Raw genomic sequence first — 257,952 nt, 5'->3', positions numbered from 1 at the left:
CAGTTCTGAAATGTCCACCAGGTTATGTGACTGTAGGAGGTAAAAGATTTCTGCATTACCCTGTCCTATGAAGGAATTAGATTGAGCTGAGCATCAAAACCACCTCTCCATCATTCTGGGGGCAAAACACACATTTGCTCAATTAAGGCTGTGCTGTTATTACTGCTTCACCCTGGCCGTGCCTCAGTTTCCCTTATAGGGTTGTAGTAATATGGGACCATGTTATAATCATCAGTATTTCTCCCATTACTAAGAGTCCTGAAGCTCCTCCAGACAATTAAAACCTGTGAATTGATAAATACGTCAGGAGATGCCCACTGCCCGGCACTTGTTGCTGCCTGTCGTTGATGAGGAGCTGCAAACCTCCCATGGAGGAAGGAGCCGTAGCCACTCAGGTAAACACAAGCTAATCAACAACCAGAATTAAAGAAATGTAGTCAGGTGATGACCCCAATTTCTTTTATTCCAGGCTATATTTCTCAAGCAGCAGCTCACATCGGCTCTTATACTTTGTTTCTTTGCCACTTACATCTAATTAGGATCCGTGCTCACAAGGAGCAGAAGCTTCTGTAATTAAACTGAACCACAATGCTGGGAGTGAGCTGTAGGGAAGCGTTCGCTTACGTGGATGAGTGTGGGAATTTTTGGCATGGCTGCAGGCCAGGCATTCGGTGGGAAATGACCACCGGGTCTCTCACTGTGGACAAAAAGCTGGTAGGAGTCCTAGAAATGCACGTCAATGGGGACACGCACTCCTTTTCAAAGTGTTGCCCAAGGGATGGGTCTAGAGGAGAGTTGCTAGTGATGCCATGGCCAGGATTTCTGTAGTATCCCATGTGTGGGCTTAACCAAACTGCTAGCCAGTGGCAAGCTCAGCATCTTTAGTTTTGCAATATTTTACCACTATTTTTCAGGGGGAAAGTGAGGAAGGAGGGAAAAGCTATGGTTGCACACGTTAACTCTCCCTAAAAATGTGATATTTACCCCAGTATAAATGTATTCTATGCCAGTACGGGTGAATTCACCTCCCCAACAGAGATAATTAGTAATTACAATATGATGTTTGGGAATGTGCATATCTGAGATCAACCTGGACTATTGATTTATTTTTCAAAATCCCATCTTTAATCACACCAGTTCCACCCGTAGAAAATATTGACACAAACATGTTAAATCTCAGGCAGACTGGGGCAAGTGATTCATAAAATTGTTTAAAAAGGGAAGAGAAATCACCTAACTTAGCCAAAATTTATCTGGTACCAGTACACAGCCCTCATTCTATCCAGTGCCAAGGTGAAGCTACCTTTTTCATGTTAAATCAGGAGCAGCAAGGGGTTATAATTGATATACATGGGTAAGAGGAAAACTGGCGAGAAGGAGTCCCAGATCCAATTGCAATTCTAAGGGAAACGTAGGAGCATGATTGAAGTCCAAAAGCAGCCTGTGGATGTAAGTCCCTTCTTGGAGCCGAAGCCAGCAAGTCAGGTGTTGCTGGGTATCTGTGGCCCTGCGTGGTCAGAAATGTAATATTACAACTCATTGGAAAACCTCAATGGGTTGTAATTTTGTTACAGCATTAAAGCACACCAGTGGCGGAGGCATCCCAGGGACTGTGTAATTCGAAAAAGACACATTCTAGCAATGACTTTTTTTTTTTCTTTGAAAGAAAAGCTGATCTTAATGGCTTCAATTATTTTTCATCCAGTCGCTGCCCTAGGATGATGCAGAGTTTCAAATATGGGCAGGAAATAATTTCAAAGGCAACATTAAATGTATGTTTGTGTACTAAAATATGTATAAATGCAGACCACAAGAAATAGGCTGTAAAGTATCGCATGGAGCTAATTTCACTGAGGGAGGGAAGGAGCCCACAAGTTCACTCACACAGTTTATAAGGTCAGTGCAATTCTTCACTGGGAGTCATTTGCTTCTAAATAACTGTTGCCTGATTATTTTTCTGAAGCAAATCCCACATCTTCCAGGTGGAAACTGATACCAGGTTAAAGGCTTGCCTGCATGTAGCCTGCCTTCCCTCATCCAGAGAAGAAATGTGGCCTCCTGAACATGAAACTAGAATCCAGGACCTCCAATATTCTTGGTACTGGAAGAAGTCAGAAGCTACAAGTGTTCTGGGTGATATTGGGAAAGGCATTTCCAGCTCCAGCCTGCCTCCTTCTGCGATAGCTGGAAGGAAATGGTTCACATAACTCAACCCACACTATTTTAAGAAGTCAATCCAGGAAGATATTTGAGGTTTTGATAGTTTTCCAAAGGCAAGGAAAGGTTTTTTTAATTTTTTTTTTTTCCCTAAATCTGGAAGACATCTCCTGGGACAGCAACATGACTTCCAGGCAAGCTCTTGAACCAATTATGCTTCATGCACTTTCAGATGACTTCCCTGCAAATTTTGAGGCTGCAGGCACTTTGCCAAAAAAAGCTGTATTATCTGCAACCCACAGGTCTGCCTGAGCTCCTCATACCCCAGAGCAGCAGACTCATATCCCAGCAATTTAGCCATGCTGAGGAAATTGGGACATATCTGCACACACAGCAGAGCCAGTACCACCACTTGACCATGCAGCAAATGCCCCTTATCTCCTGCTGGGGAGCTCCACCACTCTGACACGAGGAGACCACCATCCCCGGAGAGACGCTGCTGACAGATTGGCCAAATTAACAGATTCTCACGATAAGGTTTCTGCCCTGTGGAGATCTCATGAACAGTAACACAACGACTTAGAGGAACAGGGGATCGTGCTCTAGTACAGTCAAAGCTACGCTAAAACTGAAATCTATGGTAATTTCAAGCAACAGGCAGCTATTTTTGGATACACATCCCAGTTGTTAAAATTCATAATTCCCTTTATATCCCAGAGAAGATGCTTACTGTATTTACCTAGGACAGAAAAATGTTGATGGGACATTTAGCAGAGGTTCTCCGCAGTCGTTCAGTTGGCCTTAAATACAGTGGTCGTTATCCTTGTGAGAGTTTCACAGGGCTAAATCAGCCACACTGACTCTGAGGAATCATGCTAGATCCTAGGAGACTGGAAGAGGCACAGAAAAGATGGATGGCTTTGTGGTTAAAACACTGCTTTACGTCAACTGGAAGAGCAATTCCTGCCACATCTTCCATTGCCGTCTCTCTGCAGATCAAATTCCAGGTTTTGTGCATTCAGGCTACGAACTGCTAGAGAGCAGGGAGGGCAGTCATGTTTGCACACCTGCCAGAAGGGTGGAACGGCAATTCTGCTTGGCATATGTAAAATTTACTTCAATACAATGTGTAATAGCAATTATTTGCTTTCTTCAGCCTTCTGGGGCTGGTAAAACCAGGAAATCTCTGGCAGCACTGGTGTTTTATGTACAAAGACTACAGGGGACCGATTTAGCCAGGCTTTGACTGAGGATGTTGCGTAGACTTGGGAACATGTGATAGAGACGAAGCTACAGCCCCTTTAGTCTGCTTGGGAACTGGTGCCTGCAGGAAAACAGGGAACTAGAAAAGCAGAGCCCCTTGGGCCTGGAAATGGTCTTTTCCTGTATTTTAGCCTGTTGTGAACCAAAGTACCTGACCAGAGTCCCCAGGACAATCAGGTCTTCTTCTCCCTGGGTGAATCTCTGACAGCTCCCCTTGGGAGGTAAAGATGACCAGGATGGATCTCCCTGCTCTATCTCATCTGAGGGGATCTGCACACAAGGGAAGTCTGTAATTCCCTCTATCTCATGCTTTTTTTCCATTCCCTGCATGTGCTACTTGCCTGTGCCAAGCTAGTGGTGTAGTGAAGCTAGTAACTCACTGATGCATATTTATGAATGCCAGATAATATGTTAATGACACTTTGCAAACACATGCGATTTAAAAACCAAACCAAAACAAAACAAAAATAAAAAAATAAAACACCCCAGGCCACCTTGGTTTGGATTGTACCTTTCCCAGTCTCTCCAAGGAGGAGGTTTTGCCTTGGTACAGGTTACTGCAGGCCATCTCCTATTATGTCCACCCACCCCCATAGTTTGTTTCAGGCTTTTGACAATCACAACCTACTCATAATTTCAGACAGGACATAGCTTTCTGCTCTGGCTGAACCTTTCTGCCTTGGGGCTGGGTCTCCTGAGGCTGGCCATGCTACCCACGATGGTGGTGTACAACTGCAGAGTCCTCTTCGATAGGAACAATTCTTTGAGTACTCCCCAAATGGATTTGCAGATATACTGTCAGGACTGAATGCCAGGAAACAATGACTTTTTTTAAGTTCCATGGCTGAAATAAATACAACAAAAAGAAATAAATAGAATAACAAAGAAATATTGTTTGGGGTGGATTTCACCAAAACTAATTCTTCTCAGACTCACCAAGTACTGGAAATAACCGAAACCAGCTAGGTGCACGTTGATCACAACAAGCTCTTCCCTTTCATCTCTGAATATCTTTAAGAAATGGTTTTTAATGTTGAGAAAGAAAGGCCATTCTCTCTCCTTGCACTCATACATGTCCAGCTAGGTAAGGTTGCTCACCTTTATGTTGGAAAAAGAACCTATGTGGGCATCCATGGACCATGTTAATTGGATTCAAAGCAGGGATTTAAACAAGGCTGTCTTGTCTTTCAGGGCAGGTCTACTGAGAGAAGGAAGATAAGGCAGGAGGGGTGCAATGCCTCCAACTGAAAGAGATTAAAGTGTTGGCCAGCATGACAAGAGACTGTAATGATTGCACATTTCTTTGAGTTCATTGCATTCCTACAAAAGGCTCTGCCCCCATCACACCTCTTAGCGCACTCTATTAGGGGCAGCGGTTCAGAAATGATGCAGAGAAAGGACTATTTTCTGAAGAAGTTAGCCAAACGGCGTTTGGCATCTCCTACCTGCTCACAGAGCAACCGTGACCCTAGTTAGCTTGAAAAAAACACAAGTACAGCCGTCACCTTGCTGTCTCCAAGAGTCCCCAAGCAGCAATCCCATCGTTAGAGAGGTATCAATGTCCCCAAAGGGGCTTGGTGCTGCTCGCCGTGGCCCAGCATCCTTCTGTGTCAACCTTGGTCTACTGGCAGCAGGGGGATACGTTCCCATGAGATGATAGTTTATTGCCTACAAGTCCACAAACAAAGAGCAGTTCCCAACATTTTGCAGCAGCTCCGATCCGGAGACACAGCGATTGCATCTCTCCACCTGCACCTGCCCCATGACAGGCTGCCAGAGAACCCTACCCATCTGTTTCTCAACATTTTTTAATCAGGGACCATGAAAAGATATTAATAATCCCCTCCCGGAGTTGCTTATGTCATGATGTTACAAATGAGTTTGAAAATAAAGGTAACGTTCAAGTGTTGCTTTTTTTTTCCCCCATTTTATTTGTTTGTCCATTTGTATGTTCAGGTTTGTGTGGGTTCATACAAAAAGGAAAGGTTTGCAGTCATTTCACAGAGCTTCTCTCGATGTCTATAGCAGCATTTCGAGACCATGCTGTACCTACCCACCTCTCTGTCCAAAGGTCTTGCAATTTCCCCACGGTGTTTTCATTCCCATGGCATCATTTTCTCCAGCCCTCTCCGCCCAGCAGGAGCAAAAAAAAACTGGAGCAAAAAAAACCTGGAGCAGGATGAAAAAACCCTCACACTGTGAAAGAGAGAGAATGATGCCTGGCCGGGTTTCATCCGTCTAACTTTATGTGTCATCAGTTTGGATGCGTAAATCTGAGCGAGTTGTCTAGACGTCTTTTATAGTCAATGGAGAGAAAGAAGAACTTCCCGGGTGCAATTCAGCCCAGCTGGGAGAGATGAATTGTGCTCTAGAAGGAACCATCTCTCTTTCCCGACCGTAAAGCAAAGTCGTGGCAATAAAGCAGCTCAGACATAACCGCCTACCTCTCAGCAAGCTGCAGTTAGCTGAGAAAAGTCCCACTCAAAATAACCCACAAACAACTGCTAGCTTCCCTAAACAGCTGTTATGGTGTAACAGAATAAATGCATCCAGGGGAGAACCGCGTCTCGGCAGTGTGCTTCCCACCGACCTCAAACCAGTACAAGCCCCCGACCGTGGTGAAGTTACCCGACCTGGGAGAAAAAAACCTGCTCCAAACCCTGGCTTTAATGCACTGTACCAGAATTTGGGACCAGAATTTGGGGCTGCAGTGTGCTAGAGGAGCTGTGCTCACTCGGGTTTTGCTTTTGCAGCAGCGGAGAAGTTGGAGAGCATAAAAGAGGCTGCAAACCCTCCCAGGGTGGTGTGGGCTCTGCCGTGCCAGGAACAGCATCCGACTCCCAGAGATGCAAGGACAGACCATTGAATTACAAAAGGACCAGAATATTGCTGCAGATTTTCCTGACAAAAGAGGCTCCACCTTTTCCTCCTTCCCAAACATGGGAAAATTTCTAAAAATATTTCCTCTGCCCCATTGGAGGCTCCATCAGCACATCCACACACACACACATACTAGATACACAGTCATTTCCCAGGTTTGCTTTTCAGATTTGCCTATTGACATTCCCCCTCCCTCCTTCCCTCTGTCTCCTGCTCTTCGCTTCCCCCACTCCATGGAGGCACTGGCGCGACTCAATTCTTTATAACATTCACCATCGCTGGGAGACCTGGAGCTGCTTTGAAAAATAAGAAAAAAAAAAGCAAAAAAAAAAAAAGCAAAAAAAAAAAAAGGCAAGAAAAAAAAAAGCAGGGAAAGGGAGCAGAGGAAAAAAGAGAGAGAGAAAGAAAAGAATGCATGTCAGCTCCAACCCGCTGCCGCGCCGGCATGCACACGGGTTGCCTTTTGCTTGGCGCACATCAATGCCTCTTATCCTCCGAAGTTATTTCCCCTGGAGTGAACCTATCAAAGATTTTCAGCCTCTCTAGAGAGAGCAGTTCCAGATAACACTGGATTTCCTTGTCAATTTTTGCCTACCAGGCTCTGGCAGCATTTTCTACCTGACACTCTGATCTTGACACACACGTACAGAAGAAGCGTGTGAGAGTGTGTGTGTGTGTGTGTGTGTGTGTTTCTGGAGCTGTTTCCTCCTGCTTTGCAAGCAATGCAGCTGCCTTTAGACTGCAGAGAGGAAGGGAAAACCCAGTTACGCTTGGCATCTGTATAGCACCCTACTCATCTGTGATTCCTGTAGTGTCTTGCCCTCCTTGTAATTATAGTAATTAATATAATTATACTAATAATAATGATTATTATTTAGGGTGTGCCAGATCTTTCCTAATACAGCTCCTTCCCTGGAAACCCTGGGCCTATATTAGTAAAAGAAGTCACTGTAGGATTTCCAAATAAAGGCTCCCCACCAAAATCCTGCTGCTACAACAGCTGGGAATTCAGAAATACTCATCCCCTCTCCTCTCTTTGCTGTGACAACACTGCTGGAAGGACCCGCCACTCCAACAGGTTCCTAGCATGTCTCTGATGGTTCAGATAGGTCTTTCCGGTCACTTGTGATTTTTTTTATTTTTGGGTGGAGAGGAGGTTGGTAAGATCTGATGGTAGTGACAGCCCACCGGGGTGGTTTGGTCAGCCTTCGTCAGCGAAGGTGCTCAGGCAGTGGCTGGTGAGAGGAGAGACTCCGTGCAACCCCTAAATCAGCATCCCAAGAAGCCATGTAATTACAAGGCTCTACCTAGAGGGCCCAGAGCTCATTAGCCTCAGCAATAAAATAAGCAGTTTATAGGTGCCATAACTCATGCTGGACCAAAGGGTGGGCGCGTTGCGGCGCAGCGAGCTGCAAGGCACAGCTGCTTGCCCGTAGCTTCAGCCCCGACCAAGAGTTCTCTAAAGCTCTAGCACAGCTGATGCCTCCTGTGCAAAATTGGTCCCCCCAAACATAGAAACATACGTGCCAATTAATGACCTCTCTCTCTTTTATGTTTTCCCCCTGGGCGCTATGTCCCAGGGTGACATTAGGCTCAGCTCCAGCGTGGATTGTGATCACCAGCTCAGGTCCCACCGCGAGCAGGAGGACAGCGGCAAGAAGAGCCTCTGGTGTGTCACCCAACCGTCCTCCTCCTGTGGCAATGTTATCCTCAGCACACGCACGGATGGCAGCAATCACTGCTCTGTGGTTAAACATAGCCCTTAATTATTTGCACTGTATATTTGATCTTCCAGCTTTCTGCATATCATCCAGGTCATGCCCTGGAAGTAGCATTGCCCCCAGGGGCGATGTGAGACCCCCTGGAGGTCTTAGTGGTGTGGGAGGAGGATCCCTGAATGCAATTTACAGTCGCCGTTACCAACATTAAGTCATAACATTTCCATGTGAGTCCAATAAAGTCCTGTGGAAGAAAGGGAGGCCCAGAGCCACCTCAGCACCCCTTGGATACTTGAGTGAACCACCCAGTCTAGGAGCCCCCCGTCAGCATCACGTCAGGACTCCACCACCTCGTGCCCTTAAGCGTCCACGCTGGTTTTGCCCCAAGAACATGCCTTCTCCAGCGGTGACTGGAGAAGCAGGAGGAAGGCAAAGGAGAAGGTCACTGGGGCAACTGTGCAAGGGAGGAAGAGCATGGTCACTACACCTATTGAGGCCACCTGGCCATCCGAACCAGACCTCAGGGCTTGGCTGCTTTCAGCCAGTGCTGCTGTTCCAGCTGCAGCAGAAGTATCCCAGTTACCCCACGAACAACCTCGCAAACCCAAACACCACCATGGAGCTTATCAGGCTCCCGTGGGTGTATAGAGGCTGCTGGTGTGCAAACAAGGAGACCATGCAGGCAGGAGGCTCCTGACCCACTGGGGGGACATAGAGACAGCAAAGGATTTCTGGAGACCTCCATGCTGAAACCAAGAGCTCTGTTTGAAACTCAGCAGCATGGTATAGGCCCTCAATAGCAAATCCAGCCCTGGAGAGGACAGTTTTAATGGCAAGCTTTGCTCAAGGGCTCACGGGTGTTATTCCAGCCCTGTAAATATAGATTGGAGACCTGGGCTTCTGGCTAGTTCATGCTGTTCCCCCTCCAGGAGTTTCAGCATTTGTTAGTTCCAGGAAGATCCAATAACAATTTAAAGGCAGGATGTGAAATTGCATTATGTGGGACTCAGCCTTTGAGGAGAGAAGAGGTAGCTCTCCTAAAGGCCAACAGCAATCTCTCCTTTTTCCTGCCTGGGACCTTCACTGAACCTTGAATGGTGAAGCACACGGTTATTCCATTTCACCTTGCAGCTGGCTTGCTGTAATTGATTATATTTGTCAGCTTACTTTTTTTTTTTTTTTTAAATGCCACAAATGGATTCATGCTGCATGTGCATGTAAACCAGAGTCGCTGCCCTGCAACAATAGTTCCCTGTGATTGTCTGTTTTGTGCTCACAATGAGAGAGATGCATCCGAACAGGACAGAAAAATATTGCTTTGTAAACCTGAAGTAGGTGTGCAGCATCTAATCCAGCCATCCATCATCTCTCTGCTCTAATCTGCCTAAAGTCAATGGGGACAGAGAGGGAAGAAGCAGGCAACAATAACAGTATCATGGTAACCGTGAGAGCGATGCTGGAGTGGATTGTCCGCTCCAAGAGCACAGGGAGGGGTGTGCAACCTCACAGGCAGCTTCGCCAGGCTGTGTGTCCTGGGTAAGCATTAATCAGATACAAAAGGGCACGTGTCATGCAAGAATAACTCTGCTATTATTATTATTTATTTCATGTAATGCTCTAGCTCTTTAGTCAGATCAGAGCCTTGGTCTTTTCCTTCAAAGCCTGAAATAGCTGGAGGCATGCATGGCTACAAGCATATTCTGCAGCCCCATTTTCAGCTCTGCTCAGGGATGGCACTTTGTAGTCAGACAGCTCCTGCTGTGTCCCCAGCAGCTTGGGCACATGGGAGGTCACTGCGCCACCAGACATGCTGTGGAGCTGGAGAAGGGAGGTGTGAAGCATCCTTCCCTCCCAGCAGCCCCAGGAGATATTCCCCTGGGACACAATGGCAGCCCTCATCCTGCCAATGCTTAATGTGATGGTATGCAGTAAAATCATAGAATCATAGAATGGTTTGGGTTGGAAGGGACCTTAGAGATCATCTAGTTCCACCCCCCGGCCACGGGCAGGGACACCTTCCACTAGACCAGGTTGCTCCAACCCCATCCAACCTGGCCTTGAACACTGCCAGGGATGGGGCAGCCACAGCCTCTCTGGGCAACCTGTTCCAGTGCCTCACCACCCTCACAGTGAAGAACTTCCTAATATCTAAACTAAATCTACCCTCTTTCAGTTCAAAGCCCTTACCCTTTGTCCTATCACTACATGCCCTTGTAACAAGTCCCTCTCCATCTTTCCTGTAGTCCCCCTTTAGGTACTGGCAGGCTGCTGTAACGTCTCCCCGGAGCCTTCTTTTATCCAGGCTGAACAACCCCAACTCTCTCAGCCTGTCCTCATAGGAGAGGTGCTCCAGCCCCCTGATCATCTTTGTGGCCCTCCTCTGGACTCGCTCCAACAGGTCCATGGCCTTCTGATGTTGGGGGTCCCAGAGCTGAAGGCAGTACTGCAGGGGGGGTCTCACCAGAGCGGAGCAGAGGGGCAGAATCCCCTCCCTCGACCTGCTGGTCACGCTGCTTTTGATGCAGCTCAGGATACAGCTGGATTTCTGGGCTGTGAGCGCACATTGCTGGGTCCTGTTGAGCTTGGACAAGATTGTGGACAAGCTTGTGGACAAGATTGAAAGTGAAAATTATCTCTGACAGTTTTGGCTTTGCAAACCCTGCAGTTTCCCCCCAAATATCATTTCAAAGAGAAGCCTGGAATGAACCAGCTCCCTGCTCACATTCCTGGTGTCACCACGAGCTGCAATCACAGCCCGCCACTCCTGCTGTCTCCTCCTGTCCCAGGATGTGTCCAATGACGGCAGAAGGAAGGGTGTTGGGCCAAGGGGTGTGACTCAGTCCTTCTGCAAAAGGTACCACCTGATGTGAACTCAAAAAAATATGAACCATCTGGTGGTTTGCTCCTATGGAAATGGAGCATAAAAGGCACAATTATATCTCCTTAGAGCATTGTTGGACTCCTCTAGTCCTCTCTGATTTCTAGGTACCCATGAAGGAACATCCTTCTCCTCTCTCCTCCCATCTCAGTCACACAGTGGAGGCTGCCCTCTTGCAAAAGGTCGCAAAGACAAGAGGGAAGGAGAGCCAGCAGAGCAAACACACATGCCCAAGGGCCATGTTGCACTGCTACTTCTCTCTGTGGCTTTGCGGGAGCTGCAGGGACATGACAGCAAAATGCAGCACCAGGATCTCAAGAGCTGCCAGCATCATGATGGGGGAGTGTGAACAGGGCCACAGGAGAAGATGTTAATGCAGGGTAGATGCTGAAGTAGCCTTAATCCATTTGGCAAATCGGCGCCTGACACTGCATAAAACTAAGCATTGAGAAAAAAAGGCAGCGTTTGGGTGAAGTTTGGCAGGGTTTGATTTGTGTTTGCTAATGTATAGTCCGTAATAGCAAAACAGAGAAACCCTGGTACATTCAGAAAAGAGAAATCCTGGTATATTCCTGCCTCTGCACCAATGAGGCGTTTTAAAGGGTGCTCAGTCTGCGTCTGGATGGCAGAGGTGGCTGCCATGCTGCTCTCTCTGCTCTCCTTTCACGACAGGTCTCTCCAGCTAGCACATTTCAGTCTAAGGGCTTGGCTCGCCGGCAGATCGTTACACTCAGTGGTTCATGGATGGGACTGAACCCAAATCCATTCTCTGCGGTTTGATACCCAGCTCTGCCTCTGCTATTAAACCTAAATAACAAGCAAGTTTACTGGCTGCAAAAGCTGCCAGGCCATTGCAGCTTTATTTAGTCGCATAGCAGGTGCATTTTGGGAAGTGGTTTTTGCAGTCTTCCCTCACACGTGCATACCCACAGCCTGCCTGTGAGGTTAACCCATCCCTGCAGGATTAGGAGTGTGAATACTAGTCCTTTCCCCCTCTGCTAGCCAGCGGAGCATCTGCTGCAGGGAGTCTTTGCGCTGGAGGTGTGCAGCTCAGAGGTGTCCCCTGGTGCCATTGGGGTGTCTCATAGTGGGTTTGAGAACTGGTCACCAGCCTCAGATGGGACCTGAAAGCTCCAGAAGTCCTGGACGGGTGGGTGGATGGATGGATGGATGGATGGAGATGTTACCCAGCATTCACTATTGCCTACACCCCAAAATTACCATGACAAGGTCCTATCCAGCAAGGACCCCGCTGCAGATGCCTGGGAAAGGGACCTCTATACTTACAAGGCATTCAGAATTTTTGTTTTTCTTTCAGGAATTTGTCCAATAGCTTTTTGAACCTGTGTAAATGTCTGCTGTCAGAAGACAGCCAGCAGAACAACTCGCCATCTGAAGGATGTCCTTGTGTTTGTTTTCAGCTTGCTTTCTGCGAAGTGCTGTCTGCCTGGCAGAGCTGATGCCTCCTTGTTATTATATCAGAAGACATGGTGAAAGACCTTTGTCTCTTCATTCCTCAGTGGCACTTATAGTTTTACAGATGTCTACTGCATCCACTCTGAGCCATCTCTTCTTTAAAGTAGTTACATTGCATTATCAGGTTCTCATTTTTGGCTCTACACCACAAACTGAGCAAAATTTGCAAGGAAATAAGAGAAACTATCTTTTCAGTGCCCATGCTCCTGGCTTGCTACAGTCCACCCTTGCTTCTGACAGCAACTTTCTTTGCAGCCCTGTATAAACCACTTGAAGTTGGATTCACCTCTCCTAACCCTGACTGTCTAAATTTGAGGCATTTTACAAGCCAAACCTAGATACCTGCTTTAGGGGAAGATAAATCCTTCTGTAGACTGTCAAAGGACTTCAGCCGCCAGCTCTTGCAGAGGCACCTATATCATAGCTGGCTGAATCCCACCTGTAGGGTTAGGGGTGGTAAACTCAGCCTCCTCCCCACACAACTCCTTTTTCCCATCTGTGCAAACACAGGCAGTTTCCCCACCTCATGGCATTATCTAGAAGCTCAATTAGTTAATGGCTGCAAAGTGCTGGTAAGATGGATGGCACTACAGAAACACTGTTCTCGGGAAGTACTTCCACTATTTTTTTAAAAACAAAAAGAAAGCCACCTGACAAATCTGTGGCTAGAAGGGCCAGGATGTCAAAAGAGATAGACAGTGAATAACTGAGAAGGGGACGGGAATTATCATTCATCTTCCAGTTGGCATTTGTTTCATTTTTATTTCCACTTTGGCCTGAATGCTCAAGAACAAGGTAGGAGGAAGGAGTTTTGTTACTGACTTATTAATGTCTCTGATGAAGGGCAAGAAACCCTCCAGTGCACAACTGAGATCCCCCCCCGTCTTCACATTGCTGCTGCTTCATGTTTTTACTGTTTTTAAGGTAAAAAGCAGGCAGAGGCTAAAAAAAACCCCACCAAACCAGCTGAAAAAGACCTTCTCAGATTATTTTTTAATATCATGAAGAAGTGGAAAAGAGGCATTAACCCTGTTATTGTTCTCTTGTGAGTCAAAACAAGTCAGGAAGATGCAAAGTTCTCTCCAACACATTTTTGTGCTGTGCTTTTGGCCTGTGGCCTGCAAGCCTGGCTAGTGTCACCAACTGGTGTCGAACATACACAGCACTTAAGGCTTCTTTGAGCTTTTTCTGCAGGCAGCTGCATACGTCTTCTCTGCTGTTTGCACAGCTGAATGCCTGTAATACCTGAGTCAGGGCTGAGCGCAGTGCAAATCCCCCCAGCTATCAGGAAATCCAATTTTATGGACACGGCTAAATTTGTGTGATGTGTTGGTGGATTAATTCATGAAGATCATTGCTTTCTCAGTACTGTAATTCAAGCTCTTTCTTACAGGGCAGAGAGGCAGGCACATGGATATTTTCACATCATGGGGCCAGTCAACAAGTGTCGCAGCGGGATGCAGAAGCAGCATGTAAGATTGTGCTTGGCCGAAGGTCAATATGACTATTATAGTGCTGCATGGGATTGGTCAAAGGTTTTAAATGAGCAGTCCAGATAGGTTAATTCTGATTTCACGGCTATTGATAGGTCAAAAGGCTTCCAGCAACTCCAAAGACTGTATGTATGTATGGTCCATTCTGGGATTTTTTTTTGCTGGATAGATGTAGACTGGCCCAAATCAATTAATCACACCTGCTTTGTGGGTCAAGATGGAGAGGAAAAGCTTTTATTTGGGGGGCAACAGTTTGCTTACACTGTAATACTGCCCCATGTCCTCCTTCTCTTTGCACTTGTACAGTGCTTTTTCCCTCCGTGCCCTAGGAAAGCTGCAGGTTGTTGCTGGCCTTTCGGGTGTCCCTGGCCAACACCTTTATCCCTGAACAGGTAGCACCAGTGCTTCCCCTAGAAAGGCCTTCCCAAAACAGATATAGAATCATGGAGTCACAGAATCATTTAGGTTGGAAAAGACCCTTAAGGTCATTCAGTCCAACCATTAACCTAACACTACCAAGTCCATCACTAAACCTAATTGTCCCTAATATCACTTTTCTTGCATTGGTGGAGTCTCTACCATTAAAATGAAAGCCAGAAAATTTCACTCCCCCCATGTAGGGCTGTTTAATGGTAGCATCACTGCCAGAGACAGGAAGATAATTGATATTTTAATCCTCCTTTACTTTGATGAGAAAACCGAGGCCCAGCACAGCTGTGATTTGTGGAAGAAGCAGTGTGAGGTTCCTCACACCCAGCATCCCTCCAACCTATGTTTTTCCATCTTCACAAGGGTTGCTCTAGTGGTCCTGCAGTGGGAGGACCCACCACAGTCAGCAATGTCCCCACAATGTCATCGCTGCCCTCAGCCTTCATCTGGCAGACATGAGACATCTGTTTCCTCCAGCTCCTGCCTCTGCAGTATGTCCTGCTCTTCCCCTTGTACAACACGTGGATAAGCTCACCAAGAAGCTGGACATCCCTTGTGTCAGTCCAGCACCGAAAGCGGCTCATCAAGGTAATCACTGCAATCACACATCAGAAGGTGCCAAGTAACACTGCAATGCCACCAATGGCATGGGGTCACCAATTCAGGAACCTTAGTGGGAAACCATCGCTTAAATATTGCATTTGTCTTTGCAATGAAATGCACATGAACAGAGACCTAGTTACAGGTGATACTGGGGCTAAAGGGAAACCTCATGATTTTGGGGCACCTCAGGAGCTCAGCTCGATGGGATCCATCATCTGCAGCCTCCAGAGCCCCCAAGAGTCAGGACCTCTCTGCAAGCAGGACCAGCAGTTTGGTGTTGGGATGGATCTCAAAGCACATCAGGGAGGGTGAAGGAATAGTGTTTGCTGTTTCATGGATGGAGAAAAAGATGAGGGCAGCAGAGACATAACATGTCTCAGGCTACATGGGAACAGCTGCAAATTTGGAAATAGATCTAGGAAAAGGATGGTGCATGTATGAGTGTGTGTGCATACAGGGGTGACCAGCAGATCTTCCACTATCTTCTCCACAGCGAGGATTTAATCCAACATCTCAACCCCTCTATGAGTTACATGAACATCCTTCATATAAATACTGTACAGCCCTGATGACCAACCGGTGCTGCTGGTTCCTGCATCTCACCTAATGTCCCCATTCCTGCACCAATTCACAGCATCCCATGGCATCTTCAGGGAGTCACGGGAGCTTTCCAAGGCTTGATGGGACCCTGGGAAATGGCAGAAGTGAAAGGCTGAAGAGGGTTTGATCTGATGGAGGCTCATCTTAGAAGAAGAAAGGAAAAAAATGTGCATCAGATGATAGGAGGAAGGACTTCATATCACCCTACAAGACACCTTAAACATCTTACAGACTGAAATACCCACAGGCATGCGGTCTGTTCTTCCTGCTCCCAGTTTATGCCCAGTGCCTCCCCACCCATCTCTTTTTCCTTTTAAAATCCAATTTCTCTAACCTTCTGGAAGCAGCGAGACATGGTTCAAGAATGACCTTCCACTCCCACCACTAAAGTTCGTCTCTCTCTCCCTTTCTTCATATACCTGTTTATATCAGTTTCAGATGAATGGAGAAGGCCCACTGAAAGTGTTTTTCTGGGATATTTTTTCACAAATTGGACCATTGAACCTAATGTATGATATTAGCAAGGTGTGTGGTATTAAACAGAGTAGTATTTAGCACATAAAATATATTTAGAATATTAGAGATTGGTATAATTTTCTCTTTACAATCCTTAAAATGTGTTGGAAAGCGAGGGAGGAGTGCATTAGCAGAAGGACCAGGTTGTGATTCAAGGCTGAAGAGTTAAAGCTCCCTGGACCACTGTAATTTTGACCCCTTCTCCAAATCATTATGCTAGGACATAGGGCCTTTCATTACTTGAGAATATAACACTGGGCTTTGGGAGCTTTAACTCTGCATTTTCTGGCTCTTGTGGGTTTAAATCATAGTTTAATGTTCCATTAAAATAGTTCTTTTTCTTATTTTTTTCCATTAAAATAGTTCTTTTTCTTATTTTTTTTTCCCAGTGAATTGACTTGGAGAGGTTTTTGAGAGTGAAAGGGGAAATTAAAAATGTGGGGAAACTGGAGAGATTGACTTGATTCTTACACAAAAGCCTTTTTGGGGGTACTTTAAGGGTAGGTGAACACACCATAAAACCACTTTGTTCAGGGTGAATGATGTAATGAGACCTTTGTACAAATGAGAATTGTATCCAGCGTGTTCATAAAGACAAAGCAATAAGCCCATCAAAGAAAGTTTCTTCATTTCGTTTCATGTGAAAGTATGTTTCAAAATATGTAAAAACCACAGCTTTGTGTTTTTAGTAAAAAGGATTCTTCCACCTTTCTGTCCTTCCTCTGAGCTCACCTCTCCTCAAATCCTTCCTTCCTTGTTCTTTTACTGAGTAATTTCTGTGATGCCCTCTGCTCCTCTCCTGTCCTACATCATGCATTTGCCCCATTTCTTCAGTCCCCGAGGACTATAGGGGCTCCTCTGAGAAGCCTCAAGGTTTTGATTCAAAGATCTTTGATACAGAAAAAGTGTTTCTATGGATTTGTAGAACGCTGGACAAATATGCAATTATTATTAATTATTATGGCTTGTCTGCAGGGTTATAGGTAGATACACCATCAAGTTTACAACACCATTGTGCTAGACGTTTCTCATCCGTATGCTACATACCCACCTTATCGGAGACACCCAAGGGGTACACTGTCCTGCTCTCGGATGGTACTGTGAGCAGGAATATGCCATCAGTCACCTATCAAGGTTTCTTTGTGTACTTGCTTGGACATCATGACACCTCCTAGCTTGTCCAGGAGTAAACTGGTACCAATTTATAACATCACAGCTATTAAAAGCAGAGACATAAGATTGCGTAGGGTCTAATGGATAAAATAGTTATAAAGATGGAAAAAAGGAGTGACAAGCACTGCTGGCTCACAGGACACAGGGCTGCTTTCCGTTCCTTGCATCCAGGCCCAGGACAGTGAAGCTACACCAAGAAAGCTAGCGGAAGGCCACCTCTGGTATCCCCACACATGTTGCAATAATGTCTCTTGCTTGCAGTGCAAGTATATCCCAAAATATACAACACACTCAGCAGGAAAAACAAATAAGCAGCTAGCTGGAGGAAAGAACAGGGTGACAAGCATGTAGCAGGCATCGAGAGAAGATTGCATGGATTATCTAGGAGCACATCTGGGTATGTGCAATAATCCAGCAAGGAGCTGTAACCTGACACTATGACTGTTATTATTATTATTTATTAAAGGTTATTATAAATAATAGTTTTAAAAAATTACATCAGTCCCTTTCATCCCACCATGACCTCAAAGTCTGCTGGAGATCTCAAATCAGAGGCTCCTGTTGTTTTCAACAGCCTTTGGACCGGGCCATTTCACCCACAGGAAAAACCTGTTGCATTTCAGAGCTGTAACAAGAATGCCAGCAAGAAAAAAAAGCAGAGAGAGAGTTAATAGAGTGATCTGCTGTGTGAGGTCTGAAAAAAAAAAACCTTCCATGAAATAAATGGGGACAAATGTTGAGACCGCGGATTGTGTTTGCAAAAATGGCAGCCATTGGCCAATGTTCTCTTTCTCATTATTCCTCATTTGTGGAAGAAAATCAGACATAATCTCCAGGGATGTTTTCAGATGTAAATAGATGACTAGGCATGTTCAGATGATTTTTGCCATCCCCAGTGTTTATGTTTCATATCATTTCATGGGCACACTTCAATCAGATAGCATCAAAACTCGTGGCCAGATCAGGGGTGTCTTGACTAAAATGAAGATAAAAATGTTACTCAAGACAGTTTACAGCCATCCAAAACTAGATCTGGAAGAAAGCTGAACCATTTGTCTGGCACTTTCAGAGCCTCAGGGGTAGGAAGTTCTGTGCAGATTTATATTTTTTATTTCTGTACTCTTACAACCGCTCACTAATGAGAACAATTTCTCACATCCTCAGTGTATGTAGGACACCAGAGTCGCAGGACTTCAACCACGGGGCTAGATAGGAGCAGGTTTACATCTGTGCACATCCAGAGTAACTGATGGAGCAACCAGAGTCTGAATCAGACCCACAGCTTCAGGTCTGCAGAGTCACCCACCAGCTGCATCCTCTTTGTCATCCAGACTGTTTGCACTAGACTTGAACCATACCCAAACATAGCCAAGCTTTGAAAAACTTGAGCTCTCAATTCAAGTTTTGCAGGCTATCTGTAGGTTTTTAGCATATTTTTCTTCTGTCTCTGAGTTACAGCAGGTATTGGGACTTTAGGTAAGACACAACATTTCAATGGGGCTTTGTTACTTAAAGAGGGGCATTAGTTTGGGATCTGATGGGCATCACCACAGTTATGACCCATTCAGAATTTTCAAAAAATAATCAGTGGCTGGGGACTTTGTGCCAGAGGAAGGATTCAGACTGGGTGACCATGTGAGCTGAGTATTTTAGAGACAGCAGGAACACAGCGTCTGTGCACTTTCCTTGGTCTATTCATCTTCGGACAAGTTTTGAAGTTATTTGCTTGATCAGGTCTAAACGATTCTTTGGGAAATTCCTTTTTTTCTATGGTGCACAAGCTGATAGCTGGATGAGGGGAAAAAAAAGTCATGATTTTCTTATGGATTTGGTGTCTCAGGGCAAAAGTGTAAGCTATTTTTCCTGCTGTTGAGTCTGGTGGTACAGAGAAAAGGCAAGATGAGGAGTCATGCTGCCAAAGGAGAAGCATCTTCTTAATTTGCTGTAACTTTGCAATCCCTGCACAGTGCCATGGGAAAGCTTTGGGAATTTTATAGCTCTTCCACAAGATGGGTTGAAACTATCCTCAGTATATAACTGGGGAAACCACATCCAAAGAGGGTGCCTTGGTGCACTGCGTGTCTTCTCGATGACTAACTTTAATTAGATTTTTTTTTTATTTTATTTTAAACTGTTGATTCACATCTCACAGTGCTTTGCTGTTCCTGACTCCCTGTCCTCAGCTGATGAGAACCGGGGTTGTGCATCTGTCTTTCACTGCTGTCGCATGAAGCAAGTCCTCTATGTTGCATACAGATGAGACTTGGCTCTCGCCTGCGAGGCAGCCAGAAGGAAATCCGCAGGAATCACAGTTCCCCAGGTGTAAAAGTATGAGGAAAAAAAAAAAAAAAACAGGCTCGCAGTTTGCAGAGAACTGGTGGAAGACACTAGTGCTGTTCTGCCAGCATTTGTGATTTTACTGCCAGCCTCACAATGTCTAGTGGCGTCTTGAACCAGGGAAAGGATTGTATGTTAAAAAGCAAACGCCGTGAAGTTGTCACTAAGGAGCAAAGTTAGGACACGTGAGCCATAAAGGGTATGAAACCAGAGGGCTGTAGAAGGGCCCCAGATGCTTTTCAAATCCTGAACTGTTTTCTTTTTGCACTTAGGATTGGCAATGGTAAGATTAATGGCCGGATTGTACCTATGTTCTCCAAAGTTTCTTGAGATAATGTCTGATCCCTGAAGATTATCTCTACATCTTCTTCAAACTCTTTCTTTTTAAACATTTTCTTTACAAAGTCAGCTTTCAACCCTGCATTTGAGAAAAATATTAAGCTGTTTCATCAGAGAAGAGACACATATCAGAAAGGGGCTCTTTCTGCAGCATGTGCCTCAGACCTCCCCAGCTTCTCTTTATGCTGCTTTTGAGCATAAGGATAGTTTGCTTTTATCTGTCCAATGGATTTCTGTTGCTGTGATCATTTCTCCCCTGGGAAAGGTGTCTGTGGCTCTTTCCACCACCACAGAAACACAAAAGACCCCTTTTCCTTTTGTCAAGAGGCCAATGTCAAGAATTTCCTGCTCTCTCACTTGGGGGTAGCGACTGACCTGGAAAGAACATCTCAATTGAGTATTAGTTTCCCCAAATGAAATATCACTTACCCTCCTCTTTGCAGTGCCAGTAATACGAATGGTATCCAACCACTATAATTGCTTCGCGGTAGATTGAAAAAAGAAGGAGCAGCTTTGCTGATTTGTGGTTTAGAAGAATGTACAATATATGTGTCTCCAACTGATATTAAAGATGACAGATTGAAATCTGAACCGCCAAAGATGTGCACTGCAGATGATAAATTGCCCTCCAACTTTGAGAAGAGTTGGATCATGGCTCAAAGTGCAAGGGAAAGGCATACAATGAAAGCCAGAAGACCAATGCGTATTCTCCACAGTTAGTGTAAGCATCCATCCTACATCTGTGGAGTGCTTTCTATTTCCATATGGATGTAAGTGAATTAGTGTGCTGGGGGCTGATAGCCCCATTAGATAGCCTGCTTTCCTTTAATGGTTTGATAAAAGGAAGGTGACAAGAAGATAGATAGAGATAATACTCCAGGCTTCTTGCAGGAGAGCCATTATCATTAACAGCATTAATTAGCCTATAATACACTGTACAGAAACACCAGATACAACCAGTCTGAAGGGAAGTAACCTGACAGTTGTCAGTAACATGATAGCTTAGCATTAGCACATACTGATCATTGAATATCTTTATCTTCCTAACCTGGCCTTTCAAAAAGGGAAGAATTCCCAAGGCTGCCTTGCAGGCAACATCTCTAGCCAAGTCATTAAAAAACCCACATGATTATGGAAGTGGGAGCCACAAGGTTGGTAGCAGACTCCACAGCCTTTTGCCATCAAGTCAGCCCATGCAGGACTAGTCCAGTTTTACCCTTTGGACACTATTTGCACTTAAGGGCACATTAAGGTGGACTGAATTGCTTCTAAATCTGTGTATTGGGTTTGTGTGGCAAGGTTTTGGCAGCGGGGGACTTACAGGGGTGGCTTCTGTGAGAAGCTGCTGGAAACTTCCCCCATGTCCGACAGAGCCAAGGCCAGCCGGCTCCAAGACGGACCCACCGCTGGCCAAGGCTGAGCCCATCAGCGACGGTGGTAGCGCCTCTGGGAGAACAGATTTAAGAAGGGAAAAAAGTTGCAGCAGGCACAGAAACGGCAGCCAGAGAGAAGAGTGAGAACATGTGAGAAAAACAGCCCCGCAGACCCCCAGGTCAGTGCAGAAGGAGGGGAGGAGATGCTCCAGGCGCCGGAGCAGAGATTCCCCTGCAGCCCGTGGGGAAGACCACGGTGAGGCAGGCTGTCCCCCTGCAGCCCAGGGAGGTCCACGGGGGAGCAGATCTCCACCTGCAGCCCAGGGAGAGAGGACCCCACGCTGGAGCAGGGGGTTGCCCGAAGGAGGCTGGGACCCCGTGGGAAGCCCACGCTGGAGCAGGCTCCTGGCAGGACCTGCGGCCCCATGCAGAGAGGAGCCCAGGCTGGAGCAGGTTTTCTGGCAGGACTTGTGACCCCAGGGAAGGGACCCACGCTGGAGCAGGCTGTGCCTGAAGGACTGCAGCCCGGGGAAGGGACCCACACTGGAGCAGTTCGTGGAGGACTGTCTCCCGTGGAAGGGACACCTCGGTGGAGCAGGGGAAGAGTGAGGAGTCCTCCCCTGAGGAGGAAGGAGCAGCAGAGACAAGGTGTGATGGACTGACCCCAACCTCCATTCCCCGTCCCCTTGCGCCACTGGGGGGGGGAAGGAGGTAGAGGAATCAGGAGTGGAGCTGATCGGGAAAGGAGGGAGGGGTGGGGGGAAGGTGTCTTAAAATTTGGTTTTATTTCTCATTACCCTACTCTTGTTGATTGGTAATAAATAAGTTAATTTTCCCCAAGTCGAGTCTATTTTGCCTGTGGTGGTGATTGCTGAATCCCTGTCCTTATCTCGACCCACGAGCCCTTTGTTATATGTTCTCTCCCCTCTTCAGCTGAGGAGGGGATTGTTAGAGCGGCTTTGCTGGGCACCTAGCATCCAGCCAGGGTCAACCCACCACAATCTGACAGCCTTTCCCAAGCAGAGACTGGTAGAGCCTTTGGAGAACAACTCAGAGAGCTCTGGCAAAAAGAAGTGCAGAGAAAAACCCTGAGTTTGCCCATAGGAGGTAACAGAGAGAGAGAGAGAATTGGAGTATAGCCCTAGACTGGGGGGGTTCAGCCTAAAGTCAACCTTACCATCCTGCAGTCTAGATATGTAGAGATGATAAATTACACTAAGTGAGAATGAAGCATTTTACTGTCACCCCTTGCGAGCAGCTAGCCAAAAACCCCAAGGCTCCTACTAAGAAGAGAAATTAACTGTGGAATCAGTATTTTTTTAAGGTAACCATCTTTCTCTGCAAGGAATGTATCAAGCCACAGAATCACAGAAATACAGATGAGTCCCTTGGACCAAAGCTGAATCAGGGACATCTAGATCATGCCTAACAGAAGTTTATCCAAACTATTTGTAAAAACCCTTATTCAAGGAGATTTAACAGCCTCCCTTGTTAAGCCATTTTAGCATTTTGTTGTGAACATGAATTCTATTCTCCCCTAGTATCCAAACTAAACTGTCTTTGCTGAAAATTAAGCTCATTTCTTCTTATTTTTCTCCCAGTGGACTAGAAGAATTGCTCTCATCACTTTTTCAAGTATCTTTAGTCTCCTGGAAGACTATTATTCTATCTCCACTTGGCTTCTCTTTTCTTGGCTAAAGAAATACAATTCCTTCAACCTATTTTGCCGATTACAAAAGTAATCAAACTATCAGAGAGAGTTCCCTTGCTCTGAGCACAAACTCTCTCTCAGCCAGGAGCCCTGAGACTTTCTTTCATCAAGCTTTTCTGCATGCTGCTTCTTCAACATGTGTGATGCTTTTCCCCACCAGCATAACCGTGATGAAAGGAATTTCGAGTTTTACTCTAACTGCTCTCAGTGTCTCAACAACCTGAGGCACGTGGGCTGTGGGAACCGTCCCTGGGTTCTGGGTAGGTCCTCAGGGGTTAGGCTGATACCTCAGCTGGTTTATATTGCCTGACACCAGAGGTTATCAGAGGACTCTGAATCAGACATGGCTTTGAGACAACCTTCAAAAGGAACTCCCAGAAAAAGACTGAAAGGATTTTAAACTCAGAAACCCCGTTTTATTTGAATAAAAACCCTAATTGATTTCTCAGCTAGAGGATGGAAAGAAAGCAACATCTCCAGGGATGTTTCATCCCAGATGCTAATTTTAGGCTGGAATGAAACTCTTCTTTTCTGGAGGGAGACCTAAGGTTCGCTCAGCCTAGACACCCAACCTTTAGATGGCCTACATTTGATGAGATGAATTACATGTCTGTGCTCTATTTTTCTTTGACTTTCTCACAAACAACCCCAGTCCAAACAGGAGGAAAGGGTGACTGATTGATTTATTTATTTGCTGATAGAGGCAAAGTTTATGTTCCTGATATCTTGGCTTGCAGCACTTTTATATCTATAAGTACTTCTTTGCTCCTTAAGTGGGTGCTTTGACCAAACAAATCCTTCCAAGGCTTTTCTTGAACTTATTCTGTACGTAGTCTCAGGAAGACTCCAAGCTCAGTTGCTCTGCCTGTCCATGCAGCCTCCAAACTCCTGGGCACTACACCCCCACGTCCACAAACAGGTATGTGCTGTCACCAATGACAGTCTGGGGGATCATGAGGTACGGACTCATGAAGAGCCTCCAGTGAATATGATGGACAAGTGAGACCGGGATGTCCTGCAGGGACCAGGTGGCCACCCTTCAGCTAGGTCTTTGCAGCTCCATTTTCCAGCTGTTTTGTTTCCATGCAGGGAAGAGATGTGGTTATCAATACCACTGTTCTTCTTGGGAGTGCAGTCTCATGAAGAGTTGCAGGGTTGCATTCAAGCCTTTTTGTAGAAATGCCTAATTTAGATGCTGTAGCTGACCTGGCATCTAAACCAGAGCTTTCTGACCTTGGCTCTACAGACATCCAGTGCAAAGAGCTAGGGCTGATAGCTAAGGTAGACACCAGCAGTAAGCAGTTGCTTATGGACCATAGCTTACCCAGGGGCAGTTTCCTGAAAGAAAGACACACTTCCACGTGTCGTTGAAAGCAACCCAGGGTCTGTCCCACCCGTGCTCAGGAATCAGCCATGAAGGCATTTCTAGCTGACTGAAACCTCCCTGACTACCTTCACAGCCAAGGGACTGAAGTAGGCACTCGCAGCATGAAGTTCATCTGCCCAAGCATGGATGTCTCCTTTAGGTTGAGATGATTCATGTCTGAAATGCTCTCGGTGGTGCATGGAGGGAGCAGAGGGGGAGAAGCTCAGTGTGGTGGTGAGATGAATCTCACTTTGGCCCTGACCTCTTGCAATGATGGGGCATTGACACCAGGGAACGGTTTATACCAGCATTTTGCTGATCATCTAGTAACTGCTTTTGTGAATTGCAAAAAGAAATTCTGCCCATTCTACTTGGTCTGGGACTTAGGAGGAGGGGAGGAATGGAATCTTCCTTGGGGAATGAAAAATATGGACAATGAAATAGAGCAGACAGCAGAGAGACTGACAGCTGGAGCCTGCTGGATCTATTGCTATTGACGCTAAGCTTGGTGAAGGCAGCAGTTACCAGCTATAGTATCACCCCACCTGAAAGTGGAAAGGAAGTATCAGTGCTGAAATGTTAAAGGCACAAAAAAAGCAGAGCAGAGAGAGAATGTGAAATAATTGGGCTGCAATGATTAAGACAGACAGACAGACAGACAGTGATGTTACTGCAATGATTCTCGGCAGTGCTGGGAATGAAAGTTTACATTTCATTGTGAGAAAACATAAAAGGAGATGAATCTGCTCTCATGCTGCCTGCAGATTTTGGTAGACCGCAAAACAGATTTCCTGGGTTCTCTGAAGGAATTGCTTAGAGGAAATACCCAAGTCAGGAGGGTTATTGTCTTTTGCTTACAAAAGATACCTGGGTATAGTACCTATACCTCCAGTTTTGGAGTAAAGGAATGGATCCAAACCTCTCCATATATATTGTAAGGTCTGAAATGGCTTGAGGTCACTGGTTCCTCAAGAAAAAAAAAAGGGGTTGGTTCCTGCTGCTTTGAACTTGCTGTATATTTTCCATTGCTCGAGGTGAAAATCTGCCCTGAAACAGTGTACATGCATTAGCGTGTGTATGCATGTGTGAGCAGGGGTCAGATGGGCACGCAGCATTGTTATAAATAAAAGGAAAGCGGCTGTCTTGCTGCATTGTGCTTGGAACCAGGGCTTATTTCCCTAGAGGTCCACATGTCCCCTTTTATTTATGATCTCTAATGGCACCATCCCAAATGATGGCTGCTCCACAGATGGGCCTAGTTCCCCAAAGGGGACTGTCCCATGAGTGCAGCTTTTCGGCAGCACCAGCCACCTCTTCCTCACTATTTGGTGCATAGCATATGTGCTATTGTCTGTGGACATCCTAGAGGAGCACCTTGATTTGGGATGAGGCCCATTTTTTTTACGCTCTTGAAGAAATACTGAGCATGCACAAATCTTGAGGATGCTTTTGAAGCACAAGGCAAAGTTATATTTCATGCAAAGTGTTTCCTTGCAATTAAAGGTTTCAAGATTACAGCTTTCCAGGGCTTTCCTGTACTCAAGATCAGCATCCCAGATCCATGGATCTCCTCTCCTACCCCTATGGCAGCTTTTGGGTTGTGCACCTTGCTTACAGGGCAATTGCACAAAAATCTTTTTTCCTGCTGCAAAGTCAGCTTAGGAAACCTCTGCCTCCCTGTCCAGTTCCTTCTTCCCACATCCACAAAGTGGGCCAGGAGAGCTGCTTGCAGGACCATGCTGAAAACCATGTCACAGGAACATTTGGGCAAAAAAGAACCTTCTGGAGGATGTGAGTGCTTTTTTGGAAGGGGGTTTGGGTGTATAAAGGTTAATTTCAACAGAGGTTATTTAGCAGATTTTCAAAATCATCCCTACTTGAAAAATCAGGCTTGTGATAGAGCAATATCTGCCCTTCCCTCCCAAGATGGAGGCAGCTGCTCTCCCTTATTCTTTCACTCCCAGATCAGCCCCTGCAGTCCCAGAGAGGTTATAAAAATTAGTGGTGACAGCAAGAAAAAGGGATCTGCCCTGCCTATGCAATATCCCCCTCCAACACCTGTGAGCAATGCCTGTGGTGTCGCTGATGAGGCCAGGAGGAGCCCTCGTGAGAGCATCCCTTCCATCCCCATCCTGCTGAGAAAGCACCCGTGTCCCCCTAAGCACCCTCAGAGAGCCTTTATTTAGGTCTGGCTCATACTGCTCTCTTCAGATGAATGGGAGGGAGAAATGGGGAGAAAATCTTGTTTATAGTGGTAGTCAGAAGCAAGGCCAGGGGAGCATACATACATGCAAGAGCGTTCATATGCATCTCTGGCTTTACCTCTGTTGTCTCCTAAATAACGTCGAGGCATCGGGATGACAGAAGGCAGCCGCAGCCATCTCCCTTGTTCTCCCTGCAGGTCTAGCTCTGATTCTTCTCTTGCCCAATTTTCAAGGCTATTTCAGGTCCTAAAGGCAATCCTTCCTGCACCCTCCACCTCTTCTCCCTTCATTTTTCACTCTGCTGGGAGAGAAATATGAAAGCCGGGTTTCCTCTGAAGAGCAGAAGGGACCAGTGATTGCAATTAAAGCTCTCAAACTAATGATGTGCAAGGACTCTAGATAATAGTAGTCTCTGTCCCTAAGATGGGGATATCCTGTGTTGTCCGAGCTCTGGGTAGCTTGTGAAAGAGAAAATCTGTTTTAACAGGGGAGTATTTCCTTAGCTGGGATAAACCAGCATAACTTGATGCCTTTCTAAAGGCCAGAATGGATGACAATAGCCCCAGGATGATTTCCCACAAAGCTTCACAGAATCTGAATGAAATAAGCACAATTCATTGCAAGTCCTTAGCAAAACAAGCTCACAGCTTGGTGCTTAACTTTCCCCACCATCACCGCTATTTTTATGTACAGCCAGCCAGTGCCATATTTATTTTCCCAGCATCATCCTTTGCTTGTTTTACAGGAGCAGGACTTGACATACAGAGTGTCAGGCAAATAACTTGCCCAGTGCTTCAAAAAGTCAGCAAGAGTCAGGAATCACAGCCTGGCACCGTGTAAATAAACACCTCTGTCCTCTGGCTGTATGGAAAAATGCAGGCGTGGGATTTAAGAGGTGGTGGTGAACTGGGGGTCGGGAGAAAGGTGCAAAAAAGGAGCTGAGAAGAGTGCCTGTTCAATGAATGTATTTGAGTGGGAGTCAGTTAAAGGGTGGTTTATGGTAACTGCATCACACATTCACATTCATCTTTCTTTAAAACATGTTGAGTTTCCTTTACTCACTACCAAGGCAACTAATTCCTGCAGGAAAACAGGGTGAACTCACACAGAGCGGTTGTAAACAGCAGTGAGCACAGCAACACCACGCCTGGAAATGCACAGTGGCCAAGTCCGGAGGGGTTCAGAAGATACAGAGAAAACTTCTTGGCATCTAGAAACCTCTCACCACTGACCCCCGGGAACGCACAGACCAACCCACTGAATATGCAGCGCAGGGTCCACCCGTGCGGTGCACAGTGCAGCAGATACGCTGCTCAGATGCTAATGGATGTTCAGACACACTCAGCTTCAGCGAAAATCCCTGCCGATGCTGGCAGGCGTTTTCCTTCTCACGTCTGACTCCAAACTTCTCCTGCCCTCTCCCCCAGCTCAGCTGCTCTGAACAACTCAGGCAGGAGAGGTGGCCGTGGAGGAGCTGCGAGCAGAGACCAAACTATGGAAGGCATCTCCGCTCACACCGTTAACGGTGTTGATCTGACTTGGGGGTACTGCAGGTGTCTGAGCCTAGACTTGAGCCTTAGCATCCCGCACTGGGGCAGGGGGAAAGGAAAGCCGGTCCTCATGTTTCCCGGGAGCAGTCCTGAGCCATGCCTCTGCAGGTAGCCCACCGTGATATGACGAGTGGCTGTCACCTCTCCCAGAGGGGCTCACAGACCTCAGGGAGAGAAGGGCTGGAGCTCAGCTGGTGGAGCCTCGGCTTAGTTACAGCATCGATGATGACCCTGTGGCCTTTGTGGAAAAGTGTGCTCAGCCCTTGGGCTGGAAAGGTTGGACACCTCTGGCTGATTTATCCGGAGGCACTGACGCAGACAAGCAAGGTCCCAGCGTGGGGAAGTTTGTGGAAGATGGATAACACGGCGTTGATATTAATGGGCCATAAGGAAAGGCAGCAGAAAATGTGAGGAAGCTACTGGTACCTGACACTTGCCTTTCAAATATAATTGCCCCTTGTCTGGCTGATGGAGGGATTTGAACCTGGTGCTTCCTACGCTGGAATCACAAATCTCTGGGGTCTGCACAAAAGAGCAAGGACATCGCTGCACCGCTGACCCATCCCTTCTGCGAACGGCGAGGTTCCAACCTCGAGTCTCCAGCCAGACATTCACAATTAACAACAGGCACACGCGAGAGCATCCCCATATTAGCCCATTATCATTGCCTGCCCTCGGACAAGCCTAAGAGCAACTGAGAGTTTCCCCACACAGCATCTACCTCCTCAAGAGCTGAGCATGTTTAAAGTCACCGTTGGCACAGCCACTTGTTTGTTGCTGTGCTTCAATCCATAGATGCTAAGGGTGGGTCTCCATTCCACCAGCCACATCCAGACCAATCGCCTGGCTCTCCCTTAAGACAAATAACCACAAGTAAGTGCAACACATCTTAAAATACAGATGGTAAACAGATCAATCAACCGGAACCCTGGAAAAGCTTGTCCTTGTCCATTGACTAGAAAGGGAAAGAAGGCTGATTAGCTCTGATGCAATTATCTGTATCATCTCACCATAAGACCCTAAAAAGTGATGTTGGAGTCGTGTCTCATGAAAAGGGACTTCTAAGCCACAACATCTCAGAAAATCCCATTCTAGAAATAATGTAGAATAGAGGTAGCCAGATGATGATATGATGATCAATAAAGCAGAGAGGTCCCAAGAGTGTTGAAAGAGAAGCCCAGTACTGATTGTAATGTGCAGTCTCCACCCAGGTGGAAGAGGACGAGTGGGAATTTATTACTCTTCTAGGCAGGACAATATAATGCATCCCATCTTCTGGCTTTGACCTTTTCCTGAAAAAAGAGTTCTCCAATGATCAAAAGTAACAAGAGATTTTTGGGTGCTTCCTTTTCACAGGGCCAATTTCATGTACCTTAAAGAGGATGGAGCTTCAGGAAGCACAAGCCTAACCCTCTGGGTGTCAAATCCCTCTGAAGTGTTTCCTACAGGCCACCTAAATATTAAGTCCCCCAGATCCCCTCAGAAGTTGATTTCCAGTCACCATACTCCAGTCTACACTTGATTCTTCCATATCTACCATCATCTATAAGGCCTGACCCTTTTCAAGGTTTGTCCACTGTGTTTCAACTGGAGATTTTGCAACAGATTAAGGACAAATGTCTCCGATCCCTACACAAAGTGGGCTAGAATTAGCTCACTGGTTTTCAAAGGGAAAGTGGGAGGAAAGTGCAAAGAATGGCTGAGAGTTTCTCAAAAGAGTTTGCACAGAGCAAGAATGGTCTCCTGCATCATGGCCTTACAGGTTTAACTGGGCAGCTCTCCTGCCCTCCGTCTGGGCTCCTCCAGTGTTTCTCCGAAGCCAACAGGCAGCCACCAGGTGACAGAGATTCCTGGTACGTTGTGACCACTCGTTATTCACTGTACTCTCTCTACTCCTACTTCTCTTGGGGTGCTGAGCGCTTTGAGCGAGGCCTGCCAGTTGTACACGCACCCAGCACCCATCCAGAGCGCCATGGACTTGGCACCATCCCATACATGTGCAGGATTGAACCCTTGCTGCTTACCTCTGGAATCCATCCGCAAGGAGGTTTTGAATGCTCCCCCCACCCCATTTTCTGCTGGCACTGTGATTTGTCTTTCCCGAGACACACAATATTATGTGATTTTTGATTTTCAGATGAACAATGACAATGGAGAAGATAAGAAGAAAAAGATTCACTTAAATTCTCTGTTAATAAGATACATTTTGTACTTCTGCCTCCCTCCTCCTCCTTACTCTGAGCTTTCACTGATTCAAGAATCTGTTACCAGGTACTCGTTGGAAACAGCTCATCTCTGTTTACTGTCTCTGCAGGAGATATTATTGCCTCTCACAGCTTAAATTCATGAAATTTTTTTTCTGTTTGTTTGTCTTTTTGCATCTCCAGCCTTCCTTCTTGCCTCCATTTCTTAGTTGGAGAGCACCTGGAAATTCAAACTAATTTTGAGACAAACCTTATTGCTTATCCTTAGTGTGCAAGAATATTAAGCATGTATGCAAGACAATGGGTCATGTTCAGACAGCCTACTCTATGTGCCTTGCTTTGGGACCACAGTGATGGCACATCACCAACCAAGGGCTGTTCAGTGACTCACCTCCACTGCAACCCATGGGGTCAAGAGGAGAAAAAGATGCAACCCCAAATTTAACCATCTGCCATTTCAATTGCCAGTCTGAATATGAGACCTAACTTGTCTCCCAGTGACAGTGGTAAGTGATTTTAATAAAACCAGGATGATCTTCTAGCAGAGAGGGCATGGCCAGCTGCCCTGGACAGTAGACAGAAGACCTGACAGTGACTTCATGCACGACCTTCATTTCCATGGGCAACAATGTGTCTCCGCTGGTTTTCCACATGTGTAAAATGGAAATAGGATTTCTCGCCCCACTTCGCCAACTGTGAAAGAGCAAGATCACAGCAGCCTTTCCTGGGGCAAGGTAGAGCTTCCTAGGTACTGGTGAGACCTCACTGTGTAGAAGTGACTGGTGTGAGAAGGGGGAGGCTCACGCATGTTCATGCACCAGCACAAGGGACACAGTGCCAGGACACCATGCTGGGAGATCAAAACATTGGCTGCATGGCTTATTTTGAAACAACTGTTATCAGCTTGATCACTGATAATATAAGAGCATTATACTTTTGTATTCCTTTTTTTTTTTTTTTTTTGCCCCATGCTTGCAGCTAGGAAGCGCTCCTCATCTGGCTTTGCAGGTTTCCTAGGGTCAGTTCTAGAGACTGGGTTCATGGCCAAAACCATTAGGATGGGCAGCAGCCTGCTCTCCTCCTCCTCCTCCCGCATTCAGCTGTCACTCTGCCAGAAGCAGCTCCAGATTCTTTCCAATTCTTTTTCATCCAGATCATTTCAGGAGGGATGGTGAGACCATAGAAGTGGACCCTGTCTGAGGACGCTGGGTAAGGCTGATGGCGAGCAGCCTCAGCTGCTGGTGTTTGCCACTACCTCAGTGCCCCTACTTTGGATTAGCTACTGTTATCCTTCTCTAAAGAGACTTTCTGCAGTGGTGGATGGAGGGGGAGTGACTGACCCAGCTCATCGCGGGGTGCCAAGGACAGAGAGCAAAGGGGTCTCATGGCCATGGTAGAGCCAAGGGGACAGAAATGGGAAAGCTCAGCAGAGAAACTGCTTGTAGAAAATGGACTGTCATTGTCTCCACTGACCCTTTCCCTCTGCTGAGCCAATATTGCAGTTTTCATTTCCAGGCAGCAAGCTGGAAATGTTTCCTTCCCTGTCTGCAGGTGCCAAAGGTGCCTGAGCTGAGACAGAAGCTTTCAGAGCGGCTCATCACGAAATGCACCACAATAAACACTCGCAGGGCCGGAGCGATGCTTTTCTGAGCACCGTGCATGCTTTCCGCCTTCCTCCACCGCATTGCACCGCAGCCTGTCAGGAGTGGGACAGTCACAGCCTTTGCCTGTCAGACTGTGGGATTTCTCTCTCTCTCTCTCCCTGTCTCTCTGCCTTTGGTGCAATGCAGTATTTTCTGCTCTAGCTGCTTTGCTCACTGGAGCCCTGCGAGTGCTGGAGAAAATGAGGGGGCTGCTTTGCAAAGCCTCCCTGCATGCAGTGACTGTTCCCATCTTCGATGGGTCCATGCTTAGCCCAGTGATCGAGCAGGAGCGTGAAGAAGACCCTTTACTCTCTGGTTCTTCTGCCTGCTCTTAGCAAAGTGAAGACTGGGAAAGGAGGACCAGCAAAGATGTCCAGTGGGGGAGCCCAGTTTCTGGGGAGTTTGTGTCCAGAGCACCAGCCTGCAACTCAGGAAACATCTCAAGATGTTTCTCCTTGTGTCAGCTGATGTGGAGAGGGCTTAGAGACAACAGTGGTAGTGCATAGCTTGTCACATCTAGGATGGAGAAAAAACAGCTGGGTAAATTCAGAATTTTTCTGGCCAGCGGTAGGGAAATGCCCGTGTGCACTGCCTCATGGCTAGCTCCTTTATGGTGGATTGGCCATGTCCACACCACAGAGCACTGAATCCATAGCTTGTCCATGACCCTGAGAGATAATAATTAAGTTTTGCTGGATTTTATTCTCTAAAATGCCTAAAGTGTAAAAGCTATCACCCAAAAAAGTGTTCAGGCTTTGTCTCAAAGGCACAAGGGGATTTGCACATGAAACGGTAAGTGAGCTAGCAGGCATACACCATGAGCAGTGTGGGGATCGGGGAGTAGGAGCTACCCAGGGAGCTAAGCCAACAATGTATATGCACCTCTTTGGTAGAGACTGCAACCCCAAAATGCTTGGGTAACCTTGGGGAAAAAAACCCGATGGGTTGCTGTTGCAACCACTTCTGGCAGAAGCCCAGCCCTACTGTGGTTTGTCTGTGCCCAGGAATTGGGAAAATGCATAAACCGTGCTGTGGTTTCCTGCCTTTACGTAGGAACTTGCCTCCATCCCTCACATTGCAACTCATCGCACCTTCCAGCAAACCTACGGAGCTTTGCCCCAGAGTAACAACACCCCGCTCCTGCCCTACTCCTCATCTAAAGGCACGGAAAGCAGCTTTACACCTCACGCAACACTCAGACGTGCTCAGCAACCTGTTTAATGAGTTGTGCAAGGCCCAGAGCAGCAAACGGTAGCTTTTCGCCAGCTTTGCACGCTCGGTGGAAGTGTCCTCAATCACCCTTGCTCTGCAGAGCGAAGGAAAGGAAGGAAGGATGGACGCAGACAGACGGCGCAGACCTCCCGTTTCTCTCCTCCTGTCCACTCTAATGAGAAGCAGGCAGAGTTTCTCCTTCCCCAGCAGCCATGGAGTTTGTTTGAAGCAATTTGGAGGCAATTGAATGAAAAGGAATAAATGAGTGGATATTACAGTTTATGGATGGCTGAGTCAAACCCACAGGCAGTGATTAGAGGCCCACAGTCCCTTTTATGCCCACAGTAAGAAAATGACTTAAATTTCTTCCATTTTAGCTCCAAACAGGAGGCAAAGTTGTAGTGGGCTGGATTGTCAGTTATGTCACCTTTTAATATTCATCTGGAGGGAAAACAAAACAGAAGGGACTTTTTATTTTAATTTAAATAAAGTGTCAGTTGATCCAAAGCAAATTTCTCTGGCTTTAATCCTCTCCTTCTAGCTGAGATGCAAAGAAATGAAGATGGGGAAAACAGAAAATACACAAGTGCAACTTCCCTACTCTTTCTTCCACCTTCATTTGCCCTAGAAATAGTTTTCAACATGGCTGTTTCCCAGCTGACCCCTTGTTAGTACTATCTATGGTGGTTCCTCGTCTTCTTCCTCACCTGTTTGCAATCTCAGCCTGGCTGAAGAAATGTAGCTCCAAAACGTGGATGAGATGAGCATGTCATAAAAGAGCTTATCTGAACTTTAATTTCATCACTGCCTCTGCTACTGATTTTCCAAGTAACCTTAGGTAAGCCACTAGAAATTTTTTCCCCCAAACTTATGCCTGCTTGCTGCATTGCCATTAGCCATGCTAAAATCTGCAGGTAACTGGACTGGAAAAGGCATGCCAATGCACTTGATGCTTCAGTTGCCTTTCTGCAGCTGGGATAAAAAGACACCCCAGTCCTGCACCTTTAGGGTTGATACCAAAGGATCTCTCAGGCCTCATTGCTGGTGTCTCGTGGCCAATGCGGCCAGACTTTCTTCCCACTGCAACCAGGGTGAGGTGCTGGAGAAGGAATGGGGGAAACCTGGACTTTCCTCCAACATGAAGTTGATTTGCAGCCGAGGTGCACACCAGACAGAAAGATGCATCCCCAGCTTTGAAGAATGAATGATCTAAGCAGAAAAAGGAAGAAAAAGGCAGAGATTCACCCAAAGTCACCCAAAATGCCAGTGGTTGGGATAGGCTTGAGATGTGTTCACCTTGTGGCCCTGCCTTTATGCTACAAAGAAAAAATTTCCATCTTTGTATTCTTAAACTACCTTCTCTCATCAGAGTTACTCTCAAGATATTGGTTTGTTTATCTATTAATAGGGAAAAGATACAGTAAGATTTAAAATGTACTTGTCAACCTACATCTCTTACAGTTATGTTTTCCAGTCTCCTGGGACAATGGCTACCATGGCATCCAAATATGAATCCTCCACATCAAGTCCCTTCCTTTGTAAACTGATGGAAACTTGACATTCTTCAAGTCTTTCAGAGAAATTACAAACAACAACAAAACGCAGTAAAAAAAAAAAACAACAAAAAAAAACCCCAGAAAGCCACATACACGTAGAGCATCAGCTGCTGAAGCCATATCGTTTTCAATGGACAGAAGGAGAAAAAAACCTGCAACCAACTCCTGGATGGTGAGTCTTCTTGCTGCTAATGGTAAATCTCATTCTGGTCCTACCTGCTCTATATGCTGCAGTGTTTGTACTGTTGTTCTGTCAACTTGACTCTGATGGACTTTTTATAGCTTGAATTTTGCAAAGACAAAAATATGATACCAGTTTAGATAGGTAGGACCTTTCACGCCAGCAGTGTCATCTATTTTCTGGAGTTAAAGGCAGCGCATCACATACACAGTTCAAGGTGTACTATGGGAGGTCAGTTCTCTCACAGCTTTATTCAGCTCTTATGTATAACCCCAAGCAATTCATTTCTTCACTGTAACCTCTTTTAGTCTGTACATACTCCAGCACTTTCCGGGTAGAGATGTCTCTCACTGGGGTCCCCAGAAGTTCCCATCTCAGCTGGGCTTCGATTTCACCTGGGTCCTCAAATTGTTGTCATAATGCAGAGAAGAGCAACAACATCTGCCCAGAGTAAAGGTACAAAAGTACTGTATGAGACAGCAGACAGCAACAAGACCAACAACAGAGCATAAACAGTTGGGGGGAAAAGTATCCTTTTTCCTATGAAAAGACCTGGAAAAGGAAACAACAGTACACCAGACCTCCAATACTGGTGGATGCTCAAGTCACTTATGTTAAGCCTGGATGGAAGGAGAGAGAAAGTGATGCCTGGACTATTGGAATAAACACAGAGAGGAGAAAAGGCATTAGGATTTGATGTGGAATGGAGTAAGTCCCTGAAGGTATCCAGATACAGAGACTTTATAATACTTCAGTGGAGTTACTTCATTTCTGCTGTTACACGAGCATGTAGAGCATGACAGAAGCTGAAAAACTATAAGTAGAGAAAGTGTCTTTTGGTTACAAAACTCGTCAGCAGCTCAGAAAGTATAGATGTCAATCATGGCTCCACTCTAGTTTTTTTTAACCTGACCACTTGCTTACGGCTAGATTTCCCAAAGAATCCAGCTCCCAAGCTAGCTGCAAAACAATTTTGTTTATCTGTTGCTCCTGTAAAACATGTTGAGGTTTTGTTAAAAGAAAAAGACACTTGGAAATGGTGTATTTCTCAGTTTTTAAGGAAAACTCATGCTTTCTTTTTGTTAAAAATGATTTTTGATGAAAAAAGTGCACTTTCAGAGAACACCCCTTCTTTTTTTTCTTTTTTCTTTTTCTTTTTCTTTATTCTTTTTCTTTTTCCTTCTTTCTTTATTCTTTTTCTTTTTTCTTCTTTCTTTTCTTTTTTCCTTATTCTTTTTTTTTCTCCCCCCCCCCAACAGTAACAGCAACAGAAATCAAGCAAACAAACCCAAGAACCTCCTATGAAAAAGCTCTAAGGCTCCTGACTAAGCACCCAAGTGAGGAGATCAGATTTCCCAAAGTTCCCAGCCTGCAGGAGCTGATATTTGTATCAGGAAAACTACAGCCATCAGAAATTATTCCTGGCTTTATGTAGGCACTCAATCAAAACTCCCTGGAGTCTTTGTGCTTGGTCCTTTTCTTGGGATGTAAGATGCTGTGGTCTGATTCTGGTGGCCACTGTAAGGGCTCTATCACACAGGAATAATGGAAGTTCTTTACAAAGCAACCCCAATCATAGAATCATTTAGGTTGGAAAAGACCTTTAAGATCATCGAGTCCAACTGTAAACCTAACATTGCCAAGTCCACCACTAAACCATGTCCCTGAGCACCACATCTACACGTCTTTTAAATACCCCTGGGGATGGTGACTCCACCACTTCCCTGGGCAGCCTGTTCCAATCCTACACCATGGGCCAGAGAAGACGAATACTGTCACCGCACTGCTGCAAACACCAGTCTTGCCAACTGCAGAGCGTCAGGAGCCACTTTCCCACCTCCTCCCTCCTCACGAACGGTTTGGAGCTCAGCCACAGCCCTGGAAGAGGGCCCAGATATTTATGTTCCTGGACCTTGGCTCATGGCAGCCAGTGTTTGGTTTTGAAAACAACTGCTGATTAAACAGAAATCCCCTGCCGAACAAACAAAAAGAATCTTTTCTTCCCCATTTTCGTCCATCCAGTTATATGCCCAGGCTGGAACAGGACTGTTTTGCTGGATAAATCTCTCCTCAGCAAATTCCAGCAGCGGACGCACTGCTTTGGCTCACACCTGTGTTCACGTTCCCTGGGACTCAGAGCCTTCAGAAACTGGGAGATGGTTTGGATGATGAGGGAGAAGGCTCTTCTCAAATGGTTAAACTCTCAGTAAAATTGAGAGGTAAAACTCCAAATAATCTTCAGTGCTCTCCCTCAACCCTGCAGGGTCTGGTTTTGTCCCTAACACCTTTGCTTGCAAAGCAGCCTTTACTGGTGACTGCCATTGCAGTCCCCAAACAGCTGTCTTACACAGCCCTTCAAAATGCTCTCAGTTTCCCCAAGATAGAGCAGTGATGTGACAACTCTGAAGCACTCCAACAAGTTGCCATTCTGACACTGAAATAACTATGATTTGACCTCCAAGAGATCACAACCATTCTTTCCACTCCCAGTACAATACTTTGTTATCCCCAGCTGGAGTCTGTACCTTCACACAGGTTTTTCTTTGTACTGCAAGTGACCCCACCGCTTTCAGCTTTGATGTAGACCCTATAGTGCATGGTGTTGTACGTGCCCAAAACATTTATAAAATAAATAATGTTTGGGAACAAAAATAACGTGACATTTTGAAGACAGGGTATGGCTGGAGGCTGGCAGGTCTTGGCCATGAGCTCATCCACAGCATACTTGTTAAAATGGCCTTCCACATTTGGTGTGTTACATGTCATAACCACATCCTCACTGTTTCATTCAAAAGCTGTCCTCAAGGGGGAACAAAAACTAGCAAAAACTCACTTCCCTAATCATCTTCCAGTTGACATTGTCCCCATGTCTCTGGAGTATCCCCTTTATGCCTGCAGAGCATTGGGCTACATGGACCTTGTTCTTCCCACCACGCTCTCTTGTGCTTGACTATGGATTAAATTTGTGCTACCACTTTTCCTAGGTAAACGGTTGACATAGGAGCACATCACACTATCTGGGAAGAGACTCACTAGATTTTCCAGACAGGCTTTGCAAAGGAAGCTAGATTTTCAGGACAGCTCGACAGGCTGGGTACTGAGCTGGTCTGAAAATCTGGGAGCTCTCAAGGATCAGGCACTTCTGAAAATCTGAATTATTTGGAAATCTTGTGCCATAACTTAGTCAAAGTGCTCTAGGGACCTATGGCATACCCAGCCCTTGGCTGTCATCTTCTGAGCCCTACCTATGTCTTTGAAGCCTCTTCTGTTATACACCACATGTTCCTTTTTCAGCAGTGCATTTAGGAATAATTGAAGATTTTCCATCACAAATCATTTCTCAAAGCAATCTTTTTTTTTTTTTTCCAAACTACACTGTTTTTCCAACAGTATCTTCAACACCAAAACCAACAGCTCAGTGCCCCAAACCTGAAATGTTTGGATGGGAGTATTGCTCACTCACCTTTAGCCCCATTCTCCCACAGTGTGAGATTCCCTGCCTGGAATAAATCTCTAACAATGTACCAACAATTTGTTTCAGGGGCACTAGGATGAGAGAGGAAGATGCACACTAACAAGAAAGTCTAGAAAAAATGGAGGAAATCTCTTTAGGTACCAGAGAGCAGTACACTGGAACCAATGTTTCTTATTTTCCAGCCTTTCTCTCCCCAAATTAATATTTTCACTGAACTCCTCCCCAAAACATCTAAAGAGGTACAGATAGAAACTTCTTCATCTGGCTATAACTGCAGTGGTATTCCATTTAAAAAAACAAACAAACAAACAACAAAACAAAAAAAACTAACAAAACCACAAACTTTTTCCTACTGTCTTTCACACTGTCTTTAAAGTTTGTTCTTCTTGAAGGGAACGTGGGATCCCATCATTGAATGACAGAAGAGATACTGGATTATTTCAGTCATGTAATTTCACCTCTTTTTCTCTGTCACTTCTGCTCATCTCTTCTCAAGCACTTGAAAAGAGAACCAGTCTGCCTTGGACAAGTGACCATACGACCTGGACAGCAGTCCCTGTCATGTAACCCATCCAACAGCTGTCAAATGGTGATATCCTTCAGTTGGCCATTGGTCTAGTCTGGATTGACTTGTGAGCCAGTGACCTGGAGGTGAAAGGCTTTGGTATTCCCTCACTAATCGTGGTCAAGTCAAAGGAATTCGTAGGACATGGTTACAGGAAAAAATACTCATGGATATCAAACCACATTCACAAGCATTTTGAGTCCAGAACACCAAGGAGCCACGAAGTCTGTTGAGAACAACTCTGAAGACTGTGTGTTTGGATGGAACTAAGTAAAGGAAAGCAAGAACTTTATACTGACATATTTCTTGGCAGGGACCATGGAGCACTGTTCCCAAAGGGTGAGTAAATACCCTGGTCACTAGAATTGTTTGAGACTGGGTTGGCCTCAGCAAGTACAGAAACAGTCTTGTACTGGCCATGAGGTCATCTAATGGGTCTTTCTCTCTCATTTCAAGCCCTTGATCCCTTGGGCCATCTGTTTCCTTTGATGCAACTGCTTTAATTCCTGGTCTGAGATGGGCTTACCTCTCTAATCTGCAGAACAATGATGCACTCATTAGTTTTCATTCTTACCTCTTGGTCATGCCTTTCATCACATAGCAGACAATTGCTATGGTTACCAAGAAAGAAGAGAACAAACTAGAAGCTTCATCTGCAGTCTACTGTACTTGATGCTGGTAGACCCATCATACCTTTCACAGGTCTTGCATGCTGCATTTGGCAGGAGATGGGAAATCATACCCATACCCATACCTATACCTCTATGCAGAGCATGTCTGATTCCAGTATGGTCCCATATAAGACCACAGGATCAGCTTATGACAACAGAGAGCAGTGAAAAGCTCCAAACTGTCTTCCTCATCCACAGCTCCTTATATTATCCCTCATGAGAACAGAAAATAAACCTGGCTGCAGTAGGTCAGTCCACAGGTCCCCCCTCCAGTCCACTAGCTTGCTTCCAATGATGGGCAGCTGCAGATACCTAGAGAGAAAGTATACAGAAATGGGCAATTATACAATGATCCATTTCCCAACTTATCCATTCAAGACCCATTCTTCTTTCCATCATGGCTGCACCTCTTCAATGGGATGGCACACGTCGTGGGTAGGTAGCTTCAAGGTAGGCATATGTTCAAATATCTTATTCTAACTCGGATTCACATCAGCCTAGAAAATCTGGAGGAGACTGATGGCATTGGCTTGATGAAATTAAGTGTCCTTCCTGGAAGAAGTGAAAATTACACAAATTGAATGAGTGTCTTGGGCAGGACCCATTATTTAGAAAGCTCAATAGTCTCTAGACACTGCTTTTGGACTAAGGCAGCCCAGAAGAGGTTCAAGAGGTGATCTAGAGAGAAGCTGCCCTCAAATGTTTGGGTCCATGTGTTTGATGACTCTGAGTTAATAGGAGAATCTTTCCTATCCTCACTTCCTCTTGGATGGAAACAGGAGTGTTTTGCTGCATTTGATTCAAGAACCAGACAGTTCAAAAGCAGCATTAAAGTCAGATATCAAAGGGGGGAAAAAAGGAAAAGAAAAAAAAACAAAACTAGTTTGATGATGGGGTTTAGGGCAAGCCTTGCTCTATTCAAAATCCATACAGCCAGCCCCAGTGATTTAGCAGTGGAAACAGCTTGATCTCAAGAGTCACCAAGAAATGGGAAGCAATTGACATGGGTCTTGAACCTGTAATTTTCTTTCCCAAAAAACATAGGAAATTTCAGACTACTTCTCTTGTCTTAAACTGCGATGAAACTAGAAGACATGCTCACGTGCACATCTCAGTGGTGGAGAACAGTCTCCTGCTGTTTTGCCTCTGATGTTTCCTCCATTTGGGTGAGCCCCACGGGCCAGTGCAGGGTCATCCTCTTCCTTGCACTGCCTGCCCAAGTACTTCACCATGTAAATGATCCAAAACCAGCCATAAGCTACCCCCCACCCACTTTAAGCCCGAGTTTTAGGACAAAGAAAAGCACCTGCCTCAACATGCAAGCCCACGATGTCACCCTCAGTCAGATGACTGTTGAACTGCCGCGCCAGCATTTTTTACAGCAGTTTAAAACACTATCAAGGCGGCATCAAACTGCCTTTTACATCCAAACCCAAATGGCTATGGAATGGAGCCCAGAGTGAAATGCTAAATTGGATCCTATCAAATCAGCATCAGATCACGCAGGCTAAGCGGTAATGAATGGCTCCTAACGACAGAGTTCATCATTATAAAGTAATGACAAAAGATAGATAACTGTTGAGGTCTCCAACAGTGCAACCAGCCACCACCCATCACCTACTCCCTCCGCTCTGTCTGTTGCCTGCTGATTTTTTCCTATTAGGGTGAAGCTTTTTTCTGGGGAGTGTTTTTCTTCCTTTAACTGGCAAAGGGTTTCAGGGCTCATTCAGGATAAATTATTCAGTCTAAATGGAGATGCAATAAATCTTAAATGGCAAACAATAGATGATTCTCCCTTTAGACACACAGAGCCTACGAAACTAATCTTCTAAGCAATAGTGTGTCCCACTACAGCTGCCGATGGCAAAATTTACAAGGGTAGCATTTGTTTCCGTATGTGCGTCTATATTTAGATTGCCATAGGGCCTCCCCTTCCCACAGCAACACAAGGCAAGCCATCGTTGCATGTGTGAACTGGTCACCATGGGAGAGAGAGACAGAGAAATAGCTCGCCAGCTCTCAGTTTGGAAAATACTCGGTCATGAAAACTTTTAGCTATTTCACTTGTTAAATAAGGACACTTAAAAGTGGAAGAAAGGATAGAGCATCTTGTGTAAGTGAATTAGGATTAGCCATCCCATGGATTGTTTTGCTGAGATTTAAGCCTCTGACATAGTTGGACTTGCACTTCTCTTCTTGGAAAGCATAGTCTTGGCATGAAATCTACACTGTTTAAAGTAATTTCACCCACACTGAACCCAGCAGACCCATCTGGCGGAAGGTGAAGCCTCAGACTCAGCTATGGCACTCAAATCTCTGCCCCATCACTCAAGCCGGCTCCTCCTTTTTCTTCCACCAGAACTCAAAGCACAGACTAAGTTTGTAGCATCTGGAGTGCGGCGCTGCTCCTTAAGAAAGAGAACCAGCTCAAAACACAGAAAATCCCCACCACAGATTTAGTGCCAGAAACCAGCTGAAACAACACCGCGGCTAGCGCAACCTTCGGCCACCGAATGGAAATAGCTGTCGGTGGGTCCTCGGCAAGCCGCATTTCCCCTGGCTGAGGACTCGGCCTTCTGTGTTTAAATCTTCCATCGCATCGCACACCCACTCCTTCCTGCCATCTGCCAGGCGCGCCGTGCCCTGGGCCAAGTCTGGTGCCGGCTGCTTCTCCCCGCGCAAGCCTCCCCAGCCCAGATATGCCCAAGTGCTTCTGCACGCTCCAACTGCTCTTCTCAACCCAGAAAGAAGCCAAGTTGGGAGCTCTGCTGTCGTTTCCCCTACCCCCACGTCAGCTGTAGCAGGAGTGAGCAACTGCTTTGGCTTCTCTTTACCTTTCGGGGCCATCTGGACAACCTCAGACCTCCTGCTAAGGGAGATGGAGGAGGGCCAACAGCACCTTCAGGATGTCACCCGGGAAGCAAGTTATAACCTGGAAGCAGGAGGTTTGTGTACATTCAGGAAATACTCAGGGCTTCCTTGTGCTCCTTTACGGCTGCGGAGTCCTCTGGGAATGGCACGGACTCCTAATGGATGCTGCATTAGCTAATCCAGTGATTCAATTACTCCTAAATACTCTCTGGTGGCAGGGGCTAGCCTTCCTGCTCACTTACTGGAAATAGTTGCTCTTCCAGGGGGAGGGGACGCCTTCCATTATGAGAAGCATCCCCCTCTCTTTTCTTTGCATTGTCCTTCCACAGGTAGTGCTCAGCCTCCAAGGGCACAGATGGAGGCAGACAGACCTGAGATCAGTACCTGTCCCTCGCCGGCGGGCCAAACGCAAACCCTTTCTGCCTCCACTATCGTAAAAGCTGTATGAGGAAGGTAGGTCATACCAGTTCTGCACAGCGATGTCCCAATGGCCACCAGCCTGTGGGACCTGGCACAGGGTGAAGCCAGAGGTGCTCGGTCCGCTGACGCTCACCTCTGTAGGCTTGTCAGTCTAGGATCAGCATCCAGATGATATCAGGGGTTGCCCCATCCATTTGCTACATGGTCATTCTTCAGCTGGACACCACTGTGCTCGGTTTTGGGCCCCTCACGACAAGAAAGACCTTGAGGTGCTGGAGCGTGTCCAGAGAAGGGCAACAATGCTGGTGGAGGGTCTGGAGCACAAGTCTTGTGAGGAGCGGCTGAGGAAACTGGGGTTGTTTAGCCTGGAGAAAAGGAGGCTGAGGGGAGACCTGATCGCTCTCTGCAACTACCTGAAAGGGGGTTGTAGTGAGGTGGGGGTCGGTCTCTGCTCCCACCTAACAAGTGCTAAGATGAGAAGAAATGGCCTCAAGTTGCACCAGGGGAGGTTTAGCTTGGATATTAGGAAAAATTTCTTTACTGAAAGGGTTGTCAAGCATTGGAACAGGCTGCCCAGGGAAGCGGTGGAGTCACCGTCCCTGGAGGTATTTAAAAGACGTGTAGACATAGCACGTAGGGACACGGTGGATTTGGCAGTGTTAGGTTAACAGTTGGACTCGATGATCTTAAAGGTCTTTTTTCCAAGCTTTTCTATGATCACTAAGGAGTATGGCAAAAGTACGGGTACCAAGCTGGACAGACTCCTATCCAAGCAATCACTGCATATTCTACTGCCCAAATTCATATTGCAGCTTTAATGGGACATTTCTTCATTTCCTACCCTGAACTCTGCCTCTGTGGATAAATACACTTTAGTAGTGCATTCCAGACAGTCATTGTCTTAGGCGTATGCACAGGTATCATCTGCATGTCATACAGCAAATCCATGCTCTTTTACCTAGTGCTTTGCTGTATGGACAGAGCTTCATAAGCCTAAGAACAGCATTAGATTTAGTTCTTGAAAGCACAGATGAGATGAAAGACAAATTCATCGTGCTCAGAGGAAAAAGAAGCTTGTGCCAGAGAAGAGCAGATTTGATCCTGAAATGAAGGAGGGCTGTAACCAGCTTCATCTAGTGGATATACATATACAAAATACTGCTCCCCTCTGGAAAGTAATCAGACAGACCATGGGAGGGTCTGCTGTTAGTCTCAAGTGGGTTTTACATAATAATACACTTCTTAGAAACAGACAGACAAATGAGGAAAGATTTGCACAGAATGGGAGGGCCAGGTACACTTCCTTTTGATTTGTCAGGGATGAGCCATCAAAGAAGATCCACTTTTGGCTTTACTTTCACATTAGGATTGCTATATTCACTTTTGACCAGGGAAGTGTTAAAGTATATACAAAAGACATTGTCTGCATAGCCTTAAAAGGGAAAGATAAAATCTTACAAGCTTCTACCAAAAACTTCATACAGCCAGAAACCACAAGACAGACATTCATACATTGGTTCATAGCCTTAAAGAGCAGAAGAGATCAAAAATATAGATGTATATATAAAATATATATATAGTGTCCATTTTACATACATATATATAATATATGTGTATGTATATACACAAATACCTATGAAGTATCTTCAAATAAGTAACTCCATACTGCGGAGAAGAATCAGTGTTTGCAACATGCTGTCAAGCGATGTGGAACTGCACTAATTACAGTTTCACTCAATGCTTGTCCCAGGCTTGGGCTCTCAGGAAGGAATTGCTATTTGCAAGTGGTTTAACACCCTGCTGACGCTGCTCCTGAGTTCCCAGCTCAGAGGGGCCGGAAAAGTGCTGTTTGCAAGCAGATCAGCTCACCGCTGCTGCAAAAAAGGGACAGCAGCGAGCATTTGCCCGAGTGACTTTTCCAGGAGCAGAGCATGATCGGGCAATTGAAATCCTGGCTAATCTTCCCATCCAAACAGCACAGGACTGAATTTCAAGACTCTGCCCTTCAGAGCTGGTCCAGTGCTTTCAGAAACCTCAAGCTTAGATACTAGACTCAAATTTCAAGAGAATGAACGATGTCCTTTGTGTGAGGACAACACCCAGGCTCATTTTGGAGGAAAGTTCGTCCCAAAGGATGTCTCCAGCAGACTGTTTGGATGGAGCCATTCTGTTTTGCAGGAGAGCACAGTTTAGGTATGTGAATGTGAAAAGTGCTGGGCCACCTGGTCTCAAGAGGAAAGACCTTGGTCTGGTTTACTGAGATATATCTATTGCATGGTCCTGCTAGATCCTTTCTTCCTGGACTGGGTGGGATTTCCATGGGCCTTGGGGCCGGTGCTGCCCTGCCAGTGTTGCCCACACTGATTTGCTTAGGAGCTGGCTGCAGTTTAAGGAGAGCAAACAAGGCACCCTGCTGTAAAAGTCCTTGTTTAGTATCAGCAAAAGTATGACTTCTTCACCATCACCTTTAGGGGAAGCCCTTAGGCTAAATTCTTCAGTCATAGGTGTGACACAGGTAACCTGGAGAGAGTGGAGGAGAAGGAGGTGTAGGGAGAAAGCCTGCATAAACGGCAACACAGGACAGGCAGAAGATACGTATTCAAAGAGAAAGAATCAAACAGATACAGCCTGAAATTCAGATGTAATAATAAGTTTTCTTTGCATTGTAGAAGAACTAGTTTAGAGAAAGGAAATTATGAATGAGGAGGGATTGGGATGTGGAGTCACCTTGGAATGTGGAACAACCAAAGTATGAAATAACTTTTTTCCTCTAATCTGAGAGGTGCAGAGGTCCTGCCATTCATTTCCTTGGTGGGTCTGGAGACAACCACCTGGTTGTGGAGACCACAAGGACAGGCAACCAGTTGATGGACATGCCAGACTGTATTTAAACTACCTGCCTTGTGTGGGGCTTTAATTTAGGGCCATACCATGGTGGTTTAGTCCAAGAGAAGAGTGATTCTGACTTTCTGCTATCCAAGGTTGTCAGACCATCATCTCCTACCGTCAATGTAGAGAGGTGGGCAGGCTGTCTGAGCAACCCCCTTAATGCACGTACTCCAGACGTGAAGCATACCTCCCTCCTTCAACTACGGGGAACCTAGATGTCGTGGTCCTACACAACAGAGGATCTGGGCTGCCCACCACTACGGGGAAGCCTGCTGTGTACTGCAGCTGGTACTAAGTCCTTCTTGGAAACCATAACCTGGATATGTCCTACATCTGAGGAAATTCTGGACAAACAAAATTCGCTGTCCCCACCCCACAGCCATGAAGTACTTCTCAACCCTCCAGAACAAACCTCAGGCATTTCAGAAGAGCCATAGCCGTAGAGTGTGACACAGGACCAAGGGCATTGCCTAGCACTCCTTGTGCACCCCATTGATGGCAATGACGGAGTTAATGTAGCTCCCATCTACATGTTGAGCAGGCAGCTTGCCAGAGGCTTGAAGTCTGGTAAATAAGCAGGCACATCTTGGCTCACTGGGAACAGATTGTTAACTCAGTTCAGCTCAGGGTGAGATGCACCGCTGAGCGGCTGTCATTAGTGGAGAGGATTCAGTGGTCATGACTGCATGTCACTGTCACAGCCAGAGCTGCACGGGACTAGAGACCTGGTAAGAGGAAATGGGTTTGGCTCTTCACCAAGTCTTACAGTCCTTGCTCCACCAGCACTCTCATTCCTCGTCTCGGTGTAACCTGCTGTTCAGTGGGTGTTTCATGCTCCTCCCTTGGCAACCAGCCTACGAGCACGCAAGGCTGCAGCAGCTATAGTTGTGTCTCAAGGGCTGAAAGTTCCCCGAATCAGTCCCCAGTCCTTCCCTTCGTGCCGATCCCAATGCAAGGACCACCAGGTTTGTTAGTGTTGCTGACTGACCTGCGATCCTGCAGAGCGTGGGTGGCAAACGGGGCAAAAAGACCCCCATCATCATCATCCTCCTGGCTGACACGCTATGGCGGAGACAACATACTGGATGCTGCAGCTTGAACTGCAGCAAAACCGGTTTAGATGAGTTATGGGACGCTGATAGAGAACTGAAATCTTGTAAGGCTCTAGGTGAGGGTAAGGTGGGCACACCAACCATCCCTTCTCCAGGCACCCACCTCACCCAAAAGGCCATGGCTGCTAGTGGTCATGCAGCTGAGCACCTCTGTCTACCCAAGGGGCATCTCCCCAAGACGGTGGACAAGGTCCTCCAGGGAACTGGCTTCCCCAGTGTTTTTTCTGGGACCAAACCATCAACTGGGCTTCAGCTAGTGGAGTCACATCATTAAAACCCTTTCTAAAAGCTGCCAAAACCAGAAAATACAGCTATCAGGGAACCTGTGCACCGCAAGGGCAAATTCTGGAACATGATCCATTTAGGGAAAAAAACCCCAGCAAATCCACAGCTCACCCTGTGCTGTTCCCTCGAGCTGGAGCTCAGACACAGAATTATGGACCTATTATCTGGGCTAAAGGAAAAATCCATCAGAAGTCATCGGCATAGGGCATGCAGTGCACATTGGAGCAGTTTCAGCTCAGTCCAGCAGAAGCCGGGGGGGACTCCATCTGCTCCAGCCAGCTTGTTGCAATGCCATGCTTGCATTTTATTTGTGTGTCCACGGTGCAATTATGAGGATCTACATGGGAACGTTCTCTCTGTCCTCCGTTTGCTCCCAGCATGCAGCGAATTCAAAGCTGCGCTTCCAGCTTCACAGGGCGTTAGAACAGAATTGGTCGCAGTGTCACGAAATCAGCTGGAAAGTTTGCAGAGCCGCAGCAAGGCAGGCAGGCTCATTTTTCTCAGTTGATAAAAAGCCTGACGAGCGTTTTTATTAAATCCATTGAGGGAAACCCCAGGATCAGTGGCAGAAGGGGACAAGGGGTTGTTATGGAGAAAAATCCTCTCTTAAACCACACAGAAATCGTAGAAAGAGGCTCAGCAGAGGCATAGCGTATTATGAAAAATTATCAACAACTTCTAAAAATGAAACGACCACAGCACTGTAACAAACCAGCTCTGAAAAATACGCACTAAAACCCCACTAGGAGATGGAATCCAAACTGTGTAACGATACAACTTTATCACAGCCCGTATAGTAATCAGCAAACAAGCTTTCCTATAGCTCAAACTGCAGAGCTTTTGAGGTAGAAAGGTTGGGAATTTCATCTCTGCCAAGCTGTGAGCAGCTACGGTGCGTGGCAGAGAAACAACTGTACTGAAAGCTTTCTCGGGCAGGATCTGTCTCGTATCACACTGGCTACTTGGTCGGTGCTTAAATAGTATAATGAGAAACTGCAATACGGGGACAAGTCCTTTTGCAGGCAGACAGCCACTGCTTGCCTGCTAAACCCAAAACAGACCCCACCAGATTTATACTCAGCAGCCAGCCACCAAGCAGGTGGTTGTGAAAAACAGCTTTGTGGTGTAGGGGACAGCTTTGAAGCCCTGTCCTGTACCTTGGATCCTTGCTCTGAACCCACCCCAGTCCATATCCCTTGCTTACTGATCCAGCTGCCTTCTGCTCCTCAGCCTCTGTCCCTGACCAGGGATTCAGCTGTTCCTGTTGCTTTCCCAGAGCCTTTCCCTGACGTGGTACCTGATGCCAAATTCTGCCCTTTCCCTGCTCCTTGATTTTGGTGCCTGCTATCTCCACAGTTTTGTTCCCTTCCGTCCAAGTCTAACCACACCCCTGCTTGCCCTTCCAGTAGCAACACTCATGATTTGGGGACCTCCAACACTGTCTTCTGTTTGGAAGAGAGCTAGCTTGGTGTCCGATAACCCACATCGTAACAAGAGAGAAAGTCTAGGTGTCCTCTTTCTATTGCAGTATTTCATTTGCAACCTTACCTCTACATCAAATGCAGAATTTGATAAGCAACCTGGCAAAAGAATGATGGTTTACCATCAGAGGAACTAAATGCAGGTTGGCCAAGTGACTTGACTTACCCAGAGGGAGTCTCTGGGAAGGAGGTCTTCACCACCGAGGAAGATTTCTGTGGCAGATGCTCAGGGGAGTTGATTAGACAGAAATAATCTCTCACTCTCAGACCAGTCCTGGCCCTCCCTCTCAATTCAGGTGGAGAAAGGGTTTGAAGAGAGAAATCTTTCCCCTTTTCAAGTGCTTCCTCCTCCACACTACAAAGCGTTCCCACCCTCGTATGGCCTGTGCAAAGTGGGAACATGCAGCACATCAACCTTTCCCTAGGAAGCAGACTCTCAAGGAACAAGTGATACCATTTTCTGCAAGTGAACTTTAAAGAGGAGGAAGCCTTTGTTTCTTAGATCCTTTTAGGCGCTGATCAATAATGAAGATTCAAACCTCCACAAACACGCCTTTCCCCGCAGTCAGACCAAGCCTTGAGGCTGCCTTTGCTCCTTCTGATGATGGGCAGCCTTTCTTCCAGCCCTGCTTCGCCACCCCTCCCGGAGGGTCTGCCATCAGAGGGGGACCCAGGGTCTGCACATCCCGTATTCAAGCCAGCAAACAGCTACAACATCTACAGAGCCAATTAGTAAGAAAGGATGGCTGCCACAGGAGCAGTGACCGATCTGACTTCCCGGGGTGGGTGAGCGGAGAGGGTGACATCTTAGTGACACGGGGCAACCCATCTCAATCCCAGCTGCATGTCCATCTCATTCATAATGCAGCTGGGCCGTTCACTGCTTTTCCCTCTTGCTTTCGATACTGGATGAACAGGAAAATCACTGATCATTAGCAACAACAGACAGAAGGATCCCAAGGGCAAACTTTATATTGTATTCATAAAACCAACTCTCCTCTCAGGCAGTCTGTCTCCCTGTGGCAAGGTCTGCTCCACAGAGCATCTTTAAAAATACAGTTTTTATCTCAGTAGTGCCAAAAATCAAGGCTTTCTTATGCTAGACACAACACGATTAAGTAGATCATCTCTGGTCTGTAGAGCTTAAAATTCAAATAGTCAAGACAAAGTGTAAAGGGAACAAGAGACATAAGGAAGTGAGCTGACTTTCCAAAATCGTACTGGAAATTAGTTTCAGGGCTGCGAATACCACTGTGGTCTCCAGCCAGAGGCAGGATTGCTATGGCAGAGTGGGACTCTCCCTTTAGTAATAAGTTTAAATACTCCAAGTGCTGGAGTGTCCATCATTTCTCTTGGAGACTGTCCTGTACCTTGATCATCAGGAACTGATATCTCTGATATTTAGCCTGAAGTACTATTCTCTCCTAGTCATAATCCAGTTTACTACACCACACAGTTTTCTCTCCCTCTCTGGTTTTTACACACTTCAGAGATCTTTATTTTCTTAGGATGTGCTCCTACCTGTCATTGCCTAGCGAAACTGCATGTCTGCTCCTTGACCCTCTTGCTGCTCTTTCCTGAATCATTCTGGTTTGTCAGTCACACAGGTTAATAGTGTGCCAGATTACCAATACTGGCACTGCAGTCCTTTGAAGGTAGTTGCACAAGAGAAAATTACTCTTATTTGAAGATCATTGCAGTGAATAGTGCTTTCCACCCAGAATATGTGCCACCACTTTCCCAGTTACTGACCTGCAATGCAGACACCTTGCAGATATATGACAAGATGGCACCAGCACGTCACACATTCAGCTCAAGCCTTTGCAAAGTTGCGTCAATTTAATGCAAGGCACTGGCCTGACAACTTCTTCTTGTCACATAAGGTGGGATCAGCAGTGTCTCTCTTTGGGATACAGATGATCGCTCAGTCTGGATTTATAGGGGTTAAAACAATACCTCTGACCTCATTTGGGACCTGTAAACAGAAACCATAACACATGATCCCAGTCCAACACCAGGAACAGTTGTGGCCAAAACTATATGTCATTGCTAGATAAAAGCTCGCAGTTGAAATAACCCTCCATGGCTGCAGCGTCCTGTGATGAGAAGACTGTTCTTTTGGCCAGCAAGGGAAGAGGCTTTTGTGCAGCACTGTCCATCTATATAGAAAGAAACTAATGCAGGCATGACTGTATTTTTTTTTTTTCCTTTTTTTTGTATCTGGTCTTGTACAAAGGTCATTTGGAATCATGTATGTTCTGCAGAGCTGGAAAAGAATCAAATCTCACAAGGATCTTCATTTGGGCTGGTACCCTGCAATGTTTTTTATTAATGATTCAGACATGGGAGATCATTGAATTTGCTGGAGATAATGAAATAAGGGCAGTGGTTAGGACTCAGAAGGATGTAACCATTTTGCAGGCTGATCTTAATAGAGAAGGTGAAGAGGCACAGAAGTAGAAGATGAAATTGAATGTGGTCAAGTGTGAAGTGATGCAGGGGGGGAAGAGCAGTCTCTGAGCTAAGTGCATTTTAAATGATGCTGAATTAGTAACACAAAGGAGTAAAATCTAGACTTAACCGATAGAATCAACATTTACCATCATTGCTCAGTGATGTAATATAATGTCTCAGGGTCAGGACTCCCTAGGAGGTCAACAGGAGAAGCAGGTGAGGGCAACAGCAGGCTCAGCTAATGACTGTAAAGATAGTTAGAAGAAGACTCATTTGCTTCACTTTCTCCTGATGCCAAGCATCATTCTCAGCTGCTACTTAAAGCTGTCAGGCAACTTGGGCTGCTCACACCCTGTTTTCTGATCTGTATTACTTTGCCAAAGTTTAATTGGCCCAGCTGAGGCTTCCCAAGCTGGGTGTTTGGTGCAGGCTGGTTAGTTAGTTATTTGTGTTGTTATTTGCCAGAGGAGGTGGAAGCACAGAGGAGGGGAGGAAACTCGGGCTTCAATAAGAAATGAGTATAACTCATTCCAAGTCAAAATGCATTGCACAAACCATTAAAAAAAGTTCTTACAGCTTCCTAGGGGGAGCAGCACTGCCTCTTCCCTGCTTTGGAATAGGGATTTGACATGAGAAAAGAGAGACGGACTCATTCTGATGTCTGGGGATGGCTTTTCCCGCTCCCTGGTGGCTGTGTATTTGCTAAGTTAAAAAACCTCCAAAAACTTCTGCTTTCCAATTACTCAAGAAAGGCTTGTTAGTACATGGCGCCTACATCCCCTGAGCCGTTTGTTTGCACTGATCATGCTCCTTCCCCTCGCCCATCCAGGAAAGCAGCTGAGTAAACCAGGGACACTTGAAGCTCGCTAGCCCACCACAGCGAGAGCAACTTGGGACTTCCCCTGCAACAGCCCCCTCTCATTTAGGACAAGAACTTGGAGCAAGGAAACTTTTCTCCATCAACTCATTAGGGCTCCTTTTGGCTTCCCAGGCAATGACTGAAGAAAGAGAGAATGGAAGAGAATGAAATAGAACAGAACAGAACAGAATAGACTCTTTCAGTTGGAAGAGACACCTACAATGATCATCTAGTCCAACTGCCTGACCACTTCAGGGCTGACCAAAAATTAAAGCTTGTTATTAAGGGCATTATCCAAATGCCTCTTAAACACTGATAGGCATAGGGCATCGACCACCTCTCCAGGAAGGCTGTTCTAGTGTTTGACCAGCCTCTTGGTAAAGAAATGCCTCCTAATGTCCAGTCTAACCCCTGCTGGTGCAGCTTTGAACCATTCCCACATGTCCTATCACTGGATACCAGGAAGAAATCAGCACGTCCCTCTCTGCTTCACCTCCTTGGGAAGCTGTAGAGAGCAATGAGGTCACCCTTCAGCCTCCTTTTCTCCAAACTAGATAAACCCAAAATCCCTAGCTGCTCCTCATAGGACATTCCTTCAAGGCCTTTCACCAACAAGAGTAAAGAACAAAAAAGGAATGAGATAGAAGAAGACCTTGACACAAGCAGAAGCTGGTTGAGAGTATCTGGAGTGATGGGTCAGACATTTGCTGCAACCCAAACCATGACAAGGCATCATTTTGGGACTGTACCAGTGGGCTTGGACCAAAACCTCACCAAGAATCACACTCACAGCTTGGATGACCACATGTTGGTGCTGCCAGCCCAAGCCCTGGCCCGTGTTAGTTTGCCAGCACAGATATAACCTGGTGCTCCCATCTCACACTTTCTCCGCTGTCAGCAGACATAAATGAGACTTTTATACTCCTCGCACGCTGATCAGCGCAGGGCACGCTGTCATCCCATCAGGGTTAGCACAAGCAAAGGAGCTCTGCAAGACGAATCTGAGAGACGAATCCTAGTGACAACCAACAGAGCGGGCAAGAAGGAGGAATTCATGGAAATGTAGCCATTTTCCTTCAATAAAGAGAAAAGAAAAAAAGAGGAAGTTATTTATAACCCTGAGACAAAAGAACATTGGTGTTTTAAAATCAAAGTTAGGAAATGCCGAAATTGCCAGTGTGCATACTTTAATCAAACCCTTTCATATATACTCATTTTATCATAATCTTAATTACATGGTTGCATAGGTTTTGTCTCCAGAACTTGGCTCACAGGATACAACATATTTATTGAGTTGGATACCAGGTTTCTCCCTGTCATTCAGTGGATAACCCCATCCTGTATTTTTCTGCACAGTATATGAGTCTTGCTCAAAAGGCACTACTATAAATTTCAAATTCTTTTCTCTGCTGATTCCCCATGCCAGAAGTTTCACTAGTATGAATGAATTTACTTTCAAAACACTCTCCTGAGACGAAGCTGTAGTATGATCCTCACAGTAAATGCTAGGAGCTGAGACACAGAGATAAAAAACATATATCCATTATGACTGTTTGATTTGAGCTTGCCGTGACCCATTTTTTCCAAAAGGTTAGCCTTTTTTAGAGCTTTCTTTGTTAGATCTCTAAGGTGCCACTCGTTTTAGTTGCAATTTTAACTATTCAACATTTTTACAAAGCGGACTGCTTGGTTTCAATGAATGGTCAACAAAGAAGATTTTAGTCTAAATTATTTTCTGTGTGTGCATGACGAAGAGACTTTTGTGGTAGAGTCAGGGCTGAAATAGGGCTGGCCACAAAACTAAAATTCTCTTTGGAATGAGGAGAAATGAATAATAAAGATTTCATTTTTTAAATATTTTAATGAATCTGAGATAGTCTGCAATGGACGAGGGGGGCAAAAAGAAGTAGAGTCATGATTTGGTTGTATTTCTGGAATGAGCTTAGGCCAAGCTTTAGTCCCTGCTCTGAATCAAGCAGAATCAAGCTCCCCTGAAATAGTTCCAAGTTTTAGCAAAAATAAAGAACTGAAATATTCACAATATAAGAGACAGACTAATGGGACAATCACACACCTTTGAACTTCTGGGTTTCCCCATCTTCAAATGAGTGTCCGAATTTACCTGTCACTTAAAACCCTATCCTAATCATCATAAGCCTTCCTGCTCAACCATGCTTTTCCATCAGGAAAACATTTTGTGACAAAATTTCAAATCAGCTCTACATTTCCCTGCCTAAATCTTGGCATCGTCTTTTCTCCCCTTCAGTATCTCACCCACTTCATCTCTTCCACCTGGTGCCACTGCTGTGCACTGCATCCCTGCTGCAAACCTCAGCCTTCACATCTCCTCTGCAGCAGAGGAGACGGAATCTGTTTAAGAAAATGGGGTCTTCATGAGAGTTTTGCTTCCCTTGGTAAGTCAAGGAAACTGGAGATTTTGGTAAACCCTAAAGTTTTAGGCGAAAATGCAACACAGTCAACAGGAAACAGCACAGAATCACTTGGGCTAAAAGGGACCTCTGGAGGTCTCTGATCCAGCTCCCCACTCAAAGCAAGACCAACTCCAAAGTAAGATCTAGCTTTGAATTTAGATGAGGTTGCTCAAGGTCATCTCCTTGAGCTGTAGCTTTAGCAGAGAAGTAATCCAGGGATTTCCCTTGGAAAGGCTCACCAGCCATGGGCAGACACCCATCTCCAGGGGCTCTGTTGCCTCTTCTCAGGAGGTTCCTGACTGTAAGTATGCCCTATTGCAACAGAGCAGTAAATTGCTTTGTCCACACCTCGTCTGTAAGGCATGCATGTCTCCTTCCATTGCCCTGTTTCAAAAATACCAGAGCTTTATGAACTGTTGCCAAACCTGGTTTACTTTGCAGGTGGGATAACTGCAAACCACATTTCCTGCTCTCTCTGAAGAACTTCACAGACCCTGTCTGAAACACAACCGTTTAATTGCATTCATTAGTATGTTCAATATAATGTAATGCCAAAGAAACAAGGACCGAGCGTGTAACCAGCCAGATGTATGAGAAAGGTGATCTGCCAGGCCATGGGAGCATCTCATGAGAGGCAGCCTAGATGACAGCCTACTGTCCCCTACCGTCGTGCAATTAGAGCCTTTATCCTAATGCATGTACCCACGTGGGCACCGGCGACCAACATCCTGCCCTTTCCCAACTTTTGAGAGCTTGTCTTTGTAGCCTTAATGTCCTTTTAATGTAGAATTTTTGATGTAATTATTTATTTACATGACCGTGCAGCCTAGAGGGGCTCGCTTACAAGGGTTGCGTGAGAAGACTGTGATTACTCAGGCTTTGCAGAAGATGATTAAAGCAGCGTGACTAAAGTGTTTAAAGTGATCTGTCCTAAAAAAGGGCAATGCGTAAAGTGCCCTCTTCCTGCACGCTGCAGCTGCTGTCTGTATTCAGAGACAGATTTGTTAACTGCAGCGACAAAAGGAACTTCTTCTTTCTTTTCCTTCTCATCGCCTTGGCATTAATCAAGTACAGCATGCACTGGGTTTTACTCCTTCCAGTTGCCCGCTCAAATTGTTGACTCATTTCCAGGCAGCTACACATTCACCAGCCTCTTGACAGCAGCGAGGTGGGAGACGGGTCCCCAAAGGCGTAATCTGAAGACAGTATATTTTACAGAGCTGTCAAGAAGTTCTTCATTTGGGCTGCTGAGCCTTTATTACTAGTGACGTGTTGTAAGACAGAGAGGACCCAACTTGCGTCTCGGATTTCAGGTTGAGTTTGCAAGACTGATGGAAAAAAAAAAACCAACAAAGAGCCCTTCTCTTCAGCGTGGAGCTTATCTAAGCTTCTACTTGCCAAGTGAGATAAATGTGGGCCCTCGCAATCTGATTATCACAGTCATTTCACAGGCACGATACAATCTTTAATCCATGGGCCACTATGAAATTAAACTGGCTGATCTGTTCAGATAGAGGCAAGGGTTGAATAGCTGAAGGATGAAAAGGAAGAGTGTAAAAGGGGAAGATGAAGGAATTTCTTTTCATTGCTTGGTTTATACAAAGTCAGCCTGAATATTCATTGTGGGTGGCAAAGTTTGGAAGAAACCGTGAGGGGAAAAAAACACAACGACAGGAAATCTTAATTTGGGGAAGAAGAGTGTGATCACAAATATTTTCCCTAAACCTTTCTAATGTTTGTTCACATGCAAATGCTGGACAGTACTTCCTTTTAGCATGCAGATGGAATTTGCGATCTGCTCCAAAATGAGAAAGGAAGAAGCAGAGGTAGAATTTAAGACTATTTACTGGGGGTTTAGAGCACTCTCCAGCTGGACAAAGTGGATGAGATGTACCTCTGAATTGCAAAATGACTCCTGAAGAGTAGTAGCTACCTCCTAACCCCAGCTGTGAAGGTCAGGCTCTCCATGAAGACGATGTGGTCCTGCAGGAAAAAAAGGATCAGCACAGCCACGCAGCCTTACCAAGGAGAGGGTGCCCAGAAAGGAGCGAAAAGGATGAAGCTGCATCTGAGTATGTTCTGTAGGGCTTGAGATTTGCAGATACCACACTCATGGGGGGCATCTCATGAAGGAGCCAGTTTTCCAGAATGCAAACCCCCTCTTTCTAAATAATCCCCTCCCCACCACAGTCCCTAAGGTAAAACTGCCCCAAACTGTCACATATACCAGATGACGGGGTGTCACCCTCTATGTCAATGACCAGCTGGAGTGCATGGAGCTCCTCCTGGGGATGGATGAGGAACCAACTGAGAGCCTGTGGGTCAGGATTAAAGGGAGGGCAGGGACAGGTGACACTGATGTGGGGGTCTGCTACGGGCCACCCGACCAGGAAGGCCAAGCAGATGAGGCCTCTATAGACAGAGAGGAGCAGCCTCATGTTCACAAGCCCTGGTCCTCATGGGGGACTTCAACCACCCCGATATCTGTTGGAGGCATGACATGGCAGGTCATAAGCAATCCAGGAGGTTCCTGGAATGCACTGATGACAAATTCCTTCTCCAAGTGATGGAGGAGCCAGCGAGGGGAGGGGCCATGCTGGACCTTGTTCTCACCAACAAGGAGGGGCTGGTGGGGAATGTGCAGCTCAAGGGCAGCCTTGGCTGCAGTGACCATGAAATGGTGGAGTTCAAGATCCTTTGGGCAGCGAGGAGGGCGCACAGCAAGCTCTCTACCCTGGACTTCAGGAGAGCAGACTTTGGCCTCTTCAGGGAGACCTTATTGTGGCCTTCCAGTACTTAGAGGGGGCCTACAGGAAAGATGGGGAGGGAGTCTTTATCAGGGAGGGTAGTGATAGGATGATGGGTAATGGTTTTAAACTGAAAGAGAGTAGATTTAGATTAGATGTAAGGAAGAAGTTCTTCACTGTGAGGGTGGTGAGGCACTGGAACAGGTTGCCCAGAGAGGTGGTAGATGTCCCATCCCTGGAAGCATTCAAGGCCAGGTTGGATGGGGCTTTGAGCAACCTGGTCTAGTGGAAGGTGTCCCTGCCCATGGCAGGGGGGTTGGAACTCCATGATCTTTAAGGTCGCTTCCAACCCAAACCATTCTGTGATTCTGTGATTTACCCCCCAAAATAGTTTTTCCTCAAATGGAGAATGAAAGGAAGGAATTCCAGTCCATGTAGCCAAAGTCTGATTTTTCTGGAAGTGACAAACTCCACCAGTTATAGTGGGCTTAGTCAGGTTTGCACTGATGTCAGTGAGATCAGAGGTTGGTCTCGGTGACACAGAGCTAGCAGAGTAGTCCTCAAATTGTCCCTAACACCATGGGCATCTGGTTCTCTTCTGGTTCTGTCTAACTTCCACCTCAGTAGTGCCAGCTCTGCAAAAATAGAAACAGCAGTGGACTGACAGAGAGGTGCGTTGGGCTGGAAAGGCTTTCATGAAGGGAGATGGGTTTTTGTCGTCTCGTCTTTGAAGAGACAGTGCAGCAGTCGGGTATTCAAGCTTGGCTTGTGTCGGCTTTTACAAATGGAGTGATGTGAAGAATTACAAATGGAGGGAGCTTTTAATCTCTGAGCAAGCTACAAATCGAAGGTGAACCTCATTAACTTGGACACTTTGTGTGTTAAAAATGAGAAGCATTTCACCTAATGAGAAACTCTTAATAGGTGTTGTTTTTTTGCTAAATTATCATATTAACCAGCAGATAATTAACAAGCATTTTCTTAATGTGGTGCTCTCCTGATAAAATCTCATTGTCTATAAATCATCAAGCCACTACAAAAAAAAAAATGGCTTTTTAATCATGCTGGGCATTATGGGCAAAAAGTACAGGACAATTTTAATTGTTGGGGAACTAGAAGGGAAAGACAAGAATCTCTAGTCTGTTGGGGGCATGCATGGGGTGCCTTAAGGTAAATGAAGCACTTAGGGCTGGTTTTTAAAACACTTTAGAGTACTTATGGGCACTGATATGTCATTATTGAAATGGCTTCCTTGGAGGTATGATGTGGCAGAAGTTTAAGAGCAAATGCCAGATCCAAGTGGGGAAATGGGGGGGTTTCCTCTAAGAAAAAAGAAAATAAATCCTAGAAAGGAAAGTGAGCCAAGATTAAAGTTTAAAGGTACCTTTTCAAAGTAGCATGGTATCTTTAATAACCATGTGCTGTTGGGACCTTCCATCAGAAAGATGCCTGATCCAGCAGCACCTTGATGGTGTGTTTGCTCAGTGCAGTCTGAGAGCAGAGATCTGCTAACACAGCCGTCACTGGATGGCTTGAACAACAAAGCCTGGGGAGTTTCCACAGCACCAAGACCTACCACACAGCCTCTTTCATCTGTGGCCTGCACTGCTCTTTATACATCACACCAGAAGATATTGCAGGTGGCCCTCCAGTAAACCCAGCGCTGGCAAGACAGGCTGAAATTATTGCATGCTTGTCCCATTTCTACATGAAGGTGCTCCAGCACTCTGCAGCTCAGTGGTGTGTTTCATTTTGGTTTCTACCAATTTCTACTCCATGTAGCCATCAAAATAGTATCTGAGTTTTCCATGTTAATTCTAGCCCCCGTCTCTACATCCCTTGCTCAGTGACATAAGAAAACTGTGGCTAAACCAGAAGTTGACCTGCAGACTCCTGAGTCCCTTCTGTTGCTCCCAGACCAATAGTTTATTTAGCAGGACAATGTCTACACAGAAGCATGGCTCTCACTTCTGGCTACATGAGCCAGAGGGGGACAGAGGTAGCTCTGAGTTTCTGATACCCAACACCCTTCCCTTTGCTAGGACATTTGATGGGGTACTTGACCCACCCCCCCCTTAAGCATAACTGACTTGTGACTCATTTCCACCCAAGTGCATCCTCCTAACTCTTCCCTGTCATTTCCACCGTGCTTCCTCACTGGGAAAAAACTCTAGTCCAGTATCTTTCTGACAGACACTCCTGGTGCCAGCCCAGAGCTGATCAATACCTTGCTCTTTCTGCAGAACAACCATGGAGTCGCTGGCAGCAATTTCTAAGACGTCCTGGTAGCTTCTCAGTTGTAGCCCTTGAACTGCCGGATTAATTTCAGCCCATTCTCATAGTTTTACTATCTCACAGCTCTGCCTTTCCTATCATCTTTGCCTTCTCTCTCTGCAGGGGAATTTGGGCAAGGGAGGATTTTGTAAGGAGGAGAGGTGGCAGAGCCAAGCAGAGCACAAGGCTCCTCTCGGTGCTCCCTGCCCACGTTTCCCCAACACCTGAAAACCGCGCTGGCTCGGAGTGACACGGCAGCAGTTCTCTTCTTGGTGTCCAGTTGCTCCCAAGCACTTGCTGCTGGGGCTGTGGGCTCTGCACCAGTTGGCCCGGGTCAGAGAAAGTGGTGCATGGATAGGGAAGTCAGACCAGCCAGCAAAGAACAAAACTACAGAATCCAAGCTCAGAAGCAAAGAGAAGAGAAAAGAAAAACAGAGAGAAAACCTTCAAGCCCAAACTGTTCCAGGGGTCTGGGTGTTAGGATATGAATCCTTCATTTCTATTTGATAATGCGTAGCTATCCAGAAGAGCCCAGCTGCCCTCATGAATACTCATGAGGCTGTGGGCATGGAAACAGACCTCAGATCTTTGTGCTCTCGTGGAAAGTCACTGACTGCTTGAGCAAAAGGAGACTCCCTTCTGATGGTCCATAGTGCCAAAACTATGATGCATGCATTGCTCAGCAGTCCTCAGCTCATCTGGCAAACATGGATGAACCTGTCCCTCCGAGGACCCCTAGAAAATTAGCTTACATATACCGGCACCCATCATGTGGCCATGTCCTTAAGATATATAACCCACCCTAACATGGTCAGAAAGGAGCATAATGAATATCCTGATGTTCCAGCTGCTTTCCATCCTTCCACATTTGATGCATGGAGGGGAGAGGCAGAGTCCCAATGCAGCAAAACCCAAAGAGCCTCTAAGAGTTCATTGTGAGCCCCATCCTAAGAGGGAAACGCTGGATGACACCCTCCAGGGCAGAGAGGAGCCTGGATGGAAACCGGTGAAGCAGCACTTGGCACCTGCAGGCTGGGGATGTGAGAAGCGAGAGGTTGGTTTCACCACAGAGCTTTTTCACGAGGAGGTTGGCAGGGGATGGCTGTTCTCCGGCTTCTCTTTTGCCCCAGCCCTGGTACCACCATGCCCTGGACCAGCCCTGAGTGAGTGGGTGCTGCTCTGCCTCTTCGCAGCTCCCATGGAAAAAGGAGGGAGAGAGCTGGAGAGACAGCATGAGGTGGGAATGGATGAGAGTGAAAAAAAAGGGGGGGGGGGGGGAGGAAAAGAGAGCGCTTAGCATGATCGGATGTATAGGGAGGGCATCGTGCCCCAAGCATAGGCCATGCATTTGTAACACACACTTGGCACTTGTTTTTATATCCAGCAACACGAGGACTTGTTAGAGGTAACTAAAGACCAAGGAGCCTTCACCCAGAACTCAAACAGTGGAAACTCTTCCATTACTGCTCCCTCCCTGCCAGCTCCTCTTCTCTTCGTCTTTATTTTACCTCTAGGTTACGGCCAGCATCTCGACTGGAATTACCTCGGGCTGCTGCTGAACCAGCTCTGACCTCTGCTGCAAATGTTTTTGGGGCACGGTGACTGGCGGTAGAGTCCTGGCTGATCAGTGTGAGCCAGACACCCTGGCCCGCTTCTCCCTCCAGCCAGCAATGTGATGGGGTGGGGAGGGGGAGGTTGTTTCGGGCTGTTATAGCAAATTTGCTCCATGATTTATGGGAAGGGAAAATCCATTTGGAATTTCAAACTGCTATTAGCTCCTTTCAGTGTGCATGTGTCTGCATGTATATAAAATATATATATAATATAAACCCTTATAAAAAATAAAACATAATAAAAAGGGGAGGGGGAGGGGTGCTTGCAAGCCTTGCAGGCACGAAGTGCTGGAAATGTGCAGCAAGCTTCATAATTACCATAGCATTTCCAGTGCATTTGGCCACAAAAGCTCTGAATTGAATTGCTTAGCATCCCTCTCTGTCTCCCTGCGACTCTTCCTTGCATCACAAAGCTCAGAAGCACCATTTGAAGTTTCAAAAGGAACATTTTTGTGAATGAGATAATCAGCGCTGACTAATCGGCCACGAGCCCCTCTGTGTAATCCATACACCTCCAGCGGAGGGAACAAAGCCACATCCAGCTAATCCCCTTGGGTCATGCCTTGAAGCGTGTTGCCTGGCCCCTATGGCAGGAGAGGAGACAGGAAGGATTATGCTGTCAAGAGCAGACGTATGTCCGTGCTCTTACATGAAGCCGGGACCTCGTTATGCATAATTCCAGGTAATGAACTCCAGGAGTGAGGCTGTGTGGCAGCAAGCCATTTGGCACACTTGGGTCCCTATACGGATGGTACAGAGGTGACCCTATTGACCAGCAATGCAGAAACCATGTGGGAAAGCACCCACCGCCCTGAGCCCCAGAGCCCTGCGCCCTGCAGACGGGACAACGTGGGCAGAACATCTCACCCACGAGATTGCCATCTCCTCCATCACTTGAGAAAAGCTCTTAACCACTGTTTTCTATGCTGGCTAGGAGGTGAAATTACTTTCCAGCCCATAAAAGGCTGTTAAACTGAGAGTTGCGGGACCAGGGGGGAAGAAAAGAGAGGCCGCTGATGCTGTAGCTTGTAGCTCAGGGTACCGGAGGGGAGGGAGAGGAGCTGGATGGGGGTCTGGGCTGCTCATGCATTTCACATACAGAGCCACCGGATCACACAAACAGCAAAACCCAGGAGCAATCTCAGACGCTCTTAAATCCCCTAGTTCCTCATTGCTATGGGAGAAATGTGCACTGTGCGGGGAAAGGTGAGCAGGAGCGTGCGTGCGTGAGCGTGCACACATGCATGCCTGTGGTTGGCAAAGAGCACGTTTCTGACCCAGGGGCTCACCCCGCATCATCTGCAGGAGAAAATTTCCTGATAAAACCAGACTCAGAGCTGCCTCGCTGAAGAAAACACTCAGGAGCAGTGAACATCCATCCTTGGATCTAAACTTGCTCTGCCGTTAACAGACTGCACCTCAATTAAAAAGGCAAAAAGATTTGTTCCCCTTTCTCCAAAATCCACCCTAGAAAAGAGAAGCTGTTCCTGTTACACTGCGGTAAAAGCAACCCCGTCGAACGTCTTTGGAGAGCCCTGCTCTCTCCAGACGGAGGAATCTCTGTCTCGCTGACATGCTCGCATCCATACGCGCTTATTCCTGCTCTGTGACTCTCCAAAGGGAGCCATCACTCTCTTCAAAATGCTCTCCTGTAGTCAGCGGTGATAGGCAATGTAATAATACCTTTTATTGGGTCAATACATCAGCTGGAAAACAGAAGCTATTCCTTTCTTCAGGTGATGGCCAAAGAGTGACCTATGTGAGCGTGCAGGCCGGTATATTATAGCTGTTAGGCTGGCCCGATAGGCAAGATGGTATATTTACCTCTTCGTTTGTCTCTCGGTGCTTCATTGCATTTCCTGTTTTGTGAGCAGCCTTAATAAAACATCTTTCTGAAGGGCTCTCCGCTGCGTAGTAAATATCCTCCCTCATCCGCCAACTTAGATAGTGATCAATCAATCAGAGGAGGCCCCTTGGGATGCCAGGGTGCATCACTCAAGGTTAGGGACTGGACGGGCAGGTGACAGCAGAAGGATTGCAATGTTTCTGCTAGGAATTAACCCTCCCTCTGCTTGCCAAAGAAATAAAAAAAAAACAAAACAGGATGGGAGAGTCCTCCAAAGATGGGAAAGGTTTCATCTCCCATCCTCAGCAGCGTTTCTTTAAACAGCCTAGAGCAAAACAGGCGTTCCTGAAATCAGCCATCTGGGTGGCTTAGTATAAAGAGCTGTAACACAGCAGAATGCCTTGGGCTCTCCTGCCAGTAGACATCAAGATCTAACCAGCGATTGGGGGGGTACCACACATGCAAGGACTTGGGAAGCTTCTCGTTGAGAGATGGGTCAGGACCAGGGTGTAATACTCTCTGTGGGTAAGGCTTGATGGGGGCTTGTTTGCTTCACGCTGCTCGGGAACCGCATGAAACGTCTTTTCTAGCTGGCAAGCCAAAGGGTGGCACCAGTTTGGTGGGTGCGGGAGCTGCCTGGTGTGAGTCCAGCCTGGCTCTGCTCAGTGCCAGACCAGGTGACAAGGCATCCCCCGCCATGGAAAGGGTTTCATTAGTGATAACGCCTTGACAACAAGGTTTTATTGCTGCCTGTGCTACCCAGCTTCGCAAGCATCTCTCATATTAACTCTTCGGTGCCTTCCAGAAAGCAAAGAAAGAAGTCCAAAAGATTAATTTATTGCTCCATTATTAAGACATTAAAATGTCAATAGTTGCCTTCGGTGGCCTGCAGTGCCAGATGGGAGTGTGGAAGCTCTCATGTAAGGAAGCTGCAACCATAAGTAACAATGACCTTTTAATTGGTCCATTATAAGGTTGGAGCTTGGCCACCACATTGGGAGAGTTCACTAAGCAGTTAATCCATTTAGCAGCATCCGGATCTTTGGAGAGGATGTAAGTGGCGTGGTTGTTGTATAAGCTGAAGTTGAGAGTCATTAAAGGGTTGCTTTTTGCAGGAAGAGTCACATTTTAACAGCATTAGCTCCCGGCTCCGCCAGGCAAGCCCTTGTGAATTATCCTTCACTGAAGCTGCAGCTATAGATTTCATCTTATAGTTTCCTATGTATAATAAATGACAGCTCTCAGACATCCTAGAAGAGGGCTTCTAATGGCAACCGGCACGTGGCAGCAGATGATACATCCAGACTTGGGAGCGAATTAAACCCCGGCTCTCTGCAGGAGGCTCCTCTCCAGCTGGACGGAGGACAAGAGGCTGCGCGATGGGTAGCACGTTCCCAGGCTGCGTTTCAGAATTTGGCTCCTTGCACCCTGACCGACGACAAGAACAGTCTGCAAGTGAACATCTAGCACAAGCCTCCACCTGTAGCTGTGGTGGATGGTGCAGCCAGCTCTTCGGCCAACTGGTCCACGCTCCTCCATCACTGCGTCTTGTGAACAAGCCGAGCTGTTTCTCTGCTGGTGTCAAGTCTGGCAAAAGGCTTGTCCTAAGGGGGGAGGTGTCATCATTTAGCTACAGAACCCCCTGACCTGACAGTACCTGCCAAATTCTGTCCTCTAACATGGAGTTCACGGCCTCGTGCAGGATGAGACAACGACCAATTCAGAAGGATGTGCGATTAGGTCGGGGAAGGAGATGAGGCTGCAGGAATGAAAGGAAGGCAGGATCCCTGTCCTCCTGACGGACAGGGTGGGGATGGTTACGAGGAGAGGAATAAGAAGGGTCATTCATTAATGCATATGTGTTTTAAGGCCCTTCAGTGGTTAAAAGCTAGCTAAGCCCATGCAGGCAACAACTGCTAAAGTCTGAGGGTGTGATTTGGAGCTCCAGGTCATTCTCAGTGTGCTGAGTAAAAGGCTCCAAATGATGCAGAGGGGCTCGAAAAGCCACAATTCTGCAGGAAGTCCCTCGGCACAGGCCTGTAAATCTGGCCTCCGAGAGCCCCCACAAAGCCCTTTATGGAGGCAGCATGCCAAGACGGTGAAAAAGCAATGTGAAGGCCGGCAAGCAATGCTTCATCAGTGCATGGGCTAACTAAAGAGATGCTACACAGCAAGAACCTGAGTTAAACCTCAAAGCCAAGGAGTTGTTTCTGCTTCCTTCCCCTGTCTGCCCTCCCTATCTTTCCCTCTGGTGGATCTACACCAGGCTGCTGTCCCCTTCATCTTCCAAAAATTATTATACTAACTGCAGGGGATCCTCTAAAACCTTCCCTGGTCAGAAGGACAATCCTGTGCACCTCCTCAAAGACAAAGACCCCCAGTTACCGAGGAAGGATGAGGGTGGATGGTAGTGCTGGACCAGCAAGGGCATTTAGAACACAGGATTCCTCCATGAGGCTGCAACACGGCAAAGCCCGGCAAGCCCTCTCCTGAAAACGACGGGAATCGTGGTGTAGAGTCCTACAGGGATGAAAGCTCAGGTCGTGGAGGTGCACAGCCAGCGGGATGCCCACATTGCTCAGGTGGGGCAAGGTTACACCGAGAGTCAGGGTCAGAAGGGAGACCTGAGTCGCCCATCGCTTCTCCCGGCGAGCACGGCAGCGGGATGCGCTGCCCCTTCAACAGAGCGGTACCTCACCTGATCACCCATTCATCCTTGCATGCTCCTATCTAAGTTTCTTTTCCCCAAAGCAGCTAATCATCACGCCGCCACGACCTCCTGCCCTGGACCTCATCTGTATGGCGAAACCAACTTTTATGCTCAGCGGCAGCCCAGATTAGTGCCTTGTAAATAGAAGCATCTTTGTGCCCAAGCACTGACCTTTGACTCGGCTCCTGATCTCAGCGGATTTGATGTGTCCGGCTATTTGTCTTGCTGCTCGCCGGGAGGAAGAATAGGAGAGGGGAGGCGGCACGCGACCGGGAGCTGAACGGAGCAGGGCTCTATTCTTGGATCCGTCTCAGACTTGCTCCCTGACCCTTGGCAAAATGACTTACTCTGTCTATTCCCGAGTTGCACGGGGTCATACCCTGCTGTGGTAGATACCCACTGGAAGTGCTCGTAGCAGTAGGAGGATCAAAGGGTGGAAGATGTAATTTGGCTGGAGCCTGTAGTGCTGCACTTGAGCCTAAAATCCACTTCTGGACTTTCCAGAATCTCAGATGGCCAGGGACTGGGAGGAAACCAGAGGAACTGTGCAGTTTTACCGCCATACCTTCTTCATCATCACACCACAGCTCTCCGCAGCACAGCTTCCTCCTCCTCCCAGTTTAAATCCAGACCCCACATCTGCACCTTCCTCCTCATCTCTGGGGACACTGGTCTTACTGGTGTCCCTCCATCTACTGCTCCTGCACACCTCAGTCCTGCCACCATCTCTGCCCATCTCCTGTCCACCTCCCACCCTCCAGCTGGTCTCCTTCTTTCCCTGCCCCCTTTTGTCTCCTCTCATCTGAGAGATAAGAAGCAAATTTAGTCCATTTCTAAAGACTTACCAAGTCCAACGTCCTCTCCAGCTCCTGCCATCTCCAGGTCTTGGCTGTCCCAGACTGGATTCCTCCCCTTGTCCCAATCTCTGCAGGAGCCCTCTCTTACAGAAAGTCAAGGTACTGTTTTACCATTACAATGTTTCCAGTACTACCAGTTGTGTCTCCTGGAGCAGGGACAAGTTAAATAATCCATTAAAATGGGGGGAAGGGGAGGGATTCAATATCTTTAGAAGAAAAAGCTGGCATAACTGTGTGATGAGAAACTCATACAGTTGACTCACGCTGGAGCAGGGCTGGATGGGAACATTTCTGGTCCCTAGAGCCATGCCAACGCTGAGCTCTCCAGTTCATGAATCATGAAAAATGACCCTATTTTGGGCTGGATTTGTGACAGTGAGCATCAGGCAATATGCTGATGTATGTCTGTGTGGACCCTCAAGCAACACACAAATAATATCACCCCAGAACTCCAAGCCCACTACCTAAAGAGATTTACTAGTCCTACTCCCTGCAATGTTTCTCACCTTCACAGAGGTGGAGAGTGCTTTTTCAGCATATTATCAATGAACAGAGTTTGCAAACTAGCTCATAAATACCTGCAGCCTCATTCGAACAGCAAGAAAGTCAACCTAAAATTCCCCCAGCCTGAGAGGGACACTCCTTTACTGTTACGGGGGCTTCACAAATAACTCCTGGGGGCTCCACCACTGTAGTTTTCTGCAGTGATCAGCTGGACACCTTCCATGAGAATAGGGGCAACAAAGCCCTCAAATGCGTTAGGGTAAGAAAGTGTGAAAACATATATCAGGACAGGATTGCAAAGCACTATGAGGGAAGGAAAGAAGGATTGAAGAAAAATGTTGGGAATCTCTTCTGGCATCTTTATCAAAACTACACAAAGCAGAGACACAGTTACTAGGTTTGCTCTCAGCACATTTAGAGGCCCAAAAGAAACACTAGGAAGCCCACCTCAAACTCAAGCCATACAAATATCACCATGAACAAGCTAAAACATACTAAATGCACAGCTAGGAAAGAAATCTGAAATTGAGAACTAGGAAGGAAAAAACCCTCTCAAACCAAAAGTAGGAAGAAAAGATCCAAAATTTTGGCAGTTCTCAAGCTTCAGACTGCTAAACCCGACGTAGAGACACAGCCCCTGGGTCCACAGACTACCTTCTCTGACAGTTTGGGTGTTACGTTCAAAATGCTGCCGTAGGCAAAAATGGATCACACCGAATTCAGGAAAACAATAGTGTGTTATCAGTGCATGTGTTGCTCACCGTGCCAGCATCCTTCTGGGTCCTACGGTCAAAGGCACCAGTCACCTCCAGCAGACAGGTAGGGTTGACACTGTAATGCATCACCATCCTGGGTCCTGCTGGCATTGGAGGGATATTCATCCAAATCCTAACGCAGAAGACTGGAAAAAGGTATTAACTTGCATTATGCATGAAAAAGACATCACATTTACTATATCCAGGCTTCAGTCAGACAACCAGAGGCAACCTATGGATCCTGTCAGTCTGTCCTAGTGCTAGAAAGCCCCTCTTGGGCATTGCCTTTAGGGCAGGAAGACCCTATGTCATGGTTTACGGTGGTTATTGCCTTCCTGCCTTCAAAAGACCAGAGCTTGCCAGTTGCTTCATCATCAGCTCCGTATCTACCTTCCCATTGAGATGACCACCCACAGCCGTATTTCATACTATTTAGTGGCAGAAAGAAGAAGGGAGGACAAAGGCGATCACACTCCCAGCCTGGGTGGATGTGCTCTCCCCCGGGCTGGGTCTAGGCAATGGTCTGACTCCACTCTCAAGCCCACAAAGGTCAATGCCCAAATTATTAGAATTCATTTAAAGGTCCAGATACAAGATTAATTTGACCGACAAAGGACTAATTGGTTTCAGGACTAATTAAGTACATATACTTGGCTTTGCTTAATCAGTGAAATTTCCAATGGCATTAAAATGTCTAAGAATACAAATCCCCAGAGATTTAAAGCAAATAGTTAAAATCAACTTAGATCCAATTATCATATAAATCACTAATGACCTGGGTAAATTGGAAGCTCTTTGGCTCAGCCTCTAGGGAAGAATAAACCTGATAAAAATGAACATGCTACCTGGATTAATACACAGGCTCAGGGGACTTTGTTGCAAATATTCCAATAGGACTTTTTCAGTGACATTATTTTTCATTGCAAAATGCCAATATTTCAAAACAAACAGTTTTCACAAGAAGGTTTTGATGAAACTTTCAGCAGGAACTTTCGTATCTTTGTGTTCAGCATCCAAAGCTATACTCACTCAAGAACAGCCAATTATCCATTGCTGGGCACGTTCCTGCTGAATACTTTAACTGGAGGGCAATTAGTTATTTCCAGTCCCATCTTCCCACACTCTGCTTTTCATCTTGCTCATGGTCACAGTCTGATATTCCATTTACAAAAAAAAAAAAAAAAGTGATTAAAGACTTTGATTTTGGTCTAATGAAAAAGAACTTGCGAATGTTTGCTATATGCCTCAAGATAATCAGATCTAGTTTTCTAAATTAATTAATTTAATTAAAATGGTGGTGGACAAAGAACACCAGGTATCTTCCCTGAGCAACTTCAGTCATCAATTGAACTACACAAGTTTAGATTTCCAAATGTGAAGAAAGAGCATAAAAGCATGACTGAAGCCACCAGATGGATAGAAGACATCAGACAGAGAGCAAACAAAGAGGAAACACCTGTAATAGTAATAGTTTTTCACCCACGCTCATTTTTAGGTGCAGGCTACAGGTGTTTCCCAGAAGACCTAATCTTCACTAACCACTTAGGCTGTCTCATCTTGACCTGTTTATTTGCCAGCCCAAATTCCAAACTTCTTCTCAATTCATAGGAATCTCAGGCTTGGAAAAGCAGTATGTGAAGAAAAAAAGATATATTAAAAAAAAAAGATTAAATATGTGAATAGTATATGAAATACAGCTTTTATATACCCAGTGATTACAAATGCTTGTGTTTACACCTGCCAAACTGCAACACACATTGGGAAGTGCTGCCAATAAATGAGCATTCAAAGCCTTCATCTCCTGACTCCAGAGTTTAGCCAGGAAATGCTCACAGTCAGAATTCCCTCCCACTCCAGATCGCTTGCTTTGCTGTGTGATTACCTAATGACCCACCGAAGAGTTAATCTGAGTGTAATGAGGCACAAATGGGATAAAGAATTAACAGTAAATACCTCACTCACAGTGGAATACAGTGATTAAAGAAATGTCCTTGGACCTTTGGCTGTGTCTTATGGAACAACAGAAAGAACAATATTAAGGTGCACCAACCACCCAAAAAAAGTACACGAAATTAAAGCTGTGGTCCCCCCACTCCAAGCGATGGTTACACAAGCAGCCTCTGGAGAGCTGTGTTTGTATATATGCTTTGGCCGTGCCCTTTTATCCCAAGCTCCTGCTCTGGTATCAAAGTACGCTCCCAGAGGTCTGCAGTAGGCTGGACTTCGTTGCATCCATCAAACTGCGGCAAGAGGCACATTAAAGTGGACGGCCAACTGGAGCGCAGCGGGTTTCAAGAGGGGTCTGCTGTGTCAGAAAACTCTCCCAAAAGGCACATCGACTTGACCAGGGGACCTGGTTTTTAAAGGAAGGTGCACATTCAAGCCACGCAGGGCAATTTCTGGTTGACCAAAGAACCCTCATGACACCCAGATGAAAGACATGAAAGCAAGCCATACCCACCTTCCTACCTCCCCTCTTCATCTTTGCCCTTCCTACTACTCCTTTGTGTTATTTTGCTTTGATATGTGCCCTGGAAATCTTTGTGCACTTAAAAAACTTGGGTACCCAGGCAAGTAATAAATATCTTTGTCATTTCCTGGTGTAGAGCACTACAGTACTTGAGATGCATGCTGGTACTTCTTGTTTGTTTGTTTGCTTTTAAAGAAAAAAAAGGCTTAATAAATAGACAAAGTAGAAAACAAAGGAAATTCACATTCCTCCTCACTCACCCTCTTACTTCTCAGGAATCTGCAAAAACTCTAAAATATAGACTAAGCCTCAGCAACTTGTCATCCTTCCTTTTTTCCCATATCATTAGGAGGATCATTAGAGGTCAGAGTATAGACCTTGCAAGGATAACACAGCTCACAAAAATTTAAGCCTGTGGCTAAATAAAACTGATTGAGCTACTCATTCAAACCCTTGTTGCTGAAAATGCCCAGCAGCACTGAAGTGTTGTAGATGTCGGGATGCAGGTGGACTTACAGGTGCGTGGGAGAGGCTGAGCTGCAGGGCAGTGGTGGAAATAAACTCTGCACTGGTTTTGCTGCTTTTCCCATCCTACCTGGGTAAAGAAAACCCAGGGAAAATTTTCGCACGTCAGGTCCCCGCAAAGCCAAAAGCAGCTTTTCGCAAGGCGAAAGCAAGCCCTGGTCTGAGCGTAGGCAGAGCCGTGAGAGACGATCGCAGCCACCGTCACGGCACTGTGAATGCAATTTATAATGCAGTGTACTGATGTGATAATGGGAAATACCGCATCAGTAGTGCTCGCTCACCCATCACCAAGCAGCACCCGCTTGCTCGTAGCCCACCCAGGGGAACAGAGACACGTGCCACCACCTGAATTGTCCTCAGGGGCGGGAGGAGGAACGTTGGCTAAAGTGGGGCTGGAAAGATGCAACTTCAAGGCTTATCAGAGCAGGATCTCTTTCCAGCTGGTGAGAGGATGAGTTTGCTCCCAGAATAAGAGATCTGCTCTGATCTTACAGCTCCCTACCAGGATCCCGGACAAACTGATGAGGATGGACCCCATCGGGTCCTCACCAAAGGCTCATTGGACATGCATCAACACCAAGGCAAGTCAGGGAGCTGAGCACCAACGCCTCCGTCTGCAGCGCTCTCCCAGACAAGGCTGGGGCTGATGGTGCTTCAAAAGGCTAAGAAAAAAAAAATCAACCAGGGCAATGCATGGCCTGAAAGGACAATTTCCTCCTGGCCCCTGTGATTAGATGAGACCCTGATGCACGAGCGTTGATTACCCTGATGTTACTCCAGATGAACTACATGCTTTTAACACTTGCTTTCTACTTTTTATTCTGTGCCATCATTGTGTTATGTTATGGAAGTATTCAGTCTCCTTTTATATTCATTTATGGCCATTAGCTCACTGCCCAACGCTGCACACAGGCACCATGCGCTGAGCTTGCCCACCCAGATATTCATCACATTAAGCAGCGCAGGACAATTTAAAGCCAGGCCAAGCCAGTCCATGTCAGCTCAGTTTGGCCCTGGGTCTGAATTTCAAAGCCAATATCTTTACATCTTTGCAACCACCAAGTCAGCTACATGCAGATGGAGAGGGATATGCAAGTTTTACACTTCAGGGTGGAAAACCACATCCTTCCTCACGTGACATGTCACATTTGGCCTGAAGAATTTGCTTTTCTCTGGGGAATCAAGTATTCATCTGTAGTCCGTTCATGAGATAAAAATAGGTCAGATCTTGTTTCCCCCCAGGGTTCTGGGATTTTATTTTTTTTTTTTTTTTTTCTTCTTGTGCTGGAAAAACCCTCCCTGGTATCCCAGGAAGTTGAACCTGGGATTTCCCTGCATGTACTGCAGGACGACCATCCACCTGCACCCTTGCCTGTGGCTACTGGCTTACCCAGGCTCTTTGTCCCTAGAATTGTATCACTTGGGATAGAGAAGCAGGAATTTGCTCTGCTGGCTGCAATCCATCCAGCAAAACCCCAAAATTTCCAGGGCACCTTCCATGGCCAGGACAGCTCAGCCACCCAGGCACTCGCTGGAGCTTCACTGGGGTCAGTGGGATGCTGAGCCAGCCCCATCTCCTTGATGGAGCGTAAAAGTTGGCAAACGAGGATTTGACTGTTGCTAAGCTACACGGGGCTGATCGGTGCAACAGCGAACGCAGGGCTGTGCAAGCTCGGGTCCCGAATCCGTGGGGTGAGGAAAGGGGGTTGTCGGCGAGCCCCGGGACACGCTGCTCGCAGCGTGGTCAAGGTTGCAAACGCCGGCTGCTGCATCATGCTGCTGGGGCTCGAATGCCAGTGTTACCCTGGGGATGGGCGGCATTGAGAAAGCAGGCAAGGATGCTTGAAGATGTGCCTTTTAAGATGATGAGGGCTTTAAAGAGCTTAGCCCCTTGCTGTAAAAACAAAATCAAATGCTGTTATGTAAGCCCCAACCCCTCTAAAGCTTCAGACACATCCCTTGAAATTAAAAAAAAAAAAAAAAAAGGAAAGATTTTAATCTGGAAAACCCCTCAACCATCAAAGTATTTCACCCTATTAAAAAAAAAAAACAAAACCAAAAAACAACCAAAAAAACCAAACCAAAAAAACCCAAATCAAAACCAACAAAACCCAACAAACCAAATTTCAAGCAAAGCAAATAAAAACCACACCCTGAACAGAGGCAACGTGCAATACAGCCAAGCTGGGTCCCTTCACCTCCCACCCTCACCAGTGTCTCCCCAAGGGTGGTGGCTCGGAGCCCACCGACATGAGGGCAGACCCCTGGGTGCTTTGCCTGCAAGTTTCTTGCAGTAGGGACTTTTTTCTTGACTTTTTCTTTTCCCACCACTGCTACTTAATGAATAAAGCCTAATCAATATTCATAATACAGCTTCCTAGGCGGTAGGAGGACAAGACAGCTCAAAATTATCATTATAATGGGAGGATTGATTCTCCCTCCGGTAACTCAGCTCTGAGCGTCTCGGACTTCAGCTCACAAATGTGACCTTTTGTTTAGCTTGGGTTGGTTATGGCCTTGCCAGCGTGGAAACGCGTGTCCCCCCAGCTCACATCACCCATCACGCAGACACCTTCTAAGCATTAGCACAGCATGAACCGAGGCAGACAGCCCAAGATGTTGCCAGCTGCAGCCTGAGAAGGTCCTCTATCACCCCCGTGCCCCATGTAATTTGTTTTTTCCTGGAAATTGGTGGTGTTAAGGTTAAAAAAAGCCGCACCATCTCTTGGTAGGTGCTTTCAAGACCAGGGCTCGGACTGGCTTGTGACCAAAGAAGACATGTCATATTAGCCTGACTGGGGAAGGTTTATCTTAGTGCCTCCAAACAGGGGAATTCTGGGGTATTTCTCATTGGAGATTGTTTTCACGTTACAGGGTTTTACAGCAAGTGTTTTCCGTCTCCAGAGCAACCCTGTTACATTAGCACAGATCACACAGAGCCTCGGTGCATCTCTGCGGGGGGAAGGAGAACCAGCTTCTCTGGCTAACTGGGCTCCTGGCTCTTCTGCCACGGCCACCAACACTGGGAGCAAGTAGTGCCTCTGTACAAACCGCTCCCAGCTGGATCCAGAGTGGTCAGCACCAGCAAGAGGTCTGCAGGCTTTGGTACACAGATGAGTGACGGTATTTGAATAGCACTTACTGCGTTTGATGAGGACCGGTGCTGTGTGGTGGAGAGATGTCCAAGCACATGCACGCACACGCTCCGGTGTGGCTGCAGGGAGCTTTCCTTCTAAATACAATTTTTTAAATGGCATTGATGGCCTGGGGTGGGGTCAAGTCTCCTGCTCCTGCCAGACTGCACTGGGAGCAGTCACGGGTGCCACCAGGACTTACCGAGGAGACCTTGTCCTATGGCATTCTGGTACTGGGCACCTCTTCTCACATTACTGCTACAGCAACTGCTGGGGGCTGTTGAGAAATGCGTCAGGGCTGAATACGAAGTCTGTTTTCTGTGCAACAGATGCAGAAAGCAACACTTAAGGACAGCATTGGATATGGTGGGCACAGGGTTTTGAAGAGGTTGTAGGACACATGATGGACACCGTCCAGCTTCTATCATAGAAGGGAGAATCGACAACAACTTCAGTTTCTGGAGCAACAAGGTATCTTTTTGTTAGGTTGAAATACCCCCCTAACCCAGAAAGTTGCTGGGACAGAAAAAAACAGCATCCAAAGAGCACCAAGTGCCCCAGGTTCTCCCTGACCAGCTTCCTTGTGAAGAGAGAAAAAAAAAAAGACCGGCCTCATGGAAGAAAACTGCTGTATTCATCAAAGAGCAGGTATCAGCAAGGAAGCTGAGGATGGGCTTGTTGGCCCAAGCAAGTTCCCACCCCAGTAGCTGGTATTTCCAGGACGTTATTAGAGGTACCTTTAGCACAAACACCAATGCTCACCTTGCTTTTGTCCCACGTTTAATGGAGATGGGGGCAAACAGGGATCACAAGCTGCAGCAACACGGAGATCTTAAGAGGGAAGAGAGAAATCTCTTCATGTTCAGGATGCGAAGAACTCATCCAAACACAGATGCATGGCACCATCCACAGACCCAAGGAAGGTCACCCACCACCCTCCATGGGAGACGAGCACTCCTGGACCCCCAGACAAGGAGCTGTGTGCTCAGCAGTCGGCACAGTAAGCAAAAAATTGTTTTAATGTCATGGTTTTGTCCCTGTTTTGTGAGCCCGCGGTGCAGTGCTCCCAGCAGCAGATTTAGACCCACCACCGTCTGGCAGAAGCCCGGCCACAAGCCCGCGAAGGAGCAGCCAAGTCGAAATGAAGACAAAGCACTTGGGGGTTTTGATGGACGACAGGCAGAGCTGCCTTCGGTCTGAGCCGCTCATACAATATACAAACGAAGACACAAATCAATGCAAAGTGTTTGAACTCCAGAAAGAAAGAAAAAAATCAACACATCTATCACACTCAGACACATGTCCATTCGAATCCAAATGCTGGCAGCGCTTTTCATCAATGGCAGCAGCTGGATTAACACAAACTGGGATGTACGTGTAACGGGACACGAGATCACTCTCCCTCCATCTGAGAGGCAAATAATTCCCAGTCGCCTTCAGCATCGTCACCGGGACACACAAATTCTCCCAATGCATCTTAAAAGAAAGGATTTAGCCCCACTGTAAGGAAGGAACACTGAGGGAATAAGTATTACCTCACGGCTGAGCTTTGAGGAGGAAGACTAAGTTGGGGTTAGACTATTGAAGCAAGCAGCTGAGCAGTTGATGGAAGAAAAAAAAAATGGAAACAACGCTACAAAAAAAGATAAAACAGAAAAAGGTTACACCAAAATCTGCCTGACACGAGCTCTGCTCACAGCTGGGGGCTCGTCCCAGCATGTTCCCTGGGATCCTGTTCTGGCAAAGCTGGTCACACTGGAGAAAGAAATGGGGCATTTCTGGGGCCATGATCAGTCAGACACCCCCAGCCTCCAAATATTCCCTTTTAGATGGGGATGGAGAGCAGGTAATAAGCCTGCCTGCAGGTAACCCCATATCCTCACTTTCTTTCTAGCTCTGATGGGCTACGGAGGAGACTCTGGGACCTTCTGTCCATCTGTCCGTGTCATTGCTTTATTAAGGAGGTGAACAGCACTGAAGTGCATCTGTGACTATTAAGGTGACAGTCTTAGGTTTATTAAGCTCTGCTTAACATCGATTCTTTTTTGAGCCATTCAGTTCAGTGATTAGCATCATTTGGGTTTTTTTTGAGCATACAAATTAAGCAGTAGCTGGATTCGACAGAGGCTGGTTGTTCAGTTTTACCTGATACTGGGCACTTCTTCAGTACAGAGGGAGGTGGTTGTCTTCTACCAAGCCTAGCTGTCTGAAACACGAGGGTGTTTTACACCCTGTTAGTTCATCCAGGCTTAGCCATCCTCTTCTTACTGCGTATTCACAAATAATCCATCCTAAGAAACAGCTCTTGCACCAGTTTATTAAGCTTATTAGGAACATGGCTGTCAGAGAGCAATAAACATTTCAAAGGGCCTAAGTACAAGGAATAAATTTATAAAAATTAGATTTAAGGATGAGGTACTTAACCCTGCAAAACATCTCCCTATGCACTGATGTGTGAGTCCTCTAGTGAGACTTCCCCACCTCGCAGAAGGCATTTGACCTCTCAAAGAGCACTTGTTTCAGGCTGTCTGCAGACCCAGGTGGGTACTTTTAAATTGCTCATACTTCATCATGGTTCAACCTAGTTTTGCCTGGAATAATGCAGACACACACATTTGGATTTGGGTGATACTGGAGAGAAAGGCACCTGGGCCAGTCTCCAGCTCCCAGTTTAGCTGCTCTGCATCTTGGCCAGAAGCTGTAAAGCAGAGATCCACTGAAATTGGTAAGAAACAGGCTCCCAGGCATCCCCGAGGCTCACCGGGGTCACACAAGGAGACCAGGAGGAGCTCAGAGTTAAACTCAGATTTAAAACCACAATCTCCTTTCTAATCCTGCAGCACTTTCAGGTCATTCCCCAAGCTCATGGGGAGCCTGTGAGAACCAGCAAAAGGAAAAAAACTTGAATTTAGCCCCATGGGCACTCCTGTGTTCCCTACAAGGACCAGGAGACACGTTATGGGGAGCAGCGGCTCCCTGCTGCCACCGACTGCAGCTTGTACACGCCAGAGCAATTTGAAGGCTTCCCTCTGTTTGCAGTGGACAACACGTCTTGCAGCCAGGACTGGGTTATTTCAAGCCTTCCCCCTCCTTCTTCTCTGCTGCTGGGTGGGGAACCCACCACTGATCCACCTTCAACTCCAAGTGACTGCAAGGTCCTGGACCAGTAGCCATCAAGTGACATCAAAGACAGTATCAGTCCTTCCTTTTAGCAGGATGGCAGGGGTCGGGGAGAGCATCTGCAAATAAAAATAGGAGGATGGGCTGTCACTCGCTCATCTATCTATTTATCCATGCAGGGTGCTCCAAGACCCATCGATCAATACTTAGCACTTCTACAACAGGGTAGAGGTTCAAAGTGCTGTGCAAACATTAACTAACTAACCCTCTTGCCAGGCTGTGAGGAAGGGGAGAGTTGTCATCTCCACGGTGCAGGTTGGTAACGGAGGCTGGGGGTGTTCAGGGCACTGGGGGAGAGCAGGAGGCAAGCCGGTTTGGGGTCAAGGCGACAAGCTGTGAGTCTCTTCCTGATGACGCCTGTTTGTGACCACAGAGCAGTTGCATAAATTTCCTTTCCCCTGCAAACAGAAGGGATAAATCGTGCCCTTTTCCTAAAAAGGGTCAAGGACAGAAACAGAGTCTCCATCAGGGGCTGCAGCTCTTCTTCTGGACTTCTTCTCCATGGCCACAGAGACCCATGTCCTGACGGGAGGCCACCCATCTGGGCTGAGACCAATTCAAGCAATTCCCCTTTATTTCCAATTCATGGCAAGACCCGGGGGGTCAGTGCAGGATTTTTTAACTAATGCTGATGTGAAAACAGAAGGTTTGGAAGATGGACTGATGAAGGACACTGGTAGGACTGTAAACTCTTGGAGGCGGGGAGCATGTTCTGTGCCAGTCCACGTGGGGCTAACCACAAAGGTGTGACCAGAGATGCTTCAATGATCACAGATACTTTCCTTTCAATCAGCAAAATCAGAGTCTGTGCAGTGGCCAAACATCTGTCACCTGTTTGTTTTCATCAAACACGCACCCAAAGCAGCGTCTCTCCCCACCATGCTGTCGTGGTTTAACCCCAGCCCCACGCAGCCGCTCACTCACTCCCCCCACATCGGGATGGGGAAGGAATCGGAAAAGGAAAAGTGAGAAAACTTGTGGGTTGAGATAAAGATGGTTTAATAGGTAAAGCAAAAGCTGCGTGCGCAAGCAAAGCAAACCAAGGAATCCATTCCCCACTTCCCATGGGCAGGCAGGTGTTCAGCCCTCTCCAGGACAGCAGGGCTCCAGCACACATAACAGTGACTTGGGAAGACAAACGCCATCTCTCCCAACATCCCCCCTTCCTTCTTCTTCCCCCAGCTCTATATGCTGAGGATGACGTCGCATGGTCTGGACTATCCCTTGGGTTGGTTGGGGTGAGAAGCAGAAAAGCCCTTGGCTCTGGGTAAGCACTGCTCAGCAGTAACGAAAACATCCCTGGGTTATCAACGCTGTTTCCAGCACAAATCCAAAACACAGCCCCATACCAGCTATTGGGAAGAAAATTAACTCTATCCCAGCCCAAACCAGCCCACATGCCTAGGTTCATCTGCTGATATTCCCCTTCCACCAGCATGGAGCCAATTAAGAAAGAGATGAAAACCAATGCACACCAGCTACCAAGTTGTGCTACCTCAAAACTGTCCCTGAGCACCCCGTGCTGCCCACCCCACCCCAAAATCTGAGTCCTGATCCCCTGATCACTATAACCCAGACTTCCCTTGCTCCACACCTTCATTATAGGAGACTCCAATATCACATTTTATCTCTCTCTCTCTCCCTCTCTCTCTTTAAGTCTTAAATCCTTTTCAGCCTTCCAGAATAGTTAGGAAATGACTACAATAAATGTTTGCCTTTTTAATAAGAGCACACACGGGGATTCACCGCTGGAGAGAGCCCAGCGGCTGTGAACAGATGTGTCCTTAGGTCAATCCAAACCCTATTGTCATTCACCACTGCAACCCACGGCCGCCCTGACAGGAGCAGACATACAAAGCTACATCTATTATAGCAAACTAGACAAGGTCAGGGCAGAGGATCAAACTCCAGCACACAATTACGCATACTTTTAAGCTACTGGCGGGCTATCTGTCACAGTCAGACCACGATAAGCAGCCTCCCAGACACTGGCCAGACCTTGGAGGTCTACATAGGCCAAAAGACCCTTCCCAGAACATAGGCTGGGTTTGGTCACCCTGTTTCGGAGAACAAGAAAATTTAAGCATGGGAACACAACTATGCCGTGCTGTGTCTCGGGGGCGGTGAATGACCTCCGTCCCGTGTTACTTATGACAATGACACAGCCAAACAGCCCTGGGCTCTTCTGCAACCTCTCCTTTGGAAACGCCATCTCACTATAGAATTAGCCTCACGCCAGGCCATCGCCAAGGGTGGAAGTCATCCAACCGCGTTTATAACAAACAGAGAAGGGGGAAGAGAGGGTTGAAGGAGGAACGCTGCTTTCTGTACGGAAAACAGACGCCCAGGCTGCGCACCATGAGCTCGAGCAGCTGGCGAGAGCACGGCCCCATGGCTGCCATCCTACTGCTCTGACCAGAGGTCAGCCGGTGGCCGCACAGCTCCTGGCTGAGGGCAGAGCCTTGCTCACCCTCAGGACAGTTTTGGAAAAGCTGTAACAAATCCCCCCTCACCTGTCCCCCTGCGCACCAAACGCCAGCGCCTGGTGTGTTTTTACATACCGTTTACCGTCTCTTTGCGGCGTTGGGAAGAAGGAGGAGGTCCCTTCATGGACTGGAGTAGCAGAGGACACTGCTGCTGTGACGGCTCGCGTGGCATGTGGACACACAGGGGCTGGAGAAAGGGAAAAGTACAGTGGGAAGAGCTCAGTGTGATACCATGTCTGTGGTTGGACAACATCCTCCACGTCACCAAACATCCTGCTGGACCGAAGGGACCAAGTGATATGACGTGCAGCCTCGTTCCTCCCTCCGACAGTCACCTCATTGCATTTTTGTCAACTGCTGGACTCAGAAAGCCCCTGCGAGCTGTGTTTGCCTGCAGGACATACCCAACGCACAAAGGCATGGAGAAGGAGAAACGGTGAGAGAAGGAATGGAGAGAAAGCAAGAGGTCCCACGGCTGTGGGGTGGAGGAGACCACGAGCCAAGAAGGTTGTGTCCATAAACAGGCATGAGAGGGGCCCGAGGGGAGCAAGGTGGCACTTGGAAAGCAAAGCAGCGAGCAGGCAGGCAGGGGATTTTGGCTCAATGCTTTGCTGGGAAGCAGGGTGACATGGGACCACGGGACATCTCCGGGGAGGAGAGCTGTCTGGCAGCCCACGCAGCGGGCTGGAGGCGGCAGATGTGATGACGGGGCACGTGTGCGGGGAGGCTGGAGGGGATTTCACAGCTCTCATATCTTCTCCTGCCATCCGAGCCGGCCAGACTGGGGAAAAGAGCGTGCCGAGAGATTTTTCAATACGCTGCCTGTTGCCTTGGAAACCCTTTCCCCTGCATCCCAGCTGGCCAGGGATGCTCACGTTAATGGGGTGACCACGGAGCCCCAGGAGAAGACCAGCTCCTGGGAAAGGCCTGGGCCAGAAGCAGCAGGGAAAGGGTGGCCCTGGTCCTCAGAGCTCTGCCAGCAGGACAGGATCAGGCTCTGCGCACCTCAGCCGCGGGGAATTGCAAGCTGATCCCTGCGTTAGCCCTGGCACTAAGCGGGAAGGCTGGGCAGCCCCTGGAGAGCCTGCAAGGGTATCCTGGGAGGCAGGAGGTGGAAGGCTGTCAGCCGGGGATGCTGCCAGCTGATAAAAGGTCAGAAGAAAATTCCCTTCGGTCATTTACTCTGGAGTTACCCATCATGGGGTATCTGCTCCTGGAGACACATGATGAGGAGACCTGCTGGCTCAGGTCAGCCAGAGCAGGGGTGAAGGCAAGGTGAGCAGTACAGTTAAATTATCCGGACAAAATATCCTGCTTAGCATTTCATCACCCATATCTGTATCAGCTGGCCTCATGCATCTGCCTATCATGGTGCCCTTCTGAGGACAGCTGGTCTCTTCTGCCCACCCCACGCTTGAGCCGACATTGGCCTGGGCACGAAAAAAACCCAAAACCCAAAGGTTGTTCAGAGGGAGCAGTACAAATCCCCTTCTTCTGTCGCCCAGGAAGGTGGTGAGGGAAGGATGGACCTGGCCTCCAGATCCCATGTTCAGAGTCTCCATCTCCTCCACCACCTCAACCAGCTGATACAAGTTTTTCAAGACTGGGTCTGCAGGGAAAGGAGTCTTGAGGCAACACCACTGTCTCTTGGAGGTGCTGGAGAAATGCTTGGAGGTGGTACAACCCGCCTTAAACCACGCACGTGGTTTTAGATTGATACTGAGCAGTCCTCAAGGGAAACTGAGCTTACGCTTGATTAGGATTCACATTTTGTAGGTGTTCGGCAGTCTTTTCAACACGTTTCAGTTTTTTTGTTTGTTTTGTTCTGCACAGTATTTATTGTGTGTTTGCTGCTGTGTTTTACCAAACTGCAAGAAATATGTAAAAACCAAATGATCAAAGCAATTTATCTTTTATATCTAAAAGCAGGCAAAACAGATGGAGTTAATTAATGAAGATGTTTAGCAAGACTAGAGTTTAGCTCATATGCAAACAGGTTGTTCCCAGATGCATCAATCTAATCCAATAAACAATTGGTGGGGGCGTAAGAAATGCTGCTTTGTTCCTTCCTTTCCATTACAAAGAGCTGAGCGAAACTTCTGTTGTTGCTATTTAATCCTGGGGAGAGGTTTTGAATTAACAGCACCGAAAGGTAATTCTCTGCCTGCACTGGAAACATCCTCGCCTGCATGTCCGGATCCTGTTGCTTAAGACAAAGGAGTAGTGAGTATCCAAAAGCAAATTCAATGCTCAGCCTCTTTTCTGAGACTGCCAACAAGGGAGCTAATTATGGCCAATGGTAACGACGTGGACATCACTGCATACCAGACTGCATCCAGCCAAGAATCCTGTTCTCTATCAGATGATAATTCAGGATGTTATGTCAGATTTTATTTTTATTCGACAAGATATTACCAGACATAAACCATTAGAATGCCCCAAGTGACAGCATGTTCAATCACTCTGCGCTGTGATCCACCCTATAACTCAGCTTTACAGGCCAGCTTTATGCCACAGATTATTGATCCATTATCTGGCTCGGGTTGCAGCAGCCTGTGATGCCAATCCCTGCTTGGCCAGCAAGAAAAGAGGAGCCGGCACCCTCCTCCGGGACAGCACGGATGTATGCGGAGCCACACACGGGCGTATGCGACTCCCGAGGGCTGCCGTGATGGGACCCCATCACTGCCAACACCTACCAGCAGAGAGGAGAGCGAGGTGCCTCAGCTGCCCGGAGAGGAAGAGGCAAAGCAGAGCAAGGAGGTGACTCCCTCTGCATTCCAATCCATCAGCTGCAGAGGGTCCGTTCACCTTGACGGACACTGACGGAGGTAGGGAGCTGGTTACAGTCCTCACCAATCCCTCCCTGGCCGTGGTGAGAGGAGCTTCTTTGGAGATGGCAATACAAGGCTGCAACTAAAAAATACACGCCGGCCCGCCAAACTCTCCCTTTCCTCCACTTTTTCTGACAAAAAATGTGAGGTGAAGATAGGAGACACCACTGTGCAGCCACTGACCATTCCCACTCCCTCGCCCCGCAGTCAGAAACTTTCCTGCTTCGAGACCCGTTGAACCCGGCCCTTGTGCAGCTGCTTACATGTGGCAGAGGACTCAGTTTATCCAGGAGAAAGCCTCTTATTTGGTGTTTCTCCTTGCAATGGTTATTATAAACCTGTTTGTTTTGAGGGAAGGTTGCTCAGTAACCCCAAGGTGCCGTCATCTGTCACTACCGTGGTCACAGCAGGCTACTGAGAGATGGCGGAGACGCAGAAACAAATCCAGGAAAAGAAAACATCAGGATAACTTTATTTTATGGTTGTACCACCCCCTCTTATCACCTATAGCTGTGAGCCCTTGAGTCAATGTTGCTTCTTCCTCCAATTCCCCCTCCATCCCATCAAACACACACTTTGAAGGAGCTTGAATACTCCTCTTCCAGCCAGCGAGTCATTTATCTCTGTGTCTCTCCAGACCTCGAGCTCAGAAAAAAACACGTAAGGATGCACAGAAACAGATTTCAGACTTTCTCTGCATAAAAAGAAAGAAATATGCCTTTTCCCCTAATGAGGATCTGGTTTGTTTTTCCCCCATGGGATGGAAAACGGCAAACAAGAAAGAGGTAGCGTTTAAGGAGCGATGGGTACACGTGTGCGCCTGTGCGTTCCCTTGCTGAACAGCAGCCGTAACTCCAGGAACAAACCAGCCATCCTCATCTTTCGGGTAACATGAAGCTTCAGACCCAAAATGGCATGAGATTTGCCCGTGTTATCCTCACACTTCCCATGGCTAGGAAAGGTCAGAATTGTTTTAAAAACCACTTATATCACGTCTGTGCCGCACAGCGGACATCTCCCCAGCTTCCTCGAGCTGCAGCAAGCTTTCAAACCAAATGGATCAATAATAGCTTTTAAAAATTACCATCAAGAAATGAAAGGCTTGCCATTGCACAGCCACTTAGGTAGCTGTAACTACAGCAAATTAACATGAAACTGAAGTCGGTCCCAAATGAAGGCGCATCTCTGAGATGCTGGAGCCTGAAATGGCCTTTATGACGTAAATTTATATTAAGTACCAGCAATCTTTTGCGTTTCCTTCTTTAGCATTTTACTTTCAGTTGGCTTCTTTCCGAGTCTATTTTAACGGGAGACTTCCTAGATGTGGGGACAAGGCTGCTGTCAGTCACGTTTCTATTTACGCTTGCCGAGGATGCTGATGGTCACCTAAAACCACAGGCTAGGTCTGTTTAACAGGGGTGAGTGTGCTCAGGGTTTGGGTGGAAATCTCTCTGCTCCAGCTCCCTAGGCTGGGACCACGGTCCCTGTTGGGAGTGCGTGGCACGACCCAGATGGGGTCTGATGGGATTTTTGGTTCCTAAACAACCACTTTGTATGGCCTTGATAAAACAACACACCCGTCAGAAAGACAACACGGCGACAGAGAAAGCAGAAGGACTCCAGCCCCAGTTTCCAGCCTTGCTCCATCCTGCTATAAATCCCGTGCCGAGCCTCCCTTCCCCACACCTCCAGCAGCTCCCTGCAAAAGTCAGGTGGAGAAAACTGCTGAAGACAGCCACCAATGAAAGAGAGATTTGGAACAGGTCTAAACACAGTACAGGATTAGCCAGACATCACATCCAGACTTTAACTGCCCCTGGACCGAGACGCACATGGTCGCGGTCATGGGGGTAACCCCTGACTTGGTACAGGGAGCGCAGGCAGCACTCCACTGTATTTTTATTTTCCAGCCCACGGCCACCAGCTGTGCGTTAAACCCCGGTGAATTTTTCCAGCAGCAAAACGCTATCTGCAAAGTCTTTGCCCTTTGCCAAACCTCTTCTCCTCCACCACCCGGCTCTGCCCTGTCTATTATAGCAAAACTCAAACGTGCATAAGGACACAGACCAGCCCTACTGAGTAATGCAAGAGCAGCCAACCTGTTACCAAATGCATACTTCACATCAGAACAATAAAGAGCTTTGTTTTAATTTCATTACCAGGAGGAAGAGCATCATGCTGTCCATGCAGAGGGCTTTAGATTGGGATGCCTGGTTTGCGCTCTTCCTTCTTGTGCTGCTGCTGTGGAAGCACAAATAGCAAGATGCCCATTAATTGCATCGGGACTTGGTCTGATCCCCATCCACAAAGGTAATGAGGCATCAAATACCCATTGATTTCAGTGGCACAGAGGTACCCAAAGCATTTCTGAGGATCTGGGCCTGGCTGTGTCAGAATCTCTGCTCCTGTAAGAAGGGGATGACGGTGCTACCTGCAGGCTTCAGGGTCTGGGAGGCTTAGTTCCAGGGTGGAAAATGATCTGTGCTTTGATAACCCGCAGCAGGAACAGCCAAGAGTTGATCAGGAATGGTTTAAAAAAACAACAAAAAAGTTATAAAAAAAGTTATAAAATTACCCTCTGGGACAGAGAGTACTGTACTGAGAGTGGGTCTACTGCTCAACCTCCACCATCTGCGAACAGGACGATGACCCCATTCTTTCAGGAATGGTCCAGCACAGGACAACTACTTTGAAGACTGCTGACATCCCTTCTGGCCGTCCTAGGGCTGTGTTACTGCTTATCCTGAAATACCTTTTGTCACTGGTGGGGATTGGGTGGGATTCACTGAACTTCAGCTCCCTGCATGAGAGAAGAACATCCAGGATCCCTCCAAGATCAACGGGAAGGGGAGCCCATTCAGAAGCAGTTCATATAAATCTAAGAGGTGGGCTGAAGCACCCTTGGGATAAAACACCCTCTTTCATCAAGAGAAAGCAAGAGATGAACTCCCTTGGACTAGAAAGAAGCTCAGATATGGAACTTTTGGATACCAAACATTGTCAAGATGAGCCCCCGTTTTGAATAAGGGATCAGACCAGAAGGATTGCAGGTCTCCTCCAGTCTGACCAGCAGAGAAACAAAGGGAAAGGTTTTGTGGGTAGAACTACCTCCCGTTGCCTTCAGTGAACGGAGAGCCACAGGGGCTGCCTGCACTAGTGCCAGCTCCTACCTGCATGGTGCTGCAGAGCCCTCGTCCCTGCTCCTGCACACTCATTCTTTCACGCAGCAAAAGCGTGGCGAGCTGTGAGGTGGGAAAACATCATGGTTTATAGAGTTTTTTTAAGTTATGGAGAAAAAAAAAAAAAAAAGTCAAGTTTAGGGACGAAATTCTAGGATGTGACCTCCTTCTCCTCCTGTCCACATCCCTCTTCCCACGCAGGCACCGTTCCATGTAGCGCATTTGCTGCAGTGGCAAACCCAGCTTTTGGAAATGCCTTCATGAGCATCAGAAACCTTTGTACAAACTAAAGGGTCCTGGGCAACCAGGCGACTGGGCTAGGACAGCCCTTGGACAGGGCAGCTGAGATCAGCAGAGCTTCTAAGTATGTACGTGGCTAATGAGCCTCGATCTCCCAAGTGTGTCGGAGTTGTCCCTTAGCCATGGCCTTAAAGGCAGAGCACAAACCCGGTATTTTCCCAGAAGGCTGGGAATGAAGATCTCTTTCGCCTCAAAACCTGCTCCTCTGATGCTTCCTGCGGTAACATCGAGGTCATTTTGGTCTTTGTTGCAGAATCACAAACACTCTGCAGATGGGGGACATTTTAGCATCCCAGGGGGGCACTGGGGAGCTGGACTGCGCGTCGCCACATCCCCACATTCCTACTGCTTTCCCTAGGATGGGAATGCAAAAAAGAATTTCGATTTTGCTCCTTTTCCCTCCACTGAGTCCCTCAGCAAAGAGAAGGGCATGAAATAAAAGCAGGTTAGAGAGAATTTCACTGGCAATATTTCATGCTGCCCCTAGTCCATTCTTTCCTACTGAGCATTCCCAGCCTGAATATTGAGTAAACTGAGCTTCAAAACACATGGAAGTGATGGATTGCTGCTGAATGCAGGCTGAAGTTTTAAGCCAACAATTACTTTTCTCTGAAGACTTTCTCCCCACCAGAAACTGGGGAACAAAACACCTCTGGATTGTTTTTATGAACAATGCTGTCTTCTGCATGGTAACTGGAATCTTTAAAGGATGCTGGGTTATGAATAGCTCTCATTACTGGGGGAAAAAATGCCCAGTGCCATGTTGGTATTTTTTGTACATGCGCCTACTATATGTGCAGGGGATTAATCACCACTTTTAAGGAGGATCAGAGCTGAAATGATTAACCTCTGAGCAGAAACCCGACTTAAAAATGAAGGAGCCCACTTAGAGCCTGCCTCGGAGCCCAGAGCCTTCTCCTTCCCCCTCCTCTCCTGCAGCAGGAGGAAACGAGCCTCCCCAGAGACAGCCGAGATGGACCTCGGCAAAATGAATGTCTCTGTAATCCCGTAAATCAAGTGCTGAGTAACGTCTGTCTGGGGGAAGGGATCGCTTAAGAACCGGAGGCAGAGTCAAGGGGTAAAATTCAGGAGAAGAGCATGGAGGGGCTGAAGATACCTCCAGGGGCAGAATATCAGTTTGATGTTTCTGCTGCTTGTTTTTAACTTGTTGGACATCAAAGCTTGCCACGTCGTACACCACCCTCAAAAAAAATTAAAAAAAAAAAAAAAAAAAAAAGGCAACCCCCCCGCAACACAACCACATTAAACACTTCTAATAAAAGCTTGGCTCCGCTTGACGGACACGAACTTCCCAAAAGCAACTTTTGGGTTTCTTTGGGGGACCCCCTTGCCTGCTCTCAGCACCTTGCAGTCTTGAGTAGGTGCATTGCATTATTACAGGCTGAGACCCAAGGAAACAAAGCGAGTAGCCCGTGATGCCACAGGGCATCAGGGACAGCAATGACAACAGGTATTTTTATATTTTCATATTTTTAAATCAAGCTGGGGCAAGCGGTTATTTGGCGCTGCTGTTTCACACCTGCTGAGCGCTGAGGCAGAGCTGCTGAGCTGTTTAACTTCAGCTTTCCAACAAACCATGGGTGTCCCAGGGAGAAGACAGTGACCACACACCTCGTGCCTCCTGGACAGATGAAGCACAATTCCTTAGTTCAGTTTGTCCAAATCTGTCCTGGTTTCAGCCGGGATGGAGTTAACTGTCTTCCTAGTAGCTGGTACAGTGCTATGTTTTGAGTTCAGTATGTGAAGAATGTTGATAACACTGATGTTTTCAGTTGTTGCTCAGTAGTGTTTAGACTATGGTCGGGGATTTTTTCAGCTTCTCATGCCCAGCCAGGGCACCTGACCCAAACTGGCCAACGGTGTATTCCATACCATGGGACGTCCCATCTAGTTTAGGAACGGGGAAGGGGGGGGGCAGTGATTCGCCGCTCGGGGACTGGCTGGGTGTCGGTCGGCGGGTGGTGAGCAATTGCCCTGTGCATCATTTGTACATTTCAATCCTTTTATTACTTACTGTTGTCATTTTATTAGTGTTATCATTATCATTATTAGTTTCTTCTTTTCTGTTCTATTAAACCGTTCTTATCTCAACCCAGGAGTTTTACTTCTTTTCCTGATTTTCTCCCCCATCCCACTGGATGGGGGGGGAGTGAGTGAGCGGCTGCGTGGTGCTTAGTTGCTGGCTGGGGTTAAACCACGACAAAATCAAAACTCAGAAAAAAGAAGGAGAGTAACACACACACAGAGACACACACACAGAGCCCATTCTTGGTGGGTAGACTAAAAATTGCATGCCCACAAGTTCTCTCCTCCAATGCCTACAGAGCATTTTCCAGCCTAACATAGTTCTAGGTTTTTCCACCAGGCTAGGGAAATAGAGGCATGAAAAAGCTGAACGATACACCCAGAAATACTCAAAAACACAAACCACATACCCCGATGCCTCACGGCCTCCTAGGGAAGCAAGGTGAGAGAGACCACCTTCTGGATCCCTTGCCTTGAGACCCACCATCTCAGCTTGTGCACGGGGTTCCCTTGGACCTGTAGGAACCTCACACCTGGCTGGACAGCATAAGGCAGAAGACACGAAAGACCACGAGCTCCCAAAGACTAACCCCAGGTAGCAGGAGGTGCGACACAGCAAAAAGCACTGCCTCTCCGGGGAACCCTGAGTCACCAAGGTTTGATACACACGGGTTTATTATGCTATTTGGTTTCTTGGTAACAGCAGACCAAGCTGCAGCGGCAGCAATCAGCTTCGTTCTAAACCCCCAAAAGTGCCACGACGTCAGATTAAAAAGCTTCCATTTAAAGAAAAAAAAACCCCAAACAACAAGGCGAGACTTGGTAGTGATTCATAACGACGCTGTTTTTACAGGCTCCCTAATGGGTGCACTCTCCATTCAAGGAAAACGCACGGTGCACCGAGTGAATGATTTTGCGAGACTCTGTGCCACAAAGGCAGCGCGCTCGGGTCGATAGGCAGATCCCAGAACGCACACCGCTTACCGTAACATTAGCAGCAGCCGCACATTACCCATTCTTGAGAGCCTGAAGTGGATTCACAACCATCTCTTGTTTTACTGGAGGCTATTTAATGTTCCCTTGCTGTTGGCACCCTGCCTCTCCCCCACCTCCTCTCTTCTGCAGCTTTCCCCCAAACCTGCAAGAACAAATAACACAGGCACACGTTTGCTGCGGCACTCCCTCGCTGCCCCTCCGAGATGGCAAATTGGGACCAAAGAACAGGAGCTGGGAGATTTCTTCCTATTTGGTGCTAAAGAAAGGATTTTGCCCACTAAGTCAGTGTGTTACCATCTATCTGCTCTGGCCTTGGCTCAAATGTCCCACGCTCAGCATTTCCCCAGCTCTTCACATTATTCCTAGTAACAGCAACAGGATCAGCTTCTAAGGTGTAAAACCACAAGCACACACGTGCTCTGTTCCTTTGCCTTTTCTGTGCTCCTGGAGCTGTATCTGGATCCTGTTCACAGACTTCTCTCTGCAAAGCTGATTTTTTTCAAGCAAAAGCAGAGATTTTCATTTGTTCACCTGATTCTGGGAGTGGGAACCTTAAGCAAAAAACCAAAGAGGTCATGAGACCTTTCCCTACCCATAAGCACTCGCTTGCTATCAGTCAGACCTCACTCACCTCTGCAAATACCTCTTTTATAAAACATCAGGCTCTGCTATTTAAAGGCAGCTACGGTGGAATATAGATTTCTTGTTTGCTTGCTTTTTAAGAAGAGTCAGATTAGAAGACATTCAAGCTGACTTTGACCTTTTCAAAACAGCCCAAGTGTTAATAATATTAAAACTGAGAGGAGAAAAAAATCCTCACTATCTGACATAAGAAACAGGGGAGAGATGCAGTAAATTCTCACGGGCAGTCTAGCAAAAATGGTTCCTGTCCATTAACGGGTCTTCAGTACCTCATCTCCTTGCCTCCCCTGGACTTCACCCATTAAACCCTTCGCAGAACTAAACCCCTATACCACAATCAAATAAACCTCTGAACAACCTTGCAAGGAGAAGGTGACCTGGATTAAGGAACAAGAGAATTCCTTGATATCAGGTTTTATGGAATAGTGGACTCCAGCATTTGTCAAGTCCCTTCCAGCCCTGCTATTTCTATATAAGCAACAGATGAACAAGAAGAAGAACCTGCTTAGCTCGCAGTTTACTTGGGAATTTGATCCGCCTCTTGCAGCTCCATCACCACCTCCCAAATGAGCACTTGCAGTTTGATCCGTGCAGTCAACCCTCACTTTGGGCTAACGGGGACAGCTGCTCTGCCCCCGTCCACCCGCGGGACTTGCAAAGGAAGGAGGGACGGTTTTCCTGCGTAGGGTGGTCAGAAAATAACTATGGTTTCATATGACAGCTGAACAGAAAAAAACTCATCTCCGGTTGCTGACTTGCACCCCAAGCTGGTAGAAATGCCTCCACTAAACCAGCGAGGCAGCCCACAGGTGAAGGGATGTCCAGCATCTAATACAAGGGGTGGTGGAACAACCCTCATCTCCCAAAAGCAGCAATGCTACGGGAACATTTCAAAATGGTCACCCAAAAGCTGCCCCCAGCAGTCTTAACGGTATGTAAAATCTTTGTAATAAATACCACATCACTATCTGGACTATCTGTTGCCCTAGGTCCTCCCCTGACGACGGCACAAGCACTTTTGGATGTCATTGGAAGGTGGCTCAGAAGTTTTTGGGCACAAGACCTCTGACAAGCAGACCTTTTAGGGTTATTTTTCCTCCAAACCACCCCATTAGCAATGTCAGATGCTGCTTCCCACACAGGAGGGAGAAGGGTTAACCTGGCGGGGGGGTTGCTGCAGCACTGCAATTCAAGGTGCTCCCCCCAGCGCAATGGCTGAGTGTTCTCTTCCCAGCAGTTACTGGCTTGAGAGAGAATCAAACTAATTACCTTAGTAATTACCAAACTAATTACCTCTCTAATTACCGAGTGTCTTTGTTCACATGGAGCTGACATTCTTGCAGAGGAGCCCTGGCTCAGTGCCCCACGCTCTCTGGGAACCTGCCTGGCTCTTTCGCAATGACTTGAAGACGCAGGTCCTCTTCACGCCATGGCCCTCCTCTCACCACGTTCAGGATGTCTCCCTCTTCCTCGGGGAGATCTAGTTCCTTGGCTGGTGAACGCAAGTTTGCGTTGCAGTGACCGTTTTGCTGCCAGGCAGACTATGGAAGGGCACGCTACCTTTGCTGCACGTAGGTTTCTCTGGTGGGAATATCCTCAGCACAGTGCTGTGGGATCACCACCGCACTGATGATCAAGCTAGAGACGTACTTGCCTCCGGGCCCTATTTAATACTGCTCCCTCCCATGAGAAGAGCAGCTGAGAGCAGACAGGAAGGTGACTTGAGATGACAGACGTTCCTCTCCAACACAGAGTTGAAAACAGCAGGGTGTTCACCCAGCAAAACCCAATGTGAACATCGCTGTCAACTTACCTCGCCTCCCCAAGCTTACTCCCATTTCATTTTCCAGACCCCTACTTGAATTTTGCCTTGGGCTCTCAAGAGCCAGAGTCTGGTAGTTACCGCTCTCCTGAACTTCAGCGTAAGTGGGTGCTTAGCCCTGAAAACAGCCCCCAGCTCTTCAAGGAAGAATCATTGTTCTTAAAAGCATGAAGACAAATGGTTTCATTAATGCTGATCGTGACCTGCAGAGGATTTTGTACGAAGGGATGTTAGAGCCTGAACACAGAAAGGACTCTCATGGCTGCAGGATGGAAGCCCACCTCGCGCGTGCCCTCTCTTGCTCTCTCCTTCCACAGTCTCGTCTCTTGTGTCTTCAGCCAACTTCCGAAACAGTGTCAGCTCAACACAAACCTTTGCAAATTATGAACTGACCAGCTTACAAAGTTCACTTCTGCAGCCGTTTGCCTGCAAATGAGAAGACACCCAAATCTAAATCCTTACCTGATTTTAAGTGCCAACACCCACCTCTTGATCAAATAGGATTTACTATGGGCAGGTTAGCTGAAATGCATTTTCAACTGGCATCGGACAAACACGGGATGATTTCTGGGTCCTGCAAATGAGATTCGGCACATGGGGCAAATGACTTTGCACCCCTCTGCTTTCTCTGTCCCTGCGATTTGGGAAGCAAGGCCGCCTCGCTCTGTCCCAGTTGTACCTACTGCGATGAACAGCTGGTTTTGGTTAGGGATCCCTAAGTGCTCAGAGAGTAGAAAGATGCATATAAAGAAAACACTAGAAATAATTGGTTTGCCTTGCCCAAACCCGATCAGCATTTGCAGCTGAGGGGAAGACCTTGCAATAGTTTGCAAAGAAGAATATTGTCTAGAATTTCTGTTATTTTGGAAAGCAAAACAAACAGGATAGAAAAGGGAAAGGCTCCCCCTCCTATCACTTTTTCAGCTTGAGAGATGACATGGAACTCCATCAGACAGAGCGCACCTAAAACTTTAGAGTCTCCCCAAAAGAGCACAGGATCTAAAAGAGAACAAAGCAGTGGCCATCTGAGCTGTAAAACTTATCCCAACCCGTAGCCATCTCCACATTAAAGCTAATCCCAAATATCTGCTTAAAACTGTAACGCAGGGATATCCTAACAGGTGAAACGCCCCCCCTCAGCTCTGCAAGGTTATGTGATCTGTCTCAGACACACATGACTCCTGAGGAAATGAAGTCTATTATTTGAAAGAGTCTAACGCTGCTAAATTACATGAGAGTAGGATAGCAGTGATTATTTTGACACCATTGAAAGACTTGTGATTTGTTCCACAGACACTGAGCAAAGAACAATGAAAAGCTTTGATTTAGCTGTTACAATACTGCTTTTCCATTTAAAACCCTAGGTAAAACTGCCTTTTGGTTACAGCTGATCAGAGCTTGTGAATGACCAACAGGAACATCTGAAATTATTCTCTACCATGGGCAGAGAGTGTCATGCCTTCATCTATCATCCCTGGAGTATAACACCCCTATCACCCCTTCTGAGATCAGGATCCGTTCAGCTGAGTTCAAATTCTCAGTTTGGCAGTGAGCAATCTTAGAGAGATCTGGTTATTTCTGAGAAGGAGGGAGACCTCCCCGCAGGTTTTCCATTCTAAAAAAAGAGAAAAATGAGAAACCAAAGATTTTCAATCTTGAAGTGCAGCTACAAGGTAAGCCTTGGCTGGAAGAACATTGTCCAGAACAGACTAGACCCAGTATTTTTTTTTTTTTTAATGATACCCCAGTACCATAAACAGTAAGCTGCAGACACACACTCCTCTTGCTTCTGGTTCTTCAGATCCTATGAACCTTGCTTTTTTAAATATCATTAGTCCAGTTTCAAAACAAAAGATGGCCAATGTCTCTATTTTAGGCAGACCTACTGCTTCCTTGAGCAGAAATGTCCACCATCACCTCTCAACTCTGTTTTCAAAAGAACAGCGTCCTGCTGGACGTCCATACCAGCAAGTGGGGAGGAGGAAGAAGTGAGAGACTGATGAAAAGGACTAGGATGCAGGTACACAGGAGGAGGCATGGCGACAGCAAAAGAGGTGGCAAACTGAAGCTCACTCCAGAAATATTCAGAACTGCTGCTCTACTTTAAAGGCAAAAGTTACCCACAACATGGACAGTTTTAAAGTCTGCACCGTTTGCCGCAATCAGCATGCCCCAAGCTCAAGCAACACATGCTAGAGATGCCGCTACTTATGATACAGAAGATGTTTAAAGAACACAGCATCTCAAATGAAGCCTGAAACACAGTTGGAACAAAGCAAGCAAGACTGACTCCCCTTGCTCAAGGCTGTCAGGATGGGAAACCAATAAACATTTGGCAATAACAGAGACCTTCTTTCCCGACATAGCTCTTCTCCTGATTTTACAGAATCATCTGGCCTTAAAAACGTCTGCTTTTCCTCTATGCTACATTTTGCTGCCAATTCTAAGTCTGGCAAGGATGGATCTGCCAACTTCTTGGCTCTCTGTTACAAAAGAGAACCTTAGAAAGGAGAATTTGTGAGTTAGCTGATTTGTAAACACTACAGCAAGTCACCACGTAAACATGTCGCTTATGTTCCTATTATTTCTGTCAAGCAGCTTACCTGGCACCTGACGCTGAACTCCAGGATATTCCTCTCCTACTGGTACTACAGTTGCTTCACATGTAAAAAAGCCCAGCTTCTTTTTGTAGCATTAAAAAAAAAAAAATTCCTTAATTAAACAGTACTCACAAAGCATCTTGATAATTAGAATAGGAGAGTCACTGGGAATATTTTGAATATAAATGAGATCCACAGGTGCACTCGCAGTTGTACAGTAGGATGCAGTTCAAATGTAGCCAATTAGAGAAACAGAACAGGTAAATAAATAGCAGAAGGCTCTAGACACATTGCTCATTTGACACTGTTACTATTACTACTGGGTAAAAAATATTTTCAAAGATTGCTTAGTAAGATAAATGCAGCAGTCGTTATCTGAGCAAAAACAATTAAATGAAACTGGGTACTTGCATAAAGATGCTTTGCAGTTTTGGGCACTGCATGCCCTTTCATTCACAAGTACTTGCCAAGAAAGGAAAGTCTGGTGGTGCATGAATCACAGCACACTATCACGTAGGATCCTTCTAGGTTGTGGTGATGGAAAACAGTTATATGTAAGTACCGTTCCTGAAACCAAGGTTGGTTATGCATAGAAGTCTATGCTTTAAAGCTTCAGCAATAACATCTGCTGGAAAAACATGATTGACACAGCAGAGGGAACACCATCCGCCTCTAAGAAGTGGAGAGAGAGACAGACTGAAACATCAATCTTGTGCATAAAATATATTTATTGTTGGTACAGAGCGAGGCATATTCGTCAGTACTTGATAGGAGTGAGGAGCACAACAGAACCATTCCACGTAAACAAAGGCCATGTTACATCTTAAGTGTTGGATCATCAACATCATTCCAGCAGAAGGCCTGGAGAGAGACTTCATTAAGTTGCATAATTTGTGAAATAAGTTAAAGCACGATTTATGTCATTATACATTGCAAGTAAAACCTTAATATGAGCAACAATACAGGCTGTACAGTATGGAGCAGCGGCTGACTTGTTCAGAAAGTACCACCACGTCCCGGCACACCAAGTGTTACATACCCATGCCTTTGACAGTGAGAAGTTTTTGAGGAGATTCTACACTGAAATAGCAGCATTTGAAGGATATTTCCCCTTTCTAAGGTCAGTGAAAAGTTCTTTTCTTTTCCTTCCTTCAATCACCAATAAGTGGATTTTACTACGACTGAACAGTATCTTCGGATGTATGATTTCTGATGTAATAAGATACAGGTCTTGGCTTTTCAAATGGTCACACTGATTGAGCCGTGATGGCTGCTGCTCTTGAAATGGCTCTTCCAGTTCTTCTCTTTATTGGTCTGCCCTGTAAATGGGCTGTCGTATCATTCTTGTAAATGGGCTGTCATATCATTCTTGGGAAAAAATGCTCTTCTGCTGAAATTAGAGTTGATGGTCTTGTGCTTGATTTGGACAATGCCTTTATCCTCCTCTCCCAAGCATGCTCTGCTAAGAAAATGGTCGGGGGGAGGGAAAGAGAAAGGGAGAAACATGTATTTCAGTAACCCAAAGTTATTCCAGAGACTCCCTGAAGTTTGGCTACAATTCCCTCCTAGGATTTGCAATTTTTTAAAGAAAACTGTAGAAAAAGTAACATTGTCAAGATACACATCACCACAGAGACAAGTCACAGAAGCAGAACGAAGCTATTTGAGGACTCAACAAGCCAGCCATTTGGAGGCCTGGAGAGTTGCAGTAATGATTCCTTTTCATCCATCCTAATGCTATCATGGCTCTAGTGCTACGGCTATTAAGGAAATTAAAATGTCTGACCTTACAATAAGATAAATCCCGTTCCCAACAATTACATACTTGAGGAAATATATCCTGAAGTCATACTACACTAAGTATCTCCCCTACCTACCTCCTTCCTGTGTTCTGAGTCATAATCAAAATCTCGACAGTCTGAACACGTTGCACTGACCTTGCGCTTCATTAATCACCTCCTGTGCACAGTCAGGCCACCAAGAGCTAAAAGTATAGATCTGTCAAGTAGTCTAAGAGTTATTCCTCCTGCCCCACCAGAGAGCTCTTCCATCAAGGTCTTGACTCTTCAGAGAGGTCCTGGCCTCTACCATGAAAATGCAGACTTGCGAGGACAGTATGTAGGGCCCTACTAAGAACCTCCTACTGCCATGATCTAGAAATAAAGGGTCTGCAGAAACGAGCACATGTATGGATACTACTTGTCTCGATCAGTAAGGAGAACAGAAAGTGGGATTTAATAGGACACTGACAGGCTAGGCAGTAAAAGCATGCTGGAGGCCATCTACGTTCACTGGAGGACTATGATGTTGACCAAGGCAATCTATTGTTCTTGCCTAAAAAATCCATAAAACGGGGAAGACAGTAATTATGAGTCTCCTTGTAAGAAATGGTAGGAAAGGATTTGATAATTTTTAGGGCTTATGTCAGGAGCAAGCCCAAATGTAAACCTTGAAATCTTACAGGAGACCTACAAACAGCTGAATCAAGTATTTGAGCAGCAGTATCCGGCCAGACAGGGCACATTGTCTCCAGAATGCGTGGTAGAGAAGTACATGGTGACAAAATAAAAAGAGTTGGTTTTATGCTCCCTAGGTGCTATTACAGACAAAAATAAGGGAAACTTTTATTAGTTAACAAAATCTGCAATCTCAGTTTGACAGCATCCCCCAACGGAGATTTCTGTAAAACTGATGAAGGCTACTTTAGCTGGAAGACTTTTTGCAGTGGTATTACAGAAACTTGCTCGAAGCCATCGCCGGGCTGAATATTAACTTTACGTAAATTTAACACGGCATAAGTTACCGTAGGAAATTCCCTAAAGATCTGAAAAATTGTGTTACTTTTCTTTTATTTAGTGTCCTAAGGAAAAAATCACAGGTATTTGTTCATCACACTCATATTTCTGCCCACAAAATTTCATCTTCAGACAAAGGGGAGTGTTCCATGGCTTGCTTTGGTTTTGTCTACATTTGGGTTTTTTTTTAATGTTCTTTACTGACTCTTGCCATTTAACATTGCCTATGAATTTACTTCATGTATTTAAATTTTTTTTTCTTGTGGTTTTTTTCATTACACCAAAGTAGGTGTGAAGGGAACCTGGTCTGACTCTTCCATAACAAACTTCCTTCGATCAAGGTAGGGTTAAATGCTGGCCATACAAGACAACGCCTTTTTATTGCATTTCAGTTCAGTGTTTCCAGCTACACTAATTTTACATATTTTTCTATTAGATTGAAGATGGTATCTAGTAAAAATACTGGAGGATGAGGCTAAAATAATGGTTTTGTTCTGACTAGGATGCATGATTAAGGACCACTCTATCCTACAAATTAAAATAATGGTTACAACAAGGCTGAAGAGGCTGAAGGATAACATTTTGTAGCCAGGCTGTCAGACACCAGCAGCTGTTGGTATCGTTCTTTGAAGTACTTTCAAATCTCACCTGCCTGCAGAGACTTGCATCCCTCTGAAATTCAATGGCCTAATAGGAAACTCTTGCACAGACTTCATTAAGCTATAGTCTAGTTGTGTTTCCATATAGGAATTAGGACTCCCTGTAGCCCAGGAAAAAGAAAAAAAAAAAAAGAAAAAGGAAAAAAAAAGGTATTTTAACAGCCACCTTGTCCATATCAGTGGACAGCAGACCGGCATAAGTGATTAAAATGCCACTGGACGGTCCGTATTAGTGCAGTGACTGGCCTGGCTGGAGTTACTTCAGCAGTAGGAGCACAAATACATCCCACAGACAATCCCAATATCTTCCCCTTAATGGCTCCATTAAGTAAGTTTTTCTCTCCGTTACTATTATAATAAAATGCAAACATCAATAATAGAGTTTAATTTATCTCACTAGCTTCTCATGACTTTGGGAAAAGATGTAAAGTGAAGATACAACAGTGTGTCAAACTCCTCTGAATTAACAGCTCTCTGGGCTTTTCTAACAAGGGGAGAAAAGGACAGATAGAGACATGAGATTACAGACAGGATGAGAAATAAGGAGCATACAGAAGAGAGGGTGAGATAATTATAAGCAAGATAGGAAAGAAAGAGGAGTCAATAAATTCAATTTATGAAAAGCACAGAGTGTGCTCAGCCTGAGCACAAGTGCCCAGACTCACCGCCAGGAAATCGGATTAGTTAACTTATTTGGTTTTCAATATCTTGGTCTATTCCCTCTAGCAAATTTTCTTCTTTGTTTGTTTCTTGTAGCCAGTGTCAGTTAACTTTTTCATTTCTGAATCTGCTATTTATCCCACTCTTCTGTCTCCCAACCAAGCACACATAGTAGGTAATTTTGAAGTATTTTATAACGGCATTTAGCAATTATTTCAAAGTAACTGTTGTCTGGACTTCTGGGCAATCAGCGAGTAAAAATAATTACAATTACAGCTGCAACACATGGAGGATGAGCTATAGAGGACTGATGTTCATCATGAAAAACAATTTTTTTCTGCTTGCAAGTATTTCCATCATAAAAGGCTTCTCATTCTCTGTTATCATAAGAGAGAAACCTCTGAATTCTCATCTTGAAGCATGTGTGAAAGGGAATAAGAAACATTTAGGAAACACTTTTAACTACTTGACAGGCTTGGTTGAAGATCTTCAACAAAAAAGGTGTTTAAAAGGGTGTTTAAACTTAATGCTCATATTTATGCAATTTCCTTTTCCTGCACCTTCTGAACATGAATTAATTCATCCTCATCATAGTCTTCTGAATAAATTCCTATCAGATACAAACTTTAGTTATAGCTTAAACATGTATAAGTAATTAATCTAAATTTTTTAGTTACTTTAAAAAATAATACAAAATTATAAATACAGTAAATTAGTGTTCCGGATGATGCAAGCCACAGTGAAAATCTAGTCCACTACATCACAACTTAGTATTAATCACTGGCCTTTTTTCTAAAATGTCTTTAACCCACTCACGGCCCAGTACCTTCAGCATGGATTTTGGAACACAAAAATCACAGCGAAGGAAAACTTAGAAAAAATAATTATAGACACTAATTATTGTTTGTCCTAATAGGAATTAATGAAAAAAATTGCAATTCAATTTAAAGAAAAAAAAAAAAATCCTGTTCAAAAGATCATGGGGAACTGTACAACTTAGGGAAGAAGGGGATGAGCAAAATGTCCAAGGAAGGCACCTGGACAAAGCTGGTTGCACTTCTCATGCTCGGGTGTCTAAGGATGGCTCAACCATCTTTCCAAAATTAATAAAGTGTCAGTAGCTTTATGAAAGAAAGCCTCAGGCTAGGACATCAGGAAAAAATTTCATGAGCAGGGAGATCTGGCAGGCTGTAGAGTTTTTAAGGAAATGAAGGAGCTCAGGGGCTTGGTGCATTAACAAGTGGGCAGGAGGACATATCGACAGAGGAGATATCAAAGGAGGTGATTCTGAGAGGGACAGGGTGATCTCACTGACTTTTATTTTTCATCACATGGATCCTCTTTAAAGTTTTCACTGATGATGACAATGTTTAATATCATAGAGTTTAATATCATAGAGTTTAATATCATGTTTAATATCATAGAGCTGCCCGGACAGCCAAATTGTCCTCACCCTGCAGCGCTCAGAGAACAGCCACGCTACAGCTGTTAGCTGCAGTGGTCTTCCAGCACTGCCAATCCAGTCTGCCTGTGCAAAAAGGAGCACGCTAGCTGTATAAACAAAGAATTAACGATAACAGCACCACACAAACGCATTAAGCGCTGCGGGCTGAGGAACACCTTTAGCTGCCACGCAACCATTGCCTCCTACCACGTCTTACACGGCACTAGACCATGAGCAGTGTTAACTCCAGCAAGATCTTCAGTAATACCAGAGCAAGACTGCACCAGTCTAACAGCAAAAAGATCACTGAGAATGATCACAGACAGTCTTTTCTATACTACTTTTCTATACAGGCAGAATTAACTCGAGTGAAAATGATTATCGTTATCAAATACTAGATGTGCTTGTCAGGTCTCTGCTAACACACTAGAGCATGCGTTGTTCAAATACTAACTCATAGATTTTAGCAAAAATAAAGATCAACAGACTTATTTAAGCACTTTTTACATATACTACATACGTGGTCTATAAACACATTTCCAACTGGCTTCTTTAAGAACACAACTGGGGTCAATATATGCATCTCTATATTTGAAAGACATAAGCTGATGAAAAAGAACAATATTTAGAAATTTTAGCTTCTTCTAACTGAAAGCTGTACATATTACTGTCATTTTCCCTTACGCTGCACTAATAAAGCATAAAGGTTTTAATCTACAGTAACAACCCATACCCTAGAAAACTGGACGAGAGGAGGACAAGACCAGGTAAAGGGCAGCATTAGACTCTCCGAGTACGTAACATAAAAGAAATCAAGACTTCCAACTCGTGAGCAATCTAGTTTGAGACATCCATTTGTTTATCATATTTATGACAAACAGTACCACGTAGTTTAATCCCCTTGTTTTACTGCTAAAACTGCAGATACCAGGAAACATCTGCCGACAGTGACAGCTACTACACTAAACAACAGATTCCCAAGGGAAGAGATGGAAACCCTGGCATTTAAATAAATTGCAAGTGGACTCCACAGAGCCTGTGAGAACATACATATTGGGAACTGTACTGCTTTAGCATGTAAGAAGGACTAATTGGATAATCCGATAATCTTCCTCTCTTCTTCATTCCATCGTTATTTCGGTAGCAATATTTCTAACTCACCTGTTTGGCATGATTGACACAACGCAGGTACTGGCTAGCCAGGGCAGAGCAGCTGAGGGTCTCCTGAGCATGTTGCCGATAACACTGTAGAATTTTATCCTGCAGATCAGCGCAGATTGGATGAGACTCGTATCGCCTAAGGAAAAAGAAAAGAACTTTTTGGTTTCCTTCTCAAAAAGATTTCAGGAAAGATGCAAATCTTTTTTTAATTTTTTTTTTTTTTAAAGAAGTAAACTAAATAATAGAAGTGAAGGAAAACATTTTAAAGTTATAAAGAAAGGCTGTTTCTAGACCTAGTTGGGTTATAAAGTGGTAACATCAGATGCAAACATCAACATGAGCTGCAGAAGTTTGGCTATTAGGACCACAAGTGTCCTCCTGATCCAGTACTCAGGTTCCAGCTGGCAGAGAAAATTTAACATCCAACTTCATATGAGCACACATCTTCAACTGAAGATCCCAGCAATGACGAAGCACAGCTGACCTCACCTACATTAGAAAAACAGTCACAGAACCACAGGAAAGCTTCATTGCTGTATAGCCCTATGACCATATAGTCTTGCTACTCATTAAATATTGCTCCTGCATAAAAGTGAAATCACCCATTGGGCTGACCTCGAGAATATAAAAACCCCGCTACCATCAGCAAATTACACAACCTACTTTTGCTGATCTGATGATAGCCTCTATTTTTGGCGCATCCTCCTTCCCATCACCTCAATTCTAATCCCGATGCCAGATGTGCAAGTTATTTAGGATTTTTTTCTATTTTCTTTACTGTATGGATTCATTACTCTTGCCATCTTTTTGGCTGATGCAATACACTTTTTGCCTTCAATGGAAGCCAAAGGAACAGAAGCTTCTTTAGTCTGTCCTGTAAAATCCAATCTCTTTTGGGCAAAAATCTTGTCATTTGCATTAATTTATAAAATGTTATCCACACTGATAGTGTGACAGAAGTAGAATAGGAATACAATACTTTCGTATTTCAAAAGTAAGAGGGTTGGCAAAATGTTTCAGAGATGAAATGTCCATTGAAATTTTAAGCTAACTGGACATTTACTTTACAAATACTTTTTAAGGTACTCATTTCTATAAGAAACCATCAAATCACAGTTAAACTCCTTTCACACCAAAGATAAAATATTTCAACAGTAGAAAAAAAACACATGAAAATTTAGAAAACCATTTACAGTTCATATGCCTTGAAAACAACCATTTGCTTTATGTGTGTGAACTGTATACTTATCACATCTTCCCATTTACACTACCAGGAAAGCCTGACAGCGGCTGCTCTAACATCCATTCCAGCCCACGTTATTTTTAGTTCAATAAGGTCGTAAAAAATCTGAGACTTGTCAGCCGCAGTATCCGCAGATGAATATTCTGTTCCTTCTTATTTTGTTCATTGGCCAAGGCAGATCTCTGTTTTACTACAGTCAGAAAGTGAAACGCAAAGCACAATGCCGTTCCTGAAGGGAACTGACTTCTTGGCAATCACTCAAGATGTAATACCAAAACCCCCGAATGTTAAGTCACCTTGATTTTACAGTATGTACCTATATAAAACATCCCTCTTACTCTTTTCATTCATTACCATGCATCTGTGAAATGCCTAAACCAGAATTTAAATGCAGTCCCAGGTGCTTACACACTTTATGATCTGAAAGTTCAAACTTCTGTAGACTCTTACGGATGAGGATTTTCCCTTAATCCCCCCTCTGCTGATATCAGCAAGCACTTCAAAAGCGTGTTCGGCATCAAAATGTATGACCATAAACTGCTGCACACCGACTGATTATGGCAAGGTCTGTGTCGGGATGGAGTACAAGAGGAAGCACCACATACGCTCTTTGTAGACGTAAGACTCACAGCGGCGATGATTTAGGTCCAACTAAACCAGAGCTCATTTTAAATGCCTGAAACCCTGGTCTGGATTGATAAACCAATACAATAGACCGTGAGCTAATAAAAAATACACACAGTAAACCTAGCTGCGCCTTTATTCACAAGTGATTTTAAAGTGACTGCTTATATAAAGGTGAAAAGTGAAGGAAATGGGCTGCTGTACACTTGCTACATAAATTCTGTAAATGTATTTACAGCCATTTCAACAGGGGTACTCTAACCCACATGGAGGAGCTTTTCTGATTGCTTTTTTCCCCTGAGCCATACCAGTAGTGACCGTTCAAAGTCCATGTATTATCCCGTCTTTGAATGCTTCAATGGACTCTTTACATTGCCAACTGTATCAGAGCCCTGTAAGACATGTCGCCTCCTGCCCCCCAGTTACTTGTTTTCATACTATGACTTTTTCACTGGTGATTTTTCAAAATGTCCTCTCAGCCCATTGCCTGTCCTTCCAGGCACTGCAGACCTGATGCAGGTCAATAGTAAGAGGGCCACTTCCTTCAAGTCAACAAAGTCCATTTTCTTGGATTAATCTGTCGAAGGAGAGCACCGTCTCCGAATTGATCTGCTGTGCTTGTTACGCTGCCCTAATGCACCATTTGCACTTTTGGGAAAACGCTAAATGAGATTACTGTCTAACATTAGATGGCCATAAACCACGTGCTGCAGGATCTCCCCTTCAGGAAAGAAGGATGCATCGTGCATTATGGTAACCCCACCAAAGGGTTTGCGATTGATTTCTGTTTGTTTGGTGATGGAGGACAGGACTCTCAGATGGATGGTCAGAAACAGCCAACAGCAAGGAAATTCCTCAAAAGGGAAATGAATTACGTCCCTCACAGAGAACTCCTCTAAAGTTCCTATCAATATGGGTCATTTTACAGGAGCATTTAAGGGTCTGTAAGGCTTGACTGAAGACAAAGCTTGTAAGAAAAGGTAAAGAGTGCAAAACCAGTAATTACGTGGAATCTGTAGTGAAAATGTGGAGATTTTAGATACCTGACTGGATAAAGCAACCTGGTCTGGTCCCAGAGCTGACCCTGCTTCGAGCAGGAGGTCCCTTCCCTGAACCATCCCATGTCCTGTGAGAGAGATCTGTATTTTGGGACATGTGGCAGGGAAAGTGTCCTACCATCTTATTTATTTGTTTAATCACTTAGGAATTTCACAACTAAACTGAAGGAAAACCACACACCGTAGTAGTGAGCCAGGACTGCCAGGGAACGCTGACAGATCTCCACCTCCACTCAGTGCAACTCAATAACTACTTTACAGAATCAACACACATGAAATCTAAAATGCCTTTCTTAGCAAAAGTCAATATGAACAGCAGTCTGATCTGCACCGTGCGCCACATGGCACGCTAGTAACGATGTGCTTTTATTAAGTTTACAATTACTTGATCTGCTTTCGCTTTCCCAGCTGCTCCTCAAGCACCTCACGTGCTAGCAGAGTATTTCGATGTGCTGGAATAAACCTCTGAGGGAGCTGCGCACCCACCTTTTCCATCAAGCTGATGCACCACAATCTCATAAAGGTAATAGGATGAAGACACAAAAGAAAATGAGAGACAGTTTTAAAAAGGAATCTTCTATGCTAAAGCATGAAGAGAAAATTTAATGAAGGTAACTTTGTACTCATCTAGCCTCTCTCAAAGAGCATATCTTACTGTACTCCTGGGGGCGTCGAGAAAGGAGCCCCTTCGTGGCATTCAAACAAAATGTCTACTAAAGAGGAAATTTGAAATCACCACAGTAAGCTTTACAAGTTTTGTGATAAAACTGACATTCTGACTGAAGGAATCTGAATTGCTGATGAGTCTCCAACTGTGCAGGTATCTGGCATAATCCCACCAGATCAGGACTTCAGGCAATTGTCATAAAATATGGGAAAAAAAATAGCAACAGAAAACGCGCACGCATTACAAAAAATAGTGCCATTAGATGGCCAGAAGTATCCAGGGCTTAATTTTATTCCTCATTAAAATGCTGACACCTATCAAAAGTATCTGTTTTTATTTGTGTAACCCTTGGCATCTAAGGCTACCTCCGTACTACTAAATAAAACAGACTAGGGATGATCCTCTGGGTCTGAGGCCAAGCACCACGATACAGCACAACCTGCATCTCTTAAGTGTAAAATCTTGCCTTCCCCTCCAAACAAGCAGCTCAGCACATCCAAATCCAAACTGCAAACTAGGGATGGTCTCCAGCACGTGCTGTCCCCCCAGCCATGCCCCGTGTTGTCCAGGGAAGTCTTAGCTCCAAAACAAAACCCTATAAACAAATGTGCTACCAATTAGACCCAACAGACCAGCACAGCAGGGCACTGGAGACAATGTCCTGACCTGTTTTATTTACTCCTACTGATGCAGGAGAGGAGCCACGCTGTGACCAGGAAAAAAAAAAAAAAAAAAAAAAAAGAAAGGAGGATGTTTCTTTTCTCAACATGCTTATAATGCACATAAAGATAAGAAACAACAACTTGATGGTGAAACAAAAGGAAACTGAGGCAATCTGGACTCTTGCGATAGGCAGCCCGCTAAGTATACCAACAGCCTAATTGTTTTAAAGTGTTTTATGAGCAACTGATGGGATTTTTAGAGGGATTTATGGGAAGTTAATCAATTAACGTTGTCTACGTCTAGCAGAAATTCCTTCCGAGAAACAGAGAAACTCGACGCTTGTTTGAAAACTGGATGAGTGAGGGATGGAAGGTGGCATCATGAGAGGTTCAGAAAGTATAGAGGGAATTGGCAACAGCAGGGAAGCAGAAAATGGGACATACAGGGCTTCAAAAGCGAAGATGAGCGACTTGTGCGTCCAACTGAAGGGGAAGCCAGTGGCAGGATGAAAGGAGATGATGTGAACATGGGGTAGGACGTGATCTGCAGCACTGCTTTCAATAGACATCATCAGGGTAAGATTTCACTTCTCATGGCCAGGGGGCAAGCAAAAATAATACAAAAAATGTTGCGGTAACTGGGAGCCGGAATTGTGATGGATTTAGCTGAGCAGATGGACAAGAAAGGCCATGTTTGAGATATTTTGCATAGAGTCATCAAGAGCAAAACATAAGCCTAGCTGAGAAGACCTAGAGAGAAACAGCAGCAAGACAGTAGTATTTTCCATCATGACACAAAAAAGGTGGTGGTGAGGGGGTTATTCTTTTTCTAAGATTACCTCATCCAAAAAGAGCCACTTCCAACAGCATCTCTGCTGAGTGAATTTGCAGGACTTGTTTATAGTATAGAAAATAGTTGCAAAACAGATAACAGGCGAAAAAAGACAAAAGGGCATATGGTAATGAAGGTCCTTACTGCTACACCATTATTTTTAGTTTTAAATTAATTTACTCTTTATATTAAATTAGTTTTAAAAATTGTCTTCGCACATTAAGTAGGTGATGACTTGAAAGTGCATTATGAAACATGTAAAGCACAAACCAAATGGTTATGTTCTTCTAAAAATCATTTGGAAGTAAAACCACAGATCTGATTTCTGAATATCTACAACTGAAGTTATGAAGCAGTCCATAATCAAACTGTGCCCACACAGAGCCCTCAAAATTACCATGTGGGAAGTGCTGCCAGCAAAAGATCAAGTACTGCAGAGTTGATTCTTGCTTTTATTTACACTTGACTACATAGTGTGACTTTTCGAAAAAGTGTAAAAGAAAGAATTTGCCTAACGAATCTGATGAAATGGTGGAAGAGAATCACAGCTGATTCTGCTCTACAACTGAGAATGCTAAATGTGTGTAGTAATGCTAAATAAGTGACTTATGCAGAAGTCAGAATACAACTTACTCCACCTGCTGATGTATGCATCTTCTGTGCTACTAGCTGGTGATCAAGTCCAGTGTTAATATTGCCCATGTTATTCTTAGATTCTTTCACCTAAAATCCCAGCACTGACAAAAACATAGGCAAATGTTTGTCATCCCCTCTCATTTATTTCATCTCTCACCAGACTTCTTAAAAGCAAATAAAAATCTATTTCAAACATTCTGACCTTTGAAATTTAGGGACGGAGATGAGAAAAGGAGGAAAGATACATTCCAGCATATTCACACACGCACACTGCTTGAAGACAGACGTTTAATTATGCCTAGAGAGTACTAAGTCAAGTTCAGTATGTTGACAAAAACCTGGTTTAAGAATGAAGACTGGCAGATAGTACTATTGACCTTTATAGATGCTGCTTTTTTTTTTTTTTACCTAGTGAATGTTTCCCACCTGGTAAAACACCTGGTATGTTGGTAGGATACCAGTTCAGCTTTTAGCATAGCGAAGTGGAAACCATTCCTTGTAGCGCAACACGTTATTTTATAGGCATACAGGGAGGAAAGAGCATCTCTAAGATTAACAGAGAGAATTTACGATCTCAAATCTGGCAAAGCACATAAATACGAGCAGAACTTCAAGAAGTGAGTAATTCTGCATTTGCATGTGCCAAGTTATGCACATTCTTAAACCCCTTGTTGGGCTGGGACTTACAACAGGAAGAAATCAGGATGAGGATCAGAAAAGATTTCCCAGTTGTGAATCCTAATTAGATCGATGAACTAGTTGCCAAGGTTAAGTCTTCAGACTCTTAGGACATTACATTAGGACTAGATCTCTTCAGCCTAGAGAAAGACAATTGCAAGTGAACATGAGATGGATCTGTGAAATTATCAATATCATACGGTAGAGAGGCAGCCAGTGAGGTTTTCTAGCAGTAGATCTACAACAAAAAAATAATTCAAGCCTTTTCCAAACAACACATAATGAAAAGCTGGTAACTGGTGCTAGAGGATACTGGGGTTAGCATAAGCACATTTGGGTTCAAAAGATAATTATACAGTAACGTAAGAGAAGTCCGTCAAGAGATTATAAGCAAAAATACAATGTTTGGCTCAGGAAAGCCCCACTCCACTACTTCTTTGAAGGTAAAATGATATCACTGTGTAATTCCCCTATTTTTACAGCGTTCCTTAAATACCCACTCCTAGCCATTGCCCAACAAGCTAGGGGGACCTCTGATCTGACTGCTTATACTCTAAATAGCTTGACAAGCAAGTCGTCAAATGAAAGAAAACAAGACTCCCATCCTCCCTGACAGACAAAATTAGATTGAATACTTTTATTTAAATTTATATGAATTGACTTCTATTATCCCAAACCACTATTTGTTTATATAATTCCCCTCCCTGAAAAAAAGAACAAAACCCCCCCTTAAAATACAAAGTACACCAACATATTATTATACAAATGTACCTTACACACAGCTGGTCCTTGCAGCTGCAAAGGGAACCACATGTTGGAATTACCCAAATTTAGGATGCACATTTTTTTTAGCTTAAGGCACAGTTTTTATTGAATACCAGGATACTAAAATAAACAATCACATGGATGACAATGATACAAATTTTAGCCTTCTAAGAGGGGCATGCATGCCTTTACAGTGCAGAAAAGACAGCATAGCAACTACAATCTTTAATCAGAAGAAACTCTGGAAGGAGCAGTTTTATCTACATGGAGTGTATTGTATCCATGTAATGCTATATGCTATATAAACCATAAAAAGAACTTCTTGTTCTTGCACTGATCAAAACCGGTTCCTATCTTTGGCAAGGTAAGAGAGGAAGAGCGATCGTGTCGGACATACATAAGTCTGTCCAACCGTTCGACAAACCCCAAACCAATCCTACCACAAGAGTCAAAGCTGCTCAGTTGGAATTGAGCAAACCCCTCCACTTTCATGCATACGTGATCAGCATATCAACGCTTGCATTTCAAGCCTCATAATGTAAATTCAGATCACAAATTATTTTTAGAGTTTGCATGTGGCATCACTTGAGCTCTGTCTCATTACTCCGCCCCAAAAATTATTTAATGAAGACTGGCAAGATTCCACTCGCTCAGCTGTTTATGAGCAGACAAGTCAAAGATCACCAGAGCAAACAACACCAGGTGGTGCCATTTCTTACTATTAGGACTTCTGGGGGGATTTTTGGCACTACGGAGGTTTAGGCTGCAGCAAGGGAATCGCGGTTGTCTTCAGATCTAGCTAGAGCTCATGGGAAGGCAGATCTAAGTCTTTGGGAACTTTAATTGATGCTTTGGCTAACATTTCTCATAGAAGTGCCTGACACCAGTGGTTTGGAACCATTGCTGTTCCAGGACTACTTGGGTGTATTAACTAGCATTACATGCTATGTAAAAATACAATATAATATTTTTCATTTTTAAAGGAAAAATTAATTTTGCAACAGTTTGAAACCTTCTTCTATATGAAGGTGGCAAAAAAAAAAAATTATCCACTTCAATGGATATTTTATCCATTTTAATTTTATTCCAGTCCGTACATTAAATTTTCCACAGTAATGTTATATCACTGTGTAAAGCGCACACACACACAGAAAGAATATAGAGAGACCTAAACAAAGACCAAAAGCCCAAATGAGCAGCATAAACCAAATACACAACAGCATACCATGTTATAGATTTATTACTGCCACTTATTTCCCAAGAGCTATACCACACACTTCAGGCTTTGTAAACACATGGGTAACATGATCATCCCAAAATCGCGGTAATAAAACCTTCACAGCACCTTACACTACTACACTACAAAACCAGCTTCCCCTTGATATAGGTGCCATATAATGTGTTCTAATAAGGAGACACATTTCTCATCTATAGCAAAGGTCAACTACCGCACTCAATGTGAAGCACCACAAGACACTAACTCGTGGCACATTATTATCCAAATATTACTCTCTAGAGCAATATATGTTTAACTATTTTCTTCAACCATAAAAGGCCCCAAAGCCTGTTACTGATCACAAAAATAAGAGATATTATGAGTAGAAGTAGCGTACAGAAAAAGCAATCAACAGTTAAACACTTCAAGCATCCCTGCTCCTGTGGGTGGTGATTACTTGAGGGAACTGAAGGTTGCAATCTTAAGAGATAGTAGAATAAATGCCAATTTTTCATTTGGGCATGAAGTTATTTAACAAAAAAGGCTTGGATTCACTCTGATAAGCTGCAAAGGCTACGTGCACTTCCCCAGGTCTTGCACTGGGCTGTGGCAAGCCACCCTTTTCGTAAAATATAATCAGCTGGGCTGTAACAACAATAACGTGTTAGCCAAGACACACAGAGAGTAATAATCGCTCTGTGAACATGCTGATAATAGGTGGGTACTGGACCTTGCTATAATGTATCTTAGTTTTAATGTGCTTGTACAAAGTGTTATAGATATATTAAAACATAATGCCCTCAATATCCCTTTTAGCATCCTAGTAAGGAAAATGCACCTCTCGCTGTGAACAAATCATGAACTGGACTTGGAGAGATGAGTTGTAAAGCACACCATTCAAGTTTTTTTGATTATTGTCATTATTTTAAAATTATTTTTTACTTCATAGTTTTTTCACTGCCTACTGGTGGATGTTTCCCTGAGACTGTTATAAGACATGATGGTACCTGGAAAGCAGTTTAACACCAGAAGGTAGAGGGTATTGCAGGGAAACATCATTGCCAACTCACAAAGATCTTGCAAAGGTCTCTCCTTACCCATTTGCTGTGTGCTGGCAGCATTAATTAGACACTGGGTTATTTAACGGAACTTCAGTCTGATCCAAGAAAATCATTCTGATGCCTTGTGTTTTATAACCTTATCACATATGATTTTTAAGTTGCTATTTTTTTGCCAAGGTCTTCAGGTAGTTTGGTAGTGGAATGCTTTTAAGTTAAAGTATCTCAAGTTTGACAAACTTTAGATCAACCACTAAAATTTTTTCCAGTTAGGTCATGCCCCTTGATTTCAGCTGGTTCTCACTAAAGTTTTACTGCTAATTCCTGCTAACTGAATAATTCAACTTGCTCCTGCTGAGGCACATCTCGTCACAAAGGATGGTACTAGGCTAAGAGAAAGAAAATAATTCTTCTTGCCATCTACAGATGAAAACTGGTGATCTCTGCCATCATGCTGGGATTTTTAGTTTTGTTTTTAAGGGGTCTAAATATAACACAGTCTGAAATAGCCCTTACAGGAGAACGGTAACAATTTAGGGCAAAATACCTCAGTGACAGAAACGGTAACAGAAACAGCATTTTTTTCTGAAGACCTTTCCTCCTCCTTCTCCTAGTATCACTTCTGCAAGAAGGTAAAATTTAAATGACCTCTTTCAAATCACGGCACAAACAAAACCCATCTCTTTTGGGGGTACTGCCTATACAACATGACAGGATTTTATCATGCTCATCCCACTTTGTGGGAAAGGTGAGTCCACTTGAGAGGTAACGTGGTAGCGAGTGCAAGCACCCTACCAAAGGTACAGAGAGCTGAGAGAGACAATAATGAACATAATTATAGTTAGTTATTGTTTGGTCTACTTGCAGCCTTATTTTATAATGCTACTGCCAGCAGAGCTATTTTATGTGATGTCTTTTTCATGCAGCAACCTTTTCATAAATCAAAGCAAAAGCAATACTAGGCAGTTTCTCCTGCAGCCTGTTTGACAATAAAAGTTAACACTGAACCCTGGCTGTTATCAATCTTCATAAATGTGTCCATGATATAGCAAGCCTGTTCCATATTACATCAAGTCTGTTACTAATGCATGCATAGGAGCAACCCAGTGGCTTAATGGATCTCCTAAATGGCTTGAAACTGGGATCTGTGTTAAGTGACAAGGAAAGTTTTAAAGAAATAACTGCTTTTCTCATTTCTTTCAATATACGGTAAAATGATTACACTTTACAGTGCGTCTAGCTTGAGAAATGTATCTTGTACTACAATAGGAATTTTTGCACACAAAATAGAGAACCCAGGAAAATGCGTATCATGTTCAAGAAACTATAGTAAGAAGTGCAAATTATCAGTGTCTCAGTAGTTCCTTTTAGCAGAGATCTATGTGACTCAGGTTTTTTATAGTCAAGCACTGAACTCACAATCTGACAGAATTAACAAACTTGTTTCAGTAGTACACACATCCTCTTAAGGAGGAGAAGGGGGAATGCCTGATCTGTATCAATTTGGATATTATCTGAAAACAATTAGCTTACAATGCATATCCAGAACAAGAGGGTGATGGTGGCGTTTGACCTTCATACATCTGTACTGCAAGGATCCAGAAAGCAGCACTGACTTTATCTGCCTAAACATGAAGTTTACCAGGTACTGAGGAACTAGAAGACAACTTCTGCCCCATGCAGCACCATGCTATGCAACCAGAGAGGAGTAACAAGTCTCCAGGTTTAAAATAAAGAGAACCTGGGACAGAGCCATTACATAGATTAGCTTTATCCTTAATAAATGCTCTTGAAAAGCCACCAATACCTCTTTTGTAGACTGTCCAGAAGAATATCTGCAATTTCTCTACCTAAAGGAGCCAAAATATTTAGCAGAGAAGAGCTCATGAACTGGATTCATTTGACACTGGATTTATCTATAAAGAACTTGTTTTTAAAATCTACATTGGCCACACTGACTGCATCTTTTTATTGAGAGGGTTATAACAATTTTTTGGCCAAAGTACCGTGTCTAGTCAAGGCAAAGGGAAAAGAATATATGTGATGGAAGAAAGGGGACTGCATTTCATCAGCCCATGCAAGAGCAAGATTTCACTAACAGCAAAGCAGTGTAGACAGAGAGGTAGTCTATTACACACGGATCTATAAAGCCTGTCTCGCAAAACCTTTCGATCCTGATCTTCTTTTGCTTCCAGTAATGTATACGGCACAGTGCAGCATTTGCTATGGAATATTATCCATCTTAACACACCCTTGACAGGGGAGTCCATCTTTATAAAGTTTATAGCCATAGACATGGCACTCGAGTGGTCTCTGTAAAGATACACATATTAGTTTTATCTACTTTGTTCAGTTCCTTTCCCCAGGCTTAAATGTGTGCTTTAAATGTTCCGGGACTATACTTTGATTTTATATTGCAGGCAGATAAATGGAAAGGCAGAGGACTGTGAGAGAGAGTGCATCTTTATTTTTTTTTAAACATTGACAAGTTTTCCAACTTCAGCTATAGATCCTCTATAGAGGCACATAGCACTTGAATTGACAAAACCCACTAACACTTAACTGCTCCATAAACAGTAATGGGGAAAATTTTCTCCTACTGAACAGTTTTGTGTCTTCTTATGTTCTTTTAGGATTAGAAGGTGGTGTGCTTTTCATGCTTCTAAGTGTGCAGCATAGAACATAAATATCAGGTCACATGTATACAAGCCAAAATGTTTTAAAATGCCAAAGCAAATAAAAATATTTAGGAAATCCCCTCTTCAAAAACAGCAAGAAAAGAGTTTTGGTGTGCTTAAGAATGAAACTTATGCTCAAGAAAATCTGAAAATGCATTATCGGTCACTGTAAAAGCCTTTAAAAAATTGGTTAGGACATTTCATAACCAATATATGCATTTTCTCCTATACTTGTCAGGACTCATGCTTTAAAAATGCAGTGATAACCACTGAAAGAATCAAAAAGCACTTCAGAAAATAATTTAGCATTTTGCATTGAGGAGTACTGCAAATAACAGGGCAAAATTTAAAAGAACATACAGGCAGAAAGTCAGGAAAAAAATTCCTGTAAAGGACATGCATTAAATAACAGCACAGCATTTGAAGGGAAATAAATAAAACTTGACTTTTCTGCTAGGGAGATAGACTATCTTGTTGGACCTGAGTACTTCCAACTAACATGGCTAACACTTAGCTCCATGGCTAACATGGCACAGTAACACACTATTCAATGTCTAAAGGCAATGGGTTCATTTCCTACAAGCCATTAGATGTAGAGCCCTGGTACAGTTAGGATTTTGCAGTCTATGGATCAGAACTTCGGTCTCCTACAACAAGGCAGGTGTAATACTCTGTGCACAGTGCGCGTACAGTCACACCAGTCGGTCTGTGAGTAGCGGCAGAGCTACCTTCTGGTCACGTAACTGTTATACAGTTGTGTTTAGAGATGCCCACTAGGGCAGCTTGCTGGAAATTTCAAGCTAAAAAGAGAAAGAAATTTTTTTCAAGACTTGTATCTTCTGGGAAATGATTTCAAAATGGTCATATTCATAAAAGGCAACTACTGTCTAAAATTCAGTTATCTAAATGTCAAATTTCCTCTGATCAAAGGAGAATAATTGATAAACTATGTAAGTTTGGGGGTAGAAAAAACTAGTAATGCTCATGAGAGCAGGATTCATGCCACTCCCCTGCTCAAAGCTCTATGAAAATGTACATTCTGGTGCCCTGCTCAACTCCCAGAGAATGGAACTGCTTAAGAAACCAAATCATATTTTTAAAAAAAATAAATTATCTTATGTTGGAAGTGCTACTGACAGGATCAACAAAGAAAGCAAAAATATCACTGCTTGATTTGAGTAAAGATGGAAAACAAGTTTGGGGACCATTATAATCTCTTACCTGTAAAACAGACCCAAACCAACCAGGTCACTAAAAAACTATATACTCTATTAGGAAGAACAGCCTATAAAGTTTGTGTAAAAAATGGCAGTCATTAACCACTTAATTCTAGACTCGGATTCAGCACATATTACCCCACTGACCTCAGTCAAGTCCTGTAACCTTAAGGGATAACTCTATTGCACTCATGTTACATCTATACAGGTCCTTTCACTATTTTTATTACAGAAGCACGTAGATGGACTAATTAAAGCTAAATTTACATTAGGCAGGCAATTTGTTAGGTGTTCTAATACGTAAAAAAGCATAAATCCTAGGCAAACTTATAAAGGCTTCTCCGTGATCCAACATCCATGTAGCATACGTGTTGCCAACTGCCTGCTGCACAATTTTGCTCTATTCAACAAAAAATTAGAGTTAATCAAGTGCAACCTGGCACAATTTCACTCAGTTGTTTGAGCCTGCTAGCAGCACAGAATGACAGCAAAAAAAATGAACGTCCTCCTTTATCAAAACAGAGAAGCGACACTCACGACATGATAATCCTTTGCCACCTCCCAGGTACCACCCTCCCAGATGCCAACAACTGCAGCAGCCCCTTCTCCAGATGTTGCCAGCTCCAGCTCTGCACTCTGCGTTGCCAATATCTGCAATGGGCTGAGACACAAACATGTGAGGACCAGCATAAAATAAATGCAATCTGGTTCTGGTACCAGCAGCATTTCTGCTGTTTGGATGTTTTGGGAATGATGACTTCATTTTAAAAATGTAAATGAAACAGCAACAGGTTGCTGGGTGAGTGTTGGAAGATATGGAGATGCTCGTCGAACACTCCAGACCTGATGGATACATTTTGCTGAAACCCTGACTGCTAACCAAAGTCCAAACCTGATTGAGATTCATCTTAATTTAGACTGTCCTAAGCAAACAGGAAGATAAAAAGCAATACTGGAAGAGAAACTGCAATTAAAAGTGCAGCTCTGCTCAGAGAAGGAGCTATTAGAGCATACCTGCTCTCTGCATGCCTAACATCTGACCTATTTCCCATAGTAGAAAAAATAAATTAAATATTTTTTATACTGTTTAGACTTTTTATACTATTTTAACTTTTAGCTACAGAGTAAGGTAGGGGCAATATACCTGCCAATGCCACAATTTTCAAGTCCAGTAATAGTTTTTGCTACCAGCAATTGAAAAGTTTTACTTTTGAACTAATCTCATGTGAACTAAGAGGCACCAAGACAGCTTAACTACATTATAAGACATCTGAATACTATTTTTACAAACCTTATTTTCTGAGTATGACAGCACTTTGCAACAAAGCATATGATTTGATATTATTCCCTAATGATTTGATATTATTTCCCCAAATGTTTAATGTATACGTTGGCTTTACAACTGTGATTTCACTTAGATGGAGTCTAACCAGAATGACTGTGGTTTATTTTTTTCCCTGATTTAGCCAAACACTACTGGAAGGGAGGAAAAAAAAGGGAAGAACTGGTTAATTACAAGTAGCAGCAAATGAGCTGTAATGGAGGTGTTATGAATGTAAATCAGTGACGCCTGATGCAGCAACAGCAGCATCTGTGCATGCAGCTTGCAAAGTAATGAGATTGTGCTGATGTACTGGCATCCTGCTTTGATCACTTCATCTTGTTCAAGAGCTCTGATGGGAAAACTAAGGTCGGTGGCACTGACCTCCCTTCCTGCAGCTTGCACATGCACAAATATTAGCGACTGATCAAGGATTGCTTTCTTTCCACCCCATGATTTCGGAACGGATGGTTACATAGTTGGGGGCCTTCACTAAACAGATAGCACAAGCTCCTGCAACATGAAGTGTCATGTTCTAACATGTAGAGGTAATTGGCAATTCATTCTTCACCCTGTAACCAGAAACAGGTGTATGCTTCTTAAAAAAATCATACCATCAACTCTGCAAAACACGCTCCCTTCCAGAAAGAGAGGTTTGCTGCTGTGTGCTCTGAAGTGGGGGCTGCGAGATTTGTAAGCTTTGATCCTACAGATGGCTTGGACTCATAAAAAATATCCTTAGAAAAGGTATTTGTAAATCTCAGCAATAGAAGATTACAAAATACAGAACAAATTAATAATAAAAAGAAGAGACGGCGGGTTTTAACCTTCCTTGGTTTAATACTGTAATTGGGAAATCATTTACTCGTGTTTATACAAAATCCCAACAAAGGATGCTTAATGTATTAAAACAAGAGGCTTTAGTCCTTGAAAGGGAGCGCGAAGCCAGATGTACCGCTGCAGAGCGTTACATGCCAACTACACCGTGAAGAGCCAGTCCTCATTGGTGGCGAGTGGCTCACGAAACTGCAGCCAGCAGCAAGAACTGTCCTTAATGAGTGCATCCATCAATTTTCAGGGGACTTGGTTGATTACCACCACACAAACCTAGGGAACACGCCAATTTAACTGCTGGACACTGATGCATGAAGGAAGAGTTTCACGCACTTGCTTTCATAAGGAAGTCTATAAAATTACTTAACGTGTCTGTGTAAGCAAATATAGAAAACCTGTGGTGTGCTGGAACATGAACACGTGCTTTCCCCTTCAAACACATCAACCAGACTCACCTGAAGAGGAAAGGGACATTCAGATAAGGAGGCAAGTTTGCCCACATGATTATCCCACTATAACTACCCTACCTTCCAGAAAATCTTTTGTTATTTCAAGTACTAATTCATATCGAATAAGAAAATGCCTAGTCATGACTTTGTGCTTTACTAAAATTAATTTTAAGATTGCTTTCTCCATTCCAGACCGTAAAGTATCTAACTGTGTGAAAAATTGGTGATAGCCCAAGGGGAGCTTTAATGAATGTGCCCATGATTTCTAGAAGAGAAACAAAAGGGAAAAAAGGATTATGGCAAACATGGAAAGAATTGGCTTGGCCCTCTTAATTAACATGCTACCTAAATTTTGAATAATGGATTTCAGAAGTTAATATAACTCTCAAAAACCACATTCAATGCTTCCAACCTACCTCCTGACCAAATAAGCACATTTAAAGTTCACATTACAGCTCAAATATATCAATGAAAACACACATCCCCATGCAAACAGTCATGATTCCGGGCTTAACAGAAAAACACACAGATATTATGCCAGAATCCCCTGCTCCCACTTCGTTCAGGATGAATCTGCATCTAGCTAAAAAGTACACAATTAATATTTCATCCAGCTCTGTTGAGTACTCTCATTCCTAATGGACTGTATTGATCAAAGGAAGAAAGTTAAATATCTATGTTGCTGTAGAGAAAACTAAAGTTGTCATTTATGAAGTGATCATCATTTCATAGGTGAATGTACTGAATAAAGGGTTTATAGAATTTTGATATTCTAAAGCTGTTGAAAGGATATCCTCTTATATATGTTTCTAGGTTGCAGAACAACTGACCGCCAAAGTCCCTTCATCAAGCCAAGCCGCTGAAGCAATAGGCAACCCTATTCGAAAGGCAGAAATATGTAATTCTTGCTTCCTCACTCTGATTCAAAGGCATGCATAAGGCATGCATGGTGTAAAGGACTTTGCCAACCGAGGGAACACTGTGTCAAAGCAAAATCACACGTACAAAGTATTAGTAGAAAGTCAAACACGTTGCTTGAATGAGCTCTGCCACGGCAGCCCTCAGGTTAAGTCTATCAGGACCAAATACTGGCTGAAAGGAGTAAGCAAAGAAAACAGATTCTGTTTTATTCCTTTTGCATTTAAAAGGAACAAGATTTTGGATGTACAAGATAAATAACAGAGATCAAAAAGATTTGTAGTCTCTATAAATTTCTCTTCCTACCCGAATCAGCTTTACGCATTCTGAATCCGGACTGGTTTAAACCTAAGAGGGGTGACAGTATCACATCCACTCTGCAAAACACCATTTACACTTCGCTCTTTAAGTGTAATGCTGTTAGATATCAGACAATGGCACTGCTTAAATCAACGTAAGCAACTCTCACTGCTATGCCACCCTCTGCACGGTGTCAGCACAACAGTGTGTGCAGCTACATGGCAAAGTAGCCTTGGGGAACGAAAAGGGGATGGAGTGCAAGAGTAGAAAGAAAGAGAAATATGACTATTTGAATACCTCTGCCGCTAAGAAAAGCAGCATGGTTTAAGCTGAGTTGATGGTATTTAACACTGTGCACTCCTTCTAGCATAACTTACAATCACATCAGCTGATGCTCACCTGTGGGATGTCGTGGGTAACTTGGGACCATCATCCCCAGCCATAATGCATGAAAAAAGAATTCAAGAATACTACCAGCAACAGCATCATCAGGGCAAACAATAGAGAAACGATTGTTTCATGACAAAGCACTACATACACGTGCTATATTTGTAAGAGAAAAAGATTAATTCAGGATGTTTCTATTTAGAGCCCATCATCTTTGGCTGAGCAAAGGGAGCTCAACTAGAAGAAGGCAAGCCTGCAGGCTCGGTCCAGGGATTTCTAAATAGCTTACTATTTCCTGCTACTGTAAAAATACTATGTAGTATTTCACAAATAATTTATAATCTGTCCTTTTAACTTTAGTTTTTAAAAGCAACTAGTGCTAATTAAGGTAGCAAAAGGAACTGCTAGAAAACTGGAAGTTTCTGACCAGTGGATCTGCACAAGCAGAAACAAAGCAGAAACTATTTGCCTGGATATCTCCAACACGGATTTCTATGTTACAGTAGTATGTGAGTACAACATGATAGTTACTAAAGATATTTGCATTAAGGAACTATCAATATTCCTAATTTACAGATAGTGCAGAAGAGTCCCTTAAAAGTCACCATATGTGCCTAACATCAGAAGGGTAACGAGAACAGTGAAATAAACCCACGCTTCCCTGGTCTCAGTCCAATGTTGTCATTAAAAAGCTTATTTTCTCTCTATACTGCTTTTTTTTTTTTCAATGTCCAGAATATTGGCATCACTGCTTTGTGAAACAATCGTATTTGAAGATCAAAGTGTCACTGTTATTCATTTAACATGGCTTCATTACAAACTTTCTCAGCTTCACTTCCCAGTTCAAAAGAATATTGCCTAAAACACAACTTGAAGGAAATACTTTTAATGTTTCTATGTATTAATAGATAAGCATCAAACATAACTGTGCTTTAAATTTTATTTTCAGTAAACATTAATAAACCAAGCTTCATGATACAGAAGTCACCAATTAAAGGAAGACATGATATTGATGTTTTGTCATTTATTCCTGTTCACTCCACCCTGAATCAACCCCCCCGCTGAACATATTTTCAGGGTTGTAATAGCCTGTTGCCTGGCTATCACTGAGCCCTCACTTCCATCAGTGATCAGAGCAATGGAAATGATCGAGGATCACGTGAAACGTATTGATTTAGTTTGTAAAACTGTTTTTAAAACATCTCAAATGTGTGAAGATGGTACCGTGTGAAGCAGCCTGAGCAAATCCCAAACCTTTCTCTGTTTAATCAAACTCACTCCTCCGGTTCCTGAGCGGCATTCCTCCTGATGGCAAGGTTCATGATCAAAAGTCTCATAGTAAGGGAATAAAGCCATCAAAATCTGTAATTCAGAATAAACACCCAAGCTTCCAGATGATGCAAAGAATCCTCCATGATTAAAACTGTTAGCGCTGGATAATTTCACCCAGGAGTCTATCAACATACCAACGCATATAAACCCTGCGCCGTGATGCACAAGATCCAGAATTTGGCTCCTTGCAGACACAGGAGGTTGGAAGTGACATCAAAGTGACACACGGAGATACTGGGGAAAACCTCACCCTTACTTTGCTTTGCACAAACACCGCTGAAACGAACAGCCCATCCCCAAAGAGGACCTGGATTTTCTGTCAGTCTGGCCAGCTAGAGAGTATGTTTTTGCCAAGCAACCAGCAGCAAGAAGTGACTACGTGTTGTCTACAAGAGAGCAGTGGAGCCGGAGAGGAATAGCAAAATGTTTTGGAAAAAGCACTAGTGTGCAGCTATGAAGTCTGCTATCTACCACAAGGAATCAAACCCCATGGAAGATAAAGTAAAAACATTTATTTTAGGCAGAATTTGCCCTATCCGCTTTCTGTATTCCTAAATGAATAGTCAAGATGTTACTTGGCTCTAGACACCACAGGGGAATAAAATGTCACCACCACAGCTGCCAAATTTCCCGCTACCAGCCCTTCAAATTAAGGAAAAAACCCCACAGTACAAACATACAATTTGATTAGCTAAAGTTCAAATCTTTGCCCAAAGCCCAGCTCTTCCTCTAATATTGCATTCTTTTCTTCTTGTGTAAACTTCTCATTATAACAGAGACATCTTCATAATATAATAATTCTGGTTATAATGTAACTGCGGGTAACATAACTCCTACATTAGAAAAGGCAGCATGCTCTAGTAATGTTGTTTTAATGCAATTTGTGTACTGCAGGAACTGACTGAACCTGGTCATTTAGGATTTGATCAATGTGAATTAGTGTCTTAAAGAGATGAACCATTTGATAATTCAGAATTTGATCAATGTGAATCAGGACCTCACAGAGATAAAACATTTATCATGAACATTTGGAATATCAGTCTAATCCAGGCAGCGCTGGAGAAGGTAATAAGCAGGCATCAATTAAGTACTGCAGACAAAGTACAGAAGACCTGCCAGTTCTCTGATCCAAGTCTATGTGGGATATTTGTTTTTTTCCCTTTTAATGGGGTGAGTTATCCCCAAAGACTGACGAAGCCACAGCTGATGTAATTTCAGGGACTAAATGGAGGAAGGAAAAGGAAAATCCGGGAAATATTTAAGCAATTATCCACTTCTCTTTGCTCTTGAAAGAGATGTAGCTTAAAAAGTTGAAGAAATGCAAGTTATCTCAATAAAACTTCATAACTAATTCTAGACATGTTTAAAATAAAGTGAGACTATTTCATAATGATACCACAATTAGATCTATTAATCTTGCACTTAGAACCTGAAATCACACTGACATGCAGCACATTGGTTTATGCATTAACAAAATTTAGCAGTTCAACCTTATTTAATTCTTCTTTTACAGCCAATTAAACAAGCTCTTTAAACACCATTGCTTGAAACTCTGTCCTCAATCCTCACATGCAATTAAACTGAACATGAGAAGTGCCTGGTGACACCAAAAGAGCATCATCTTTAGGTTTCACTAAATCATTCATAATTTATCCATCAAGTTACATACAAAAGGCAGTGATAAAATAACAGCTGCTGAGTTTAAACCTTCAATAAAAAGACATGGCATTTAAAAGGATTTTCTATCAGGAAAACTTTTAAATTATAAAGTAATATTGATATTTCATGCACTTTATCAAATCTACTGCAATTTATGCGCATATTTCAGATACCTTTTTCTTTTCATAATGTTTTCCTTTTGCTCTTTAAGGCAATGGACCAAAACTGGATCCACTAATCAAAAAGCTCCAAATAATTTTTTGGAAAATTTGGCCTGAATTGCAAGGGAAGCATAGCAGTTTCAGTAGAGGCATTACAGCAAAGACTAGTCAAATAGGTGATTTCTATTTATGCCCTTAGTCTTTAAGAGAATGAAGAAAAGACCAATCTCATCAAGCATTAGGAATCTCTGATTCCCTCTTCAAATCCCTCTTCATTAAATACTCTTTGGTTTATGCAGATAGACTGAAACATCCTTCAAAATGGTTTTCTGAGAATTCTTAGACATTGCCTAATGCTACAGACTGGCCCCTGCTGGATTTACTGGCTCCATTTGTGCAAAAAGGAACCCAAAAGCATTTACTTAGGAAATCATTAATATATTGGGGTGAAGAAACCAAACCCAAAGCCATTTCCCACCTCTGGCCACAACAACCACCTAGAGCTATCAACTAGTACTTCAAATCACAACAAAGGCTTGTTTTGGAATAATGAAAGTCAGATTAAGCAATAAGTAGATTTCAAAACTTGAAAATACCCAAGTGTAACAGAGGAAGGAGAGATACCCCCTTGACGGGAATCTTATCACAGACGAAAAAAATGACAATAACAACATACCATTCTTCCCATACGTAATGGGAAACGCTCCAAATTATGCTTACATCAGACCTTGAGTCAATGGTCACTTTGTCCCTCTCGTTTAAGAGACAGATGAATTCAGTCCTCAATATACTCTGCACCATTGACCAGTACAAAGACTTCATATATACACTAGAGAATATTTAAAAATTCATGATATTAAGAGATAAAATTATGTCTATCTTACAATTAAGAACTTTATTTATATAATTATCAGGAGCTCAGAAAGGCCTTTTCTCTTCTTGCTCATCAAAAACCAAAACAAAACCCGAAGTGAAAGACAATCCCTCCACAAACCTAAAAATGGTCACAGAATAATTCATTTTATACAGCATTTCTTGGTTACTGCTGAAACTAAAAGGCTGTAAAAAGTTCTCTCTGTATCCTTACTAAAATGATAAATGGAACCTTCTGCCTAATGGATGAACAAGCAGAAAGGGAAGAGTCCAAGGCTAAGGGTCAGAGTCACTTTGATCCATCAATTACTGTATCTTCATTTAACCATCCTCAGGACTAATAAAAATTATTTAATTTGACCTTCACTGTTAAGGGCAAAGTGAAGTTGCTAATTTAAATCCTTTCCCATCACGCAAGCACAGGATGAAAACTATTGTAATGCAAAGCTGGAACTACATTTTTGGTGCTCCATTAGAGAAAAAATGTTAAGGAATATATTTTTAGACTATTTCATGCATCTTATCAAATATAAATTAATTAGTATATTACTAACTGTGCTTCCAATTTCTATGCAGCTTATGGCTACTATGCTCTGGCTTCCAAATTCTTCAAAATTCCCTCATTTCAATAACCAGCACAGACTGTTAGGACCTATGATAGGGGGAAGGGGAATTATTGTGCATTTTAATGTGGATAAGAACATATCTAGCTGCCAGGCTCAAGAACAACAGTAGAAAGACTTACTTGAACCGAGCTGACACTTCATCAGCAGCTTTTTGGTATTGCTCCGTGGTAACTTTATAGAACTGGGCACTCTAGAAAGTAAAAAAAAAAAACAAAAAACAAATAAACAAACCAGTTTGCATATAATATCATTTATATACACACTAATATCTAGTAAATAATGCTAATTTGGATATTTAAGTTGCTCAAACCACCCCCCCCTAACCCTCAAATCAGGTATTCTACGAAGTTTCACAGATGACTTTTTGTTTGGTTCTTTGTTGTTTTTTTTAAGTGTGTCCTCTTGCTTCTGGAAGGTTATGCAAAAGAGATGGCTGTCAGGGAGGAAACCGTAAAGAGATATGGGGTAAGAATACATATTTAGCACTAGGTCCTGTTGGAGCCTTTGAGGCTTCTCCATTAGGAAAAAAAAATCAAAACACTGAATCCTTACTTCTTTGCACGTCCCTGTGTGTGTTACTTACACATATATCCCCTTCTAGTTTGCAGGGGATACTTGAGTCAAACTTCAAAGCTGCACAATAAATTAACTATGGCTTGACTTTCTCTTTTGCTCTTTGCCTTGATAATACCTCTCGCAGTGAGTTATTTTAATATTCCAAACTTCCAGGTCTCTTCAATCAGTTGCTAATTTTAATTTTTAAAATCAGGCAGCTTCGGAACATATTTTCATCTCCCCTAAACCCAGGAATGCCTTTCACTCAGTTCCACCAAATCATTAATTTCCAAAATGCAGGCAAGACAAGATTGAATCATCAAGCAATAGAACTTTTCTATACTTAAAAATGGCAAAGTTTCTCAGTGGGACATAGGATATTTAAAGACAAATCACTATAATGTTTTGATGCTTCATATCTAGATAATATATACTTGGCATTTTTCAAGAGGTTTTTTTATAGCCTTAACACAGTTGGACTTAACATGTAATAACTAAGGCACCTGGCTTCACAGTTGGAGGAATAAAGAAAAGTTAAAGCAGTTCAGAAGTTCTCTAAAACCATTTTTCTCTGAATGCTGGGGAAAACAGCTCATGGAGATGTATAAAGGTTTTGCTGGCACTTGCAAGAACTCTTCCGTAGCTTTGCAGCTCTTGAGTCACCTGGCATCCCAGGGAGTCATGTTAACATGGCAACAAAACTCTTACAATCACACAACGCATGATTACATAAAAACCATTTTGAATCCTTATTTTACCAATCTACCTATTTATACCATGGTTTTAAGTTATTCATGCCACAACATTGATTTCGCATCTTTACAACATTTAACATACATGGATGGCACAATGCAGTCCATGGAAAGCGTCATTCCAATTTTATTTTGGGTAAAGTAAGCAGTTTTATTTATTTAAGACATTGGTGTATGAAAAAGCAATATGCCTAAAACGTGGTTGGGGGGAAAAAATATTAAAAAACTCTGTAACCAGAGAGATCACTCTTTTGTAAAAGTCAAAGATGACATAGTCTCCTTGATCATTGGGTTAGTAAACATGTCCTGAGCAACATTTATCTGTGCCAAATTATGTTATGAGGAATGCAGGTAAGATAGCCCACTACAGCAAAAACACTTGATGGAAACTCTGAAAGAGGCAGTGCTATCTACAAAAATAAAAGGAAAAAGTATTTTTCCTTTCCATTTGAGGATCTCATCTTCTGAGGTTCCTCCTTGTGAATTATAATCTTGAAAAGTACAGAAATCACTGAAAAAGAATACCCGCTCCGGACATGGGTGAAATTGTATTGCAAATCTAATATTTTACCACAAATTATAACAAATTGCGTAACATCCACTGGAGTCAAAGGTCATGCACAGATCACAAAGAGCACAGTGGTCTACTGCACTCTTGCTTCTGAGATTCAGACCTAATAATTCTTTTGTACTGGAATCAAGGTTTCCACGCATGTGACTTGAGGTCATTTATTTTTTCATAAATCATCGTTGGCCAGTAAGAAAATGAAAATGAAATCCTCCTCACACCAGTGACCCCCTTGCATTTAGCAATCTCAGCTGCCCAATGACAGTCACATCCAGGTTCCTTGGACATAGATGAAATCAATAGGTATGCGATTAGACAGCAGACTGACTACGGTGTGAGCGCGGACAGGTCACCATCTGAAATGATGAATAGCTCTCTATCATCCTCCAGTCCCCTCCGATGCTAACATTTACTATAATCTTATTTGGGCTGTGATTTATCTTTCTTTTGCCTGATCAATAAAGATGAACACAACAGTTGTAAGGATCGATTGCAATTTTTTATCATTTTCAACCATGAAGGAGCATTTCTGACACAAAAACAATATTCTGAGTGTACTTGTTCTACTTTTTAATTGCAGTTCAAGTGATCAACTGAGCTGCTATATATGCCAAGAAGTTTTAATCCTGCAGTAGACTCAAGCTATCAAGAAATCATTTGTTATCCTAGATAAAGTGTGCCGTGTTTCTTGGATCAGATCTTCCTTTGAAATTCATTCAGGTTCTCTTTTAGAGATAGACTCTCCATAATCCATCGATGAAGTTTCATTTTAGAAGTCCTCCCTAATCCTCAAGATAAGAATGCAGTGGTCATTTCTCTAAATACAGAAAAAAATGGTGCTATAACATAGCACTGTTAACCTAAATAATTTCCTCAGTCTTTAGATAAATACATATATGTATTTATGTTGTATGTGTAGTCTTTATATTCATGTACTGCTCAACACAAAGCGGAGGAAAAAAGCTATGGTCCAATTCTCAGGTTAGCAGCAGTGGCAAACTATCAGAGAGCAGGTCTGCATCAGGCCTGTGGATCTTCACAAGTTCCAGCAGATACACCAAATGTAGCTGTTTTCTCCCCAAACTGTGCATGGGGAGGACAAAGGGAAAGGAACAGAAACGCAAGACCACCTCCTATTTTGCATCAGGAACATACAAAGCTCAGCTATGTTTATTACATTCCAGACATATATACTTTCTATATATTCCTAAGATTCTTTTAACTAAATAAGCCACTAAAATGGTAGCAAATACTACAACCAAGTTCCCTTGTCTGATTTAGGTCCCCTGGGCACATGCATTATAAAACAGTCTTCACTTAAAGTTACACAGCATTTTCCCCTCTTTAAAGATTTCTCTGTTGCTGTATAACAAAAAGAAGGCTTTCTGTAGACCTCCACGGTCTCTTTTATTGCAAGAAGTATGAAAGTGCAGGAAGCGTGTTACAAAAGACACTAGGAACTTCCAAGAGGGAACAGAAGCGTCAGGGTTACGGCAATTAATCATCATCCCAGATTATGTAGAAGATGCTATTTCTGTATCTGTTATGGAGTTCTTGCACAATGTGGGCATGTTGCTTGACTTCATTATCAAAATAAAGCGGCAAATTTGGTTCTTGATGACTAAACCTTAGCTTCTTCAAAGTCAAGTGTCTAGTCTAAACTGATCACTGAGGTGTGCTCGCTAGCAGATTCCTCCTGTCTCACAGAATATTCAGAATGACATAAATTACTCTGTCGCTGCCGACTCAATGGGGGCCTGAATAACTAACTCAAAATAGGTGATTAACTTTAAAGCTGTCTAAAGTTGGGGGAAATGAACCCACTTGTGTGCATGCTCCTCATGTGCTGTCTGCTTAACTGAAGAGACAACTGCCCACCTTTACAATAAAAATTGACGTACTGGATCAGACCAAATACTCATCCAGCTCAGGACTCTGGCAAGTATTAAGAGCACACGTGTAGGATAAAGAGCAGAACAGGCAGATGGTGATGCTGGGTCATCCTCCAGCACACACAATGACTAAAATCTAGTCCTAGGGTTATGTCCCAAACTGCACCATGACTGCCAGGAGGGATAAACCCAGCCATGCCAGATTTGAACAGCTGAACAGCCATAACGGAAAAGTGAGAGTCCTATTCCCAAAAACAAAATGCCAGAAAAAGCTAAGGATTCCAAGACATCATGCCTTGCCTACCTCTTACTGAGCACAAAAGATACTTGTGATCATTAGTCACCATGCTTTTGCCATGCATAAAGAACTTTAGCCTTAATTACCTTCCACAGGAATTAGGAAATTTATTTTCATTTCTTTAATATTGTGGGAATGGTAACACAGAAAAGCCTATTAGAAACTAGTAATTTTTCAAAGTTTCAATGCTGTGAAATAAATAATGGATGCTGTGCACACTAAGTAGGGTCATATGGGGGAACCCCAGCAATTACAGGAGCAGGTATGGCGATATGCTAGAGGTCCATGTCAGCTGAAGAAGCCCACTGCCTTCTATTCTGACATTTTCTAACTTGCAAGTATTTGAGTTTAGCATTTGGTTATTCTTTCAGCAGAGAAAGCTTGAAAAAAAATAATTGGTGACGAGCAAGCTGGGGGAAGAGAAAAAAAGAAATTCACTGAACACTAGAAATGCTATATAAATAAAATCATGATAACGAGCTTGCATCACCTGGAAAATTATGATGCTTGAGATCTTTCAATACAGTCTTGTTCTACCTGAACTAGTAAAGCAGCAGGTAGGATTGACTTCTGCTGGCCAAGCTCTCTTACAGATTCTGATATTCCCCATAGCTATCAACTTCTCTGCTCTGTTCCCTCAATCCAGACAGCTTATTCTTCCATCAACCTATTCTTAACTGTATTTCCCACCCTGCATCTCCGAGAGAGGAGACTCTCCTGTTAACCAAGTCCTGCCTTCTCACAGCCTCTTCAACTCTCTGTACCCAGTCCCCCTCTTTCAGGCTGTGCCTCTGATGTCCTCAGCTCTCCTGTCCCTCTCAGTCTCACGGCATTGGCACAGTACGTTGTATTTAGCTGCTCTTCTGGCCGTCTGGGCTTTGGACTGGCCAACATGTATTTTGACAGTCCAAGAGTGACAGTCCTCCAGGAGTGAGTAATCCTCAACCTTCGGTAGCACTTGGGCAGCAGCATCAAGCAGACAATTACACTATAGGAAACACTGTCTTTTTCTCTGCTTACCCACCTGGATCTGTACGGCAGAAGGTTTTGGTAAGATAAGAAAAATCTGAGTCAGAGGAGGGAAACCACTGTTTTAATATAGGTGTGAACTGATGATTTTATAGGAATATCAGTTGTCCTGCTGAACTGGAGTAGGACAAGCTTAGGCACGTTTTCCCAGGAATGGCAAAAACCTGAACTCAGAAAGCATACACACTCTGCCCAATTTTAGTTTCCTTGAAGAAAATTCTTAAAATGCAGTTCCAAAATTACCTACTCAACATTTTTTAAAACATTGTAACGTGTGCTCGCTCGTTAGTTACCATACCGGCAGTAAGCTGTTCAGAGTTTTGTTGAAAAACCTGCAAAAACTCATTAGTGTTCACTCAAGTGACTAGCTTCACGTGTGACTTCAATCTAATTGACCTGACTAGGACCACCACATGTTAAGTTACTTACTTAAGTGTTTATGGCCCAAAGATAATACATAGGTTGCAAGCAAATTGAGTGACAAGTAGTATTTTCTATGCCTTTCACTTTAGTAACCTTCTTTGAAAAGAAAGATCAGGATTAGTTGTTCTTGAGGAAGAAGTGCCTTTTTAAGAGCTACCTTCAAAGAAGGGAACAGAGAAAAGTATAGGCTGGCATTGTGGAAGAGAAGCTAAAGAAAAGAGGACTTGAATTTAATTTTAAATCTATCCAATTTCCCCTGATAAATACACAGAGCCATAGCATGTATAAATAATGCTATAATTCAGGTAGAGAAAAATGAGAACTGACCATAGCAAAAATATTTTCATCATGCTTGCCCCTGAAATAATCTTCCCTGAACAGAAGTAAGAGCAGAAGCTTCTTAAAGAACATATTGTGGAGGAATAGAAGAATTATTTTGCTAGACAGCTCTGATTTCAAAGGTCCGTGTAAGAAAATAAATTCCTACAGAACCTCAGAAGGTCAGCTGTTTTGTCTGCATGTGGGACCTCAAAGCAGAAGTGCATGTATCACTCTCTGCTGAAAATCTTCAGATTTTCAGCCAGATAAAGTTCTGAAAGATCTTGTGTCATCCAAGCTGATAAAAGGTTATCAAAAGAACCAGGAGAACTTGAGGGCCCTCATTTAATTTCACTAAAGACACATCACCTATATGCACTGCTTCATTACAAATGTGCTGAAACTGTTTTTACTGCAGACATACCGTGACTTCTTTTTGGCATTGAAATTTTTCTTTTAAGCCCCTTGGCTCTTAAAGCCCTGAACAGATTCAATATGAGAGTAACATTCATGCAACCTATTTAAGTTTTTTTTTTTTAATTTAATTTAATAGTTACGTAGTTAACAGTTTATTTGACAAAGGAAAAGACGTGTGACTTCCATACAAAAGAGACAAATCTGGCCTTTGCTTCAAGTTAGTGCTGTGAAAGACAAAAATGAGCACAGCTTGACTTCAGAGCAGCTCAGCACCTGCTCCACCCACCAAAGCAATGAAGAGCTTGGGCTGTTTGGCACCTTTGAGAATCAGGGGAGAATTTTTAATTTAAAGACTTCTTTTTCCTTGTCATCCTCCCCCACAGAAGGACTCAAAGCATCGGCAGGCAAAGATTATCATGTTCCCTGAATGGCAAATTGGAAAGTTTTCTTTGCCTCTTTTTAATCCATATCTGCTGAAGTTAAGCTTTCTTTTATCCCTTAATTGAACTTCTGGCCATTTCATCTCAGTATCTTTCATGAACCCATTTGCAGATAATATGAAGCATTTTGTTTTATTCAATCTGTTGACATGCAGCCCGAGATCTATACAGCCTTAAAAGAGAAGATTTCCAAAGCCAGAAGGAAGGAATGGCTCTTAAGCCTATAGAGTTGCTTCACAGATTTGAGTCCAGCCTCAAGACCGACACAGTCCCCATCCTGTTCTCGTGCTGCAAAGTAGGAACAAGAAGTCTGGCACAGCCACCGCTGTCCAAAGAGACCAATTACAGCACTTGTGCAAAGGAAACCCACGCAGGAGTGTGTTTTGGGTACCGGGAGGACCATGAAAGGTGTATGATCACTAGATCACGCCCCACTGTTACACAAACTATGAAGTAGACCACGTGGATTATAAAGAAAAAGGCAAGAGCAACTGTTGGAAGAAATACAGTTAAAACACCCAGTCATGCTTGATGTGTGAAGCTGTCACTAAAAGCAACAAGTGAGCAAAAAGAGAAGGAATTGGGGAAGGGGAAATAACGAAAAGAGAATAAGATTACCTATCATAGTGTGCATACATCCCAGTTCCAAATTATATTAAATTACAGCTTTATAAGTACATGACCATTTTTATGGCATCTTTATTTGAATTAAAAACCTCTATTTGTCTCTGAATCGATTTTAATAAGCTATGGAAAACCAAGCATATAACGTCATACAGATTCCCAAGTAATCCTGCATCTTTATTCTACCTCAAATGCTATTAAAATGATATATGAATGACGTAATTTCTTCTGAAATGTCATCAGATCAGGCCTTTGCTTGAATTTTTAGATAACTTATTTTTTATACAAGTTATGACTTCTCTCATTTGGTCCAGCTGCGCTATTCAGCCAATTGTTGCATTTTTCAACTCCAGAGATGAAATGAAGGATGTTCAATTCTGCATTCAGGGAACCTACGTAATGCTTATGACTTCTGCTCTTGTTGGGGTTTTTACATGCTATTATGAGCTCCTTTTTGAATGTGGGGACTGATTGCCTTTGGTATTGTTTTGCCTTCATCAGAACCCACTGGATTGACTAGAAAGTTCTCTGTACCCATCATAGGGCTGAAAATAATAGGGCATGCAGCCTTCATGAAAATCTATTCAAAAGGAGCATCTTTCCATAGAAGAATGGTTGCTGCCAAAGCAAACCAGTTTTCCAATTCTGAACTGCAGCATAAAAGTAACCTTCAGAGAAGCATCCAACAGCTCCCTCCATGAGGGACTCCGACCACATAATGAGGATGTTCTGGACAACTCAGAAATAGTCAGAGGCTAAAGATGCATGGACAGATCAGGGGAGGTGCATTCACAGCAGAGGAGAACTTTTGATGTGCAAGAAGGGGGAAAAGTAGCTGCAAGGCATGGAGAGAGAAGACAAGTTGAAAGAGAAGGCCCATGATTAAAATAAAGCTAAGGTAGTGATCTGGGATCCTGGCCTAAGCCTACAGAGGACATCTGGATAGTAAGGAAGTTAAGGCTAAGAGCAATTTTCAGGATTTTGGTGGAGTTTGCCTAGAGGTACGTTTCCTGCATTGGCTCAAATTCAAGTGCAATTCCCTCTCCTCTGGCCTTTAGTCCAGAGCATTTCTAAAACATCTATGGCCATCTTCCTCATGTCCTGGAGTTCGGACAGAATAGATGACTGAACTATTAGGGACTGAAGGGAGGACTTTGGACATCCATGCCACCACATACCTGTTTCTACAGAGGGATGAAAAGGCAAACACGTACCCAAATATGCTGAAGAAGCCAGAGAAAGAGACAGTACTACAACCCACTCAAACAAAGGAAACAAAGGAGAAACACATGCTGTATCTTGGCAAATGTTTTGTGAGAACAATTCACTTCCCAGCATCATTTGTTTGATTTCATGACGTGTGTTTGTCGAACAGTACACATTCAATGTGCAGCAAGTGGGGCAAAGTACTTAACTCAGTTATCAGCAGAAAATGGGGAAAATAGCATATCCTTTGACCTTTTCTTTTGAATTTCCAATTCTGTTTTTCAGGCACCACTAACTAATACCTTTAACTGCAACTATTAATGTCTCTAAAGTTTCTCCCAAGATATGCTTCACTTCACTTTTCTGCCCTAGTAGAACATTGATCTCTAATTTGTTAACACTCAGAGCTGCCAAAGAAAATGAAAACCTTTGTGAAAAGGACAAATCTATTCAAAGTTCTTACAGCTATTCAGCCAAGCATCTAATCTGCATGTAATTGTAGTACAGTCTTTAATACAAATGTTCTCAATCTTAGAGATGCACGTGTAAATGCACAACTATATTTACGTCTCCTACTGATGACAAGATGCCTCATCTAAATGATTCCTATTTACAACCTTCCTTCTCAGCCTCACCCCTTTCACCGTTATACATTATAAATTACATTCTCCCTAAGGTACCAATGGCTATTATTTCTCCGTGTCCTAAAGCAGACTTTCTCCCCCCAAAATGGCATATGAACATGTCAAGTTGCCAAGTGCTGTCTTTGAGGCATATAGGAATCGGTATTGCTGCTGCCAGGCCTGATGCCCAAGAAATGTAAGTTGAGGAATCCCTTCTCCCAGTGGCACTGGGTACAGACTGCAGCACTAGGAATAGCACATTCATAACGGATTTAAAATTCCCATTGTTGGTTGCCTTTATGGAGTTCTTAAATATGGATCCAATGAGCCGCTTTCGCATAACAAAAGCCACAGGATAGGGAACTACATCAGCTCACAAGCAAACTAGGATCAGCATGAGCCTTGGATGACTTGTGTGAGTTAAAAGGATGCCCCAAAGTTTTATTTCAATGCACATGTATATATCTGGCTAGTAAAAAATGTCTTTTTGCTACAGCAGCACAAAGTCAATTTACCTTAAGTCTTCTGTTACGTTCATGTGTAACTGCAGCTCATCTGCTACATGAGTAACTTTTACAAAGTCCAGTGGTATTAGAGACTCAAGGGAAGACGATTTGAGCTTATCCGCAAAGCTGTTGTTGCAAACTCGTAACAGAGACAGCTCTGAGTTCAAGGTAGGTCATCTATGGACTACAGCAACCATAATTTTAAGATCATGTTGCTCATCCTCTGCAGTCAGAGGAATGGTCTGGGAAAGCCAATTTAAACACCACCTGTTTCAAACTCATTTTGGTCACCTTTCAGAGACAGAGAGATATCTCATTAAAGTCATCAAAAGAATAAGTGAAAATTGTTTCTGTGAATCATGGGTGAAATTTTGGCTGGATTATCAGGCTCCACTTGGAGGCCAGCTACATGTAGAGTTCCTCAGAGGTCTATACCACAGCCATCCCTGTTTAACATCTTTATCAATGACCCAGAGATGGAGTGCATGCTCACCAAGTTCGCAAGTGACACCAAATTGGGGGAACATGCCCTGTGAGGAGAGGCCAAGGGAACAGCACTTATTTAGCTGGGAGGAGAGGAAAATCTGGGGGGACCTAACAGCAGCTTTAAAAGCCCTAAGAGAAGGTTATCAAGATGGACACAGGCTCTTTGCTGATGTGCAGTGGGAGAAAAAGAGACAATGGTTGTAAATCAAAACAATAGAAGTTTCAAATAGATATAAAGGAAAATATTTCCCTCCAAGGATAATTAAGCAGGGGGACAGGGATCCAAAGTGGTATCTCCAGCCTTGCAGGTTTACAAAGATCCAACTGGACAAAGCACTGAACAACCTCATCTGTCCTCAGTGTTGATCCTGCTTTGAGCAGGAGGTTGGACCTCCCAAGGCCTCTTCCAATCCAAATAATTCTATGAATATGTATGCTTACACTCAGAGATATATCTGATATCAGAATGAAAATCTATTTTGGCTTGTAGATTTGCAATCTGCTCTGCAGCTGTATGTGAAATTCATCTTGTGGCAGAAGCCCAACATAAAGAATCACAGATTAGCTGTATCTTCTTTCAAATAAATGGAAAGTAGCTGGGTTTAGCTTTGTTTATTAGATCTACCACTACCACTGCTCAGCGAGATTGGTTGCCTACGGGCATAATGAGTGCAGGATTACCATTTTTTGAAAAGCACAATGCTGCCACAAATAACACTTACGCGCAACCCTCAAGAGATCAAGAATAAAGTTCTTGAAAGAAATTCTAAAATATTCTGTCTCTCTCAATCCAACAGCCCTGGCAACAGCATCATCTCACAGGCTTGTTCCTGTCCCTATATCACAGCTTCAAAAAGTTTTGTCTTTGTTCTTCTGAACTGGTATCAGGTTGTGGTAACTTTCCTCAGGTAACTGGCTCAGCACAGCCAGCGCCGATATAACACTGAGACTCAAGAACAAGTTTGATCGATACTACCAAAGCTCTCATACTGTGGAATTACAAGCTGCAGTATCCAAGTAGGATGAGCTTATTATTCAGGACCACTTTAATATTTGCATTTGGTGAGACCAACAGACTTTTTTGAGTATTTCCGGCACAAATATTCTAAATGTTGGTATCTGGCTGTTTATATCACTGTCACATGAAAAGATTTTGATGATGTCAGGATCAGCAAAGAGGAGCTGAATACGGAGAGACCATCCTTTCTCTGTGCAAAGTTCATGATCCATGTCAAACCACCTAAAAGATATCACAGCAGAAAGTCTTTCAATCGCGAAATATCAACTGGCTGACAGCTGATGCTGTACAACAAGAGCTAAGCAAAACTGTAAAAAACCTACATATCAATAACAGTTTTTGGTGATTATGAAGTGACTGAAGAACTTGAGGGATGGTCTTTTGCAACCGTTTTGAACACCATGTGTGAGCAGTGAGGAAATACCAGGACTGGTACAACAAGAATGCTAAGGATATAAAAAAATTGCTTGGTGAAAAACATTGTACGTATTTGTTTCCATGACTGATAAGTAGCCGAATCCAAGAAAACTACACTTCACACTCAGTCTAGATTGAGAACTATGCTCTTATTTAGCAAAGCAAGAAATGAAACGAGCTCCAAGCAAGTTTAAATCAAAATAATGTGAGAATTTTTCAATGTTCTTACAACAGTGTATCCCAGCAGACCCATTCTGTTCGGAAACAGCCTTCTGAAAGAAATGCAGCCAAAACTAAGGCAGGTGGCCTTCTCACTCAAAAACCTGCTAAATAAAAAATCCAGGACCTATGAAAAAGAAACCAATTAAGTGTCTCCACATGCCACAGTGTAATCATTAGCACCAAATACATTGCTTTGGAAGTAAAAAACATGGTCACTCTCAAGTAATAAGGCAACGTGCCAGAAAATTCCTACAGCTGGATGATATGCTAGGCCAAATAATTGAAATGCAGACCTCTAAAAACATTCATAATTTATAACTATGTTTTGTGGTCTCTAAAGATGATTCCCACTATTTACCGGGCTTCTTTTTCCTGCATTCTTCGCAGGTTCTGTTTACTCCTACTATCCATTTCAATTCTCCCTCCTGCAGTGCTCAGTGCATCTTTCAAGCCGGAGCCCTTACTCTGCCTTTCAACCATCCCGCAGGTATTTAGTGTATGTTCTCTCCTACGTATGTATATTCTCCCACTGGTGTCTTTATTTTTCCTTTCCATTCAAAGTGATCACTTGTGCTATACACCTGTATTTCTCCAGTCATCCACAGCCTTTTGCAGAGACCTCTTCCTCATTAGTCTGAACAGATTTTCAGTTGTTTCTTGAGAATGCAGTCTGCATTACATACCTAGTCCCCTCACACCGTGTCCATTTATTTTGGCACATGTTGGGAACTCTAAATTTGCCCGTGTAGGTCACTGTTGTTATTATGAAGCAGGTCTGCTAATCCCTCTATCTGTGCTGGTATTTGTCGCTTAGGATGGGATTCATCATACCTAATCTCAGCTACCTATAGATAGATGCTTGTACTACGCTTCCTCAAAAATCAACAGCAAAACACAAGAACAATGTGATGGCAAATCATTCCCTTGCCAAATTGATGGGATGGTTTGATCACCTTTCAACGGCATCTATCTCTCACCGGCAACTACTGAGTGAACCCAGGTTTTTAACGCAGACTAGATGTTTCCACTTTAAGCTACGTTAGGGAAGATGCATCACTGCCATTGTCTCAGCAAGGAGGATATACAAAGACACCGCAAGTTAGACGAGCTTCTCTGCGGCAAATACTCCATAATACATTTGCACTATGCCAATATAACACCAAAATAGTACATAACAACTGAGGGGAGAGTTACACATAGTAGTTCTTTTCAAAATACCAGAAACCCAACCACAATAATTTATAATTCTCCTTCATTCCTTACAGCAACAGATCTAGCTAGATAAATTATAACTCTCTATTGATTAACACAGTTGCCTGATAAATATATGGAAGTTTTTGCAAGTTCTGATTTTTGCAGTTTATTCTACATAGCAGGTTATATCTATATAATGTATGGGAGTATTCAAAATGCACTTGATATAGTCAACATTTTTTCTCCTTTTTTCCCTCTACAGTAGGGAAGCTAGTCAATAAAAGCTCCCATATCTTTGATTTGGTCAGCTATCTTAAACCCACTATGGGAAAAAACATCCATTTTGCTATTATAAGATCTGGAAACACCTTGTAGGATCTACATCACTGTAAGCTTAATGAATACTACAGTAGCTCTTTGCAATGCTGCATGTATTACTGTAATTATTTATTCATTCTCCAGATGTAACAAGTGGTAAGATAAATTCTCTGAATGAGCAAGCTTCATTTTATAGTGCCAACTCAGAATAATTTAGGAGGCACCTTCAGAGGTCATCTATTCCAAGCCCCTGGCTCAAATCAGGTCCAACCAGACCAACTTGCTCAGGACCTTGTCCAGTTGAGTCTTGAACACCTCCAAGGGTGATTTCTCATTTGTATTAAGTCTGTGTCCTATGGATCATGCCACCAGGAATTGTATTTATGGTACCAGCACACTGAAGCTTTCTATTTACGCTCTCTCCACTTTCATGCTATTTCTTAAAGTCTGGACAAGAAGAGAAGTAAAATACTGCCAGTAAACTCAGAGCCACATGAAAATAGGTTCATGTGTCTGAAAGCTTGTTTTAATTACATCAGCTAGTCAAATAAAAAGACATCATCTGTCCCCTCAAATATTGTCAAAAAAACCTTGTTCTGTTAACCAGTGGTAAAACTCCCATTTCAAAAATACTCCACACATTTTATGGTACAAACACGCATAGCATTTTATACTTGATTTTCCAATATAAAAACACAGGTCTTGTAAGGATTTTTCAGGTTTTTATGAAGTTCTTTCAATTTTACAAGTATCTGTCAGTTCATGGCAACAATTCAAAGAAAAAAAATTCATTGAAGTTTTCTGAATTTAGGAGAGTCATTTTCTACTTTTGAAAAAGTGTTTCAAAAAACCCACAACTTCTTCATATTTTCTAACAAAAGGAAGTCCAACCTCCACTGCTATGTAATAAATCATCTTACCTATACACAGCAATATTTTGTTTTGCCCAGGTGAAAGCATACTGAAATACTACTGCCTGCTCAGCCACAAGAGATTCTCAAGTCTTCAGCATTCTGCACATTCTTTTAAACATATAATTAAAGAAAGTTTCAAAAAATTAAGTGATAGTAGCAGCAGTACGTTCTTAAGAAGGAAGGAAGATCATGGAAGCTGTTTGAAAAGTGCAATGAATAAGGTATGGTCTGTATTCATTTCAAGGGGTGTGTTATGCTGGCAATGTGTTATTTGGTAGCATTAAGTCAAAAAAAATAGTGTACCTATTCCCTGGTATTAAAGGGGACAAGACAGCAAAGATGTGAACAGTTTTTCCTATAAACACACCACATTGAACAGCTTCAACTACAGAAAACTATATCAATGTGTCTTGAGCAAGGACAAGTAGAGCTCCTGAGTGTCTGACACACAGGGTGGGAATGGCACCCCCGAAAAAGGGGCTCCTGGAGTCCTGATTTAAGACTGCGGCTCTTCTCTTATTCCAAAACACCTTTTCTTTCCTCCTTATGCTTTATTGAGCAATACCTAGCTTCTAAAAAAGATCGTTTGGGCATGTTGTGTTGACTTCCAACGTTACCTACTGAATACAAAGCTTGCGCAACTGAAACCCAGTGGGAGGTGGGGATAAGAAAAAGCATGAAAATCTCCGTATTACTATTGTAATCACAAAAGCCACGTGTACATCCAGCACCTAACTCTACTGTAAATCCCACAAAGTAGGGTTTGCTGAAAAATAATGCATGAGATATCATTCACTACAATCTAGAACAGTCTTTAATACATACTTTTGTGACTTGCATCATGCTATTTCAGTGCACTAAACAGCAATACATGTGCAACCCTATAACCACCTGATATGAAAAATAACAATTTGCTATCTTAAAAATGAAATCTGTTCAAAAATGCAACTATGATGCACACATGCACACTTTAAAAGCCTGTTAGACAAGTTAAGCAAGAAATGAGTGCCTTTATGGCTGGATATATTTTGCTGAATAAAATGGTTAATACAAAAGATTGCATATTTTAACTTGCTACTTCTCTAGAAAATAAATTGTGTGCTATCTGCTTCTATAGACTTTATCAGAGAATTCACTGTCAATACGATGTTTTGATGATTGCATTGTTCTTCCCTTGCTTGGAGAAACTGAGGCAATGAAAAAATGGTGGATTTTCTAAGATATGAAACAGAAGTAGGATTATCAAACAGATTTTCTGTTCAAACATTTACTCATTACTCAAAGGCAAAATTGCCATTTATTAAAAAAATAGAGGCACTTTCTATAACATAGGTCAAAATTCATTTATACCTGTAGAAAGCAATAATTACAATTCATATCACATTAACCACTGCCAAGCACTACTATGCTTCTACTTTTGAAAGCTGTAGGCTAGTGAGAATTAGCTACTGAAATCTGGAGCAAGTTTGGCACGAACAGACATTTGAGCTGGCATGAAGCAACAATTATCTGCAATGCTTTTAAAAATACATATGGTTTCAAACACCAAAAAAATACTCTGTATTATTGTTGCAATCTATTGGGAACAAGGAATGTCTTCTTTGGGCTTTATGTTTGATAAATATATAGACAAACAAGCACTAAATTTTGTTGCAGGAAAAAATCTTTAACTGGATTACAGTGGTACCAGATACAGAAAACATTGAAATGTTATTAAGGGAAGACATTTTAAAAAATTGTAATTCTTTTCTGAGAATTAGACATATGTTTGAACTCCTCTGCTATGGTTCATTGGAATTTGCTTCCTAATTACTGCAGCTATGTTTTTGTGTTTTAGTGCGCATAAATACATATTCCTACATGATTATGGCCCACGGTAATGCAAACGGTTAAACTCTCTGACATGGGGAAAAAAAATATGAAGATTTCAAAAGTGGCAGCAGAGTATCTACTCATTTCAAACACATGATTATCTTTCCATATTTCAAAAGGAAAGGCCTTTTGAGGCATAGAAATATGCATGTGAATAGAAACATATTGAAAAGTCTCAGCTTTCAGGTATAATGCTTTTCAGTTAGAAAGGCATAAGATGGGGGAACTTTCAATTCTCTCTGACACGCTTAAAGAGAGCTGAACACGCCACCAGCCTGGCATTATCATTTCTGTCCCCTCTCCCAGCTACTGATGGTTCACTACGGCTTTTGCTAAGCTGTGTCGATATCCCAATTAAAAACTACAAGAGCAACAACGAGCCCCTGCGCAGCTGAGCTGGACCTGTTTCATACCGAGCGGGTTACCAGACACAGAACCCGTAAACAGGCTGAAAAACAGTTAAAACAGAATACAAAAGAGAAGAAACCTTCCCCTTGGAAGTACTAGTGTAAAAACGGCACATTAGTTTTCCAGGAAGGATCTCACAAATACAGAAACTCAATGCCATCTATTTCATCCCTTTTGAAGGAATAGGGAGGCAGGGATTTTAAAGGAATCTGTGTAAATGCCCAAGACAAATTGGTTTTGCTCTCTTCAAAGCAAAAACTTGGCTGAAAAGAAGTTGTCACTAGGCTTGCCACCAAGTCCATTATACTGATTTTCTTTCTCCTCTCCTATTTTCCCCAGTTTTCTTCCTACAAACCCTCCTGGTCATCTTGAATTTGAGTTCCTTTTCCCAACTTTAAAGGTAGTATTTTAGTTTCTGGGGCATTTCACAGAATACAGAAAAATACAGAATTTTGCATTTCTGTATTATATTCTCAATACAAAAAAACCCAACTTTATTGAACCTTTCACTTCTTCTGCAGTGAAGCCCGGCCGAAGCTGAGATATGTGCCATGACTAATGTTATAAAAAATCTGGTACATCTGTCTTCCCCTCTCTGCCTTGGGCTTAAAATGCGGCCACGTCCTAAGATTTTGGTTCAACTCTTCCTGTGGCCAGACTCTCCCCGATATTAAGAATATCGCCACTAAACACAACTGTTCCTGGGCAGGACTTGATCTCTTGCACATGAAGAGCATAATAAAATGAGATGAGAAAGACGATATACCTATACCAGGACACAACACAGAGGACTGATTTCCTCAAGCACGGTGTGAACAGTGTCCTTTACACAAAGCTTTCCCAAACCCAAGCATTCTCTGTGCTTACCGTCTAGAAACAGAAACGAGGATTAAATCTGCTGCCCCTTTTCCCGACATGCACACGTACACAAATGGCGAACCATCAAAACCTCCCATGAAAAAGGCTGTGTCTGAATCGAGGCTTATTGTTCAGCGACCTAAAACAGCCTCACAAAATCCATCAGCTGCCAGATGTAAACGGCCCGTCTCTAGCGCAGCGATTCAGCAGCTCCTCTGGGCTGAACAGAGCCCTCGCTCCCACCGAAGGCCAAGTTATTAAGAAATTGTTTGTCGACGTAGATTGGATTGATCATTTATTTCCCAAACTCCTTTTCCCATCATTTACTCATTATACGCCTCCTCCTGATGTAAGAGGACATTTATTAGCTTCTGCGTTTATTGTGCTGGCAAATAGAAACATTCTGCAGCATTTCCTGGGGATTCTCTCATTTATCTATCAGTTACGGGACTGAAGTATTTTTAGGGGGAGAAAAAATTAAAATATCACTCAGACTGACAGCAGTGAAAATGAAGCCGGTATGTGCTTGGAAAGGCTATTTCAGCCTTTAGGTTTACAAGACTATTTACAAAAAAAGCGTGGCAACATTTCACATAAGCATTCTTGCTTTATAATGAGAAAAATTACTAACTACTGCTTAGGCAGAAAAGGGACTGTTTTCATAGAATCAGAATATTAGAAACATTTAGGTTGGAAAAGACCTTTAAGATCATCGAGTCCAGCTGTTAAGCTAACACTGCCAAGTCCACCACTAAACCGTGTCCCCAAGCGCCACATCTACACGTCTTTTAAATACCTCCAGGGACGGTGACTCCACCACTTCCCTGGGCAGCCTGGTCCAATGCTTGACAACACCTTTAGCGAAGAAATTTTTCCTAATATCCAACCTAAACCTCCCCTGGTGCAACTTGAGGCCATTTCCTCTCGTCCTACCACTTGTTACTTGGGAAAGGAGACCGACCCCCACCTCACTCCAACCTCCTTTCAGGTAGTTGCAGAGAGCGATCAGGTCTCCCCTCAGCCTCCTCTTCTCCAGACTAAACAACCCCAATTTCCTCAGCCGCTCCTCACAAGACTTGTGCTCTAGAACCTCCAATGGCTTCGTTGCCCTTCTCTGGACACGCTCCACCACCTCAAGGTCTTTCCTGTCGTGAGGGGCCCAAAACTGAACCCAGGACTCGAGGTGCGGCCTCACCAGTGCCCAGTACAGGGGGACGATCCCTGCCCTGCTCCTGCTGGCCACACTACTTCTGACACAAGCCAGGATGCCGTTGGCCTTCTTGGCCACCTGGGCACACCGCCGGCTCACGTTCAGCCGGCTGTCGACCGGCACCCCCAGGTCCTTTTCCAGCCCCTCTTCCCCAAGCCCGTAGCGCTGCACGGGGTCGTTGTGACCCAAGCGCAGGACCCGGCACTCGGCCTTGTTGAACCTCGTACAACTGGCCTCGGGCCATCGATCCAGCCTGCCCAGGTCCCTCTGTAGAGCCTGCCCACCCTCCAGCCGGTCAACGCTCCCGCCCAACTTGGTGTCATCGTTTTAAAGAGAAAGGGAGCTCAGACAATGTTTTAATACACATAATGCCATTTACACTTGTTTAAATGGAGAGTATACTTAGGTACTTCTTGGTTTTAAGTACAATTGTGCAAAGGAAAGAGAACAGAAAACAAGTGAAAACAGGGACTGGTTTGTACTCCACTTTTTTACATCCAATGCTCAGCTTGCCCAAAAGTAAAAATGAGCAATTCAAAGAAAGTATGTATATATTAAAATGATAAACAGGTTTAAGGGAAAATATTTCTATCAGATTCCCAGGAGACTGAACGAGACTAAAGGATTATTCCTGTGGAATTATTCCAAAAATTATATAACTAGTAAAATCTCTAGAAGGTATCCTAAAAATTCAGTATTTCACTTCTCAGGTGGTTCAATCTATAGTTGCAGTATTTTCTAAATATGTTACCTCGACAAAGAAATCCAAGCAAACTATCTCACTGAGTGTTGTTTTAATATAGTGTTAACTTAGTACATTATTTGTTCCCAAACTTCAAATTCTGTAAAGGAAAGAGGGTGGGCGGAGGGAACAGACCTGGGTGAAATGAAAGCTGCTTACTCATTAACTACCCATATGTTAAAACGTTTTGCCATATCCTATGAAATGCGATAAACACTGCCTTTTAACATTGAAATGACAAATTTCTTCGGTTTGTTCCATTTTGCCTATTAAAAAAATTTTTCTCTAATGATACTTTTCTTTACTCCTCAAGAAGGGGAAGGGGAAAAGCGCAGCTGAAACTATAAACGAAAACAGATGCAGACACAATCACTAAGGGTGACTTAGGCAACGCTGACATGTTTATGTTTAACTGTATGCATCCACTAATTTGTATTCATAAAAGTGAGCGGTGCTGGATGAACAACCTGCTTAGCCTCATTAGGATCCGGCACGTGTTTTTGCGGGACAGCCGTCCCACAGGAGAGACGCGCTTGCTCCCACGCCGCGCACACAGTCAGGTCCCGCTCGCGGTGATTTCCAGTCCTTCCAACAGACGAGGCAAGCAACGGCAGAGGAAAGGCGTTATCCAGCTCTCCTGACAACATGATTTTGGACACGGGAATAAAGAAGAGGGAGAGCGAAGGAGCTGCCCAACATGCTGGGTTTTGACTGCTTTGTTTTCCAGTATCGCCTCATATGTTCCCACTCCCATCACAGTTTATCTTCATCTGTATATTTTATTCATAGGAAGGACAAGTATATGTGTTCAGGCTTCACAAGCACCAAGATTCACGTGACGTTAACACAAACTGAAGCGCCCTCAGAGAAAAATAATGATTAGCAATGACCAGTTATCATGGGACCGTAAATAAATTCCTATTCTTAAAGTACAGTAGGAGGCCAGTAAACGCTGTGATCCAGAGTGGTGATAATTGTATAACTAAGGAAAAGTTAAGAAAAAAAAATACAATTCAAGCAGTGAAGACTTAAAAGCTGCAGGAACAGAAATGGGTTTTTGAAAGAAATCATCTTTACAAAGCTACATGATAGCTGGATAAACACAAAGCACTATAGAAATAGCCAATTCCTGAAAAATATTATTTCCCTGTTTCTTGGGTCAGTAAATCCCCTATTAACTACCAAAATCTCTAAGAGTTTGAATTTTAGAGGGTTTGAGCATCCTCATTTCCAATCAAAGTCTATCCCACCTCTCTGAGCACACCTCTCCATAACACAGACAGTGCAACCACACCTCAAAAAACGGCCTTCTTCCACACTTGAGGAAATGTCAGTGCCAAAACTCTGTAGGAAATGACACTGGGACACCCTATAGGCAAAGAAAGAGACTTTTGAGATGAGTTTAAAACAGCATTCTAGGCCAAAAAGCATAATGAAATATAGCAGGAAGAGTGGAGAGAAAATATCAGAGTCAGTTCTGGCCAGTGATGCAAGGAAAATATAGTAAACCAGAAGCTACTCAGGAAAATAAAGTTCTAAGAACGATGATGGGTTAAAGAGAGATACTAATGGAGATAAAATAAAGGAAAAAAAACACCCCATAACTGCATTACAAAAAGCAGAGCATATTTGAAAAGTCTTGAAACATCACATAAGCGCATCCCTGCCGCAGGACTCTAAGTTATTAGTTTGCATCCAGTATACTATTATACCTAGGTCTTCTGCAAATTCTTACAAAACAAAAACATGGAATTATTCATCTTTTGCCCCAAACTAAAACTACTTAAAATCAAAACCCATCCCAAACCATGGTTTTGCACATATTGGATAAATAAAAAAAGGATTGCAAGCAACCTATATGAAACTAGTGGTTACATGTTAAAAGTTACCAAGCATCTTCCAGCACAGGGGAAAAAAGCCTGGAATATTAGTTATCGCACTTCTTTTGGTCTCCATTTATATAAAGATACACGTACAGAATGGAAAAATAATCTATAAACAAACATTTTGAGAAACATCAATACCTACTATTCAGCGTGGAACAACTCCTTATTTTGTTATTAAGCGGCATTTCAGAATTGCTATTGATTGGATATGTGATAGTGAAAGATGAGCCTGAAACAGGTATTTTTAATGGGAAAATGTCTCAGAAGAAAACACCATGCATATTTGGTGGGCTTAGGGGAAAAAAAAAATGACACGGGTGAGGTGTGTATTTAATAACAAACATCCTAGCTACTTATTCATAAATGGTAAATAAGATAATGGGCAGAAAAAAAATAAAATCAAGGCTTAAAAACAATTGTTCAGAGTAATGATTGTGGCTCAGCAAGATATGGAGGTAGCGCATTAATGCAGTGCTACAGTCAGAAGGCTACAGCTCAGTCTGTCTTTGTCAATCAGTTTGAGGTTTCAGATATTGTAATTGGTAGCAAGTTTCCTAATCTCAACCTGCCAGGCAAGAAGCATTCAACAAAAGCTCTATCCCCAAAATATAATGAAATTTGAAGAGAGAAATTTTCTAATATTGGCAACATGAAGCAAGATCACAGGTTGGGTTGACAGCTTTATTATGCTAAACTGACAAAAACATTACACTCTGGTCAGTACTAAAAAGACTGGTTTTCATGAGCAGTATGGAAATACAAAGCACTGGGAAACTCTGATGAACTCCTACTTTTATCTCATTGGTGCAGCATATGAGCTCAGACACAGAATAGTCTCCTGGCCCAAGCAGAAAATGAGAAATTAATATATCTTGATTTTATACTCAGGTCTCCTGCTGCACCTATTTGGGGAAAACTGCAAGAACCCGCTGTCGCAGCTGAATATCCATTTGAAAAATAAAAAAGCACCAATAACTTCACAGAAATAATACAATTCATTAACAACTATATGATACGATAGACAGCAGAATTTGTCAAATGGAAGACATATTTTATTGCTTCTATCTGAAAAGTGTTTGGAAATAGCATTAATGTATCGATATATGGGGGGGTGGATGTATATTTGATACGGGGAGGGAGAGAGAGAGAAATAGATAGCCAGCAAGATAGAAACAAGAAAAAAAAACACTGAGAACATCTCATAAAAATAGAACGGGGTAGGAATGATGAAACTTTTTTCTTTCAAACAATGGATATTTAGAGACTTCTGCTATAATGACTGGTTAAAATTCAAAGTTATTGTTAAGTAATACAGCATAGGCACACTCACTTAGAATTCAAAGAGAAGGAAGGTCTACAAACTGCCATTCAGCCAGTCTTTGCTGAAGTACAGGACTTCGGTTAGGTCAAAGACAACACAGGCATTACTGGAAGCACCAGTTTAAACAGCAGAAGAAAGAAAAGGACCAGGCATTTTTAGCTGTACCACATTTACCAAATTCACCTCCCCAGACAGAGGACTATGAAGCATCTCCATAGTGGCAAACTGGAGAAACTCTGCAAGTTGGGGAAGTTATAAGAGATTCCTTTATAGACCATGTTCACAAAAAAAGATGTCGGCAGTATACATTAAAGCTACTACCAAAAGGTTGCTTTACTCATCCATGGTAAGAAAGATGCAAAATATAACACAAATGTAGAACACAGTGACTATTCCTGTTGCTATACATTATGTTTAGAACAGAAATCTATATGAGCAGTATTTCGTATTACAATGGGCAATTTGGAAAAACCTACCACTATTACATGTGCCCAACAAAGCAAGCATACATTGCACTTAATCAACAAGGACAACTTAGCAAGTCTGTCAGCTCTGTGCTAGAGCTAATTCCATTTCTTCACGGGAACAATGCCAAAAGGTTTGCAGAGCTTTCCCTGTGTTTCCCCTAAGTGCTCAGTACATAATAGTATCACCAGCCAAAACCATTTCTTACTTGGCTGGATCCAGCCTCAAGTCTTAAAATGCTGTACCTACATCACTGCTATTTGATTTTGAAAGACACGAAAGAATGCAGTACAAATGTGTGGAGAGTAAACATGTTTGCTCTAGTGAGTACAAACTTCTAAACACAAGAGGTGAGAGCAGAATCATCCTCTAGTTATGAAATTCTTGCTGATACAGTCATGCAAGATCAAAGAAAATAAACAGACTGATAACTTAAAACAAATAGAAACAAAAATCTTTAAACTGCTAAAATACGGTGTAGGGATAAAAATGTTTGTAGTTATAATACTGCTTTGTAAGAGTCCCCCTCTGTTATCTACATCTTGCAAACTACAGTTTACAAAAAAAATAGCAAACAGACTCTGATTATTTAGTTGTTGAGATTTGAAAAGGCAAACAAGACTCTGAAGCATCTGAACAAATGTGGAACTCGCATTGTTTGCATCTTAGCACTTATGTTCATTATAAACACCTACAAAAAGCCAATACTTGGCTGTGAAGCTGAACTGTATATCATCTCCTTTTCTGAGCACTGGGGCTATCACTGCAAAGCATGTTGTCCATTCTAAGCCTTGAATAGAGAAAAGGAAGAGATCATTAAATTATAATTTCCCCACACAATTGGTATAAGCATTTCCTACCAACAGGATTAGTATGAACGCAAGATCCCAGAATAAAGCTGCTCAGCAGTGAGGATGGCAGTTTAGTGTCTAGTAAATTTGATTTCTCTGAAAATCCTGACACATCATAATAGCAAAATCCTATTTACTGTAGCAAGCAGGATGGATAATACTATTTAACACCTGGTATAGTATGTGCCATCAGCTCACAGCTTTGTGCTCTGTGTGCTCATCTTACCTTAAGGTTAATGCTCCTTGACAGCCTACATGGTAAGTAGAATCCCCAAATTAAGTGTCGAACCTACAATTTGCAAATCCTTCCTCAAAATTTAAGTCATGAAAAAATGGATGCAGATAAGAGGATCACATTTCCAGAACTTATGTCTATATTCTCAGGCTCTGATCTGGCTGTAAGCCCTGTACGGTGCAGGAGTCTCCCTGCACAAAGGCCTCTAAAGTCAGCAACGACATGCATAGAAATTATAGAATCGGCAAGGAAGAACATCAGGGCAGTAACTTGTTGACTGCTAAATCTTCAGCGTATCCAATATAATGCTGAAACCTCCAAATGCTAACAGAATAATTGTATTGCCTTATGCCGTATGCATATTCGCATGCATACTACTCAATACTTACTGGAAGTATTTCTAGGAAATTCACAAGCATAGAAACTTCGCTCGAGTGAGAAATATCCTGATTAATATGGGGATACATATCTTGCTCATTCACACTGATAAACTAAATAGTTGTGTCATACAGCAGTGTATTAAAATTAATTTCCTTCTGCTCCTATGACTAGGGGCACGGTTCTCGTAATGATGCATAGTAGTATTATGAAGCAGTGTAACATGAAAACAGGTGGATTTGCTGAAGGAAATTTGAACGAGGGTGAGTTGCATCATTCTCAAAGCGACAGAAGCACGCACAGACACCCCTCGTTGTGAGCGTCTGCATGACGCCAAAACTATAAGCAGAAGCGAAAGAGAATCTAGTCTCGTTTCCTACGCAGCAAAAATATTCTAAAGCAACAGCAACTGGGTGAAGGAACAACAGGGTGTCCGCTGTGTAGACAAAATTAATGCAACTGTTGATGTTGACTGGAACCTACACATCACAGCGACATTCGAGATGCAACGATGGTTACGAAGCCTACAGCCATGGGGCTTGGAGTTGACAGCGAAAGCGGTGGCACAGTGGAAGGATGATGGACGTGGAGGAGCTGAACAGCGCAACGATGAATGCGACGGGACAGAAGTGTGTGACCGCGCGTGGGGATGCACGCATGAGACAACGTTAGAGAAAGAGGCCAGAGGACTGTTCTTCGAGCCAGCAACCTGCTCCACCTGCCTGAGATGTTAGCTTTCCTTTTTTCTTGCTTTGCTATTTTAAAAGACAAATCAAATGGTTTAAAATACCACTAACACCACCTTATTACAGTAAGTAAATTAGACAACGTACAGTACACACATGTCAATGATTTGAATACTGCTGTCTCTGGGGTTTTTTGCTGTAGTCAAGAAGCACTATCAGCCTGTAAGCAGACAGTGAAAAACACTGGCAAATTTTTCTCAAAGGTTAATGTGCGAACTCTTAAACAACAGCTTTACATCCTAGTCAGATATACAGTTTGAGAAAGTTATTCTTTAACTCCTTTGTTAAACTATCTCATTTTGCTTTGCTGCTGTGGAGCATGTAATAACTCATAGCTTATGTGCTATCTTTGACCTAAAAACACTGGCAGCTGTTAGGGGAATCGCTGGGTTTTTGGAAAGTATCAAAAGGTTTTTAGCACATAAACCAAATTTATGAACAGATATTGCCCTGGAGAATAGAATTGTTTATGTTTTAGTATCACAGCTGTCACTGGTGCACAGTTATTTTGTCCTGTATTAATCCCCTGAAAAGGTTGAGCATCTTCACTCAGTCACTGAAATATTTTATAATTGACAGACTTCATCTGGCACTGAATATGTATAATAATTTTCTCCATAAGGAGCACACTGTGCTGACACTAATCTGTTCAGTTGTCGTCTCCCTTTATTATCAATGTCTGCATTGTTTTTTCAGCAGCATTGAAGAACACAAATACGAAGCTTCTAATTGAAAAAGCTAAGTAATCAAAAAGCCAATTAATCATACAGATGAGCTCTGACACTCAATGATGCAACAGACAGAAATACCACATACGCATAACTGCAGTATTTTTAAAGTGTGCTTATTTGATGTAAGAATGATCTGAGAATGTAATTAGCATTCTTTGTCACAGGTGACAGACTCATTGCACATTTCTTCATACTGACATTACTTGTCTGAGCTCCGCTTGCTCCACTCCCACCTTACCTCCTATTCTGATCTTTTCTCTGCTGAATAGCCCATACTCCGATTTTGTGTACTTTTCACTGAAATTAGGACAAGTTTAGGAACAAATAAGCAGCCTATTATTGTGCTCTGTAATTTCCAGAACGTTAGGCCGTTCCAGACCTTCCTTTTTTCTTAAAGCTCTATTTCCATCCCAATGCTCAAAAATCACCAATACAGAATCTCACAAATGACCTTAATAACGGCTGCAGGCACCAGCCTCAGTGAAGCTGAGATTGCAGGAGACACGACCTCTCTGCTTTTGCAAGTTTTCATTCTGTAATCTCCACATCTCTGAAAAAGTTCAAAGTCAGATTTGGAGCAGAGTTCACCTCCTTTCAGAGCTCAAATAACTCTTTTTTGTGTGGAAGAGATATGCACACGTACTTTGAAAACAAACCGGATGACAACTTGGCAAAGCAAAGGTCCCTTAGCTTACAAATAAAAAGTCAGAATGAGAAGACAAGCCTTAATATCATGAGAGTTCCACTCTGAAGACAGAGCAAACATCGTCCATGGCATAAGACAGTCAATTCAGAACTCCCTGCTGTAGTCCTGGAGACTTCCAAGTCCAAGAAGAGAAAGCAAGAGATGGCAGAGTTCACCTATTTCACATCACTTGGGGGACGATGCTTCAGTAGCACTCAAACACAGTTATTTAAACTTCATTATCTCACTTGCACACAACAGTGATATGTTCACATGCATGTTAAAATGCGATTCCACATCAGAAGTCTTCACTTAACAGGAGCAAGCAAAGGCACTGTATCGGTGACCTACTTTAACATTAAAAATAACTAAGAATAAAATCTTATTTGCTGCACAGCACCTTAAAAAGGTAAAAGAAAAGCTTTCAAACAAAGAATCATGGTTTATCACACATCCTTCGCCATGAATCACTCCAGTACTACTTGCACCGTAGCAATAAAATGGAAGGCCGATAAGTACGAGCAGAGGTACAACCAACCCATAAGAAGCCAGTTTGGCTGAGATACTGCAGATGCTTTTTCCTCTAACGCCAGCATTTGAGAGTAAGGAAGGTATTCTGTGGTTGGTTTTTTTTTTGTGAAGGATCTTAATTTTTAACTGTTTAAATAATGCACTATTTTAGAATCATTAAACTAATTTAGCCTCACCCTTTCAAACTATTTTTCATTGCCAAGAACATGACTTCATTAATGTCCTCTTCAAAAAGGCCGGACAAAACACTGAGACAGTGTCTGATATGCCCTCTATTTAAAATATTCATTAAGACCAATTATATACACTCATAATTCATGCAATGTGCTCTTCTTCCTAATCCATAAAAACAAGGGGTTTTCTTCTATCCTGTTAAGCTGCATAAATAAATATGTATCTTGTTAATATCATTTTCGAAACTAAATAAAAAAAATCCAAATTAATCAACAATAGGTAGTCTCAGGAAGAAGGCAGAGGGGGAGAGGAGGCAAATGTATTCAGGCTGAAGGTTACAACCAGCTTGGGATCTAGAAAATGATGACAGCAGTAATTATTTGAAATTAACATCCTATAAAATAATACCCTATAAAGAATAGGAATGTTAATAGCAATATGTTAGAACATTGTAAGCACATCACACAGCTTACCAAACTGTACTGTACAGTTTAGTTTCAAATCTACTGTGAAAAAAAGACAGAGAAGTGCTTTTTGCACATAGGATAAACAACTTGTTATTATCATTAAACTCCCCAGGTACTGGTGGCTGTTGGAGAAACCACCGACTCCACCCAGTGAAAGCAACTGTGGACCTCAACAAAAGCAGAAATTCAGTATATATCTTCACGCTTCACATGCAATTTTAAGACTGCTTGGTGATACTCACTCACTCACACCGACTCTTCATCAGTGCTGGTATAAAAGTAACCTCATTCGGATTATTTCTCTGTATGTAATTACTGTGACAGATGAAATCTCATTGCAAATGTGACAACTCAGTTAGTAAGGAAAACAATATTCTCAACATTAAAGCCTCCATCTTGTCAATATTAAGCCAGAAACAGTAGCAGTTAATACCAAAAAACCCCTCTGGCTACAGTTTTAATCTTTATCTCCTTAGAAAAGTCATCTTGTTTAACAGTAAAACATAACCAGAAAATCAGCAGCAGAAATGAACAGAAAACTCTTCATTAAAAGGGAAAGAAGGCTTACCCTTTCTTCCAGTCGAGCCAGCTGCTCTTTGTAGTAGGCATCATGTTTCTTCAGTTCTCTGTCTTTCTCTTCCAGCTGCTTGGCCTAAAAAAAGAAATAGAAAGATAAAACCAGATCAAGAAAGAGCCTCACTTGCAAAGCAAAACATCTACTATAAATTGTACCAGTAAGGAATATACAGCGATTGAGAACTGCAGTCTATTAGTTTTTGCCAAACAGTACATTAATAAGATGATGATTGCTGCATTGAAAATGTAAAGAGACTGTCTATTGTACTGGGTTTTTTCCTTCCCTCCTCAACAGCTGTGCCATAGTTTGCCCAAATGTATCTGGAAATGTCACGAAGACAGAACCAAGCATACCATGCTGAGATGAATTTTTTTTTTTTTTTAAATTAACTTTGCAGATCACTTCTAAACTTAGGGAAACTTGCTCAAGCTACCAAAAAAAAATACATGCCGACCCTGAATATTTAACTTAATTTGTTAACTAAGTGGACATTTTGACATGAGAAAAGCTGAACTTGCATCCACATGTTTGTAGGCAGTGGTAAAAAGAATTTTTTTGAAGTAGCTGTTTTTTCTTTAAAACCCTAACTGAGGAATACATTTAGCATGTGCTTAATTCTAAACACATGAACATTTGGAAAGAACCAAATGCCTACATATTTGCAAAAGCAGATCTAAAAAGTACATCTAAAACTATGCTGTCCTCTGTAATTAGTAATCATTCCTCTGGAAACTCCTGTATTGGTTGAAGTATCCAACTAAGTAAGCTGAAACCCTTTACTGTAGGATCACTCCCATGTCTAGTAACTTGAAATAATACACAATAATTTTGAACATCTACCTTTTGAATACTAATATGACTTGAGTATTTGTTTAAGAGACACTGCTCCCAGCACTACTGAGCAAGTTGACATTTTTTTGGCTTTTCGTCTGTAGTATGTACCAATATCAAGCATTAAGGGGACACAATAAGAATTATAAAATACATTAAAAGAGGACACGTGCACACAGAATACATACAAAGCTGTAAGTCCTCCAGAAGAAACACTTAGGCAAGTGATTGTTAACAAGCTATGGAGGATTTAATGCCTAAATTATCAGCACAAATTTATTCCAGGCTCAATGTTTTAATAATAAAATATCTTTAGTGACTAATAATTAACTACCAGTGTTCATTACCACAACTGTCTATTCAACATTGTCATTTACCTCTAACACGTTATTTTCACCCAGGTACTGACACTGCAAAGTCAACTGCAAAAAGTTCTTATTTTAGCAGCATCATGTAAAATGGTAAACTGTTGTACTCTTACTACTAAAGATGGAATCTCCAGGTCATGCTCATAGAAGCATGTCAGAAAACTTATACCACATATTCTGCTATACTTGTGTAGATACAGCACTTAATTCTCTTTGTCAAGATGAGGTCTGGTTTTTTGGCATAAAATAAACACTTTGGATTTTTGGCTGTTCCTCACTTAACTACTTACCTTTTTTTCTATATCCTGAAGCATGTAAAAAAATCAAAAAGTCAAATTAAAATTATTATATAATGGTAAATAGAAAGAATTTTTTAAAAAAAAAAAAAGGCACGCATGTCAGGCATATCTGTAATCTAGAACAATGCAGAAAACTACTTGGAAGTTGGGTTTTTTAATGCAACTTCACCAAAAATACCTCTGCTCATCCAAAAAGCACACAGCCAAATTTTAATTCTACTTGGATAAACCAAGCCTTGCTCCCTGCCAACCACCCCATCTTCAGTATAGTGCCACAGAGCACATGTTACAGCCCTGTCCATCACCACTTAAATCAGCCTTTATTCACTAACTACAGGTTTTTCCAAAGCTGATTACACTAAATATTCTACAGCCTAACTACCATGCTTTGTATAGATCATGGTTTTGCTTTTTCCAAATTATCCCTGTATGACCTCCCAAACCTGGTGGTTATAGAAACAGCTGAAAATTCATCCCAGGTTGTGCCCCCCCAAACCCATCCTCTCCCAAATATCTAATACAATGCTTCAGAACATTATCATAGTAACCCATACATGAATATTTTACATTTAACAGCCTCACGATCCCTGAAATATTTGCGAACTCAAGAACATTCCTTCTGTGCAAGTGGAGTTAAATAGGCCAGTGACAAAGAACACGTAAAATTAATGTTCCATAATGCTCATGAGAACTCAGTTAAGTTTTAGTTCTTACAATTCAGTAGTGTTTCACATGAGCCTATCGATGACCTGAAACCAAGCAGCAAAACTGACTTTGGAAAGATAGTAAGATATAATAAAACCCATGCAAGAGCATCATGACTTAATTCACGCGCCCCATTACTGACAATTCACACAGGCAGAAATTTTCAGGGTGTAAAAACACAGCAGGTCAAGGGCACACTAATGATGGAGGAGACGAAACCCATCCTCTCCTCTGGGTCCAGCTTAGTTTAAATTCTTTTCATCTGTGTCTTGCTTGCTGATCAAATACCATCCAAAAAAAGAGAAATGGATTTGTTTAATGGTATCTGATCACCAAATTTATGTATATGAAAGTATGAGCAGGGGAATGCAAATAACATTTCTTCCAAGCATATCCATCTAAATGCAAGTTTTTGCCCTGGAAAGTTCATTTTGTCCTGGAAAGTTTGTTAGTTTTGGGGGTTGATTTTTGGGCTTGGTTCCCTGCCCACCAAGATCATTGGTGATCAAACCAGCTGGATTTTACTGCACTGAAGATATGGGGGCCAAGAAGTGAAATATAGTCATGTTGCTTATTGCCCTGATCCTATCGAAGTTTTTATATCACTAATAAAGTAGAAATATTAGATTATAAGAATACTAAGTAATACATTTATCCAAAGGTTTGGTTCCCTATAGTGTGAAAGTAACTGGACAATTTGGTAGGCCAGAAAGAAACTGAGAAAAAAAAAGTTTCTCCTATATAGCTACCAACCCTGGCATTTGTACAGTAACACACACTCAGCAAAGTTTAAAATAAATAAATAAATAATTTTTTTTAAAAATCATATTCATTTATACAGGAGACAATATAAATATGCCAACAGAAGAGAATTCACTGCAGAAATAAAAACCTGCAAGGTAATATTATATTTATGGGGCCTCAGCAACATGATCCCAGTGAATATCAATTAGCCGTAACAAAATAATTAACAGTAGCCATGTATTCAATTAGCTGAATGTTGCACTTTAGTTGTAAATGAGATATTGGAACAGGTTCATTACTTCTTCACAAAGTAACTCTAATAAACAAAGCATTTGCTTGGGTGTTATTTAGAAAACAGCTTCAGAAGGTCACCTTTAAGGGACAGCCCATCTTCCCAAGACTACCCAAAATTAAACTCCACAAAGAGACCACTAATATTAAATACAGGTTTTTCAGAATCACTACGAAGTTGGACCAAGATTTAAAGGCCAACCTAGATTTCATTTTCAAAAGTAGTGCCTGGATTTAGCACAGCACTGGTATAAGCTTCCATCACCGGAGAAAGAGATTTCTACAAAAAAAATTCCCGTGCATCGCCTCGGCCGCGGGCGCAGGAACACTCGCAGAGCAGTCCCATGCCGAAGCCAAACCCTGCTCGTGCTGGACACCAGACACACATTCATTTTGTCCTTTGTAAGGTAGAGCAGAGCAAATAAGCAGCCGACTGAAAACGTATGTTTAATAATTATCTTTAAAAAATAAAGAAAGGAATCCAGATAGCTGGATACAGCAAGGTTCGAGGTGCGTGCAGTCTATAATTGCTACTCTTTAAAGGGTTGCAGGGGATAAACCGTTATCAGGCAGTTTAGGAGAAGTCTGTAGGCAGATTTCAAAAGCAGCTCTTGAAGCACTCGGCAGTCCCAGGTTTACAGCTGCCCCTCGGTGCAGACTTTGAGCTCCAGATTCATTAACATCCACCGAGTTTACAGCAGAACACCGCTGAGGTGGCTTCGGTTTGCATTTTTCTGGCAAAGAAGAATAATCTGCTTCAAAATAAGAGTTCAGTTTGACACTCATTTTGTAAATCGTCGTCAGCCATCCCAAAGTGCTCTGCCTAGGTCTCGCCAAGCTGCTTCATGGTCAAGTCCTCACCGCCCCACGAAAAACGTCAGAGGACGGGGTAAGTGGACAACCAAGGGACCGGGTCTCCCAAACCACACTCAAGGCTGCGAGCGAGACCAGGCATCGGGGGCTGGAAGAGCACCCCGTCACAACGGCTTTACGAGACTAAGGGGATCTGTCAAACGAAATGCTAACTAGAGCAATGAGGGCTTTTCTCATGGGAAAGGTCACATGAAATATCTACAGGCCTTCAGGCGAGCCCGTGTACTTTGAAGAAAAGGTTAATGGATTATATAGGCAAAAGAAAGCGGTAGCAGAGGGCTGGCCTTCAGCAGCTCCAGCAGCACGACCATCTCGCAGGAGAACCGCTGGCAGGTCAGGATGAATGTGATGCACCCGTGCTACGAGAGAGCGGATCTCAAAAAACGATCTTTCACCATTACGTTGCTGGAGATTTTCCGTTTGGTTTGCACCTTGAGGTTTGCTGGATGAGCACATCTGTAGGTTAAAGCGGGGTGTGAATTCATGAGCTCGTTGACACTAACGTCACGCGGCCACAGACTACGTCACGTTGTAAAACAGTTGTTCAGCATTTGATGTCCACTAAATTGCTTTGCCCAGAAACCCTGTTGCAGTGGACTACATTCACCCATCACGTATAGCCCTGTGCATGCACGTTTGCACGTTGATAAAATCAGATGAAAAAGGGTTGTTACTTGTATACTTTATTATGGTCAGCAAAACTACAATCTTCATTCACTGCATATAGTGTCCCAATAAAAATGATGCTCGGTTTCCACATTTAATATATGTTGGATTGCAACAGTTTTAAATTTTAACCTTCTGTTTCAACATATTAATACACACATCAGTCTGAATGGGCAATAGGAGTAACTTATGGATATTCTTAGGAAAATATGCTTCTCCCTTCCCCCCCCCAAGTAATTTCTTTTTGAAGCTAGTGCTATTCACAAAATCATTCCTAACCACAAAAAATGATCCAGACACATCACTTAAAAAAACCCCAAGCAACCCTAGGTTAATTTCCACTTGTAAAGGTAGAGAATAGTTATGAATTAGAAACAGCACCAACAACAATGCATCATAAAACATATTCTTTGACAACTGTAATTAAAACAAGCTTTTGTAATTACTAGTAAATGTGCTACAGTACATTTTCTAAAAATAATGAAGTCCTAAAAGAATCGGCAGTACAGATAAAAAAGATCACATTCAGAGGAGGCTAATGGAGAAAATGAAAAAAATTGAATTTACAAACAAGTTACGATCTGGTCTATACAGAACATGTGACATGAAGCTTCATTTACTAAAACTAGTTATAGACCAAAGGAGAAAAAAAAACACAAAAAGAGTTACGGATTCCAATTTCTAATGTAAGCCACAGGAACATGCAACTGAAATGCAGAGGAACATTGCTCTCCGCCAAGACCTAAGTTCGTTGATGTTCTTGTCCCAACAAGAAGAGCTCCAATAACAAGTTAGAAGTAAAAAGCTGAGCAAGGAAAATATGGGACACCTGCTGAAGGAGGTGGATGATTTAGGGAGAGTAGACACATATAGCTGAGATACTCAAAGGGAACTCAGGAGGTCACGTAGTTCCTGCTCAAAACGGGGTCAACTAAGGGACCTGGTACCTCAAGGCCTTATCCATCTGGGGTTTGAAAACCTCCAGGCATGGAGACTGACCAGCCTCTACGGAGCCTTCTTCAGCAGCAAGGTCTCCCAGGCTGTGTGTGTAGAGACAGGGTTCAAAGTGGAGAAGCAGTAACAGCAGTCGGTAAGTACTGAGTCATTAGTCACCTGAGAGGACTCCAGGTCCTTTCCAGCCTGACTTACTTTATGATCCTGCCCCCAAAACAAGAGACAGAAAGATCACACAATTGTACCAAGCTACTATGAAATGAGCAATATGAGTACTAAAGAAAAGCTGCACTTCGCACCAAACTCCGCTCCTCACTGGGTGAACCATCTGGTTTGTTCAGTTTGAAATCAACAGGTTCTGAAGATTTTATTTTCTTGAAAATAAAAATTAAAATACATTCATGACTATTATATTCATTAGCAATGTGCTGAAAAGCCTTCTGTTTCCATCCAATCATAGTTCAAAGAAAAAAGAGATGCTAAACAAATCTGTATTACATAAATGCATGTCAATGGGAATAAAAGAAAGGCATGACTTATTTCTGAAACTGTGTACATGTTTTTCATTTAACTAACACAGTCCAAAAAGATCAAACATTTTAAAGACTATCTGTACTGCTGCCAGGTATTTGTAGCAATTCAAATAATGTCTATAACCATTTCTGACAGCTTCTGATGTTTCAGTCTTATGTCAAATATGCACAGTTTTCCAATAATCTTAAAGAAGCATAGACTGCTCCATATGAGCCAAAGTGGATTTCTCTATATAAAAATGGAGCAAGAGAACTATTATCCTGTTAAATTCAGGAAAAACAACTGCCAGTTAACTGATTTAGGATTACGTTCTACTTCCATCTTTGTTGCTATACTGCTCTTCTAGTAATTCATAAACATTTGTGTCCTTTTTTACTGTGTTCAGAATTGATCTAATGATAATTTTACAGAAGTACTTTGAAATTCCTGGATGAAATGAACAGAAAGATAAAGAAAAGGTATTAGTTAGCACTGTGAGCCAATGTTTGATGTACTTTAAAACAATACATCTTGTAAAACAAAGGAAAACATGAGGAACCACAACCCTTCCAGAAGGTGCTCTTACTCCAGATCACCACTGAAGTCCAAAAACAAGTCAGTAAGAAGAAACTTGCACCTCAGTTGCCCAATACCTAAATATTCAGACTAGAAAGATTTTGAAATCTTCTAAGCTTTCCATCTAGGAATCTGTATTCTTGCTTCAGGAATCCAGCATCATTTGTCAACACTTTGGTATTATATTATTATATTTTTAAAAGCCACAGCTTATTTCTTTTGCCTTGTAAACTGAAGATTCAGTAGACTGAAGATAAACAGTGAAATAATTCTTATAGATGCTGCACTAATATAAGCAATGAAAACTCAACATCACATTGAAGCCCACTTCAAAGTCAATCTCATCTGAAATCCCATAGAAAACTTAATGTATCCTCTGTTTATTAGAGGTCTAGCAGTGTCAGGGACTGCACATTCTCCAATGTTATTTTCCGTCTGCGAATACCCTACTTCTTGTATCAAATGATCAAAACTATACATGAATTGATATAATTTCCTTCCAACACAAGTTGCATCATTGGAACTGGCTGCTCAATCTATTATCCCGGTAACCAATTTCCACTAAAGGCAAAAAAATGATGAAGCCCAAGTAGGTAAATCCACTTTTGAATACAAAATAAGAGTACATTTATTTCTTCTCAGCTATTCAGGTTATTGATTTCTGCTTAAGACACAAAACTGAATCACTTGTAACTACATCATGTGTTTCTCAATTTGAAAGATACAATATAAGCAGTACCTTCATTTCTGGATGTTCAGAAGGCACTACTTAAAAATACTTTTAAAACAATAGATTATCTGTATTTTTTTGGAAATTAGATCTTGTTAAATTGAACTCTTCTCTTCAGTAATAAACAAACCATCAAAACTGATTGACTGTCTTTCAAATAATGCAGCCATACTGTTTACCATTATTCCAAAACAGAGAGATTTTCCTAATCAGTCTGATAAAAAAACAACTGCAAATAGTAGGTAATTTAAGACAGAAGTTGTAACTTGGCAACAAGCTAATCTTTTAAATAGGGCATATGAATTAACAGCAAAATATTTAGGTATTTAACCTCAGCATTGCCAAGGGAGTATAATTTTTGTCTATTTTGGGAACACTACAGCTTTCACAAAAGATCTTCTCCCAACAAGATACACAAAAAATTGACACAGTAAAGAAAATATTTATAGCTAATTGGTATGTCACATACATCAAGGCTATACAAAAGTTAGCCATTGCTAATAAGTCATTGCTTTTTAACTCTTCTGTTTCATTCTTTGCAACACTTTGATAACTCAGTTCAAGCAAATAATAGGATGTAGTTCTTGTCATTGTATCTCTAAAGCATTTAACTAAGTGAAAATCCTATGTGATAAGAAAAGTTACTATATCTGTTTAAATTATTAAATACAAACTAACATCCAGCAAAACTAGAAAGCAAAGCCTTCGCAGAATGGGAGGAAATGGCAGGAAGCATGTGTGGGGATACAGCAAGATTTGATGCTCTTTGTATTTTAATTAGCAAATTACAATGCTGGTCTTCCAGAATTTTCTTTAAAGTTTTAGCAACTTAGTCTGAAATAAACCCACAAGAGAATTACCGCCTTGAGCAGAGTACCTCTGAAAGGAGCTGGGATTGATTTATGTATTGATTATTGGGGAGCATCTTCCTTTTATATAATCCTATAACACGTGTCATTGAATTTCTGTGTCCAACTTCCATTCATTTCACTTTTATTTCTCTTCTCATTTGATTGCAGAGTCTCTAGGGCCCAGCCTGGAAACTCACTACACATCTGTGCAGTGTTTAACATAATTATACTTCAAGCTCTGCTGGTGTTTGTATTATTCTAACAGAAATAAATAATATTCTAAGCACAGAAAATATATAAAATTGATGGAAAAAGCAGACTTAATACAAGACAGTAAGGGAGACAAACACTTGATTTTTGTAAAGACCATGCTGGAAAAACAAATGAAAATAACTTTAAAAAAATTTTTTAAGTCCTGCCCACTTCAGATGGCATATACCTGAGTGTGCTAGTAATTTGGGACTGAGCAACTAGAAAACCCCCAAACTTATAAATATCATTTACTAATTGGAGGCAGAAAATATATTTAAGAGAGGGTCTGATGTTAACATTTCTATTCCTTACTCCAACATCCTTGTCATGTAAATTTGTTGACACAACATTTAGAGTAATTAACATAGCAGGGCAGAGGCTGGCTGTTACAAAAACATGGTTCTACATTTTATTATATTTTTTCCTCGCAGTAGGAAAGAATAAAACAGTTGTCTAATAGGATACTCAAAAATAATTCAACAATATCTTACACAAAAAAAAAGTAAAGCAAATTAATCATAAAATCCAATTAAATGCTCAAAGGTTTAATAAAAATTACTGGATAGAAATGGCCAAAAAGGTCAAACCAGAGAAGATTATGTGGTCAATGTCCCACGTTTCAGGCAGGTTACAACTGAGATGACTTCAGTCATCTAGAGAAAGGGACACGTTGAGATGATCGCAACTGGAGATCACCTTAATTCATGAAGACCATGTAGAACATCACAAGAAGCTGTTTAAGTTACAAGGACCAAGCAGCCTGAAGACATGCAGGATCCAATGAGGACGAATGGAAAAGTCTGGAAGCAAAAGCCTGCACCAGCCACGTGAAGCATTTTGATTCTGATTGTAAAACCCCCAGAGAAAGATTTTATGTTCCTGCAAGCAAGCCAATAAAAATTTGTCCCGTGCGTACCAATAGCTAAACAAAAACAGAAGGAGATTTATGAAGGAAAGGGAAAAGAGCAGACAGCACCGGACCAAGATTGCATTATTTGACATAGACTAAATAAACTCCCAGATCCTCCTAGAGCTCTGGTCGCTACAGCCAAAAGCTTCAGAGAAGAAAGCAGCTGGAGATCCATAAAGACCAAAACCATCAGAAGTGCTTTGTGTATGTAGAAGGGTACATGATAGAGGTATACAAAATAATTAAATGTTCAGAGAAGGTGAGTCAGGCTCTCTTATTTACACCCTTCTCATAATATAAGACCGAGGAGATATTCAGTGAACAGTGAAATTGAAAAGCAACAAATTTGAAACCAATTAAATGCATAATTAACCTGCAGAACTCATTGCCACAAGTTATCAGTGAAGCTGATCGCTTAGCAAAATCCAAAAAAGTTTAGATGTTTGTATTAACTCTGAAAACATCTGCAGTTCTACCTATAAGGTAGCTGAGACTCTGGATTCCTTTGAGGACCATAAACCTCCTCATTCTGACAACAACTAAAAAGACTGGAGTCTATCACATGTGGATTGTAAGAGATTAGGAGGAAACTCCCTGTCCTTTTTGTACCACCTGTACGTTACTAAGTGCCTCCTGAGAACTACTTTGTTTCTTGTGGTGTATGACAAAAACCATTATTTGAGTCAAAAATTTCAGCCGCTTTCAGTCAGCTGCTGTGGTGCTGTATTTACATAACCAAGAAAGAAAAAAAGCCTTAAATAAGCCTTGTCAACTTTTTTTTTTTTTCCCCCACAATCAAGATGATAATTTATATAGGGATTACACAGATCCACACGGAAAGCTTCAAGAAGCCTTCTTGCAGAACTGCCTCCATTTGTGTGTTGGTAACAGCTAAACAGCGTAAGGACGCAATGTTGAATGAAACTCAAGGTATAAACCAAAACAAAATATCTAATCAGCAGGGAAAAAAAAAATAGCTAACAAGTAAATTTAAATACTGCTGAGACAGAAACCAGAATGCTGAACTGGTTCAAATGACTTGTGCAGAAAGAAAGACTGCAGAGTTCCTCTGCTCAGCGCATTTCCTACCATTAGCCTTATTGTTCTTAAGACAGAGAAATCCATGCAGCAAAAAGCACAATCTTCCAGCGTGAAGAAGAGAAAAAATGCTGAGAAGCACACTGAAGACAAGGACAGCAAATCCATGCTCCGAGTTTACCAAAGCAAACCAATACTGATGGCTCCTCTAGCCTCCTCCTTCCCATTTCTGCTCTCCCTCTTCTTCTCTTTACCTTCCCAAACAAACATAAAACCAGCAAAATTGTCACAGCTATAACTTACGCTCTGCTTTGACACTGCAGCTGCTTGAATAACTATCAAAGGTGAGTAGAAAGTAAGACTGTAATTTCAATCTAAATACTAAGAAGTCAATCACTTGAAAATCAAATATTACCACTGTAAGGGCTGGATAAAAATGGATGAGAATGTCCCACTACGATCCATCACTAGATAAACTATTAATTACCATGTTGGTTTTTCTTATTGTTTATTGCTGTATCACAAATAGAGCAGCTCAACCTTAGACATCGATTAAGATTCAGCTATGTTCAGTGCTGCACAAATGCAACGCAGACAATTAGTGGAGGGAAGAACACCTGTGAGATTTAATGTAATATATATTCAAGAGACAAAGGAAAAGACCACAGACAACAATTAACATCCAATAAGCCACATTTGGGGATTTTTTCCATTCCTAGAGAGTGTGAGTGGTAGAAGGCACAGTAACAAATTGGCTATGCTTGTGCATCTGTCATCATAACTTCCAGAGATGTTATCAGTCATCAGGCCTATCCTGACAGTCACTACTTTTTGTTTGTTTATAGTTTTAAGCAGAAGAGAATTAGGGTTCCAATGCAAACAGCTTCTGGCTCAAGGGCATTCCCTCTCCATGAAGTCCAACACATGCCCTTGCTGCATCTCAAGCAACGTGACCCAAACCGGAGTACGCACGGTCCTGGGGTGCAGGAGCTGTGCCCTCAGTTCAACTGCTCGTGCACCCTCAGCGAAGATTTCTTGCCTCCTCTTTTCCTCTTTCAGGGCGTCGGTGCTGTCTGCAAGGAGTCTGAGGGCTCTCTGTACAGTGCTTGGAGAATCTACAACCCATCCATTTTATAAAGGAATACTATTATTTTAACATGACCATTTTATGTTGTGGGTGAGAAAGTCTGCAAGTGAAAGCAAGCACTTAGAAGTGCTTTATAGAAAAGTGGCTTCATCCCAGTCAATAGAATGCTTCAGGAAAATATAAGCCGCCAAGTACTTATATAATAATGGCAAAAAAAAAACCCTCTTACATTTTGGGAGTTGCTAAAACATGTCAATTTTACACAATCTTTTGTGTACTGCCCAACATTCTGAGTGCTAGAAAGCAAAGCTCTTCTCTGAATTCGTGAAGGTTTTTTTTTTTTACTGCATTCTTAAACCTTATTTGTCATGCAATACAGACTGTTCTAGCCCACAGTGAGAATTAGTGCTTAATTTTCTAAACGTGGAGAGACATACCAACTACTTGCAGAAGTAATGTCACTGGTATTTGCATGAAATTGAGAATAGCAAAGAATTGTTAAAATTAGATTAATTCAGAAACGGTAGAAGAGTTAACAACTTTTCTCTGTCCTTACACAGGAAGGAAAAAAAAAAAGACATTCTGCAGAACAAAACATGACTGATCATAAATAGGCAAAAAGATCTAATAAAATGTTTATTCATCCCTCATAATACAGAGTACATGACACCCTGTTGAGGTTTCAGGTTATTAAACACGATATGGCTCTGCAATGAAACGAGAAGAAAACCTGGACTAGGAATTGAAGGACTTTCCCATGTCTTCCAAGTGCCTTGATCTGGTGTCAGATAAATACAGAAGTCATGGTGACAAGATCAAGGCAGATTGACTGGAAGATTGACTGAAAATGTCAGGAAAGGGCAGAACTCTTGTTTTATCCACTTCCCCCCCCTCCCATTCTGTCTCGTGAATTGTAAGGTAAGCCAGATTTCAGAGACAAACAACAGAAAAAACCATATAATTGACTTTCTATGTGCTTTTCTTGGAACATTTTTTTTAATTTTTCTTCATTCATGAGTGCAAGCATCTAAAGCTACTCTGAAGAGATACTACTTTTTTATAATTTTGAGTCTAGAAGAGTAACACATACAATATAGGTTACAAGATTTCAAAATGGAATTCAAAAGAAGAAAAACATTATTGCACTGCAGAAAAGGAGAAATAATATATATATTATATATTTTTATATATATAATTACATTTAATTAGCTTGCTACTATCTGCAAGATATCACATCTAGCTGCAAGGTAACACAGCTACTCAAGTTTACCCGATATTCTACCTTTATTTAACACTGATACACATGCCCAGGGATGGAGAGGCTACAGAACTGCATTTCCAACAGAAATCGCATTTTTCTTATAACAGAACTCATTGTGTAGCAATCTCTGACCACTCAAAATTACATAAAAATTACTTATATGCAAGAAAACACTCACAGACATCTTCTGGTACATTTATCACCATGTAGTATGATTCTGCTAAATTTCAATGACTTAAGAAGATGAGGTTCTGTTAGTTATCGAGTGAGATAATACAGCAAAGTCCGTGTTGACCACTGTAGCAACTGATACGGTTTAATTTCAGTGAGTACTGGATCAGTACTTCAACAAGGTGCTAAGGAAATGCAAGACTGTTTTCAAATGGGACATAATGCCGGTGTCCTAACCACGTGTCAGTAAAACGTCTGAAGTCCTCCCGTAAAAATTGGGTTCCCCCATTCCCCTAACCAAATGTCAGCTTTATTAACTGTAATCTACCTTTCCAGATTCAATAGGCAGTCTCCAGCAAGGACTATTTTTCATTTCTTTCTTTATGCTATTGAACACTATTAGACGTCTGCCGCATTCTACTTTCACAGCCTCAATTTATAGGTGGAGGAAGCAATATATTTACATGCAGAAGGTAAAATGTATTCGGGCACTGAAATACTGACAAGGTAACTGTGGTAGAATCACAAGTGTTATTACCGCTGGTGACATACAGTCCGAGCCCAGCTCAGACACACTCCAAAGGACAGATGGAGGCATGAATCTACGTTATGCAGAATATCATCACAGATGCATAAATTCAGCTCCTATAAACTAAAATTAAAGGAAGTCTTGTTTGCTTTTATGAAGCCTTAATCTGTAACACATAGCGAGCAATATTTTTTTTAATGATGGGGAAATAGCCTCATATTTCCTCTTACTTAACTGGAGTCAATAAAAAAAAAGGCCAAAGCAGTTTTCCCTGAAATTTAAGCTGTAAGGTTTTACTATGGTAGAAAAAACTGATTTTAAGACAAACCTATATTTTTTTTAAAATCTGTAACAAAAAAAGCAAAACACACATGGTCCATGGCCCATGTAAACAGGGCCAAAGCTGCTGCCAAAGCCTATCTCACCCCAAGAACTAGAAAAATATTCTAGGTAACATATTTTTACTCCAAAATAAATATTCTAGTACCAAACAAGCATATTTTCAGGGAATGTTGGACGTAACATTCAAAATGCCCAAATTAAAGTAGAGCTAATAGTGTAGCTATGACTAAGGGACATAAGAAACGCAGGCAGGGATTTGGACTTTTTAGTTACATTGAATGCTACAGCTGGAAAGCAAATATACCTTTTCCAGGCAAACAGGCTTTCCCCCACCCCCCACCCCAAGTATATTACTTCACACATATTTGTATGCGTGTGTGTATATATCTATGTATTTACCCATTTTTATATATGCATACATATAAAAACCCACTTATTCTTCATAACATGATCTCAAAAATAACAACCTACAGTGAAGACCTTAAATGTTTGTTCTCAAAAAGTAAAGGATTAAGACAAAATAAAAGGTTTCTACAAAGTACTATGTGAAAAATTTTAATTGGCACTTTGTTAAAAAGCAGTTTCTTTTTGAAGCCTAAAACTTTTTCCATTCTTATTCATGTATAAGGCTTCCAAATGATACCAGGATTGCCTGTGAATCAAAATACATAAAGAGCACTGGTAGGGAGGGAATGGTGTAAGTAACAGGAGACAAAATTTTCAAAAGGATCAGCATTTTTATGAAAACACTTAACTACAAATCTACCAGCAAATTTAGTGGGACCAAGACTAGACCCAGATACTTCTGCAGGGGTGTTTTGTTTGTTTTTAATATGACAGGGAATATCAAAGACACTGAATAGCTTCCCCCAAAATTCCAAAGCATTAACACAAGCATTTGCAAACTGCTAAAACATGGCAACAGTATCTATTTTAAATGCATTTATTGTGCAACAAAAAATAAAATCAGAAGACACACAGACAAAGATCTACCCTAGTAGTTACAGGCTCAAAAGGATAATGCACATAGAAATACTTCAAACCAGCAGATAGGGAATATAAGCACAGGTACGCTCAGGGTCTTCTGAGCTACATGGGAGCAATAGCTTTTATCATCATATTCCCTGCCTATAACTTAGCTTTTCTATCTAATATTTATGGGAGGAATAATTCTGACAAATATTTTATTCCTCTGTCTGCTTGTAGACATATACAGCTTCAAAAGCAAAAAGCCATTCATCCCAGGCTGAGTGCCAGAGATGGCTTGGGTAAAACCGCAGTCACAGCTAATCTCCTGCTCCGGGCTACCTGAACCTCCTCAGATGTTATTCTCAGATCAAAACTGGGATATATTATGAAGACACAGAAAAGCAAGAAATATGGAAGTATTTATTAAGGGCAAAATGGGAAAAACCAGAAGGATCCTGCAACAGAATGTGGAGGGCTGATGTAACCCTCCCCCTGAAGGCTACAAAAGATCTAAAAGTTTCACGGGATGGCTAGGCAGGTGGGTGAGGAGGTAGAAGGCATACTCCGACCAAAGCAAGTCAGGGAAAGATCTGGGGCCATGGCTGCTGGGGAAACCAAAACTCGTGCTAGAGATGAGGAAGATTATTTTCTCTCCATTTCCGTAGGGATAAAAACCAAGCCCTGCCTTTACCAGTACACCAGGTATCATGCAAGAAAGAGCACAAGGTTGCGCAGCTCTGCAGCATGGTGGGACCTGGGATACTGGTGGAAGAGGCTTCTCCATATCTGATTTAGCCTGGCAAATATTCATCTTTGAACAGAAGCATGGCAAATGGAAAGAAGTAGGACATCGTTTTAAAAAAATCAAATAAATTGTGACTGGTAATGCAGCTTGAGAACTGGACAAGGTAAGGAGGTGGGCCAGAAGAAGACCTCTTCCACTTTTTCACCAGCAGCTGAACCCCTCAAAGATGGCATGCAGGAGATGAGAAAAACTTTTTCAGTGTACACAAGCTCTAAAAATGAGATTTATGATACACCATCAAGGAAAACTACCAAAAAGGAGCAAATCAAGCAGAGATGATGATAGTGCCTGCTGAAAAGTTTCAGCTGAGGGTCTGAGGGTGGCTGGCAGCACCAGATGAGGCTGGACGCTCGTCAGAGGACATTGGTAACAAAATACCAAACTATGATTTGAGAAACCGATTTATCAAACCACACTTCTGAATTGCAATTGGAGGGGGGGCCTCTTGGGAGTTTTCTTGTTTTCTAATGCATTTTTTATTGGTAAGATATTGATGGATTTTCTTAAATTAAGATGCAGGCACAGCATGAAGCAGCGAAAGATACAATCGTGCTGCTGTTTTCCTCATGATGTCTGAAGTAAAATTATTTCTAATATTTTCAGAGCTAGAAAAAAGATATGAAATGTTCAGAAATTCATAATTACTCTTGTAAGCAACTCAAAGATTGCCTTGGTATTAAAAAAAAACTCTGGATAAAAAGGAATAAAAACATCTAAGAGACTAAGATAAATGGAATAGGTTAATAATTTGTATTATCTTATCACTAAAGTTTATACAGTAATAAAACCATAATGGCAAGGAAATTTAGATTTAAAAGAGAAATCATGTCTACAACCTTACCCACTGTTCTAAATATTAAATTTTAAAAAAATTAATGATCTGCTTATTAACAATATCATATCAGAAACACAGTGGAGAGTGAGGCTATCTCTCCATTTATTTTTAAACTATTCCCACTACTAGTACTCATGGCTTAATGCAAGCACCCTTTGCAATAACATATTATGGCAGTGAATCAATAAAACTCATTATCATAAACCCTGACTCCACTCTGCCCTACTACTTTCTTCCCAAAACACTAATCTACTTGTAAACCCACAGGAAAAATAAACTACATGCCACCGTTGCCTACATTTGAAACAGGAGACCTCAAACATTGCTTCAGACCTGTGGCTTAAAAAGCAAAGTTGTGCAGGTATCCTCCTTTCTGGTATCACTGGTGGTGGACCCAATGCTCCTTAAATGTTTCATGAAGAAAGAAAATCATGTCAAAGAACTGAGCTACAAACACTCCTCATTTAATAGTTTTGAGTGCTTCTTGTTAGGATAGCTTGTTTTTATGCATTAAACGAATTACAAATTTTTTTTTAGAACTATGAGTATATTTTTATTTATAAATAAGAACAACAAAAAAAAGCAAAGCATTCAGCATGCAATAATAACTAACCATCCCAGTGCCACATGCCTTGAGAGAGATCTAAGAGAGGAACAAATTAACTTAATCCTATTACTTTAAGGTCCAAGACTGAAAAGAGCTACTGAACACTCGTGGTGAACCTGTGTCACTTTGATCTTCATTGCAACAGAAAAAGCAAAATGACATGCTCAAATGAAAATCATTTGTAATGGATGAAAACAGGGCAGAGCACTCCATGGATTAAATGTGTTTATGAGAGTCAGAGGGTGAAAAATAAATAAAAATTACAATTTTCTACTGCCCTCTTCCCCCATCTCAGATCCTTTTCTCACATGCAAGCTCCTGCTTCCCAAAATTACTTTTAGTCACTACATATACGAAAACCATAGTGAAAAGTATGCACATTAAAATATTGGTTGTTCCTAATATATCACTCTGTAGCTGACTCAAATACAACTGTGAATAAACAAGTAAATCAAACTAGAAACAGAAGCATGAACTTTTTTTCATGTTGTAAAATTAAAAATTGGAAGGGTAAGAGTTTCATTTTTCCACCTCTTAGTACTGCAGGGTGAACCTAAATTCATTCCTCCGTATTTCACTCTCTATTTCTAGAAAGACAAAATGACATGCGACTATTTTAATAGACTATTTGACAGGCTGCTACAAAGGGATGCTCTGAATGCACAGCAAAGCTCACTCTTATATACATCCAAGGTAATATGACATACATTAAAATTAAAATATGCTGATAATTTGACCTCGGGGTACCTTAAAGAGTTTGTGTTTTCAGAACCCATTTTTACTCAGTTGTGTGCACTCCAAGTAGTATCTTAGTGATGATTATGTTACGATCTCTATCATAATTCATACGAAAATACCATAATTCAAAATATAGATTGTGGGTGGGTTTTTGGGTTTGTTTAGTTTATTTTTTCCAGAACTAAGCTTTTGACTGTTTTGATCTTCTTAGAAGTATTACTAAAAAGAAATTTGAGAAAAGAAAGCAACCTGCTCTAGCTGAGTCGTGTTTTTAGCATGGGGTTTAGACTAGATTACCTCCAGAGGTCCTGTCCAACCTCAGCTGTTCTGTAATTCCACAAAAATATTTTTGCTTTTCTTTCTGAATAACTGTTAACTACTTATAGTTGGCACTCACATTTTATTCATTTCTGGCAGATTTGAAGTTGGCAAGACTGAACTGTATATATACTGCTTTGTTAACTACCTACCCATTGGAAATACCAGCACAGCTTTGGGTACAGTGACTCTTAGCCACCAAACTACCAGCTTCTGCAGAAAAAGCACTTTATCAGCTGCTTCTTTAACAGAAGAGACTTTTAAAACTTGCATGTGCTACAGGCAAACTGCAGATAATAATTTCATTCTTAATATCTGCAGATATAAAGAAAAAGAACACCTGTTTAAATGATGTTGCAAAGTGTTTGCAGAATTCTCAATTCTTCAATTTGCTCCGGTAACATTTAGGAGCAGGCTGCATGCCTCAAGCTGTGCTAAACACCCCAAACCTCAAGTTCACGGCTCTTTTATTAAGAGACAAAATAATTGGCAATTCGGGGTTATCTGCTTCAGTAGCCATCCCTGGAAAAGTATCACTCTTTAAAAATTATTGACTCTAAGAAGTCAAGAAGCTGAGGCACTTAAATCACCAGCTGTTTCTCCACCCACACCAAAATGCAATATAAACATCTGGCTCGAGTCCTACAAGCATAACAGAAACCCAAAATCACAAGTGCAACCGAAGCACTATGAGAAATAATCCGTACTCAGGGCTGGTAAAAATTAGTATCTTCAAGAGGAGCTCAGGAATTTTTTGCTTTTGTAAGCCTGTCAAGGCTGGTTTAAAATATTTATGGAAGCCTACATCTTTGTCCAGAACTCACCACTATTGCCTGATTCTGGAACACCTTTCTTCTGTAGCAGAAGAAGAGTCACAATTGAGCTCATATTTGCAAGCAGAAGTTAACAAATCAGTTCAACTAAAACAAACTTAGTCAACAAACCATATCTGATCACAGAACATAAGCATTTGGTCCAAAATTATCAGTTTGGTACGTTGCTAATGTATGTCCTTCCTTTAGCTCCACTATCAAAAAAATACACCTTTATACACCTAGAGCCCAAAACAACCACAGGGAGAACAAAACACATATTATCTGAGGCCTAACTAGTGGCACAGAGTTTACTTATACCATAACATAGTTTTTCTTCATCTGTAACATTAGAAAATTCTCACCTGTATGTTGCAGGCAGGAGACAGTAATTTGGTGGTTTCCAGACGAAACAACATTTCACAAGGGTTAGGCATTGTACAGGCTTTTTAATTACATTTTGTGAGCATAATTCTGCTATCCATTAAAGACCACATCATTTCTAAACGGAGAAGCATCTCTGTCATCTGCTCAACCTTATGTTAACTCACTGAAGGCTGGAGGTACTGGGAGAAGTTCAGGGCACCACCTGCAAGAGGGAACTAACAAGCAGCTTTAGCAATATAATTTAATGAAGGGTTTTTACTGACCATGCCAATGATGCCTACATTTGGGAGGGCAAGACTAGCTTTCCCTACAGCAGAAGTTTGCCACTTGCTTAAGAAATCCTCCGAGCAATTTTGACTGCTCTCAAAATGAAAACAAGTATTGATGAAATCTTCCTAGCTCCCAACTACATTTGCCATTTCTGTCTATGTAAGAGTATTGCAAACCGGGTGGAAAACAAACTGTGAGAAGTCCAATACATCCAGAACATGGTAATTTATCTCATTTTATTCCAAAATACAGAAGTTGGTGTAAATTATTCTCTACGACATGGACAACTGTTATACAGAATACACCCAAATGATAATGGAAGGTCATGTAAACAGAAGTTAAATACAGGAGATGTGATTATGGAAGGAAGGCTCAGTTTGCTGAAGCTTATTCTCTGAAATTACTTGCTATCTCAGCTATCATCTACACTCACCAGTTTAAGGTTACAGTCTAGTTTCCTCAAAGAATTTTTTATTAAATGCAGCCCTTAATATTAATTTTGCTGAGCTAATAAACAAGATGTGAAAACAGCTGATTGAAACAAAACTATCTTTTAAAATTAAATTGCCATTACATGTAATACTGAAAACTAAAAATAAAATTATAGAAGTTCTGTGTACAAAACATTGTCCCCAACCACTGAGTCAACGAGCCTGAAAAAAGTCAATTCCAGGTAATTTTCCACATTTCTAAGTACTGTATAAGAAGCATTGTGAGAAAGAAAACCTCCAGACTCACAAAACAAACCTGCATGCATGTAGAGTTCTTCACAGGCACATTAAGAAACAAAACAAAAAGAAAATACCTATGCTGGGGAAACAACTGACTCTACAGAGCTCTAGTGCAGGACTGAAATTGGTACACTGAATGTCATGCATGTGCTTTAGTTGTCCATAGTTGTAGACAAAATTACTTTTTATCATTAAAAAATACTCTTTTCTTCTGAAGTGCAAGATATTATTAGTCTAAGTCATTTTCACTCTGTTTTTATTACACCCAGCTTGAATTTCCAAAGGAAAAAAAATATTTTAAACACTAAATAATTGCTAAAATACCTCTATTTGTAAACATTTATTGTAACCAAATATAGGGTGCTTGTATTTTACATATTATCACACCCTCCAGCTTTAGAATAATTCCCCCCCAAGCAGAAAAGAAATAAAAAACAACTACTAATAGGGAAAAGACAAAACATTCTCTATTTGCTTCCTGAAATATTTTTCTCTTAAGTAAAGCCTGTCAGTTTATATCCCCTCAATCCCTTCTCATTGCCATTTCTAACAAAATATATTAACGATGAATTCTAAAAATTAAAGCAGCAAGGTTGCTGCACTGCAGGGAATTGCCACATGGGGGATTCCAAACTGATGGGAATTACATAGGAATTCGCCGGGGGTTGGGGGGACATGGAAAAGGTATAAAATACCATCTTTACTTTTTCAAATGTTAGGTCAAACTATATGCATTTATACAGATGTCTTACATATTTCTCACTAACCTTCTGCTCTAGAAAACTGTATTGGGTTTTTTCCCACCTCTGAAGTTAGACCTATATTTGTATATTGCTTCTAGCAGTATAAAAAGATAAAAATCACTAATTTTATGTATTTTCAGTATTTGAATCTCTTCTATTTTGCAGACATATCAACTGGAAAAAAAATTATATACATGTAAATACACCCACCCACGCACAAATGTATGCATGCAGATTAGCACATATTTCAAATCTGTATCTCACACTCCGTATTTTCAGCATTAATCCAAGAACTCACATTTATTCACGCCTAGCAGTAAGTCTGAGATCTGAACTAAATCATGTTTGAGAAATCTCATTCTTTAAGAAAATGAAATTAGGGACTGTGGGTGCAGGAAGGAGAAACGGGTTTTCTCCATAACTGCCACTGGTACCAATAATTTGCGTTCTAATTTGTATTTCTGTACTCCCAATTCCTTTAACTTCCATTGCAATTTTAGCAGAGCTCAGCATACAGGTGTCAGCTTCTCATAAACAAAAAAGAGACCATCTAATAAATGAAACTGCAATGTCCAAAAAAATTTATTGTATAAAGTAAGCGATAGAATACATTGATAAAACCACCATTTTTTCAACATTTTATAACAATGGCCATTAATTTTACTATATTACCAATTCAGAAATAAATATTTCTGAAGGCCAGTATTTGATAAAAGATGCACTTCTATAAGCGTTATTTTGAACAGGATTTTAGATCCAAGCCTCAGCAAAATACAATAAATTATAGAACCGTAGAATCATAGAGCCATTTAGGTTGGAAAAGACCTTTAAGATCATCGAGTCCAGCTGTTAAGCTAACACTGCCAAGTCCACCACTAAACCATGTCCCCAAGCGCCACATCTACACGTCTTTTAAATACCTCCAGGGACGGTGACTCCACCACTTCCCTGGGCAGCCTGGTCCAATGCTTGACAACACCTTTAGCGAAGAAATTTTTCCTAATATCCAACCTAAACCTCCCCTGGTGCAACTTGAGGCCTTTTCCTCTCATCTTAGCACTTGTTAGATGGCAGCAGAGACTGACCCCCACCTCACTACACCCTCCTGTCAGGTAGTTGTAGAGAGCGATCAGGTCTCCCCTCAGCCTCCTTTTTTCCAGACTAAACCACCCCAGTTCCTCAGCCGCTCCTCACGGGACTTGTGCTCCAGACCCTCCACCGGCTTCGTTGCCCTTCTCTGGACACGCTCCAGCACCTCAAGGTCTTTCTTGTCGTGAGGGGCCCAAAACTGAACCCAGGACTCGAGGTGCGGCCTCACCAGTGCCCAGTACAGGGGGACGATCCCTGCCCTGCTCCTGCTGGCCACACTACTTCTGACACAAGCCAGGATGCCGTTGGCCTTCTTGGCCACCTGGGCACTTGTGTGTGTCTAAGTGGTGTAGTAGGTCGTTAACCATTTCCCCTTGGATTATGGGGGCTTCATTCTGCTCCCTGTCCTGTCTTCCAGCTCAGAACAACTGGTCTTAGTAGTAAAGACTGAGGCAAAGAAGGCATTAAGTACCTCAGCCTTCTCCTCAGCCTTTGTCACTATGTTTCCCCTCACACCCAATAAAGGATGGAGATTCTCCTTAGCCCTCTTTTTGTTGCTAATGTATTTATAGAAACATTCTTTATTGTCTGATTAAGTTCTAGCTGGGCTTTGACCCTTCTAATTTTTTCCCTGCAGAACCTCATGACTTCCTTGTAGTCCTCCTGAGTGGCCTGCCTCTCCTTCCAAAGGTCATAAACTCTCCTTCTTTTCCTGAGTTCCAGCCAAAGCACTCTGTTCAGCTAGACCAGTCATCTTCTCCACCAGCTCATCTTCTGGCACACGGGGACGGCCTGCTCCTGCACCTTTCAGATTTCCTTCTTGAAGAATGTCCAGCCTTCCTGGACTCCCCTGCCCTTCAGGACTGCCTCACAAGGGACTCTGCCAACCAGCCTCCTATACAGGCCAAAGTTTGCCCTCCAGAAGTCCAAGGTGGCCAAGTCCTGCTGACCCCATCCCTTACTTCTCCAAGAATCGAAAAGTCTATCATTTTGTGATCACTGTGCCCAAGACAGCCTCCGACCATCACATCACCCACAAGTCCTTCTCTATTCACAAACAACAGGTCCAGCGGGGAGCCCTCCCTCGTTGGCTCCCTCACCAGCTGTGTCAGGAGGTCATCTTCCACACACCCCAGGAACCTCCTAGACTGTTTCCCCTCTGCTGTATTGTATTTCCAGCAAACATCTCGTAAGTTGAAGTCCCCCACGAGAACAAGGGCTAGCAACTGTGAGACTTCTCCCAGCTGCTTACAGAATATTTTGTCTGCCTCTTCATCCTGCTTGGGTGCTCTAAAACAGACTCCCACCATGGTATCTGCCTCGTTGGCCTTCCCCCTGATTCTTACCCATAAACACTCAAAACCCTATGGTCACCATCATTAAGCTCTAGACAGTCAAAACACTCCCTAACATACAGGGCTACCCCACTGCCTCTCCTGCCTTGCCTATCCCTTCTGAAGTGTTTATAGCCACCCATCGCAGCACTCCAGTTGGATGAGTTATCCCACCATGTTTCCGTGATGGCAACTATTTCACAGTTTTCCTGCTGCACAATGGCTCCCAGCTCCTCCCGTTCGTTGCCCATGCTGTGTGCGTTGCTGTAGATGCACTTCAGTTGGGCTACTGATCCTGCCGCCTTCTGGGAGGGAGAAGCCCTTATTCCTATGTGACCATTCTCAGGCACTTCCATGGTTTCTAACACATCAGTAACCCTTGTGTCTTTGCTGCCGCATGAATCTCCATCCCCTTCCTCCACCGAGACGGCAGACCGAAGGACCTCGCTAGCACACCGTCCCTCAAACGTTGGCATGTCACCCTCAGGCTTATGTCTAGTAACAAACTTATCTGTAGTAACAACCTAGCACTTGGGTATGCAGCGTAAGAACTATCTCCTGTTTTTAGAAACTGATTTCATCCAGCACAAGATAATTCACCCAGTAAAGAGAAATCTGTATTTTCCCCCAGTCAGTGTACTTAGGTATTTCATCAATGATGACAAAGTGAGAAGCTCAAATATAGACACTCTTACACTAAGGCACACCACGTGAAACCACGTTCATACATTGCAAAACAAGACTCCTATTGAGTGAGTAGGTGTTGTGAGAAAAGAAGCCCATTTCCTTCTATGCATGCAGTCACGACAACCACCAGCTGAAGGTTTAAAAAGCACAAAAATCTTTGAGCTACAGGGAAAAAAAAGCTTTAAGATTAGAAATAATTTCCAAGAAAATTGTTTCGGTGTAGAAATACAAAGTGCCTTCAATTTTCTTTTAAATAGACCTTTGCTTGGTAGGTGGAGGTTTCCAAGAAAAATAGCCTTGGCATCAACTAACTGCATTTCTCCTGTAGCATTTGCTGCTCACCAAGAAAGAGAAGGAAACATCCTGCTGCCAAACCTGGACTGTCCCCATCAAGTGCTACAGCAGCGTGTGAGGAGGAGGAGGGAGAGGAAGCAGATAAAGGTGACACCGGCTGTAAGGTCTCTTCTATTACAGCAGCCTGATTGGCCAAGCATGCCGGCACACATCATGAGGTCATCAAGCGTATCACAAAGTCCAAGACTTCGCAGGGCAGGACTGACAGGTCCTAGTAAGGCTGAGAGACTGGCAGGGGCCATCGCTGCTGGTCTTTACGTAAAATCTAACATCCCCAGGATGGACAAAAGAGGGAAAAGCCACTGCAACATAAGAACAAAGAGGGACTACAGAAAAAGAACTAAATTGGTCTGTTCAAAAACCTATTATTATTACTTGTAATCAAAAAAAAAAACCAACCCAAACTTGTATAAGGCTACTAAAGACAAGCCATTTTTTAAAAATTATTATTATTTATTCCATGAACTAAAAAACCCATGCATGTTTGTGGGCTTCTGCACTATATTACCCATTTGCATATTAACCCTACCTTTTTTGAACATTTCAAGCCAGAGCAGAGCATTTTTGAGGGGACTTCACTTTTCATTTCCTCTGATGCAACCTCAGCTCCCTGCCAGAAGCAGCCCCGGTTTCCACTTCATCCACCATCATGTGCTGCTCCAGCCATTTCCACTAACTCAAAGTTAAGAATTTTGTGGTGACACAACAACTGTGGTCAGTGTAGTGCTTCTACACAAAGGTGGTCCCAAATAAATATCAACGGCTAAACCAGATCAGACATAACACAAAAATATGGCTACCCAGTGCAGCATTACGATAAAAAGCAATAAACTTGCAATTACTACCTCTAGATATAGTTAAGTCCCTGACTAGAAGTCATTGAAGCACCACACAAAATTGCAGACCATAATGGATGTTAATTCAATGTCCTTTATTCTGAAAGCAGTACTTGCCTTGCCTGTCTGAAGTCATGCTGCTGATTCATTTTAGGCTGAGCTTATACTGGTCTTCCTCTTTCTGTTCTGTCTAGCACTAAGTCATCTTGGTACACTGAATTGCAACAATACTAGTACTGTATTTTTCTCATTTAACAGCAAAACTTCACATAGTAGATCTTCACACCATAAATTGCTACTGTGTTCTACCACAGGAAAAAAAAAATATTTCTGTGAATAGTGTGAGATAATATACTTAATTATATATTTAACTTGTAAAAGCCCTTTGAGAGCCCCCAAGATAGAATTCATTCTATGGAAGCTCTCTTTATTAATAAAAGTACTTATACCAATTACTTTGAACTTCTATAGACAGTGCCTTATTTCAAACTATTTTAATCAATCCTCACAAAATCTCTTGGCAACAGCGTACAGGAAGTATACAGAGGCAAGGGAGTCATGGTGTTTCAGTCTAGCTACCAATTCTTTATGTTTATTATTCATCCTTACCATGCTTTTTAATTAATCAAACAAAATAAAACCAATGTGGTTTGCCAGCCTCCAAGTTCTCCTTTATTAAAAAAGTGATTACATTCAGTAATCTGGAGTTAATATTAGAAAGGCTCATAGAATTTTCCAGCCCACACTACTCACCAAGTAACTAATCATTCAAAGAGATTTAAATTAATTTGGGTCAAATGAGACTCAACATCATCTTCCAGGTGCAGCTGCTCCCACTGAAAAGGTTACTGATCCCACTGACGTGCCTACGGAGTTGTTCATGTGAATCCAGCAGCGAGGGAATCAGTTCAGCTCACACCATTCATTTAAACTATTTCAGCAAACAGATTTTGCCCAAAGCAAATTAGGGCAGCGTTCGCATGAATTGCTACTAGGCCAGTTGGTGAGGGACACTCACCTCTAGCAAGGGGAAACGATGAGGAGCTGCTGAAGCCTTTAACTTTCTCCACTAATATTACTGGATCTAGAAGAAGTTGCTCGCCAAAGACACCAGGGTCTGTCCCGGCAGTAAATGATGGGGAGGAGATGTCTATTGACTTTCCATTTCAGCTTCAGCCCTGTGATGTTCTGGCTACCAACTGAAATTATTTGCAATGGTATATGATTTATATTCTATGGGATTATTAATATATTTGACACAAAAAATTACAGATGCTTTAAGAGCATGAATCCATTCCTTCAAGAGAAGTTTAATTATTACATACCATAAAACATAAAAAAGCTTTATTTTACAAGCACTAATTTTATCATCTGCTGAGATACAGTGAACCTTGCCACAGAAGTGGTTACTAAGAATTCTGTATTACATCTTCAGACCAAAATACATGCTTGAAGATAATGTACACTACCAGTTTCTTTCAAACTGACAGTTTATTTTAGGCTAAACACAGTTTGGTGGCCATTATCAAGAAAATTGGAATTGCTCAGGCATAGCTGCAGTTACTGGTGTTACTTGTTTGGGAGCTTTCTGATTTAGTGAAATCACTAACAATTGTTCAGCCAGTAATTAAACCATAAAGCCGAGACCTGTGATTTTCAGTCTTTTGAAAGCAATAATCATCAGAATTCCCAGCACCATTTAAATTATTCCCATCTAGGATCACTGGCATCATTTGTGTTATCATTCATTCCCTTCATATGGCTGTATCAGTAGCTGTATCCAAATTACACACTACTGTCTGCTATTTTACTGAATATTCACTATAAATGTCCATCTCTCACAGACCTGGATCCATTTCTTAATTGTAATATGGGTGTAAAATTTTAGCATTTCTGTTTACTCATTCCTGCAAGACTTTCATCAGCATACAAAAAATATTTGAAGCCAAATAAAACTTGAAAGACTGGACGATTGTTTTCTTCACATTTTTTAAACCAAAGACTGCATTATATAAATTTCATGATTCCCCTAAGTGCCTTTAAAATTACAAGCAATTTAGACCATGATTCACTTTCATGCAGACTCTGACTGCATGCAATTTTTTTCCCCCCATCTCAATTATATCTTAATATTATGGGGGCTGAAATGCATTAAATAAATCATATTTCATAGTAAAGCAATAATACTTACATGCATTTTAGAAGAAATTGTCCTGCATTATAAATGTATTTATAATGTCATTACTGTATTTTCCACATTGACTGAAATATTAGGCAGCAGTGACTGCTCCAAGCTACGGATGGAAGCTTTTAGCAAACCTTATGTTTATTCTGCTGCTGGTAATTAGCTGTTTTAGTTAATATAATCCAACATTTACAAACAGCAATTTATCCAATATATAAACTCGCTCCTGTAATTAGTGAAACATTGTTATTGATTAAGATTTAATATGGCAGTTGCTGTTTCTGCAATGTACTACATAAAGGGAACGATCACTAATTTGTCAGAGGACAGTTCCTACTCAAAGTAATCTGGCAGAGTACCATGAATTTAATTCTCTATAAACTATTTTCTGCAATATTTTATCCACTCTGCAAAGTTTAAAATGTTTTAAAGGAGCAGGTAATAACAAGAAGAAATTTAACAAATAATTACACACCCATTCTCTTTCACAGAGACTAAAACTACTTGATTATTCTTTTATTGCAGAACAGGTTTAACGTGATACTTAGATTACTAAGACCAACTAGTCCTATTCAAAAATATTTTGAAGGACACATATCAAAAAAAAAAAAACCAACAACCTACGCCATCATTTTAAATTCAACAGTGCATACACTAAAATGGTACTACGCAAAAGTATCACTTGTTCTGTCAGTAGTACCAGTGAAGTATCAGGCATTGTATTTTGCATAGGAGTACAAACAAGAAAAATTAATTGTCAGAAAGAAGATTCTTTCTGAAAATATTTCAGTTCATGGCAGAAAAATAAAGAAAAAGTTTACAGTCTTTCAATTATAAGTTTAAGGATGAACTCACACTATCAAAACTTGAACCTGAACTGTAATTTCTACTAACAGCACTCTCTGGATTCATGCTTAAATCCAGCAGCGTTGCTGAAAGTGAAATAGGAGTCCTAGACTCTTCTACTAAATCACTCATCTGAATAGACTGTCACCTGTTAGGGATATCACATTTTATACTTTCATTATCAAAAGCAAATGAGGCAACTCTAAGTGAAGCACAATTTCAGCTATTTAGATTTTCAGAGCACGTAGCATATTTCAGTAAAATACACAAGTAATGTGCTCAGAAGCACCAAATAGTATACAAGGTAAACGTAAATGTCTGAATATAGAGCTAGTTATCTGCAATTCTGAAAATCTGACTCAAACCCAACTTTAAATTTCCATATTTTAAAGCTGCTGTAGCCCAAAAGATTTTTTTTTTTTAATCTCCAAGCAATGTCAATTTTTACAATGCTATTTTGTTTGGGTTTTTTTTAAGTTAATAAAAAAGTAAGAAATTTTCACTGAGAAATCAAAGAACATATTTAAAAACACAAAACATTCATTAGTCTAAAAACCTCTCTGTAAGTTTGACTGGGAAAATGTATGCATTATCTAAAAGTTTAGTATAGAGTGGAAAAATTATGAATATTCCAGTCTGGGAATACAAACATCCTCATAATATTACAAGAGGTGCTTACACACTTTGGTAATGACAGAAATAACCAATATAAACTTATTAGAGTAAGAAAAAATGAACAAAACTACATATATTTTTGATCCATTCCTAGATACCTGTGGAATTCATAGAGTAAGACTCAAGGACTCACTTTTAAATGTATTCTTCTAATTTAACCCAGTTACATAGATATAATGACCAGGGGAATACTGTAGGAATGGGGTTTCTGTTACAGAGAAAGTCAGGAAAACTATTATATTCATTAAAATTCTCCTAAAATGACTAGTTTATCATCTTTGCTACAGAACAGAGCAAGCTGAGCATAAATTATTTATGATGTGTAACAGTTTAATGGAGTATAAAATAGCTTTTTTTCTTCTCACTAGTAGTACAAGTTCTGATTTTTTTTGTTGTTAGCTCCACACTCAGCAACATACTCTACCCATTTACAATTATGACAGATGCAACAATTTTAAAAATTGTTCTATATAAACTCTAACTTAAAGGAATTACTTATACCACCTATTTATTATTTTCTTAAAGTGCTATCATAGCATCCTGCAGAGAACTGTTGAACTGCATGAAATTGAAGTAAATCACAGGACTGTTGTCACTTCCTCCAGAAATTTAGTAAAACCCTTGTATCAAACCTGCGTACATCCTGACATTGTATCAAAAAAAATCACCGTTGTGGGCAGATGCACTAAGATCAACTTTCATCTCCCCCCGTGGCCACAATCACTGACTCCATTATCTTGCAGGACATGGTCCAATCTCGGGGAATACGTGAATGAGTAGAAATCTGTGATTAACCAGGGGACCAAAGGGATTTTAACACCAAATAGTTAAAACCTTGAAAAAAACAGAACTACAGAATGTACTATACATGACAAAGGAAAAAGGAAGCCAGTATAAAACCGCTAACTCCCACCAATTCTTCACAAATGACTACGAAGAATAAACATGTTGTGATACAGAATCACAGAATGGTTTGGGTTAGAAAGGACCTTTGAAGATCATGTAGTCCAACCTCCCTGCCATGGGCAGGGACATCTTGCACTAGATCTGGTTCTCAAAGCCACGTCCAACATGACCTTGACCATTTCCAGTGATGGGGCATCCACAGCTCCACTGGGCAGCCTGTTCCACTGTCTCACCACCCTCATCACATAAAATTTCTTCCTTCTGCCCAATCTAAATCTATTCTCTTTAAAACTATTGCTCCTTGTCCTGTCACTACATGCCTTGATGAAAAGTCTTCCTCTGTCTTTCTTGTAAGCCCCCTTTATATATGGAAAGGCTGCAATAAGGTCTTCCCAGAGCTTTCTCTTTGGGGTGAACAACCCCAACTCCATATGTTTGCATTAGGCAAAGTTTTCTAATAAAAAATTAAGGACAAGGAAGACCCCTCACAACAAAACATGCATCATGGGAATAGTTTTCATTATGACTCATTTTCTATTTTACTATCAGCATATTTTGTGTGACATGAATGTGGGTACTGTTATAACATGTATACGTTTTGGGTGCAAATCACCTTAACTGAATAAGAAGTCTACACGATAAGACAACCACATTTCAGCTAGAGTCTCTCAAGCCCAGACAGTCATATACAGAGAAATGGACACTTCTACAAGATAATCCACTTCATCATAAAGTTGATGTCTGAAACAGGTCAGAATCACATCCTAAAAGCACCTATTTCTCTTCAATTATAAAGAGATCCTATGGTGAAAAGTTCTGGCACAGCTGATTAGACCTGTAACTAGCTGAAAATGTAGGTAGAGAAAATGTACCTCTGCTTGCAAATGACAGTGCAGCTATACTTTGAATAAAAGCTTACAGCAAGACCACTACACAGTAGAAAATCCAAATACTAAGCTTTTAAGGCAGCATAGACTGGAGATTCCCCTATTTAGATTTGTTCATCCGCTGCACAATTAACCATCACGCACTTGAAAGTAAACCTGAACTGCCAGTAAAACTTATTTTGTGGATAATTGTGAATGAACCCCTGTATTCTTCCTTCCATTTATTGATCAGACTTGCACTGAAAGCTATCAGGAAAAGAATTAGTCGTCTCCTTACTGTTCCACCATCTGTACAAAAGCCTTGTGTCATACTCTCCACAAAATAAAATTACTTTCCATTCATTTTCCACTCCACAGAGCCTCAAGCTACAGAGTGTCAGAAGCAAGAGAAAGAAAAGAGTTAAAGATCCTACATGCTTCATCTCCATCTTTTCTGAGGGCCTAAGCCAAATTCATTTCATCCACGTTAAAAAAAAAAAAAAAAAAAAAAGAGAGAGAGAGAGAAAACCCTCCACTAACAATAAATAAAATTCTTTTTGTTCTGCTGAAATTTTGAGCATTCACATAGTTTCCAAGGAATCTGATATCTGCCAGGAAAGTGGTGCTCATCACATCAAATTAAACTTGGACATTAACATGTCCATAAGCCTCTGGGGGAAAAAAAAACAACAAAAAAACAACCCAACAAACGGAGATTAGATTCAATAAATTTTTGTCAGAGCCTGGCAACAGGGTTACACATTAATTTCATCTGCCATACGCATGCTCCATTGCCGAGAGCTCCCACGGGCCAATTCATTCAGCCCAGCTACCTCCACATGCTGAACACACATTCTCCCAGGACTGCAGAGATTATAGGGGATCCCTTCTGCAATTATTCCTTCCACCAGCTCCAAGCTGCTGTAGCATCAGGTAACAGAAGTAAAGAGGACAATTAGCTCCCAGGCATCATAGAAAAGAAGCAGTAGTTTGTCCTGAAAATATGAACAGAAGGACTTCGTGGTTCTTCTGCGGGGCGTGAGAAAGGGGAGCAAGAGGAAGAGAAAGGAAAAAAGGAGGACACAAATGAAGAATGGGGTAACTAGGGGCAGGAGAGAGCTACAGGGCTGGCAGATGTGGAAAGCAGCAGTAGATTTGAGAAAGAACTGGGGTATTGGGAAAAGTTTAGATAGAAACAGATGTCTAAGAAAACAATTTAAGAACAGAATTTGGGAAAGAAATACCCACATTAAAAAAAAAAATTAAAACCCAAATATGATCCTATACAGAATATGGATTGACTCAGAATTCACAACTGTCAAGACTACTTTTTGTTTTCAGGACAACTTGTAGACCTTACAGAAGGCATGACAAGATGAAAGTCCAGGTTTCTCCAGTAGTTCACATGGAATAATAGTTATATCACTGTCCCCAGTATCTAAAATCTTACATGAACTTAAACATCTTTCCTTTCATGGGACTTTGGAAAGATGAAGAGGAGAAGGAAGAAGATTTGTTTTTTAAAACAGAGAAAATTACAGTCAAGTAAGGTGCATCAAAACAATAGTAACAGCAAAATCATGGTTTCATAAGTTACTTTATCTGGTATTTCTTATCTGTTGAACTTCAGCTCCAAACTCTGTGCTTACACAATCTTTAGATCTAATATATTTATCACCTTTACACTGTCTCAGGCACCAGACTGTCAGCACTCTCTGAATAGGTAATTATATACAGCTTTTTCCGTTATATTCCACGTCCAACGGATGCTACAGGCCTCTAGAATGAAACATACTCACCCAAATGAAATACTGAATGAAAAAAGAATAGTTTATAGTGCTTTCAGATAAGTTAATGCTTCATAACACATCCCTACAAAGAGAGTTTAGAGTACAAAAAGCAAGACCAACACAATCAAATGAGTTCACTGGATCTGGGTACCCAACTGAAAATCGCTAGAGCCTCATTTTTTACGATACCTATGTAATTTTTTTTTTCCTCTCTCTTCAAAAGTAACACTAACCACCTCTAGGAGATTTTGCAATCTTAATAATCCTAACAGACTGACAGATTTACTTGTTGGGGCAGCCAAAAGTGCTGTTACACACACAAAAATATACTGTGCACTAGTACTGCAAAATTCAAGTAGTCAAAAATTATCATGTGGCTGACCACACTGCAACTAGCAAATTTTCAAACGGGGCATAATGACAAGACAGAAATTCGTAATATCCACTCTATCAACTATTTAGTCACTGTTCATAAAAGGCACTTAAGTTTTATTCAGAATCTGCTTTGTCCAATAAAACATTAATGGAAATGTTGATCAGCATTAGCACACTATCAATCTGTATCGCTACAGATTTCCATCTTATCGGGATACTTCATGCTCATCTTCCAGTAGAACATCTCTTACTTCTCAAAGCAACATGGATCTGCTCCCCTAATATACCAGGATTGTATACCAGGATTGACCATCAAAAAAAAAAAAAAAAAAAAAAAAGAAAGGGGGAGAGGGGGGAAATCAACAAAATAAGGATGTCAAACATTTGACAGATTTTGAAAGATCCTTCAAGGGTTGTGACCTCTCACTTTAAGACAAATACACACCCCTGCCATACTGACTCACAGCAATTATGCGGTTATCTTCTTCTCTTGCTACAACTACTTAACTGCATTTATGCTTGATGGATCTTGACCGCCAGTTTTCTACTGGTCTAGTGCAGGAAGACAAAGTTACTCTTCTAGAAAGGAGAGCTTAATTTTTCCATAAGCCTCCAAACCAAACAGGAATATGGGAATAAAACTGGCAGCAGTGGAAAACAATGTAGGCTATCAAGAAAATCTGCTTAAAATAAATGAAGGCTTGCCTTAATACCCCCTTCTTTTCCATAAGGTCAAATCTGTTCATATAAAAATTTAAAATTAATTTTTAAAACACACCAAACCGCAACAGAAAACCATAGGCACTATTTTTGTGCAGTACAACAGCTCCCTTGCATGTAGCATGTTCAGAGAATGATTTTCTCAAGTTCAGTATCTTCTGTGAACATCATTACTTTCAAAAGAAATAACTATGTTTGGGGTTTTTTTCTCATGCTTCAAACAGGCAGATAAAAGTGAGAAGGAAAATTAAAATATTACATGAGTTACTACAAGGTAAAACAAAGATCCAACTGACCTACTTATCTGTGTACTTCTTAGAAGATCCCCCATCACTAAGGCAGAAACAACACCCACTCATTTTCCTTCCTTCCAGCATCCCTCTTGCCTACCTTCAGAAGCATTAAAAGAAAATCTGATAGATATTCTACAGACGTATTTCTTCTCTTGCACCAAAATAGCACGTGCATTAAGCCATTGCTGTGAGTCTGCTGTCATGACTTGAATATTTGGTAGCCCTTCAGTTGCCTTACATGCTAGAAATGACTCAGCTGTCACTGTTGCATACAGTAATTCTCTTCCCTCTGAGAAGATTTCATAGCAGTCTTTCTGGCTCTAAGTGCAAGAACCACCCAGCGAAACAGTGCAGAAGGCTCCTTGTTGGATTATTCACAGGCTTAAAGACAGACACATGGTCACAAATGGACTTTGGAAGTCAACCTGTATTTACTTCCAACATTACTTTAGTAATTTTCAGTTCACTCTCACACCCGTCATGTGTACACATGTCAACATTGCACTTAGCCAAAATTATTCACCTATACCTAAAACTCCTTTTTCAATCTTATGGCTTTTTCCCTTTATGTATGCTAAATGCCCTAGTAGAAATTATTTTGAAATGCAACCATTAAAGGTATGCTAATGACTATGAATTGTGACAGCTGCTGTGGAAACAAGCCTGTTGGCTCAGGCACAGCACCATTAACTATCTATCATAAAGTACTCTGGACTTGCTCATTTATTACCACTGCATAGCCCAAGGCGGGGGGGGGGGGGGGGGGGGGGGGAGATGGAACAGCAAGAGTTTCTTTCTCCAAGGCAAAATCATAAGCCACTTACTTATCCTAATGTCACGATCCCCACTGTTTATCTGCATGATAATTAGGAAAACGAGAAGTAATGAAATTTTTTTTATTTATTTATTTACAAACGTGATTTGAATTCAACCATCTATGAAAAAGACAATGCAGTATCTTACCATGCTAACGGACTGGTGGATCTTCCAAGCACACAACTAAATTATAAGTATCAGCCAGATTAACCAAGAAGTAATGTGAGAAGCAAGTATTATCATCTTCCTTTGCCATGGCTTCCCAAAAATTCATGTTGACAAACTTCCCCCATATCCTTCTTATGACATTTTTTAAACAGCAGACTTTACAGCTGAAACAAGTTTCTGCTTTCAAAATTCATTATTAAAAAAAAAAAAAAAAAGTTTTGCAGGCTACATGTTGAAATCAGCATATTTTGAAGCGGAAGGTACCTCCTGAAAAGAAAATGGCTTGGCTTCAATTCTCCACATTACTTGTATAAATCAAAATTGGGGGTTTTTTATTGGAAGCAACACAGACACCCATATATCAGATTTCCCAAACACACCACTTCAGAGAAGAGACTAGCACACACACATAAAATTGTGCATACAAAGGCTATCATCACTACATTTCTCGGAAGGATTCTGAATTTCCAGCTACAAACTCCACTGTACTTTGCAGGACAGAGATGACATACTGTGCTATTGGGAACAGTGAAACTAAGCAGACCTTGGAGGACTGTACTATCAAGAGAATAGTTTTTATTACTGAAATAAAATGGTATATTAACATTCCCAACTTATTAACCCTTATACTTTAAACTCTTCCCTCCTTAAAAAAAAGGAGGCAGACTAGTTTTTCCTCCATGCACATACTGGCCCGCCTACCACGGAATATATCATACAAGTAATACATGATAGGACTAAAAAATTTCTTAACATCCATATATAAAAACCCCAAACCCACAGAACTGACCATGACATTCCGTTTTCTTTCCTCACCCTATCTCTGAAATATCCTTTTTAATTGGATTTGTATACACCTGCTTTCGATACATTGGTACCTATTGCTACAACACTTAAGCATCTCAACATATTCCAGACCAGTGGGACCCTGATATGAAAAGACACAGAAAATTAAAATTACATCAAAAACTGAATTTTTTTTCTTTGTCACCTCTCTCCCTTCTTCCCAAAACACTATTCCCTACCAGTATGCCTTTTCCAGAATTCAGATTATCATCAACTCTACCAGGGTAAGTATTAGCCTACTTCAAGTACCTTAAACCATCCAGCATAATTTGTGACACCATGTCAGTGAATCTATGGTAATGATTATGAGAACACTAATAGTAACTGTGTTAGATTGCACTTTTTGATCACATTTCATTCTGACTTATGATAGATAAATTCACAAAAAACTGCTATCTTTGGTGAAGGTTAAATAATTTCTTCCTGAAGATGACTGTTACACTAACCATTATCCACTGTAGGTTCTTTGCTAACCAAATGTGGTAACTAAGACCAAAAGACCAAGAACTGATGGACAAGGAGAGGCAACAGAACTTTTCAGTCTTATAAACTGTATTTGAACTGGGGAAGGAAAAAAAAAAAAAAAAAAAAAGGCATGCAACAGTATTTCACAGTCATCATTTAGTTCTCCTATGGAGACACTGAGGTTTCACTACTTCAATAACTCATACCAGAAACACAAGTCATCTGATTTTATACTAATAAATAAAAAATATGTCAAAGTGCACAAAGAGCAAAAAAAAGAATTAAAAAACAAAACCAATAAAAATGTCTCAGGCATCACTTACTTTTCTGTTTTGGGTAAAGCAGAATATGACATCATTGTTGCAAATGCTGATAATGTAGATGGTTCTGCCACTTGCTTTGGCCTTACCAACATTAAAGTCAGAGTGCTTTTTCATTTATTTGAAGATACTTAACAGAGCTTTCCTTAAGTATATTTTTTCTCTCTGTCCCTCATACAAACACAGCACCAGACTTAAGCCTTCAGAAATGCATAAGGAAAAACACTTTGTTAACACTGACCTGGTGGTACCGAGGCTGGAAGGTCACTTCCGTGCCTTATAGCACTCAAGGTAGAGGAAAGTGGTACAGGGTTCATTCCCCAATTAAAGGTACTACAAAATAAGCACTCAATTAAAAAAAAAAAAAAAAAAAAAAAAAAAGGGTGGGAGCGGGGAGGTGAGCTTTTGTCCTTATAGTCAAGAAGATAGTTTTCCAGATGGGAAAGAGACGTAAAATCAGGTGGCAATAGGACTCCCAAATGCAAAAGAGCTTCAAGTAGTAGATCAAGAACACCGAGTCAGCTCCTCCTAAATGAGGCAATGTAAATGTAAATAACTATTTACCTACCAGTGTCTCACCCTTAATTACCCTCAAGTTTAAAACCCAATGTTGAGCGTCGTTGTGAATATAAAAGTTGGTGGGACATAGTCTATTCATCTCCTTAGTTACCAGGAAATTCAATGTTTCTTCCTCTCCTTCTCCTCCCTCCACTCCTCCCATTCCCAAGAAATACTGTCACCACAAAACTGCCTGGACAACAGAGAGACAACATGTCTCCCAGAACAAAGAAATTTTCCATTATTCCAGGATTTCCAAGACGTACGAAGCACACGTCCCACTCGCTCTTAAACAGGCTCTATCAACAAAATCAGTATCCAAATTCTCAACTGCTCTCAATAAAAGGGGAAGTATATAAAATTAAGGGGAGTTATACAAAAACAAAAGGGATGTCTACAAAATAAAACTATCAAATTAAGCCATAAGGAGCATTACATGTACCACTTTGTCATCTTACTGCTACTCACAACAAATCCTCTTTTTTTTTTTTCAGCTCGATACTTTAAAAGGAAGGGCCCTTGCCTCGGAGCTTGTGTGCAACAGAACAGGCAGCATCTTGTTTATAACAAATACTACAACAGTACACACAGTGAATATCATAAAACAGCAACATCAAGACCACTAATCAATGTAGTGACTTTTTAGTAAATAATGACTTTTTTTATATATAGGTACCTAGATCATTTCCAAACTGTCTTCATTCAATGGCTTAAGTCCCTTCCTTCAGCTGGTGTTCCTCAAGTAAATACCCACGTTACACAGTGAAGAGTCCCCAGAGAAGTTACAGATATCATGAAATAAGGATTTTCATTAATTATTCAAGTGGTCATTAGTAAAACAAATTGCTCTTAATTTCCATCCCCTCTGTCCCCCAAAAAAACTTTCTTCTTGTAAGTCTTCTAATTCAACCCAAAGGAAGATAACTAGAGTATTCTAAAGGAGAGACAAGGGAATGTTTACCTAACCAAAATTAACCTAACCTGAGAGTAAACAAGTATTAAATGAAAGTCAGAATGAGTCTCAAGACCCAGCAAATTGTTTTGTTGAAATGGAGGAGACTGTATTCTGTTTCAAAACTTCTGTCAAATGAACATGTTTTAATCCATTGCATGTATTTGTACCATGTCATGTACAAGGACAAGTCTTGACAACTCTTTGATTTGGCTTTTGTTGTCATACAACTGGCAGGGCGTACATGCTCCGAAGGCCCAGAAATAATCAAAAGGAGTCTGGATAGGAATATTTATATACAAGCATTGTGCTCAAAGCTTCAAGAGAACATTATTTAAAACATTCTTTTCATGATATCTTGAGGGCAGAAATGGGACTTCTCTCTGGAAGAAGGGAAGGTATACAAAAAAAGGATTAATCTGCTTACTTTTTTGCCCATGCATGACAAGGAATGATGATATTCATTTGAAAAGATAGCATTGCAATTTTGTTAGCCATTCAATAAAAAGGGAGTAGCAAGAACAAATTGGTTAATGAATGAGGGAGGAGAGAGAAGAGTATTATGGAGTGAATCTATAAAAATGAACTCAATTTGAATTCAACCAAAAGAACAAATTGATGGAGCAGCAGGCTTTGTAAAGCACTAGATCTTCATCTGGATGCTGAGATAACACAGTGATTAATTTTGCTTCTGTCAAATATCTTGGGGTTTGCTATATAAGAATTAAAAAAATTGCACACTTTTAAATGCTGTTTGACTATCAAAACACATTCCTCTCACCATTCAAAAAGAAATTTTAGAAGAATAAATGCTCACTGTATGTACCTTACTTGCCTTCAAAATTGTCTATTTTTACTGTGTTTTTCCTATCTGTCAAACTTTGACATAGAGAAAAAAAACAATTAAGCATTACATGTAAAAATTTTAAAAAGACCCTATAACATGTTGCCAAATGAAAAACTGAAGGAAGGAGAAAATAATTTGTATATTTCCATTGAAACAAATATTTTAAATGTCAGAATGGACATTGTAAAGGGACAGAACAGAGATAAAGGTAAGCAACTTCTTATTGTAGTTCACAGGCACTTAATGGCAGTTTCAGAGATGAAATAAAACATTTGCTTAACAGTTCACATGATGGAGTTCATACTGAGATTACAACCTAGAGCACAAAGAGTGCTATCACCCACAGGTTATTTTAAATTATTTTTACTTTTTAACTATATCAAGGGCGGGGCGGGGAGGGGGAATTGTTCACTCTTATTAATAATTTGAGACATGCAAATGGGTCTTTACCATTTCTTCAAGGCACATATATTTGTCCAGATAAGAAAACCATTCATGATTTGCAAATATCTGGTAGGAAGCCCCATTTCTTGCATTGCTGGAAAAAAAAAACATTATTGATCTCTATTTGCATAGCAACAGCTTCTTTTTCATACGGTGGAGTTTCACATAATCTATTTAACATCCCAGAAAAGACAGAAAGCTAGATTCCTATCCCAAAACACCCTACTGCTGCAGTAGAAAGGCCAGAAAGAGAGCAAGAGAGAGTCGGTGAGAGAAGAAATGTGTGCCAGGAGAGACATAAGCCATATCCATGATATTATGTTTATTCAAATGAAGATGAGCACGTACAGTGCAATAGAGTTTAATATTTACAAGACGTAAATGACTTCTTCATTGTATCCCGCTTCCTTCTCTAAAAAGCAACCAAGCCCCTCTCCTCCAAAACAAAACCAAACAAAAAAAAGATAGATCACATCCTCAATATTCAGAAATAACTTCTTCCTCCATTCTTGTCTTTTATGCAGTCTTCTACAACAGGAACAACCAAACCCAGATTACTTCTGCCCGTATGACAAGAGTACTAATGCAAAAAGACTATTTCCTGCAACAAAACTGCTATTTCTAAACCATAAGAACAGCAGCACAAGGCAAAAAAGAACCATGTACATAAACCTAAACAAAACTTTATGAGTAAATCTCCAAAAATCTCTACTTCCAAAGAGATTTCAAGAAAAATCCCTACTTTTGAAATTATAAAACTGAAGAACAAGAGACAAAACAACTGTCACTAAATTTAATTTTGTACCATGTGGTTTCCAAACCTTAAGTGTAATTTTCAAATATGAGCCTTTAATACTTTTACTATTATGAATTGTGAATTATAGTCACCAATCATACTGTACTTTTCAGAAACAGCTTGGCCCTCCCTACAGTAAGCAATCGTGTTTTGCCTCAGGCTATGTAGTTTACCTCAAATTATTTCAGAATCATCTAAAAAGATTCATTTTTCTATTAAAATGATGAATGAGCTAAATGAGGTATGTAATAAATACTGCAGGTTTGTAAACAGACTTCTTTTCTCTTGAGAACTAATGCCTTAACTCATTTAGTAATTCTTCCCCCTGGTATTTTCTAGTGAAGTCATCCTTAAAATATGGTTAGCACAGGACTGTTCAGAAAGAGCAAGAAGGGTCAGAATATAATATGCATATGGAAAAGAGGGGACCTCCTCTTGACAAAGCTAATGAATTGAGGACAAGAAAAATAAATGCAACACTAAAGCAAAGGTCACTGCATAGCACACGTACGTAGTGACTAGGACCAGCCACCCAAGGATGATAGGGAAAACATCTAAACAGCTCAGACACAGAAGAGTGAAACACTCTACTTTAACAATACGTATTCAATTATGACAATAGGTCAAATTCACTCCTAACATAACTCAACACGCTTCAGCTCTAATATATCGAGGAATGTATTTTGTCTATTGATTTCAGTGCTCAGCAAAGTAAAAGAAGAATTATACATCTCAAATATGATTTTGTTAGGAAAAAATACCCAATAATCTGATTACCACACTCACCTAAGGTGCAAAAAGTGCTCTTTAATATAAGGATACTTCTACAAAATTGATTTTTTTTAACATAGAATTTATTAATAGACCTTCTTGTGTAGAAGATCATTTACAAAACAAAAAAATACCTCAGCAACAACAGAATTCATTCTCTAACAGGTACTTCAATGAAAGCCTGGAACAATACATGGGGAAATATATATAATTGTATTAGTATGGATACAGATTTCTAATGATAGCAATAATCAAATTTTAATATTACGGTTACAGCAAATGAACAGAACAGTATTTCTGTGCCTCTTCAAAGGGAAATGAGACTTTAATGTCATTGGCAGCTCAATAAAACCATTTTCTAACATACAGGGTCTTAATGACAGCCTGTTTCAGTCCAGACAGTGAACCAAATATGTTAACAGTAGACTCCAGGTCATTATAAGGAGATGGAAATACAACAGGTCCTCTGCACTTTGGATAACTATTGATTTTTCTACTCCATATTCTCTATGTCTCACCCTGACTCACATAATGACTCAAGTGATAGAACGTCAATAAGCTATTTATGGCAAAGCTACCACATTTAAAGCCACTCAACAAGACTATGCCCAACTCAACTATCCACAATTTTTAGATGTGCAGCAAAGATCTCCAATAATAAATACCGGAAAGGAGGGTAGGTCTGCTGCCTATGTGAGTAAAACACAATACAAGTATTCTTGGAGTAGTCAGAAGTATGGGGCCTTCAACTGTACCCATCTTTGCTAAAGAGGACCATACCACTACCAAAATTCTTTATGGTTAGACTGAAGTAAAAGACTTCATTTATTATGAAGTACTCCTTCAAGAAGGATGGGCAGAAAAAATATCATATACATGCTAAGGGTATGGAAGAAAGAAATATTTATTATTGGTTGCACCGCTACAGGCAGTTCTCAAGCATGACTTCAAGCACACAGTGTACTTTGTCCTTTGGTGAAAACACTCAGGGACACTTTGCAAATACCATGTCTCAAAACTGACTGTAAGTAAAGCTAAAGGTACAAAACCACTCTCTTTGGTGGCAAGGGCAGTTCAAGAACTTTTCATTTTCTTCCCCCAACAACTTGCCCTCCATATACATTTTGCTATGTCCTCACTTCAGCTATTTTCGTAGTCCAGCTGTAAAGCAGATTGTGGGCATGCCTGCATTTGAAAAAGGTCTCCAGGACAGACTGCATTGTATTTGCTTCAGTCCACCACACCTGCACTGACACAACAGAAAAGGAGGTGAACTGCATTGCAGAGTTGGAAATGGGCAGAAAAAGAGGTAAAGAAATTCTTCATCAGCAAAGCATCCCTTACACCAACGTACATCTGTCCCTTCAAAATAAGCTAGTTCATTTCATTTGCCAGACAGGAGGGGGGGAAAAAAAAAAAGGAAAAAAAACCAAACAAACCAAGGACAATGAACTTAGCCTAAGTCAGCTCGTTTCAGCACCAAATATCAGCCCCACGGCAATGGAGACAGCAGGATCACACGGCCAGAGATGGGTGAGAAGCCAGAGGAGATGCAAGACCTCGCCAGCTCTTCAGCACACTGAGTCTTCCTGGCATCGCTTTTTAAAGTCTACACCCAAATGCTGTGGGATAAGGAAAGTTAGGCTACGTCTGAAATACTCCTCAAAGTCAGCGACATCTGAAGGTATTACTAAAGGAATCAACAGCAGATGGATTTATTTCTGCTGAATTAAGCATCAACAGTTCAACAAATCCTCACACTGACTCCACAAGGGATTTCTAGGGCTTTGGTCAGGGTCTGGAAATTCCACTCTATATTGTAATTTCTACCTTGGTTGGTATAAACATCAGAATTACTAGTTTGTAAACCTCTGGATCTTCCCCAAAATTGTTTTTGAAGCAGCTAACATCCCATCAGCCACTTTCCAGTCCACTTGTACTGAGCGAGCTTTCTCTAACAGCTTACACAGCACATAAGTAGTTTAGCTATCATTAGCTCATCTATCATCTCCGAGTTTCTTTCAGAGCTTTTATGAATACCACCCAGGCTTGAAGAGCTGTTATTGGTAAAACTGTCCATTTCCCTTAATGTTTTCTACTGAAACCTCAGATCTGAGACCTTGTTTGAGGAGACCTCTGCAAAGAAAACTTTTGGCATGGGAACTTTCAAAAGTTCCTCCACTCTGAAGAGACATGTGAAAAAATTAATTCAGGGTATTTTGCTGCTATGGCCTCATCTCTTCTGCGTGCTGCTCGTACTTCCCCGATCTGCTCCTGGGTCTACAGGCTTTGGTAGATCCTTGTTCCACGGTGAGCGGGTATGAGTGTGCCTACATGGGCATGTGTGTGTGTGAGCTTTTATATCTTTTGTTAATTGTTTTTTAAAATCCCTTTTGTCATACTTTATGGTTTGGGTGAAAAGGTAGGTTTTTTAACATTTAGCCTAACAAGTGTCACAATCCTCATTCTGCTCACTTAAAAATTATTTCAGATTTTTTTTTTAAGGATGCCCTCCTTCTTTACCTTACCTTGCTGACCAAGCTCTGCTGACTTCTTTTAGGTTTTGGTTTGGTTTGGTTTTTTTGAGAAGTACAATACTTTCATTTAAAGAGACAAATGATGTCTTTCTGTAGTTCTTGTCACCTGTAAAGCTTTTACTCATTTAGGTGTTCAGTTTAGCTTCATTTTATCCATCTTTTTCATTTGTATGAGGAGTTAATGCCAACTTTTGGGGTGTTAACACTTAAAAATTTCTTGTTTCTGAAACTATAAGCAGCAGCTGGTGTTAAAATTGTTTAAGAATGGGAAACATCACTTCAATTAACAATTTTATGTCTATTTCTTAAAACTGAATTAGCAGCCTTTACAAAGAAAAAATAAAATTCTTCCTTTTGAACCGTAATTTCTTTTCCTGTGCATTATTTAAAGAATTTAACAGCAGCAAAGGAATTAATTCTGTAGATAATGCTACTGACATTTCAGAAACACTCTTTTTTCTCCAAAAAGAATCTGACAGATCAAATCCAGGCTACGTAAAATACAAACCTACCATAGCAGTTTACTAGAACATGGAATTACTCATTCTACCTGACAAATGGTACACAAAGATATATCCCACCGTGTTACAGATTTTATAAATTCAGCTTGGATACATGAAACAAACAGCTAGCATTAGCAATGAAGCCAAGGGAATAAAAACTGACCAGTTACAGGAAAATAAACGAGGCAACTAATAGAAGGACTTGCAAGGAAGGTGAGAATTACTCCATGTTTTAATATTTAGACCCATTTCAAGGAAATAAACACACAAAGCTTACTTGCTACTTTGTTATCCTCCAGTACACTTCAAAGAATGAACAAACTATAGGGGAAATGACAAATTCGCAGGAGTAATAGCAAATGTGCATAGCAATTTTCACCAAAGAACCTCAAGACATTTTAAAATTTCACAGATTGAAACAGTAAGATGATCGAAAATTAGATGACTACACCAGGATACGTAAGTCACTAGCAGAGCCTAGATACCTTGCTTCTCTTCTGATGTGCAAAATCTATGCCCTGACATGCCTATGCTTCCACAAAAGCACATTTTTGGTAGTCAGCTCCAAAATGTCATGCAGCAATGCTGTCACCATGGAAAGGCAGCAAGTCATGCTGTCCTCCACATCAAGGGGCATCCTGTAGGATTTTAAGGTGTTTCCTTCATTTCATTAGCACCATTTGTACGTTGTTCTTCCAACTCAACATGCAGCGACACCACACACCTTAAAACACCACTCCCCAGGCTGATAAGGTTCAAAATTAGTTAACAGCAATTCTCGATTGCTTCACGTAGGCAGTGGTAACTTAAATATTCTAGAGTACGTAAAAATTAACAATAAAATTGACTTAATGGCTAAATAAACCAGTTTGATATCCATAATAAGAAATCTCTCAAGCATTGGGCTGATGAGAAAGGCGTCATGTGCTTCTCAAAAGCACAGTGCTAACTACAGTAGTAAGTGAAAGATGCAAACCCCCTGGTAATTATGCAAATAATATTCCCCATTATAAATCTTCAGCTCCTCATTAGGTTGAGGCCACAAAACCCTTATCTCTCCTGCACAATATTAAGAATCCAAGGGTTTAAGGCATAAGACTAAAGCTGTACCTTGCTCATAATTCCTCTCTATTCTCCTTTGTTCCCATATTTTGAAATGACAAAATATTAAACATTTGTTTACCATACTGTAATTATTCTTCAGCAATAATATTACCGTAGAGGTGAAAAAGCATTGGGAAACGTCTGCAAAAGATACTAATACTCAGGTGTACTTAGGTGAAATTTGCTTGGTTTTAAATTGTGATTTGGAAAAATAACATGGGCAATAGATTTTTACTTACACAGCATAGATAAAGCTATTACTCATTGAAGTGATTGGTTTACTATGTTACCAACCAATAAACCTTAGAAAGCTTTGATTTTATTTCACATACAGTGGGCCAAACAGATATTTATATAGTTGCTGACATAAGTGATCCCATTTATTTTCATAGGAATGCTCACATGAGTATTTTAAACTTTTTTTCTTGAAAATACCAGCCTGTTTACTATTTATAATTAATTCAAAAAAAAAAAGGAAGGCATAGTCATACCTCAGATAACAATGATTACTGTTACAAAGAAGGGTCAATACAGACTCAATATAGCAAGCAACTGCTATATACAAGAACTTATAAATCTGCCAGACATCTGAAATGGACTGAAATATATAGTGTCAGTTTTCAGAGGAAAACAGCCAGCCATATTTTACAACTTCCCTGTCAGGAAGTTTTTACACGTCAGCTCTAATGAAATATGATAGTTTGATACAGAATTTTTCACTAAGCTGATTCCAAGGTTTGAGACAATCATCAAAAGTTAGACTTTTTGTTGTTGTTTTCTAATACACAAGAAACTTCAAAAATGATACTTTTTTAATTCTTATTATTAGCCAGATTTCTAGCCCAGCAATATTATGGACTCCCTTTAAATATGGAGTAATTAATTTCTAGAAAAGTTCTCTTGTATTCTGTAACTTCTTAACATAGAATAACCAAATTTAGTAAATAGACCTAGACTATCATATTACTTTTCCACCCTCTGAAAAAAAGACATTTAATATTATCCACACACACAAGGTGACATATTATATTTGCAGCCTTCAGAAAGGTTAGGGTCTTTCCAATCAGCTATTCTTAAGACAGGGAGATTTGACCAAAAAAAAAAAATAATAAAAATTACACACTATTACCTAGTAATAAAGAAAAAACAAGTAACAAGAAGAGATCTGCTTTCCTCTTCTATCAATAGTTTGAAACAAGTTTGAAGACATGGTTGCTTGAAAAATCAGAGACTTCTATAAAAGTTTCTGAACTTACAAAACGCTGTGCCTTCTGACGCTCCTCTTCTGTAGCAGCTCTCTCTCGAAGAATGGCTCGAGTCAAATGTTCATTTGAAGAAATCCTTTCTCGTTCCAGAAGTTTGCCAAACTCATCACGTACATACATTTGTTCTTGTTTCAATCTACAGAAGGTGGAGGGAAATTTAGATTGAAGGTATATTTTCCAAATGTAGTTTAAAAGGACATTGGCACAGTCACTTCAAAAGCAGTCACTGTAATACATTATTACCAGCTTCTTAAGACACCGAAATACAAATATTTGCTAAAATTTCCAGCAATTTATTTCAGATTGAAGTGTCAAAATCAGAATACACAAAAGCTACAAGACTTAGTATCACTATTCATTAAATCATACAAAACACAAGTAATTCAAGAGCTTTATGAAAATATATTTTCAAGTAATCAGAATATGCATGGAGCTCGGTTGGTTGGCTGGATGGTTTTGTTCTGTTTTTAAGGAACCCTTTTTCCAGGAAAATCCTTCTCCTCACCAGCCAGTGGGCACCCAATTTCCAGCTAAAAGCTCCATTATTTTCTGCAATGGGATAATGCTTTCTTACCTCTGGACACACCATAAACCCAAATACTGCATCTATTTACCAAGCTGCAAAAAGATCGAACAACCATAATAAACCTTTCCCAGCGATTTGAGAGGATGAGATGAAAATAGCTATTGAACTTGTTGCAACAGTTAATAAAGGCAACTCCAGTCCCAGAAAATTCTCAACATTTATGTCACAAACCATAAATAAATTTGAAATCTTCACTATAGTAGTTGATATAAGCACACCATATCTAATTTTCATGAAAATACATAGATATAAATTGTTTAGCTAATAAAACTTATCTGTTGCATGTATGTTGTGACACCGAACGCAGAGTCAGCATTAGGGAACTCAGAATAGTAATGGCAGTATCAAACATTGGTTTTCAAATAGATTTTTGAAAGAGTGATGGAGAGGAAGCTTAAGTATTCTCAGTGCATTTATACGTTGTCAAGGGAGCTTCAGAGAACAAATCATAATGAGTACGGTCACTTTGTAAAAGGTAGTAGCATTACAGTACATTAGATTCTTCCCCAGGGAAAATATTTAAGTGAGGTGGGGAGGAAAAAAGACAATTACAAGATCTATTACTTCTGTGCTCAGACACAACCCTCTGAAATGCAGCGACCAACTGGGAATCTTTATAAAAAGTTTATTAAGCAGCATCTTCAATTACTCTAGCAAAAAAGTCAGATTATGCAGACATGGACCAAATTCCATTAAGTGATTTCCCAAGGTCCCCCAAATTATTCCAGCAGCATTGATATAACAAATCCTTCACACAATCAATGGTGCAGTCAAAACACACTGGTTGTCTTTTCGATTGAAGAAATCATGTTTTGTCTAAAAAGAAAAAAAAAAATGTCAAAATAGAAGTCTCAGCAGCTTTTTCTTGAGACACAGCAGAGAAAGCATTTAGCGTTTCCTAAGACTGAAGTCAGCTCCTTCCTCATTCTTTCTGGATTTTACTTCCCACAAGTGGTTTTCCCCTAAAAATGTCTCTTCTTTATGCATGCTGTACCTGCCAGAGTAATTAAAGTATACGAAATCAGACAATATCTGAAAAAATCTGCCAGAAGTTTCCACATTACAAACTCTCCAAAATTAAAAAACAAACACTGAAACGTTTACATCTAATTCTTGGCAAATTATTCCCACATCTGACATGACCTCAGTTAGTCTTCTCAAGCCTTCTCCTTGCCCCTGGAATTATGAACCTGCGCGAGGTCTCCTCTCTACCTCTCTTGCAAGAAGAAGAAAGTCAGTTTTCCTAACACTTAAAAATAATGGGCTCCTAATGTCAAGAGAAACCCTTTGATGGCTTAACCTGACTGCTGTTACATTCAGCTTCCCTGCTAAGTACGCTACAGAGGGACAGTATGTTCTTTTCTACTTTTGCCAAAAATCCGCGTGTCCTTTGCTGCAAACTTGCTACAAGACGACAACCCAGAATCTCGTCTACGTTTGCGAGTCATCTGACTCCTCACCCTACAGTGAGCCATTAAAAAGCTTTTCATCAGAAGCTCTGACATCCCCCAGAATTAGCAGACAATAACACAGCTGTGGTACAGCCACACCAGTGACAGAAAGGATGGCTATATAATGCTGGTTTCCCATAAGCAGAGAACTCAGGGTAAGACTTACTATTTCACCTTAGCCAGCACATTTAAAATTAGTCCAGGTATCAACCCAGCTATTCCAGTTTTAAGTATCTTGGCCATGAACAGTTGTATCCTACCACAGCAAGAGAGGAAAGGATGGGGATAGACACCCAAAACTGGCACCTATAAAATCCCTACCAAATTTGTATAACCTTACACCTAATCCTGTAAGTTACTGGTTTCCAAGTACACCATGTGATGAAAATCCCAGTAAAAGGATTCTGTGCCATCCTTTGTGGGCAATCACATCTCACTGTCATTGCCAAACTGATCCCCCAAGGAACTTCCATCACAACAGAGTAACTGACAGGAGTGCAGGGCAAGTCCCTCACTTCCAACTCCCACCTTTATTAATAATGCATTATACAGTTTTAAGAAATTACTATCCACCCACTTTCTTCTTCCCCACTCCAGGTGCAAAATGATATTACTAAAAAGTTAAGTGATGTGTTCTTTCCCAACATATGAAGACGAAAATCAGTATTTCATACTAGCTTGCTCACTGATACCAATACCAATAATGATGTGAAATATTTACATCAAAAATGGAAAGATTTTATCTATGTTGTTCATAACAGTTCATCCAAATTCAGTTTTCTTATTTATATATTAGGTCCTTTTTCCTTAAAGTGGGATTCCTCGATGTCTTCAAAAATGCACTTACAATAGTGTCAGCATAAAAATGCAAACAGAAAACTGTAAGTATTTACCAAGTCATCAGGCAGTTAACAATTTTGCAGCTAAGCAGTAAAGCCTTGCATAAATTGATCAACTTCATCCAAAACAACAACCTAAAAAAACCCCAAAACACCAAACCCCAAAATCACCACCACCACAACCTCCTTTCAAAAAAACTAAAACAAACCCAAAACCAAAAACCCAAACCTTACCACTGTCCCTGTTCCACCTGCAAGGCTGTGACAGAAGTTCATCTTCTGGAGATTTAGGAACATTCTTGTAATCTCCAAACTCAATTTATACTTGCCCCATTTAAACACATTCACCTTGGGGACAGAGATTATTTTAAGATAGCAGCCTTATCTGCTGTTCCATCTTGCACTTTTCATACAAACAAAATCCAGTCTTTCAGGCTTTCATAAGAAATGTTGTTTCCCTGATCAACCCATCAGCTCTTCCCTGCAGCTGTTGCAGAACTACAGGCTCCATTTCCAGAGGATTTTCACTTTGGTGATTAACTAATACTTCCCAGTTTGTTTATTCCCCAAAATATTTTTTAGTTTGTTAGCAGAAGTACCCTGTGCTTTCATACCACTTATCAGTTAGTAGGAGTCAGTCATTTATTTCCTGTCATATGACACCTTAACCTTTATTTTGCAATAGTATCACTAAATTTTGTACCACATGCATCTTTCAGAAATAAAATTAACATTAGTTCCAAGACTGCCTTCCAAGAAGTCCCATTAATAACCTCCTTCCAGACTAATAATCTCCATCTGTCATTTGTGACAAACCTCCACGTTCTCCAGTTTAACCAGTAATTTTCTAAAGATGCCAAGTGTTTTAGTAGCCATTGACAAGATTAGGCCTACTGTGTTTCTGGTTTAAAGTAGCTATGTTTTTATTGGGGGGAAATCAAACTGTTTATTCTCTGCTGCTACTTCCCTTTAGTAAACATGTATTTTGTCTCTTATTTTTCATTCCCTTCTATGTCAGTAACAGATCTTCTCTTCAAGATTCGTTACACCTTTGCCACTAATTTTACTTCAACAGTTCCAGAGCTGTCTGATTTGCCTCCCACTCCCCAAAAAACATCCTTCCTTGGTAAGTGGGAAAAAAAAAAAAACCACAAGAAAAATCTATTTCGTCTTAAACATATCAGCGTAAAGCAAATGAAAATTTCCACTTGACTTTTAAATTCTCATTTTGACTTCTTGGCTTCCTTTGGCTCCACGACTTTTGGCACAAAGCTTTCTTTGCTGGTCCATATATCTGCATATCCATCTTGTGGACCTTTTGATCAACTGCAATCCTTTTTGAAGGCAGCTATTCAGACAGCAACATTTGGAGCTCCTTCCAACATTATTTTTCTTCTTGTTTGGCTCTGAAATACTAGAAAGTTTTCACAGCTTTGTCTTTTCAATTCTTTGAATTGGTCTTTGTCTTTGAATTTCCAGCTTTCCTCTACATTCTTCTTCCTCTCCTCTGCATGAAGTGTTTATCAGCTCTTCATTTCAATTGGCTTAACGAGATGCCTCCTTTCATCAAGATGTACTTGCTGATGTCACAAAGCAATTCTGCAATGTATGTGCTCATCTCCAGAAGCAAAAGCTTGCTCCTTCACTAGAGGCTAGCTGCAAGCCAAAGTTGTTGCCTGCATTAATGTGTCTATAAGCTCAAAGGCTTGGCAATGTCTGTGTATCCAGTTTTGCCAATGTGTTTAGGAGTACTTATTAAACTTCTAGATCAAGACACTCAGGTCACCTCAAAGAAAGCTGTACAGCAAACATTTTACTGATTTTTTTTCTTTTTCCTTCCTTGCATGGCGTTCTACCATAAAAGAAATTTATACTATTTCATGATAAAATTTTATACAGTTTAGGCCAAAAAGGTATTTGGTTTATGTTCTTCAAAAACATCCAAGACTGCCTTGCTCATAGCAGCGCCTTAAAGCAAAAATTTAAAGTCTTTCCTATCTACTCTAATCCTCATTCATGTGATCAGGAATGTATCTCATCATACCCACAGAACAAAATACAACTAGCTAACTTCCTGAAGTACCCACTAAACTTCTGCATTTAGGGCAACTTTTGTTCACAAAAAAAGTCCTAAATACCCATCTCAACTGATTTAAATTCAACAGAGTTTTAACAAAATAAGTAGGATTTTGAAGTAATTTTCATTTATTTGAGTTACATAATTGGGTGGCTTGTAGGAGCTTAATGAAACAAACACAGGGCAGATACATGCTGATCGCAAACATTTGCTTGCATCAACTTACAGTAGTTTTCTTCCTTGACATTACAAATTCATCTTACTGGCATTCAGCATGTACTGCTGCTGAATAAAGGCAAACATCAGCTAAATCTATAGTAATATATTACATTATTATCTAGCCAAAAGTAAAAAAATAGATGCACATCCGCAATTTATAAGGAGTTAAACAACACAAGTTGTCAGTACAGTCCACTACTCGAAGAATTCCACAGAAATAGACCACTTAAAATGACATTTTTAATTACAACAAATATAAAGGCTCAATATAATGGTTCTCACATTTAAGCACAAAACTCTAGTTAACAGACAAGAGACATTATGCATTACACTGATCATTTATACAGGAGGAAAGAAAGTGTTTAAAAAAGGTGCTGAAACAGCAGAAAGGGCTGCTGGCTATACATTTTTCTACACAGTTGATAGTTTGAATAAAATACTTCTAAATAATTATGCAATACTGTTTCAAGAAGTCTACAGCTATTTAGTTACAGTAGCTGATTTAATGAAATACAGTATGTAATGCTATCACTTTTCTATAGCGCTATTTGAAAATACACATAAAGCATTAACAAGAAGCTCTACGTACTAAAGTTTGGATTAACACTTCACAGTATTTCATGCTCTCAACTGTTTTATAGCACACAATCAGACATAAAAAGCAACAACTCCTGCCATTCTACAGCACTGCCTTTTAGGACTTCAACACTGAGTTAATGCTATGAAGAAAATTTATGTAGTTGTACTTTTTGCAATTTAGTAAACAAACAGCCAATGATTAGGTCACTTATGTTATTACCCCTAAAGCTTCTGGCACTCAAATTCTACATCATAACTTCTTTCACCCATCCTTTAAACGCTTGATGATTGCCTGTACTTTATTAAACGGAAAGTGCAGTCCACAACTCTCACAGAATCACACAGTCATTTAGGCTGGAAGGGGCCTCGTGTGATCATCTGGTTCAAACACCCTGCTCAAGCAGGGTCAGCTACAGCAGGCTGCCCAGGACCTTGTCCAGTTGGGTTCTGAATATCTCCACAGATGGAGACTTCACAACCTCTTTGTTTGACCACCTTTACAGTGTTTTCTTGTGTTTAGACAGAATTTCATGTTTCAGTTTGTGTCTATTGTTTCTTGTCCTAATTCCCAGATCTTCCTGCTTGCCCTTCTTGAAACTGTGAGTGACATTTGCTTTCTCGAAGTCTTCATGAACCTCTTCTAATCACCATGACCTCTCAAAGATAATTGAGAGTGGCCTCACAATGACATCAGCCAGCTCCCTTCGCATTCATGGCTGCAAGTCATCACTCTCCATGGAACTACTCTATGTTCAGTTTAAGTGTTCCTAACTTGATCCTCCTTCACCATGGGTAAGTTGTCCATGCTCCAGACCTTCCCTCTGGCCTCAAGGTCCAGGGATTCCTGAAAGCTGGCCTTAACAGTAGAGACAGAGGAAGAAAAAGCAAAGGGGCTTTAGAGTATTTCCACCTTCTTTATTTCCTTTGTCACCAGGGACCCTGCTCCATTTAGCCATGGGCCCACATTTACCCCAGTCTTCCTTTTGCTTTTGATTTTAACACTGTATTCTGGTATTCATATCCAAACAGACAGATATCTACATCTATCCGTAGATCTATCTGCTGACAGATAATTAAAAGTAATTAAGTATCTACATTAAGTAAAGCAATAGCAAAAATAACAAACAATACCAAAATTTTGCTATTTATGTGATCATGAAGTTTACAGACTGAAGACAGGAAAATGCGTGCATATCTTCCTGAAATTTTTCTTTGAACAATCTAATGCACACAAAGTTCAATTTTTAGATTGTTCAGTGGTACTTCAATCTAGTTTTATCTCCGGAGCAAGAGTACATCACTGCAGTCAATGACTGACATCATGAACCTACTGGACACGCTTCTTGTAACTATGATACTTCAAACCAACATACTCATATCAGCTCCCATCCTTGTTCTGGAAATACATTTGTTTTCAGTACAACCCAAACTTGTGAATATGAAAATTGAAAAATGTATTAGTGAATACCTAGAAAATTTCCTAGGGTTTTTTTGTGCTTAGATGCAAAGATCCATTTGTTATATATGTTTCAATAAAAGCATGCTTTCCAAGTAGAAAACTGGGTCATCTGCTGAATATAGATATTCTAAATATAGACAATATTTGGGCATTAAAATATAGGAGGGAAAAAAGCTTTTGTCAAAAGAAAAGAAATTGTACTGGCTAAAACTGGACACACCTTTGTACCGACAGCCCTCACAGCACTGCAAACATCCTGCTTATCTCAACACAGAGAATAAAAATGCTCTGCCTGAGGCTCTTATTGCCTTTAAAGACAACTTAAGAGCTTAGCTAGAGGAGAAAAAAATTACTGAATTTCCTTTGTAAATGAATACTGTGACAGTTATGAAGCTTACCTATTTGAATGAAAAACTTGAATCCAGATACCTTCTAGAAAAAATTCCTAGAATCAAGTAATTCCCATCTTGTTAGAGACAGCAGCCCCTTGGAGTCACTTAGAGCAGAACACTATCACATGCATTAAAATTACTGAACACAAGAAGCATAAACATATGCAGTTTGGATTTTCCTCAAAAAAAAAAAAAAAAAAACAACCACAGGTATGACTGAACATTGATGTCACCAAGGGGAAAAAAATCCTGGAGGAAACTGCAAGAGCTAGGTAAATCTTGACACACTAACCACCAAAGATCTATGGATTTCAGAACAAACAGAGGCATAATAAGAATTTGGATACTTTTGTTATCATATTGTCATATTTAGTTTCCACTGTAAGACAAATTTTGGACCGTTTTATTCCTGAAGTCACTTTAATCAAAATAACGTTTGCAGTACACTCCACCTAAATCGGATTCTGTTAAAACTGAACACAAAACCTACCACATTATTCTCAAGGAGCAATCTCACACCAGCAGACTGATGAAAAGAATTCTGAAAGATGCTCTCATATATAAAAGCCAATTTATTCTTAGATCTAGATTTTTTGAGGGGTGGGCAGGAGGGACAGAGACAAAATCAAATTAAGTTATACGTGTGGTCAAACCATCTGTCCCAACCATCTCCTGAGGCAGATCTTCAGACCAAAGCCAAAGGGGAAATACCTGATTTCAGGAGAATAACCTTTTTGCTTCTGCATTCCTCTTTTTTATTCACATCTTTTTTTCTATAAAAGCAGTGAATGTGAAATTCTAGGTAGCATTTTTTATTATACAGCTTTTAAACTAGCCAAGAACAAGCTACATGCAAAATTAAGTAAAAGAGAATCTACATGGGAATACAGCAAATGTTTCAGAGCATTATCTAAGACAGCCTGAAATGCTTACCCCACATCTCTGGGAGGAAAACCTCCTTCTCTGCAGCTATGGTAGAGCCCAAATTAATTCAATTATGGCATTTCCCCAAGCTAGTGGTACTGATTTAGCCCTGACTTGAACAAGGAACAGCTGAAATATCATGGCAGGGATGCTGTACCATACATTGTCACTGAACAAACAGGCTACAGCTGAAAGCACCTAGCTAGGACACAACAGTCTCATCAATTACAGTTGACCATCACAAGCACCATGAAAAAAAACAAAATAATCTCAATTGCCTAATTCATCTTGGCCATTTACTGCAGTTGACAGTAAAGGAAAGGTAAATTTGCCTAAATTAATGCATATTAAGGAATAGACTGAATACATCTATATTTTAAAACTCACATAAAAGGTTGCTCTTTAGATTTTCAGAATTTTATGTTTTCAGTATATATCAGTACAAAGTAATTATTCCTATCCAAATGAAACTAGTGTTAAATAATAATAGCATAAAAATAATACAAAAAAGTAACAAAAATAATTGCTCAATTCAGTAATTACTTAAAATTAATAACTGACAACTATCATATCTGGTCCAACAAAATAAGTGAAGTCAAAATACGCAGCTAGCTCCACTCTCCAAATACATTACTGTGCAGCAGAATTAGAAATTTAAGAACAAACAAGAAAGCATCTCTGACGGGACAAGCAATCTGTTTTCTGTATCTCTTTTAAGAAATGCAAAAATACATTCCAGGAAAAGGCACAACAGAAATTTGCTGCATTCTGAAAAAAATTTCCATCCTTTTCATATCCATTTTTTTAAATGAGTTCAAGAGAAAAAAAAAATGTTGTTTACCATGTGAACTTATGACATGGTACTGCAATGTTGCACAGCATGAACCATGTTAGCCACACTAACAAGATGAATCATTTAGTTCTCAATCCAGAAGAATTCACTCTATTGTTTACTTCAAAATATCCATTTCTGTCATTCTTGAAAAACACCTGCAGATGTTAAAGATCATCATTAAGGAAAAGGCACCTTTTAATTCACAGACAACAGCAACACACTGAGAAATGTTAAAAAAAAAAATTAGTTTTGTGCTTTGATGGCCACTACACACTTTATTCTAAATTAATCAAGAATCTCTAGGAAATCTAAAATTGGTAAACAATACCGTATTAAAAGCAAATACAGTAATATATCATTTTCAGCCCTTATTTCCGGCTATTGAAAATTTATTATGCTATCAAAGATTATACATTTTCTTTTTGTTACTTTTCAGGGAAATGATTACTTGCCAGTTGTTGCCTCTTTATCATAGTCTCCAAGCTACACAATCTGATAGATCTGTGGTGATCCAAGATAAACTCATTCAAGTCCAAAGCATGAACTGTGTCATTTTTCATTACCTCCAACCAACCAAAATCAAAATATTTCCAGTTTCAAAGTCCACTATCAGGAAAATCACCCTCTCCTCTTCTCCATACAGTGTAGAAAAATCTAAAGAGGTATTAGTCCTTAAAGTTGGAAATGATCCCTAAATATGAACTCCATGTAAGACATAAAACCAAAACATTTCAGTATCAAAAAAATATATCTGTACACTTTCTCACAATGACAAGGGGTTTTTTTAATTAATGTTAATTTTACCCAGCTTCCTTCATCTTTCATGATCTCTGAACACTTCCATTTCTATATGGTACCCCCTCAACTCAAAAAGCTTACACTGACTAAAAATAAGAATACAATGTGTTTACAGTGGAAACTGTTCAACAGGTTTTTTGCTTAGTTTGACACAATCAAGTTTGTTAATGCATTCTGACAGACTTGCATAACATCCAAAAATGTTTTGAACAATGCAGTTTAGGCCATGATTCAATATTAATGGATGAATAATGTTTCTGAGTACTGAGTTTCAATATTTAATGAGTGCATGGTGAATGTGCCATAGAAAGCTGTGGTTGAAAATCACTGTAGTTGACAAGGGATTTGAAAAGATGCGAGAGACATAAGGAAAACAACTTTAACCTGAACTGAGGTCTGAGAAGTGTGAAATGGATATTTTTTCTACTCAATTTCAAGTAACTGATTATTCACCTGACTGCAAAGTCAGATAAATTATCTAAAGTTCATCTGCCTCTGCAAAACATAGAGAAGGACTGAGATAAAGAAATAAATTATCTGAGAGGCAATGTCTTTTTGTCACAAAAGTCTCAGTATGACAATACAAAAAAGTTCTAAATTGAAGTGATTTCCTAGCACTAGTTACACATTAAAAAAACATTCTCTATTCACGTAAGACTTTGCATACTGCAGGTAAAGGGGGCTATTCCTAACACTAGTGGCAACCACATTCTTTAAAAATCTGTCTTTACTTTTCATTTTTAAACACTATATTTCAGATTATGCAAATGTTAACAGAAAATATAATTTCTCTCCACCATAAAGCCATGGTGTAAAAAGAACACATTTTGCCTTCAACTTCTTTTGCACTCATATTGCCCACATGTCCCAAACAGGCAAAATGTAATTATTTTTTTTCTCTCATTTACTTTGTTTTTTTGACTAAGTTTTATGTGAACCGTATTTTAAATGATGCACTGCCCTGTGTGGGGGGCAGGAGGGACAACCCGAAACATTAGTAAAAACCATATATGGCAAAGCAGGAAACTCTTCTAAATTTAAGACTGGAATATAACTTTCCTGAACTTATGTTCTACCCAAGTAGTTTTTGAGACATCTACATACTGAACAAATCTTTCATTAAGTACAAGAGAATTAGGACTGGTAAAAGAACTGTTTCCCACAGCATTCTCCTGGAGAAACTGGCTGCCCATGGTTTGGACATGTGTACTCTTTGGTGGGTAAAAAACTGGCTGGATGGCTGAGCCCAAAGAGTTGTGGTGAATGGATTTAAATCCAGTTGGTGGCTCGTCACAAGTGGTGTTCCCCCGGGCTCAGTATTGGGGCCGGTTCTGTTTAATCTCTTTATCAATGATCTGGACAAGGGGATCAAGTGCACCCTCAGTAAGTTTGCAGATGACACCAAGTTGGGCAGAAGCGCTGACCGGCTGGAGGGTAGGCAGGCTCTACAGAGGGACCTGGGCAGGCTGGATCGATGGCCCGAGGCCAGTTGTACGAGGTTCACCAAGGCCGAGTGCTGGGTCTTGCGCTTGGGTCACAACAACTTGCGCTTGGGTCTTTTCCAACCTAAACGGCTCTATAATTCTGTGATTCTAATAGAAAAAAAGCAAGGCAAACCAAAAATGCTAAAGCATATAAAGTCAAAAAAGGAACATGCAGATCATCAAATCTAGATTTGCAATTATTTCATGAGTGCTTAGTCCAAAACCATTCAAATGAGACTACATGGGTCCAAATCGCTATCCATTTTGTAGACCGCAACATGCACAATCAAAACGTTTGACAAATTCACTATAAATTATCAAGAGCTCTCATGATTATGGTGCATGCAGGAAGAGAGATGAAAGATACCAATAATGCTTGCGATCCCTGCCCCATCAAACACTATGAGTAACACAACTTGTCCTATAGCCCAGCAGGCTGTAAAAGAGAGCTCTCCAAACCTAACCTGATGTATTCCAGACCTAGCGACTGGCTTCCCCCTTACTGCCTAAGCAAGGTGCAACCAGGCACTTGCCAGTATCACTTAAATCATCCCACTTGATTTACCACAGCTATAACATAGAAGGCAGGCAACGTCCAACAGCTCAGAGTGAAGTTAAAACAAATGAGAAGGAGGAAGAGGAAAAGAGAGAGGCCAAATTACACACTCAGAATAGGGGTTGGGAAGGTCTTTTTGTTGCCTGGTGAGAGCTAGCAGCAACTCTGGAACTTGCAGACTCATATAATGAAAACAAATACGAACAATATCTGTTTCATGTGGGGGTTTTCTTGGACTATCTACCTCAAATAGCATACAGTAATCCGAGTGAGATCTTCCTATGGTTTTATACCATATTACCGTTACTTTCCTATGCTTGCACTTGATGTTACTAAATTTAACAAGAACTCCACTACTTTATTCCATATACAGCTCTTCCTCATAATGACCTGTTCCTCTTAATGCTGGCCATACATGTATATAAATTAGTGCTTCATTCGTTATGAATATAACTGAAAACATAAAAGTGATAGTGATTCCAAAATTGAACCCTAAGCAGCAAGTAAACTTTTCCCATAATGTTAACTCCTCCCTCCAATATGTCCCCTTACACATTTGTCTTTGGTCAGCCCCAAATTGTCTTACAATTCTTACATTAGGTTTGGACACGTCCAGTAGCAATAACAAGGAGGGCAAGGTACCAAGTGCTTTGCTTTATTCTTTCTTTAGGCTGAAGTCTGTTAGCCAACCCAAGAAGACATTGAACTTGATACAAATTACCTTGGTTAAGACTACGTTCCATCTTACCCCACTTAACCATTTCTTTCAATTCTCTCAATTACCCCCTACTTCAAATGCTATACTTCTCAAATCACCCACAACAATGAGTCCAAGTAATAACATTCAGTTGAACATATTTATTCATTTCCTTTTTCCAGCTCCTTCCAGACTCAGCATAACATCTGTCAATTGAAAAATCTTTGCTAATGGCCATGTTATTTTATGCGCCAGTCCTTGATCAAAAGATCAAAGACACTAATTTCAAAACTCGTAATTACATACAGCTCTTCAATTTATCAACAATACTGTCACAGACAGCTTGTTAATACTCATTGCAATATGGACACTGACTTGTCAGTCTGATCGCTGCTCATACCCTATAGAAGATGGCTGAATTGACTTTCTTTATTAAGATACCTGGGTTGTGGGGGTTTTTGGGGGGGGAAGGTTTGGGTGTTGAGAAGAGGGAGGGTGAGTAGGAGGGAGGGAAGGTTGTTTGAGGGGATTTTGTAATTACACTTCATAAAGCCACTGTTTTTAAAATATGTGCATATAGATCAGAATTATATAAAGACGGAATAATATTATATAAAGACGGAATAGATGAACAAATTTCTACCTTTATGCCAGAGGCATGCAAAGAACCTAAGTCAGAATAGTAAAACTGTTTTACATAATTTGTATATGTATTTAGCTAAGACTTTTCCCGACATCCACATAACTCAACTCAAAATTACTTTCGCACTTAATATCACTCCTCTTGGGATCTGCAACGGCAGTCATGAAATTACGACAACATTAATTATACCTTAAAATGAAGTGACAGTTGCAAAATTTTTTATTATTATTATTTTTAAGTGTTTCTCTGCTATGTCTACTCATTTGCTACTTTTCAAAATGAAAGAGCTCAGCAGTTTGAAAGCAAAGGTTTGTTTAAAATTGCCAGGGGGGAATAGTTTCCCTCCTCCCTACTTGAATCGAAAACTATGAAGCAGTATTATTTTTGTTGATGCTCTCTCCAAATAAACTTACTGGCTTCAAGTCATTTTCCCATCTCTCCTAGAAATAAACTTATCAAGATGAAGCTTGATATACAAGTTGTCAGTTGAGATGACAAGTTTTAAAATCGAAGTGAAAAATAATCCCTTGAAAATTGGGGTTTATAAAGGTAGGAGTGAATTATAGCACTGCTTTCTCAAATTTCTACTTCCTGTCTCCAAGATTCATCTCCGTATATACTGAGAACTAGACATAATGGTATTAATGGAGAGGCAGACCAGTAACAGAAATCTTGGAGAGCAACAATACCACTGCCAAACACTGTTTTTTCTTCCCAGAAAACAATGAGGAACGTAAAACAGGCTTCAAAGATAGCTTGATATTTCCAAACCCTCAACTTCACAAGCAGCATGGCTGCAAACATTTTTATGCTTCCTTGGCATTTTGCAGGTAAGATCATGCACTTAAATTTTATGGTTTTAAAAAGGGTACAATGCAACCCCATTCAGAAGATGACTTATGCTTCCATAATAGAATTATATTTTCAACAGATGGCTGTCCAAAGAGGTATCAGTTACAACAGCTCACCTGATCACAGGACTTGTTTTATAGGCAAACCTCTGCTTGAACCCAAAATGTCTTCACACTTAATCTTGGCTTCTTCCCTTTCCTGCAGAGGGACCATCTTGACCCAGCCTGACCCTCCTCATTCCCTCTTTTCCTGTGACAGAGCAGTATTATCCCATAATCCTCCAGACTTCAGTAATATTATAGCTGTTAAAAAATAAATTCACTTTAAATCTTTTGCTGTGTTTGAGATCAGACAAGGGAAACTTACGCTGTGAGAGAGGAAAAAAAAAAATGTTTGAGATGGCATGACTAGGAGGGGGGAATAGGAGGAACTCAACTTGTGGAAGCGATGCCAAAACTTACTGCTGTCTCCATGTGTGTTCCCCAACCCTGAAGCTGAAGCAGCCTTTTGGACACTCACCAAACAAAATAGGTTTTACTTTTTCATATTTTTATAAAATCAGTTATACACACCAAACTTGAATGTATTGTTTTGGTAAATTAATAGCCCCCACCACTGCCTGGCATTACCTGTTTTTATGCTCCAGAAGAGCTTTCTCTGCAATCTTACCCAATTACTATTTTAAGTCCTCTCTCTACCAACTACACATCTTTCAGATACGGAAGGAGAGACTCATGCACACATACGTGTCTCATTCAGAGACAGGAGGCCCTTATCAGATGTTGCATTAGCCTTTCTTTCCAGTTTAAATGCAATTTATGACTTATCTTCCAAAGTCCTGTTTATCACTATAAAAATATCCAAGTTTTGCTCTCTCAAATCAATAGCCAGCTTTTTTTCTGATACACTGACTATCATACTAGAAAAAAGTTAAGCTTCCCAACGTTTGTGGAAGACAAGTCATACTGTATAAAGGTGTATGACCAAAGATAGAATAACTATCTATAGGCTACATTAAGTGTAGCAGTACTGACAACAGAGTTTTACTTCAAAAGTATAACTTTTCACTCCAGAGTGAGTAATTTCTCTCCTGTGCACCACCACCCACCCCACCGCTCCCCAGAATGACAACGGTAATGAAGAAACTTCCCTCTAAAAGCAGCTTCTCTCAATTATATTTTTAAACATTCCTTGAATCTTTCTCTGCAATACTTACTTCACGGAAACCTTGTCAGAGAAAGGATGACCAGAGGAGGCAAGCTTTGGCGCAAGTCTGTTGTACCAGTTCTTGCATTCCTGAATGTGATTATCAATTGCGTAATATCTTCAGCTGTTTTTTACAAACAGTATGGTCACTCATGCCAGAAGATATTTTAGTCTTATTCTTGACTTACCAGAAGTCAAAGCAATTATAATCACTTTTACTGCTTCAAAGTATTTCCAGCTTTCTATCCTACTGACAGCAAAAGAGAAGATGTAATTTCCATGACTGTTTTCACACTTAATCTAAACACTATCAAGACGTCCCTGTGGCAGAAGACTAGATTACAACTATTTTCAAGCAAAGTAGCTTTTTGTCCCCTGTGAGAAGAATACTGCAAGAAAAAGCCAGTCTCCCAGTTCAACACAGCTCATTACCTGAGAAAATATAATAATTTAGGAAGACAATAAATCTACTTCAAAAAAGTTTTCACCACATTTAGTGCACTACCTATATGAACTGAAGATAAATATGCTCTTCATAAATTTACCTCAGTAAAATAGAGAAAGAATATTGTAAATAAATCAATCATTTTACTTTTTCCTTAAGTTCTCCAGACCTATGCCAGTAAGCTAGAATAAACATGTTATTAAAACAGAAATCAATAGTAAGCTTTAAAATATACAGTAGCACAAAAAGGTCAAGCCCCAGTATTGATTTTAATATAACATTTTTGGTGTGTAGTTTCCCAAAGGTTCTTCACCAATATTGTTCTTCATTCTTCTTTCACTTTACATTTTCACTGGTGAATTTGTTGTTGTCTTCTGCAAAAGCTCTATACTCCAAGAAGTTTACTAAGAGCTTGCCATACATGCAATGTAATGCTGAGACATGACAAAACAAGGTCGGGGGGAAGCACTCAGACACATCAGAGTATCAATTAAACCATAAAGTGAATTGCTGTTATATAGGGGCCGTCCCCCAAGCACAACAACAAAACATATAAAGAAGCTAATGGCTGCAATCTAATAACCTACCACTGTGAGCCGCCTCCATGCACCAGTGTGTACATATTTTTAAAAGCTGACTTAAAGTTTAGAAATATTTTCTTTAAACAGATGAGGATGTTTAGAAATACAGAGGTTACATAAGTTATCCAGCTAATGACAGATAAAATGCCATACCATGTGGAGTCCAGCTAGCCATGAAGAAAAGACTCCAGCAACTCATTACCAGGGAATGTTTAAAAATCTACCATCTGTATTACTCAAGAAAAGCATTTTTCATGTGGCTTTCAAGACAGAAGTTACCAAAGTCATTATAGGACACTAGAAAGTCATAGCAAAACCTAAGAGTTATCAAAAGCCACCACAGAATTGCAGAATGGTTTGGGGTGGAAGGGACCTTTGAAGGTCATTTAGTGCAAACCCCCTGCCACAGGCAGGGACATCTTCCAGTAGACCACGCAGCTCAAAGCCATGTCCAACCTGACCTTGAACACTTCCACTGATGGGGCATCCACAGTTCCTCTCTGGGCAACCTGTTCCAGCGTCTCACCACCCACATCATAAAATATTTCTTCCTCATGACGAGTCTAAACCTTCCCTCTCTCAGTTTAAAACTGTTGCCCCTTGTCCTGTCTCTACAGGCCCTGGTAAAAAGTTTCTGTCTTTCTTGTAAGCCCCCTTTATATACTGAGAAACTGCTATAAGGTCTTCCCGGAGTCTTCTCTTCTCCAGGCTGAACAACCCCAACTCTCTCAGCCTGCCCTCATAGGAGAGGTGCTCCAGCCCTTTGATCATCTTCATGGCCCTCCTCTGGATCTGCTCCAACAGGTCCATGTCTTTCTTGTTCTGCTAATTGGCTTTTTGGTGACCATATCAGAAAATAAGCAGAAGCCAATATAGGGAAGGGATAATGGGGATCCCAATAGGCAACCATTAGAAGGCCCAGAAAGCTGGACAAGGACTGAGTAAGACTACAAAAGAAAACGCAGGCTTGTACCTATAATACAAGGTAGTTAGGAGACACTGAAACACTCCTGAGGCTGCAGGCAATAGTTGTCTCCTGGATCTGCTCATTAAAATCATTAATCTCCAGATATCCACCATTTCCTATCCACTGACAGTTACCACCCGTTCAATTCCCTTCACAACGGATCTTAGGAATAAGTCCCATTGAGCTTGAGATGAAGTCACCTGGAAAAGTTCAAGCACATTCCTCAACTCAAGTTAACCCATGTCCATGATATTAATTTAAACAGAAGTAATCTTGCAGTCTTGAGACTGTCTAAACAGACATTTTAGAAAAGACTTAAGATACACTGTGTAACTTCTACATACATGAGATCCTTTTCAATAAGATTTTGAGCAGCAGTTGCACAATACTCAGCACTAGTCCTGATAATTTTCTACGTTTGTCATGCCTTAAACAATTTTAGAGCAGACGTAGCAACAGAGTTACTGAAGGGCCACCAACCCAAACAAAAGGCTACTTTTAAGCCCTTCCCTGCCTTAAAATTCCGACTTACAGTAGTACTTATCCTCTAAGAAACAAATGCTGGAATCACAGGAAATATGGTATAGGAGAATCCAAGTACAACTAAGCATAGGGAAAACAATCATCTGGGTCTCTCAGGACAGTCATACACCAGCAAACTGCACAGGGACATATATTTGGCATACTAACAAAATTACATGCATGTATATATTGGAGACGTGAACAAAATAAACTTTCTGCAATATTAAAGGGATTGTCATGCACAGCATTTTGCAAATACACCTCATTCTACATATAATTAATATTTGCCATGTGCCAAATCATATTAAAAAAAAAGTGGAAGCTAGGAAACCCTTACCAAGCAAAAGAGACTGAAAAACCACAAATATAATTAGCCTAGCCTGAATGATCAGCAAAATAAGTAAGACTGAAATTTCTCTGATCTTAAGGGGAAAATAAAAAAAAAAGTAGTCATTCATGAATGTTCAATTTCTATGGGAAATCACATCCTTCATTTGCCTCCTAAGTATTGTTTTGTATATATTTTAGTGGAGGAATCCAGCAGTCTGATGAGGTTGCGAGTAGCTAAAATTTTAACATTTTGCTGATGATAAAAGTTGTTACTCACTTTTGCTTTTTCAAAGTATCTTTTCTTCTGTGTTTGCCTTTCATAATTATAGCCAGAGAGATAAAAAAGTTAAAACTGGAAAAATCTCATAATTGATAAAGTTTATTTCTTGACAATAAATTCCTTTAGTCTAATACCACTTCTCTTTATTCCAGATGTGCATTTTGTGATCCCTAGTGCTAGTTTACTACTGTCGTATTCTCCCAGAAGATACGTACTGGTCCACTGAGTTGTACAGACTTCTCTGCAAAACTTGATGGAACAGATACATCTTGCTGACCAGAAGCAGCTTCTCATTGCTGAAGTTCATGAGCCATGGCACCATCTGGTATGGTGCAGGCCACCATTGGAAGAAATGCTTCCAGTTACTTCAATGGGAGCTATTTCAGACTCTCTCATCACCAGCATCAACAAAATTATTAAAATAAGAGAGTTCAACAGCTGTGACAAGACACAGCGTAATGATCTACGCTTATAAGACTGTACCTCAGGAGGAAGTCTAAACAGCTAAAGGATTCAGAAGTTTCATTGTCATATTTTGTATCACTTCTTGTCATGGCAAATAACTAGTTTCATACAAACTCTGTATCTCCTTCTATTATGACACTGCAAAATAGGTTAAAGAACTTTGTGGAAAATTAAACTATATCAACAATTATCATTTATTACCTGTCACTGCTGTCAAACTCAAGTTCCTCTGCCTATTCTCTCACGTTTTAGAGTCATTTCTTCCAGAGTTGTGGAACAGCGGTTTTGGCACATATTTAACAGGGGCAAAAGCCTGCTTCTTCAGTAGGTGTGAAGGGACCATACATACCAGAGGCAGTAACAAAAATCACACCCAGAAAGCCCTTCAAAGATGCTGAAAGTAATGATACATGTGGAGTTTATTGAACCATTCAGGTACAAACTTACACTCCATTTTCAGTAAATACAAAACCTTATAATGAGTGGAGTCTCTCTGCAACACTACAAGAATAAGGAATATTTTGGGGAGGTACTGGTAGGTACTGACATGAAATGGAAAACAGACTACAGGAATACTAAAGCTATATTTTCTCTAGGGTGAAAGGGCACATTACTGTCTTCTTACTTCTGTTCAGAACATAAAGAAACTCTCTAGTATTACCAACTGCAACGATAATAGTATTATTGCTGTAATTGCTATAATACTGACAGTCTTACAACCCATATGTTACCTTGAGTATTATCATGAGATTGTAGCTTTAGCACATTAACTGGTCACATTCACTAATGCAGTCACTGCAAATTCTGTTGCAATCAAATAATAATCCATTTAACTTTTCTAAATGAAAATACTTTTAAGATTAAACATTGCAAATGTTCAGAAACCAAAGTGAGAAACAACAGTTGGTCTGAGTAAAAGAAGGAGTAAACTAGAATCAATTTTGGCTCTTCAGTGGGGTTTGTGCACATTGCTATTCACAGACATGAGACACCATCACGCTTCAGTCTAACTGGCCTTGGACAGTACCAAGGCTGCATTTGTATACTACATCCCTCCGTATAAGTTATGAAGCCTGCATTACACTGTATTTTTTTCTTGTGCAACTATTGACATATGAATACTATAAACTGTTCTCTGTTAACGGTTTCCTTCTGTTACATGTTTTAAGCATGGTATAGGTGGGAACTCAGGTTTTGTTCTGTTTTCCAACATTACATCAATGTGTTTGTATGTTTATTAAAAATAACTACATTTGAGAGTAAAGTTTTCCTTTTTGTGTTTACGTTACTTATAACACTCTGCACTAGATATGCAAGACATAAAATACTTTATCTGAACAATGTGCATCTAGCTCTTAAGTATGTACTTGCTTGAAAATTGAAGTCCCGTAATGCTGAAAAATTATATCAACGCTGTAAGTGCATGAGTGTCCAGAAACTGGCACAGGAGCTTGTACAGAAGACTGCAGTTTTTTCTCCTGAAAGTATGGATCCTGACATGAAAAAGAACATTGCACAAACAATGCTCATGCCCCTGTGTTGTGGAGAGATTGCTTTCTCAACTAGAATAAACCAGGAGGGGTAGGTATGCTGAACCTGAACAACATAAACCTGTTCTGAAAGTGATCAACAGAGCAGTGTTCACTTCATTGTCAGAACACAATCCAGAGAACAGCTCCACATTTGCTACAGCATTTCTTGAATGTTTTTAACACACAAACTTCAACCAGAATTCAGCCCATAAAGACCTTAAGTAATAGCTAAGTAAACATCTGCATCTTTTCAAGTTGTTTCATCCAACATGAAAAGAGCCTCTACACTCTGTTTAAAATGTATTCTTATAATTGTTTATATTGTGTAGAAAGTGTAATAAAAAAAATCCTTGCTTATTGCTTAAAAAAGAAACAAAACACAAACTAGAAGAGGATTAAAGCTGCTAACAGGACTTGATATTTGTAATTTTATACTTTGTTGTTATTATTACTTATTTATTTTGACGGGTTACATTTCAAAAGCACTGATTCTTCCACCTAATTTTAAGACAACAAAAAGATTTTACAGGAGCCTTTTACTATGTAACATCTTCTTCACTAATCCTTAGTCAAATAAAGGGAAGGCTGCCAGCATTGTTCCCTACAAAATATAAAATCAGGTATATGACAAGCCAATCTGCTCCCTACCTTTCACAGACCTATGCACAACCCATGAAAACTGAATTATGGAATACTTAATGAAAGTTACCGAAAAGTGTCAAATGACAAAATACTGAAGTTACAAAACAAACATTTCCATATTGTAATCACGTTTAGCTGAACTCTTGAGCAGTCAACATTAAGCTCAGATGTAACACAAGTTTTCCTCTCAGAGCCCAGTTCAGAAAAGGAGAGACTTCACTGTCACATATTGATTTCCTTTATTGCTGATTCAAAAAAAAAAAGCCTGATTATTTTTCTGGGACATTTATATAGTCCTATCTAATTATATACTCCATCAACCTAACTCAATTAAATAATAATATAATGATGTGTAGGAAACAACTGATATATATGCAGACAGTTTAAGTAGTACTAATTACATTCTAATTTTTTTAATCCATCATAATGAGCCTTTCTTCCCATTCTCAGAATGGAGGACAATGTGTAGGTTAATATTTATATTCAGTGTGTTATATTATCTATTTAGGAAAATCATTGAAAGTACAAATGAACACACAAGTCCACCGAGTTCACCATACAGCCAAACTCCATTTCAAATTCAAGCAGGATTTTTTTTTTAATTGTCAATAATCCTACAGTATCATACTAAACATTGCAGAGTATATTTTTAAAATGCTACATCTAAAGTCCGTCACCGCTCTCTGTACAATTCTACCCAGTCTTTCACAGTAACTACAGTCTCTGCAAAAACATGCATAAGAAAGCACTGTTTCAATATACAGAAAGCATATCAAAAGAGTTTTCTACTAGTAAACTGGTTTAATACAGTACTGTGTATCTTCAAGGCATTATGCTGTACTAACCATTAAAGCAGTTCAAAACATACTGCAGCTCAAAGAAATATCCAAAATTTAAGAAATAACAAGAATTACCATTTCTACTGCTGTTGAAATTTACCTTTTGATCAAACAGAAGGGATTACAAGTAACCCACCTCTGCATTGCTCTCAAGCTATTTCTACCTCCGCACCACAAAGTGAATATTGGGACTCAAGAGAAATCAACAAAGATTGAGCTTAAAAGACTGCAAAAAAGATTCAGGCTCATGAGGTCAAAAGGGATTTAGATCAACATTTTGTATCAGGTCTTACAAGGAAATTTCAGTTAATTGGTTGTTTTAAGATGTATTTAATATCAAAACTTGCTATATTGCCCAAAGGTCTTACCTACCATTTTGTCTTGGGGCACAAAATTCAACTGTTTATAGCAAGTAGATAAACAACAGTAATAAAAGCATTCACTACATGTTTGTGTTAAATATTGTTATTAACAAACCAACCTTCTCTTTTGAGCTTCAGAGTCTCTCCTGGCTCGTTCTAATGCCAGTTCTTCTGCTATTCTTTTCTTTAGTTCTTCATCATTAACTACAATTAGAAGAAAATTAAATGAAATGTTAACACAACACAACATATTCCTAATTACAGAAACAACTGCACAATACAGTGCTCTATTTTATTTATTTTCTTTTTTCTATAAAGCAGTTGGAGTGCTTTCTTGTGGTTTAACCACCTTTCAAATTTTAGCATACAACATTAGAGAGCCTTTAAAAATTACTCTTACTAAACAACTTTTCAATTAGTGGAATCTTTTGAAAATTAAAAACATACAGTATATGTTAAATTAAATACATTTTTCTTAGGAAATATGCCTTTATAAAGTAAAATTAAGGGGGATGGGACTGAGACCTAAATCGTAAAGCCATAAAATGCTGCCTTTTATTCACATGGAACCAAGGGAAACATCTTCCTGTGTAATGAATCAAGTATTTTCAGATGCATATTTTACCCAACCAAGCATCTGCAACATCTTAGATATCCATACTTCTAGTTTCTGTTGTTAGAAAAAGATTTTGCCTCAAATTCTCCCCATTTTGTTTAAAGAAACAGACATGGAAAGAATATTTTCTTCATTTAGATTACGTCAGATGAGTTGGCTGAAAGTCTGGTTAAGAACTGAAAAAGCGGGGAAGCAACTTCAAGTGTATGAATTAAACTTTTCCACACAAAGGTAGAAAAGTATGAGAGCCGGTAATCCTACAAGCTTGAAAGACATCTGTAAGTCTACCAAAACCCATACCATAAGGTTCTGAAACACAAAATAGGTCTATTCCCAACTCTCTGATATTCAAGGGCTCAGTCATGCAAGCTACTACACTGATACCACTCAATATTAACCATCTCTGCATCTATAGGCAACTGCATACTTTTGAAAAATCTGACCCAAGGAGATCAGAAGTAGTTTGTTGTTACTTCCTTTAATAGAAGTTGTGGCAATAAAACATGTTTCAATAGACTTCCAGAAGAAACCATACTGAAAAGGTTGTTTCAACCTAAAAAAAAAGAAAAACCTTGGAGATGGTTTTGCATGTTTTATCTCTACCTGAATACAACTTGACACATACATAGCAGGAATTAAATAAAGAAAAAAAAAAAATTAAAATACCCAGTCATCTAGTAAGAAAGAACAACATTTTCCATTTGGGAAAATGAACTAGTTTTGTAACCAAAAGTTATGCCGACTTCAGTAGAACAGCTGTTAACTTTGCATAAAATGTTGATTTGTAGCAGTCAGTAAGTGTGTGTTTTCCTATAGCAAGAAAAGAAAACAACTATAAAGTACAGCTGTAGAAAGAGATTAAAAATCAAGTAATTACTTCCAGATTTATTCCAATATAAATCCTAATCTAAAAATCTAGACCTGCCTGTCTGGAATAAAGGCACACCTACACTAGCTGAGCTGTACTTCTGTAACCCTGCGATACTCTAGTATTCCAGTACAGGCATACAGATAATTCCCTTATTTATATGAAGCATCTGGCTCAGATTCCACTCTATGGAACCACAGAGCTAAAAGACATGTAATCTCAGTCCAAAATGCCTATCACTTGAGCATAATAGATGTTAAATTCCAGAAGGTGATACAACCACCTCATCTGCCCTCAGAAGCAGTAACAAAACCACTTGCTTACGTAGCTAAAAACCAGAGAACTACATTTTCAGGCAATATAAGACACAAAGCAATTAGGAGACAACAAGCAGTCTCTGTAGAGGTTGCATTTGTATTACATATTTATGCACACAGACAGCATTCAACAACCGTTAGCAGTCGGAAACTTGTGGAGATACTGGGGCAGAGAGGGAAAAGCCACCAGCCTTCTTTTTCATAACAAGCTGATAGTTACGGTATTTGCTCAGAAAGTGGAACATCTGGAATTTAGATCCTCCTAAGATGGACCAGCTTGAATCCGCATATCATACATATTCCCATAAAGTGCTCTAAACTCCAACCTACCATCTAATTTAAGCAGATACAGCCTCTTTTTTTTTTTTTCCTGGTCAAACAAAGCTAAAGAAAAACTGCCTGTGAGGGTGCCTAGTGATTAGAAGACAAAACTGAGACAGCCTCCAATTCTAGTACCCCCTTTGTGGAACCAGTTCTTTGTTTTACATTAGACAGCAATCAGATCTAAAAAAAAAAAAAAGACACACACACACAAAAAAGCCAGTGACAAATAGCCATATATCTCAGTGACCTTGTCTCCAGGAGTTGGCTTTAACTGCAAATATTATCCAACATCATTAGTCCACGTTCTCATTATAGTTAATAGAGTCCAGTGTGCAATTCTTCTCTTCCTAAAGTAGACTTTTAAAATAGTGAATTTTATGAATGAATGAAGCAGCTTCATCAACTATATGGGAGTCTTGGCCAACTAATTCAGTTATAAGCATCTTAAGTAAAGCAGAATAAATCGATATCCATCCTGCCAGACGCAGCAAATACTTAGATGACAGAAACAGAGTTGCGTTGGGGAAGAGTGGGGGGACACTTGTGAATGGCAAAAGGAGACCCCAGCCTAAAAATATTTTAACATATGTGAAAATTCAAGAGGTAAATATGAATTTTGTAACAGATTACCATCACAAGCCCTGGATGAAAAAGCAAAACTCCATTTTATTGGGACTATCTCTACTGACTCTTGACACTGTTCCACTATTTTCTCCTCTGAGGCTATGCGAGGATACTGTCCACCCAAGAAGATACTGAGTTGTTACAGCACACCTGTACAAGTCCAAACAAAGATCAGCTGGTCACAGTGAACTGTATCACCAGAAAAGAAAAAAGGTTTTGAAAATATCAGGCAATCACAAAGATCCTGTTTCTGTACTGCAGCACACATTAATCTTCCCCACACCTCAGTAAGCATCACAAGCCAAAATGAGAGCAGTTAAGGTTCTGCATTTGTACACTTAGAAATTATTAAGCTGTCATAAAAGCAAAGAATTTATTTCACATCACAGCTACCTTATTCACAGAACAACCTGAAAACCCATGATCAACTGTTTCTTACTGCAGTTCTGCTCAACACAGATACCTCAATATTTCATGTCCTTCTAATACTGGACTTGAGAATACACAAAATGTTGCATAAGTATATTATTCACCAGCATCTACATCATGAAGTTTATGTTCTGGTGTGCAAAAATGAGTACAAGAACTCTAACAGACCATAGAACAGTTTTTTAAGTCGTAATGAGAAAAGATTCAAGCATCAGCCAATAAAGACATTTGACCTTAACAATCAATTAGGTTACCCATCGATCAGCCAAATACTAATAGGGAATAAAAGTGGAGCTATAGATCATTCAATTGAATTATTGTAAGATATAATTGTGTAGCTCCCATATGGGAACTTTATGATGTTCCAGTAAAAAATTGCACTTCTGCAAGTAGGGGGGATTTGTTCTAGGGGAAGAAGCACTTAAAAAGACAAAAGTTAATTTATTAGAAAGAGGATCAGAAAAAAAATGGAACCGTTTCTAGATAAAAGCGATAACATTACTCTCTGATGCCAATCTCTACTCAGACAATAGGGCATTAAAACCAGACAGTTGGGCACTAAACTACTGGAGAATATTAGAACCTGTTGGGTGCAAGACTGCTAAAATAAGCGTGATCCGGAAACGATAAGTATGCAGCAGTTGCCAAAAATTATGTAGCCATTCCCACTACCACCCCGAGTACTTTAAGTTCTTCAGGATACCGAATTGAGTGTCAACTTCAAAGTAAGTGCATCCCAGAGCAGACAAATTTGGAAGATTTTCAGGCAAGTACATTTACAAAGGTCACACTTGCATCCCAGTGCTTTCTTATACTCCTGCAAGAGCGTAAAATGAATGCGGCTCCACCATTTCCCAAGTCTGAATGTGCTAATGCACAGCTCACATCACAAGACAATTTAGATAGATGGTCAGTAATGGGAACTACACTTAAAAAGCCATAGTGCTACAGCCAGAAATAACTCTTCTCTGTCCTCTTAGCATGTGAAGGGTGGATGCTGATAGGTATCTGACAAGCAGTATTCTCTTCAGGATAATGGAAATGGAATACCACCAACTGCATTGCCAATGGGCTCATTACTATGCTCAGATCTAGCAGCAGGTTGCACAATGCTTAAAAGAGTGACCAGACTCTTCTACTTAACACCACACAGACAGAATATCACTATATGATAAAAACCACAAAGCTCTTGCCTGGATCTTAACAGACCAAGCAGTGATTGTCAATGGACAAGGACCTTTTGCCATTTTTATGGCCTCCAGTGTGCAGTAACCTAACCTGCTTATTTGTCCACCTACTATTTTGGAAAAGTTTGAAAGATATGGTTATTTATGTCTAATATTACAGTCCAAATGCATGACATTTCTTCCCCTTCATGCACAGATTCTAACTTTAAAAAGAGCACAGATAAGTTAGCCAATTATTATTTAAACCATTTTCACCTACTGCAAGCACAGGCTAATATATACATTTGGTTCACTTAACTTCCCCTTCCCATGCACATACACAAAAAGGTAAATTCAGCTTCTTTAACATTTACAACAAAGCTCCAAGAGCATGGAAGAAAGAGGACAAGACAGCCAAAGACGAGATCTGAAGAAACTATAAATTATGTCCAATACAGATGTATTGGCCAAAACCTCTGACCATGCCCAACAAATAGAAGAAAGACAACTTTGAGAATAAAAGTTACAGCACATTTACTCAAGTTTTCTACCAAATCATTCCAGTTGGTTTTATGCCTTCAGATGGATCTGCAGAGTGAAAGGGTGTGAGAGTACATCTCACTGGGACAGGGTTTTATTTTGAAAGGAATGCAGGACAGGCTGGCAGTTATGGAAGCGTAAGAGCATTCTCTGCATGCCCTTGTTTCAACACTTCTCCATTCAGCCTTTCCAGACAGGGAAGACACCGAGATTCCTATCCATCCAATGCCCTTCTGGCAAACCTGAGAAGAGGCTTATTCTGCCACATTTTTAAGAGGCCACAAAACCTATGAAAATGGTTTTGGGAGTCACTCGTAGAGACAGGTACCGTTTTCTGTAGTCCAGCTAAAGACTAACCTGATTGGTGTTAAAAAAAAAAAACCAAGAACAAACAATTATACAAACAAAAAGAGTGTGCAAAGCCATTTGCTTAACCCTTATAATTGATTCCCTATTTGTGCTTCAAAATCAAATGAACAAGGAAGTATACACCTGATACGTTTCCCAAGGTCCAAAACACTTTGAATAATTACAGGGACAACTGATGAGGTCAGAGAAGCTAAGGGTACTGAAGAGCTTACACACTTACCAACAGTTAACTGAGGTTTTAGCTATATAGTACGCACTTCATCTTGAACTTCAAAGGCCACCCATTAACAGTAGCGGAGCAAAGCCAAGAGCTTCACATGACAACAACAATGCTTGAGAAGCAGTCAGCAATTTTATCTCCTCAGTCTACTGTAGGTTGGCACACAAGGGTATGTGCAGCTCGGCTACTCTCACAGCATTTTTCTCCAATTCCTCTGTCCGTGCTAGTCACAAGATCTAAATATGTACCTTTTTCCTCTCACTCTAAAGCAGTTGCTTCACAGAAAAAGCATTCAGCATTATACTAAGATTAGAGCAAGGCAGCACCTAAAGCTGCAAATAATACACGTTAGGTATAGCAGACACCTGCAGCCACAAAAAGGTTAGCCTGAGAAACCAGAAATACAAATACGGAAAAATTAATCAAATAGCCTCTAGCCTGCAGAGCTGGAAATCTGCCCATTAGTCCTGCATTTTCAAAAAAAATCATTAATGGAAACAGCATTTATTATCAGGCACCTTAACTAAATCCTCTTGAAAGGCCAGGTGCATTAAGTTATTAATGAAGAGACACTTAGGTTTGATACAATCAAACATCTTTTAGAAAATACTTAGCTAAATAACATTCAGAAAATGAATTTACAAAAAAAAAAAAAAACGCAAAAAACAGTTCTAAACCAGTTCTACTTTTCCTTTTCATTCAGCTTTGCTATTGGGAAAAAAAAAAAAAAAAAAAAAAAAAAGATATCCAGTGAACAGGACATCCTTCCCAGAGAAACTTCGCAAAGACCAGAACAGAATCATACAGATGTCCTCCAGGCCATTTGACCATTTTCCTTAAAAAGATAAAAATTTGCTTTTACATTAATACCTCCAAGGATGGAAACAGCACAGCCCCTCTGGGCAACATGTTTCGATACGGGACTGACCTGATGGTGAAAAAGCATCTCCTTACAGGACAAAAGCACTCTTGTTTCAATGTATGCCTCTTGTCTATTGTCTTCCTGCCACACACCACCATGAAGAGGCTGGTTCTGTCTTATCAATAACTTCCTTGCTGAAAGAATACTTCCAAGCCTAACAAGTCCAGGTGCCTCGGCCTCTCCTCTCAAATTCCAGACCAACACTCCTTCACCCAGGGAGCTCTGCAATGCATTTGGGGCTACACTGGCTACTTCTGCCTTCAAATAAACAACTCACAAGGAAGGACAACCCATGCCATTTAAATTAAGTACATGGCTTGGGTGCAATCCAGAGGACTAACACGGGGTACGATACACAAAACCAGAATGCACAATCTTTAGCGTCTGAATGCATCAACAAGACAGCAAATGAGAAGCTACATATGCGACTGTCGTGGTTTAACCCCAGCCAGCATCTAAGGACCACACAGCCGCTTACTCACTTCCCCCCACACCCAGTGGGATGGGGGAGAGAATGAGGAAAAAAAAGTAAAACTCCTGGGTCAAGATAAGAAGAGTTTAATAGGACAGAAAGGAAGAAACTAATAATGATAATAATAACAATAATAAAATGACAATAGTAACAAAAGGATCAGAATATACAAAACAAGTGACCCACAATGCAATCGCTCACCACCTGCTGACCAATGCCCAGTTAGCTCCCGAGCAGCGATCCCTCCCTGCCCAACTCCCCCCAGTTTATATACTGGGCATGATGCCACACAGTATGGAATACCCCTTTGGCCAGTTTGGGTCAGCTGTCCTGGCTGTGTCCCCTCCCAACTTCTTGTGCCCCTCCAGCCTTCTCGCTGGCTGGGCAGGAGAAGCTGAAAAATCCTTCACTTAGTCTAAACACTACTCAGCAACAACTGAAAACATCAGTGTGTTATCCACATTCTTCTCATACCAAAATCAAAACATAACACTATACCAGCTACTAAAAAGAAATTTAACTCTATCCCAGCCAAAACCAGGACAGTGATTCAGTTCATTTTATGTATCGGTACTCAGTAGAAGCTGTTAGGAAAGTGTAGTTATAAAACGAGTGGTAAATTGCTGTCATGGATTAGAAAGAGACTAAGACAAAACGAAGAACAGAAAGCAGTAGCAATGGGAAAGCTAAACAGAGACTTTAAGCTCTGCACATGAATAGTCTAAAATCATTTTAATCAAGACTTTGTAAGACTGCAAAACTTTAAAATGAAGAAAATAAGGCCAAGCAAGCTGAGCAGCACAATGGTATACAGATTCAGTTTTGAAAAATGGTCACACACACTGGAAAGCATAATGCAATTTTATCTTACATTTTGCTTGGTGTTTTAATCAACCATAATCACATGCAAGTCCTGAGTATCACACACAGAAAATTTGTTTAATGGCCAGCTGGGCATGAAAGGGGAGAAGGTAGAAGGGGAAGAGAAGGTCCAACATAAGAAGGTCCAAGTATAGAATATATAAAGAATTAGAGAGAAAGAATATGAAAAACAGACATAAAATGATGCACCTCCACACTTCCTTAAGCACAATATAAGTCTTTCCACACAACAGTTAAAGCCAAGGATAAGCTTCCCTGAGATCTATTTCAGTTCCATCAAAATTTATGGCCTTAACACAATAATCACTTTGAAATGTTCTCCAAACTATTTTGTCCAATAGCTTAAGTTAACATTTTCTTTCTTTTAAGGCAAAGGGAAAACATTAAAAAATTTAATCTTTGACTAAACAAAGCACAGAAAAATTGAGAGGTTTGGGGGGGGGGGGGGGGGGTTGGGAGCATGTCAGAAGCACTAACATAGGTTGGTTTCTCAAAGATCCACATTGCACATTTCTCTGCCCCCTCACATCAAGTCAAGCTGATCTTTCTTGTCCCTACGACACTGTCTTCCTTGAGCACTTCTCCAGTCTCTAAACTTGAGCTTTCTCTCCCGTCTCCTAGCTTGGCAATACACAGCACAGACTGTAGTTGCTTTTGCAGAACACATGCCAATCTGCCAGCCACAGCCTATGTGTGGAGTGGTAAACCTTCAGCAAAACAGCTCAGGCAGCTGAAGATCTTCTCTCCATAAAGGCGTTTGTCTTACTCTTTTCTACCCAGCCCTTGATTTATCCAAACCCATAGAAGTATCAGGGCCTTGAGTCCTTCAGTCCCCCTTAGTTAGATTTCGATGAAATGCCTTCTGATAACTTCTGAATTTATTAAGTTAAGTGGTGAATGTATGGCACTACCACACAACTCTTTTCCTTTGGGAAAGCATGTAGAAATAATGGAAAGAAAACCTGAAATGGCTCAACACAGAGAAGAGACAAGATATAGAATATAATAATGTATAAATAGGCAGCTCTGGGTTTCTATTCATTCTTCCATCACACATTGTTAAAAAGGCTCACAACAAAGCTGATAGGGCAGCACTTAAAAAATCTTTACTTTTGTAATATTTGAAATGCACAGTCGACAATATATTGTCAAATTCTTTTTGCAAAACTGAAAAGCAAGTAAAATCAAGGGGTGGTTAAAAAAAGACTAAAGAAAACTTATGTGAAGTGGAGTTGGAGAACACTGCTCCAAGTTATGTACCAACCATTGCCAGAAACAGGAAGACTTCTTTTTTGCTGGAAAAACTATTTTACAATTACTTACTGCAGAATTTCTTGCATTCACCTCTGTAGCATCTGGTATTGACAACACAGCATCAGGGCATTCAAACCATCGATCTGATCCAACAAGGCAGTTCTCATGTCCCTGTGCACATTAAGTATGAACATTAACCAGCTCACTTGGGACAACGTACCTTAGGGCTGTCTTTAAACCCATCATCTGTCTCAGTAGCTGGCAGGGCAACTGCAGCTTTGTAGATATTAAAGTTAATGAAGATGTCACAAGGAAAATTCCTAACTGTGCATTAACAGTCATAAATATTGAATCAGAAGGCATACTTCAGCAACTGGTACCTTCACAACATCAAGCTGTGGGCTTATAAACACATTATGGGTCTTCCATAATTAAAACATTTTTCCCCACCTACATTCCAATTTAAGATGCATAATATGCAATTATTATAATATTCACAAATACCCTCAATTTAGTGTCTCTACTTAATAAACACTCCAGTTTGGTCCATATCTAAATTTCATATATCACACAAAAAATATCAACAGTAGCCATTTAAGTTGAACAGCAGAGAAAAGACAAAATATCAAATCCATTAATCTTTAATTTAAAAAGAGTAGCCAACTATATAAATGACAGGCACTGGAGTAGCATAATTTCCTCTAGACCAGGAAAAAAAAGTATATACTTTGTTTCTTATTCAATTAAACAACAAGAATGTATTATTACCTTTCCTGACATTCTCAAAGTTGTCTCAAGCGGCTAACCATGGAAACAAAATTTGTCTCACCCCTGAAACAGGTTACTTGAGGTCCAGGTTAAAGTGCAGTCGTAAATCAATGCGAGACAGTCCATCTACACCTCCCCATGCTGCGTGCTGTCTGTGTGTACATAGAAGCTTCAGCTCATCAGAGCTGTCAATCAGGTAACTCTTAAGAGCATAAAATTCACTGGTAGAATTACATACTTTAGTTTGCTTTGGATATCAGTAACACTGGCAAGGAACTCTTATCCTGGACTCCTAAAAACGTAAGTTTTTAAGAAAGCCATATAAATATTCATTGCACACTAAAGAAAATAGTTAAGGCTTCTAGTTCTGAAATCAAACTGTATGATTTAAATATTGATTAAAACCGCAGCAAATATATTTAGTGCGCTTAAATTAGGTGGTAAGTCAATGACACCATTAAATATACTCTTCTTTCTTTAATCACTATTTTTGAAAGAGCCTGGATTTGCTGGTAGCAGCACACAAGAGGAAACAAGGAAATGTTGTAACTGTTAGTACATCAATATTACCGGCATACAACTTTTTTTTTTTTTTTTTTTTTTTTTTAAATTTAATGGGTTTCAAACACTGTTGTACCCAGTCTTTAACCCTATAAATAGTCCAAATTAGTCTTAGGCTCAATGGAAGAAATAATGAACCATCCCTTCATTCCACCAGCACTAAAGAAAAAACTCCAGAAATAAGTTATTTGCTTTAAAGACCAAAGCATCTGTTTCTCTCTCTATCTCTCTCCACAACAAAGGAATCCCTTAGAGACCCTCAGGAAGTTTACTGTGGTATGTACAACTGAACTATCAGAAACAAGTATCTATGTGTGCCAGAACAGACGCTTTCATGAGTGACCTTATTACACATATCCCAAATTTCTTTATTATGAGCCATGGATCAGGGTGCGGTCAGCATTTACACTGGTGGTTGGGGTTTTTTTAATTTAATTCTTTTTAAAGAATAGCATTCTTAAGAATAAATTCTATTTTAAAACTAATACAAATTTAACTACCAACACATACAGCAACTCTTCAATTTAAATACAGAATTACAGGCACTTCCTACAATCATGGATTCAGTACAAACATAAAGCACGCCTCCAAGGACAGAAATTTGTATTAACTGTTAAATATTGGTAACGTGCAGCAATACTTAAACAAGCTCATAGGATAATTAAATACAAAAACAATGCAATTAAGTGTGCATAATTTAAAAATATTTAATATTTTAGTTTCCAAAGGCACTCTTGCATATATATTACATTATCTATTTTACAATGGAAATGTGGATATCAATCGATTTATACTAATTTAAATTAGCAACAAGATGGTACGTGATCTAGAAATAACAGAGCAAAGTTAATTCATATTATGTTTGGAACATCCTCTTTTCAGTATCCCATTATTGTAACTGTAGCAGTAAATCCCAGAACAAACTTATGAGGGGGGGCTGGAAAAAACAGGGGAGAGCAGGATGACAAGGTTTTCCCCTGCTGTTCTTCAAATTGGGTTCTATCTGCCTGTGCTTAACAGCTATATTTAACAAGAATTTGCACCTAAACTAGAAAAGCAGAGAATTTTCATTACTCCCTAGCATGTCCAAGGTTACATTCTAATAATCTAACAGAAAAATCAAGTGAACGGAAATGGATGTATACAATCCACAGAAAGACAGAAAAATTAAAAAATACAAAATCCTGAGGCTAAACTTAGATCTTTTAACCACTAAACAAAGGAGAAATGGAGTATAGGAAAATAAAGTGGTAGGAGTCAAGAAGCAAGGACACATGAGCAAAGCTCTGTGCAGGACAAGGCCATCCTGCTGCACCGAAGAGCCTGCACAGAGAGCCCTTCCAGTCACCGATGGCTTAACAATAAAAGCGTGAGCTCTTCCACTACAAAATCCTTACACAACACTCAGTCTGGGTTTTCGTATCGCCCAGAAAACACATCCTCTCCCCTATTCATGCTAAGCTCAGACTGTCAGCCCTGAATGCAGGAAGGAAGAGGTGTCCTGGTGTCACGACAATCACAGTGGCAGAATAGACAGAGGTTCTCACCACAAATTTAAAATTGGATGTTTGTGCGATTCTTCCGTCAGACTTCATGATGATTCAAAAAGAGTGTTATACAAATTTCAATGCAGTATAGTGAATCCTCAAAAAATCTGTCAAGAATTTTCTTCCAGAAACTTAGAAATCGTTACAAAAGATATGCATGCTTGACAGAGACGAAACATCCTGTCTCAGAGGACTTAAGTTCGATAAAACAGGTGACAGACACAGGGAAGCACTGCAACAGAAGAAACACGAAATATGGACAATATATCTTGAAACATGTGACAACTAATAAAATAACCCATTTACAACCAATAAGTGGATTGAGTTAAAGAAGCCAGTAAACATAAAAATGTACCTAATTTTTATTTTTGCTAGGAATTCCTGCTCTGCCAGCTACATGACTACGTGAAGCTTTACTGTAACTTTTGTTCTCAATGCCCTTACAAGGTTGTGAATAATTTCAGCCAAACCTTCTTAATAAGCCATCCTTCTCACCCACCTCCGTAATATAAGTGTATATATATGAAATAACTTATTTCAGCAGCTATTTAGCTGTAAGTCATTTTGCTGTCTTGTTCATTTTAAATAATTAAAAAAAAAAAAAAAGAAAGATTAAATGGAAGCATCACATACCTTTACAAGGCTATCACTGGCAGAATACCCTTAGATTGAATACATTAGTTGAGACACTTGCTATTCCAACTGTCTGTGCTAGTAATTCCTACTATACATACACTGTAAGGCTTTTCTTGCTGAATACAATGGATAAAAGCATCAGGATTCCATAATTCAACATTTAAAAAAATAATCATATTGTAAGCAATGATAGAAAGGATTTTATGATTCTGCTTTCAACAGGATTAAGCATGCAGTGTACTTTCAGAACAATTTAAGTTATCCAGTTCCTGATCTTTATGGTTCATAAGTTTATTGTAAAGCTATTTTATCTTACAGTATGGGGAAATTTACTGGTAACCCTTTTATTTTCTTGGACAAAATAATTTCTAAATTCTTTCACCACATGTATTTCAATGAATGTCTTCTACCACTATAGAAGACAGTGCAATAATTATGTATTTCTATACATAATCACTAGGTAAAAGTGTTTATAAACTAAAACATCTCTTTAGTTTTACATTTAGAAGTTACCACTAATAGCAAAGAATTACTAACTGCTATTGCACAGGCCAGCACTCCCAAATGGGACTCTCCGTACTGTCAAGGCTACATAAATAGCAAATTTTGATGTTCAGTTCATCTACTACCAGCATTTTTAAAGAGGATTCTCCAGCTGTGATTGCACACTATCAGTGGCACTGAAAAGTCAATTTTACCCAATTACAGCTTTAGATTGCAGTCACTTTGGACAGGAATAAGAAGACTCACAAAGCTGCTAATCGCTCTGAATCAGAAAGCCCTCTGTTGAGGATATTTTCACATACCTGTCCATTGCTGGGAATACTGGCTCAGAGTAGCTCCAGGCATTGAATTTTATTGTCAAATGTCCATGTGCCAACTGTTTGTGGGGTAGGGGGCCCTGCTTTTACATAAATGTGGTTCAAAGCATATGGAACGGGCCTTGCTACCCAAAGAAGATTAAGTGAAGACTTCTAATGAGTGACTGAATGGCACGAGTTAGCACGAATAGGTAATGGAATAAAGAATAATGTTATTTTCTGATGTTGTGCATTCCATACACACAGTGCAAATAACTGTACACAGTTATAAGGAAAAAAAACCCACTCCTTTTTTCCTTTTTCTTTTTTACAGATAAATGTTTACAAAATATTAATTTCTATTCACCTAACTTTTCAACCTAAACTGAAATTTTGTGTTCCATTCACACTCACATATTGGTAACTTCAAATGATCTTATCATGGCCTATGATAGAACCTGTCCTTTTGTACCAAATCAATCTGAACAACCAATCAGGAGAAAGAGGGCAAGGCAAATAAACATAAAGAAAGAAAACTGGTATTTGCTGGAGGATACAGTTTCATGATCATGATGCTTCATCAGCCTACTGACATTCAACCCCTTCACTACTGCTTACACTACTTCCAAAGCCAGCTGCATACTCACAGCTCCAAATGCCAAAGGAAATTCTCTCCCTGCTTTGTGAAATTAAAAACCAACAGTATTTTCCTTCCCATAAGCAACTAATTAATGATAACGTGGCTTCTTGTGGATTTATGTTCTGTTCCTCTTACACAGACAATAACCCTACCTTCTCTCATGTCACTGTACTATTTAAACAAAGAAGGTGAATTTTATGGCTGGCCCAGAGTTACGCACACAGTGACTGCCTTCCAGCACGCTTGTATTGACTGATCAGTAGCACAACATACTATAGGAGAGTTTTGCCTACCTGTCCTGTAGTAGGGTGTAATTTGCCTGTCTCCCAGCCTCCTGAGGGGTCACACAGTAGGTAATACTGTAAAACTGTGGTTCCAAATGACCATCCTGTACCAATATGATCACACACCAAAGCCTGCATCCACTGCTAATTTGCAATTACTCTGTTACTTAAAGCTATCACAAGACACATCAAATTTAAGAAGTTATCTTTGAATTTTACTAGAGGGGAGCAACTGCTCGTTTGTCCTATCCCACTGCTGTTCTCAAAGAATGGTGACTTTCTGCACCCAGTTCCTTCCCTTCAGCTGCTGAATTTCAAATGCGTGTGACAGCCAAGCATCAGAAAGCATACCCAGAACAGCAGCACAACCGCTAGCTCCAGGACCTTCCAAAACCTAGTCTGGCCTATTTGCCTGCATTGCCCCAAAGCATCTCCCCACTTCATATTGACCCAAGCTCTACCAAATCCCCCAGGCTCACTGATGTATAGGCTTTTCCACAGTCTTGTAACTCTCCAGCATTCCCCTGCCTCTGCCTTTCTGCAGTTGGACTCAATGACCTTAAGGGTCTTTTCCAACCTAAATGATTCTATATGCATCAGGTACAGCTGCAGAAGCTCTTGCTGCAAGTCTCTGCATATCCTTATCTCCTCCAAACTCAACCCTATCATCAAACCATCTTTCCTTTCTCACCAGTAATGCTCTGAATTTTTTCCAAACCAGGTTACGCACAAGCGGACACAGCAAGAGGTACCATTCCCTTCCTGGCCAAGGAGACCAGCCTTTTTGAAGGGAAGGGACTGGTGAAGAAATCCAGTAAGAAGGAGGATGGAAAGATGAATACAGAAATTTCAAAGCACTGATAAGGTGGAAGGGGAAGGATATGGAATTCAGAGAGGCAAATCTACAATTAAACTAGGAAAACACACTAATGATGGTAAAAGAATATGACAATAATGACGGAAAAGGCATGGGTACTTGCTAGAAAGAGAGACCTTTGTAACCGTTCTGCAGCAGACCCACATCCAGTAAGGAGCTTCCCCCAGGCGTCCTGAACACATACTTCTGAGGAAATTTCTAGGAGTGGAACAAAAGCCTTAAAGTTCAAATAAAGTAAGTTGCAACATGCATTGGAGGATACACCAGCAGTTATCTTCACTTTGCAAATCAGTTCCACAGTATGAGGATAATCTATGATATATAATGCTGGTCAATAATCATATCAGGAAACACTGCAATAGTACTATTGTCACCAATCCATTTGCAAATTTTCAGATAACATGTAAATAAATTAGTTATCCTTGAGAAATCTACCTCTCTGACTAGTTTGGATAAAACTGGTTAATAACTTTGAAAGTTATTCTGGGAAAGAGGGAAGATAAAAACAAATTACATAAGAGGCCATAATGCAATGATACTGTGAAAAAAACAAGCAGTGAAAGTGCATCTTTACAGGTAAAGGTTAATGAAAGGAAAGGAAAGAAAAAAAGTGTTTCACCCAAAGATAACACTCATCAATACATTTGCTGATCCTATTAACCAGATTTCTCAGTGGCTGGAGTTGCATGGAAAGATAAATCAAGATGCCAAACTTCTACACTGTACATTTAAAGCAATCTAACAACTTAGCACTAAATTTTAAAGGGAGTAAAAATTTTCCAGTAGAAGCTGAATATTCAGCAAAAAAAGGTGTAACCATCTCCGTATCAAGTCATAATTTTATTTATCGATGACATGGGCACTGAAACTCTGCACAAAGTCTGAAAGCAATCACTTCACCTAAATTAGGTACAAAGAAGCCGGCAGTGATAAATAAGTGGATCTTTAACAGCTGTTGTGGTGCGCTCAAATCTAATCTCCTGTTCATTCATTCAAGTTATAACAACAGGCTGATACATGGATGTTTTGTATCAGTGCAGAGAAAACAGTAATTCCAGAGTTTGTTTATTCTGCTCAGATGCAAACTACAGCACATTCAGTCTCATCACTGCTGACTCAAGAAGGATACAAGGAAAAGAATTTAAACAGCATTTGTAACAAGGTCCCGTAAATGAAAATCACTGACTTGAAAAGGGAAGTGCAGGAGAATCTGCAAGTATTTTCTTATGTCCTGAGGATAACGTTTCCAGTTTCCTACATCCCATAGAGCAGCATGTTTATTTTAGAGAATAATCTGAAAGTCAAGCTTTAGTAGCAAAGTGACAGACCACTTATTTCATGTAATATTAATGGTAGGACACAAGAAGTCAGATTAGAAATAGCCAATGTACACATTTCAAATATATGCACCACAACAGTATCAAGGGCACTTCAACTCCTCGCACAGGAGCAAGGATATGTTTCTGTTGAGGAAAGTGGAGGCGACAGACAAAACATCGTCAAGTGTCTTCCTCCAACTTCAGCAAAACTGGATTTGTCAGCAGACAGCTACAGTATTGTCAACTTTGAAATGTGGTAACATAAGTATTTTCAGCCCAATATTTAGCACTGTAATACTGCTTGTAATAATAACTGAAAACTGATGGTAAACAATATGAAACTATGATGTTTGACTATTTTCATTATTCAGAAATTATACAAAAATAAAGGAGAAATGATGAAATGTTTATAATTCTCGCAACAACAATCCAACACCTACATTTTTAAGAACAGGTAATGAGATCTGCTAACAAAAACAACTTTTTTAAATGACTGGTCTCTAAACTGATGTAATACTTACACCATCTCCACCACCGATAGCTTTTTAGTGTTCTAAGTTGTTAGCAGCAAGGAAAACAAGATACTACAGAAGGATGCAATGAGTAGCAGTATTGCCAAAACCAAGCAGATGTGACTCCATTCTAGAAATAAACTGCCTTGAGTAGTCACCAAGTAGCACATTAACACAGCATGAACGAGCAAATGCAAGAGCTAGTAGTGTCTCAAATACTAGAAATTGAATTCAGGAATTTAATAAAAGGTGCAGGGAGAAAGAAAGCGGCTGTTCTAGCAAGCAAGAGTACAGATACGAAAATCCTAAGGAGAAAGAGTAATCTGTCAGCAAAGAAGCTTCCGGTTAATTCACAAATATATGAGGTTCACTTTTTCTTTGAGTAAAACATTCTCTCCTCTCCTCTGCATATGACAGAGCAGGTTAAAAGGAGCCCGTGTGTTCAGCAATCTCTTCAACAGACAGATTGGCACAGAAACAGACTCAGTCAAAACTTAGTTGACAAAGTGATGTAATGTGATATCCAGTGCTGCTTCTCCAAAAATTACAGTTTCCTTAGGTTTCTGATTAGCATTGAAGTCATTCTTCTATATAATCACTGCCTTTATTAATTCTTTCTACCAATTTCTGCAGATACTACTTTTTCTACTTAAATTTCAGAATACTCAGTGCCATCTCCCCCTGTTGAGAAATGTCACTTTGTAACATCAGGGATAATGGAGTCCTTTCTCTTATGATAAGCTGCCTCCTTCTCACCAAAAAGAGAAGAAAAAAAAGAGGAAGAAGGAGAAAAAAAAAAATCAAGCATCTTGGATGAACCACTTAACTCCTTCTGTATAAAGCTCGAGAGATTAAGGCGATATAGAAGGTTTTCACAGGACAGGACGAACCACCATATCTCACCCCTAGCCTAAATGCCTAGCTTAGATTAGAAGCCTGTTTTTCAGATGATTAACATTAGGTGAAATCAAACATGGTTAATGAAGCTAAAAATGAGAATCAGATAAACTGGTTTCATGAAGCATTGTCAGAGGTACACAACAAACCCTGCAAGCAAAGGGAAGAAAGAACGTCCTTACTCTATTTTTTAAATTTAAATTTCAAAAAACAGGTAATATTATCTGAAAACTGTAATTTTCAGTCTGGTGTTCCCCAAAACTTTAGTAATATATCTCAAAATGAGATCATTGAAAATCAAGGAGTTCAATACACGTGCAAACCAGCCTTGGGAAAAAAAATCATAGCCGTAGCTGAAACTGCATACTGTTCCCCTGAGGCACATGAAAAGGTCTCTAAGTGGTTATCTTCTGTTTAACTAAAAAAACAACTAGTACAAAGCTTTCAAGAAGCAGCACTATACAATATACTTAACCTGCCTGATCTGACAAGTGATGAAGAGTTTTAGTAACACTTTGCTGCAGCCTGAAGATCAAAGAATAAAACAAAGCTTTTCTTTTCATCTTAATGTGATAAGCCACACATTTGAAGTATTATTTAATATCACACTGAAAATTCTCTAACTGGTAAATAAATTGTGATGGAAAAAAAAGTAGCATTTACTATTAAAACCACAAGGTTTTATTACTTGGAGGTCTCCTTGTCCTGCACAATGATCTCTTACCAGTTCCTCGGAGGCTTGGTTTAGAAATATTTTGATACATTATCCCTTTATAGCAGTCCCTCACTTCTTTTCATTTTATTGACAGTTGTAGACAGTGGAAAGACAATTTTGATAAGAATACATTTTACTATAAAACCAGAGAGGATGCTATACAGCAGAATGGCAATTTCCTTGCCTAGTGCTATCAAGACTAATACTGGTGAAAGCAAACAGTTCTAATTTAGTCATTGGTTTTATTTCATTAAAAATATCAATATTTTTGATTTTATTCTTTAAGATAGCAAAATCATTCAGACTGCTCCAAATGACTTCTATTCTAACAATCCTTTAAATTACATACCCTTTTATCTTAGCCAGCTATCTGGTCTTTTTGACCTATAATCCCAGGAAGGTCTCTGAAGGACAAAGGAGAAATAGCTCGGTTTTATTCTGGTGCTCAGGCACAGCACGTACTAGAGAAGTCAAAAGGCTGAAATTTCAGAGGAAATATTAAATAGTTCACTGCCTACTACTGGCAACCTTCAGGACATTTAACTCTCAATATGAACCAAGAACTTGAGCAAGTGTGAACTCTGATTTCTGCAAGAACATACATGGGAGATTTCCAACAAGACCTGCAACAAATGTGTGCCAACAGGCATCATCTTCTGTCACATTCTGATTTCTAATGGATAATGTAACTGAAATTAAGAAAAAATGAAAAAAAAAAAAAGAAGGATAAAAAAGCCCCATGTTACCAGATAATTTTTATTTAATTCTAACATGAAAAAACACACCAAACCCCAAAACTAAAAAAAAAAAAAAAAAAAAAAGGAAAAACAAACCAAAAAAAAACCACAAAACACACACACACACACTGTCTTTCCACAAGTCTGCCTCAGCAACATTTGATAAACTCTGGCAGCATTTTCAAAAAGTTTAGCCTAAGGCTAGGCTCTGACTGTCTATGCTCAAAGGTCTAAAACTTTGCCAGGATTTAACTACAAACAATTCAGTACTCAGAATTAGTAAAAGGCAATGGCACATATTCCATGCATTAACGCATAACCATTTAGTCCTTAAAACTCATTACTACATGCTGTTTTACAAAGGGCTCCATGAACTGTGCACAATCTTTTCTTCCCAGGTTAAATTCTTTTCTCTGTGTTTTTAGAGACAGTTTCCCTGGCTTTCTTAATTAAGCTTATTGCAGCACTATAAATTAACACAAGAATCACATGCCAGACACCAACAGTTGTTTTTCAACATGATTTTCTGCTAAGTACTGGAAGATTATGTTTTAGCATGCACGAATCTTGTGCTTCCACATCAAAAAGCAGGTGATTCTAACTTCTAACTCGCAAGCCATTTCTAAGCAAATACTTTGGATATGTTTGTTATACTAGCTACGACAAAAATTGCTTTATATGTGTACCGCACAACTACTCCGAAAGATTTTTAGAGCAAACGTCTGCACTCAGTAAACCCTAATAGAGCACATGCAGCCTTAAGCAGAATAGCATGAAATTTAATTTCAACAAATCCACTTGAGACCAAAAAGCACACAGTATGCGGTACATAAGAATTACCTGTTTCTAAGAATATATAGAAACAAAAATGATACTTCTAAATGAACGCCCATTGAAAGATAAATTCTGCCTATCTGCAAAAAGCCACACACACAAAAAAACATTTGTAAAATAAAAAAATATAAAAGAAGCTGACTATCATCTCAATGAATCTACCTTAGCCTGAGACCTAGTTACTTATGCATAAGAGTAGAACAGGACCTGACACATGAGTGTTCTTTCTTTAAATTTCATCTAGAGTATCAAAAGTTCTCTATCATTTGTAAAATGAAAACCCCTAAATAAATCAATCAACTGTCCCCCTAATATTTGACAATATTCATGGGATATACTGGCTTTCTCCCTGATCCTCATGGGGGGGGGGGGGGGGGGGGGGAACCAAACCCCAAAAAAACCTACACAAAACCCAAAACACAACTCAATCCCACAAGATCTCAAAAACGCAATTCCTCCATTTGCAGAACCCTTGCAAACTCAGAATTCATTTCTTTAGTTCCCTTTACAACACTGATTAACTACAAATAAAGCAATAGTGGGAGCAGAAGGAGGGGGGGGGACAGGAATCAGTTACTGAAATTCTATCCTTAAATGCCTCCCACACATGGAGGGTTAACATTAACACAAATGCCATTTCTTGGAGCATATTTAAGTGTACGTATTTCATGCAGTCCACTACTATGCTGAGATATAAATAAGGTATTTCAGGGGGCTAGTTGGGTTGGCTTTTTTAATTGTTATTACTAATTTACCTGTAAAAGTTATTTTTTGTTTAGAAAAAAAGAATTTAATCCCTCCTTGAACAGCATAAAAATATTATTTCAATATTAGGAGAAAAAAAATAATTGCAGTCTACAAAAGCCTGAGGATTGCCTCATCTCGCAACGCTCTCTGTCTGAAGATACAGTCCAGACCACTTGAGCCCTGCCTGTGCTCTCCACCTCCGTTAATTGCACGATCTGGTTTATTCCCTTCCACTAGCACTTCAATGACCGGTGGTGAAGCTGCTTAACCAGCTGATTAGGGAAAGAAAAACTTAAGTTTAACATAATCTGCAAAGCTGTTCCAAAAGGTGGTCGTCACCAAAAAGGAAGTGATACTATTGCTCTTGTGTGTGCTCCTGCTTCCCTTCTCTGAATAGACAAGGTTCAACTAAGGGAGCTAAGCTGGTACAAAACTCTTCTTGTAGGGTGTTTCTGGATGATTTAGATCACTGGACACCAATTTATTACAGGGACAGACATGATCAGACATGAGACCGCTAGATGAGGTTTGTTGTAACATCAGACTATAAGCTTAAGTACATGACATTTGCACGAGAAGTTCCAACACCTTTTGCCATCCATTCTTGTTCTACCTTTGGACATTTGTTTAAAATGTCTGTTGTTCCACTCGATCTATCACCACCTGAAACGCAATTAAAGTGGGCAGCCCAAAGGCGCAGTCTTGATGACACCTCAAAGACAGTACTTCAGTGAAGAATCAAAACGCTACTCCTGAAATGGACAAATGTTGGGAATATAGTACAGGGAAGTGCCCCAGGCACATCCAGGCTTTTTCATTCACACCTTAAAAAATTTCTGTTAGTAAGTGAGATGAGCATTCATAAGGCTCTAGATGCTCCTCTAACACAATCGTGTATCTCAACAATCCAAGACTTTCAAACAACTAAATTAGGGCTTTTTGCCTACTCTAATATTCTCATCATGTCCATCCAACCCTCCGTTAATTACGCACCATCTTTGTGATGAGGTTAATACTGTACTTTGAGGACATGGAGTGAACTAAGCCCTTCCACAGCCCGGAAGTCCAAATTACTATGAACTAAAAATAAAAAACCAGATGTACAAGTTGCATTATTTGCTAGTTTTTCCTTCTAATTTCAGTACCATTTTACAAGGACATACCCAGCCACCTGAATGCGTTCACAGAACACCTTGCATGTCACACAGACAGTGAGAACTTTAATTTATTCAGTACTTGCTTCATCTCCCATGCATAATTCTATCTTCCCTATACTCCTGCAATCCAGTGACATGAATGTCAGGCACAACTAAAGATTTGCTGTTACAGTGACAGCATTAAAAGTTTGGCATCTTTAGCAGTCTAGTGAGTTACAAGACGTTTCACCTTTTGATAATAAAAAACTTCCATCAATAGTGAACCTTTAACCTAAAGAATATCAATATACATCACTGAAAATAAAGTTATCTCCAAGAAACTCAGTGACAACTAAGTGGCAACACAGCAAGCCACATGAGAGCAGGAGCGAGCACTGCAGCATCACGTATGCGAGAACACCCAAGACGGCTTGCTCAAATGCAGATCACACATCAAAAAAATATATACCTGAGCAGGCTACTGCCTGGGTGTCAGAAGCTTCTGATGAAGGTGCCCTTCCTCTACAAGCCAATGTAGACCACCATGTATCTACTTCCTTCACCAAGAGCAGTAGAATGAACCTTACTCAACAAAACTGCCAAATATTCTTCAGAATGTATTCTTGCCATAATAGCTACATTAAAGTCTTCCAAGATTTTCAGACCAAAAGCCTATCACAAGTCATCAGTATTTCTCACAAATATCTCTGCATCCCTTCAAAAAACTTCCCCCCCACATCCCCAGAGGTCAGAGGGAAATCAAAACAAAACCACAAGTGTACTATTAGAAACAAGCCCAATATAATTCTATAAGATGCAAATCACGGCATTCCAGGCTACCAGTGGTCCACAGACCAGATCAGTTTGCCGCGCCTCCCAGGGAAGACACTCCAGCCCCTGACCTTTGCTGAACTCATTCCAGCTCCTTTTCAACAGTTACTGCCCAGACAGGGAGGCCCCAGCCTGCACTGTGGCAAGGGGTTGATCCTTTCCTAGTACACGACTTTGCATTTGTCCTTGTGGAATTTCATGAGGTTCCTGTTGGCTCATTCCTGCAGCCACTCTAGGTCCCTCTGGATAGCAGCCCTGCCCTCAAACGTATTGACTGCATCCCCCCAGTTTGTGGTCATCTGCATTGAAGAGCATGTACTCCACCTCCTCCTCCAGGACATTGATAAAGCTGTTAAACAGGACAAACTCCTGCAGAAACCCACGATACCAGCCTCCAGGTAGAGTATGACCCATTAGTCACAACCCTCTGACCCTGACCATCCAACCCATTTTTTTAACCCAGCTTGTCATCCAGTTACCCACACTGCAACATCCTAACTTGGATACAATATTGGGAGAGACAGTGTTGAACACCTTGCTGAAGTCGAGGTAAATGACACCTACTGCCCTACCCTCACCCACAAATCCACTCATTTAGTAGTCTGCCTCTGCTTCCACCTCCTGCTGACCTCATTTTTATGCTGAAGCTCTACCATGAGCTCCCTGTTTAACCAGACCAGCCTCCCAACATACCTATTAATTTTCCTGAGTACTGGAATGGACCGTTCTTGCACCAGGAAGAGGTTGTCCTTAAGGACCTCACAGCTTTCCTGAGCTTATCCCTCAGAGCTGCTTCCTATGGGATCCCACCAACTAGCTCCCTTTATAAGCTGAAGTTCGCTCTCCTAAAGTTCAGTTAAATCGTGGTTGCATCTCCAACTAGAATCTAATTCTTCAAACACTCATTCCTGGACATCTCAACAATACTTCCTTACATGTTTACAACTGAGCCAAGATACCCTGGACCACCGAAACTCCACCAAAGACATAGACACAAACGCAACAGAGTACACAATTAAAAGGCATCATTCCACACAAATGAACAAAGCTACAAAATAGGACTTTCTCCACTGGAAACATGCAAGGTCTAACCCAATTTCTCAGAAGGCATCAGCAGTGCTCATTTTATTACACACCTACACAATACATAGTACCTTATGACATGGATCCTTTACTGATTTGTTTTCATGAGGACAGTATAGGAACAACAACAAATAATACAGTTTAAAAAAAAGAAAAAAAGAGAGAGAAAAATCCTCTGTGTTCTCAGTGTAATCTCTTTCTGCAAAGGGAAAAAAATGGCTGTCTGAGATGTAGAGACTCTTGATAATTTAAGCATTTGCTGCTCTTTTTTTTTTTTTTTTCCATAATAGACTATTAGCTTTTCAGATATCCACTAAGCTAAAATGAATTAAACCATTCCCTTTGTGTGCTATGACTAAAGCTTTAGGTATAACATACACTCAGAAAAAGAAAAAAAGAAAAAACCAAAAAGCACAAACTCATTGTCTGACCAAATTACTTTTCATCAATATTGCTTTAGGAATTACAGACATACTTTAAAGATTTTACACTTGTTAAATATTTTAGTGCATTTAATATTACTCAGAAGTCAGAAAATGATCCAAGCAAGCTAGGATGCTTTAAGACGTAGTATTTAGATGTCAGATTTCATTGTAAGTGTATGTAATTTCATCTTCCGACCCCAAACTGAAGTCAATAAATTCATCATATATTGGCAAGCAACAAGATACACATTCTTTCATGTAATCTAATCCATTATTCCTCTACCAAAAGCTATCAAAGACTTGACATAAAGAAAGGGTTGGTTTTAATAGCTCTAATGTTTCTCCCTCTAGACATCATCTTTATTTTTGTAGAAAAGTGTTATTTGTCTAGAATATATAAAGATATTAATGCAGACTAACAAACTGTCAAGTTCGAAAGTTGCCCAGCTGGGAATCCAAAAGCCAGAGCCAGCCTCCAAACACCACCATCCTTGGATAACTCTCTTCAGAAGCAGTGAGTGATCCACTCTGTCAGGAAAAACAAGTCACTATCACCAGCTTCATAAACAGGACAGGAGGAGCTGCCCGGAGAGAGCTCTAATTAATGGTGCAAGAGGCTTTACCAAGAAACCAAGCCCCAGCATTGCTGCATCACAGAAGGAAGATGCCCAGATTTGGGATCCAGCCCCCACAGCCATTAACCAGAATAGTACAATATTAAGTGATCAGAGGACTAGCTTTGAAGTGAATACCCTTCATGTAATGACACCTCATGAGACAAATGCAGACTCTTGACAAGTTAGATGTAGCTACAAAATAAACAAAGAGGTTGACCGCTCCTACAGCATCAAAGAAGTTCAACAGCTTGTAATTCTTCATCAAAAAAACATTCAGTGAAAGAGGAATGGATGGTATGGTAACATGTACTTAAGTATAATTTAATCCTCTTAAATACAAATCATTTTAGTAACTGAGGTATAACACTGATTATACTTTCCTGGGGAAATACAAGCACTTCACCTAAATCACTAGTTCTTAAAGCAAAAATACACTTAAGGTTTCCCAAGCTCACGAACGGTCAAGTGATTCATTAAGCCTTTCAATAAACAAAAATAAAAAAATAAAAAAGCACTATTTCCAACACACAAAGAAAAACAAAATAAAGGATCAAGATGCGTAAATAAAGTGAATTAGCAAAGAATTGCTGGGGTATTACAGCCTTTACCTCTAGTCACCACATCCCAAAAATCACAGATGCTTACTCACAAGACTACTTCCATAACTCAGGTGTAAGGATGAAAAGGGAACAAGCGCTGCTGTGAAAGTAGGTAGGATGTGCAAGTATTATTTCACAAAAATCCTTTATCTAGAATAATTTCTTCACCATAGTAAAATACATGTACATAGTGAGAACGCTATTATTTAAAAAAAAAAAAAAGAAAAAGAAGAAAGATGGACAATCTGGCAGTCCATGCATGAAACTACAGCCCTACTCCATTCAAACCTCACTTAATCAAGCATTAAATTCTAAGCAATTTTATTAGGCAAACTACATTTCACAAGCCAGGTAACAGTTTAAGTCATTTTTAGCCCTGATATTTTCCTTGCCTTCACTGCGCCACATTCTTCCTATTCATAAAGTGGAAAAACAAACCTCTAAAATAGCATCATTTGGGAGCCCCGATCTTTGTAAAGCATCCTGCGTTGGATTTACTTGACATCCTTAGATGCTTACATCTGAACTCTTCACCCCGGAATTCCTAGAGAGCAATTCACCTCATCCTGAAGCAGGATTCTCAAATAAGCCAGAGGAATTGTCCCCCAAAATGTCTTTTTCTTTCTACTGACTACAGAGGGAGTCCAGCTCAGATACAGACACCTACACCATAGACACTTTCAATTAAGCAACAGGAAACCAACTTTCTGTGCTTCAGATGAAAGAAAGATGCTATATTCTGTTCATTCAAGTCTTGCTGCAAGGCCGTCTACTGCCACAGGACTTGTTTTTAATCAGAGTGTTGTTTTGGTGGGATTTTTTGTAAGTATCAAGGCAAAAGGCCCTTAGGGAATACCGGTATCATTAATGTTTCTGGAGCACTGATAAGAAGCCTTACTTGAACCTTACAGGTTTCACATAGTCGACAAACATAAATCTCACGCTCCAATCTCTGCCACTCATTTTCACTCCTTCAGTAGCTACATCGTGTTCACTGTGCTGAAGTATTTTAAATTAGAGTACAGGCTGCCTGGCACGAAGCCTGTTTGATGCATTTGAACAGGCCTCAATAATGAAATACAAAAAGTTAACAAAGCCATCATTTTGAGCCATCGATCTGTATAAACTGTATGTGACTTATTTCTACTATTCCACAATAGGAAAATAGCACATTATTCTTTTAATGTTTGCTTAAGTATATTTAAAAGAAGCTCACTATACTAAAATTCAGTGTTGATTAAGTATGCAAGAATTTTCAATTCAGAACTCAATACATATTTGGAGTGGATATTTGCTTTTTCTGTTGGTTTTGGTTTGTTTTTTTAAAAAAAGTCTTTAACAAGGGGAAATACCATAGGAAACTAAGTCTAATAAAAAGTTGTGGTTTACACTTTCATGTCAGTCAGAAGAAAACAAAGAGTAATTTAACTCCTCTAAAAGCCTATAAACTACTTCCTTCTTCAAAAGGAGATGAGAAAAAAAGTTATTGTCAAAAAGTCACCTCTATGAAATGGCAATTAGCTCATTACAATGCTCTGAAAGGCAGATTTCATTTTCTTCCTCACATTAGGAAACAGAAAAACATGGGCGTACCTGCCCCAGATGATGATCGATGCTGAGACTGCTGTCTTCCACTGGGTGAAGAAGGTTCCTTCATACGATCAATGACACTGTCAGATAGCTGAAAAATATAACCCCGAACCCAGAGTCAGACTGCATCTCCTCCTTTATCCCCATTACCCCTCTCTTTACCTCAAAAACTAAGTAAAACTTTAAAAAAAAAAAAAAGCATAGAGCCCCAAAATAAGATATGACAGCTGCTAAAATTCTATTCGCAATGCAAAACAAACCTTCTATTTCCCCTTACTTGTGGGGTGAGTGTTCATCTCTGAGTGCAAACAATTAGACTGAACAAGATTTTTTTGGCGCTCTCAGAACACAAGAAACTGATATGACAAAATATAAGATACAGGGACCAGTAAAGGAAACAACACCCTTTGACACCTTGCTTGTAATTAATCAGCCTTTTTGCTTTTCTCAGTCATCTGGATGACAGTCAAATATCACGCCGTGCAGGTGTAGAGCACTTAACCCAGGAGGAACTTCATCCCAATCAAGCCCTCAAAATAATTGTGCAACACAAGTGGTCATAGCAAGTGTAGTCAACCACTAAGTTCATTCTACCGTTGACACATGCACACACAAAAATACCATCACAAATTATGCAGAATCAAACAGAGTTAATAGTAATGTCCAGTTTCAGATCTATTGTAACCCATGGAAAAAAAGTAACAGAAGGTAAAGTAGTAATAACATGAAAGCTTTTGTTTTCCAACTTACAACTTTCTATTGGTTTCCTCGAACACCAACTCTATCAACACACTGTATTGACTGCCCATGAGAATTAATTTTAATTAGCAAATTCTTTACTAAACCTACAGCATGACGTCTCTGGCAAAAATTTGCGTTACAAAGACTTCTCTAAAATCTGTAATCAAATACGCAAGTGTAAAATTCCTTCAGCATAAAATTTCTTAACCCAGTCCTCAAAACTCTCAATTTAACTTCACGCAATTAGTTTTACGTATGTAAACAGTTATGTATATCCCACTTTTGGATACTCTGTTGACTAACATTATTCATTTAGTGAAGCTACGTTTTCCTACTACCCATGATATTATTCAGTTTTTATTCCCAGTATTTCAAGATCCAGGATATTTTAGAAAAACTCCAGTAGTCCTTCCCAGTATTTAAGCATGCTTCAGAGCAAATGAACTCTGGTGTGAACACTTACATTACTGTCACCAGTTTCCCCAAGAGCATTAAATGCGGAAAATACTAGTATGCTGAAATCGGCAGCAGTTACTACTGTGGTTCATTCCACAACACTCCTCCTCCCTAGGAGCAGTCATACAAAATAAAAGACAACTTATTATCCTTCCTGATATGAACGACAGCGTCTTCCATTGAAACGTTTCTACACTGCAAGATTTCTCAGTGTCTCGCCTCACAAACTATCTTCTGGTATATTCTAGGCCACAGCATGCCATAAGTAGGAAAAAAAACGGGAATGCTTCTGCAGGTACACAGGAAGTCGGATATAAGGCACGAAAGAGAGCGAAATATGGGAAAGGGAGGAGCTTTCCTATGTATGTAGAGGTCAGGGAAAAGACAAAACAAGCTCTGCTAGTTACACCTCTCTCCCACAGCTGTGGTAACCAGCCTGGGGGAAAAGCTCTCCCATGACAGCTTCCCACCCGCGGAGTGTGCTTCTTGCCAGGACCAGAGTGCACCGGAGCACAAAACCCGCCTGAGAAAGCGGAGCCGGAGGCAGGGAAGGGACGGAGGTCACTGCGGGAAGAGGGGATGGAAACGGAGGAGAGCAACCGCCAGGCGTGAGGGGACGGAGCTGCAGGGACAGGAGCCAGCAGCGTGGAGACACAAACAAAAAAAATAAGACGAGAGAGGAGACCGGGGAGGGCCGAGCTGGGGGTGGGGGGTGGGCAGCCCAGGGTGAGCCAGGCCGCGAGTGTCCCGCTGGCTACCGGCGAGAAGCGAAGCCCAGCCGCGGGGGGAGCCCCGCTCTCACCCGCACGCCCTTCACCACCGTGATGTTCTCATTCTCGTCTGCCTCGAAGGTGACGCGCCGGGTGCTGCTCCCGCCGCCGCCCATCTTCGCCCGGCGCACACCAGGCCCGCCGACCGAGGGACGGGCCCCAAGGAGACTCGCCCTCCGCCGCTGCCAGCGCGCCCCGCAACAAGGCCGCCCCTCATTGGCCCGCCGCTCGCCCTACCCCGCCCCCCGCGCGGAGAACCCGGCCCCCTATTGGCTGCGGGGCCGTAGCCATGGAAACCGCGCACACCCTCCCCGCCCCCGCTGAAGAGCGCCGAGGTAGCCGGAAAGGGTGAGGAAACTTTTTCGGTCTAAACTTCGGGGGGGTAAAGACTACAAGTCCCATGATGCTTAGCGCCAGGAGGCGGGGAGGGCGGGATCCGTGCTCCCGCGCAGTGCCCGCTGGGTAGTGTAGTTCCCGCCATGACGGGGCTGCGGGGCCGCGCTGAGCGCAGGGAACTGTCGGTCCCTCACGGCTCTCCCGGGGTAGGGTGCCGCTCTGAGGGGGCTTTCGGGATCCTCACCACCACCACCACCACCACCTTTCCCGCCATCTCTGCTTGTCCCGCTGGGGCTGAGGGGCGGCGTGCTCCTGCCCTCCCTCAGCGAGGCCTCGCTAATGGCGGCGGCGTGGGGGGAGAGCCCCAGGCTTCTGTGGGCCTGAGCTGGTGCCTCATCCCATTTTCCACATCATAACAGCATAAAATTACCATTAGTGTAGCCCCTTTGGGCATGTAATTTTCTTTCCAAGAGATGAATAATGTTAATAACGCATAACACATTTTCTTTTCAGCCTACAATATAAACTGCATCTGGATCTGGCTGTTCTGTGACTAAAATCCCCCCCTGTAGATCCCATGGCCTATCTTGATGGCCAGAATTGCAGAGGTGCGTGCTGGGAAGACGTCTGAAAGGAGAAAAAGGTGCTCTTTAGTGTACAATAGCAGAAAAAGTATTGCATTCCGAATGCCAGTGGTGTCAGACACACCTTTGAATTTCCTTATCCTAAGTATGAGGCAAGAAGTACCTTTACGAAGCTGGAGTATGAGAGTACACATTGTTTTGTCTCTCCTACCATCTGGCCTCTTCACTTGTTTTACCTAATGAAGTCCCCAGCCTTCTGCTGGCTCTTCTTGACACTGGCAACATATAAATAATAACAACCGTGATATTTGGGAAAATTTATCTTTTCTTTTTCCCCCTTCCAAGCCCTTCATCTGCTTGGCTCAGGGAAGGGTGGCCTATACTTACCAAAGTGACACTGAAGCCCTCCACTCCCCTTACAAGAAATTTGTCCCAAAGTGTTTACACAATGATCAAAATGGATTATTGCAGCCTGTGTCAACTGACGCATTTCATTTCTCTGAATCGATGCGAACATCGTGTTGGTTGCATCAACAGAACTGCTTGCGTGTCCTTGATATATTTTCAAGCAATTTTTATTTGGATGTAAAGTGTCTATCAGCCAACATTTCAGCAGTATGTGCCTTCCTTGGGGCTTAAGATATTGCTGAAGCATTGGCTGATAGCCACTTTACTACCAAATAAAAATTGCTTGAAAATATATCAAGGACATATGAGCTGTTCTCTTGAGATATGTGACGTGATGTTTATGCCTGTTTTTATAGATGTTAAACCAGTTTATATGAGGGGGCACTATTCAGAATTCAACATCCTGGTAACTGTATGTTTTTAAGGGAATAAATGGACTGTGCCTCTATCTGTCTTGATATTACGTGAGCACCAACAAACTGAGGGTATTGAATTTTCTTTTTTTATGCACTGGCTATGTTTTTAGGGGGTCAAATTTTATTTATTCAGTTAGTTAGTGATGTAACTGTTGTGGAAATGCCCATCTCCCAACCAGGAGAAGCTCTTCTAATATATTTGTCCTCTTTTGGGAGAGTTCTGAGAAAATACTCTTGTCTCGCTGAACAGAAATATTTATATTTAGGAATTAAGGTTTTAACAACAGCTATTTTTTACCAGGGGTTTTTATGATTGTTTTGTATGACTTGAAATTACCGAACACTGTAACATATGCATAGATTTCAGGAGGGGGAAAAAGAACAAATGGGCAGAACTACATCTCAAAATTGCTTTGGGTCATTTTGATGTGTCTGTAAGGTTCACTCACTGTAGAAAGAGCAGAACTGAGGTACTCCAGAATTTATGGCTCCCCTATAATAGGTGGAAATGAAAGACTGTCTGCTGCAGGCCAGAGCTATCTATATGTCAGAAGCTTTTCTCTGTGGACTGTCAAACCTGTTTGAGAGCTCTTTCAAGGACATTGCTAGATGAAAAAAATATTAGAAATTAATGTTAGAAATGGCTACAACAAATTTGCCGCCCAAACATCATTCATTAACAACTGGCAAATAACTCATGTCTAGTTCACAACTCTCACAAGCAATTCGCAAATAGAAAAATAAGTTGTTCCGTGTATAACTTCCAACAATTTGTACGTTCTCGTAACTAATAGGCTTACTTTAAGAGTAGTGTCTATCAGTAGGGTTGGCTGCTATGTATGTGGCATAGAAAAACCCAACCTAGTTTAAACTAACTAGTGCAGGCAGCAGCAGTAATCAAAACATCAAAACAGATGCAGCATAGAATAATTTGTTACTACTCAGTAGTGTTAATCAGTCTACAGGAGTTCTGGGCAGCCAGGCCAGGCGCTTTTGATATGTGTGTTACCTCCAATACCCGCGTCCCACTCCAGTCAGAGTAAAACTCTTGAAAGATACAGATGATGAAGTGACATGCCCAAGGTCATTCAGTGCCAAAGCAGCAGGACATTGGTCTTCTGTATCAGCTCTCTTCAGTGGTTACTAGTGAGTACATTTCTACTAAGAAAAAAGATAATGCAAGAGCAGAATGACAAATAAAAATGTAGCAATCAATACAAACCTATTAACTGCTTCTGATTCTTGTTTGATCTGAACCCATTTCGGACTTGTGTAAGCAGAAAATCCATCTCAAACCGGTAAACCTCAGGTATTTCATTGTGTATCTGAAAAACAAGCAGTATCTTATTAGGTTAAAAACATTCACTTCTTGTGGTGCTGTGTGCTTTTCCATATACCCCGCACATTTTTTATGGCCAGATTATAAATGCCTGATCCTTTGTTAAAAAGCAATGCTGTTGTCCAATCTTGTTTGTCCTTGACCAGACATATTCCTTTGTGGTAGAAATATTTCTTGTACCACTTAATACTCAAATTGTTCACTATAAAGTATAGCCAAAGAGTAGTGAAGGACAGCATTGCCAGACATTCACAAACAAATAAATCCCAATGAGCCCAGGAACAAGTTACTATTAAATTTCAGACTCTTGTCTCAAAACTTAAAAAATGCCATGAAAACACTTGATAGGTGAGGTGACATATAAAGGCTCATTGCACATCTGCTGTGAGTTTTTATTCTGCGGAGGATCATCTTGCTCGGTCACTGCCACGGTGAGCATGTTGTACCATACGACTTTATCTGGTTATCCCTTGATGGTCATCTATTCCTTAGAAATGTTCAGCATGGAAGGACTTTGATAGTACCTAGGTTCCTCCTTATCAGCAATGACCATTATAGCAAGGTCTGAAAATTCTCAAAATCTGGAAATTACTCTTTCCTGTTAGATGTAACAGTCCACAGTGCCTTCTGCCCTGAGTTTTCATGAGTAAACAATGTATCTTCAGTACATTCCTGGTGTGCCAAATCCTGCTTCTGTTGGTGCTATTGGCACAAGCTTCAGTACCTGTTATAACTGCAGGGCAAATTAAGCTAAGCCGTCAAATTCCTCTAAACGAGCTTTGCAAACATATTTGAAGGCCTGGTTATATATAAGGCTGAATACCTTCTCTTTCAATCCCAATTCAGCTCCTGCAGAAGCTGAAGGTTCATGGCTTATCTCAGAATTGATGCTTCAATCATTGTTTCGCTTTTCACAGTTTGTGTTTATTCTCGTTAGTTCAAGCCAAGAGCATGCCTGAATTTTGCCACATACTCAGTAGCATCCTGTCGGCAACAGTTACCAGCTGATATCACAGGGAGAGTCATATCTGCATGGTTTGGTTTCCCGAGTCGTCAAGGTTAACAACCTGATCAATGAATAATGATGAATTATTATTCTTTTTCTGAGAGGAAAAAAAGAAAAGTGAGTTTAGCTCATCATATTCATTGCAGGAATGAGGCTGGATTTCTAGTTGGTGTCTGAGACAGCTCCATGTGATGGGTGCTATCTGCAGACCACCACCGCTTCCTCGAGATCAGTTCTAGAGTACCTGGGATACTTTATTAGTCTTTATTTCTCTGTTGGCTACTCTGCACTGTACGTTGGATTATGACAACATATAACACCCTGGAGATCCCTGCACTTTCCACAGAGGGCAGCCCCTTGCAGCACTAGCCAGAGGAAGCTGTTGCAAAGCTTATTTATTTAATGTGTATCATGCAGTTCAGGACCCCCAGGTTTACATACGGACTTCAAAGTGTAATATATTAATATTATGTCATATTAATATGTGATTATTTATGTTGATATACTTTTATCTGACTGGTGTGGTTCACATCAGTAGCAAGTGAGCTGCAGAATTTGTAGCCAGCCCGACTGTCATCTCCAAGACCAGATTTGATTCATGGTCTCATTTCCTGTTTTTCTTCCCACTGCTCACAGCCCCTTTTTTTTTTTCCCTTCTCCATGGTCCATTTATTAAATGTAGAGTTAGAAACACAATTAGAATTTACTCAAGTCTATAATGTCTGACTGCTAAATCTTGGGAACAATAAAAATTCTTTCCCAAACCTGCCTTATCTGGGTTGTCTGTTCAGCTGATGAACTCAGCCTTCTTTACTGATTGAATGACTAAAAAAGAAGCACCTGATTTGATCAATTCCAAGCAATGACGGTGTGAATAATTCTGAAATTCCCAAGCACTGCTAAAAGGCCTGCAAGCACAAAGGCACAGCAAAAGTATTTTCCTTGCATTCTGTATACACTGACGTATGAAGCTGAAAATCAGAATTGTCATGGTGCTAAGCACTGACACACCAAAAGAAAAAAGTAAAGTCCCAAACAGAGGAGGAGACGCAGTCTCCTGCGGACCGTGGAAAGGGTTCGCCTCGAATCCATGCCAGGAAAAGTCGTTCCAGTAGTGCTTCTACCTTGAAAACATTTATGCATGTAAAGACTACTGTTGAATATTGGCAAGAATTCAGGCTTGGTCTGTGCCACTTTAGGAGTTTCTCAGCTGGAGTCTACCTAAGAGCAAGAGCAGGAGCCAACAGAGAGGTAATCTAAGAGTATTTCCCTTCCTTCCCTCACTTTCTAGCACATCACAGGTGTACTGCTAAAGGGAACCCAACACTCTGGTGAAAAAAAAAAGACAAATTATCGTTTGTAGAACTGATGATTAGAACGTTTGTTATGGGGGAACATCTGCACTCCAGACACAGCTGGGTGTTTTGTAGAGGGAGCTGAACTCACACCTTGACAGTACAGTTGTGAGGGTACGGTTTGCTTCCAGGCTGCTCTCTGCATTTATTCTTTCCACTGTGGCTGGTCGGATGAGTCATGTGAAAGGGTTTCTATACCTAGGCTATATTCTCAGTTTTATGGGCCACGTAAATATCTTTTCCAATTGGAGAGCATCTGAGAACATTTCAAAGTGTCTGCTATATCTTGTACGAATGGGTTTTTCAAGTTATTTCAACAAGAGGCACACAGTACAAAGCCTGTGGTCTCTCTCCTAAGTGGTTCACCCAGTTTATGACAACAACTGCTTTTAGCTGACAGAATTACTCTTCTAGCCAAGCGCGAGGTGTCTCTGGTAAAGAAGACAGAATAATGCTGGTGTTCAGACTTCGCAGGAGATCGGTGTATGGAAGCATTACAAAACTCCCACTATAACTGGCTGGAGGCTCCGTGTTTTGAATGATGTTTGTCGCAGAGAAAGCCCATGTCGTGGCCCGAGCGCAGCTCACATCTCCCTCTAGAGGCTGGTCCTCTAGTCTTAAACTCAAATTAAGCTTCATTCAGGCACCCAAAAGCTGAACTACCTTTAGAGATGACTTGTCATCAATTACAGAGGCAACCCAGGGTAACTGCAGTGCTAAAGAAGACATCTCAGTTATGTGCCTAAAATTAAGTGGTCTAATAGCCTTTCACTGCTAATGTAGTTAGTCAAGCAAGTGTCTACGCTGAAGAAATCAGGCTCAGTCCCCCCTGACAGCTCAGGTGCTTGCAGCAATGCTCTCAGCAACCCTGCATTCATGATGCTTTCTGTGAAGACAACTCTGAGGAAAAACCTGATCACCTGGCAGTGCTAGTGACAGGTTCAGGGTGCCGTTACACTGAAATTCATGTTCTGGGCAATAGAACACACGTCCTGAGTAGAGCTAAGAATTTATTGTTAGCCCGGATAACATTGCAACAGTCTAGCAGTCCAAACTAATTAATAGTTTTAAAGTCTCATCTATAATGCAATTTAATTTTTTATACAAAAACCCCTTCCTAGACTCTACCCCTTATCTCTGGTGTGATGCTCACCCTGCCAGTGTCTCTCTGCATCCCAGGAGTGACAGGATCAGTCTCCCTCAAGCACAATGAAGGAGAAGGTTACAAGTCATCACCACGCTGAGCTCTTCCCTGGCACGGGTTGATGTCCATTGTCCATGGTGGAGTCTGTTCCTCCTGACTCTTGGGTCCCCCCAGGGGTATCTTCATCCCACGTCTCCCCATCACCCGCTCCCTTCTCCCCGGTCCCCAGCACCAGCGGCAGAGCTGCCCAGCGCCCAGTCCCGGCACACCAAGATCTGGTGTTTGCTGGGCAGTGCCTGCCCGGGGCGGCAGCCCTTGGCCATGCAGGGTGTCCCCAGCGCTGAGCTCAGGCAGGTCGGGCACGAGTCCTTGGCCATGGGACACTTGCCATCACAGGGACACCCGGCTCGGGGCACGGCGAGACCAGAGATGTCCGGAGACCCTGCGGTGTTGGGTCAGTGCAGTGCACATGGTATTCTGCTACTGATGGCAAAAATTCGTGTTTAGTAGGTGATAGTATAATGGCAATGTCACAGGATGAAAAATTAGACTAGCAAAAATACTTGGAAGAAACAAACATGTTTGGACATACAGAACAGTCTTCAAATCGGGCACAGCATAGGGCAGAACCTCACCTCACTTCAATTTCTGAACACTTGTGGAAAGCAAAGAATGAAAATTCATTTTTATCTTGTTTTAACAAATTAAGATGCTTCTGGTAATACAGAGCAAAGAAGGAAGATTTTTGTTTCACTTTGTGTATTGCATGTTTTTCCAGAACTTGTCTCTTTAATACACAGTAATGGTCTAAGGGACTGCAAAAATGAATTGCTTAGTAGAGGTTTACAGCAGAGTGTCACGCAGATTGTACTGGATGCCACAAAGAGATCCATGGATTCAGGTGATCATTGAAGACAGGGGGTTGCCTGTCAGGGGTGGTCTTCTGTGCCTGGCTTCATTGCAGTTGCCTTCGTAAATACACGAGTGGCAGGGACTGTAGCACATAGAGAGGTTCCAGCTGCTTCAGTACAAAGGCAAAAGGATTTAGTATTTAACATCAATGTCAGCAGAAATGTTTCATGACCTTCAACAGGCCTCTGCCCCCTACGGAGTTATTCATCAGAAAACTTGGCTGGGCTGTAGCATCATCTTGGACACATTCAAGTGCCTCCTGCAGAGAGCATCAAGGACTCGGGGACTTAGCATTGATAGTCTCTCTGGCCTCGCTCCACTGGTGCCTGAGTCACAAGGGCTGGGAGCTACATTTTCAGAAGCAGTTTTTTAATCATTATCTATCCTTTCCGCTGTCTGAAGAGAGAGAGAGGTTTGAAGTAATCTCAGTTGATGCTATTCACTTCTTCAACCGCATCATTAGGCACCTCCCTCCTCACCTCAACTTTTTGGGGGCTGAAATGTACGATTCCTCTCTGAAAAACTATTACCTGATACTTCTGTTTATTATTTGTACTTCCCCAGCACCTAGGAAGACCAGTCACGGTCTGCACAGTGGTCAGAGTGGGCAAATGGGAACCAACAGAATGGTTGCGGTGAGCTTCACAGAAAGATGCAAGAGTCTAGACCTGGAGGGATAGGCTGTCCATGGGGACCTGGAGCCTGCTTCTCTGGACAGCTAGGAGGCCAAATCCCAAGTGACATGTAAACCCTTTATTGCTGAGGAGCTCAGCCTCAGCCTGGAGGTGGTCTGGCCAGCATGAAAAAGGCACAAGAGAGGAAGAAGAGAGGGGAAATATTGGAACAGAAACTACTTTTCTAATATGGAAGCTGGGATCTCCTTGAGGAATGATGTAGAGAAAAACTCAGAGGTCATACAGGGTGGGGCAGTCTTTTACTGTCCCCCAGCAAGATAGCGAAGGGGGTGAGAAAAAATTCAGGGTGCTTGGGTACAAATACTAACAGTCTTCACCCTTCTGTAATGGAAGTTTCACTACTGTGCTCC

At 41.5% G+C, this 257,952-nt stretch overlaps 1 protein-coding gene across 2 annotated transcripts; it reads right to left on the bottom strand.

Annotated features, from left to right (window-relative positions):
• Positions 1 to 94,604: 94,604 nt before the first annotated feature.
• On the bottom strand, positions 94,605 to 249,604 carry CHCHD3 (coiled-coil-helix-coiled-coil-helix domain containing 3). 2 transcript variants are annotated; one of them, XM_075024593.1, is made up of 8 exons: positions 249,440 to 249,604; positions 247,444 to 247,531; positions 220,402 to 220,486; positions 197,712 to 197,856; positions 151,158 to 151,241; positions 122,929 to 122,999; positions 100,616 to 100,751; positions 94,605 to 95,358 (listed from the first exon to the last, which is right to left on the bottom strand). In XM_075024593.1, exons 1-8 carry the CDS (start codon positions 249,521 to 249,523, stop codon positions 95,332 to 95,334), a joined length of 720 nt encoding a protein of 239 aa, XP_074880694.1. In that variant the 5' UTR covers positions 249,524 to 249,604; the 3' UTR covers positions 94,605 to 95,331. The 2 variants fall into 2 exon arrangements, with proteins under 2 accessions (XP_074880694.1, XP_074880695.1); XM_075024594.1 differs by having other exon boundaries at positions 94,605 to 95,355.
• Positions 249,605 to 257,952: the final 8,348 nt, after the last annotated feature.

This window comes from Buteo buteo, chromosome 4, assembly GCF_964188355.1.
Source record: "Buteo buteo chromosome 4, bButBut1.hap1.1, whole genome shotgun sequence".
Classification (NCBI taxonomy): domain Eukaryota; kingdom Metazoa; phylum Chordata; class Aves; order Accipitriformes; family Accipitridae; genus Buteo; species Buteo buteo.
Note: the sequence above shows the minus strand (reverse complement) of the source record. Positions and strands in the feature narration are given on the sequence as shown.

Bases quoted from the DNA above. Each gene is read 5' to 3' on its own strand.
- CHCHD3 (XM_075024593.1), bottom strand. From the start codon at position 249,523: ATGGGCGGCGGCGGGAGCAGCACCCGGCGCGTCACCTTCGAGGCAGAC. The intron at 197,857-220,401 runs GTTGGTTTGTTA...CACCTTCTGTAG, and splicing joins TCTGAAGCTCAAAAGAGAAG to ATTGAAACAAGAACAAATGT. The intron at 95,359-100,615 runs GTGAGTTAGAAA...CCATTTTCTTAG, and splicing joins GTGTCAATCATGCCAAACAG to CAGAGCATGCTTGGGAGAGG.